At 45.7% G+C, this 288,358-nt stretch overlaps 2 long non-coding RNA genes across 3 annotated transcripts; both read right to left on the bottom strand.

The window, feature by feature from the left end:
- Positions 1–60,237: 60,237 nt before the first annotated feature.
- LOC137323547 (uncharacterized) lies at positions 60,238–229,875 on the bottom strand. 2 transcript variants are annotated; one of them, XR_010963385.1, is made up of 5 exons: positions 229,596–229,875; positions 197,603–197,704; positions 116,045–116,164; positions 62,602–62,786; positions 60,238–61,095 (listed from the first exon to the last, which is right to left on the bottom strand). It is a non-coding gene; the product is annotated as an uncharacterized lncRNA (long non-coding RNA). The 2 variants fall into 2 exon arrangements; XR_010963400.1 differs by lacking the exon at positions 62,602–62,786.
- Positions 229,876–278,582: 48,707 nt separating this feature from the next.
- LOC137323593 (uncharacterized) lies at positions 278,583–279,938 on the bottom strand. The gene is made up of 3 exons (XR_010963412.1): positions 279,196–279,938; positions 278,854–279,025; positions 278,583–278,709 (listed from the first exon to the last, which is right to left on the bottom strand). It is a non-coding gene; the product is annotated as an uncharacterized lncRNA (long non-coding RNA).
- Positions 279,939–288,358: the final 8,420 nt, after the last annotated feature.

Below are 288,358 nucleotides of genomic sequence, written 5' to 3' on the forward strand. Positions count from 1 at the left end.
TCTGAGAGATGTGATAAGGTGCTGTATGAATTACGTTGAATGTGCTGAAGGCCATGGAGGAGCATAGAGGACAACACGGAGGAATAACACACCACAGGCACTGTCACACAGAATACCATTGGTGACTTTGACCAGGGTGGCCTTGGAGCTCTGGGAAGGGGCAGGGCAGACCTGTGCGTATGGGTGATTTTACACCGGCCCAGTTGCCTTGGTGGTGTTGATAATGGTCTGCAGAGCATGCTGTAGTGTCAAAGCTGCCCTTGTTCTGAGGATGTGGGTGGTGCAGTTATTGTTTTTACTGAATGGTTTGTTAGGCTACTTACAGAGGGCATGAAGAGGCAAAAGTTGGCCAGACCAGTGGCAGTTTCCTTTCCTTGAGAGACATTAGTGTTCCAGTTAGATTTTTCATCGAATCATAGAATCATACAGCACAGATGGAGGCCATTCGGCCCATCGTGCCTGTGCCGGTCTCTTTGAAAGAACTATCCAATTAGTCTTACTCCCCTGCTCTTTCCACATAGCCTTACAAACTTGTCCTTTTCATGTATTTATCCACTTTCCTTTTGAAAGTTACTATTGAATCTGCGTCCACCACAAGGCAGTGCATTCCAGATCATAACAACTCGGTGCGTAAAAAAAATTCTCCTCATCTCCCTTTTGGTTCTTTTGCCAATTATCTTAAATCTGTGTCCTCTGGTTACTGACCCTCCTGCCAATGGGAACAGTTTCTCTTTATTTACTCTATCAAATCCTTTCATAATTTTGAACACCTCTATTAAATCTCTCCTTAATCTTCTCTGCTCGAAGGAGAATAATCCCAGCTTCTCCAGTCTCTCCACATAACTGAACTCCCTCATCCCTGGTACCATTCTGGTAAATTTCCTTTGCACCCTCTCCAAGGCCTTGACATCCTTCCTAAAGTGTGATGCCCAAAACTGGACACAATACTCCAGCTGAGGCCTAACCAGTGATTTCTAAACAAAAGCAAAATACTGCGGATGCTGGAAATCTGAAATAAAAACAGAAAATGCTGGGAAAACTCAGCAGATCAGGCAGCATCTGTGGGAGAGAAACAGAGTTAACGTTTCAGGTCGATGACCTTCCAAAGGAATTCCAGATGAAAGGTCTGGGATACATTTCATCCGGGCCTGGTGATTTATCTACTTTCAAAGATGCTAAACCTTTAATAGAAACATAGAAACATAGAAAATAGGAGCAAGAGTAGGCCATTCAGCCCTTCAGGCCTGCTCTGCAATTCAAAATGATCATGGCTGATCGTCTAACTCAGTACCCTGTTCCCACTTTTTCCCCATATCCCTTGATCCCTTTAGCATTAAGAAATATATCTATCTCCTTCTTGAATACTTCTAATGACTTGGCCTCCACTGCCTTCTGTGGTAGAGAATTCCACAGGTTCACCACCCTCTGAGTGAAGAAATTTCTCCTCATCTCGGTTCTAAATGGCATACCCCGTATCCTGAGACTGTGACCCCTGGTTCTGGACTCCCCAGCCATCGGGAACATCCTCCCTGCATCTAGTCTGTCGAGTCCTGTTAGAATTTTATATGTTTCGATGAGATCACCTCTCATTCTTCTAAACTCTAGTGAATATAGGCCTAGTCGATCCAATCTCTCCTCATACGTCAGTCCTGCCATCCCAGGAATCAGTCTGGTAAACCTTTGTTGCACTCCCTCCATGGCAAGGACATTCTTCCTCAGATAAGGAGAACAAAACTGCGCACAATCTCCAGATGTGGTCTCACCAAGGCCCTGTACAACTGCAGTAAGACATCCCTGCTCCTGTACTCAAATCCTCTTGCAATAAAGGCCAACAAACCATTTGCCTTCCTAACTGCTTGCTGCACTTGAATGCTCGCTTTCAGCGACTGGTGTACAAGGGCACCCAGGTCTCGTTGCACCTCCCCTTTTCCCAATCTATCACTATTCAGATAATAATTTGTCTTTCTGCTTTTACAACCAAAGTGGTTGTATCCACGTTATACTGCATCTGCCATGTTCTTGCCCACTCACCCAACTTGTTTAAATCACATTGGAGCCTCGTTGCATCCTCCTCACAGCTCACATTCCATCCCAGCTTTGTGTCATGTGCAAACTTGGAATACTTCCTCTCTCACAATGTTTATCCCATCTAATATTTCATACTCCTCCTCCTTAACTTCAATCTCTGCATTGTCCCCCTCTTTTGTGAAGACAGACAAAAAGTATTCATTAAGAACCAAACCCACATCTTTAACCTCTACACATAGGATACCTTTTTGGTCTCTATTGGCCCTATTCTTTCCTTAGTTATTCTATTGCTCTTTATGTATTTATAAAACATCTTTGGGTTTTCCTTGATTTTACTTGCCAATATTTTTTCATGCCCTCTCTTTGCTTTCCTAATTTCCTTTTCAATTTCATCCCTGCACTTTCTATACTCCCTTAGGCTTTCTGCAGTATTGAGCTCTCGGTGTCTAATGTAAGCTTCCCTTTTTTGCCTTATCTTACCCTGTTCTCCCACTAATACTCCTTCCACCTTCATTCCCTAAAACTATGTCCAGAACTGACCACCCCCCATCTTGTTGGGCTTGCTATGTACTGGCTAAAAAAGTCCTCTTGAATGCAATTTAAGAATTCTGCACCCTCTATACCTTTTACACTGTTTGTATCCCAGTTAATATTGGGGTAGTTGTAATCCCCTACTATTACTGCCCTATTGTTTTTGCACTTCTCAGAAATTTGCCTACATATTTGCTCTTCTATCTCCCTCTGACTGTTTGGGGGTCTAGAGTACACTCCCAGTAATGTGACTGCCTACTCCTGCTCCTAAGTTCCCTATGACAGTGGTATATGGACATCAGTCAGATTTTCCTTGGTCACGTTTGGAAGTAATTTCGTAAATTATCTTTGAAGTTTTGGCAATGAGTGTCTGCCTCCTGGAGGATATTAATTATATCGGGGTGGGGAGGAAGTAGGGGGGGGACAGAGTTGGGGTCCTTACCTCCTGGCACCATTTGTATTTTTGTGGTTTGGTAACATAACTGTTTTTTGTTGGGAGGGAGGAGTGTTTTTTTAACATTGCTGCTATTCGGATTTCTTTTCTCACAAATTATTTTGAGACGCTCGACTTGTACACATGCTGTTGATGCAACAAAAAAAAACTATCTAGCGCAATTTCCTCTGTACTTTTGACGTGGTTCGGGGGGGTGGGGGGGTCGGGTCGGGTGGGGGGAGAAGCATTCAATCTCCAGACTGAAGCTGATTTTTCGAAACTTGAATTGCTGAAAATTGCCAGCTTGCGGAAAAATGACTTCCATTAGATTGAAGTTGCCATCAACTCTACAAGAAAAACAAGAACATTTATTTTTACAGTTTAAAAAAAAGAACATAATATTTTACCAAGGCCAAGACGTATGTCGGTGACTTGGGGAACGAGAGTAATGTACAAGGAGGTCAATGAATCGCTCCGACTGGGATGTGCCTGGCTGCGATCGATGCAGGAGGCTAAGATGCTGCTGCCATTGCTTTGTGACAAACTGAACTAATTTCTTTCCCCCTTCTTACTTTTTCATCACCAAGTTCTTCCGCAGCAATGCAAGTTATTTGTTATTTATATTAATGATTTGGATGAGAATTTAGGAGGCATGGTTAGTAAGTTTGCAGATGACACCAAGATTGGTGGCATTGCGGACAGTGAAGAAGGTTATCTAGGATTGCAACGGGATCTTGATAAATTGGGCCAGTGGGCCGATGAATGGCAGATGGAGTTTAATTTAGATAAATGTGAGGTGATGCATTTTGGTAGATCGAATCGGGCCAGGACCTACTCTGTTAATGGTAGGGCGTTGGGGAGTGTTATAGAACAAAGAGATCTAGGAGTACAGGTTCATAGCTCCTTGAAAGTGGAGTCACAGGTGGATAGGGTGGTGAAGAAGGCATTCAGCATGCTTGGTTTCATTGGTCAGAACATTGAATACAGGAGTTGGGATGTCTTGTTGAAGTTGTACAAGACATTAGTAAGGCCACACTTGGAATACTGTGTACAGTTCTGGTCACCCTATTATAGAAAGGATATTATTAAACTAGAAAGAGTGCAGAAAAGATTTACTAGGATGCTACCGGGACTTGATGGTTTGACTTATAGGGAGAGGTTAGACAGACTGGGAATTTTTTCTCGGGAGAGTAGGAGGTTAAGGGGTGATCTTATAGAAGTCTATAAAATAATGAGGGGCATGGATAAGGTAGATAGTCAAAATCTTTTCCCAAAGGTAGGGAAGTCTATAAGTAGGGCATAGATTTAAGGTGAGAGGGGAGAGATACAAAAGGGCCCAGAGGGGCAATTTTTTCACTCAAAGGGTGGTGAGTGTCTGGAACGAGCTGCCAGAGGCAGTAGTAGAGGCGGGTACAATTTTGTCTTTTAAAAAGCATTTGGACAGTTACATGGGTAAGATGGGTATAGAGGGATATGGGCCAAGTGCAGGCAACTGGGACTAGCTTAGTGGTATAAACTGGGCGACATGGACATGTTGGGCCGAAGGGCCTGTTTCCATGTTGTAAACTTCTATGATTCTATGATTCTAAGTTTCCGCAGGTAGACACTAAAGGTCATTTTGAATGGTTAGGCAGTAGATTGGCAATTCTTTTCTTCACGCTGTGCTTGCTGCAGGTATCTTCCCCTGTTTACACCAGGTAATCATTATACATAGAATGACATAGAACGTACAGCACAGAAACAGGTAATTCGGTTCAACTCATCCTTGTTTATGCTCCACACGAGCCTCCTCCCTACTTCATTCAACCCTATCAGCAAATCATTCCATTCAAAGAAACAAGACTGAATCTTACACTGGAGTAGTTAGAAATAAAATATTTTAAAATAACATAGAATAGTACGGACACGATGGGCCAAATGGCCTCCTTCCGTGCTGTAACTTGCTATGATTCTATGTACAGCACAGAAGCGGGCCATTCGGCCCAACAGGTCCATGCCAGTATTTATATTTTTATATTCATTTATGGGATGTGGGCGTCGCTGGCGAGGCCGGCGTTTATTGCCCACCCCTAATTGCCCTTGAGAAGGTGGTGGTGAGCCGCCTTCTTGAACCGCTGCAGTCCGTGTGGTGAAGGTTCTCCCACAATGCTGTTAGGAAGGGAGTTCCAGGATTTTGACCCACCGACGATGAAGGAACGGCGATATATTTCCAAGTCGGGATGGTGTGTGACTTGGAGGGGAACGTGCGGGTGATGGTGTTCCATGTGCCTGCTGCCCTTATCTTTCTAGGTGGCAGAGGTCGCGTGCTTGGGAGGTGCAGTTGAAGAAGCCTTGGCGAGTTGCTGCAGTGCATCATGTGGATGGTACACACTGCAGCCACTGTGCGCCGGTGTTAGAGGGAGTGAATGTTTAAGATGGTGGATGGGGTGCCAATCAAGCGGGCTGCTTTGTCCTGGATGTTGTCGAGCTTCTTGAGTGTTGTTGGAGCTGCACTCATCCAGGCAAGTGGAGAGTATTCCATCACACTCCTGACTTGTGCCTTGTAGATGGTGGAAAGGCTTTGGGGAGTCAGGAGATGAGTCACTCGCCGCGGAATACCCAGCCTCTGACCTGCTGTTGTAGCCCCAGTATTTATGCGGTTGGTCCAGTTAAGTTTCTGGTCAATGGTGACCCCCAGGATGTTGATGGTGGGGGATTCGGCAATGGTAATGCCGTTGAATGTCAAGGGGAAGTGGTTGGACTCCTTCTTGTTGGAGATGGTCATTGCCTGGCACTTGTCTGGCACGAATGTTACTTGTCACTTATGAGCCCAAGCCTGGATGTTGTCCAGGTCTTGCTGCATGCGGGCTCGGACTGCTTCATTATCTGAGGGGTTGCGAATGCAATTGAACACTGTGCAATCATCAACGAACATCCCCACTTCTGACTTTATGATGGAGGGAAGGTCATTGATGAAGCAGCTGCGCCTCTAGCCAAGCTGTTCCAGTACAGCTACAACACTGGCATCTACCCAAATGTGGAAAATTGCCCAGGTATGTCCTGTCCACAAAAAACAGGACAAATCCAATCCGGCAATGTCCTGGGGCTGAGATGATTGGCCTCCAACAACTACTACCATCTTCCTTTGTGCTAGGTATGACTCCAGCCACTGGAGAGTTTTCCCCCGATTCCCATTGACTTCAATTTTACTAGGGCTCCTTGGTGCCATGCTCGGTCAAATGCTGCCTTGATGTCAAGGGCAGTCACTCTCACCTCACCTCTGGAATTCAGCTCTTTTGTCCATGTTTGGACCAAGGCTGTAATGAGGTCTGGAGCCGAGTGGTCCTGGCGGAACCCAAACTGAGCATCGGTGAGCAGGTTATTGGTGAGTAAGTGCCGCTTGATAGCACTGTCGACGACACCTCCCATCACTTTGCTGATGATTGAGAGTAGACTGATGGGGCGGTAATTGGCCGGATTGGATTTGTCCTGCTTTTTGTGGACAGGACATACCTGGGCAATTTTCCACATTGTCAGGTAGATGCCAGTGTTGTAGCTGTACTGGAACAGCTTGGCTAGAGGTGCAGCTAGGTCTGGATCACAGGTAGATTGGTGAGAATGAGGTCAAGTAGGTTTTTCCCTCATGTTGGTTCGCTCACCACCTGCTGCAGGCCCAGTCTGGCAGCTATGTCCTCAGGACTCGGCCTTAGAATTTCCAAAGCTGTGTATCTTTAGAAATACATAAGGCACTGGCGTGTTATATAAGAATAGAATAATTTGCATTTATATAGTGCCTTTTGTGACCTCAGGATGTCCCAAAGTGCTTCACAGCCAATGAAAATACTTTTGAAGTGTGATCATAGTTAATAAAATGAGACAGAGAATCACAAAAGAAAGGAAAGAAATTCTTCAACAATAAACTTAAATCGAAGGCTTTGCCAATCAAAATGTACAAATAACAACTTGCATTTCTACAGCATCCTTCAAGTAAGGGTTTTGAAGAGAACTTTGAAGAGGTGGAGAAAGCTGGACACCGTTAAGAGAGAAAGGGAAACAGAAATTTTGTGGTAAAAGGATTGGTTTTCAGGGGGGAAAGGATTGGTTTTCAGGGGGGTTTTAAGTTGAGGGATCGAGGTGGGGGATTTAGAGATAGAGAGCTCCAGTGAGCAGGGACCTAAGGGCTGGGAGCATGCCCCCATTAATTGGGATTGGAGGTATGAGGTGTGAACCGGCATCAGAGGAGCATACGGCTGGAGGAGATCACTGAGGATGTGAGGGATATGAAAATGAGTGTCTTAAAATTAATTCAGAGGGGTACAGGGAACAAGTAGAGCTTGGCAAGGACAGTGGTGATGAAAGTTATGATTTCCAAGAGTTAGGAAAGAAAACTTGCATTTATATAGTGCCTTTCATGACCTCAGGATGTCCCAAAGTGTTTTAAGCACTTTTAAAGTGTCGTCACTGTTTTTTTTTATTCGTTCACGGGATGTGGGCGTCGCTGGCAAGGCCGGCATTTATTGCCCATCCCTAATTGCCCTCGAGAAGGTGGTGGTGAGCCGCCTTCTTGAACCGCTGCAGTCCGTGTGGTGACGGTTCTCCCACAGTGCTGTTAGGAAGGGAGTTCCAGGATTTTGACCCAGCGACAATGAAGGAACGGCGATATATTTCCAAGTCGGGATGGTGTGTGACTTGGAGGGGAACGTGCAGGTGGTGTTGTTCCCATGCGCCTGCTGCCCTTGTCCTTCTAGGTGGTAGAGGTCGCGGGTTTGGGAGGTGCTGTCGAAGAAGCCTTGGCGAGTTGCTGCAGTGCATCCTGTAATGTAAGAAACGCAGCTGCCAATTTGTGCACAATAAGGTCCCACAAACAGCAATGTGATAACGACCAGATAACCTGATTTAGTGATGTTGGTCGAGGGATAAATATTAGCCAGGACACCAGGGAGAACTCCACTGCTCTTCTTCAAAATAGTGCCATGGGATCTTTCACATCCACCTGAGAGGGGAGACGGGGCCTTGGTTTAACGTCTCATCCAAAAGATTGCACTGGAGTGTCAGCCTAGTGTGCTCAAATCTCTGGAGTGGAGCTTGAACCCACAACCTTGTAACTCAGAGGCAAGAATGCTACCCACTGCGTCATGGCTGACAAGTTGGTTGATTGGTACAAAAAAAGCACGGGGATAAGAATTAATCTTAACGATAGTGATGCTGATATTATTAACTCTGTAATTAAGTTAAGTGCAGTGAAGAATAATCATATACATTGTTCACTGGACAATTTGCAATGCATTTCTCAAATGTCACATTGAATTTGACAAAAATTGAGAAAATGTGGATTTTTTTTCTTCTCTTTAAACCTACTCCTTGTAGACTGAATAATCGACCAGCAGACCATACAGTCAAGTTATCTAAGTGGCTTCATTTAAAGTACGTACCTATCAACATCTTGGGCGCCACTCAAGTGACTACATCCAGCAGGATGGAGTGTACAGAGCACCATTTTTTGATCATAAGCTGTGTAAACTGTAATGTGTAAGACCTTATGATTGCCCAGTGCTGTGTTGAGCATTTAACAGATTCATGTGAAGAGCTTTTAAAAAAAAAGCAAACCGATTTGGACTATCAGCGGACTCTGCGCAGTGGTGCACTGCTTTCCAAATTGAAAAGGACATCGCGCTACCGAAATAAGAATGCAATGCGGGATATCAGATGGAAAAAATAATACATTTTCTTTCCTAAGAAAATCCAATTTGGAACATATGCCACTCGGTGATCTTCTTTTCTCAACTGAGAATGGGCTGTAAGATGGAGGCTCTGATTGCTTCTGAAGGATTCTGCTCTGGTTTGACAGGGGGCTTGCACAGCGTGAGCCCAGGAGATCTGAAATCTCATCAATCATCAGCCAGTTGTTCGGTCTAAGCAATAAGAAAAAAAACTGAATTGATTTTAGAGTGGCTGAAAGATTGGTTTTTATATCAAAAAAATTGCTATTAGCTTGTAGCAGTTTGCACCACTCTGGAACTAATGGTGGTAATGAAAGATATATGCTGATAGAAAGTATGTAGTATATTTAGTGTAAAGCATTAAAGTGGCACTATTTTCACGCAACAAATGGATTAAAAAAAATAACCGGCCCACTTCTGCTATAATGCGTTTAGAATGAGAGTCTTTTTGAGGTGAAAGGATTTGTTTTTTTACTGTCCATGAAGGATTTTCCAGATTTAGAATATTGACTTGTATAAGGCCCAATGAAGTGGGCTTTGGCTCTCCTCTGGAGCCACGCACAGCATCATGAGTGTGGTTTGGGTCAGAGGGAACGAATTCCACTTTCACTTTCTTTTCTTTCGTTTTTAAAGACTCCCTTTTTCCTTTCAAAAAAAAATTGTTAATGTTGCTTTTCCTTTTATAGCAACAGTCACTGTTCTCTGAAATGATTGTAGATCAAATGTTTCAGTGATGAGGTACTATATCCATCTTTCTAATGAAACGTTAAACCGAAGCGCCATTTACCCTCTCAGGTGCTCGCAAAATATCCCGCAGTACTAATCCTATGAGCAAGGGAGTTCTCCCCGGTGTCCTGGTCAATATTTATCCCTCTTTCAACATCACTAAAATAAGGTTATCTGGTTGTTATCACATTGCTGTTTGTGGGATCTTGCTGTGCACAAATTGGCTGCTGTGTTTCCTGCATAACAACAGTGACTACACTTCAAAAGTACTTCATTGGCTGTAAAGCACTTTGGGATGTCCTGAGGTTGTGAAAGGTGCGATATAAAAGCAAGTTCTTTTTCTGTATAAATGCAAGTCTTTCTTTCTTAGACTTGCATTTATATAGCGCCTTTCATGACTTCAAGACGCCCCAAGGCACTTTACAGACAATTAAGTACTTTTTGAAGTGCAGTCACTGTTGTAACGTAGCTGAATCGCAGGAGTTCAAGGTAAGGAGTACCAGCGAGTGGAGGAAAAGCACGAGTTCATGAATGTTTGTTACAAATTGACAAGAAAAATTAGTCTGCATGTATAGTTTTGACATTTTTCACTTGTGCTTTTTAAATTTAATTTGAAACATTTAAAAAGAACATCAACAACACTCATGCAATTTATAGCAAGATATTTAGAAAGGTGACTGCTTCATAAACAACAGGTTCTCTTAACCTGTCTTTTATACAAATCAAAGCCTCGCTGCAGATTTGTATAAATACAGGGACAGGACTGAAGAGCTGGGAGCTCAGTGCACTTACGTATATATAGAGGCTTGGAGAGTTTGGCTAATAAGATATGTTGTATGAAAAATAAACCAACCCTCTCTGTTATGGAAGGGAAAATGAAAAAGACCCATCTCCCACCCAACCCTTCTTCCAATTCCAAGTTCTATACTGTTATGTCTATCCCTGTAGCTCACAGTATAGTGTTACACCTATCTCTCTATCTCACTGTATACTACAACACCAGGTTATAGTCCAACTGTTGTGTTATAACCTGGTGTTGTAAGATTCCTTACATTTGTCAACCCCAGTCCATCACCGGCATCTCCACATCATCACTGTATACTGTTACACCTATCCCTCTAGCTCACAATATAGTGTTACATCTATCTCACTGTATACTGTTACACCTATCCCTCTAGCTCACAATATAGTGTTACATCTATCTCACTGTATACTGTTACACCTATCCCTCTAGCTCACAATATAGTGTTACATCTATCTCACTGTATACTGTTACGCCTATCCCTCTAGCTCACAATATAGTGTTACACCTATCTCACTGTATACTGTTACGCCTATCCCTCTAGCTCACAATATAGTGTTACACCTATCTCACTGTATACTGTTACACCTATCCCTCTAGCTCACAGTATAGTGTTACACCTATCTCACTGTATACTGTTACGCCTATCCCTCTAGCTCACAATATAGTGTTACACCTATCTCACTGTATACTGTTACACCTATCCCTCTCGCTCACAATATAGTGTTACACCTATCTCACTGTATACTGTTACACCTATCCCTCTAGCTCACAATATAGTGTTACACCTATCTCACTGTATACTGTTACACCTATCCCTCTAGCTCACAATATAGTGTTACACCTATCTCACTGTATACTGTTACACCTATCCCTCTCGCTCACAATATAGTGTTACACCTATCTCACTGTATACTGTTACACCTATCCCTCTCGCTCACAGTATAGTGTTACACCTATCTCACTGTATACTGTTACACCTATCCCTCTCGCTCACAGTATAGTGTTACACCTATCTCACTGTATACTGTTACACCTATCCCTCTCGCTCACAATATAGTGTTACACCTATCTCACTGTATACTGTTACGCCTGTCCCTCTAGCTCACAGTATAGTGTTACACCTATCTCACTGTATACTGTTACGCCTATCCCTCTAGCTCACAGTATAGTGTTACACCTATATACTGTTACGCCTGTCCCTCTTGGTCCCACTCTATATTGTTACACCTATCTCTCTATTTCACTATATCATCTATCCCTGCCTGTACCTCACTCTATACAGTTGCAGCTATTTCTCCTTTCTTCACTCTACTGTTGGACCTATCCCTCCATCTATCTTGTTTGATGCTGTTGTACATACCCCTCTCTTTCACTCATCTAGAACTGATGAAAATGAACACTGGTGAATAGGGTACACTCCACAGGGGTTGCTTTGGCCAATGGCATCAGATTGTGTCAACTTGTCCATAATGATTTAAATGAGTATCTGTCTGGCTCTCTGAAGGAGATCTCCAACTGCTGATTTCCGGCAAATGTAAAAAATAACTGGCTGGAAGACATAAAGCTGAATGTACTCTACATTTAAGCTGCATTTCTACCTCTCATTGAGGAGCGTTTCAGCTACAAAATCCAAAACAAATAAATAAATGGCCAACGGAACAATTTAAGGGCCGAAGACATTAGAAATTTCACTTTAACTGAAAAAATGGGAGAATTCTTGTGGAATGGTAGTCTGTGAGTGCTTGATGTGTTTGTCTGAAATTCCTCTCTCTGCTATTTTAGCAGGGGCTTTAATCTGGTTTATGTTTTCACTAAAATAGTGGGGTTTTCAGGTGAAAGTGCTAAACACGGGTATCCTTTAATTACACAGCAGAGGCACATCTTGACTTTGTGCAATGGAGCAAAATGGGTGATAGCGAAACGGCAGCTCATTTTACATCTCTCCCCGTTTTTATTTCCACTGAAGTCTGCCGACTCGCTATCAAACCGTTTGACATTACCGTACAACTGTCCACCCTAGCGTCTTCTTGAGGACTTTGTTTTTCTCCGCAATTCACATCCCGCCAACAAAATTGGAAAATCTGGCTGCCCAGCGCCCACCAAACAAGGCAACTCAACTGGCTTTCGGTGCGATATGTGCGGACATATATACGTACGTCCGGGATCGAGCTCCTGCCCCATAAGAGCGCCCACAACAATTGAGACTCATCCGTCCACTCGACGGGAGACTCCATCGACAAAATCACATTCTCTGAAATCTCACATTTCAAAGCCCCACCTTCCTGCAATTTCATCGGCAAGTTCGCCAATGGAACGTTGGACTTTATCTTAAGGGGACTGGATTACAATGGGGAGGAAGTGATGCTACAGCTGTGCAGAGCCTTGGTCAGACGCCATCTGGAGTATTGTGTTCAGTTTTGGGTACCGCACCTCAGGAAGGATATATATTGGTCTTGAAGGGGGTGAAGTGCAGATTCACCAGAATGATACCGGGGCTTACAGCTTTAAATGATAAAGACAGCTTGCATAAACTTGGCTTATATTCCCTTGAGTATAGAAGACTGACTGGTGATCTGATCGAGGTGTTTAAAATGTTAAAAGGGTTTAATAGGGTAGATACGGAGAAACTGTTTCCTCTGGTGGGGGAATCAAGAACAAGGGGACATAATCTTAAAGTTAGAGCTCAGCCATTTAGAAGGGAAATCAGGAATCACTTTATCACACAAAGGGGTAGTGGAAATCTGGAATTCTCTTCCCCAAAAGTCTGTGGATGCTGGGTAAATTGGAGTTTTCAAGGCTGAGGTCAATAGATTTTTGTTCGGTAAGGATATTAAGGGATAAGAAGCCAAGGGTTAGGATTAGGTAAATGGGTTTGAGGTACAGATCAGATCATTATCTAATTGAATGGTGGAACAGGCTCGATGGGCTGAATGGCCTACTCCTGTTCCTATGTTCCCTCTTGGCTCCTAATCTCCTGCTATGCAAAGTCTTGTACTCGCTGTAGTCATCTCTCTTTCCCTTCTCCCAAGAGTTTTGTTAAATCTTCCTTTTTTCTTAATCTTTCTTTTAATTTCCTCATTGATCCAGTTTGGACCATTTTGACTTATTTTGCAGTCGTACGCTAAGGTATGTAATTCTCCTGTAGGCTGAATTGCTACAAACATCCAGCTAGGCTTCACTATTGATGCCACAGCCTTAACATGTAGCTAAACAAATATGAAGAGTAAGTCCCTCAGGATCAGTTAACAAACATCTAGCACCATGTAATACTAATATGAACCCTAACCTAACCGTTTAATGGAAGTAACTGTCAGCACTCATCAATCAAACATATACACAGCTCTTCTAATAGTCCAGGCGAAGTGGAGAGGAGAGGCCATCTAGGGATCTTGGTTAACACTCAAGGCCAAGGATTCCTTTAACTGATTGTAAGTGTATTTGTGAAGATCTTCTCTGTAAAGTGTTTCTATCATTCCTATATTACAACAGTGACTACACTTTAAAAGTACTTCATTGGTGGTAAAGTGCTTTGGGACGTCCTGAGGTTGTGAGAAACGCTATATTAGTGCAAGTCTTTCTTTCTTTCAAACACATTCTACAAGAACTGCCGTTGAAATTTGCTGTACAATGTACAGTGAAACCTAATCTCATGGACTCTTGCAAACGACGGACATCCGTAAAATACAGACGCTTCGTGACAGTCCCAAATATTTTACATTATTAAAGTTACAAGAGGCACTCCGAAATGACGGAGACTTACAGACTACGGGCAGCCTTCAATGTAACAAGCCCTACTTACTTAGTGTATTTTACACCTGAAAACACGGGACACGGGCCCCTGTAAAGTTTTTCAGAAGCGATGTCACCGGTGCCTAATTACAAGGGGCTCAAATCAATAAGAGATTTGTTTGCAGGAGTTTACGAGCATTTACCGGGTGAAATTCATCAAGTGATGACTATCTATATGCAACTTGGCTGAAACTATGTACATTACAATGACCATTTGGAAAATATGGGACAGCTGCTGTCTGCATGGAGTCTGAATGGAGATCAGACATCGTACATGTAAAGCACAGATGCAGATCCCATCCCTATGTTTACACACTGCTGAATTATGTGAAAACATCGAATAAAGGATGCTCACTACTAAATCCAACTTCCTCCAATCTGCATGCCAGACCGCACTAATCTGCCGATCTGAGTTTGTACCAGGCCTGCGAGAGTGCATGCACCAAAGTTCTCTGCTGATGCACTGGACGCCTTGGTGCAAGAGGTGGACAGAAGGAGGGACATCCTATATCCGCGGTGGGGGGGAGGGCAAGAGGCAGCAGGGGGACGAAGTCAATGCCAGGCATGGATGCAGTGCAGCAAGAAGTTCAATGCTTTGACACGAGTGGTCAAGGTGAGTGAGGTCAACGGTCAAGATGTTGGTGTGCATCTCCTACCAACTGCTCCACTAGCCACATCCACTGCTCCACACACTACACACCCCATCACCCACATACCAACAAACTCTTTCCATCAGTACTCAACTCTTCCAATCAGATGCTTTCTCTCACCCTTACACATTACCACTGTTGCAAGCCGCCCACCACAACTCACAGGCCACACACACTGGCAGCTATTCAACCATCACAGGCACATCATCCAGACACATGTCCAGCTTTCTTGCAGGAGAAACATAGAAAATAGGAGCAGGACTAAGCCATTCGGCCCTTCAAGCCTACTCCCACTCCTATGGTGGTGATGCATAACTGGAGGCAGCAAGTAGCAGTGGCATTTAGCCCCTCGAGCCTATTCTGCCATTCAATGAGATCATGGTTGACCTGTGACCTAACTCCATATAACAGCCTTAGCCCCATTTCCCTTAATAGCTTTGGTTCACAGAAATCTATCAATCTCAAATTTAAAATTCACAATTGAACTAGCATCAACTGCTGTCTGCAGAAGAGCGTTCCAAACTTCTCTCACCCTTTGCGAGTAGAAGCATTTTCTAACTTCACTCCTGCACGTCCTGGTTCTAAATGTTAGGCTATATCCTCTCGTCCTATTATTCAAGAATAGGAGACCTCCAAAAACAGATACAAATGCCTCAGCAGCCAGAAGCAATAATCTAGCAACTAACCTGTAAATTATTCTGCATGGTCCCTTTAAATAGTGCTAGTGTGGGGGGGTCCTCCAGGCACTCTTAAGATGTGTTGAGATGACCGCGGTTATGACTGTGCGTTGAATGGAGCGTTAAGTCCCAAAATAGTGTCTATCGCTTTAAATCAGCTTTGCACACTGATTGTATCCATTTTCTCCTTACTTTACATGCTGCTGGCTTTCGTTATTTGCACATGCACTCATACCTATACCAAGGTGATGTCTGGAGCAGGTCACGCTAGAAACATACGTGTGCAGCCAAGACACCATCTTGGCACTTCGAAAGGCTGCGTAACGCCGAAACAATGGGTGCTAGACGGCCCAATTTCTAGCCCCAAATGTTATATCTGCCTATAAGCAGCAACTCCACCCTTTTTGTAGGGCTTGCACTGGTCTCCGTGATACCAGCTGTACAGTATTTTCCTTCCCCGTTTTTGCATGGTCAATTTCATTTTCAGTAACCAGAAGTTTACTTTGTAAATCTTGTTTTGCAGGCTGAACTTCTGTTAGCCTTTTCTCATGCTCTGTAGTTATGTTCCTGAGATATTTCTGCAGATCCTCTTACCTCCTTTTTAACCTTCTCCTGCAGCTTGTTCTGCAGAGCTCCTAATTCTTTTTCAAGGCCGCTGCGCTGTTCCCTTAGTTTGGTTTCAACTACTTTGGCTTTCTGCTTTTCAGTCATCAGCTCCTGTTATAACTGTTTCCACTTGTCATTTGAGAGAGTAACCTCATCTTGTCGAGTTCGAAGCAACTTTTCTTTTTCATGTAACTGCTGCTGCAATGCAGGAACTGGATCACATTTCACTCCCAGTTTATGCCAAATATCATGAGCCACCACAGCCTTCTATAGGAACATAGGAACAGGAGTAGGCCATTCAGCCCCTCGTGCCTGCTCCGCCATTTGATAAGATCATGGCTGATCTGTGATCTAGCTCCATATACCTGCCTTTGGCCCATATCCCTTAATACCTTTGGTTGCCAAAAAGTATCTATCTCAGATTTAAATTTAGCAATTGAGCTAGTATCAATTGCCATTTGCGGAAGAGAGTTCCAAACTTCTACCACCCTTTGTGTGTAGAAATGTTTTCTAATCTCGCTCCTGAAAGGTCTGGCTCTAATTTTTAGACTGTGCCCCCTACTCCTAAAATCCCCAACCAGCGGAAATGGTTTCTCTCTATCCACCCTATCTGTTCTCCTTAATAAGAGTTCTCCTTCAGAATCTTAGTAACAAAGATTGCTGTAACAAAGATAGCGAATGTCATAATTTGCAGAGAGAGAAAATCTTTAAATTCTAACAGCCTTTTCTTCACCGTATTCATTCCCCTGTTTCTTGGCAATGGTTTTCTGCATACCACTACTGAGCACTTGGTTTTTGTCATCAACTATGGTATCCCTCTTTTCAGCCTGACTACGAGCCTCAGCATTATTTAAAGGAATGTTGGCTGTGGGATTCAGTGGGAGATTCTCCACTGGAGCTGAAGCTGCCTCTATTCTTTGCTCTTTTGGCGCAGTTTTTCTTTTCACGAGTCCACTTTCATGTGGTTTAACTTCCACTGATAGAAGCACTGGTTCCTGCTTTTTGATTACCGTTGGAGCAGATTCAGTGTGCTCTTTGATGTGAGCACTGCGAAACCTTATTAGTCAGGCGATGGGACTGCTGCAGTGCCTGTACCTTATTTAGCACTTGGGTGGGGTCCCCTATCCCGTCATACTGGGGTATCTGTTCTCTAAGTGCACGTGGGGGTTTGCATGACTGGAACACTACAACAACGTGGAGGCTGCAGTCAGGTGAAGACGGACGGAGACCAGTCAGCCCCAGATCCAGGCCTACAATCAACACTGGTAACGACCAGCCACGTGGGTGATTGTAAGTTCCAGGCAAACCACTAAGGGGTTTGCACTGCGGAGACTGCAGTTAAGGGAAGAAGGACGGAAACCGGTCATTTCCAGGTCCAGGCCTAGGATCAGCACCGGTAACGACTAGCCGCATGGGTGATTGTAAGTTTCAGTCAAATCATAGAAGGGTTTGTACTGGGGTTTTGCTGGTCTAATAAACTAACAAGTTTGGGTCGAGCCAAAGCCTGTTTGTCGCGTGCAATTTTGTTCTTGTAATTCTGAGGTCCAAGAACCGGTGGAAGGTGGAAGGGAACGGAACATCTTACAGACTGATGCTGAAACTGGGGGCTTGAAATGGCAAATTCTTCCATTCCAGCGTTCGTGAGATGTCACAACCCTTAATTCTGCTGGAGACATTGTTGATGACCGCCTTGAGGTACAAAAGAAGATTTGCGCTGCGCTACCTGTGAGGTTACGGTGGTGGAGAGGGAGAAGCTCCAGGGAAATTCCTGGCCCCACTTTGGTCATTTTACTTCCTTATCTTATTAGGTAATTGCATCGGCCAGACATGGAGCCACACAGAGCAGGAAGATTCCATGTTTGGTCCCTGGTCTCTGATGAGTTAGTTGACCTCAGCCAGAACAACAGTTCACAGAGGTCACAAATTGGCCGCAGCACCTGCAAAATAGGGAGGGGAAAAATCAGTAGATGTTACTTTTATAACTAATGCAAAATGGAACGTCCCATTAAATGTTTGCTCCTGATTGCTACCCAGTGACTCTTGTTGGGAAGTACACAGGTGTGGATATCAGGTGAAGAAAGAATCGGACGAGGTTGTGAGGTCCTCGACAGTCGAATAGGCTGTCAACACCAGGTGACTAAATTCATACATGAGAAATGGCCACTCGGGTGAGGTACCAGAGTGCCACTAGTGTCCATGGAACCTAGCAGGAATCAGAAGAGGAGGGGAGTAAAGTAGAGAATTGCTGGTGCTGTGGGTTGGGTACGGATCCTTCTCAGAACACAGTGCTGGCAGCTATCTACAGGTCTGCTGTTGGACCGTTTTGGCGCATTCACTGTTTAGTTAGCGTTTCCTGTTCTCTTTTCAGAACCCCACATTTGCAGATGCTTTTCTTTCTCTTTCTCTTTCTCCAATTTCTCCCCATTTTCTCACCTTTTTCTCTGTGTGAGTCTCTCCCGTACCTTTTCACCCTTTCACCTGTTGGCCCGTTCTTTTCTTCCTCTAAAGACTTTTCATTGCCTGACTGAGATGACCTTTTTAAATCTTTTCGCAGTTTTCTATTGAGCAGTTTGCTCAGTCGAGCACTTTTGATCGCTCGATGTTTCCAACCTTCCCATAATCCTTGCTCACCTTTCAGTTCTCAGTGCTGACAAAGTGTGACACCCAAAGCTTTTTCACTTTAACGAAGCTAATTGACTGACTGTGCATTTCCAGCATTTTCATTCCTTTAAGTTTCCTTTGATCGTAGCCACAAAATATAAGGGCCTGAGTGTGCTCGGCCTTTCTGGAGCAGGCCTGGAGATGCTGGGTCTCAATCCATGCTGGGAATTCCCACTTGGCCTCGTAAGGTGTTAATAAGCTAGGGATTGCGGGGTCGATTTTGATCTTTGGCCGACCGACCAGCGGAGCGTGATGACCAGCCTCCCATTCCGCTGGCAAAGAGGCACCCCCCCACCCCGTGATTTTGAGACCTCGTCCTGATTTACATTTGGCAGGTAAGTTGCGGGGCACCAAACAGATCTCCCGATGCAGCTCACTAGATTGAAGCCTCAAGATTGCGCTGCAGTAGCCGCCAGCGAGGTAAGTTGCGGAGAGTTGGGGGGTGGGGGGTGGGGGGTGGAGGGATGGTTGCAATCGCGGAGGGTGGGGCCCCTGGGGGCAGCAGAGGCCCAGATTATTTTTGTGGGCCCTGGAGCAGCACTCCTCCTCCTCCATGGGCACAAAAATAATTCGACACTTACTTTTGGCGGGGCCTCTTCAGTTCCATTGCCCGTGGAACTGATGGGAATGTGCATGGCGTAGGCTCTGACCATTTCCAACCTACAATGGTATTCGGGGGTTCTATTTTCATAATAGGAGGCTGATTTCCATATTAAGAGGGACGTATTGCCTGAAACAGGCTGGCGATTTGGACACCTGGCAGTAGGCCCCTTTTAAAATGGAGCCAGCCACATCGCAGATGTTGACTGGACGGTAAGGCTTTAGGGAAGGAAACCTGCCATTCTTACCCGATCTGGCCTGCGTGTGACTCCAGTCCCACACCAATAAGGTTGGTTCTTAACTGTCCTCTGAAATACACATAGCAAAACACTCAATTGTGGCAGCCAGGGGTGGCCATACATGCCAGCCTTGCCAGTGATGCCCACACCCTGAGAATGAATACCAAATAGAACCCCACTCCCTTATGGTGATCCAAAGATGGCAGAGCCGGGGTGGGGGTCGGGCAGAGACTCCTTATGCTGGACCTAGCATAAGCTTGGATGTCAGTATGCCCAGTAACCCCCAGTGAGATGGGGTTCACCAGCCTTCAGAAGACCACAAGTGGCCCCACTGAGGGGGAGTCCGAGCCTTGGACAACGTCCTGGACCCTGGAAAAAAAGTTTAAAAAAAAATCTTTTTGTTATCGGTTCCAACGACAGGCACTGAAAGGGGGCCAGTAAATTCTTTTTTTGGGGAGGGGTAGATGGGATAGCGGGCACCAGGGTTTCTGGCAGTACACAGCTGGCGGGCACTCGAGGCCTGCCCGTGGCAGTTTGGTGCAGGCCCGGCCCCAGCCTCATGAAAATAAGGAGGCCCTCCCACTGACACCTGCACCGGAGAGCAGCGGTGGTCTGCAGTCGCCATGGCAACCGCCCGGATTGAGGCCTGTGTAAACTAGGAGCTTGGGTCCTCTGTATGATTCATGTCATCAATTTGATCCACCCCATAGAGCTTGCCACTGATCTAAAAGAAAAAAAAAACGGCTGTTAGTAGAGGTGACATTTATAGCTAACACGGAATGAAACTTCACATTACATTTGATGCTCTTCCAACCTAGGCCATGAGCATGTCGAGCAATGATAGGGCAGCACTGCCTTACAAGGTTAACACTGTAATGGATTGTACCTTCAGGTAGGCAGCAGTTGAATAGATAGCAAACTGGGAAAAGTCAATGTGAAGAACATTCAGCAATTAGAGAGTGTGGATGTTGCAACCTTGTTAAATATGGTGTGCGAAAGAGCACTGTTAAGCTTTCAGGGAAGCAAACCTGACAGTATTTGGATGAAACGGATTGAGTAGAACAGCCGGCAAATCTCTGGAGGGGAGAACACTGACATTATGGATGAGCTAGAATCATGGAATCATAGAATCTTACAGCATAGGAGGAGGTCAATCAGCCCGTCGTGCCTGTGCCATCTCTTTGAAAGAGCTGTCCAATTTAGTCCCACACCCCAGCTTTTTCCCCATAACCCTGCAAATGAAGTAAATGTCCAATTGCCTTTTGAAAGTTCCTGTGGAATCTGCTTCCACCACTCTTTCAGGTCGTGTGTTCCAGATCTTAACAACCCTCTGCGTGAAAAAAATTCTCCTAATTTCCCCTCTAGTTCTTTTGCCAATTATTTTAAATCTATGACCTTTGGTTACCGACCCACTTGCCAGAGGAAACTATTTTTCCCTACTTGCTCTATCAAAACCCCTCATAATTTTGAATACCTCTATTAGGTCTCCCTTTAACCTTCTCTGCTGCAAGAAGAACAATCCCAGGTTCTCCAATCACTCCAGATAACGGGAGCCCCTCATCCCTGGTATCATCCTGGTAAACCTGCTCTGTACCCTCTCCAAGGCCTTGACATCCTTCCTAAAGTGTGGTGCCCAGAATTGTTCACAATACTCCAGCTGAGGCCTAACCAGTGATTTGTAAAGGTTTAGAATGACTTCCTTGTTTTTGTAGTCAATGCCCCTATTTACAAAGCTGAGTGTCCCATATGCTTTCTTAACCCCCTTATACTGCCTCTCCATGTTGTTCCTCCCAAATGCATCACTTCATACTTCTCCACATTAAATTGCATCTTCCATGTGTCTGCCCATTTCACCAATCTGTCTATGTCCTTCTGAAGTCTGCTACTGTCCTCCTCACTACTTACTACATTGCCAAGTTTGGTACCATCTGCAAACTTCAAAATTGTACTCCCTATACCTAGTCTAGGGCATTTATATATTAGAAGAAAAGCAATTGTCCTAATACTGATCCCTGGAGCATCCCACTGTATATGTCTCTTCAGTCACAAAAGCATTAGTTCACTATTACTCTCCGCCTTCTATCCCTTAGCCAATTACATACCCAAGTTACCACCATTTCTTTAATCCCATGTTGGCAGTGATTTTTATTTTTTAAATTCTGGAAGCAATGTGGTTGATTCTTAATTGCCCTCTGAAATGGCCCAGCAAGCCACTCAGTTGTAAAATCTCGCGCAAAAAAGTCACAATAAGAATAAAACTGGACGGACCACCCGACATTGGACCACCAGGCACCGGAGACGACAAAGGCAAACCAAGCCCTGTCGACCCTGCAAAGTCCTCCTCACTAACATCTGGGGACTTGTGCCAAAATTGGGAGACCTGTCCCACAGACTAGTCAAGCAACAGCCTGACATAGCCATACTCACAGAATTATACCTTTCAGCCAACGTCCCAGACTCTTCCATCACCATCCCTGGGAATGTCCTGTCCCACCGGCAGGACAGACCCACCAGAGGTGGCAGTACAGTGATATACAGTCAGGAGGGAGTGGCCCTGGGAGTCCTCAACATTGACTCCGGACCCCATGAAATCTCATGGCATCAGGTCAAACATGGGCAAGGAAACCTCCTGCTGATTACCACCTACCGCCCTCCCTCAGCTGATGAATCAGTCCTCCTCCATGTTGAGCACCACTTGGAGGAAGCACTGAGGGTAGCAAGGGCACAGAATGTACTCTGGGTGGGGGACTTCAATGTCCATCACCAAGAGTGGCTCGGTAGCACCACTACTGACCGAGCTGGCCGAGTCCTGAAGGACATAGCTGCTAGACTGGGCCTGCGGCAGGTGGTGAGCGAACCAACACGAGGGAAAAACTTACTTGACCTCATCCTCACCAATCTAACTGTCGCAAATGCATCTGTCCATGACAGTATTGGCAGGAATGATCACCGCACAGTCCTTGTGGAGATGAAGTCCCGTCTTCGCACTGAGGACACCATCCAACGTGTTGTGTGGCATTACCACTGTGCTAAATGGGATAGATTCAGAACAGATCTAGCAGCTCAAAACTGGGCATCCATGAGGCGCTGTGGGCCATCAGCAGCAGCAGAATTGTATTCCAGCACAATCTGTAACCTCATGGCCCGGCATATTCCTCACTCTACCATTACCAACAAGCCAGTGGATCAACCCTGGCTCAATGAGGAGTGTAGAAGAGCATGCCAGGAGCAGCACCAGGCGTACCTAAAAATGAGGTGCCAACCTGGTGAAGCTACAACTCAGGACTACATGCATGCTAAACAGCGGAAGCAACATGCTTTAGACAGAGCTAAGCGATTCCACAACCAACGGATCAGATCAAAGCTCTGCAGTCCTGCCACATCCAGTCGTGAATGGTGGTGGACAATTAAACAACTAACGGGAGGAGGAGGCTCTGTAAACATCCCCATCCTCAATGATGGCGGAGTCCAGCACGTGAGTGCAAAAGACAAGGCTGAAGCGTTTGCAACCATCTTCAGCCAGAAGTGCCGAGTGGATGATCCATCTCGGCCGCCTCCCGATATCCCCACCATCACAGAAGCCAGTCTTCAGCCAATTCAATTCACTCCACGTGATATCAAGAAACGGCTGAGTGCACTGGATGCAGCAAAGGCTATGGACCCCGACAACATCCCGGCTGTAGTGCTGAAGACTTGTGCTCCAAAACTAGCTGCGCCTCTAGCCAAGCTGTTCCAGTACAGCTACAACGCTGGCATCTACCCGACAATGTGGAAAATTGCCCAGGTATGTCCTGTCCACAAAAAGCAGGACAAATCCAATCCGGCCAATTACCGCCCCATCAGTCTACTAATCATCAGCAAAGTGATGGAAGGTGTCGTCGACAGTGCTATCAAGCGGCACTTACTCACCAATAACCTGCTCACCGATGCTCAGTTTGGGTTCCGCCAGGACCACTCGGCTCCAGACCTCATTACAGCCTTGGTCCAAACATGGACAAAGGAGCTGAATTCCAGAGGTGAGGTGAGAGTGACTGCCCTTGACATCAAGGCAGCATTTGACCGAGTGTGGCACCAAGGAGCCCTAGTAAAATTGAAAGCAATGGGAATCAGGGGGAAAGCTCTCCAGTGGCTAGAGTCATACCTAGCACAAAGGAAGATGGTAGTGGTTGTTGGAGGCCAATCATCTCAGCCCCAGGTCTTTGCTGCAAGAGTTCCTCAAGGTAATGTCCTAGGCCCAACCATCTTCAGCTGCTTCATCAATGACCTTCCCTCCATCATAAGGTCAGAAATGGGGATGTTCGCTGATGATTGCACAGTGTTCAGTTCCAAACGCAAACCTTCAGATAATGAAGCAGTCCGAGTCCGCATGCAGCAAGACCTGGACAACATCCAGGCTTGGGCTGATAAGTGGCAAGCAACATTCGTGCCAGATAAGTACCAGGAAATGACCATCTCCAACAAGAGAGAGTCTAGCCACCTCCCCTTGACATTCAATGGCTTTACCATCGCCGAATCCCCCACCATCAACATCCTGGGGGTCACCATTGACCAGAAACTTAACTGGACCAGCCTTATAAATACTGTGGCTACAAGAGCAGGTCAGAGGCTGGGTATTCTGCGGCGAGTGACTCACCTCCTGACTCCCCAAAGCCTTTCCACCATCTACAAGGCACAAGTCAGGAGTGTGATAGAATACTCTCCACTTGCTTGGATGAGTGCAGATCCAACAACACTCAAGAAGCTCGACACCATCCAGGACAAAGCAGCCCGCTTGATTGGCACCCCATCCACCACCCTAAACATTCACTCCCTTCACCACCGGCGCACTGTGGCTGCAGTGTGTACCATCCACAGGATGCACTGCAGCAACTCGCCAAGACTTCTTCGACAGCACCTCCCAAACCTGCGACCTCTACCACCTAGAAGGACAAGAGCAGCAGGCGCATGGGAACAACACCACCTGCACGTTCCCCTCCAAGTCACACACCATCCCGACTTGGAAATATATCGCCGTTCCTTCATCGTCGCTGGGTCAAAATCCTGGAACTCCCTTCCTAACAGCACTGTGGGAGAACCGTCACCACACGGACTGCAGCGGTTCAAGAAGGCGGCTCACCACCATCTTCTCAAGGGCAATTAGGGATGGGCAATAAATGCCGGCCTCGCCAGCGACGCCCACATCCCATGAACGAATCTCAAAGAAAGGAGATAAAGTGCTGAAAAAAATAAATGACCACTCTTGGGGATCACATGTTTGTCAGCCTCAGGAAACTGCTGAAGAAAGAAGGCGGGGTTGGAAATTATAAAGGAGTGTGCGATACTTGCACATTGTCACTCTCGATGAGCAGTTGTCGCTGGAGCTGGATGACGGCTTCAACAAAAGAATTTGAGAAGACGTCTAAGCAGGATTACCTGAGTTGGCTGGCAGGACAGAATAATGCATGGAATGGAATTCAGAAAATAGGCGAAGTTATACGTTGTTGTTAAATATGCTGAAGCTGAAGGTAGATGATCCATCTGAGCTGGAATGATGGAAGACAGGCAATGAACTTTTTAAAATGGTACAAAAGGCCCAGGTTACAGCATCAAAGAGATGTCCAGAAGGTCACGTGTTCAATCCTGTTTGTTCTGAGTTAGTTGATCTCATCCAGGGTGCAGTTCGGGCATCAATTTGACGTCATTGCCCTTCGACTAGGATAGGGGAAAATCAACCAAGGTTCCTGCTTCTTTTCACCATTCCGTGATGAGGTCAGCTGTGATGCCCTTTGCAGCCAAATAGCCTGTCTACCTTCACAAGTGAAGAATAGCCACTTGGGCGAAGTGGCAGAGGATCACTGGCTTCTGTGGGACCGTACCCCAGAAAGAAAGAAGAAAGAAAGACTTGTATTTATCGAGCACCTTTTATGACCTCAGGACGAACCAAAACGTTTTACAGTCAATGAAGTACTTTTGAAGTGTAGTCGCTGTTATAAAGTAGGGAACATGGCAGCCAATTTGTGCACAGCAAGCTCCCACAAACAGCAATGTGATAATGACCAGATAATTTGTTTTAGTGATGAGGGATAAACAATGGGAAGAAGTCCCCTGCTCTTCTTCGAAATAGTGCCAAGGGATCTTTTACGTCCACCTGAGAGGACGTTCAACGTCTCATCCAAAAGACTCAGCAAGAGGCAGCGCCTTCGAGAGAAGTGGGAAAGAAAGGAGGGTGAAAAGTGGGAAGAAAAGATAAAAAGAAGACGTAGTAAAAATATACGTGAACTAACTCCACCAGAACTGTTTCGGGGGCAAAGCAAGATTCGATGAGTTTGGACCATGATGTCATTGGTAGTACCACAAGTGACGGCTTAACCAATTTTGTCTGATTATGCTCCTGTGAAGCACCCTGGGATGTTTTTACTACGTTAAAGGCACTATATAAATGCAAGTTGTTGTTATCATTTGGGCTAAAAGAAAGGTTCAGACATGAGTTGATTTCAGTCAAAGAGCTGAGATGTATTTTGAGCTGCTGCTCTGTCCACAAACCTTGGACCTGATGCCTGGAAAATGCTCACTTTTGTTTGGTGTAGGCCCACCAACGCCTCGATTTTAAAATTCTCATCCTTGTGTTCAAATCGTTCCATGGCCTCGCCCCCTCCCTATCTCTGTTTCACTTTTAATGGTCGGTCCTCGTACTTCTGGTGAGCTGGCAGAAGTAGGCGGCTTGCCGATCCAGGGAGGGAAAGGGTTGGCGGGGGGGAATGGTGGGGGAGAGCGGAGGCAGGAAACCTGGCAGCTCTTCCATGGAGCTAAGCCAAAATTATGAGCTTAAAGAGGGATGGGGGGAAGCAACCTGGTGGGAATGGAGGGGGGGGGGGGAGGGGTGATAGGGGGCATGGAGGGACCGGCAGCGGATGAGAAGATTTTTGTGGGGCTACTAGTGTTTTTCTGTGCCGCGTTTATGATGGCCTGCTGTAGTCCCTTTAAGGACCGCTGGTTCAGCCATTCAATGCTCAGTCCCACACGCGGAGCGTAGTGGAACACCAAAATTGCATCGGGTGTCCTACATACAGTATAGGACCTGAATTTGCATATTTACGTAAGCACCCGTCATTTTGGGCGAGAGTGCTGCTTGACTGGTTTCTGGTCTGCTCCAAAATGGCAGCAGGCCGGAAGCCGGTGGGAAAGGGCCGGTTAAGTGCTTTGCCATGATTGTTGATCCACTACTGCCCTGTTTCTGGCTGAAAACGGGAGGAAAATCGGCTCCTGACTGGCAGTGTCAAGATCTGTCGGAAAATCTGGAAATTGCCTTCAACTGTGCAATCTGGACACCTGGACTTACAAATTTGGCCGCGCAGTGCTCCCATTTTTCAGGCGCTACACGACCTCCTAGGCCCCCAATATGGCAGGCAGGAAGCGTGCACACTTTTCTGGTCAGATATGTTTTGACAATTTTAAATTGACGACCCTTTGTTACTATCTCCCTAAACAGAGGAAACTCTGCAACCTCCTCCAGCCTTATATCCCAGCTCACACTTTCTCCTCTTCTGATGCTAGCTTATTGTTCCCTCCTCCCTTCTTGTGTCTTACCATTGGTGGCAGAGCCTTCAGCCCGCACATCCCTGCACTCAGATATTCTCTTCCTAAACCCCTCCATTTGTTACTTTCAAAAACCTCCTCAAAACCTAAATCTTCAAAGGCACCTTGCGTCACCTCCCTAACATTTTACCTTCTTTTTCATGTCCATCGCTACCCCTCTTTTCTCTCTTACCAAACACCTTTGGATGTTTTGCTACTGTCAAGGCACTATATGTGCAAGTTGTTATTACTACATAGAAAGAAAGAAAGAAAGAAGACAGAACTTGCATTTATACAGCGCCTTTCATGACCTCAGGATGTCCCAAAGCATTTTACAGCCAATGTAGTCACTGTTGTAATGTAGGCAAATGCAACAGTTAATTTATGCACAGCAAGGTCCAACAAACAGCAATGATAAAAATGAGCAGATAATCTGAGTGATGTGGCTTGATGGATTAATATTGGCCACTACACTGGGGACAACTCTCCCGCTCTTCTTCAAATAATGCCACGGGATCTTTTACATCCACCTGAGAGGGCAGGTGGTGCCTCTGTTTAACGTCTCATCTGAAAGACAGCACCTCCTAAAGTGCAGGCAGCAATCTCTCAGCACTGCGTTGCAGTGTCGGCCTAGATTACGTGGTCATGGAGTGGGGCTTCCATCTGTGACCTTCTGACTCAGAGGCGAGACTATTACCCTGAGAAGCTGACACCTTCATTAACAAACAGCTGTATCTACTAAGAAAATGTTAATGGGTTAATACTAATATTTCCACAGCATAATTACAAGATCATCGAGAGTCCAAAGGATCCTAGTATAGTGTTCGAATCATGTTCTAGGAAGGGCTTGTGCGTTCTCAATGAAATGGCACTCAGTGTTTGATCCATTACAGCACAAGGCTTGCACAATATAATAATCAATCACACAATCAATCCTACCAATTGAGGACAGATTAGTTTGATCAGGAATGTAGTCATAACAGTTCATCAGTCTTACTGAAATAGCATTGAGGGCACATTGACATCACCTGTGAAGAACAGTACAGCGAGGGGAGTAATCACTGGATAGAGCTGCACTATTCTTCACAAGGTTTACTGCCAGAGTCTATTAACAGCAGAGATAATGGAAGACGATGCTGTTACAATCTTTGTTTGTAATTAAAAAAAATTGAGAGGGAAGCAAAAATATACTGAAGCGGACAAAGAAGTGTATTTATTAGTGGCGAATAACAGATATTAGACAGCGATAACAAAGCAGTTAGCTCGTCGAGGGCTTTGGATTTTTGCATTAACCGAATAGCAAAATGCTTAGATTTTGCATAAAATCTCCGAAAGCTTGTGAATTTAAAATAAAATTGCTGGACTATAACTTGGTGTTGTAAAATTGTTTACAAGCATAAAAAAAGAACAGCAAAAAGCTGATAGTGTGAAATCAAAGCAGAAAATCAGAGAATCATACTGCACAGAGGATGGCCATTCAACCCATTGTGCCTGTGCCAGCTCTTTGAAAGAGATTTCCAATTAGTCTCTACTACCCTGCTCTCCCCCCATTGTCCTGCAAATTTTTCCTTTTCAAGTATTTATCCAATTCCCTTTTGAAAGTTATTATTGAATCTGCTTCCACCAACCACCCTTTCAGGCAGTGCATTCCAGATCATAACAACTCGATGTGTAAAAAAAATTCTCATCTCACCTCTGATTCTTTTTGCCAATTATCTTAAATCTGTGTCCTTTGGTTACCGACCCTCCTAGCAGTGGAAACAGTTTCTCCTCATTTACTCTATCAAAACCCCTCTTTTGCAGGAAAAGCACGGGTGATTCGTTAGCATCTGATAAAGAGAAGATGGGTTACTGTTTTGGGTGTGACCTTCGTCTGAAGAATCTATATCCAAAGTGTGAATCTATCTTTTCTCTTCTCAGATGCTGATGGACCAGCATTTCCAGAAATTCTTGTTTTGACATCTAGAAGTTTGTATGTGTTCTTAATTTGAGCTTCAAGATGATTTTAAATCACTCCAATGATTTTTTAAATTATTTCACATGCATTTTATATAAATAACACACATAGATATAAATGTTCTGTGAAGTTCATAGAGCTTGGCTTCCTCTTTTTCTTTCCTCCCACATTTCTTTCTCCTTCTCCCCAAAAGGTTCTAATTCTTGCTGAGGTACAGTTCTACTGACATGGGTCATCCTCTGCTCCTCACTCAAATGGTCATTTTTTATTTGTGAGGCTCGACAGTTAAATAGAGGTAGACTATTTCACAACAGAGGGCGTCACAGCTGACATATATCAATGTTCCTTCACCGTCGTTGGGTCAAAATCCTGGAACTCCCTACCTAACAGCACTGTGGGAGCATCTTCACCAGACAGACTGCAGCAGTTCAAGAAGGCGGCTCACCACCACCTTCTCAAGGGTAACTAGGGATGGGCAATAAATGCCAACTTTCCAGCAATGCCCAAATCCCAGGAATAAATAAATTTAAAAAGGACAATGCTCTCCTCAGCTGATACACACACACACACACATATACACACACACACACACATATACACACACACACACACATACACACACACACACACACACACATACACACACACACACACATATACACACACACACACACACATATACACACACACACACACACACATATACACACACACATATACACACACACACACACATGTTCCAGCCAAGTGTGGATGACACCACTGGAGTGGGAAACTTGGCTGATCTTCCCTCTCAGTAACCCAGGGGGGACAGAAGACAACTGAATCATCCCTACAGCTTCTCTAACTGAGATCAGCTACCTCATCAGAGACCAGGGATCGAACCTGGGACTGCTGCCTGCCGTATATGACTAAGCTCAGGGCAGGGCACTTATCAATGGAGTTATTAAAATTATAGAATCATGGAAACATAGAATCGTACAGCACAGAAGGAGACCATTTGGCCCATCGCACCTGTGCTGGCTCTTTGAAAGAGCTATCCAATTAGACCCACTCCCTTGCTCATTCCTCATGGCCCTACAAATTTCTCCTTTTGAAAGTTACTATTGAATCCGCATTCATTGGAGGAGATTTAAAAATTTTTTTTTAGCAGCAGCTATCTTGATAACCGATGGTGGGTTTCATCGTTGGTGACATCCGTGCTGGAGAATTAATGGTCGTAACATAACTACTGGAACCTCATAATTATGCTATGCCATATTAACATATGGATGAATTTTCCAGATACACACAGGCAATAGGAAACCTTGCAGCCTTCAGCACATATTAGAATATTGTTGGCACTGCCTGCGATTTTCTGAAATGCTCCGTTGGAAGGCAAGATTCCTTGCTGGCAGCACCGATTTGGGAAATTACCCCTAAAGTGTCTGCATGCATGTTTTCAAATCCCTCCATGGCCTCACCCCTCGCATCTCTGTAACCTCCTCTAGCCCTACAACCCTCCAAGATCTCTGTGTTCCTCCAACTCTGGCCTTTTGGGCATCCCCGATTTCCCTTGCTCCACCATTGGCGGCCGTGTCTTCGGCTGCCTTCGCCCTAAGCTCTGGAATTCCCTCCTCTCCACCTCTCTTTCTCTCCAACTCTCTCTCCTCCTTTAAGATGGTCCTTAAAACCTACGTCTTTGACCAAGTTTTTGCTCATCTCTCCTAATATCTCCCTTATGTGACTTGGTGTAAAACTTTGTCTGATAACTCTCCTGTGAAGTGCTTTGGGACGTTTTACTATTTTAAAGGCGCTATATAAATGCAAACTGTTTTTGCTGTTGCCCCACTGCCTCAGCGCTGATCCCGCCAAATTATCTGGAGTCAGCTTCATTTGAATATTCTGGGTGGGCTCTCAGAGGTATTACAGCCTCTGTTTGGGAGCTCGCTACACTGGAGGGTGGAACTTGGGGGGAATGGGACGCTGCTGCAGTATTTAAAGGGCACAGGCATCAGCAATGGATGTCTTTTGCGAAAGGATGATTGAAAATCATTGCGTGATATCTCAAAGGCCTGCTGCAGGGGCATGGAAACCCCTCAGGTTTTTTTGGAGGCATCACTGGAAGGGCTGCTGTCCAAATGATGCTGAGGAGGGGGATTAGTCCAGGCCTCCTTCTCTCGCTCCTCTTCTTCCTCCAAAACAGCAAGATAGAAGAGTATTTCCAATGAGATAGCCACTGTGGTAGACCTACATTAGGTGGCACAACCTTAAATAGTCAGGCAATTGTTAGCAACAAACAAAATATGAACGGCTGAATAGGTTCAGTAAAGCTACTTTGGCCCTTTAAATCCATTTTTGCAATTCACCTATTGCCTAGCAACAATAGATGCCTGTTTTGTACAGGTGTGATTAACATCCAGTGCAAACAAGGTGGCAATGGTGGAAAATAGGGCTGGTACAAAAATGGTGTAACGGGTCCATTTTTTGTCCTCTGTCATTTTTTGAATTCATTCATGGGATGTGGGCGTCGCTGGCGAGGCCGGCATTTATTGCCCATCCCTAATTGCCCTTGAGAAGGTGGTGGTGAGCCACCTTCTTGAACCACTGCAGTCCGTGTGGTGAAGATTCTCCCACAGTGCTGTTAGGTAGGGAGTTCCAGGATTTTGACCCAGTGGCAATAAAGGTACGGTGATATATTTCCAAGTCAGGATAGTATGTGACGTGGAGGGGAAGGTTGAGGTGGTGGTGTTCCCATGCACCTGCTGCCCTTGTCCTTCTAGGTGGTAGAGGTCGCGGGTTTGGGAGGTGCTGTCAAAGAAGCTTTGGCGAGTTGCTGCAGTGCATCTTGTAGATGGTACACACTGCAGCCACGGTGTGCCGGTGGTGGAGGGAGTGAATGTTTAGGGTGGTGGATGGTGTGCCAATCAAGTGGGCTGCTTTGTCCTAGATGGTGTCGAGCTTCTTGAGTGTTGTTGGAGCTGCATTCATCCAGGCAAGTGGAGAGTATTCCATCACGCTCCTGACTTGTGCCTTGTAGATGGTGGAAAGGCCTTGGGGAGTCAAAAGATGAGTCACTTACTGCAGAATACCCAGCCTCTGACCTGCTCTTGTAGCCACAGTATTTATGTGGTTGGTCCAGTTTAGTTTCTGGTCAATGGTGACCCCCAGGATGTTGATGGTGGGGCATGCAGCAATGGTAATGCCGTTGAATGTCAAGTGGAGGTGGTTAGACTCTCTCTTGTTGGAGATGGTCATTGCCTGGCAATTGTCTGGCGTGAATGTTATTTGCCACTTATCAGAACAAGCCTGGATGTTGTCCAGGTCTTGCTGCATGTGGGCACAGACTGCTTCTTTTCCTGAGAGGTTGCGAATGGAACTGAACACTGTGGAATCATCAGGGAACATCCCCATTTCTGACCTTATGATGGAGGGAAGGTCATTGATGAAGCAGCTGAAGATGGTTGGGCCTAGGACACTGCCCTGAGGAACTCCTGCAGCAATGTCCTGGGGCTGAGATGATTCTCCAAAACCGCTACCATCTTCCTTTGTGCTAGGTATGACTCCAGCCACTAGAGAGTTTCCCCCCTGATTCCCATTGACTTCAATTTTACTAGGGCTCCTTGGTGCCGCACTCGGTCAAATGCTGCCTTGATGTCAAAGGCAGTCACTCTCACCTCACCTCTGGAATTCAGTTCATTCGTCCATGTTTGGACCAAGGCTGTAATGAGGTCTGGAGCCGAGTGGTCCTGGTGGAACCCAAACTGAGCATCTGCTCCAGCACCATCCAAAAATTGGAAGGTATGAAGAGAAAAATCCAGCTTAGTTTGCCTACAGTCTAAAACTGAGGTTCAAACGTGCTTACCTCGTCCATTCATTCTCTTAAGAAAGCATATTTTTTATCTCCCTGGTTGAGAATATTTTATGGGAGGGGTCCACTTGTGGCTCCCCCTTCCCTTTCACCTCTGGTCCTTAGGAGGCCTGTTAATCTGTATGTGTTGGCACCCAATGTGTCAGCTCAGTGGCAATGCTCTCACCTCTGACTCTGAGGGGTTGTGGGTTCAAGTCCCACTCCAGAGACTTAAGTATAAAATCTAAGCTGACATTCCAGTTCAGTACTGAGGGAGTGCTGCACTGTCGGAGTGTCGTCTTTTGGATGAGATATTAAACCGAGACCCTCTCTACCCTTTCAGGTGGATGTAAAAGATCTCATGGCATTTCGAAGAAGACCAGGGGAGTTCTCCCTGATGTCCAGGCCAATATTTATCCTTCAACCAACATCACTAAAACAGATTATCTGGTCATCATCAGATTGCTGTCTGTTGGACCTTGCTGTGCGCAAATTAGCTGCCATGTTGCCTACATTACAACACTAATCACACTTCAAAAGTACTTCATTGGCTGTGCACTTTGGGATGTCCTGAGGTTGTGAAAGACGCTATATAAATGCAAGTCTTTCTTTCTCCACTCACGGGTATGAAACATTACCATAACTGAAATTCAGTGTTGTCTCCTCTCTCTTTCCTTGCAGTGAAAGAAGGCTGTTAGGAAATTGAACTATGTCAATATCCATAGGACAAGTTAAATAGCTTGATCAAAATTATAGGGCTTTGGGGTTAAAGTTTTAACAGAACTATTGCTCCTGTTGTCTTTTTTCTTTCTTTCTTTGGGGGAAAGTGTTTGGTTTGCTGCTCTGCATTTAACAGAATGGCACATTTAAAATCAGACGTTCTGTAAGGTTTTAATTTGCTGTGTACAGTACAACTAGTACACATAATAATTGTGCTTGAGTGGGAGCTAATGGAGTGGGTGTTCACTTTTGCCTAGGCTCTTACAACTGTGTGTAGGAGTAAATATTTGTCATGCACAGATAGACATTAATGCTTTTCTAGTTTGATTAAATGCTTGTTAAAGAGGAATTAACAATGAGAGTTCAAAGTTAGGCACAGAAATTCCGCAAAGGTTCTTTTGGTCTCCCGCTCGGACTCTGGCGAGAGCCCATGGGTGGAACGCTCAAAAAAGAGACCTACCTTTTAACTCCTGTCAGAGTTACGGCCAGATACCAGGAGGATCAATGTGGAATTTCAGGGCCACAGTCATTCCCACACTAAATTAATTTGCTGTAAAAGTACTAGAGGCAGCTGCCAGCACTTTAATGGTGAGCAGACCGGGACAATAGACTTAAAGGAGAAATCTTTTTGGTGAACTATTAGCATGATGGCTGCATCAAGTCTCATAGTGCTAGATATTTTGGAAGAGAAGACACAGGAACAGTAGGAGACCATTGTGACCCTGAAGGTTCAATGCCGGAGGGGGCAGGTTTTTAGGTTCGATGCAATATGAGGGGGGTACGAGATTGTGGCAAGGGAGGCCTATGTTTCTGCTGCTCCGTGCCCCACAGGAAAAGTAAAAGCATTTTTTAAAAAACGGTGCCTTTTTTGAGCCTCTTCTGACCCTGATCCTCTTCGCCCCTGGGTTGGTCTGGCGGGAAATTCACTGCCACTTCCCGCTCAGGCCTCCAAGTAAAAATTGTAGTCAGGTCCCGATGAGATCATTGGACAGAATATGCAAATGTTAAAAAGGACCCTGCCGGCTTCGGGTGAGTGGACTTGCCAACTTCTCGGGGGCGCAAGTGAAAATTGGAACCTGTCAGCTCCTGGCGGATCCAGTGCGGATTCAGGGCGGATCCAGAGCGAATCCAGGGCAGATCCAAAGCATCTCCAGGGCAGATCCAGAGAGTCTCCAGGGCAGATCCAAAGCATCTCCAGGGTGTCTCCAGGGTGGCTCCTGGGAGGACCCAGAGCTTCTCCAGGACGGATCCAGAGCATCTCCAGGGCAGGTCCAGAGGGTCTCCAGGGCAGATCCAGAGGGTCTCCAGGGCAGACCCAGAGCATCTCCGGGGGTTCCAGTGTGGATCCAGGGTGTCTTCAGGGTGACTCCAGGGCAGCTCCACGGCGACTAAATAACTTGGGCGATTTTAACTGCCTGGTGAGGTAGGGTTCAAATGGCTCCCTGTAGTTTAGTGCAGAGACTTGAGAAGGCTTTTTAAAACTGTGAAAGGTTTTGATAGGTCATCAATTTAACATTGCTGCTAAGAGAGGGGGGAGAGAGGTTCGGTGATTTATGATTTATGCAGAGGATTGCTGTAGGATAGTTGCAGCAGAGACGTTTGCATCTTTAAAGGGAAAGTGCATTAATATTTGAAGCAGAGAATGATACAGGGCTATGGAGAGAGTGGGCAGTGGGATTAGCTTTTGGGTTGCTCTGGCAGTCATAGCCTCCTTCTATGTTGTAAACTTCTAATGCAACATCCATTACAGCTTTCAGTGTCTTTGTGTGATGGAGGGAGTTGTTAACACATTGGGGTCCTTCCTTCTCTAATCGTAAGTCAGCAGGTATAAAGAAAAGAAAGAAAGACTTGCATTTATATAGCTCCTATCACGGCCTAAGGACGTCCCAAAGCGCTTCGCAGCCAATGAAGTACTTTTGAAGTGTAGACACTGTTGTAATATAGGAAATGCGGCAGCAAATCTGTGCACAGCAAGATCCCACAAACAGCAATGTAATAATGACCAGATAATCTGCTTTAGTGACATTGGTTAAAAAAGAACAATATGATTTGACTGCACCGCTACATTTACTGCCAAAACCCGGCTGTTTATTTTACTGGGATTGTCTTACAAAAAATGCTCCCAAACCTGAACGTGTCTCTGATACAGCTCAGTGAGCAAATTGAAAGAGACAGCAACAGCAGTTTGCCTTGAAGAGATTTCCTCTGTCCCGATACTCCACCTGCAGGATCCAATTTGCAATCAACTTGACGATGCAGGGACCTTTTGCACACTGAACAGGTGACGTTTGAGTCATATGTCTTGTGTTGCATTAATACAGGTACACAACACCCTTTCACCAATTGCAAGTTGAGGGAGCGGACTAGGGTATTCTGCCATGAAAGAAAGACTTGCATTTCTATAGCGCCTTTCATGACCTCAGTACTTCCCAAAGCGTTTTGCAGCCAATGAAGTACTGTTGCAGTGTAATCACTGTTGTAAAGTAGGAAACGCGGCAGCCAATTTGCGCACAGCAAGATCCCGCAAACAACAATATGATAATGACCAGAAAAATCTGTTTTAGTGATGTTGGTTGAGGGATAAATTTTGGCCTTGACACTGGGGAGAACTCCCCAGCTCTTCTTCGAAATAGTGCCATTGGATCTTTTACATCCACCTAAGAGGGCAGACGAGACTTCGGTTTAACATCTCATCCAAGAAATGCACCTCCGACAGTGTAGCACTCCCCTAGTACTGCACTGGAGTGTCAGCCTAGGCTCAAGGCTCTGGAGTGGGACTTGAACACAAAAACTTTGGATCAGAGGCAAGAATGCTACCACTGAGCCATGGCTGACACTGTTTAAAAGGCATACTGTGCTTCAGTTATCCTGTTCTTGACATTATCATTATGAGACGTTAAACCAAGGTCCTGTCTGCCCACTCAGTGGGCGTAAAAGATCCCATAGCATTATTTTGAAGAAGAGCAGGGGAGCTCCTCCTGGTGCCCTGGACAATATTTATCCCTCAAGCAACATCACTAAAAAACAGATTATCTGGTCATTATCACATTGCTGTTTGTGGGACCTTGCTGTGTGCATTGGCTTCCGCGTTTCCTACATTACAATAGTGACTGCACTTCAAAAGTATTTCATTGGCTGTGAAGTGCTTTGGGGCGTCCTGAGGATGTGAAAGGTGCTATATAAATGCAAGTTCTTTCCTTTTTTCCAAACACCTTAACCCTTTATTCTTAGGAGTCTAGAGGTTTAGCGATAAGATGGGGCAATTTTTTGAGGGTGGGACTCTAACATGTGTAATATTTTCAAATCCATTGCATTAAATGAGAAAGCAAGACAGGTATAGTGCCTAATCGCCTCTCTCAGACACATCTTATAGCAGTTCACATATAATGAATTACCTTGAAGTGCAATGACTGCTGAGGTGTTTAAAAGAGTTGACAGGGTAGATAGAGAGAAACTATTTCCTCTGGTGGGAGAGTCCAGAACAAAGGGGCATAACCTTAAAATTAGAGCTAGGCTGTTCAAAGGGATGATGTCAGGAAGGATTTCTTCACACAAAGGGTAGTGGAAATCTGGAACTCTCGCCCTCAAAAAACTGTTGAGGCTGGGGGTCAATTGAAAATCTCAAAACTGCGATTGATAGATTTTTGTTAGTTAAGGGTATTAAGGGATAGGGAACCAAGGCGGGTAAATGGAGTTAAGGTACGGATCAGCCATGTTCTAATTAAATGCCAGAACATGCTCGAGGGACTGAATGGTCTACTCCCACTCCTACATTCCTATGTTTCTGCCTATGGCTAGTGGTGAGATGACTGCTAGTGACGACTAATTGTCTTCTGATTTAGCTCCCAATTACCATCCCATGCTCTAGTTGCAGCATTTTCTGCCCGCCCTGTAACACCAGGAATAGTAATCGATTGCCAATAACCAACTCGCCTCATGAAAGCAAGCATTAGGGCCCCAATGTTACTGAAAACCCTGTGATCGCAGTTGTCTGAAGTGGGCAGCTCGACAGAAATACCAGTGGGACACAATCCTTTTTTCGATGAACAGCCACAAGCCAGCTCCAGTTTGACCTTATAATATTCATTGTTTTATTTTAAATAAGGAATCTCTCAGATCATAAGGCCTCAGGGTGAATTGAGTATTTGACAGTGTCGAGATCAAACTAGAAAATGTAATTATGCCATGGCATCAGATGTTTTGCCTTCAGCCATGCTCTTAAGGTGTTAGTATTCTGTCTAAATAACGAGAAAAATCCCATCTTTAATTCCTCACATGCAGACGGTTTAAGTCTACAGTATGTTTGATCACAGAGAAGCCATGAACCAAACTATTGGCTGTTCCCAGTAATGTTTCACTCAGAGTAAATTAACTTTTCTTTATTTGCTTCGATGATTTCTCCCCTCCTCTTCTGGTTACTTCTGCTCGGATCCATTCATTCCCTTAGGTGCCAGAAGTCCTTTGGTCCGATTTTCCAATCTTCATTCCAGACGGTGAGGGTTGTCACAGGTGTCAGTCACAGAGAGCATCACCGCTGCTGTTCTCACCTGACATCTGCAATCACACACACTCGCCAGCAGGTGTCATCGGATAGACTTTATGCCCTCGCTAGCCTGTGAAAACTGCACTGCCTTTAGTGCTGACCCGGTTAACTCAGCACAAGGTCAACCTCAAGAAGTTCTAAGACAGGTGGAGCATAGCCAGATGAAGATGAAAGCCCACCTCTACTTTGCCCCAAAACGTACCTTAGAATCCAACCTCAGAGTTGCATCCATTGTCAAATTTCCAAAACCAACCGTCCTTTCTGAGCGAGCTTGGCAATTTGTGCTGAATCTATGGACGGTTTGATGCAGTGGGCTTATACCTACTGAAAATTGGGTTGAGTTTGCCCAAGCCCATTTTAATTTGAACCTTGAAATGCCATTTTGCAATGTTAGAGTACGAGTACTTTAAGGGGTGATAATCGGAGCTCGTGCTGCTAGCGGAGATCCTCACCCAACGACAACGCACGATGATCTTAAACATTTTTGTCTTGGAACATTTTTCTATATTAACGTGCTATATAAATGCAAGTTGTTGTTTCTGTTGTTGTTGTTGTTTGGGCTGGATTGGAGTCCACGACCCAGAGGAAGCCCCACTCCAGAGGCTTGAGCACAAAATCCATGCTGACACTCAAGTGCAGTACTGAGGGAGCGCAGCACTGTTGGACGTGTCATCTTTCGGATGAGACATTAAACCGAGGCCTTGTCTGCCGTCTCAGGTGGACGTAAAAGATCCCATGGCACTATTCAAAGAAGAGCAGGGGAGTTCTTCCCAGTGCTCTGGCCAATATTTATCCCTCAAGCAACATCAATAAAAACAGATTATCACTACCTCATTGCTGTTTGTGGGGCCTTGCTGTGTGCAAATTGGCTGCCGTGTTTCTTACATCACAACTGTGACTACACTTCAAAAGTATTGCATTAGCTGTATAGCACTTTGGGACATCCTGAGGTTGTGAAAGTTGCTATATAAATGTAAGTTTGTTTTCTTTCTTTTCTTCTTTCTTTTCTTTCTGTGAGCGCCTTAGCGCACTGCATCACCTAATTCCCATCATTTCATGTTTTTAACAAATTATTTTATTCCTGGTGCAAGCATAGTTGTCATCACATTCGCTGAAGTATCTCTGTTTACAGAAGCATGTAGTGACAAAGCATTTTGCCGGGACGATGGTGTCCCTTTAAGATTAGAAGCCATTTCCAGTGCAGCGTGGGGGACTTTCTGCAAACAGGCTTACACAGACTACATGGTCTTGCTCAGAAGTTACATTGATCTCCAGATGGTCATCACATATGTCAGACCAGAATGTTTTGGAAGATCTATCCTTCAGGTTACACACCACATTCGATGCTTATCAGAATGAACTTACAACAGGAGAAACGAAGGGAAGAAAAGCAGCATTTCAAATTGTTATGAAAAATGATGTGGAGATGCCGGTGATGGACTGGGGTTGACAATTGTAAACAATTTTACAACACCAAGTTATAGTCCAGCAATTTTATTTTAAATTCACAAGCTTTCGGAGGCTACCTCCTTCGTCAGGTGAACGATGTGAAAATGAAATCCTCGAGATGAAGTCGCATTTATAATTCACAGAACAATGCTTGGTGATTACAGACAGTTTTTTCAACTGCCCGTTGCCAAGGCAATCAGTGTGCAGACAGACAGGTGTTACCTGCCAGGTCTCACAGAATATACAAATCACCAAAAAAAAACAACAAACAAAAAAAACAGAGATAGAGAGGTAGAAACATAGAAAAGACAGCAACTGACCCGTTATATTAAAAACAGATAACATTTGTTCGCTGGTGGGGTAACGTGTAGCGTGACATGAACCCAAGATCCCGGTTGAGGCCGTCCTCATGGGTGTGGAACTTGGCTATCAATTTCTGCTCGACGATTTTGCGTTGTCGTGTGTCTCGAAGGCCGCCTTGGAGAACGCTCCACCCTAACCACGTCAAAGAGGCCATCCCCTATGGACAGGCCCTGCGAATACACAGGGTCTGCTCAGACGAGGAGGAACGCGATGGACACCTACAGACGCTGAAAGACGCCCTAGTAAGAACGGGATATGACGCTCGACTCATCGATCGACAGTTCCGACGGGCCACAGCAAAAAATCGCATAGACCTCCTCAGGAGACTAACACGGGACGCAACCAACAGAGTACCCTTTGTCGTCCAGTACTTCCCCGGAGCGGAGAAACTACGCCATGTTCTCCGCAGCCTTCAACATGTCATCAATGAGGACAAACACCTCGCTATGGCCATCCCCACACCTCCACTACTCGCCTTTAAACAGCCACCCAACCTCAAACAGACCATCGTTTGCAGCAAATTACCCAGCTTTCAAGAGAACAGCGTCCACGACACCACACAACCCTGCCACGGTAACCTCTGCAAGACATGCCAGATCATCGACACAGATACCACCATCACACGAGAGGACACCACCCACCAGGTGCATGGTTCATACTCCTGTGACTCGGCCAACGTTGTCTACCTCATACGTTGCAGGAAAGGATGCCCCAGAGCATGGTACATTGGCGAGACCATGCAGACGCTGCGACAACGGATGAACGGACACCGCGCAACAATCGCCAAACAGGAGGGTTCCCTCCCAGTCGGGGAACACTTCAGCAGTCATGGACATTCATCCACCGACCTTCGGGTAAGCGTTCTCCAAGGCGGCCTTCGAGACACACGACAACGCAAAATCGTCGAGCAGAAATTGATAGCCAAGTTCCGCACCCATGAGGACGGCCTCAACCGGGATCTTGGGTTCATGTCACGCTACACGTTACCCCACCAGCGAACAAATGTTATCTGTTTTTAATATAACGGGTCAGTTGCTGTCTTTTCTATGTTTCTACCTCTCTATCTCTGTTTTTTTTTGTTTGTTGTTTTTTTTTGGTGATTTGTATATTCTGTGAGACCTGGCAGGTAACACCTGTCTGTCTGCACACTGATTGCCTTGGCAACGGGCAGTTGAAAAAACTGTCTGTAATCACCAAGCATTGTTCTGTGAATTATAAATGCGATTTCATCTCGAGGATTTCATTTTCACATCGTTCACCTGAGGAAGGAGGAAGCCTCCGAAAGCCTGTGAATTTAAAATAAAATTGCTGGACTATAACTTGGTGTTGTAAAATTGTTTACAAATGAAAAATGATGTATAATATGATCCACTGTGTAAGTCTTATATTAACAAAGTATGGATTTGATTATCTATTAGTTTATTTCTGTGTTCAATATTTCTGTTGGAAATCCTAGACTGAACTTGGGCTATTCAATGCTGTTATATAATGAATTCTCCTCCTGAGGGAGTGCTGCATTGTCGGAGATGCCGTCATTTGGATGAGATATTAAACTGAAGCCCTGTCTGCCTGTTCAGGTGGATGTAAAAGATCCCATGACGCTATTTCAAGAAGATCAGGGAGTTCTCCTGGTGTCCCGGCCAACATCTGTCGCTCAACCAACACCATCAAAGCAGATTAACTGGTTATTTATCTAATTTTGCTGTTTATGGGACCTTGGTGTGCACAAATTGGCTGCTGCACCGGCCTACAAAATAACTGGGATTGTATTTTCATTGGCTGTAAAGCACTCCGGGATGCCTTGAGTGTGTGATAAAGTGTGATATCAATGCAATCTCTTGCTCTCTTTCTCACTGGAATCTTTGGTTTGTGCTTGCTGTTCCTCAACAGGTTTAGTCCATTAGCTATTTCACTTAAAATGGGGGACAGTTTCTGGTCAAACAGCGGACAAGGAATTTTTTAATGTAATTACCTGAATGCTTGCTGATGGTGGTTTTCCATCGTGCGTTGTCGTTGGGCGAGGATCTCCGCTAGCATCATGAACTCCGAGTATCACCCCTTAAAGTACTTGTACTCTGACACTGCACAATGGCATTTCAAGGTCCAAGACGTTTTCAATTTTAAAGTAAGAAAGAATTTTCATTTATATAGCGCCTTTCATGACCTCAGGGTGTCCCAAAATGCATTACAGCTAATGAAGTACTTTAGAAGTGTAGTTATTGTTGTAATGTAGGAAACGCAGCAGCCGATTCGTGCACAGCAAGATCCCACAGCAGCAATGAGAAAATGAGCAGATAATCTGTTTTATTGATGTTGGCTGAGGGATGTTGAGGGATCTTGTCTGATGTTGAGTGATGTTGCTGTAAAGTGCTTCGGGACGTCCTGTGGTTGTGAAAAGCGCTATATAAATGCAACTCTTTCTTTCTTTCTTTCTCTCTGTAGAAAATCATGGGCTGCGCATCAATGATGCACCCCCAGCAAATACAGTCCTTCAAAGTGTGGAGTGCAAAATCCACACTTTTGTTCCCTGTAGCAATCCATCAGCTACCTCTATATCTACCTGTCCATCTCCAATCAAAGGTCTCAGATACAATCATCACACTTTAGGGGTCACACTTTGACACATTCAAATTTCTTAGGCACTCTTAAAAAAAAAGTTTTAAAAAGAGGAAGAGGCCAGTTTCAGAGAAACTTCCCACTCTTGTTTTACGTGTAACATATACCGTTGGGCCGATTTCTATCCCCGTATTTGGGCGGGGATGAGGCGGTGGCACTTCCCGCTGTGTAGAACTTGCCGCCCCATTCCTGCCAACATTCTGTCCGCCGCCATTTTGATTGGTGACTGAAGACCCCTGCCGGAAACAGGCAGTAGCTTCATTATACAATGCAAACCGGGGCCCTCTGACATCAATGGGATCCTGATGCAAGTACCAGTGGGAGGAGTGTGCACTGTCCATGATCCTCCTAGTGCTACTGACTTAAAGCGGCCAAACCAGTGGTCCTTAAAGGGACCGTTGAAGGCCCTTCCAAAAATTGCAGCAGGTAGATTTTTTTTTAGTAAGTTTTGTTAGGGCCAAGAGGAGCATTAATGCTCTTCCTGGCCCCACAACAATCGATGCACCCAATACCTGACACTTCGTGGCCCGTTCCCCTGGAGTCACCTCTCACCCCACCTCCCATCTCCCCCCACCCGCCCTCCCCCGCCAAGTTAAATCAAAACCAGCTCGGCTTCATGGAGGAGCAACCGGATTTCCCGTCCTCCATTCCTCCGCCTGCCTCTCGCTCGATGAAAGGGGTCACATCAAAATCAGTCCCATCATATCCGGCAACTCACCATCAACAATACAGTGGGAGATCCACTGGTGTTACTATGTACTATTTGTGGCTGTGGGTTCAAGCCTCACTCTAGAGATTTGAGTACATAATCTAGGCTAAGACTCCAGTGCAATCCAGAGGGAATGCTGCATGGTCGGAGGTGCCGGATGAGATGTTATGCAGAGATACCAACTCTCTGTTCCAGTGGTTCAGGTGTACTTTAAAAGATCACAAGGCCTATTTGAAGATGGAGAGTCAGCTCAAAGCCAGATCATCGACACAGATACCACCATCACACGAGAGGACACCACCCACCAGGTGTATGGTTCATACTCCTGTGACTCGGCCAACGTTGTCTACCTCATACGTTGCAGGAAAGGATGCCCCAGAGCATGGTACATTGGCGAGACCATGCAGACGCTGCGACAACGGATGAACGGACACCGCGCAACAATCGCCAGACAGGAGGGTTCCCTCCCAGTCGGGGAACACTTCAGCAGTCAAGGACATTCAACCACCGACCTTCGGGTAAGCGTACTCCAAGGCGGCCTTCGAGACACACGACAACGCAAAATCGTCGAGCAGAAATTGATAGCCAAGTTCCACACCCATGAGGACGGCCTCAACCGGGATCTTGGGTTCATGTCACGCTACACGTTACCCCACCAGCGAACAAATGTTATCTGTTTTTAATATAATGGGTCATTTGCTGGCTCTCTCTGCCTTCCGGATGTTTCTGCCTCTCTCTGTTTTTCTTCTCTGTTTTTTTTTCCTGTTTGTTTTTTTGTTGAATGTGTATTCGGGGGTTCTGCAGGTGACACCTCTCTGTCTGAACACGGTGATTGCCTTGGCAACGGGCAGTTGCAGGGGCAGTCTGTAAACACCATGTATTGTTCTATATGTATAAATGCGTAGGCTTCAAGGAGATCCTGAACATTTACCTGAGGAAGGAGGAAGTCTCCGAAAGCTTGTGAATTTAAAATAAAATTGCTGGACTATAACTTGGTGTTGTAAAATTGTTTACAATTGTCAACCCCAGTCCATCACCGGCATCTCCACATCATGAGCTCAAAGTAACTAATTGTGAGCGAAACTCTTTGATGTATTACTGAAATGTGATAATATAAACTAAAAAAAGAAAGAACTTGCATTTCTACAGCACCTTTTACAGGACGTTCCAAAGTGCTTTACAGCCAATCCAATAATTTTGAAGTGTACTCACTGTTGTAATGTAGGAACTACAACAACAACTTACATTTATATAGTACCTTTGACACAGTAAAAAACATCCCAAGGTGCTCCACAGAAGCGTTATCAGTAAAAATTTCACACCGAGCCACATAAGGAGATATTAAGAGATAGCAAGAAATGTAAAAACGGATTGTAAGAGCTTCTACAAGTATGTAAAAAGGAAGAGAGTAGCAAAAGTAAACATGGGTCCCTTAGAGGCTGAGACAGGAGAAATTATAATAGGGAATAAGGAAATGGTAGAGACGCTAAACAAATATTTTGTATCTGTCTTCACAATAGAAGACACAAAAAGCATACCAGAAATAAAGGGGAACCAAGGGGCTAATGAGAGTGAGGAACTTAAAGTAATTAATATCATTAGAGAAAAAGTACTTGAGAAACTAATGGGACTAAAAGCCGATAAATCCCCTGGACCTGATGGCTTACATCCTAGGGTTCTAAAAGAGGTGGCTGCAGAGATAGTGGATGCATTGGTTGTGATCTTCCAAAATTCCCTAGATTCTATAACAGTCTCAGTGGATTGGAAGGTAGCAAATGTGACCCCGCTTTTCAAGAAAGGAGGGAGAGAGAAAACAGGGAACTACAGGCCAGTTAGCCCGACATCAGTTGTCGGGAAAATGCTGGAATCCATTATTAAGGAAGTGGTATCAGGGCACTTAGAAAATCATAATATAATTGAACAGAGTCAACATGGTTTTATGAAAGGGAAATCGTGTTTGACAAATTTATTAGAGTTTTTTGAGGATGTAACTAACAGGGTAGATAAAGGGGAACCAGCGGATGTAGTATATTTGGATTTTCAAAAGGTGCCACATAAAAGGTTGTTACGCAAGATAAGGGCTCATGGGGTTGGGGGTAATATATTAGCATGGATAGAGGATTGGTTAACAGACAGGAAATAGAGAGTAGGGATAAATGGGTCATTTTCAGATTGGCAGGCTGTAACTAGTGGGGTGCCGCAAGGATCAGTGCTGGGGCCTCAGCTATTTACAATATATATCAATGACTTAGATGAAGGGACCGAGTGTAATGTATCCAAGTTTGCTGATGATACAAAGCAGGTGGGAAAATCAGCTGTGAGGAGAACACAAAGAGTGTGCAAAGGGATATCGACAGGTTAAGTGAGTGGGCAAGAAGGTGGCAGATGGAGTTTAATGTGGGGAAAAGTGAGGTTATTCAGTTTGGTAGGAAGAATAGAAAAACAGAATATTTTTTAAATGGTGAGAAACTATTAAATATTGGTGTCCAGAGCGATTTGGGTGTCCTCGTAAAAGAAACACAAAAAGTTACATGCAGGTACAGCAAGCAATTAGGAAGGAAGGCAAATGGTAAATGGTATGTTGGAAGGGGGTTGGAGTACAAGAGTAAGGAAGTTTTACTATAATTGTACAGGGCTTTGGTGAGGCCACACCTGGAGTACTGTGTACAGTTTTGGCTGCTTATCTAAGGAAAGATATATTTGCCTTATATAGGTGGTGCAATGAAGGTTCACTAGATTGATTCCTGGGATGAGAGTGTTGTCCTCTGAGGAGAGATGGAGTAGAATGGATCTATATTCTCTGGAGTTTAGAAGAATGAGAGGTGATCTCATTGAAACACACAAGATTCTGAGGGGGTTTGACAGGGTAGATGCTGAGAGATTGTTTCCCCTGGCTGGAGAGTCTAGAACTAGGGGGCATAGTCACAGAATAAAGGGTTGGCCATTTAGGACTGAGATGAGGAGGAATTTCTTCATTCAGAGGGTTGTGAATCTTTGGAGTTCTCTACCCTAGAGGGCTGAGTCGTTGAGTATATTCAAGGCTGAGATAAATAGATTTTAGGGGAATCAAGGGATGTGGGGATCAGGTGGGAAAGTGGAGTTGAGGTCAAAGATCAGCCATGAACTTATTGAATGGCAGAGCAGGCTCGAAGGGCCATATGGCCTACTTCTGAGGTAGGTTTTGATATTACTTTCATACTACTGGTTGACCTAAGTTTGACTATTAATGTAGCTCGAATCACTACATCCTGTAGAGGCCAATTTCTCCCAGTGCTTTATCCAATGAATAAAGTTGTGCAGCGTGCAGCACACGACCACAAATCTGGGTTCACGCAGACTGTCTTCTCGATGACGTTTCTGGTATTGGCAGGGCCTAGTTGTAGTGCACCTCTACAGTTGTGCCTGGGTTCCTGTCAGGAACCATGAGCCGTGTCTGAAGGGGATAACCCCTTGTCACCCAGTAGCCAGTTGGAACAAAGGTGGCACAGAATTTCATAGGACCCCAGTTCGAACATTAAAATTGACCTCCCACCTGAAACGGTCGAGTGCTTCAGCTGCTCGTCTAAAGGCTCCTACCCAGATGGCGGTGGCTGGAGTGCCAGTGCAAAGGGGCGGTAAGCGAACCGACACCATTTTCAGGCCACTACCCCTCTGTTTACGCTGGGCAACCACGGTTAGAATCAGCCCCAGAGGACGTGTCAATAGTTGAAAGGGGTGGGGGACAGAAAGGTAGCCAGGGAAGCTTGAAAAGTGGCCCAGGAGTCTGATAGCAGTTGACCCCAACTGTGCCAAACACCTCGCCAGCACGGTGAGAATCAGCACCCCTAGAATTCATAATGGGACAGAATGCACACTGTCTGTCGCTGGATTGGGATCAATCAGATATATGGCCCTTGCTTATTCCATGCTTTCTTCATCACATCCTCTGTCAAACCATTCTTCAGATGAAACGTTGAACCGAGGTCCTGTTTGCCTCTTCATGTAGATGATGTTAAAGCTCAAACTGGAAGACTTTAGAACCTCTGAATCTTACAGCACAGCCATTCAGCCCATCGTGTCTGTGCCAGTTCTTTGAAAGCACTATCCAATTATTCCCAGTTGCCTGCTCTTTCCCCATAGCCCTCCAAAGTTTTCCTTTTCAAGTATTTATCCAATTCCTTTTTGAAAATTACTATTGAATCTGCTTCCATCACCCTTTCAGGCAGTGAATTCCAGATCATAACAACTTGCTGCGTAAAACACATTCTCCTCATCTCCCCTCTGGTTCTTTTGCTAATTATCTTAAATCTCTGTCCTCTGGTTCTCAACCACTCCCCCATGGGAACAGTTTCTCTTTATTTACTTTATCTAAACCCATCATGATTTTGAACACATCTATCAAATCTTCTCTCAACCTTCTTTGTTCCAAGGAGAACAACCCCAGCTTCTCCAGTCTCTCCACGTAACTGAAGTCCCTCATCCCTGGAACCATTCTAGTAAATCTTTTCTGCACCCTCTCTAAGGCCTTCACATCCTTCCTAAAGTGTGGTGTCCAGAACTGGACACAATCCTCCGGCTGAGACCGAGCCAATGATTTGTTTTTTTCTGGAAATAAGGGCCAAGAAAAGAAGAATAGTGATGATCAGTCCTAAAAAATGTTTCCTTACTGAAGAAAAAACCCAAGAAATTAAATAAATTCCAAAGCTAATTTTCTGTCTTATTTTTCAGGAGATAAACCATGTTTGGATCTCCTGAATATCAATCCTGTTTAAATACTGGTGTCATCACAATTCTCGCAGTTTCACTGAGATAAGCTGGAGGCAAAACTCTCGATAATGAAAGTTGGAAAAGGTGCAAATAAACGTAATTCGCGTTTGACTGGTAATAAATTTCTATATACTTAATAAGGTAGCTTCGCCTGCAGTCAAATTGTATCAGATCTCAGCTAGGCCGCCTCGCAATTGAAAACTCTGACGAGAGACGGCCTGAAAAAAAGAAATGAAGATTCCCTCTGCGCACATATTGATGTAATTACTTTTTTGGTTTTAAATAATCGGACAATTTGTATACCATATGCATTTTTTTTGGAAAACCAGGGTTCAATCTGCCAAATGTTCCCATGGAGTTGTGCACATCAGATCGCAAGGGGCTGAGGTTGACATACACGACCCTCCCTAATATATAAGCAAGTATTGGGGCACTTAATGAGTTTAATCCTTGTGCCCCGTTATTTGGTCTTCATCGTTACTATCAGCCATTTTCAGGAAAAAAGTCATCAATTATTAAACTAGTCAATGAATAGTTTGATTTGAATATGTCTTGCTTTTTTTCATCTAGATTTACCCCTGAAGGGAAACAGATTGAAGTACAGAGTTGAAAGCATTTCAAAGGCAAAATCTTGAAGTTGAGCTTGTACAATATTCCCGGGCGAATGTTTAACAAGTTTGCATCAAATTGTTTTGTCCCCTGTTTTAGCGGAGGTTAACCCCTTTAACCCCGTTAAATTAGTTGATAAAGAAATGTGATACAAGTGCGAATGACTTCTGTACAACACATGCGCAGCCGTTTAATATCAATGATCAAAATCCCCACTTTTGTATACCTGATCGGCAGGGCTACTGGTTTGTGGTTTTCACAGAGAAATAGACAGTTAAAGACCAGTTATAGCTCACAGCTTGTGTCAATGGAAAGAAATTTCAGTTTCACGTTGATGCAGGCTGTGTAGTGTAATTCAGATGTGAAGTTGCCAGCATTGATTTCAGGAAAGATGTATGCACTGTAACTAATTAAAAAATTCAGGCACAACTATTTCACACATAGAGTAATGGAACATTAGGAATGATAGCAGGGGAGACCATTGCAGTATTTACTACTTCATAAAGAAAGAACTTGCATTTATATAGCGCCTTATATAATGACCTCAGGACATCTCAAAGCGCTTTACAGCCAATGAGGTACTTTTGAAGCGTAGTCACTGTTGTAATGTAGGAAACATGGCAGCCATTTTGCAGACAGCAAGGTCCCACATACAGCATTGAGATAATGACCAGATAATCTGTTGTAGTGATGTTGGTTGAGGGATAAATATTGGCCAGGACCCCTCCTATTCTTCAAAATAGTGCCGTGGGATCTTTTACATCCACCCGAGAGGGCAGATGGGGCCTCGGTTTAACGTCTCATCCGAAAGACGGCACTTCCGACATTTGCAGCATTCCCTCAGTACTGCATTGACGTGTCAGTCTGGAATAAATGAAGGGAAGGCGCATGGAATCATAGATTCATAGAAAATTTATGGCACAGAAGGAGGCCATTCGGGCCATCGTGTCCGCATGGCTGAAAATGAGCCACCCAGCCTAATCCCACTTTCCAGCACTTGGTCTGTAGCCCTGTAGGTTACGGCACTTCAGGTGCACATCCAAGTACTTTTTAAATGAGTTGAGGGTTTCTGCTTCTACCACCCTTTCAGGCAGTGAGTTCCAGACCCCTACCACCCTCTGAGTGAAAAAATATTTCCTCAGCTCCCCTCTAATCCTTCTACCAATCACTTTAAATCAATGCCCCCTGATTATTGATCTCTCTGCTAAGGGAAATAGGTCCTTCCTATCCACTCTATCTAGGCCCCTCATGATTTTATACACCACAGTTAAATCACCCCTCAGCCTCCTCTGTTCCAAGGAAAACAACCCCAGCCTATCCAATCTTTCCTCATAGCTAAAATTCTCCAGCCCTGGCAACATCCTCGTAAATCTCCTCTGCATCCTCTCTAGTGCAATTACATCTTTCCTGTAATGTGGTGACCAGAACTGTACACAGTACCCAAGCTGTGGCCTAACTAGTGTTTTATACAGTTCTAGCATAACCTCCCTGCTCTTATATTCTATTGCCTCAGCTAATAAAGGAAAGTATTCCATATGCCTTCTTAACCACCTTATCTACCTGTCCTGCACGCCATGATCCCTCACTTTCCTCTACACCGCTCAGTATCCTTCCATTTATTGTGTATTCCCTTACCTTGTTTGCCTTCCCCAAATGCATACCCCACATTTCTCTGGATTGAATTCATTTGCCACTTTTCTGCCCACCTGACCAGTCCATTGATAACTTCCTGTAGTCTACAGCTTTCCTCCTCACTATCAACCACACGGCCAATTTTTGTATCATCTGCAAACTTCTTAATCATGCCCCGTACATTTAAGTCCAAATCATTATTATATACCACAAAAAGCAAGGGACCTAGTACTGAGCCCTGCGGAACCCAACTAGAAACATCCTTCCAGTCACAAAAACACCCGTCAACCATTACCCTTTGCTTCCTGCCACTGGGCCAATTTTGGATCCAACTAGCTACTTTCCCTTGGATCCCATGGGCTTGTACTTTTTTGACCAGTCTGCCATGTGAGACCTTATCAAAGGCCTTGTTAAAATCCATGTAGACTACATCAAATGCACTACCCTCATCGATCCTCCTTGTTACCGCCTCAAAAAATTCAATCTAGTTAGTCAGACACGACCTTCCCTTAACAAATCCATGCTGTCTGTCCTTGATTAACCCGTGCCTTTCTAAGTGACGGTTTATCCTGTCCCTCAGAATTGATTCCAATAATTTGCCCACCACCGAGGTTAGGCTGACTGGTCTGTAATTACTCGGTCGATCCCTTGCTGCCTTTTTAAACAATAGTACAACTTTATCAGTCCTCCAATCCTCCGGCACCACGCCTGTATCCAGGGAGGATCGGAAAATGATGGTTAGAGCCACTGCTAGTTCCTCCCTTGCTTCTTTTAACAGCCTGGGATTCATTTCATCTGGGCCTGGTGATTTATCTACTTTCAAAGATACTAATCCCCTTAATACTTCCTTTCTCACTATTCCTCTCGCGCATTGCTGGATCCACTCAGTAGTACTCGGTGGTACAGGCCAGGAACAGTCATTTCCAGAGGTATTTAAAGGGCCATTCACCTGCAAGTGCTCAGATCATTAGAATCTGTTTGGACTCTTATATAGCCTTCGTTAAACACTGGCCAATTAGCCAGAAACCTTCACGAACCATTCAACTGGTCTGCGATCACTTCCGGCAGCTCGTGCCCAGATTGTGGTGATGTGGTGCATCCTCCGTAACTTTGCAGTACAATGGGGACAAAAAAATGGAGCACGCAGGGGGAAGAAAACCTTCCGCCTTCTGATGAGGAGGACCCTGAAGATGGTGAGGATGCAGCTGAAGAGAGAGGGCTGCAGCAAGGGCCTGCAGTCAAAGCTCTCTGCCGTCCGCCAGCATTTAACCAGGCAATGCTTCTCCTAAACTACACATTCCCCCCGCCCCCCCCCACCCCATTATTTACAGTCCTGAAGGCCACCTGTACCAGTCCTTCTGCCCTCTGATCACAGACCATCATTTATGACACACCACCTGACTTTGCAGGGTGAGTAGCTCCTACAGAAACACATCTGAAGGCAGAATCAGAATTGCAAATGGAGCAACATTAGCGGGAGGAAAGAAACAAACTGATCACCCAGGTGTCAGCCCCTAGTGCCTTTCTTACACGTCCCTTTGCCCATTCTACTACTTCTATGAGGTGTTCCCCCAATGGCATTGGCATTGGCAGGTGGAAGGCCACTGATGCTCAGAGGAGGGTTTCTGAGGTGCTTGTGGTCGACAATCACTGGGAGCTCGGGCCTGAGAGGGCCTGGCTGCAGACAAGACATGTGCGGAAAGATTTGGAGCAAGGTGGGGGAATACCTGAGGGAAACATTAGCACCATGACCCCCGAATGGATGTTTGAGGAGGGGAGCTCAACGCCAGCAAGCGACTGACTGAACTTTGTTGCCCAACGGTCATCTGGCAGTGGGCTCGGATGTTTGCTGAAGGCCTCCCTGATGCGTTGTGCCCGGCGCTGACTGGCAGCTGGCACGACTCAGTTACTGCTAACAATATGGCTCGCTGCAAATCTAAGGGTGGTGCTTCTTTCAAGACAATTTAAAAACTCTTCAGTTGATATGTGACTGTCTGTAATCTGGCAAACAAGGACCCATGTTTTTTGTCAGGGAGCAGGCGGCCCCATGAAGGGCATGATCCAGACCTGTGGGAGGAGGAGCCCTTGGCAGTGCGTGCCACCTCATCCTCTTTAAGGTATGCCTCCTGAAATTTAGCTTTCATTTCTTACGATGGCGCAACACCTCAGGAAGGATATATTGGCCTTGGAAGGGGTGGAGCGCAAATTCACCAGAATGATTGCCAGGGGTTAAAAAGATTAAATTATGAGGACAAGTTGCACAGACTAGGCTTGTATTCCCTTGAGTATAGAAGATTAAGGGGTGATCTAATTGAGGTGTTTAAGATGATTAAAGGAGTTGATAGGGTAGATAGAGAGAAACTATTTCCTCTGATGGGAGAGTCCAGAACAAGGGGGCATAACCTTAAAATTAGAGCCAAACCGTTCAGGGGTGATGTCAGGAAACACTTCTTCACACAAAGGGTAGTGGAAATCTGAAACTCTCACCCCCAGAAAGCTGCTAATTGAAAATGTCAAAACTGAGATTGTTACATTTTTGTTAGGTAAGGATATTATGGGATATGGAAGCAAGGCAGGTAAATGGGGTCAGGATATAGATCAGCCATGATCTAACTGACTGGTGGAACAGGCTCAAGGTCCTGCTCCTGTTCCTATGTTCCTTCTTTCCCATGACACGCAGAGTGCCTTCACTCACTCTGCTCTCTTCTTAAAGGTGACAATGGCCCACAACCAGAGACAAGGAAGCACCAACTAAATCCCCTCAAATTATCGGTCAACTGCTTCAGAACCTCCTGCCATTGTAAGAGAGGTAGAAGGCTAAGACTGAAAGGACGACAAAGGGTACCAAAGGGGTACTTTTAAACAGTAGGAAAGTTTGGGGGCGAAGCACAACCTTCTGAAGTATTGCCAATGGACCACAATGAGGTAACCTCACTTAGGGTCGCCAACCCGCCAGGATTATTGTGGAGTTGCCAGGAATTGGCAACGCCCAATCCCATGAACGAATAAAAAAAAATTGAAGATTAATCTCCGGGACACTGCTGTGAGCAAACCTGGGAGAAAAATCATAAGGGCTTTAAATTGGTGTGTATTTTTTTTCATTTACTTTGAACACTTTTGTCTATTAGTAATAAAAATATTGGAGATGGGAAAAGAAGGGCTGTTTGACCAGGCAGGGAGGTTGGAAGAGAGAGGTCCTGTGATGAAACCTCCAGGAATAGAGTTGGCAACCCCACTTCACCTGGATCTGCAGATAGGGAGGCATGGGTACCAGTGGGCAGGGGTGGAGGCAGCCTATGGTGACTGTGCAGCCTGGACCCTCTGTGGTGGTCCTCCTGATCTTCCTTTTCTTCCTCCTCATGGCAAAGGAACAGGCAGAGACCTCAGGGTCTCCACTGGTTCCAAATGCCCAGTCTGCTACGTAAAGATTTAAAAAATTAAACGGCTTAAGTGTAAGGAAAGAGTTAATTAAACCGTCTTGAAATCTCTTGATAATGTAGTAATATTAACTTTTTAGCTTTTGCCTATTAAGTGAGTTTCTGTTAGAAGAATAAAAGTGTAATCATAAGACAGGTTTGCTTTATGGTCAGTTTGGACAGTGGACCTAATTAAATGACATTCCAGTAATTAGTTGATAACAAGTTCTGAGGGAGGATTCATCTGTGACTACATCATCGTTTTCAAATGGGAAAAGAACTGATTAAAACTAAAGTTATTGCACAGACACAGGGCAGCAGAAAAACTTTCTTTGTTCACTCCAGCCTTGAAAGATAGGCACCTGCCTGAGAAAGATCATCGATCTGGAAAGTTAGGGAGTGTGAGTCAAGTTAAGGTGTTAGCGCGGATTTACGGCTGCAAGGAGAGGCAAATCAGTGTCGAGTGATAAGTTTTTTGATGAGGTAGCAGAGAGGGTCGATGAGGGCAATGCGGTTGATGTGGTGTATATGGACTTCCAAAAGGTGTTTGATAAAGTGCCGCATAATAGGCTTGTCATCAAAGTTGAAGCCCATGGAATAAAAGGGTGCACTGGCAGCCTGGATATGAAAGTGGCTAAGCAACTGGAAACAGAGAGTAGTGGTGAATGGTTGTTTTGCAGACTGGAGGGAGGTGCACAGTGGTGTTCCCCAGGGGTCAGTACCAGGACTATTGCTTTTTTTATATATATATATTAATGACTTGGACTTGGGTGTACTGGGCACAACTTCCAAATTTGCAGATGACACAAAACTTGGAAGTGTAGTGAACAGTGAGGAGGATAGTGATAGACTTCAAGAGGACAAAGACAGGCTGGTGGAATGGGCGGACACATGGCAGATGAAATTCAACGCAGAATACATTTTGGTAGGAAGAACAAGGTGAGGCAATATAAACTAGAGGGCACAATTCTAAAAGGGGTGCAGGAACAGAGAGATCTGGGGATATATGTGCACTAATCATTGAAGGTGACAGGGCAGGTTGAGAAAGCGGTTAAGAAAGCATACGGGGTCCTGGGCTTTATAAATAGAGGCACAGAATACAAAAGCAAGGAGGTTACGATGAACATTTATAAAACGCTGGTTCGGCCACAGCTGGAGTATTGTGTCCAGTTCCAGGCACCACGCTTTAGGAAAGATGTGAAGGCCTTAGAGATGGTGCAGAAGAGATTTACTAGAATGATTCCTGGGATGAGGGACTTCAGTTAGCATGGATAGACCGGAGAAGCTGGGGTTGTTCTCCTTAGAGCAGAGAAGGTTGGGACGAGATTTGATAGAGGTATTCAAAATCATGAAGGGTCTAAACAGAGTAGATAGAGAGAAACTGTTCCCATTGGCAGAAGGGTCAAGAACCAGAGGGCATAGATTTAAGATGATTGGCAAAAGAACCAAAGGCGACATGAGGAAAAACTTTATTATACAGCGAGTGGTTATGATCTGGAATGCACTGCCCGAGGGGTGGTGGAGGTAGATTCAATCATGGCTTTCAAAAGGGAATTGGATAAGTACTCAAAGGGAAAAAATTTGCAGGGCTGCGGGGATAGGGCGGGGAAGTGGGACTAGCTGGATTGCTCTTGCAGAGAGCCGGCACAGACTCGACCGGCCGAATGGCCTCCTTCTGTGCTGTAACTTTCCTATGATTCTATATGATTCTGTGTATATATAATGCTGTGAAACATGTGAATTGTGACGTAGCAGGGTGGAAAAAAAGGTTTAATAAGTGTGTATTAGGACAGATGCTTTGGAATTCAAAGGTTTGGCCAAGCACGTACACTGAGGTCGGAAATGTAATGTGTTTTGAATCTCCCGGCGAACTCGCAAGGTTTTTCTGTAAGTGTCGCTGTTAAGTTTAATTGTTTAACTGTTGTCAATAATGGTAATTACTTTATGCTCAATTCAACAATAAATGCTGTGAACCCTATTGTTTTGAGGGGTAAGAACACCCACCCTCTAAGCTTTATGTATAAATTAAAAAAAAAACTTTTAAATAACTTAGAAAAAATACAAAGACGGGCGATGTTATGCAGGTGAAAGTAGGGTGTCTTTGTGATGGAACGGATATGGAGTTGGAAGCTCAGCTCAGGGACAATCAATGCCTTGAAGAGTGCAGGGTACCATTTAGTGACTATCCTCCACGAGAGCAGAGTCTTGCTTAAGGTTGACATGGCTCCAAATGATACATGAGCTGAAAACCAAGTTAACGTCCTGTGGTAGGCTCAGCAATTGAACGCCTGAACCAGGCAGGTCTGTAGCACTCCATGGCAACTGTTGATCATGGAAGCGGGAGAGATAAACCTGTCATTGGGAGCTGGGATTCTTCCCACTCCCCTCCAGATAATCCTGCAAGCCACTGACAGTGTGGGTACAGTGGTCCTGGATGACATAAGCAGTGGGCAGCTGCAAGGCCTTAGCTAGTTTATCTAAGAGCCAAGTGGAATAAAGAGGAGAAAACTGAGAGAAATCTGGAATGCACTGCCTGAAATGATGGTTGTAAACAATTTTACAACACCAAGTTATAGTCCAGCAATTTTATTTTAAATTCACAAGCTTTCGGAGATTTTCTCCTTCCTCAGGCAAATGTTTCAAGAGCTCCTTGAAGCCTACGCATTTATACATATTGAACAATACATGGTGTTTACAGACTGCCCCTGCAACTGCCCGTTGCCAAGGCAATCACCGTGTTCAGACAGAGAGGTGTCACCTGCAGAACCCCCGAATACACATTCAACAAAAAAACAAACAGGGAAAAAAAACAGAGAAAAAAAAACACAGAGAGAGGCAGAAACATCCGGAAGGCAGAGAGAGCCAGCAAATGACCCATTATATTAAAAACAGATAACATTTGTTCGCTGGTGGGGTAACGTGTAGCGTGACATGAACCCAAGATCCCGGTTGAGGCCGTCCTCATGGGTGCGGAACTCACCCATGAGGACGGAAATCGCCAAACAGGAGGGTTCCCTCCCAGTCGGGGAACACTTCAGCAGTCATGGACATTCATCCACCGACCTTCGGGTAAGCGTACTCCAAGGCGGCCTTCGAGACACACGACAACGCAAAATCGTCGAGCAGAAATTGATAGCCAAGTTCCGCACCCATGAGGACGGCCTCAACCGGGATCTTGGGTTCATGTCACGCTACACGTTACCCCACCAGCGAACAAATGTTATCTGTTTTTAATATAATGGGTCATTTGCTGGCTCTCTCTGCCTTCCGGATGTTTCTGCCTCTCTCTGTGTTTTTTTTTCTCTGTTTTTTTTCCCTGTTTGTTTTTTTGTTGAATGTGTATTCGGGGGTTCTGCAGGTGACACCTCTCTGTCTGAACACGGTGATTGCCTTGGCAACGGGCAGTTGCAGGGGCAGTCTGTAAACACCATGTATTGTTCAATATGTATAAATGCGTAGGCTTCAAGGAGCTCTTGAAACATTTGCCTGAGGAAGGAGAAAATCTCCGAAAGCTTGTGAATTTAAAATAAAATTGCTGGACTATAACTTGGTGTTGTAAAATTGTTTACAATTGTCAACCCCAGTCCATCACCGGCATCTCCACATCATGAAATGATGGTGGAAGCAGATTCAATAATAACAGTCAAAATGGAATTGGATAAATACTTGAAGGGGAAAAAATTGCATGGCTATGGGGAAAGGGCAGGGGGCTGGGACTTATTGGATAGCTCTTTCAAAGAGCCAGCACAGGCATGGTGGGCCGAATGGCCTTCTTCTGTGCTGTATCTTTCTATGATTCTATATGCTTGTCAAACTTCTTATTTTTGTTTTTGCCAACCATTTGAGGATAGTGGGGAATTTAGATTGAAATGTGTCATTACAGAATGCAAACACCCGGACGAATTTAATCATCACAACAAACTTGCTCTCCTTTTTCAGCAATCAAAATGGTTCAGGATAACGATAGTTTTGACATAAATAGACATCTAGTTAACTAGATTGGCAGCAGCAAAGGCTGATTCATCACGATTGTAGCAGGTGTAGAAATTCTGCTTAACTGTCCTTCTATATTCAGCTTTTAGTTGGGCAGTTTCCATGTTCACTGCAGGGAACATGTAGAAAATCTATGCAGATGAAGGTATATAAACAGTGATACAGACTGTTACTTTGCAGCATCAGCTGCCACAGGAATCTGCTCCGACTCAGTGCAACAATCAGTCATGTTCATACAAGCAGTCCGGTTTCTGAAAGCTCGATGACTTTTACAGTCCTCTCAGGGCTCCCACCACACACTTCACTTTAGCTTCTCCCACAGTCAGTTTATTTCTGTAGCAGAATGACTTTATAATTCGATATCGTCTCTCGTGTCAGCTCTTGTCTCTGATACAATTTCCTTTCAGGAAGTTCACCAAATCCTTTGAACGTGTGCAGATAACGCTCTTCAAGTTATTCTCAGGACCTCTGACTCACTCAAATTAAACTAATGCTAGCACAGCCCGGTTGTATTCAAGACAGGCTCTTGAAACCTTTCTCTCTCTCCGCTTCTCTCTGTCTATCTCTCTCTCCTCCTCCCCTGAATATGGCTGCTGAACCTAACATAATTGGGTCTACTGCCTATTAATCAGCTAAATGAGTTTTTTTTAAAATTGTGAAACCTAGGTGAAAGGCCAAGGGTCATAGTGCAGGAAGTCACTATGGTTTAACTCAATGCGGCAGAAAGTGAACTAAATCACAAAGTAGCGATTAAGTGAAGCCAAGCTTGGGTTTTAAGTTTGTAGATAGTGGGAGAAGGGGAAAACTGAGGGAGATAAGGAATTCTATTGTTTGAGTATCTGAGAAAGAATGAGTTAAGTTAGTCTTGATTATAACACCAGCAAAGATGCAGGGAGGAAGAGTGCGTAGGATGTCATATGGAAGATTAAGAGGAACAATGGAGGGAACAACAACAACTTGCATTTATACAGTGCCTTTAACGTAATAACGCGACACAAGGCACTTTGTAGGAGCGTTATCAGACAAAGATTGACACTGAGCCACATAAGGAGATATTAGGACAGGTGAAGAGGTAGGTTTTAAGGAGCGACTTAATGGAGGAGAGCAAAGTAGAGAGGCGGAGAGGTTTAGGGAGGGAAGTCCAGAACTTAGGGCCTAGACACCTGAAGGCACGGCTGTTTATAGAGGGGCGAAGGAAATCCGGGATGCGCAAGAGGCTGGAATTGAAGGAACCAGAGTTCTCGGAGGGTTGCTGAGCTGGAGGAGCTTACAGAAATAGGGAGGAGCAAGGCCATGGAGGGAGTTGAACACAAGGATGACAATTTTAAATTTGAGGCGCTAATCTACTTATCCTTCAACAGACTGCAAATTTCCAGCTGGCTTTAAGTCGGCTACAAAATTACCAACACTCTGAATATTTGCCTCAGTATAAGCCTAGAAAATTACAAGCTAACATTTCCATTAAGATAGCGGTCAGTGGAATGACATCCAAATGCATTAGCCATTCTTTTTCTAATATTGCAAACAGTTCCTAATCTGTGGTCTGTACAAAAACCAGGGCCCACTTTCAAAGATTTCTTTAAAACTCTGTAGCTGGGAGATAATTGCAGTTACTATTAATTTTTTAAAGGCATTATTATAAATTTGTATTGAGGAATTTTTTTAGAAAAATAGGATTTTAAATTGGTTGGCTAGTAGTTTGAATAATTAATTCAAATTGCTCTGCTGATAACAGCCATAATAAACCTAGCCTTTTTATTATGCGTCAAGATAGATTGCCTCTCTGAAATTAAACATGTGAGTTGTCGACTCTATAATTTTAAATATAGATCCGCTTGCTCTCGTGTCAACGTTAATGGGCAAAGTTTGTCAGGTTGTTAATGATTGTCACAGAGAGGCAAGGACGGAAATGGCAGCTTTATTGTCCTGGGAGGGGGAATGGCCCTGTAATAAACAGCTTTATTGAGTGACAATAGTTTCAATGGACTTCATTTGCAGTGCACTGACCTTTTTGTAACTAAAGTCATTTGCGGAACACTTCCTTAGTCAGCTTTACCCAATCGCCAGTCGATAATGTATTCTTATTCATGGGTCGTCTTTTCATTTGGCGTGTGCACCAAGGTGAGCTGGACTTTATTTTATACCCTTTCACCCAATTATTTTGTCTTGCCTTGTTGCTGTTTCGTTCATGCCTGCAAATAAATGCAAACAAAAAACTATCGCTTTGATGGGTCCAGTGTCCGTTGCATTCTACCATATATGTACGACCTACAGTTGATATGATAAAGTGCAGCTGAGTTCCCCCGATGGACGGGGGGATGAAAAGACCACCCTGCTGTGGTACTAAATTCAACAAACCACAAGGTCTTAGGCTCAATCCCTAGTCCGTGCTGTGTCAGCTGATCTCAGCTAGGGGGACAATTTGGGGCACTACAAAGGGTCTCTACACTTCTTAGCTAAAGCTAGAGAAAATCAGCCAGGGCTCCCCCCGCCATGCAGCTCAATGATCCTACTGGGTTGTGTGGGTGTGGGGATAGAATTGGGCCTTGCTTCCCCCCCTCCCCCACCAGGTTGGCATTGGCAATGTAGCTTTTTTTTTTAACTCTTTACTCTTTAAGGTACGAGAGGTAAGAATCATCCTCCGAGATGGAAAAACATTTCTAAATAACTGGTTTTATTGACATTAAGATGCAACAGTTTTACAGATAAAGACGCTTGCAACCTTATCTTGAAGTACAGCTCGAAACTCAGAACGATCAATTCTTCTGCTTCGGGAGACTGAGGGATTAAGTCTTCGTTGGCATCCTTCGTCGAGCTGCTTCTTCTCCTGTCTCCTCGAAATCACTGCAAAATGGCTGTTCTGATTTTTTTTTGTTGCTGCGAAAACAACTTGTTGGAGTCTTTTTCCCCTTTCTATTTCTTTCTCACAGCTTGTCAAGGACAGCTGTCTACGTTCTGGTTTACTTTATCTTTAACCTTGACCCTCGAAAGTATGGCACACCTTGCACTTTTTCTCTTCAACAGTCTGAAGCAATAATGATAATATCCATGATACCTTTGAACTTGGTCAAGCTTCCCAGCATGCCTTCTGATTTGGGTCAAGCTTAATAAATCCCAGGGTTTCTAGCCTATTCTTTTAGTTTTCCTTAAGAGCTGGTATTGAAAGTCCATATTGTAAAGTCCAAAATCCTTCAGCAGTGTGTGGAACAGTTCATAACGACAGCCAATAACCAACAAGTCTGCTGGTTCAAATCTACTATTATGTAAAAGACGGACAGATATTGTTTATACCTCCAGAATAACTTTGAGCGGAGAGCTCTCTCGCCGTCCTGCCGAGGGCTGCAAGTTTTCAATGTGGACGCATGGGGCAGATCGGAACTATACATTCTTGCCCACCTGCTTTCAGATTTCCTTCGCTAGAGTGACAGATACAATAAGACGAGCCTCCATGTCTGTCTCTCCAGCTGATATGGAAGGAGCCAGGACCGGTTGGATAAGAGGTACCATAAAAACAACTGTAACAATAAAAAAAAGTCTTTAAAAGAGATAACACACAACATATCAAATGTCTGTCTTCAAAAAGACATCGGCCCATAGCAGAAGGTTCAGGGTAGAGTGAGTGGGATGGTTTTGGAACTCCAGGCTTTATGTTACAAAAGGCTTGCAGAACTGAGCTAGCTTCATTGCAGACCAGTGAACGTAGACGTGACACAGGCCTTTAAATATTTGACAGGGTGGAGATGTAAGGACACTGCTTGACTTGGACGGTCAGAACTAGAGGACACAAGTCAGACCTCAATGAAATCATCAGAAGATTTGGGATGGAGGGGGGATCAAATCCTCAGCAGTCGGTAGCCAGAGGTCCCATCCTGGTGAAGGAACAGACACCCTGGAATCTGGGCTGCTTTGTGCATTATGACTGGACTTGCGTTAAAGTGCCTTACGTCTCCGTCTGTGGGCAGGCCGTCAGCAATGCAAGCGGAAGGTTCACTGTGCAACATGTGTGGTTTGTGAGCTCAGTGCATTGACATCCCGTGCAGACAGGCAGTGTAAGGAGAGGAGCAAGCATTAAAAAAAAGACAGACGCATTTATAGAGTACCTTTCACGAACTCAGGACATCCCAAAGTACTTTACAGCCAATTACGTACTTTTGAAGTGTAGTCACTGTTGTAATGTAGGAAACGCAGCAGCCAATTTGTACACAGCAAGATCCCAAAAACAGCAAAGTGATGTTTTCTTAGTGGTGTTGGTCAAGGGATAAATGTTAGCCAGGACACTGGGGAGAACCCCCCCCTGCTCTTCTTCAAAATAGTGCTGTGGGATCTTTTACATTCACCTGAGAGGGCAGGCGAGGAACATGGGAACATTGGTATAGGAGTAGACCAGTCAGCCCTTCGAGCCTGTTCTGCCATTAAATTCGATTATGGCTGATCTGTATCTTAACTCCATCTACCTGCCTTCGTTCCGTAACCCTTAATACCCTTGCCTAACAAAAGTCTATCCTTCTCAGTTTTGAAATTTTCAATTGACCCCCAGCCTCAACTGCTTTTTGGGACCCCGGTTTAATGTCTCATCTGAAAGATGGCACCTCCGGTGGTGCTGCACTCCCTCAGTACTGCACTGGAAGTGTCAGCCTAGATTATGTGCTCAAGTGTCTGGAGTGGGACTTGAACCCATGACCTTCTGACTCAGAGGTAAGAGGTGGGACTCTGCGCTGCCAGAGGTGTAACTGGGTCCAAATTTGGAGCTGCCTCCAGCTGTCTTACCGTAGCAACGATCAGCCATGGAATACTTGCATTCCTCAGTGTAATCGGGGCACTGGAACTGCAGAAACCCAGTTGACCATACAATCAGACAGAAACCATTAATGGCATTTAGCAAAGGCAGGATTATTGCTGCCCTAAGGAACTACAAGATTTTTTTAATGTGATGCCATCGTTAGGATCAAGTACAAAGCAAGCGGAAGTTTGAAGTTTATATATGCTGAAAGAGACACTTTGGGTCAAATTCATAACAGCACCTTGGTTTCTTATTTATCTTGAACGTAATTGTATTTGACCATGTTTCTTGCTTCTGCCTTGGGGGATTCCTCGATTACAGGTAATCATCACCACACTCTGCAGACGGAGCTTAGGGCAGTAATGGAGGATCACATCACGACATATTAATCCACAAAATAATAGCCTACAATGGGAGCTGCTGGACCTGAAAATTACATTTTCAGAGGTAAGTAAAAATGTTCAGAAACAAGCTGTACTTCGGTGGACTTTTCGAAGGAGTCCATCTCTGAAACTCAGAAATAGTCTCCGATTTAATTATAACTGCTGGTTTGAATTAACCCAAACCCCACACCTCTTCCTCAGTTGAACCCCATGTGTTCAGATAGGAATCTGTTTTCTCACTAACAGGTACTCCTGGTAGCTACGCACCTCTAGTTGTCCCAGGACTTCAGTAGGCGGTAGATTTTATATTTGTTTTTGGGATGTGGGTGATGCTGGTAAGGCCAGCATTTATTGCCCTGAGAAGATGATGGGGGTGGGCCTGGTTTCTGAACTGCTGTGGTCCTTGTGGTGATGGTGCTGCCACACCTGGTGTTAGGTGTCAGCCGCGGCTGAGTGGGTAGCACTTTTGCCTCTTAGTCAGAAGGTGTGGGTTCAAGTCCCACTCCAGAGATTGGGCATATAATCCAGGCTAATGCTCCAGTGCAATACTGAAGGAACCATGGAAAAGATACAGCACAGAAGGGGGCCATTCGGCCCATCGTGTCCGCGCCGGCTCAAAGAACAACAAGGTGCCCATTCTAATCCCACCTTCCAGTACCCGGTCCGTAGCCCTGCAGCTTACAGCACTTTAGGTGCAGGCCCAGGTACTTTTTAAAAGAGTTGAGGGTCCCTGCCTCTACCACCAATTCGGGCAGTGAATTCCATACACCCACCACCCTCTGAGTAAAAAGGTTTTTCCTCATGTCTCCTCTAATCCTTCCGCCAATCAGCTTAAATCTATGTCCTCTAGTTCTGGAACTGTCTGCTGGGGGAGAAAGGTACTTCCTGTCTACTCTATCTAGGCCCCTCTTAATTTTGTACACCTCCATCAAGTCTCCCCTCAGCCTCCTCTGCTCCAAGGAAACAACCCCAGCCTATCCAATCTCTCCTCGTAGCTGCAATTTTCAAGCCCTGGCAACATTCTTGTAAATATTCACTGCACTCTCTCCAGAGCAATTACGTCCTTCCTGTAATGTGGTGACCAGAACTGCGCACAATACTCCAGCTGTGGCCTTACCAGCGTTTTATACAGTTCCATAATTACATCCCTGCTTTTGTCTTCTATACCTTGGCTAATAACGGAGAGCATTCCGTATGCCTTCTTCACAGCCTTATCTACCTGTACTGCCACCTTCAGGGGCCTGTGCACATGCACTCCAAGGTCTCTCACTTCCTCTACCCCTCTCAATATATTCCCGTTTACTGTGTATTCCCTTTTACTGTTTGCCCTCCCTAAGTGCATTACCTCACACTTCTCTGGGTTGAACTCCATTTGCCACTTTTCCGCCCACTCCACCAACCCATTGATATCTTCTTGGAGTCTACAACTATCCTCTTCACTATCAACTACATGGCCAATTTTTGTGTTGTCTGCAAATTTGCCAATCATGCCCCCTACATTCAAGTCCAAATATTAATATATACCACAAGCAGCAAGGGACCCAACACTGAGCCCTGTGGCACACCACTGGAAACGGATTTCCATTCGCAAAGACATCCATCGACTTTTACCCTTTGTTTACTGTTCCTGAGCCAATTTTGGATCCAATTCGCCACATTTCCCTGTATCCCATGGGCTTTTACCTTTCTGACCAGTCTGCCATGTGGGACCTGGTCAAATGCCTTATAAAAATCCATGTAGACATCATCCACTGCACTGCCCTCATCAATCCTCCTTGTCACTTCCTCAAAGAATTTAATCAGATTTGTAAGGCATGACCTTCCCTGAACAAATCCATGCTGACTATCCCTGATTAAACCATGCCTTTCCAAGTGACAGTTTATCCTATCTCTCAGTATTGATTCTAATAGTTTGCCCACCACCGAGGTAAGTCTGACCAGCCTATAATTGTTCGGCCTTTCCCTCGTACCCTTTTTAAACAATGGTACTATGTTTGTAATCTTCCAGTCCTCCAGTACCTCCCCTGTATCTAGTGAGGATTGGAAAATGATCCTCAGAGCATCTGCTATTTCCTCCCTGGCTTCCTTCAATAGCCTAGGAAACAATCCATCCGGCCCTGGTGACTTATCAACTCTCAAGGATTCCAGTTCCTCTAGTACTTCCTCTCTTGCTATGTTTACCTTATCCAATATTTCACACCTCTCCTCTTTACTACGTCCGGATCATCCCTTTCCTTTGTGAATACGGAGACAAAATATTCATTTAAAACCCTACCTACATCCTCTGCTTCTATGCACAAGTTACCCTTATCATCCCTGATAGGTCCCACTTTTTCCTCAGCTATCCTCTTGTTCTTAATGTACTGATAAAACATCTTTGGGTTTTCTTTAATCTTACGAGCTAATATTTTTTCAGGACCTCTCTTTGCTTTCCTTATTTCCTTTTTTACGTCATCCCTGTACTTTCTATACTCCTCTAGGCTTTCTGCAGTATTTAGTTTTCTGTGACAGTCATAAGCTTTCTTTTTCTGCTTTATCTTGCCCCTTATTCTTCCAGACAAGCAGGGGGGGTCTAGATTTGTCAGTGCCACCCTTTTTCTTTGAGGGGACGTGTCTGCATTGTACCCGTAGAATGTCACATTTTAGTGCCTCCCACTGGCTTGCCACTGATTTCTCCTCAAGTAGTTGTGTCCTGTCCACTTCTGCCAAATCACCTCTTAGTTCTGTAAAATTTGCCTTCCCCCAATTTAAAACATTTACTCCTGATTTAACTCTGTCCTTTTCCATAATAATGCTAAAACTAACTGAATTGTGGTCACTATCCCCAATATGGTCACCCATTGTCACTCCACCCACTTGCCCATCTTCATTTCCCAGGACTAAATCTAGAATTGCATCCCCTCTTGTTGGGCTTGTCACGTACTGGCTAAAAAAGTTCTCCTGGACACCGATCAAGAATTTTGCGCCTTCTGTGCCTCTCACACTGTTTGAATCCCAGTTGATGTTAGGGTAGTTGAAGTCCCCTACTATTATTGCCCTCTTATTTTTGCACCCAAAAATTTGCCGACATATTTGTTCTTCTATCTCCCTTTCGCTATTCGGGGGTCTATAGTACACTCCTAGTAGTGTGACTGCCCCTTTTTTATTTCTTAGCTCAACCCAAATGGCCTCGATTGATGATCCATTTAGCATATCATCCCTTCTCACAACTGCAATTGATTCTTTAACTAATAATGTTACCCCCCTCCTTTTTTTATCACTCACTCTATCCTGCCTATAAACTCTATATCCAGGGATATTGAGCTGCCAATTATCCCCCTCTTAAGCTAGGTTTCCATTATAGCAATGATATCATGCTGCCATGTGTCTATCTGTGCCCTTAGCTCATCTGGTTTGTTTGTAATACTCCTTGCATTGAAGTATATCCCCTTTAACCCTGTCAAATTCCTGTGCTGAACACTATTTAACCTTTGCTTCTTTTGCCTTTCTGAGTCGCTATCCACGTCACTAACTGCTTTTCCATTTCCCGTTTCCTGGTCTGAATTTGTCCTATCTGTACCTGCCCTTTGGTTCCCATCCCCCTGACGTACTAGTTTAAACCCCCCCCAACAGAACTAGCAAATGCCCCCACGGGGATATTGGTCCCGGTTCTGCTTGGGTGCAACCCGTCCAGCCTGTACAGGTCCCGCCTTTCCCAGTGCCTCAGGAATTTGAACCGCTCCCTCCTACACCATCTCTCAAGCCACGCATTCATCTGGTCTATTCTCCTATTTCTGCTCTCTCTAGCACGTGGCACTGGGAGTAATCCTGAGATTACTAACTTGGAGGTCCTGCTTTTTAATTTATTTCCTAACTCCCTATATTCCGCTTGCAGGACCTCATCCCTTTTTTTACCGATGTTGTTGGTACCGATATGGACCACGACCTCTGGCTGTTCACCCTCCCCCTTCAGAATGTCCTGCAGCCGCTCCGTGACATCCTTGACCCTAGCACCAGGGAGGCAACATACCATCCTGGAGTCACGTCTGCGGCCGCAGAAATGCCTAATCTGTTCCCCTTACGGGAGTTTGGCAATGTTGGAGGTGCCGTCCTTTGGATGAAATGTTAAACCGAGGCCCTGTCTACCCTCTCAGGTGGATGTAAAAAAACCCATGGAACTATTTCGAAGAAGCGCAGGGGAGTTCTCTTCAGTATCCTGACCAATGTTTATCCCACAACCAACATCACTAAAAACAGATTATCTGATCATTATTACAGTGCTGTTTGTTGGACATTGCTGAACTCAAATTGGCTGTTGCGTTTCCTACATTACGACAGTGACTACACTTCAAAAGCACTTAATTGGCTGTAAAGCGCTTTGAGATGTCCTAAGGTCATGAAAGGCGCTATATAAATGCAAGTCTTTCTTTCCAGGATATTTCCTCAACAATGATGAAAGGACAGCGATATTTGCGTCCAAGTCAGGATGATGTGTGACTTGTAGGGGTGCTTGGAGATGGTGGTGTTTCCGTAACATTACCGACAAATGCCGTGTTATGACGGCAACAGGACGAAAACATGATAAGTGATCCACGCTGTTAATCAGATCAGGAGTGCTCAGTAGCTTAGTGCATTGCACAATGTTTAGGCACTTTCACCTTGAGGTCAGTGCAGTACAGATCGTGGCAGGACACCATTGAGCTTGCTTCAGAAAACACAGCAGGTTAATCAGCATCCGGGGAGTGAATAGACAGTTTGTTTTGGGTTCCTATCATTCTTGAGTTCTGATGGATGGCACGGAGCCAAAATCTTGACCATCACATTTCCAGCATTTCCAGTGTTTCACTTTTTATCAAAACAACTTCTCTGTGACGTCCTTCCATTTTTACATTTGATGCCTGTGGCAGTCTCCTGCTAGCCACTCGGATTCACAGAGGACGGACAGCCAAAGCAGATCCAGAAATTCACATAAAAAGTGTAAGGATGCTACAATTAGCCTCAGCATCATAGGGCTTGGGGTGAGAAAAAACAGCCAGGGATCTTGCTCTGATCACTATCTAGTGACCGCTGCTGGAAAGTCTGAGTGTGTGTAAGTGTGAGTGAATGTGTGTATGTGAGTGTGTGAATGAATGTGTGAGTGAGTGTGTGTGAGTTTGTGTGAGTTGGTGAGTGTGTGTGAGTGTATGAATGTGTGAGTGAGTGTGTGTGAGTTGGTGAGTGTGTGAGTGAGTGTGTGTGAGTGTATGAATGTGTGAGTGAGTGTGTGTGAGTTGGTGAGTGTGTGAGTGAGTGTGTGTGAGTTGGTGAGTGTGTGTGAGTTGGTGAGTGTGTGTGAGTGTATGAATGTGTGAGTGAGTGTGTGTGAGTTGGTGAGTGTGTGAGTGAGTGTGTGTGAGTTGGTGAGTGTGTGTGTTTGTGTGTGAGTGAGTGTGTGAGTTTGTGTGTGAGTTTGTGTGTGTGAGTGAGTGTGTGTGAGTGTGTGTGTGTGTGTATGAATGTGTGAGTGAGTGTGTGTGAGTGAGTGTGTGTGAGTGAGTGTGTGTGTGTGTTTGTGAGTGAGTGTGTGTGTGTATGAATGTGTGAGTGAGTGTGTGTGAATTGGTGAGTGTGTGTGTTTGTGTGTGAGTGAGTGTGTGAGTGAGTGTGTGTGAATTGGTGAGTGTGTGTGAGTTGGTGAGTGTGTGTGTTTGTGTGTGAGTGAGTGTGTGAGTTTGTGTGTGTGAGTGAGTGTGTGTGTGTATGAATGTGTGAGCGAGTGTGTGTGTGAATTGGTGAGTGTGTGAGTGAGTGTGTGTGAGTGAGTGTGTGAGTGAGTGTGTGTGAGTGAGTGTGTGTGAATTGGTGAGTGTGTGTGAGTGAGTGTGTGTGTGTATGAATGTGTGAGTGAGTGTGTGTGAATTGGTGAGTGTGTGTGAGTTGGTGAGTGTGTGAGTGTGTGTAACTATGTGTGTGAGTGCGTGTGTGATTGTGTATAAGTCAAGTGAGGACAGGAGCAAATATGTAATGCCCCCACTATGAAATAGCTTTCTCGGTCTCAATCTTTACACTCACACATCAACAATGGCTACTTAGGCATGGAGCCATGTCCAGGATGACTGAACATCTTACAGAGAAGAGGGGAGAAAACTGTAAGGGGAAAAAGAATCACCACCAATTTCTGTTCAATGAACAGATGACCTATCCATCACCACAGCATGTATTGAGTTGAGTTCAGAAAATTATGTGAAGTTTGATCCGACTCAAGCCATTTGGAGGTGATTTGCACTTAAATGAACCAATGACATTACCTTATTGGCTTTTTATGCTTGATATTGTCCTTGAGTTCAGTGTCATTGGCCACTCCTATAGTGGACCTCACGCCTCCTGCAAACCAGAGTGTGTCTTTACCTGCTCAACATCGCGGTAAATGTAGGAAGACCCAGAGATCGTAGAATCATACAGCACAGAAGAAGGCCATTTGACCCATCGTGCCTGTGCTGGCTCTTTGAAAGAGCTATCCAATTAGTCCCACTCCCCTACTTTTTCTCCATAGGCTTGTAATTTTTTCTTTTCAAGTATATATTCAATTGCCATTTGAAAGATACTATTGAATCTGCTTCCACCAACCTTTCAGGCAGGGCATTACATATCATAATAACTTGCTGCGTAAAAAAAAATTCTCCTTATCTCGCCCCTGGGTCTAAGATTATCTATAATACTGACATTATCTATAATCTACAACTAATTGGAAGGATATAGAGGGGCAAATTTGCAGCAAAACCATAGAGTAGTGTTGGGGCGGACTTCAACTATCCTAATATAGACTGGGATAGTAATAGTGTAAAAGGCAAAAAGGGGGAGGAATTTCTGAAGTGTGCTCAGGAGAACTTTCTTGATCAGTATGCTTCCAGCCCAACGAGGAAGGAGGCATTGCTGGATCTGGAGAATGAGGTGGGCCAGGTGGAGCCAATGTCATAGAAACATAGAAAATAGGAGCAGGAGTAGGCCATTCGGCCCTTCGAGCCTGCTGCACCATTCAATATGATCATGGCTGATCCTCTATCTCAATACCATATTCCTGCTCTCTTCCCATACCCCTTGATACCTTTTGTGTCTAGAAATATATCTATCTCCTTCTTAATTATATTCAGTGATTTGGCCTCCACAGCCTTCTGTGGTAGAGAATTCCACAGGTTCACCACCCTCTGAGTGAAGAAATTTCTCCTCATCTCAGTCCTAAATGTCCTACCCCGTATCCTGAGACTGTGCCCCCTCCTTCTGGACCCCCCAGCCAGGGGAAACATCCTCCCTGCATCCAGTCTGTCTGGCCCTCTCAGAATTTTATACTTTTCACTGAGATCCCCTCTCATTCTTCTAAACTCGAGTGAATACAGGCCTAGTCAACCCAATCTCTCCTCATACGACAGTCCTGCCATCCCAGGAATCAGTCTGGAGAACCTTCGCTGCATTCCCTCTGTGACAAGTATATCTTTTCTTAGGTAAGGAAACCAAAATTGTACACAATACTCCAGGTGTGGTCTCACCAAGACCCCGTATAACTGCAGTAAGACATCCTTGCTCCTGTACTCAAATCCTCTTGCAATGAAGGCCAACATACCATTTGCCTTCCTAACTGCTTGCTGCATCTGCATGTTTGCTTTCAGTGATTGGTGTACAAGCACCCCCAGGTCCCTTTGTATATCAACATTTCCCAATCTATCACCATTTAAATAATACTCATTAGGAAGGATGTCAAGGTGTTAGAGAGAGTGCAGAAGAGATTTACTAGAATGGTGCCAAGGATGAGGGGCTTCAGTTATGTAGAGAAGCTGGGGTTGTTCTCCTTAGAACATAGAAGGCTAAGGGGAGATTTGATAGATGTGTTCAAAGTCATGTACGGTTTTGACAGAATAAATAAGAAGAAACAATTTCCAGTGGCAGAAGGGTCGGTGACCAGAGGACACAGATTTAAGGTGATCGGCAAAAGAGCCAGAGGTGACATGAGGAAACATTTCTTTTGTGCAGTGAGTTGTAATGATCTGGAACGCACTGCCTGAAAGGGTGGTGGAAGCAGATTCAATAGTAACTTTCAAAAGGGAATTAGATAAATACTTGAAGAGAAAAAAAAAATGCAGGGCTACGGGGAAAGAGCAGGGGAATGGGACTAATTGGATAGCTCTTTCAAAGAGCCGGCACAGGAACCACGGGCCGAATGGCCTCCCCCTGTGCTGTACCTACTATGATACTATGAAGCAGTATATTTACAATAATGACAAGCTTTATTATTCTCCTCAAAATGTCAAAACAACAAAGACGCCTCTCCTGTGCTAACTGTCATCGCCCTCCCTACTTACATAGAATCTCTGCCTAGCTCTGTTTCTCTGCAGGCTTCAGAAAGATTGGTGACTGCCATAAAGTCAGTCATAAAATCCCAAAACGAGTCACTAAACCACAGGTCATTATACAACTCTTCTCTCACAATCAGCTTTGAAGAAGGGGCCACACCCGAAAAATTAGCTTGTCCTTTCTTTCCGCAGGTGCTGACTGGCCTGCTGTGAGTTTCTGGAAGTACATCCGCTACTTACAGTGAAGTTCAAAGACATCTCCCAGCCTACCAAATTGATATCTGACTTTGTAATCAAGATTTGTAATCAAGATCACAAAGTTGGTAACCAGAGGACACAGATTTAAGATAATTGGCAAAAAATCCAGGGGGGAAATGAGGAGAATTTTTTTTACGCATCGAGTTGTTATGATCTGGAATGCACTGCCTGAAAGTGTGGTGGAAGCAGATTCAATAGTAACTTTCGAAAGAGAATTAGCTAAATACTTGAAGGGAAGAAAATGACAGGGCTATGGGGAAAGGACAGGGGAATGGGACTAATTGGACAGCTCTTTCAAAGAGCCAGTACAGGCACGATGGGCCGAATGGCCTCTTTCTGTGCTGTATGATTCTATGACCAAATTCAAAGTGACAATTTCTTGGAAAAGTGTCAAGAAATGCTTTTACGCAATAAAGCATCTGAAAAGGATCCTTTTGCGTTCCCAACTAATCTATATTCTTTAGCTTTTAGAAGCAGTTAGTAAGTAACCCAAATTTCTACGTTAAAGACACTATATATAAATGCATTTTAACTCTGTGATTGCCGTAACCAGCAAGAAAACATCCTGTAAATCATCTACATGAGAGAAAAAAATGGCTTGATTTTGTCACTGATATAATTCAATGTTGGAACAACTTGCTGTTTATGGCATCTTTTGACAATATACAATTCTATTTCCCATCAGGAGCAAAGTTTTACTCTTTGATCATGTGGATGGATATAGCCAATAGTTTCTGCAAAGAATCATCCCTCTCTCCTAGGGGCACGAGCTGAGCCGCATTAATAGCACATTCCATTAGAAAGGAAGCAATTCCAGCCCAGTTAGCGAGAAATAAAAGGCAATAAAACAAGGTAATATGGGTTTATGAGCGGGAGCTCTCGGCAATGGAGAGTGAATGGTACAGAGTCATGAGAAAAGGGACTAGAGGAGATTATATTGGAAAGAAGGGCAGCATAAAATGCATAGGTCCAGGATAGGAAGTAGCTGTCCAGATCTGCAGAATATATTGCGCTATATTGAAAGCAGAATATTGGACAAATATTGAAAACATTTCACCGTGTAGGGCAGCAGTTTGATTTTTTTCTTGGAACTTGTTCTGGGATTCATTGTAAAGAAAATAAAGACTTGCATTTATATAGCGCCTTTCACGACCTCAGGACGCCCCAAAGCGCTTTACAGCCAATGAAGTACATTTGAATTGTAACTCCAGATGGAATCACAAAATCCACCTTGCAGACGTTTGGAGGTTGACTTTCCACAAATTTCTCCCAGTTTCCCATTATGACTTTGGCGGAAAACCTGGAGAAATGGTTGGATAGCCCCTTGCGCGCCACTTTCCCGCTGATCTTCTGCCGAAGTTACAGCAGGAGATAGGGAAGAATTCTACCCCACTGGTTTGCACAGTCCGGCTCCAACTGGTTGCCAAATTAGTACCTTGGCAGCTACTAATTGTTAAGGGAACATCTCCGAATCACTGAAACGAAATGAAACGTTGGCCCCGGAATCCTGCGGAATAACACGGCGCTCCTGCTGTAACCTCAGAGGGAGATGAATGGAAACCCAGGAGAGGCTGCATGAGCAGCCATTTTCAGCTATTCATAGAAGTTTACAACATGGAAACAGGCCCTTCGGCCCAACATGTCCATGTCGCCCAGTTTATACCACTAAGCTAGTCCCAATTGCCTGCACTTGGCCCATATCCCTCTATACCCATCTTACCCATGTAACTGTCCAATATAGAACCATTTCTCCACAGTTCCCACTGGTCTCCCACCCAAGTTAAGGCAGGAGATTTGTGGCAGTCCTGGAGAATTTCAGGGACATTGTGCTTCGATCTCTGGTACACAGTTGAGTGACCATAGAGTATGACCCCAAGGTGATCACTGGTCTGCTTGAAGCCTTCTGTGGCCAGTGGCCATCACAAGACATCAATGGTTTTAAATGGCAAAAAAATGACCAAATTGCAATTTAAACTCACTACCATGAATTTTTAATTTTGGAGGGCTGTTCATTTCTTTAATAAATGCTGCCCTCCTTTAGTTGGGGCCACTTGTGGTGGCATTGGTGGCATTGGATCTGCTCTATCAGTACAGACAAAAGAGGACACTTACTGAAGTAAAGGAACATCAACAAATGTCCATATTATGTGGAGAGACCAGAGAAGCTGAGATTGTTCTCCTTAGAGTAGAGAAGGTTGAGGGGAGATTTAATAGAGGTGTTCATAATCATGAAGGATTTTGATAGAGTAAATAGGGAGAAACTGTCTCCATTGGCAGGAGAATTGGTAACCAGGGGACATAGATTTAAGATAATTGGCAAAAAAAACAGATGGCAGATAAGGAGAATTTTTTTTACGCAGCAAGTTGTTATGATCTGGAATGCATTGTCTGAAAGGGTGGTGAAAACTGATTCAACTTTCCAAGGGGAATTGAATAAATACTTGAAGGAGAAAAATTTGCAGGGCAATGGGGAAAGAGCAGGGATGTGGTACTAATTGGATAGTTCTTTCAAAGTGCTGGCACAGGTATGGTGGGCCGAATGGCCTTCATCTGTGCTGTAGCATTCTATGATATTTTACACAATGTGCAATAGGTCTACTCACTAACTCTATTAAGCACTTTTAACAATTGAACCTACTCACAATCCATTAAGACCACACTTTACTGTAGTACACAGTTCTAGTCACTGTTGTTAGGAATGGAGATAGAAACAGTGTAAAGAAGGACAACAAAAGAGATTACATTTTTTAGATCATTGAGCTATGAAGAGAAGTTAAAGAAGCTAAACTATTCCCTTAGGGAGAAAGATTAATGGTGATAAGATTACACTGTGCGATATTAGTAATGAATGCTTTGAAAATACTTTGTTTGCTATTTTAACCGTGGTGTTAACCTGTTTAAAATAAATGAAGATCGTGAAAGAGAGGTGGAAAGGTGGCAGAGAGTGCAGCTATTGAACATAAAGTGCCAAAGGAATATGGATGTGGTCACTGTGCAACCCAAATGTAAGTGCAACATTACCTCCACAGCAATTCAGGCAGGGCATGTGATAAAACGTGCCAGCCTCGTTGAGAGGAATGGAGTCATCATCAGTGAGCCATTTTTCGGTCAGGTCTAGGATGTCAGTGTGCTCATCCAGGATGGGGTGGTCGATTGGGGTGACCCTTGTTAACAAAAGACTGGACCTTTTGGAGGGTGATGCATCGGGGCTGAGCAGCCAGAGACTTGGTGGTGAGGTTGGAGAGTGCGTGGGTAGACTGACTGGGGGTATTAGAGGGGGAATGGTGGAAGGTGGGTGAAATGGGAGCATTTCGCTGAAGAATTCAAGAGGGAATTGAATGAATTTGATAGGGTAGACATAGAACAGAATCATAGAATCATAGAATGGTTACAGCACGAAAGGAGGCCATGCGGACCATCGAGTCCATGCCGGCTCTCTGCAAGAGCAATTCAGCTAGTCTCACTCCCCCACCTTAACCCTGTAGCCCTGCAAATATTTTCCCTTCAAGTACTTATCTAATTCCCTTTTGAAGGCCATGATTGAATCTGCCTCCACCACCCCCTCAGGCAGTGCATTCCAGATCACAACCACTCGCTGTGTAAAAATGTTTTTTCTCATGTCACCTTTGGTTCTTTTGCCAATCACCTTAAATCCATGTCCTCTGGTTCTTGACCCCTCCGCCAATGGGAACAGTTTCTCTCGATTCTAGGAACATAGGAACATAGGAACAGGAGTAGGCCATTCAGCCCCTCATGCCTGCTCTGCCATTTGATAAGATCATGGCTGATCTGTGATCTAACTCCATATACCTGCCTTTGGCCCATATCCCTTAATACCTTTGGTTGCCAAAAAGCTATCTATCTCAGATTTAAATTTAGCAATTGAGCTAGCATCATTTGCCATTTGCGGAAGAGAGTTCCAAACTTCTACCACACTTTGTGTGTAGAAATGTTTTCTAATCTCACTCCTGAAAGATCTGGCTCTAACTTTTAGACAGTGCCCCCTACTCCTAGAATCCCCAACCAGCGGAAATAGTTTCCCTCTATCCACCCTATCTGTTCCCATTAATATCTTATAAACTTCGATCAGATCACCCCTTAACCTTCGAAACTCTAGAGAATACAACCCCAATTTGTGTAATCTCTCCTCGTAACTTAACCCTTGAAGTCCGGGTATCATTCTAGTAAACCTACACTGCACTCCCTCCAAGGCCAATATGTCCTTCCGAAGGTGCGGTGCCCAGAACTATTCACAGTACTCCAGGTGCGTTCTAACCAGGGTTTTGTATAGCTGCAGCATAACTTCTGCCCCCTTGTACTCTAGTCCTCTAGATATAAAGGCCGGCATTCCATTAGCCTTAGAGTAGATAAAGAATTCTGTCCAGATCCTTTATCTACTCTATGAAGAACAACCCCAGCTTCTCCAGTCTATCCATGTAACTGAAGTCCTTCATGCCTGGAATCATTCTAGTAAGTCTCTTCTGCACCCTCTCTAAGGCCTCACATCCTTCCTAAAGTGCGGTGCCCAGAAGTGGACACAATACTCCAGTTGTGGCCAAACCAGTGTTTTATAAAAGTTCATCATAATCTCCTTGCTTTTGTACTCTATGCCTCTATTTATAATGCCCAGGATCCCATATGCTTTCTTAACCGCTTTCTCAATCTGCCCTGCCACCTACAACGATTTGTGCACATATACCCCCAGATCTCCCTGTTCCTGTGCCCCTTTTAGAATTGTACCCTTTAATTTATTTTGCATCTCCTCATTCTTCCGACCGAAATATATCACTTCATACTTTTCTGCATTGAATTTCATTTGCCACGTATCCGCCCATTCCATCAGTCTCTTCATGTCCTCTTGAAGACTATCACTATCCTCCTCACTGTTTACTACCCTTCCAAGTTTTGTGTCATCTGCAAATTTTGAAATTGTGCCCTGTACACCCAAGTCCAAGTCATTAATATATATCAAGAAATGCAATGGTCCTAGTACCGACCCCTGGGGAACACCACTGTACACTTCCCTCCAGTCTGAAAAACAACCGTTCACCACGACTATGTTTCTTGTTACTTAGCCAATTTTGTATCCATGCTGACACTGCTCCCTTTATTCTATGGGCTTCAACTTTGATGACAAGCCTATTATGCGGCACTTTATCAAACGCCTTTTAGAAGTCCATACACACCACATCAACTGCATTGCCTTCATCGACCCTCTCTGTTACCTCATCAAAAAACTCAATCAAGTTGGTTAAACACGATTTGCCTTTAACAAATCCGTGCAGGCTTTCCTTTATTAATCCACACTTGTCCAAGTGACTGTTAATTTTGTCCCAGATTATCGTTTCTAAAAGCTTCCCCACTACCGAGGTTAAACTGACTGGCCTTTTTTGAACAAGGGTGTAACATTTGCAATTCTCCAGTCCTCTGGCACCACCCCCGTATCTAAGGATGTTTGGAAGATTATGGCCAGTATCGCCGCAATTTCCACCCTTGTTTCCCACAGCAACCTAGGATGCATCCCATCCGGAACGGGTGACTTATCTACTTTAAGTACAGCTAGCCTTTCTAGTACCTCCTCTTTATCAATTTTTAGCCCATCCAGTATCTCAACTACCTCTTCACTTACTGTGATTTTTGCAGCATCTTCTTCGTTGGTAAAGACAGATGCAAAGTATTCATTTAGTACCTCAGTCATGCCCTCTGCCTCCATGAGTAGGTCTCCTTTTCGGTCCCTAATCGGCCCCACCCCTCCTCTTACAACCCGTTTACTGTTTACATGCCTATAGAAGACTTTTGGATTCCCTTTTATGTTTGCCGCCAGTCTATTCTCATACTCTCTCTTTGCCCCTCTTATTTCCTTTGTTGCCTCCACTCTGAACTTTCTATATTCAGCCTGGTTCTCACTCGTATTATCAACCTGACACCTGTCATATGCCCTTTTTTCTGCTTCATCTTACTGTCTATCTCTTTTGTCACCCAGGGAGATCTGGCTTTAGTTGCCTTACCTTTCTCCCTCGTGGGAATGTACCTAGACTGTACCTGAACCATCTCCTCTTTAAAGGCCGCTCATTGTTCAATTACAATTTTCCCTGCCAATCTTTGATTCCAATTTACCCGGGACAGATCCGTTCTTATCCCACTGAAATTGGCCCTCCTCCAATTGAGTATTTTTAGTTTCAGATTGGTCCTTGTCCTTTTCCATAGCTAATCTGAACCTTATGATATTATGATCACTGTTCCCTAAATGTTCCCCCACTGACACTTGCTCCACTTGACCCACCTCATTCCCCAGAACTAGATCCAGCAATGCCTCCTTCCTCGTTGGGCCAGAAATGTACTGGTCAAGAAAGTTCTCCTGAACACACTTCAAAAATTCATCTCCCTCTCTGCTCTTCACACTATTACTATCCCAGTCTATATTAGGATAGTTGAAGTCTCCCATTATAATTACTCTATGGCACTTGCACCTCTCTGTAATTTCCTGTAAATTTGGTCCTCTATATCCTTCCCACTAATTGGTGGCCTATAGAATACACCCAGTAGTGTAATGGCACCTCTATTGTTTCTTAACTCTAACCAAGTAGACTCTGTCCTTGACCCCTCCGGGACATCCTCTCTCTCCAGCACTGCAATATTCTCCTTAATCAATACTGCCACCCCTCCTCCTTTCTTTTCTTTCCTTTCTTTCCTGAACACTTTGTACCCCAAAATATTTAGTACCCAATCCTGCCCTTTTTTGAGCCAGGTCTCCGTTATCACCACGACATCATATTCCCATGTGATTATTTGCGCCTGCAGCTCACCAACCTTGTCTACTACGCTTTGAGCATTTACATACACGCACAATAAACCAATCGTAGGCCTTCTTGTATACTCTCTTAGTCTGATCCCATCTAATACCGTACTATTTCTTGCTCTAGTGCTATCTGTCTCTCCCAATCCTTTGTGCACCTTGTTTCTCCTTTCCAGTGCTACATCCTGGTGCCCATCCCCCTGCCAAACTAGTTTAAATCCTCCCCCATAGCACTAGCGAACTCCCCGCGAGGACATTGGTCCCACTTCTGTTGAGTTGCAACCCATCTGGCCTGTACAGGTCCCACTCCTCCCAGAAGTGATCCCAATGTCCTGGGAATCTAAAGCCCTCCCTCCTGCATCATCTCTCCAGCCACGCATTCATCTGCTCCATCCTCCTATTTCTATACTCACTAGCGCGTGGCACCGGGTGTAATCCGGAGATTACTATCTTTGAGGTCATGCTTATTAATTTCTTTCCTAACTCCTTAAGCTCTTCCTGCAGAGAAGATGTTTTCACTTGTGGGGGAGACCGAAACTAGAGACCATAAATGGACACTAATAAATCCAATAGGGAATTCAGGAGAAATTTTTTTTTTATTCGTTCATGGGATGTGGGCGTCGCTGGCAAGGCCGGCATTTATTGCCCATCGCTAATTGCCCTCGAGAAGGTGGTGGTGAGCCGCCTTCTTGAACCGCTGCAGTCCGTGTAGTGAAGGTTCTCCCACAGTGCTGTTAGTTAGGGAGTTCCAGGATTTTGACCCAGCGACAATGAAGGAACAACAATATATTTCCAAGTTGGGATGGTGTGTGATTGAGAGAGGCACTTCTTTACCCCAGAGAGTGGTTAGAATGTGGAATTCACTACCACAAGGAGTAGTTGAGGTGAATAGCATAGATCCATTTAAGGGGAAGCTAGATAAGCACAGGAGGGAGAAAGGAATAGAAGGATATGCTGATGGGGTTCGATGAAGAGCGGTGGGAGGAGGCTCATGTGGAGCATAAACGCCTGCATAGACCAATTGGGCTGAATGGCCTGCTTCTGTACTCTAAATTCTATGTAATGTAATTTTTGATTCTACAGAGTTGATATAGGGTTGAGGTCGGGACAGATGAAAAATGGTCCAATTACATCCTGAAAAATGTTCTGTTCCTGTTTGAATTGAATTGGACAGTTTTATACTGCATTTAAGCCCTACTTGACTGATTGTTGGCCTGTCTCTTTGATAATTGGCAGTGCAAATGTATATTCTTGACAACCTGGTCAGTACTGGGCAAGTGTTTGATGTCTGTGGCTGGATTCACAGTAACAAAGGTTTATTACAGATATTGCTCACAATTTAAAATGACTTTTAAATGACTCAGCAATCTTGTGCAGGCAATCTAGTTTCTGCTGATTCGGACTCAAGCAGACCTATTTCTTCACTGTTGAGTTAGTGGCGAGTTTCATTTAAGTTCGCTCCTGGTCAAGTGGTGAATGGGATGAAGTTCTTTGGGAATATGAGGACATCTCCATCCATGTTCATGTTTCAAATTCGAGAATCATATTTGGAAAAATCCACATTTTGAAGACCATGAATTCGTTTAATGTCCAGATTCATCCAAAGGTTTGTCCTTCGCTAACCCCCACTCTATATTTGATGGCAAATTATACCAAACGGCTGCCTTTATTTTGTTCCTATGGAACTATTTGCCTACATAACAACAGTGACTATGCCTCAACATTAACTCATTGTCCTTGAAGCGGTTTGGGATGTCCTGAGGATGTAAAAGGCGATATGTAAATGCAAGTTATTTCTTTCTATTTGAAGAATCGCAGGGAGTTCTCACAGTATCCTGGTCAACAATGCCACTAAAACCAAATCAACTGATCATTAGTCTTATTGCTGTTAGTGGGAACTTGTGCACAAAACGACAGCCACTTACGCGCACATAACAAAAAATAAATTCATTACATGCCGAACATTTTGAGATGTTCCTGAGAGATATGATAAAGTGCTGTGTAAATCTAAGTGTTACTTTTTCTTTCAAAGGCTGTTTGAAGGGACTAATCAACCGTGCCATGATCTTAAGTAAAAACGAGTTTTCAGTCTTCGGCAGGCATTTAAGATTGGGGGTAGTTCCACTGCCAATCACATGGCATTGACTTAACTGACTTCAATGGAAGTGAAAATGGAAAGAGATGTATAACGGGTGGCTAATTCGATATCGTCCGATTTACACTCTCACCCAAAGTCAATATTAACCTCAATGTCTTCCAGCGGGGATCACTGGATAGCGATCTGGTAGTGGGAATATTGGCTGAATTTTTTCCTTTCCTTCATTTTTGAAGGAAGGATTTAATTTCGTATCCTGCACCATGAAACTGGATCAGAGAAGTGGAACAAATTCATGTTCCAGTTTAGCCTTTTTGAATGAGATGTCACCAAGGTTTTTTCTATAAAATCCTCCAATTAGCTGTTATTGGACTATAATCAGCATTCCTGCTGATTTAGGAGCTTTCGGCTGCCTAAGAGTGGGTAATGTTTCCTAATTACAAACTGACAGAAATGAGATGCAGTCAATTTTAGTATATAACACTGCATAAAGCACAAGGGTCAGAGCCACTTTATTGGTTTGAAATGTGATTATACACTTACAAAAACACAATCTGCATTTTGTACCAGTAAAAGTGACCATAAAGATGTCGGATTGCCGTAAAAATCCAACTGGTTCACTAATGCCCTTTACGGAAGGAAACCCGCCGTCCTTACTCGGTCGGGCCTGTGTGTGATTCCGATCCCACGCCAACGTGGCTGACTGTTAACTGCCCTCTGGAGTGGCCTAGCAAGCCACTCAGTTGTATCAAACCGCTGGAAAGGTTAGCATTGTGGACATGCCATTCGCCACATGGACTGCAGCGGCTCAAGAAGGCGGCCCACCACCAACTTCTCAAGGGCAACTAGGGAGGGGCAATAAATGCTGGTCGTGCCACGCCCACATCCCATGAATGAATAGAACAAAAAAATTGTTCTATCCACCTCCCAGTTATCATCTTTGTCAACGAAACAGGATAGATTTGAAGTGTTAAGTGGCACTGTTGGAAAATAAATGTGCCTCAATATAGGTTATAGCATTAAACAATGACAAAATGGGCAAGCGAAGTTAGTCTGACTTAGTACATGCAGCCAGAAACATAGGCTAATGCTGACATAAAGCCACGAGAAAACATGTTTTTGAGCAAACCCGCCAGAACAGGAAGATAAGGTTAAGAAAGTAGAAGCAGAGAAGGTAATAAAAAATACTGGACAGAGACAGGAGTGAAATAAAAACAGAAAATACTGGAGAAGCTCAGCAAGTGAGGCAGTATCTGTGGAGAAAGAGACAGAGATAACGTTTCAGGTCGAAGACCTTTCGTCAGAACTGGAACATGTTAAAGAGTTAAAGTTTTTAAGTAAGTACAGAGCCAGGGAGTGGAGGGAAAGAAAGAACAAAAGGGAAGGTCAGTGATAGGGTAGAGGGCAAGAGGGATTAAATGACCAAAAGGATGATGGTGCAAGTTTTGTCCTCTCCTCCACCCCCCCTTTCCCTGGCTCTGTACTTGCTTAAAAACTTTGGGTTAAATTTTAAGGGGAAACTGCGGGTGCGTTGGGGGCGGGGCCTCCAAAAATTGCGGAAATCCGGCTCCAACCCGCCGACTTCCGAGTTTCCCAGGGACCCACCTGTGTGCGTGTTTAAAGCCGGCAGGATGACAGTTAAAGAGCCGAATGTACCTCATTGAGGTACTCAAGGCACTTTACCTGTGACAGAGTAAGTGATTAGAATGATTTTTAACTTACCTGGGCGGCTTGCCCACCGCTTCTGATTCACGTCTGGTTTCACCAGGAAAGTGAAATAGACGGAAGTGAAAACCCTGCTCTGATGTCCGATGTCTCCCTCTCCAAAGTCCCACTTTTCAGCCCCCTGATGTCCTCCCGATGTCCCCCACTTCACCCCCGATGTCCTCCTGATCTTCCCCTCTCCCCTCCAATCTTCCCCCTCTTCCCCTCCCCCCGATCTCCCCCTCTTCATCCCCAATCTTCCATTCTCCCCCCGATCTTCCCCTCTCCCTCCCGATCTTCCACTCTCCCCCCGATCTTCCCCTCTCCACCCCGATCTTCCCCTCCCCCCCCATCTTCCATTCTCCCCCCGATCTTCCCCTCCCCCGATCTTCCCCTCCCCCGATCTTCCCCTCCCCCGATCTTCCCCTCCCCCGATCTTCCCCTCCCCCGATCTTCCCCTCTCTACCCCGATCTTCCCCTCCCCCCGATCTTCCACTCTCCCCCCCCGATCTTCCACTCTCTCCCCCCGATCTTCCCCTCTCCCCCCGATCTTCCACTCTCCCCCTCCGATCTTCCCCTCTCCCCCCGATCATCCCCTCTCCCTCCCGATCTTCCCCTCCCCCGATCTTCCTCTCCCCCCCGATCTTCCCCTCCCCCCGATCTTCCTCTCCCCCCCGATCTTCCCCTCCCCCCCCGATCTTCCTCTCCTCCCCCCTGATCTTCCCCTCCTCCCGATCTTCCTCTCCCCCCCGATCTTCCACTCTCCCCCCCCCCCCCCCCCCCGATCTTCTGTTCCGGCGCCGGATGACATCTGGCTCTCTCTCTTTCTCTCCCCCCCCCCATCGTGTTGCAGCTCCTGCCGGCAGCCAGACTGTCAATCAGGCTGGCTGCCGAGGGTGAAACCCGGAGAGGACGTTAATCATCAGCAATCAACATGCGATCGCATCGGAAACAGTAAGTTTTGTTCATGCGGGTTTGCCACACGCATCTTCTCCCCCCTCCCCCCCGCTACCAACCCCTCACCATTGCAAAATTGACCCCTTTAACTCTTTAACATTTTCCAGTTCTGATGAAAGGTCTTCGACCCGAAACATTAACTCTGCTTCTTTCTCCACAGATGCTGCCTGACTTGCTGAGCTTTTCCAGCATTTTCTGTTTTTATTTCAGATTTCCAGCATCCACAGTATTTTGCTTTTGATTTAGAGGAAGGAGTGAACTCAGTCTATAGCCTGGAGAAAGTAGAGATGCATGGGGCCTTTATAGCAGCTCTGGTCCTACAACTATATCAATGATTTAAGTTCCGCAGTTAGCTGAAAAAGTTAAAGGCGAGACCTTATATGGTCAATGGAATGTGAAATGATTGTATGAAGGAGAGGGAATAGATGAGTTAGCTGCCACATTGAGAGAACAGGACCTAGCCTGTAACGCAGACAAGGTGTCCTGAGTCACACGTATGTACCGACTTGTGGTTTGTAACAAATTGAGTGTCATAGCATTAAGATCTATTTATCTGTCTGTCTCTGGACAGATTACAGGAGATGACTAAGGAGGCTACAGCCTCTCAATTTTAATTCCTTTCTTGAGCCCTGGCCGACACATCCGGTTGTTACCATGCAGGCTGTGAGTAACCGTGATAATTGGGTAAATGCCAAATGAAAATAGGTCCCCTTGGCAGCTGATTATTCAAGGGCCATAGGTGATGAAGTAGGTCGAGCTCCCTCCAATGGAAGTATCAACTGCATTTACAAGTAGGTATTAAAGCTTGAATGAGTAATGGAGCAATTAGGAATGGAATTGAAGATCTTAGAGGAGAAGAAAATGCTGCCAGAGTCTCAGTGAAGGAAGATATAGTTGAGATACTGGATGGGCTAAAAATTGATAAAGAAGAGGTACTAGAAAGGCTAGCTATACTTAAAGTAGATAAGCCACCTGGTCCGGATGGGATGCATCCTAGGTTGCTGAGGGAAGTAAGGGTGGAAATTGCGGAGGTACTGGCCACAATCGTCTAAACATCCTTAGATACGGGGGTGGTGCCAGTGGACTGGAGAATTGCAAATGTTACACCCTTGTTGAAAAAAGAGTGTAAGGATAAACCCAGCAACTATAGGTCAGTCAGTTTAACCTCGGTGGTGGGGAAACTTTTAGAAAAGATAATCCAGGACAGAATTAACAGTCACTTGGACGAGTGTGGATTGATTAGGGAAAGCCAGCACGGATTTGTTAAAGGCAAATCGTGTTTAACTAACCTGATAGAGTTTTTTGATGAGGTAACAGAGAGGGTAGATGAGGGCAATGCAGTTGATGTGGTGTATATGGACTTTCAAAAGGCGTTTGATAAAGTGCCACATGGTAGGCTTATCATCAAGATTGCGGCCCATGGAATAAAGGGGGCAGTAGCAACATGGATACAGAATTGGCTAAGGGACAGGAAACAGAGAGTAGTGGTGAATGGTTATTTTTTGGACTGGAGGGAGGTGTACAGTGGTGTTCCCCAGGGGTCAGTGCTGGGTCCAGCGGTTTTCTTTATATATATTAATGACTTGGACTTGGGTGTACAAGGCACAATTTCCAAAATTGCAGACGACACAAAACTTGGAAGGGTAGTAAACAGTGAGGAGGATAGTGATAGACTTCAAGAGGATATGGACAGGCTGGTGGCATGGATGGACACGTGGCAGATGAAATTTAACGCAGAAAAATTTGAAGTGATGCATTTCGGTAGGAAGAATGAGGAGAGGCAATATAAACTAAAGGGCACAATTCTAAAAGGGGTACAGGAACAGAGTGATCTGGGGGTATTTGTGCACAAATCACTGAAGGTGGCAGGGCAGGTTGAGAAAGCGGTTAAAAAAGCATACGGGATCCTGGGCTTTACACATAGGGGCATAGAGTACAAAAATATGGAAATCATGATGAACCTTTATCAAACACTGGTTCGACCACAACTGGAGTATTGTGTCCAGTTCTGGGCACTGCACTTTAGGAAAGATGTGAAGGCCTTAGAAAGGGTGCAGAAGAGATTTACTGGAATGATTCCAGGGATGAGGGACTTTCATTACGTGGATAGACTGGAGAAGCTGGGGTTGTTCTCCTTGGAACAGAGACCGTTGCGAGGAGATTTGATCGAGGTATTCAAAATCATGAAGGGTCTAGACAGAGTAGATAGAGAGAAACTGTTCCCATTGGCGGAAGGGTCAAGATCCAAAGGACATAGATTTAAGGTGATTGGCAAAAGAAACAAAGGTGACATGAGGAAAAACTTTTTTACACAGTCAGTGGTTAGGGTCTGGAATGCACTGCCCGAGGGAGTGGTGGAGGCAGATTCAATCATAGCCTTCAAAGGGAACTGGATAAGTACTTGAGAGGAAAAAATTTGCAGGGCTACAGGGATAGGGTGGCGGAGTGGGACTAGCTGGATTGCTCTTGCATGGAGCCGGCGCGGACTCAATGGGCCGAATGGCCTCCTTCCATGCTGTAACTTTTCTATGATTCTATGATTCTAAATTAAAAACATCTGAGATTGAAAGATCAAGTTAAGATGAAATAAAAAGGATAGATTCTCTTCGACAGTTAAAAAAGAATGGCGAAAACGTCTCTTTTCTTTTTTTTAATTATCCGTTCATGGGATGTGGGCGTCGCTGGCGAGGCCGGCATTTATTGCCCATCCCTAATTGCCCTTGAGAAGGTGATGGTGAGCCGCCTTCTTGAACCGCTGCAGCGTTTCTACCGTAAACGCTGGTTATCCCGGGATTTTAATATCTTCAAACGTGCGGGAAGCTGTTTGTGCTGTGGAGTTGCTGCTGAAGCCTGCTCTACCCCTTTATCACAACATGCAGTGTTAACCTTTTGTAAGCCTTAGCTTAGTTAACATTAAGATTGTTACAAATATTTAAATCTCCCCCTTTCCGGCAAGAGCTAATTTTTCCACTGTTGTATCCAGTGGATTTCTAGGTGATCTGCATGGCATGCTGAAGAAAGAAGAGGAAAGTAACTTATAACCTACTGGATATTTGTAAGCATGTGCTGTCCCGACTTTAAATATACATGTATTATTTTGTGTTGTTTTGAAACATTGACTCCCTCCGTTTTTGGGTCTGAACTGAATTGGAGTAATTGATGTTAACTGACCCGAGTTTACAGGCCAAGGACCCGATATTAACAGGGTGGCGGGTTCGCGGCGGGAGGGTAGATTTAGCGCGTGGGTAACGCGCCCGGTGAAATCAGTCTGCCCCGTGCGCAATCACAGGCTGATTGGGTCCACTTACCTGTTGTTCCGGGTTCCCCACTGCTGAGCTGCGCGTCGGGTGGACTGCGCATGCGCAGTAAGGTCTGTCAGCTGGAGGAGCTCTATTTAAAGGGGCAGTCCTCCACTGTCTGATGCTGCAAGAAATAGGAAAAATTACAGCATGGAGCAGCCCAGGGGGAAGGCTGCTCCTGGGTTTAATGATGCCTCACTCCAGCTCTTATTGGATGGGGTGAGGAGGAGGGGAAGGACAGAGATCTTCCCCCCGGCGGGCGGGAGGAAGCGGCCTGCCTCTGCCACCAAGAAGGCCTGGCTCGAGGTGGCAGAGGAGGTCACCTGCACCACCAACATATCGCCCACCTGCATACAGTGCAGGAGGCGCTTCAATGACCTAAGTGGGTCAGCCAAAGTGAGTACACGTAGTCTTTCCCCTACACTCCGTCTGCCACATCACCGCCCCCACCCCACATCTCCTTCGGCATTGCCAACACTACTCTGTCACATCACTCCTCACACCCACTCAAACCTCATCCTCATCTTACCTGCACTTACTCACCTCGCCAGTACTCATCCCGCCACTACCACTCAACCCAATCCTCATACAATCTCATGGCTCTATCTCATACTCACCCTCTCATGCATCTCTTTTACGGTCAGCCTCACTCAACCTGCCACTACCTGTGCTGCAGCCACAGGGCATGCATCACATATGTGCTGTAGGCAGCTTAAGGCAAACGTGTTGTGAGCATGAAGGGGATGCACAAGGGTGTTTGAGGGTTTGTCATAATTTTTACTTATATTTAATTTCTGATCAACTCACATTACATATTATATTGTCACCACTACTGCCACATCTTTGTAAATCTTGTCTGGTTTGTGCAATAATGCCCTTTCCTGAGGATCACAATGAAGACCCACAACTGATGCCACCCATTGTGTCACTGCAAAGTGGGTGCAGGTGTATTTGCAGGGCTCTTTTGTGCAGACGACTGAGAGACGTCGGCGATGTCCCCGGTGGCACCCTGGAAGGATACGGAGAAGTTGTTGAGGGCAGTGGTGACTTTGACAGCGACAGGTAAGAAGATGGTGCTCGGGCCAGCCGGGAGCAGCTCGGCATGAAGGAGGCTGCAGATGTCCACGACTACATGTCGAGTGACTCTGAGCCTCCGTGTGCACTGCTGCTCAGAGAGGTCCAGGAAGCTGAGCCTCGGTCTGTGGACCCTGTGGCGAGGGTAGTGCCCTCTGCGACGCATCTCTCTCTGCGGTTGCCCTCCCTCCTGCTGTGCAGGTGGATCTGTCACAGCACTCTGTTGTGGAGCTCCACGTGCCAGAGGTGGATGGCATGGCCGCGAGGCTGGTGATGCTGTTCGCCCTCTGAGGAGGTCATGACTGCAGCTACGGCGGCCCCCATTCAGAAGATGTACATCTGTGGGGGTCCGCAAGGTAGGTACATGTGTCTGGACACCGGGGTAAGTGTGCAAGTTGGTGAATTTTATTGTTAGGGGCAGGGTGGTGGAGGCCAAACTTTGTCCAAAGTGACAGAGTGGCCTCCTGCAATGAGTGAGGGTCTGCCCCCCACCACCTGTCAAATGGACCTTTGCAGCAGCCACAGGCTGATGGCTGCAACATGTCCATTTGAACTGGGAGTGTTTCCCCCAGTACAGAAAACAGTCCCAGTCAGTTGCAAAATCCCATCCCTGCTAAAATAACAGGTCAATCAGGTCTGTAAACAACCTGAAGTACCTGTTCAATTACTTTAAGTGACACCCCGCTGGCTTTAATTGCCTGCGGGAGTCCCACATGCGGGGGGAACCCGGAAATGTGGCAGGTTGGAGCTGGGCTCCCGACCCGCCCCGGGAATCCCCGATTTTCGTAGCCCCCCCGCCACGAACGCACCCGATCGCGGGTGCTAACATCGAGCCCCAAGTGTCTGATCAAATTATTAAATTATGAATACTGGTTTTCCTGTGCTGGGCACCACAGACAGCTAGTTAAGTGAATTCAGTGAACACACCCTGGGAGGGTGACCTGAGATTGTCATGTAACAATTGGCACTTCTCAGTCCATCACCCATAACAGGGAATCAATAATTTAAGTTGTATCAGGGTAAATAAGGAGTGGATGTTGAGTGTATTTAAGGTAACTGGAGTTGTTTGATAAGAATCGGAGAACATGAATATAGTTGATATCTAAGAAAAATGAGTTAAGTTCCAAGGCTTTGGACCAGAAATCGCACTGAGTGGCGAGGCAACGCTCACCGTAGTTCCCACAAATTAAATTAATGAAAATACTTACTGCGGGCTCTGTGATGTCGAATTGCTTGAATTTGAACCTTAAACAAATTGTGCGCTATCAACCCAGCCTCTGAGCAGTGTGAGTTGCCGTGGGGCTGGAAAAGTGGGTGCGAGGAGATGACACGCCCACAAAATCCGTCAGGAAGGGAAGTCCCGCCCACAGATTCAGGCTACATTGCTCAAGCAGGCAAGCGGACTTCATTCAATTAAAGTTAGTGTTCTATGTCATTGTACTAAAAATTTGACACTTTTTAAAATAAAAAGCCAAAGAAATCATTGAATTAAATAAAAGAGACAGAAGGGAAAAGTAAAAAAAATAATAACTTTTTAATTAAAAAAAATTAATGACCAAAAACTATTAAAATATAGTGTAATATGAGACTTCATATTTTTAAAAGTTAATTTTTAGTTGTTTGGCAGTGATTAAGACTTACCGTGCTGTTAAAACATAGTTTAGACCTGGTATTTTTAGGTGTGCCTGTTTGGTGGGGTAATTAGTTATTTTCCAGCTGGGCAGATAAGCAAGTTGGCGCTTTTTCAATGATTTCTCTGATTACAGCGTGCGATGGCCCTTTAATTCGAAGTTGTCATATCGCCGGTGAACAACGAGGAACAAGTTCCGGATTTTCGGGTTTCACTGCCCTCATGCAAACACTGGAACTTGCTCCTTCAATTCGCCACTAAAATATGGAGAGCTCCTCCGTTATTTCGGGAGTGATTTCTGGCCCATTAATTTCAACTTAATATGGTGCCACCAAAATATTGGGAGATTGAAAGTAGTCCCTTGCCTCACATCCTTGTCTGAGACAGGACTGGGAAACAATTTGTTTAATAGATTTGCATTTCTTAAGGATTCAGCTTCTTCAATTTTAGAACCCTTCTTGTCCAGTTATATAATGTACCTCTGATGCTATCGCTTAAGGTAGAAATTGGGAAAACCCTTGAACTTTCACTAAAAGTATTTGAAAATTGGTTATACATATTAAATTAAAGATGAGTAGCATAGATCCACTTAGGCTGAAATTCATTTGGCAGAATTCATATGAGTTTGATTGTGCAAATCATACCTGACTTTAGGGTATTAAGGATCTTTGTGCAAGTTTATTTTACATTAAATTTGTGGCAGCAGGTTTTATAAATCCACCGGAAGCATTCCCAGACAATCACCATGCTGATTACATTACATCGAAACTGCAGCACAGAAACAGGCCATTTGGCCCAATTGGTTTATGCCAGCGTTTATGCTCCACACGAGCCTCCTCCCTCCCTACTTCATCTCACTCTATCAGCATATCCTTCAATTCCTTTCTCCCTCATGTACTTATTCAGCTTCCCCTTAAATGCAGCCATGCTATTTGCCTCATCTACTCCTTGTGGTAGCGAGTTCCAAATTCTTACCACTCTTTGGGTAAAGAAGTTTCTCCTGAATTTCCAATTGGATTTATTAGCAGCTATTTTATATTTATGACCCCTAGTTTTGGTGATTACCTCATTCGCAGGCCAATTAACAGTCTGATGGGCTGTGATGTGAATGCTCCTTCCAGCCTTGGTCTAAACATGGACAAAAGAGCTGAATTCCAGAGGTGAAGTGAGAGTGACTGCCCTTGACATTAAGGCAGCATTTGACCAAGTGTGGCACCGAGGAGCCCTCGTAAAATTGAAGTCAATGGGAATCAGGGGGAAAACTCTCCAGTGGCTGGAGTCACACCTAGCACAAAGGAAGATGGTAGTGGTTGTTGGAGGCCAATCATCTCAGCTCCAGGACATTGCTGCAGGAGTTCCTCAGGGCAGTGTCCTCGGCCCAACCATCTTCAGCTGCTTCATCAATGACCTTCCCTCCATCATAAGGTCAGAAATGGGGTTGTTCGCTGATGATTGCTCAGTGTTCAGTTTCATTCACAACCCCTCAGATAATGAAGCAGTCCCTGCCCGCATGCAGCAAGACCTGGACAATATCCAGGCTTGGGCTGATAAGTGGCAAGTAACATTCGAGCCAGACAAGTGCCAGGCAATGACCATCTCCAACAAGAGAGAGTCTAACCACCTCCTCTTGACATACAACGGCATTACCATCTCCGAATCCCCCACCATCAACATCCTGGGGGTCGCCATTGACCAGAAACTTAACTGGACCAGCCATATAAATACTGTGGCTACAAGAGCAGGTCAGAGGCTGGGTATTCCGTGGTGAGTGACTCACCCCCCTGACTCCCCACAGCCTTTCCATCATCTACAAGGCACAAGTCAGGAGTATGATGGAATACTCTCCACTTGCCTGGATGAGTGCAGCTCCAACAAAACTCAAGAAACTCAACACCATCCAGGACAAAGCAGCCCGCTTGATTGGCACCCCATCCACCACCCTAAACATTCATTCCCTTCACCACCGGTGCACTGTGGCTGCAGTGTGTACCATCCACAGGATGCACTGCAGCAACTCGCCAAGGCTTCTTCGACAGCACCTCCCAAACCCACGACCTCTACCACCTAGAAGGACAAGGGCAGCAGACACATGGGAACAACACCACCTGCACGTTCCCCTCCAAGTCACACACCATCCCGACTTGGAAATATATCGCCGTTCCTTCATTGTCGCTGGGTCAAAATCCTGGAACTCCCTTCCTAACAGCACTGTGGGAGAACTGACACCACACGGACTGCAGCGTTTCAAGAAGGCGGCTCACCACCACCACCTTCCCAAGGGCAATTAGGGATGGGCAATAAATGTTGTTCTCGGCAGCGACGCCCACATCCCATGAACGAATAAAAAAAACCTATCCATTTATACCAGCTGATGGGGTGGCTAGTCCCATAAGGCAGAAGGGTTTTAGGGGCTACAGATTATGATGACAGTCATGGGCATTTTACTGGAAAACTATGAACCATAAATCAAGAATCAATATTCCACAGAAAATTCGAGACCTGCAGCTGAGACATCAAACAGTCTGTCGTTGTTTTCTAGATCTGTCTGGCAGCATCAAATCTCAGCTGAAGGCTTAGCTGAAAGATTCTTTTACATTTTCACTTGCACTGGATGAATCCTGTGATATTCGTGACACTGCCCAGTTAGTGTTTTGGGTATGATCAATCATTTTGGTCCGAGGCTTGAGCGTGGGAGCCGTGACAGCTTCTCCATCAGGCCAGACCTGCCGTGAGTGGGGGGATCATTGGTCAGAAGAGGCCTAGCTATGCGTTTAATCTTCTTTTAGCTTACTTGTGGGCCTAGAGGGGCACGAATGCTCCTCCGGACTTCACAAGGAAGCCTTGGGCCTCCCATTCCCCGGGCTTCCTCTCCCTTCCCTCCCCCAATCGCCTTCGTCTTCCTTCCCTGCTCCACCTCTCACCTGACTGCCGGGGAACGATTTTGTGGGTACCCGGCTGCGGTCTCCTGCCTGCGATCTCCTGCTCCCGCCTGCCAGCCAGGTAGTGCGCCTGGCCGGGTTCGGGCGGTATTCTGATGAAAGTTGTGGTTATGAGACGGCTGGGCCTCCACGGCTCCGGACTCCCTGCGTTCGTTTCTCGCTCCAAGGCTCACGCGCACCGTATCTGCCCACCCCCACCCCCACCCCGCCCCTCCTGCTTTAAATTCGGGGCCTATGTGTCTGTAGCCTCCTGATGCAAGAATTCTACCAACTGAGCAAAGCTGATGAGAAAAACACCTCAAACACGATACTGATTGTAGTCTCATGATCTTTGGGTTCCATCAGCCTGAGCTCGACTGGAAGCCAGGGTTCAACCCGTGACACGTCAAAGGGTCAATGTGACGAGGCTCTGCTGTTGGCATGGAGCCTCGACTTGCAACATTTACCCGAACCTGTTAACCCACAGTCCCCTATCAATATATTTATAGCACACTGCTCCTTTAAGATCACCCAACGGCGAAAGTTTCCCCAGTTCTCAGCAGTGTCCTCACTGAGTTATGAGTGACACATTAATATCCTATTTACATAATTTGCATCTAATTTAAATATGAATGATCTGCAATGAAGCAATAAGTGACACAACCGTTCCAGAATCACATTTGCTTTTTGTTCTTTTCCATTTCTATAAAGAGTACCGCGGGCATAGTTGAAAACAAAAATAGAAGCAGCTCTCAAACCTTTGAGAATAAGCCATCTGCTCGTAGCCGTCTTTTAAAGGCGGGCTTACTGTGATTTCATGGTGAGCTAACTTAATGCGTACCATGAATTTAACACTTTTATGCAGTCCCCAAAGTCTAGGTTTTAAAGGAAGTTGCTATCAGTCCATTACCACGCTAGAGAGACGATGTTTTAAAGGATGGTTATTAATGGAGTGTCGTATCCCAAAACACAACGATGCGAAAATAAAAGAGACATCATCCAGGGTTCCTGCTTCTAATCGCTGTCTAAATGACTGCTGTTGGAAAGACCATTTGTGCCATCATCTGTTGAGAACAGGATCTGTCTTGGCAGTGGTGACATCCTCATTCGAATAGGGGGGGGGTCTTGGCTGAGGGGTCAGGGGCTATCAGTGCCCATAAGCCAGAACCTATGATTGGAGTGGGGGGAGGTGGGGGCGGGAGGGTGTAAAATTCTCCTGGGGAAAGAGGAGTCAAACTGGAAAGTCTACCAGTTCATAGGGCATCAGAGTGTTTCCATCCCCTTCGACTGTTTGCATAAGAAGAAGGCCAGCCTCTTCCAGTCACTGAGATTGGAAAACTGGTCTAATGACTACCTTCCAACTATCAATTATTCTATGCGTTATATATCACTGGTGGGTATAAGAGTTCATTACTGCCAAGTGACAGAGCTTTAAATATGGAGATTCCATCCCCCGCTCACCCCACCCCCCCCCACACCCAAAGGATTTTTGCTCTTCAATCATTGCTGCGTCCAAGCTGAGACTTGTAGAATAATTAATCAGTGTTGCAGCAGTTCAGAAGGGAATATAATGTTATTGAAGGAGGTGATGTTGCTTCACGGAGCAGCGTTCCACCAGACTAAGTTCGTGCAGCAGCCCTGCTTTGCAAGCTCTGTTCGGATGCCACCACATTGAGGACAGGCGGGGAGAGTCAGAGCTGCAGCTATCCCCTGGCACCATCAACACCATCATGCGGCAAATTAATTTAATTTCAATTTCAAATTTGTTAAACAATCGATTTTAAAGTCGTTCCTTTCCCCTCCCGGACTGAAATAGAGAAAGCAGCTATTAAAAAGTATCCCAAAAATTGCAAAGACCATTAACTCTAACCTAGTTGGCTGTTTTAATACTCAGTGCTACCTCCCTTCATATTGAAACTGATGACCGGACGAGCTGAGAAGAAGCACTTGCTTCTGTTTACGGACAGGGTTGATTTGCCTTTTCTTGTGCAACAACAACAATTTATATTTATATGGCGCCTTTAACATAATAAAAACGTCTCAAGGCGCTTCACAGCAGCGTAATCAGATAAAATTTGACACTGAGCCACTTAAGGAGATGTTAGGACAGGTGACCAAAAGTTTGATCAAAGAGGCAGGTTTTAAGGAGCGTCTTAAAGGAGGGGAGAGAGGTAGAGAGGGGGAGAGGTTTAGCGAAGGAATTCCAGAGCTTAGGGCCTAGGCAGCCGAACGCACGGCCGCCAATGGTGGGGCGATTAAAATCAGGGATGCGCAAAAGGCCAGAATTGGAGGAACTTGGAGTTCTCAGATGGTTGTAGGGCTGGAGGAGGTTACAGAGATAGGGAGGGCTGAGGCCGTGGAGGGGATTTGAACACAAGGGTGAGAATTTTAAATCTGAGGCATTGCCGGACCGAGAACCAGTGTAGGACAGCGAGCACAGGGGTGATGGTTGAACAGGACTAGGTGCAAGTTAGAATATGGGCAATAAGAAATTCCTAGCTATAAGGTTTCTTGGCAGCATCCTTTGGACAGAGTAGAAAGAGTTTTAATGAATCACGAGCTTTCCCTGATGGTCTAATGAATAACGATACTGTGGCAAGGACCAAGAGATTCCAGACTCGGTCCCTCATCTGTGCCGAGTTTGCTGTTTTCGACTGGAGCACATTTAGGGTGTTACAACTGGCTTTAGTGCCCCCTGAGCTGGTAACGGGAAGAATGGGCCCATGTTATTGTCAGTGTGGAAAGTATGTATGGGTGAGTACAGGAATGGGCCCGGCCATAATGGCTTCTACAGTTGAATAGCTTACTGACACTCACATTACATTGCCATCGGGCCGATGTTGGGGTGGTGCTGTGGAACTGCACCTCAAAACAAGGTGTGGAGGAAGAGGGGACATTAAAATGCGCAAGGAGACAGCACTAACAATCTGCAGTGATCTTACTTTAGGCAGATGAGTAATATCAGGAATGATTTTGAATTTCCCTGTTCAGATTGCTTCATTCTTGAATCTGTTAAAATTGTGTGTTTTTTTTTAGATTTGTTGGTTTTTTGAGGAGGTATCGGGCGGTGTAGGCGGGTGGAGGGGGTTGATGAGACGGCACGATTTCAAATTGAGAACTTCAGCTTGACCTTTTGAGGGTAAACGTTATGGCCAGGGGTGTCATCATACAAAGAGTGAACAGGCTCATACCGACCTCCCCTCTCTGCTAATTTAATGGGGGCATTATCCTGTTTATTTTGAGTGAACTCACAACTCCGTTAGAATAGTACAGAGAAGAATTTTTCTATGAGCGTGATAATCTGGATGCTTGCTGGTTAAAACCATACAGAATAGTGTAATGCTGCATTGTTAGCCTAAAAACCCATTTCCCATGTTCAGTAGTCCTATTAACCATAGGTCATGCATAACTATAAGCTATGACAGCAAGATAAATATGCAGTACTCACTGAGTAAAAGGTAAACACTTACTTTGATGCAGTACAGCTACTGCATCTGTTAGTGACTGTATACTGAGTACTTTGTATAATCTCAGTAGCCAATACTGAAAAGATGTGAGCTACATTGGTGACAGGGGAAGATTTTTTCAATCATCCATTATGGATACAATTGGTCTACATCTCGCTACTAATGTAATGATTGATGTGGTGCAGGTTAACTGGATCATCTTTGGGAGTTGCAGGAGAAATGAAAGAAAATGTTATCTGTAGTGATTCACCTTTGTGAGGAAATGAAATAAATGGAGAGAGTCCATGTCAATGTCATTTCTAAATGCCCACTGGAAGATGCAAGCATGATGGACAGAACGGCTTTTTAAAAACAAAAGCCAAGGACAAGAAAAAGCCACTTGGCCAATCATCCTCATGTACCCTAACTCTTTCCCGTAATAGCATCCATCTGCATTTTAAATGCCCTTAATCTTCTTGGATGTACAGGGCACAATTTCAAAATTTGCAGATAACACAAAACTTGGAAGTGTAGTAAACGGTGAGGAGGATAGTGATAGACTTCAAGAGGACATAGACAGGAATGGGCGGACAGATGACAGATGAAATTTAATACAGAGAAGGGCAAAGTGATACATTTTGGCAGGAAGAATGAGGAGAGGCAATATAAACTAAATAGTACAATTATACAGAGGTTGCAGGAACAGAGAGACCTGGGGATATATGTTTACAAATCTTTGAAGGTGGCAGGACAGGTTGAAAAAGCGGTTAAAAAAGCATACGGGATCCTGGGCTTTATTAATAGAGGCATAGAGTACAAAAGCAAGGAAGTTATATTGAACCTTTATAAAACACTGATTTGGCCACAACTGGAGTATTGTGTCCAATTCTGGGCACCGCACTTTTGGAAGGATGTGAAGGCCTTAGAGACGGCGCAGAAAAGATTTACTAGAATGGTTCCAGGGATGAGGGACTTCAGTTACGTGGAAAGACTGGAGAAGCTGTGGTTGTTCTCCTTAGAGCAGAGAAGGTTAAGAGGAGATTTGATAGAGGTATTCAAAATCATGAAGGGTTTAGATAAAATAAATAAATGTTCTCATTGGTGGAAGGGTTGCGAAGCAGAGGATACAGATTTAAGGTGATTGGCAAAAGAACCAAAGGCGACATGAGGAAAAACTTTTTTAAGCAGTGCTGCCTGAAAGGGTGGTGGAAGCAGATTCAATCATGGCATTCAAAAAGGAATTGGATAAATACTTGAAAGGAAAAAATTTGCAGAGCTACGGGGAAAGAGCTGGGGAATGGGACTAACTGGATTACTCTTACAAAGAGCTGGCACAGGGTCGATGGGCCGAATGGCCTCCATCTGTGCTGTAACCATTCTATGATTCTAAGAAATATTCATACGATAGTAATCACTGGCAGTAACAACAACAAATTGCGCTTATATAGCCCCTTTAATGTTGTAAAATGTCCCAAGGGGCTTCTCAGGAGCATTATCAATCAAAATTTGACACCAAAACATATAAGGAGATAGGAGACAGGTGAACAAAAGCTTGGTCAAAGAGATGGGTTTTAAGCAACGACTTAAAGGATATGAGAGAGGTCGAGAGGCAGAGAGGTTTAGGGAGTGAATTCCAGAGCTTAAGGCCTAGACAGCTGAAGGCATGGCCGCCAACGATGGAGCAGTGAAAATTCAGGATGCGTAAGAGGCCAAATTGGAGGAGCGCAGAGATCTCGGAGGGTTGTCGGGCTGGAGGAGGTTACAGAGATAAGGAGGGGCGATGCCACGGAGGGATTTGAACACAAGGGTGAGAATTTTAAAATCGATGCTTTGCCGGACCGGGAGCCAATGTAGGTCAGCGAGCACAGGGGGTGATGGGTAAACGGGACTTGGTGCGAGTTAGGATACGGGCAACAGAGTTTTGGATGAGCTGAAGTTTACGGAGGGTGCAAAGTGGGAGGCCAGCCTGGAGAGCATTGGAATAGTCCAGTCTAGAGGCAACAAAGGCATGGATGAAGATAACTTCTACTCTTTGTATTTGTGAAGGACATGATGCTATTCAGCGTTGAAGATCCCAGGGGTAGATTTTAATTTTTGGGGGTTGTGAAAAACTGGCAGCAGGGGATCTGCCTCTTCTTGTACATCCCACCCAACTTTCCTTTCCCTTGAAGTCAATCAGGCAGCATGAGTGATGGCGGGCTGATCACTATTGATCCTTCTCTGCCACCACTGAAAGTTAAAATCGTCCCTCTGGTCTTTGGGTTGAGAGAAAGGTGTGATAGCCTGAAGTTGGGCTCACTTCACACCAAAAAAAGAAAGAAGGACTTGCATTTCTCTTGCATTTATAAAGCGCCTTTCACAAATTCAGGACATCCCAAAGCACTTTACAGATATTTAAGTACTTTTGAAGTGCTGTCACTATGTAATGTAGGGAAACACAGCAGCCAATTTGCACACAGCAAGGTCCCACAAACAGCAATATGACAATCAGATCAGCTGTTTTAATGATGTTGGTTGAGGGATAAATTTTGGCCAGAACACAGGGAGAACTCCCCTGTTCTTGTTCAAAATTGTGCCGGGGGATTTTTTATGGCCACCTGAGAGAACAGACAGGGCATCAGTTTTAAATTCTCATCCGAAAGATGTGCTACCACTGAGCCATGGCTGACAGAGGGCAAAGTATTATAAAATCAGGTGTGAAAGTTGACCTTACATAGAATTACATAGAGGAAGATATCAATGGACTGGTCAGATGGGCAGAAAAGTGGCAGAGTTCAATCCGGAGAAGTGTGAGGTGATGCATTTGGGGAGAGCAAACAAGGCAAGGGAATACACAATAAATGGGAGGATATTGAAAGGTGTAGAGGAAGTGAGGGACCTTGGAGTGCATGTCCACAGATCCCTGAAGGTAGCAGGACTGGTAGATAAGGTGGTTAAGAAGGCATATGGAATGCTTTCCTTTATTATATGAGGTATAGAATATAAAAGCAGGGACGTTATGCTGGATCTGTATAAAACACTAGTTCGGCCACAAATTGAGTACTGCGCACAGTTCTGGTCACCACATTACAGGAAGGATGTGATTGCACTAGAGAGAGTGCAGAGGAGTTTTACAAGGATATTGCCAGGACTGAAGAAGTTTAGCAATGAGGAAAGAATGGATAGGCTGGGGTTGTTTTCCTTGGAACAGAGGAGGCTGAGGGGTGATTTGATTGAGGTGTACAAAATTATGAGGGGCCTCGATAGAGTGATAGGAAGGACCTATTTCCCTTAGTGGAGGGGTCAATAACCAGGGGACATAGATTTAAAGTGATTGGTAGAAGGATTAGAGCGGAAATGAGGATTTTTTTTCGCCCAGAGGTTGGTGAGGATCTGGAACTCACTGCCTGAGAGGGTAATAGAGGCAGAAACCCTCAACTCATTTAAAAAATACCTGGATGTGCACCTGAAGAGCCGTGATCTGCAGGGCTACGGACCAAATGCGGGAAAGTGGGATTAGGCTGGGTGGCTCGTTTCTCAGCCGGCACGGACACGATGGGTCGAATGGCCACCTTCTGTGCCGTAAATTTTCTATGATTCTATGAACCTACAACACAGAAATATTCAGCCTGACTGGTCTATGTCGATGTACATACTCCGCACGAGCCTCCGCTCACTTATTATCTCTTCCCCCCCTTCCCTCGCTGCCCTGTATCCCTCTATTCCCCTGTCCCTCATGTATGCAGTTTCTACAAGCCACAAACCTGGGATGTGACTTATACAGCGATGCAATTACATTTTACCCGCATAGCTACCTGCAGGCTTGGTTGTTCCTCTTACTGGACCCATTTCACAGTCAGAATCTGTTTTGGCACAACAGAACAACAGCTGCTGCATCGCTTGCATGCAACGGCACATTTGCACGCAGAGAAATATCTTAATTGCAAACTTGGATACAAGTTTGTGTCGGCTGCCAAGGTCTCTGGCGATATGAAGTTGCAGTAATGCTGACTGACATCTTTTGGCGGCTGTATTTTCCACTGCTCTGTACAGCTAGCAATCAGTGATGCTGTGGCTAAAACCCCTGGGGCAATGTGAGAAAAGGGTTAGCAGTTCTTGTGTGTTTTTTTCTGCCCTGCTCAAACAGTTATTGCTGAAACCACACTCATAGCTTATTCAGAGAATTAAGTGCTTGCCAGAGACTGTTTGATTTGAAATGTGCCATCTTTCATTGGGTGACTCAATGTAATGCACCAAGCACCACAACTCAGCTGGAAGGTAATGGCTGCAAAATGAAAGAAAGAAGGAACTTGCCCTGGTACAGTGCCTTGCGTGTCCTTACGACATCCCAACGCCTTTTACTTTTGAAGCACAGTCACTGTTGTTTCGTAGGCAGCCAATTTGCACCACAGCAACATCCACTAACAACAATGAGATAAGTGATTAGTTATCTGTTTTCTTGGTGTTGACTCAGGGTAAATGTTGACGAGGACATTGTGACAACTTCCGTGCTCTTCTTGGAATAGTATCACAAGATCTCTTACATCCACCGGAACAGGCAGATGGGAACTTGGTTTAACATCTCATCCAGAAGATGGCATCTATGACAATGCAGTCATCCCTCAGTACTGCACTAAACTATGTGCTCAAGCCCTAAAGTGGAGATTGAACCCCTGACCTTCTAACTCAGAGGTCAGAGTGCTACCTTTGCGCCAAGCTGAAATTATTATAATAGCTGCTGTGTGTATTATCCTGCATCATCCTAAGGATAGAGGCAGAGCACAGAGTAACAGTTCAGATGTTAGGTCCCCCAACTGGTGCCCGAAAGCTACCAGAGGCGTAAAAGGTTACAGGGAATTTGTGATCTTCACTGGCCCAGAGAGTGTGGTAAAGAAAGAAAGAACTCGCCTTTATATAGCACCTTTCACCACCTCAGGACATCCCAAAGCATTTTACAGCCAGTGAAGTACTTCTGAAGCATAGTCACTGTTATAATGTAGAAAACGCAGCAGCCAATTTGCACACAGCAAGGTCCCACAAACAGCAATGTGATAATGACCAGATAATCTGTTATAGGGATGTTGGTTGAGGGATAAATATTGACCGGGACACTGCTTTCATCATGACTATTCATCATACCAACTATCTAGGGGCTGGATCCATGAGGCCAGGACAAGCTCCCTCAGTCTAACAGATTATGATGCTGAAACTTTCCAGGAAGATGGTCACACTAGCCTCCTACCTGCTACACGGTGCATTGCAGGATTAAAGATCTGAGTTTGTCAGCCGTGGCTCAGTGGTAGCACTTCTGCCTCTGGGTCACAGGATTGTCCCACAAGATGTTGGCTGACACTCCAGTACAGTACTGAGGGAGTCCTGTACGGTTGGAGGTGCTGTCTTTCAGATAAGTCATTAAACGTTAGGACCTGTCTGCCTTCTCAGATGGATGTAAAAGATCCCATGACACTATATTGAAGAAGAGCAGGGGAGTTCTCCCTGGTGTCCTGGTCAATATTTATCCCTTAACCAACATCACTAAAAACAGATTATCTGGCCATTATCACATTGCTGTTTGTGGGAGCTTGCTGTGTGCAAATTGGCTGCTGCATTTCCTACATTATAACATTGACTATGCTTCAGAAGTACTTCACTGGCTGTAAAGTGCTTTGGGATGTCCTGAGGTGGTGAAAGGTGCTATATAAAGGCGAGTTCTTTCTTTCTTTACCACACTCTCTGGGCCAGTGAAGATCACAAATTCCCTGTAACCTTTTACGCCTCTGGTAGCTTTCGGGCACCAGTTGGGGGACCTAACATCTGAACTGTTACTCGGTATGCCAGTGCGTCCATCAGGATAGAAACATTGTTTGCTCACCCACACGATGCATTTACTTTAATAGAGAGCAGACCTTTTTTTCAGAGAGTTTGCAAGGCTTTTGCCAAATCACTCAGTTCTGCAGCTTTTAAAGAATTACCAATGGCACCAAGAGGACCATTTGAGCACCATATCCAAAGCACATGGGATACATTAATCCAAAGAGCTTTTGCTCACAAAATGTGGAGATGAAGGGATGGCGAATATTGTGAATTTATGAGTGGGGGAAATTGGACGAAATAAATCCTGTGATCCCGAGTTCTCAATATGTGCTCCCAGCTAGTGATGTTCTGTGCTGGGAACAGGAATTCGTAAAATCTACCCTGATTAGTGACCACATCCTTAGATTTATATACATGATTCCCATATTTCCCAGGAGCTGCCATACCTTTTACATAGTGGACTAAAGTAACATCAAGGCAGCTTTCGACCGACTGTGGCACGAAGGAGCCCTAGTAAAATTGAAGTCAATGAGGGTCAGGGGGAAGACTCTCCAGTGGTTGGAGTCGTACCTGGCACACAGGGAGATGGTTGTGGTCATTGAAAGCCTAACATCTCAGCCCCAGGACATTGTCCTAGGCCCAACTATCTTTAGCTACTTCATCAATGATATGCCCTCCTTCATAAGGTCAGAAGTGGGTCTGTTTGCTGATGATTGCACAGTGTTCAGCTCCATTCACAATTCCTCAGACAATGAAGCAGTCCGTGCCCACATGCAGCAAGACCTGGACAACATCCAGGCTTGGGCTGATAAGTGGCAAGTAACATTTGCGTCACGCAAGTGCCAGGCAATGACCATCTCCAACAAGAGAAAGACCAACCACTTCCCCTTGACATTCAACAGCATTACCATCACTGATTCCCCCACTATCAACATCCTGGGGGTCACCATTTACCAGAAACTTAACTGCAACACTCACATAAATACTGTGGCTACTAGAGCAGGTCAGAGGCTGGGTATTCTGTGGTGAGTGGCTCACCTCCTGACTCCCTAAAGCCTCTCCACCACCTATAAGACACAAGTCAGGAGTGTGATGGAATACTCTTCACTTGCCTGGATGAGTGCAGCTCCAACAACACTCAAGAAGCTCAACATCAACCAGGACAATTCGCTTGATCATTAGCCCATCCACAGGCTTAAACATCCACTCCCTCCACCACTGATGTACTGTGGCTTCTGTGTGTACTAGCTGCAGGATGCATTGACGTCAGTGCATCTTTGACAGCACCTCCCAAACCTGTGACCTACACCACCTAGAAGGACAAGGGCAGAAGGTTCATGGGAACACCACCTGCACATTCCCCTCCAAGTCACACACTATCCTGATGGAAATATATTGCCATTCCTTCACCTTCACTGGATCAAAATCCTGGAACTCCGTACCTATCAGCACAGTGGGAGAACCTTCATCACACAGACTACAGCGGTTCAAGAAGACGGCTCACCACCACCTTCTCAAGGACAACTAGGAATGGGCAATAAATGCTGGCCTTGTCAGTAACGCCCATATCCGAAGAACGAATTAAAAAATAATGAACTGGTCATTCATCTCATTGCTGTTTGTGACATCTTGTTGTGCAATTTGGTTGCTGTGTTTGCCTACAACATAACAGCACCTCCAAAATAATTTGTGATATAGGTGAAGTACTTTGGGCCATCCTGAGGCTGTTAAAGGACTATATAAATGTAAATTCTTTCTTCCGAGCACTCCTTAATTACACCCTGTCACTGCTTATACTCAGGCCTTCACTGTGAGAATCTTGCTTGATATCACTACCTAGCTTCACAGAGACGCTAAGTGGGGACACTCATGATGATAAATGGGAGGTCTGAGATCTCCCTCAGCTGCTGTTTCTTCCAGCCTTGTGCTCCCTTCACCTGCGAGGTGAGCAGATGGTGCGTCATGAGTAATGAAGCACCAATTAATATTACTGTACTGACACGGCAGCACATGCTGACTTTATCCATTTACCTACTGCTTGTGGACACTGGCAGTTGGCAGAGAAGTGCCATTACCGTCCTGTGGCGCAGTGTTCGGGACGGGCAGACCAGATTGCATTTGGCGCACCTCCCTCCTCCCCTCCCCATCTGCAGGGCATCTATTCCCAGCGGTATTTCAGGACAAAGGAATTCGTCCAGGCAATGTTCCCAAGGCAAACAGCGCCCACAACCGATAGTGTCCTCGCCGATGCCAACTCTCACTTGGCTGCTGAATGCGAGTGACACCTACAGCAACCAAAACCATGCTATTGGGAGAAACTGCACTGCTGAAGGGACATGGGATTTATAATACTTTTCTACATGTGTGAGTTAAGTTACACCTCCATCTTCTCATTGATGCCCACCTGCAATTACTTTGCATTGACATGAAAGTGACAGTGTTGTTTGAGGAGTTGTCGGCCAGCACGCTGGGAGAATTCCCCGCTCTTCTTAAAACAACAACAACAACTTTGCATTTACATAGTGCCTTTAAAGTAGTGAGACGTCCCAAGGCGCTTCACAAGAGCGATTTTCAAACAAAATTTGACACCGAGCCACATAAGGAGATATTAGGACAGGTGACCAAAAGCTTGGTCAAAGAGATAGGTTTTAAGGAGTGTCTTAAAGGAGGAGAGAGGTAGAGAGGCGGAGAGGTTTAGCGAGGGAATTCCAGAATTTAATGCCTAGGCAGCTGAAGGCATGGCTGGAATGGTGGAGCGATTAAAATCGGGGATGCGCAAGAGGCCAGAATTGGAGGAGCGCAGAGATCTCGGTGGGTTGTAGGGCTGGAGGAGGTTACAGAGATAGGGAGGGGCAAGGCCATGGGGGGATTTGAAAACAAGGATGAGAATTTTAAAATTGAGGTGATTCCAGACCGGGAGCCAATGTAGGTCAGCGAGCACAGGGAGAACTGGACTTGATATGAGTTAGGAAAAGGGCAGCAGAGTTTTGGATGAGCTCAAGCTTATGGAGATTGGAAGACAGGAGGCCAGCCAGGACAGCATTGAAATAGTCAAGTCTAGAGGTAACAAAAGCATGGATGAGGGTTTCAGCAGCAGATGAGCTGAGGCAGGGGCGGAGTCGGGCGATGTTACAGAGGTGGAAGTAGGTGGTCTTGGTGATGGAGCGGACATGGGGTTGGAAACTCATCTCAGGGTCAAACAGTACCACGAGGGGTCTTCCCAGTCCACCGGAACAGGCAGTCGGGCGCTTGGCCCAACATCTCATCTGCAGGATGCCACCTCTGTCAATACGGCACAACCTTAGCTCCGCTATGGAGTGCCAGCTTAGATTACGAGTTCAAGTCCTGGAGTCGGAGTTGAGCATCCACCCTTCTGATTCGGAGAGTGCTACCAACTGCGCCAAGGTGTCACCGGGAGATAAAGAATAATAATGAAAAAAGGCAACTTTTATGTTATGGAAATAAAATCATTGAGTTTGGCTGAGTGCTGAGTGGTGTAACAGATACATGTGCAATTTTAACTTTGGGAGATAAGGTTCCCTGTCAGGCTGTTATTGTTGCATTATGTTGAAATGATTTATTCTCTGCACTATTGCATGGTAAAGCAAATAATATATTTTCAGTTTGTGACATACAAATAAATAAAGATGCATGTTACAGACGACAGTGTAGTTATAAGTCGTGTATAAAATATAGTTTGGTTCTTCCAAAGATCCAGTTTGCACGTCTGCTGCCCAATATGGGACTGAGCCACTCAGATCAGGGAAAAGAAGCAGAAGCAACTTGAGGAAACATTTTTTTACGCACTGCCTGAAAGGGTGGTGGAAGCAGATTCAATAATAACTTTCAAAAGGGAACTGGATAAATACTTGAAGGGAAAAAATTTACAGGGCTATGCGGAAATTACATCTGTATACCCAAGTCCAGGTCATTAATATATATCGAAAAGAGCAGTGGTCCTAATACTGACCCCTGGGGAACACCACTGTATACTTCTCTCCGGTCTGAAAACCAACCCTTCACCATAATTCTTGGCTTTCTGTCCCTTGGCCAATTTTATATCCACGTTACCATTGTTCCTTTAATCCCATGGGCTTTAATTTTGCTAACAAGTCTATTATGTGATACTTTATCAAATGCCTTTTGAAAGCCCATATGCACATCACCAATCGCACTATGCTCATCAACCCTCTCTGTTACTTTATCAAATAATTCAAAGAAGTTAGTCAAACATGATTTTTCTTTAACAAATCTGTGCTGACTTTCATTTATTAGCCCATATTTTTCCAAGTGCCAATTAATTTTGTCCCGGATTATTGTCTCTAAAAATTTCCCCACCACTGACATCAGGCTGACTGGCCTGTAATTGCCTGGTTTATCCCTCTCCCCTTTTTTGAACAGGGGTGTGACATTTGCAATCCTCCAGTCCTCCGGCACCACCCTCATATCTATGGAGTATTGGAGGATTGTGGCCAAAGTCTCCGTAATTTATACCCTTACTTCCCTCAATAACCTAGGATGCATTCCCATCTGGACCGGGTGACTTTTCTACTTTGAGTACTGCCAATCTTTTAAGTACCTCCTCTTTATCTATTTTTATCCTATCCAATATCATTACTCCCTCCTCCCTTACTGCTACAATGGCAGCATCCTCTTCTCTAGTGAAGACAGATGCAAAGTATTCATTTAATACCAAAGCCATAACTTCTGCCTCACAAGAAGATCTTTTTTGTTCCTAATCAGTCCCACCCTTCCTTTGACTACCCTTTTACTGTTTATATGTTTATAAAAGACTTTTGGGTTCACTTTTATTTTAGCTGCTAATCTATTCTCATACTCTCTTCTTGCCCCTCTTATTCTCTTTTTTAGATCTCCTCTATACTTTCTGTATTCTGCCTGGTTCACTACAGTATTTTGAACCTTGCATTCGTCATAAGCTTCTTCTTTAAGTTTCATTTTAATCTCAATATCTTTAGTCATCCAGGGAGCTCTAGCTTTGGATGCCCTTCCTTTTCCCCTCATAGGAATGTGTTTACTCTACACCCGAACCATCTCCTCCTTGAAGGCCTCCCATTGTTCAATTACTGTTTTGCCTACCAATTTTTGATTCCAATCCACCTGGGCAAGATCCCTTTTTAACTCACTGAAATTAGCCCTCCTCCAGTTAAGTATTTTTACGTTTGATTGTTCCTTGTCCTTTTCCATAACTATTTTAAAACTTGTGATCACTGTTTCCCAAAGGCTCCCCCACTGAAAAATGTTCCACTTGCCCCACTTCATTCCCCAGAATGAGATCAAGCACTGCTTCCTTCCTCATTGGCCTGGAAACACTTTGATCAAGAAAGTTCTGTTGTATACATTTCATGAATTCCTCCCCCTCTTTGTCCTTTGCACTGTTACTATCCCAGTCTATGTTGTGATAATTGAAGTCCCATATTATCACAACTCTATAATTCTTGCATTTTTCTGTAATTTATCTGTAAATTTGCTCCTCTATCTCCCTCCCACTATTTGGTGGCCTATAATATATACCCAATAGTGTAATAGCTCCTTTACTGTTCCTTAATTCGAACCAAATAGTTTCTGCCTTTGATGCCTCAACTACATTATCCCTTTCCAGTGCTATAATAGTTTCTTTGATCAATACTGCCACCCCCATCCCTACTTTCTTTCCTTCCTTATCTTTCCTGAATACCTTGTAGCCAGGAATATTAAGTACCCAATCCCCCCCTTCTTTGAGCTAAGTCTCTGTTATTACCACTGTATCATAGTCTCATTTGGCAACTTGTGCCTACAGCTCACCAACCTTATCTACCACCACATGCATTTACACACATGCACTCCAAACTCATCTTAGACTACCTCGCATTTGGCCCCTGTTTGATCCTTCCTATTTCTGAACTATTCTTTACTGTAGTGCTATTTGGCTCTCCCAGTCCTCTGTGCACCTTGTTTCTCCTCTCTACTGTTTCATCCTGGTGCCCATCCCCCTGCCAAATTAGATTAAGCCCTCCCCACAGTACTAGTTAACCTCCCCGCGAGGACATTTGTCCCAGCTTTGTTTAGGTGCAACCCATCCTTCTTGAACAAATCCCTCCTGCCCCAAAACTGGTCCCAATGCCCCAGGAATCCGAAGCCCTCCTCTTGTATTTTCCAACCATACATTAACCTGTCTTATCCTACTATTCCTTTCCTCACTAGCACACGGCACTGGGAATAATCCAGAGATTACGAACTTTGAGGTCCTGCTTTTTAACTTTCTCTCTAGCTCCGGAAACTCTCAACCCTCTTCCTTCCTATGTCATTGGTTTCCAGATGGACCACAACTTCTGTCTGCTCCCCTTCCACCCTCAATATGTTCTCCATCCTCTCAGTGATGTCCTTTACCCTGGCACCAGGGAGGCAACACATCATTCAGGAATCGGCAGTTGTAGAAATGCCTGTCTGTCCCTCTGACTATTGAATCATCTATAACCAATGCATTTCTAAACTGCGCTGTGCCCCCCTGTGCAGTCCTTTGCCACACGATGCCAAGCTCCGGCTTGCACTCCTTCGAGGTATCGTCCTCCTCACTGCTATTCAATACTGAAAGCCGAGTAGTGAGCGTCACACACCTGGAGGATTCCTGCACTGCCTGCCTCTTCCTACCCTGCCGGATGGCCACCCACTTACTCTCCTGTTGTGGGGGGACCACCTCCTGGAACGTACGATCCTGGGAATTCTCAGCCTCCCGTATGCCCTGCAGTGATTCCAGCCGCTCCTCAAGCTCACAGACCCTGAGCTCGAGCTCGAGCAACTGAAGGCACTTCCTGCACACATGGTTATCCAGGACACCTGAAATGTCCTGGAGTTCTCACATAGTGCAGAAATTGCAGGCAATGACTCTCAGCTGTCCCTCCATTCTATTTAGAGTCTACATATATATATATATATATAGATATATGTGCCATATATAATGGTTATTTAAAAAAGTTTGTTTAGCTTTAAGGCTATTTAACTGTTTAGCAAACACTAAAACACTAACCACTAAAAACACTAACCAATCACTAAAGACACTAACCACTAAAAATAATAACCACTAAAAACGCTAACCAATAAACTAAATACTTACACTGATTAACTCTCGCTCTCCCCTTTGTATTGTTACATCACATTTTGACCTTTTTTTCCTGTCTGTTTCAGACGCGCCGTTCGTTATGAGGCCGCTCCTCGGGCCTCTCGTGATGCTCTGCCACTACTGGTTCTCTCCCGCTCCTTATGAGGCCGCTCCTCGGGCCTGTCGCGATGCTCTGCCACTGCCGGTTCTCTCCCGCTCCTTATGAGGCCGCTCCTCGGGCCTGTCGCGATGCTCTGCCACTGCCGGTTCTCTCCCGCTCCTTATGAGGCCGCTCCTCGGGCCTCTCGTGATGCTCTGCCACTACTGGTTCTCTCCCGCTCCTTATGAGGCCGCTCCTCAGGCCTCTCGTGATGCTCTGCCACTACTGGTTCTCTCCCGCTCCTTATGAGGCCGCTCCTCGGGCCTCTCGTGATGCTCTGCCACTACTGGTTCTCTCCCGCTCCTTATGAGGCCGCTCCTCGGGCCTCTCGTGATGCTCTGCCACTACTGGTTCTCTCCCGCTCCTTATGAGGCCGCTCCTCGGGCCTCTCGTGATGCTCTGCCACTACTGGTTCTCTCCCGCTCCTTATGAGGCCGCTCCTCGGGCCTCTCGTGATGCTCTGCCACTGCTGGTTCTCTCCCGCTCCTTATAAGGACACTCCTCAGGCCTGTCGCGATGCTTTGCCACTGCTGGTTCTCTCCCGCTCCTTATGAGGCCTCTCCTCGGGCCTCTCGTGATGCTCTGCCACTGCCAGGTCTCTCCCGCTCCTTATGAGGCCTCTCCTCGGGCCTCTCGTGATGCTCTGCCACTGCCAGGTCTCTCCCGCTCCTTATGAGGCCGCTCCTCGGGCCTCTCGCGATGCTCTGCCACGACACGTTCTCTCCCGCTCCTTATGAGGCCGCTCCTCGGGCCTCTCGTGATGCTCTGCCACTACTGGTTCTCTCCCGCTCCTTATGAGGCCACTCCTCGGGTCTCTCGCGATGCTCCTGATGCGTTTGAAAAGGGAGGTAATTGGCCTTTAATAAAGGCCCTTGTGTTGTTGTTATGGTAATGCAGCTTCCTCTTGCCAGAAACACCTTTAACATAGCAAAACGACCCAAGGCGCTTCACAGGAGCGTTATCAAACAAAAATTGACACCGAGCCACAAAAGGAGATATTAGGACAGGTAGGTAGGTTTTAAGGAGTGTCTTAAAGGAGGAGAGAGAGGTAGAGAGGCGGAGAGGTTTAGGGAGGGAATTCCTAATGTGCTGGTACATACTCAGAAAATTTGACTCCCCTCATTGTCCAGGTACCTAATGCCAGGCATCGGTTTAGTTGTCCTTTGCTGTAGCCTGTCCAGTACCAGAATGTTCCTCCTGTTTTACAGTGACCGGTAATCCAGTTGGAGGACGAACCAGTTCTTTGTGCACGTTTATTATTAATACCCGAGAGTGAAGTTGTCTCTGCACCCTTAGACTTTTACTGCACGCATTTCTCAAATGTGGTTAATTACATTTGACTTAACAGGTGGATAGAACCTCCACCACATCAAAGGGTCTAGAATCGATTTTATTCTGAAGCGAAAGTTGTAAAAATCCCTTACTCTGGAATCATTACTTTTCAACCTCCCAGCTGGTCATTTAATGGGGGCAATTTTAACCTAACCGACCCGTCGGGAAACTGACGAGATCGGGTGCGACGCTGGTTTTACACTGCGCTGGATTTTAATCTCCATTGAAGTCATCGAAGCTCCATCCGATCCCGCGGAGATCCCGCCCGGCCCGTTAGGTTAAAATTACCCCCAAATACATCTGGGTGCGTTCGGCTGTCACCACTGAGTGAGATAGCTCATTCTGGTGTAATGCTCCTCTCTATGATCTTGGACTCCACTCAACCCATTTCATTTCTTAAAGAACGTTTCTGCAATGTCATCCCTTCCCACCCCCCCCCCCACCCCTCCCCTGCTCCCACCCAAGGTAAAACAAACAAATCTCCAAGGCAAGGATTCACTGCTTCAGTACTCCTGATGCACACTTGAGCAGTAGATGTCAGGAGATTCTGCACCTCCATTTAATATTAATGGTTGAAAATATTGCCAAAACTTTCCTGGGGCGTTGCATTTCCCAGTGTATGATCCCAAGGTGTCAGCTGCGGCTCAGTGGTAGCGCTCTCGCCTCTGAATCATGAGGTTGTGGGTTTAAGTCTCCTGCCAGAGACTTGTGCACAAATTCTTGGCAGACACTTCAGTGCTTTACTGAGGGAGCGCTGCAATGTCGGAGGTGTCTTCTTTTGGTTGAGATGTTAAACCGAGGCCTCATCTACCCTGTCAGGTGGAGGCAAAAGATCCCAGCACAATATTTCGAAGAAGACCAGGGGAGTTCTCTCCAGTGTCCTGGACAAAATTTATCCCTCAACAACACTAAAAAAACAGATTATCTCGCCATTATCTCATTGCTGTCTGTGGGAGCTTGCTGTGTGCAAATTGGCTGCAGCGTTTCCTACATTATAATGGTGACTACACTTTGAAAGTAATTAATTGGTTGCAAGGTGATTTGGGACATCCTGAGGTCGTGAAATGCAAGTTCTTTCAATGTTCATCAGGAGTGCCCCCAGTTATCTATTGTATCTCACATCCCACATTAGACAACCTAAACCAGTTGTCTTCCTTTGCTGTAAGATTGTGGTGGTCCCATCAGCTCAGGAGCCATCAGTGTATTGTCTCTCTCAGTACTCATCTTAATAATTCTCAATCCTACTCTTAACCAGCTATTCATCCATTCATTTGTAGGATTAATTCTGCACAACGACCCAGCACTAACTCCCAGATTTCAGTTCCAGAACCTACAAAGACCCAAACAAAATGATAACACTTGCCCCCCTCCACGTACACAGCTATAGACCAGCACTGATCTCCCTTTAGCTGTCATATTGCTGTTAACCATTCATTATATTTACCAAATCATCTAATTCAGTACTGAGTTGCACAACATATAATGATGGGCTTAACTGCTAAAAGCACCAAATTGCTTTTTGCACAGACATTGTGCACTTTACTGCTTTCAACTGCGTGCATTTAATTACTTTCATTTGTTGCTTGACATGATAAGTAGCAGTTCCAGATGAGACTCTAAAATATCACAATGAAGCAGTTTATCCCAGCAAATCGGCAGAAATTCTGTTGCAAGAAACGCTGAACAGTAAGAACAGAGTGTGATGTTTATGCGACGTGGCAGGTGAAACTAAACCCTCAGTTATTTGGAGATGTAAATTCCTTGCCGCTGGATGTTCGTCCTTATGCAAAGTTTAAGTTGAGTGAAGGCACTTCTCTTTTAATAATGCAGGAGGAGAATCTCGCAGTCGGTCACATGGAGAAATTAAAAACAGTTGAAGTGGTTAGATGAAAAAATGTCAAACATATGTCAACAGAAGTCAGATGTGAAACAGCGTGAAATATAAATCGGCAAAGCAAGGCAGGAAATGAAACGAGGAGAAGAAGATGAATGTGATGGCTAAGGGAGAAATTGGCAATGCAAATGCCCATGGAAGCTATTAATTTCACTCTAGGTCGACTTATGGGTTTAGTCACAAGGTTACCCAATTTGAAATAAAACCAGCTAATAGACAATCACATTACTATTTCTGTAATAGTTGCGCATCATTTATGCACTGAAGCTGCATTTAAAATAAAATTCATTCAGGCAGTACTATAAATGATCAAATGGCCTATGCGTCTACGCAGTTTTGCTCATGATCTTATTCATTGTGTGGAGAAACAGAGTTTGCCGAGTATCTTTTCATGGACGCTACCTGATGTCAGATAAGTGAGCATTGATCTACTGGACAGAGGGCATCACCTAGTCAAAAGGGTCGGTGTGGTGAGGTGGCACACCCACTTCTGTATGAATCAAATTAGTCCAGGCATTTGGGAGAAATAAATATCTGTCTCTCAATATCGTGCTGTGATTTATAGTTCATGGATTAAAGTTACACGAGCATCATTTAAAAAAGAATGATGCAGGCAACATTCAAGGCTGCATTTGATGCCCATCCATAATTGCCCCCAAGGGCATTAAGAACCAACTACATGGAGTGCGTGTCATGTTTCAGGACTTTTTGACCATTTTTCCACAGCAAAGTTTTGGAAAAAAAAGTCACTTTTAATGTTTGGTTTTAATTGCAATATGTACTCTTACAAGTTGTTAACAAGATACCTGGATGAAAGGCGATTAATATTCTAAATAGAAGTTTTTCCCCAGAGACTAAATAATAAGGAATCTGTTAGCTTGTTTGGGTAATTGCACAGCACCTCAGACCCACTGTATTGCAAAATCTTTGATTCCTTTTGTTTGCCTGTGAACAAGTAAACATAATGTAGAGGTTGGGACACAGGCTGGAAGCCTCTTTTTGAAACACAAAGGCTGTGAAAGCAATCAGATTTGTTAAATGGAAAGCTGTGAGGACCTTCCTTGAGGTGAAGAGGTCAGAAATTCTGGAGAAAGTTAGAAGACCTCCTGATTACATTAAATAAGAAAGCCCACTGACTTGGGGAAGTGGGCATCTTCTTTATTTTGTATCATTATGTGAAGATTAGCTATACGATTGAACTGAGGGAATCTGATCATAACTGTAGTTCTGTATGTTCACCTTGCTGTGAAATAAACATAAGAACACTAGAACATAAGAAATAGGAGCAGGAGCAGGCCATACGGCCCCTCGCACCTGCTCCGCTATTCAACAAGATCATGGCTGATCTTCGAACTCAAGTCCACTTTCCTGCTCGATCCCCATTGATTCCCTTACAGTCCAAAAATCTATCGATCTCAGTCTTGAATATACTCAACAACTGAGCATTCACAGCCCTCTGGGATAGAGAATTACAAAGATTCACAACCCTCTGAGTGAAGAAATTTCTCCTCATCTCCGTCATAAATGATCCCTAAATGGCTAAATGACCCCTATCCTGAGACTATGCCCCTTAGTTCTAGACTCTCCAGCCAGGGGAAACAGCCTCACAGCATCTACCCTGTCAAGTCCACTCAGAATCTTATATGTTTCAATAAGATCACCTCTCATTATTCCAAACTCCAGAGAGTATAGGCCCATTCTACTCACTCTCTCCTCATAGGACAACCCTCTCATCGCAGGAATCAATCTAGTGAACCTTTGTTGCACCGCCTCTTAGGTAAAGAGACTAAATCTGTACACAGTACTCCAGGTGTGGTCTCACCAAAGCCCTGTACAATTGCAGCAAGACTTCCTTACTCTTGTACTCCAACCCCCTTGCAATAAAGGCCAACATACCATTTGCCTTCCTAATTGCTGCTGTACCTGCATGTTAACTTTCTGTGTTTCGTGTACGAGGACACCCAAATCTCTCTGAACGCCAACATTTAATAGTTTGAAAAATATTCTGTTTTTCTATTCTTCCTACCAAAGTGAATAACCTCACATTTCCCCACATTATACTCCATCTGCCACCTTCTTGCCCACTCACTTAACCTGTCTATATCCCTTTAATAAGACCATAAGACCATAAGAGATAGGAGCAGGAGTAGGCCATTCGGCCCCTCGAGCCTGCTCCGCCATTCAACGAGATCATGGCTGATCTGATTTTTACCTCAACTCCACTTTCCCGCTCTTTCCCCATATCCTTTGACTCCCTTGCTGATCAAAAATTTGTCTAACTCAGCCTTGAATGTATTCAATGACTCAGCCTCCACAACTTTTTGGGGTAAAGAATACCAAAGATTCACAACCCTCTGGGAGAAGAAATTCCTCCTAATTTCCATCTTAAACGGGCGACCCCTTATTCCGAGACTATGTCCCCTAGTTTTAGATTCCCCCATGAGGGGTAACATCCTCTCAGCATCTACCCTATCGAGTCCCCTCAGAATCTTGTATGTTTCAATAAGATCTCCTCTCATTCTTCTAAACTCCAATGAGTATAGACCCAACCTGTTCAATCTTTCCTCATAAGACAACCCTTCCATACCCGGAATCAACCTAGTGAATCTTCTCTGAGCTGCCTCCAATGCAAGTATGCCTTTCCTTAAATAAGGGCACCAGAACTTTGCACACTCTTTGTGTCCTCCTCACAGCTGATTTTCCCACCTAGCTTTGTATCATCAGCAAACTTGGATACATTGCACTCGGTCCCTTCATCTAAGTCATTAACATATATTGTAAATAGCTGAGGTCCAAGCACTGATCCTTGCGGCACTCCACTAGTTACAGCCTGCCAACCTGAAAATGACCCGTTTATTCCTACTCTCTGTTTTCTGTTTGTTAATCAATCCTCTATCCATGCTAATTTATTACCCCCAATCCCATGGGTCCTTATCTTGTGTAATAACCTTTTGTGTGGAACCTTATCGAATGCCTTTTGAAAATCTAAATATACTATATCCACTGGTTCCCCTTTATCTACCCTGCTAGTTACATCCTCAAAAAACTCTAATAGGTTTGTCAAACACGATTTCCCTTTCATAAAACCATGTTGACTCTGTCTAATCATATTATGATTTTCTAAGTGCCCCATTATCACATCCTTAATAATGGATTTCAGCATTTTCCTGATGATTGATGTCGGGCTAACTGGACTGTGATTCCCTATTTTCTCTCTCCCTCCTTTCTTGAATAGTGGTGTTAAATTTGCTACCTTCCAGTCCACTAGGACTTTCTAGAATCTAGGTAATTCTGGAAGATCACAACCAATGCATCCACTATCTCTGCAGCCACCTCTTTTAGAACCCTAGGATGTAGGCCAGGGGATTTGTCGGCTTTTCATCCCATTAATTTCTCCAGTATTTTTTCTTTACTAATATTAATTACTTTAACTTCCTCACTCTCATCAGACCCTTGGTTCCCCGCTATTTCTGGTATGTTTTTTTGTGTCTTCTGCTGTGAAGACAGATACAAAATATTTGTTTAACATCTCTGCCATTTCCTTATTCCCCATTATAATTTCTCCTGTCTTAGCACATTTACTTTCGCTGCTCTCTTCCTTTTTACGTACTTGTAGAAGCTCTTACATTTTTTATATTTCTTGCTAGTTTACTCTCATTCTATTTTCTCCCTCTTTATCAATCTTTTGGTCATCCTTTGCTGGTTTCTAAAACTCTCCCAATCCTCAGGCTTACTACTCTTCTTGGCAACATTATAAGCCTCTTCTTTTAATCTAATACTATCCTTAACTTCTTTAGTTAGCCACAGATGGATCACTTTTCCCGTGGAGTTTGTATTCCTCAAGGGGATGTATATTTGTTGAGAATTATGAAATATTTCTTTAAATGTTCGCCATTGCTTATCTTCCGTCATATCTTTTAATTTAATTTCCCAATCAACCTTAGCCAGCGCGCCCTCATACCTATGTTATTCGCTTTGTTTAAGTTTAAGACTCCAATGCACCTAATGATTTGTATCAAGCCTCACCTCACCTAGTGACAACTTAGTGCACCTTTCGAAAAGATTGGAGAAGCACAAGGAAAGGCATGTGTGAAAGACATGTGAGTAGAGATTGGTATGCCCTTTTCTCAGGTGTAAAATGGGCGCAAAACATACAGATTTATCAGTGGGATGGACTGCGCCCAATTGGCACAGGTGTTGGTCACACTGCTCAATTTGTGGGGCCCAATTTGCTCAGGCTGATGCCTAAAACATGCATTGGATCCTTGAATATGTTAATGAGGGGCCTTACGCCCGTTGAAGGACCCCTTTACAAAATTAATTATCATTGAACGGGGCAGGCATCGAGCCTTCCTGATTCAGGCTTCTTCAGCAGCTCCTGCGGATGCCAAGAAAAGGTAAGTGGCAATTTAATTTTTGTTAAAAAAAAAACACCTTGCTATGAAGCCAGGAGGAGTAGGTTTGCTCCCCCTTGACTCTACCGTTCTGGTGATCATTCCCCCCCCCCCCACCTTGCCCATTCCAACCCCCCCATCCCAGAACTTACCTGAGGGCCAATGCCATCGAGGTTGTAGTGGCTGAAGACTCTGTCACCAATGGTGGAATAGATGGAGGGGGCCACACAGAGTGGCCCAGATTCAGAAGACTGGTTGATGCAGTCTGGGATCTAAGATTGCAGGAAATGTGAAGTGAGGTCAGAGAGGGATTTGTAAATAAGAACACTGAGTTTGCAAACATTGCATTAGAAAGAGGGCAGGGCAACCAATGCAGGCTGTCAATGACAGAACTAATAGATGAGGAGGATTTAGTTGGGGAGAGGATGTCATACAGCACCCTCTTTATAAAAATCTGTTCATTATCATCTGTGGTGATGTAGGGAAACACAGCAGTCATAATGCACAGAGCAAGATCCCATAAATATTAACCCGACAAATGACTTTGTTAATCTATTTTCCTTTGGTGGTGGGTTGAGGGATGTTTTTCAGGACATCAGACTGCTCTGCTTTGAAAAGTACCATGGGACCTTTAACATCCACCTGTACACGCAGACATCTCATCTGAAGGACGACACTCCAACAATGCAGCACAGCTTCAGCACCGCACTGGAGTGTCAAACTAGATCGCATCTGTTTACAGGCTCAGGCGTGGGACTAAAATCAGAACCTTCTGTCCCAGAGATGGGAGGGCTGCCAACTGAGTCAAGCATCCACTGTCTTTCCCCATGCTTTTGTTAACAGTTCTCATTCCCAATAATATATTGGCCGGGAATTTACTCGGAACAGCTCCCGCTCTGCCGCCGTAACTTTGCTTGAAGTGTGACATAAAGGGCGTTTCCGATGTGCTTCCGGTGAAGTTACGGCAGCGAAGCAGGTGCAGCTGCGAGGAAATTCACAGCCATTATTATTTGTGATTGTATCACTGACACTTGTAAAGGTATAAACAGTACGTATATTAATATGACTGATAATTTTACCTTTGCTTTGTTACTGTATAATCAAGAGAATTAGTATATCTAAAAATATCAAACCAATCAACAAATAATAACATTTTAACAGCAAAATAGCCATGAAATCTCTGTCCTCCTTTCAACACTACTTTTTCCTTTTGTTCTATTTCATGCTTGACTACAGAGAATAGAATTGCATAGAACGTACAGCACAGAATCAGGCCATTTGGCCCAACTGGTCTATGCCGATGTTTACGCTCCACATGAGCCTCTTCTCCCCCTACTCTTCTATTCCTTTCTACCTCATGTACTTATCCAGCTCCCCCTTAGAGGCATCTATGCTATTTACCTCAACTATTCCTTGTAGTAGTGAGTTCCATATTTTAACTACTCTACTCTCTGGGTAAAGAAGTTTCTCCTGAATTTCCTATTGGATTTATTGGTGACTATTATAGTTATGACCCCTTGATTTGGACTGCCCCACAAATGTAAACAACAGTTAAGTTGAATTTATAGCTCAAGATACTAAAGATTGTTATACATGTCTACTTGCCTAAATGTAGAAAAAAAAACACCAGCAAGTTTGGGGCTGCTGGAAACAAACTGACTCACCGGGCGGGAATCCCACGGGATCGGGTGGAATGCTGGTTTTATACCCCGCCCAGTATTACTCTCCACTGACTTCAATGGACAGTAATATCGGGCGGAGTGTAAAACCAGCGTTGCGTCCAATCCTGTTTGGTTTCCTGATGGGCAGGTTAGGTTAAAATTGCCCCCTTGCAAAGAATCAGGCGAAAGCAAACTCAAATTAAGCTCATCAGTCTAGGATTGCACTTGAACGGCAGGCTAGATCTCTGCAACTAGGATATGAAGAAACCCTCAGGACCAACGGCACGTCTTCAGAGAACAGCATGGAGAGAGGAGTAACATTTCAAAAGGATTTTCATCTTTATTATTAAAATTAATTATTATATTTTCTGGCTATAAGTCATGACAAGCAGCCAGCCGGAACAGAGCTTGCTTTCAGTGAGGAGAGCTTCTGCAGGAATGTTCCCTTCACTTGTGAGGTTCGAGGAGATATTGTGATCACAGAAGCTAAATTTTATTCACATATAATTTGTGTTGCAGACTATGCTCAAGGCAATTACAAGCTCCACAGTAGCATGAAATGGATGGTCCCATCACTGCATATACATGCAGACCTTGAAATTATTATAAATATTAGTGTACAAATGGAAATAAATGGGTTATTACCTTTGTTAAAATAACGGATGAAGGAATTCCCTCTATATTGAATGCTATTTCCCATTTGTATAGCATAATTTCAAGGCCATAGTCTTTCATGTCTATCAGTTTTACTTCTCACGGTTATGCTTCTCCCTTCAGTTCTCCCTGTGTAACATACGTTTCCTGAAAACGAAGGCGGACTGGAGGCCGACTGCTGGCCCTCTGCCAATACTGCTCTGCAGCCCATGACTTAAAGACATGCTAGTGTGATAGAATGATACAGCACAGAAGGAGGCCATTTGGCCCATCGTGCCTGTGCCAGATCTTTGAAGGAGCTATCCGATTAGTCCCACTCCCCTGCTCTTTCCTCATAACCCTGCACATTTTCCCCCATTCATGTATTTATCCAATTCCCTTTTGGAAGTTGCTATTGAATCTGCTTCCACCACCCTTACACGCAGTGCATTCCAGATCGTAACAACTCGCTGCGTAAAAAAATATTTTCATCTTCCCTCTAGTTTCTTTTGCCAATTATCTTAAACCTGTGTCCTCCAGTTACCAACCCTCCTGCCAGTGGAAACAGTTTCTCCCTATCTACTCTATCAAAACCTTTCATGATTTTGAAAACCTCTATTAAATCTCCCCTTAACCTTCTCTGCTCTAAGGAGGACTTAAAGTTCTGACCTCTGCTCGGTGTCGGTCTGTGGAGGCAAGGCTGAGATTAGGAACTCACTATTGTCGTTGTTGGCATGAATCTGAATCCCAGAATTCCACGGCACATCACGCTGCAACGCCAACATGCTCTATCACGTATTGAAACGTAGCCTTTTAAATTTTTCGCAACCTGTTGCACCATCAATGTCATAGTATTAACTGGTGCACTGGAAAGAAATGGAGATAATGGGCAAAACCCCCCAATTTAAACGTTGCCTTCCAAAAAGCTCAAAACACTGTTAGGATGTGCAGTCTTATCAGAGACAGCCTTATCAGGGACCAGGTCAATACATAACCTGCTGGGACCTTGGAATAGTTTGACAACCTACAGTCCCTATTAGGATAGTACATTATTTGGCCATGAAGTGATAACTTGGCTCAGTTGGCGGTATTCCTATCTCTGAGACAGCAGGATGTGGGTTCAAGACTGACTCCAGGACTTAACCTCATGATCTAACATAACATGTAACATAGGACTGAGGGAGTGCTACAGTGTTGGAGGTGCTGTCTGCAAAAAGGAAGATTAAGATCCCACGACACTATTGATAGAAGAGCGTGCTGTGATGAAGGGGGTGAACTTCCGTGGTGATCTCCTGCTCGTCTGTTGTAACTTTGGCGGGAGAACCCCAGAAAAAAATTGGTGTAACTGGCACTTAGGCAGCATTTTTTGGGATTCTTCCACTGAAATTACGGCAGGTGAGCGAGAGAACCACTGCGGAAATTCACCTCCAAAGTGTTTTAATCATGGGCGCATCTTACTCCTTTACTAAGTTCCAGCAGAATTTAAGGTTGAACTTAAATGCAATGTAAAGCTGGTGTATCCTCTCTATGTTCCAATTTTTGATCCCCTCATGTAGACCTGGTGCGGATACATCCTACAAACTTTGGGTTTACTAGCTATTGGTGCACGGCAAAGCTGCCTTAAATTCAGAATAATTAGCTGGGATTGGCTTAGGAAATGTGTGTAGAGATTTGTCAGTAATATAAAGATATATGAGAGGTTCCTTGTTCGAGTTTGGGGCTGTGGTACATCTTTTGACCCAAAATTACAGCGCCTCTGTCCTGGCCAACGTTTATCCCTCAACCCACATCACTAAAACAGATTATCTGCTCATTTATCTAATTGTTGTTTGTGGGACCTTGCTGTGCGCAAATTGGCTGCTACGTTTCCTATATGGGTGGAGCTTAAAAACAAAAAGGGGGCAAGCACTTTGATGGGAGTGTACTATAGGCCCCCAAACAGTCAGGGGGAGATAGAGGAACAGATATGTAGGCAAATCTCAGAAAATTGTGCAAATAATAGGGTAATAATAGTGGGGGATTTCAACTTCCCCAATATTAACTGGGATACTCAGAGTGTAAAAGGCTTAGAGGGTACAAAATTCTTAACGTGCATCCAGGAGAGCTTTTTGAGCCAGCATGTAGAAAGTCCTACAAGAGAGGGGGCGGTACTGGACCTAATTCTAGGGAATGAGTCCGGCCAAGTGGAAGAAGTGCTAGTAGGTGAGCACTTTGGTGACAGTGACCATAATTTGGTGAGATTTAAGGTGGTCATGGAAAAGGACAGGGAGGGGCCGGAAATAAAGGTTCTAAATTGGGGGAAGGCCGATTTTAATAGGATAAGGCAGGATCTGGCCAAAATGGACTGGGATCAGCTGCTTGTAGGAAAATCCGCATCGGAGCAATGGGAGTCTTTCAGAAGGGAGATTGAGACCATACAATGGCAACATGTTCCCGTAAAGGTCAAGGGTGGTTCCAAGAACTCCAGGGAACCTTGGATGTCAGGGGATATACGAGAATGGATTAGGAAAAAAAGGAGGGCTTTTGGCAGATACAAAAGGCTAAAGACGGAGGAAGTCCTAGAGGAGTACAAAAAGTGCAGGGGGATACTTAAAAAAGAAATTAGGAGATCAAGGAGGGGCCATGAAATAACACTGGCGAGCAAAATAAAGGAAAATCCTAAGATGTTTTATAAGTATATTAAGGGTAAGAGGATGACTAGGGAAAAAATAGGGCCCATTAGGGACAAAAATGGCAATCTGTGTGTGGAGCCGGCAGATGTAGGAGGGGTTCTAAATGAATTTTTTGCATCTGTTTTCACGATGGAGAAGGACGATGTAGATATAGAAATACGGCAGGGGGACTGTGATATACTCGAACATATTAACATCGAGCGGGAGGAGGTATTGGCGGTTTTAGCAGGCCTAAAAATGGATAAATCCCCAGGCCCGGACGAAATGTATCCCAGGCTACTGTGTGAGGCAAAGGAGGAGATTGCGGGGGCTCTGACACATATATTCAGAACCTCTCTGGCCACAGGGGATGTGCCAGAGGACTGGAGAACCGCTAATGTAATACCATTATTCAAGAAGGGGAGTAGGGAAAAACCGGGGAACGACAGGCCAGTGAGCCTAACATCAGTGGTAGGAAAATTATTGGAAAAAATTCTGAAGGACAAAATTAGTCTCCACTTGGAGAAGCAAAGATTAATCAGGGATAGTCAACATGGCTTTGTCAAGGGAAGATCATGTCTGACTAATTTGATTGAATTTTTTGAGGGGGTGACTCGGCGTGTGGATGAGGGTAACGCAGTGGATGTGGTATACATGGATTTCAGTAAGGCCTTCGATAAAGTCCCCCACAGGAGACTGGTCAAGAAGGTACGAGCCCATGGAATCCAGGGTGCCTTGGCACTTTGGATACAAAACTGGCTTAGTGGCAGAAGGCAGAGGGTGATGGTCGAAGGTTGTTTTTGTGACTGGAAGCCTGTGGCCAGTGGGGTACCACAGGGATCGGTGCTGGGTCCCTTGCTGTTTGTGGTCTACATTAATGACTTGGATATGAATGTAAAAGGTATGATCAGTAAGTTCGCTGATGATACAAAAATTGGTAGGGTGGTAAATAGCGAGGAGGATAGCCTCAGTCTGCAGGACGATATAGATGTGTTGGTCAGATGGGCGGAACAGTGGCAAATGGAATTTAACCCGGAAAAGTGCGAGGTGATGCACTTTGGAGGGACTAACAAGGCAAGGGAATACACAATGAATGGGAGGACCCTAGGCAAGACAGAGGGTCAGAGGGATCTTGGTGTGCAAGTTCACAGATCCCTGAAGGCGGCGGAACAGGTAGATAAGGTGGTAAAGAAGGCATATGGGATACTTGCCTTTATTAGCCGAGGCATAGAATATAAGAGCAAGGAGGTTATGATGGAGCTGTATAAAACACTGGTTAGGCCACAGCTGGAGTACTGCAGTTCTGGTCGCCACACTACAGGAAGGATGTGATCGCTTTGGAGAGGGTGCAGAGGAGATTCACCAGGATGTTACCAGGGCTGGAGCGCTTCAGCTATGAAGAGAGACTGGGAAGATTGGGTTTGTTTTCCTTGGAGCAGAGGAGGCTGAGGGGGGACATGATTGAGGTGTACAAAATTATGAGGGGCACAGATAGGATGGATACTAAGGAGCTTTTTCCCTTCGTTGAGGGTACTATAACAAGGGGACATAGATTCAAGGTAAAAGGCGGGAGGTTTAGAGGGGATTTGAGAAAGAACTTTTTCACCCAGAGGGTGGTTGGAGTCTGGAACTCACTGCCTGAAAGGGTTGTGGAGGCAGGAACCCTCACAACATTCAAGAAGCATTTGGATGAGCACTTGAAATGCCATAGCATACAAGGCTACGGACCAAATGCTGGAATATGGGATTAGAGTAGACAGGGCTGATGGCCGGCGCGGACACGATGGGCCGAAGGGCCTCTATCCGTGCTGTATAACTCTATGACTCTATATTACAACAGTGACTACACTTCAAAAGCATTTAATTGACTGTAAAGTCCTGAGGTCGTGAAAGGCTCTATAGAAATGCAAGTCTTTCTTTCTTTCTGAGACATGTACCTAGGAGAGTTTACTGATGCGAAGTAAGATTTTTTTTCTCTTCTCCTATTATTTCTCCTCAAGATTGAATAATCCATGATTATTTTTCTTATTGTCACTGCCTCTGCTCTCATAATTTGTGCATTGGCCCTTAACTGTCAAGAATACATTCCATTATTTTGTGAGATTCTCCTAAGGGGTCTAATTAGTAATCTGCTAAGTTATAAATGTGTTGAAACCTGTGATACAAAAAACACACTGCCATTTCAATATAGCCTCCCCAGTGATCAAACTCTTTGCAGATACTAATGATCACAAAGACTCAAAAGTCTCTAACTTTTGGATAATTCATTTTGGAAAATTCAAATAACAGCACTATTAATTTTACAACGTAGTGCTCCTGGCTGGGAGACTCACCCATCGGGAGCACATATCAAGAATTCAGATGTGCTTTATCAGCACAAACAAAAGAGGACATTTACTGAAGTAAAGGAACATCAACAAATGTCCATATTATATGGAGAGACCAGAGAAGCTGAGATTGTTCTCCTTAGAGTAGAGAAGTTTAAGGAGAGATTTAATAGAGGATGTTCAAAATTATGAGGGGTTTTGACAGAGTAAATAGGGAGAAACTGTTTCCACTGTCAGGAGAGTCGTTAACCAGAGGACACAGATCTAAGATAACTGGCAAAAGAACCAGAGGAGAGATGAGGAAAATCATTCTTATACAGCGAGTTGTTATGAGTACTAAAAGAGGTAGCCATGGAAATAGTGGATGCATTAGTTGTCATCTTCCAAAATTCTATAGATTATGGAACAGTTCCTGCAGATTGGAGGGTGGCAAATGTAACCCCACTATTTAATCCCACTATTTAAAAAATGAGGGAGAGAGAAAATAGGGAACTACAGACCAGTTAGGCTAACATTAGTAGCAGGGAAAATGATAGAGTCTATTATAAAAGATGTGATAGCAGGGCACTTAGAAAATATCAGCGGGATTAAGTTAATCTAACAAATTAAGGCCATGGCAGGGCAGCTCAGACCCGTGGAATGCACGACCTGTGCCATGTGGGAAATCCAGGACGCTTCCCGTGTCCTGGACAACCACACGTGCAGGAAGTGTCGTCAGCTGGTGGAGCTCGAGCTCCGGGTTTCGGACCTTGAGCAGCAGCTGGTGTCACTGCAGTGCATCAACGAGGCTGAGAGTTTCGTGGATAGCACGTTTCAGGAGGTGTTCACCCCGCAGATTAAGAGAGTGCAGGCAGAGAGGGACTGGGTGACCGCCAGACAGACAAGGAGGACCAGGCAGGTAGTGCAGGAGTCCCCTGAGGGCATCTCACTCTCCAACCAGTATTCAGTTCTGGGTACTGGTGGAGGAGAGGGTTCCTCTGGGGAGTGCAGCCAGAGCCAAGACCAGAGAACCATGGGTGGCTCAGCTGTACAGGGGGGGAGGAGAAAGGTCGAGCGAGAAATTGTGATAGGGGATTCTATAGTTAGGGGAGCAGACAGGCGTTTCTGCGGCCGTAAACGTGATTCCAGGATGGTATGTTGCCTCCCTGGTGCCAGGGTCATGGATGTCACTGAGCGGCTGCAGGACATTCTGAAGGGAGAGGGTGAACAGCCAGAGGTCGTGGTACATAGGTAAAAAGAGGGATGAGGTCCTGCAAGCAGAATATAAGGAGTTAGGAAATAAGTTAAAAAGCAGGACCTCAAGGGTAGTAATCTCAGGATTACTCCCAGTGCCACGTGCTAGTGAGTATAGGAACAGGAGAATAGATCGGATGAATGCTTGGCTGGAGGGTTGGTGCAGGAGGGAGGGATTTAGATTCCTGAGGAATTGGGACCGATTCTGGGGAAGGTGGGACCGGTACAAGCCAGACAGGTTGCACCTCAACAGATCTGGGACTAATATCCTCGCAGGGGTGTTTTCTACTGCTGTTGGGGAGGGTTTAAACTAGAGTGGCAGGGGGTTGGGAACCTGAGCGGAGAGTCAGAAGAGAGTAAAGGTGAAAGCAGCAAGAGAGGGGAGGACCCAGGGGAAATTTACAATACAAATAGTACAAACAGTTGTTCAAGAACAAGTGAAAGGGAAAAGCATAGAGCAGCAGAAAGAAAGTGTACTTTAGGCACTACAGATAAAGTGAAAACTAGAAGGTGTAAAGAGATTAACCCAGCATCAAAGCTGAAGGTCAGGCTAGGGTGTGTGGCCCAACTAAGAGTTCTATATACAAATGCATGGAGTATAAGGAATAAATTAAATGAACTACAGGCACAAATTCAAATTGGAGGGTATGACATGATGGCTATTACTGAGACATGGCTGCAGGATGGTCAGGATTGGGAACTAAATATACCAGGTTATAAGGTCTACAGGAGAGATAGGGAAAATGGAAGAGGGGGAGGAGTAGCCTTAGTGATTAGAGATGAAATCACTTTAATGATAAAGGAGGATATAACGAGAGGTAAGCAGCCAACAGAGACCTTATGGGTTGAATTGAGAAATAGGAAGGATCTAAGACTATAGTGGGAGTTGTGTATAGGAGCCCTGGCAGCAGCTCTGAAGTGCTAGATTGTATAAATGCAGAGATTAGACAAGCGTGTAAGAAAGGCATAGTGGTCTTAATGGGGGACTTTAACCTTCACTTAGATTGGGAAAAGCAGACTAGCAACTGTCAGAAAGGTAGTGAATTTCTTGAGTGTGTCCGGGATAGTTTTCTACAGCAGTATGTCCTGGAGGCAACAAGGGGGCAAGCCATACTAGATTTAGTAATGAGTAATGGACCAGATTTAGTTAACAGCTTAACTGTGCGTGAACATCTATCCAATAGCTATCATAACATGATCGAGTTCAAGGTAGTATTTGAAAGGGAAATAAGTGAATCAGCTGCTAAGATTCTAGACTTGGGTAAGGCCGACTTCAATGGGATGAGACAAAGACTTTCCACAGTAAACTGGGCAAATCTGTTAATGGGTAAAACGACGGATGATCAGTGGGAAATGTTTAAAGAAACATTTAACGTGATACAGAATCGGTTTATACCCCTGAGGGGCAAGAACTCTACTTGCCAAAAAAAACAGCCTTGGACAACTAAAGAGGTAAGGGACAATATAAGACATAAGGAAAGCGGAGATAAGGGACAATATAAGACATAAGGACCCCGGAGCGGAGAAACTACGCCATGTTCTCCGCAGCCTTCAACATGTCATCAATGACGACGAACACCTCGCTATGGCCATCCCCACACCTCCACTACTCGCCTTTAAACAGCCACCCAACCTCAAACAGACCATCGTTCGCAGCAAATTACCTAGCTTTCAAGAGAACAGCGTCCACGACACCACACAACCCTGCCGCGGTAACCTCTGCAAGACATGCCAGATCATCGACACAGATACCACCATCACACGAGACGACACCACCCACCAGGTGCATGGTTCATACTCCTGTGACTCGGCCAACGTTGTCTACCTCATACGTTGCTGGAAAGGATGCCCCAGAGCATGGTACATTGGCGAGACCATGCAGACACTGCGACAACGGATGAACGGACACCGCGCAACAATCGCCAAACAGGAGGGTTCCCTCCCAGTCGGGGAACACTTCAGCAGTCAAGGACATTCAGCCACCGACCTTCGGGTAAGCGTACTCCAAGGCGGCCTTCGAGACACACGACAACGCAAAATCGTCGAGCAGAAATTGATAGCTAAGTTCCGCACCCATGAGGACGGCCTCAACCGGGATCTTGGGTTCATGTCACGCTACACGTTACCCCACCAGCGAACAAATGTTATCTGTTTTTAATATAACGGGTCAGTTGCTGTCTTTTCTATGTTTCTACCTCTCTATCTCTGTTTTTTTTTGTTTGTTGTTTTTTTTGGTGATTTGTATATTCTGAGACCTGGCAGGTAACACCTGTCTGTCTGCACACTGATTGCCTTGGCAACAGGCAGTTGAAAAAACTGTCTGTTATCACCAAGCATTGTTCTGTGAATTATAAATGCGACTTCATTTCGAGGATTTCATTTCCACATCGTTCACCTGAGGAAGGAGGTAGCCTCCGAAAGCTTGTGAATTTAAAATAAAATTGCTGGAGTTGTAAAATTGTTTACATAAGGAAAGGGCATACAAAAAGGCAAAAAATGGAACAGATCCTGGCGAATGAGAAAGATACAAAGATCAACAAAGGGTGACAAAACAGATAGTAAGAGCTACAAAAAGAGAGTAGGAAAAGAAACTTGCAAGGGATATCAAAACCAATACGAAGAACTTTTATAGTTATATTAGGAAAAAGAGGGTGGTCAGGAGCAGTGTTGGCCCCTTAAAAACTGAAAGTGGGGATATTGTCATTGACAATGGCGGACATGTTGAACAATTACTTTGCGTCAATATTTACAGCAGAAAAAGAGCATAGCTTGCCGGAAATCCCACGGAAACTAATATTGAATCGGGGACAGGGTCTCAATAAAACTACCATAAGTAAAACAACAGTAATGAAGAACATAATAGCACTAAAGAGTGACAAATCCTCAGGATCAGATGGTTTCCATCCCAGGGTTTTAAAGGAAGTAGGTGAGTACATCTGAGGGGGTCCGCAAGGTAGGTAAATGTGCCTGGACCCCGGGTAAGTGTGCAAGTTGGTGAATTTTGTTGTTAGGAGCAGGATGGTGGAGGCCAAACTTTGTCCAAGGTGACAGAGTGGCCTCCTGCAATGAGTGAGGGTCTCCCCCCGCCCACCTGTCAAATGGACCTTTGCAGCTGCCACAGGCTGATGGCTGCAACACGTCCATTTGAACTGGGAGTGTTTCCCCCAGTACGGGAAACAGTTTCAGTCAGTTGCAAAATCCGATCCCTGCTAAAATAACAGGTCAATCAGTTCTATAAACAACCTTAATGACCTGTTCAAGTACTTTAAGTGGCACCCCGCGACTTTAATTGCCGGCGGGGGTCCCATATGCGGGGGCTGCACGCGCATGTCAGCGCTTCAGTGGAGAAACCCGGAAGTGGGCGGGTTGGAGCCGGGCTCCCGACCCGCCCCGGGAATCCCCAATTTTCGCAGCCCCCCTGCCAGGAACGCACCCCATCGCGGGTGCGAAAATCGAGCCCTATATGTCAATGAATTGGATGAGGGAACCAAATGTCATATTTCCAAGTTTGCTGAAGTCACTAAACTAGGTGGGATCGTGAGTTGTGAGGAGGATGCAAAGAGGCTTCAAGGCGATTTAGACAAGTTGAGTGAGTGGGCAAATACATGGCAGATGCAGTATAATGTGAATAAATGTGAAGTTATCCCCTTCGGAAGGAAAAACAGAAAGGCAGAGTATTATTTAAATGGTGATAGACTGGGAAATGTTGATGTACAAAGGGACCTGGGTGTCCTTGTACACCAGTCACTGAAAGCAAACATGCAGGTGCAGCAAGCAGTTAGGAAGGCAAATGGTATGTTGGCCTTCATTGCAAGAGGATTTGAGTGTAGGAGCAAGGATGTCTTACTGCAGTTATACAGGGCCTTGGTGAGACCACACCTGGAGTATTGTGTGCAGTTTTGGTCTCCTTACCTAAGAAAGGATATACTTGCCAAAGAGGGAGTGCAGCGAAGGTTCACCAGACTGATTCCTGGGATGGCAGGTTTGTTGTATGAGGAGAGATTGGGTCGACTCGGCCTGTATTCACTCGAGTTTAGAAGAACGAGAGGGGATCTCATTGAAACATATAAAATTCTGACAGGGCTAGACAGACTGGATGCAGGGAGGATGTTTCCCTTGACTGGGGGGGTCCAGAACGAGGGGTCACATTATCAGGATAGGGGGTAGGATATTTGGGACTGAGATGAGGAGAAATTTCTTCACTCAGAGGGTGGTGAACCTGTGGAATTCTCTTCCACAGAAGGCTGAGGAGGCCAATTCACTGAATATATTTTTGAAGGAGATAGATAGATTTCTAGACACAAAAGGCATCAAGGGGTATGGGGAAAGAGCGGGAATATGGTATTGAGATAGAGGATCCGCCATGATCATATTGAATGGCGGAGCAGGCTTGAAGGGCTGAATAGCCTACTCCTGCTCCTGTTTTCTATGTTTCTATGTTTCCATCTGGAATACACTGATAGGATGGTGGAAGCAGATTCAATAGTAACTTTGAAAAGGGAATTGGGTATACTTGAAAAGGAAATATTTACAGGGCTATGGGGAAAGAACAGGGGAGTGGGACTAATTGGATAGTTCTTTCAAAGAGGCGGCACAGGCACAATGGGCCGAATGGCCTCCTTCTTTGCTGTATGATTCTATGTTAGCATTTTTTTTGTAAGTCAATGATAAATAAAAATGTTATATGTAACTTCATTTTCAGGTAATTTGAGAATCACAAACTGGATTGTCAATGCCATTGAAAAGTAGACAGCATGATAGTTAGAGCAATTTCAGCTGCCATAAATGTATCTGGGTCCAACTAAATTATAGAGACACGGCAATAATAGCTATTGTGGATTCAGCCTGTTAAATGTTATCTAAGCACGTTCTTCAGGATACTTCCTACTTGACATTCTTTTTTCATCTGTGACTAGCTGGTTTTGTTGTTGTGCCGTTTGTGAGGGGGTGACTGAACTGGTAAATCGGCCATGCTCCATAGATAACGACAGCAAGTACACTCAGCTCAAGTACTACATGGGCCAGCTGCAATGTTGAGCTGCTCTTACACTGAAACTACACATCTGAATCCACATCCTTGGTATTCACCGTGCCACCTCATATAGAATGATCCGAAATGACCTTGTATTACCTTACGGGCCGTGTTTGGCTGTAAAAGTAACGGTGAGGCTAACAGCACTCACCATTACCTATGTGCAAATCGGAGAGTAACTTCCGGCAACTAGGCATGAGCAGTTAAACGCCGAAATCCGGAAATTGCTCTCCTGGACACCCTGCTCCTCCAAAAAGCTCCCCGAGAAAGGCATCTCGCTGTTCGGCTTCACTGAACGGCGTGAAGTTCCTGTACTGGTGTCATAGATAAACATGTCAACAAAAGTTAAGTCAAGTTATTTCAAGTCTAAGTATCATTTCAATGGCGTGGTATGCCAAACAACCTCTCTGGCACGGAAAATTAACTTTTACAAGCATGGAGTCTCATTCTTTCAGATCTTAATTGTTGTTGGAAATTTAAAAGAAAATTAAATAATATATTTTTTAACTTTTTCTTTCTGTCTCTTTTATCTCTGTCTCTTAAATCAATCTTTCTTACCCTCTCTTTATGTTGCTCTCTGTACCTGGTTTGACATTGAATTCACTATTCTAACTTACCCTTCCTGATTCTGACTGCGCTGTTATTAATGATTCTTCAATCTGATTAGTTAAGGAGATACATGGCTGCTTGCCCCGTTCACACAGATCCCAAATTCCCCGTAGAGGGCACCATGCTTATTGGATCTCTAATTTTTAGGAACTTGCCTTGCAAAAGCTCATAGAAAGTCCCTGGGCAAGTGCAAGTTTAACAAATGGCCTTCGCCGCTCACAGCAAACTCCGGCCCATTCTTTCTCTTAGCATTTTCATTGCTTCTGAATCTGGAACTCTCTCTCTCTCAAATGGATGTGGATTTGAGGTACAAATCAGCCATGTTCTAATTGAAAAATGGAGGAAGCTCGAGGAGCTGGAAGGCTCACTTCTGTTACTATGTTCCTAAGCTTTTGCATCCATGGAAGTTGAGATTCCCTTTTAGGCGCATTTGGCAAATACACTCCCCAGTGTGGAACTGAGCCATGCAGATTAGGATGATCCAAGATTTGATCCATTGCTTGTGCTGAGTTAGCCTCAGCACCTCCCCAATAGGGAAAAATTAACCATAGTTTCTGCACCTAATCATTATCTATTGAATCTTGCTGCATGTGTGTGGACGTCAAATGAGGATTGGATCAAGCTCAACTGTATCTGCCTCAAACAAATGAATAGCCTTTGACACTCACTGTCCAGGCTGAAACAGAAAGACTGGCTGTCGCCCTACAATCCAGACTGACACTCCAGTGCAGTACCTAGGGAATGCTGCATTGTTTGCTGGTGCCATCCTTTGTTTAATCAATGAATGTAAAATATCCCAGCCCTGAATTTCCACAGGAGTACTCCCAATGTCCTGACATAACTTCAGGGCAAGATTGGTGGAATCCCGGAGATACAGTATACACGGTCGTGTACCTTATTTCTCCATGGGGTTGTGCCTCTGGTGAAGTTAGGGCAGGAAATCAGGACAACCCGGCAAGGAAATTCTGGGCTCCCTTGACACAAATTGAAGGGCAGCGAGTTCTCCCAATGTTCTGATCGACATTCATCCCAACACAGGTTAATCGGTCATTCATCTCACTGTATTTGTGGAGCCTTTCTGTGTGTAACATGACTGCTGACGTTGTGCACATAGTAACAATAACAGCACTCCAATGTATATGAAGCACTTTGGCATGTTCTGAGAGACATAATAAGGTGGTGTAACCTCCTCCAGCCCTACAGCCCTCTGAGATCTCCGCGCTCCTCTTGCGTATTCCTGATTTTCATCACTCCACCATTGGCGGCTGTGCCTTCAGCTGCCTAGGCCCAAAGCTCTGGAATTTCCTCCCTAAACCTCTCCGCCTCACTACCTCTCTCTCTCCTTCTTTAAGACGCTCCTTAAAACTTACCTCGTCTGTCCTAATATCTCCTGATGTGACTCGGTGTCATTTTTTGTCCGATTATGCTCCTGTGAAGTGCTTCGGGATGTTTTACAAGGTTAAAGGTGCTATATAAATGCATGTTGTTGTTGTTGTTGTTGTTGTTGTTGTTGTATCTACCAATTCATAAACCAGCTTCCTACCCCACGTTAAAGGTGCATAGATGCAGGTGTATATTTGTAAGCCCATTAAACTATTTTATGTTTGATCAATGAGATGTTTGATCAATGAGATGCGCGGATCAGAGCTCAGCATTTAGTTCAACACAATGCTTTGGGAGCTTTGAAGTGATGTGTAAGCAGAGGTCCCGGATGACCTGTGGGAATATGCATTACTCCGCTGAGGATCAATGCTCATGGTACTTTACTTGACAGATGCAAATGTTGCCCTTTGAGGTGCTTACAAGCTGTCAGGAGAATGGAACAGCAACTCGAAGATCGAGAAACATCTGGTGTGCATCTCCTAATGCGCCTGCTTTATCTCAACGGGGCAGCAACATCCTCTCTGATTAGTAAACATTGATTTTGAACATACGCTTCCTACTTTATCGATTATGCAGAGCTTCCCTTTTTTACTAAGAGCAGAAAAATAAAACCCTATCTGACTGGAATAGGAATTTACCTCAACTAGACTAATGTAGCAGCTCTGTAATGAGGCAGCGGGGGTTTTCAGAATCACCGCATTAACCTCTAATGGACATTTTCTCTTCTCTTTAGTGCTTCTTCGTCACACAAACTATTTCTGATCTCACTAACAAGTTTAACTGCTTGCCTTTTAAATGTCAACCAAAATGATGCCAGGAACCAGAATTTTATCTTGAAATCTCAGAAGAAAGGATGGAACGGCAGCATAAAGTAACTTGACATTTATATCTAGATTTGAGCTTGCCAGTATATTCGTTTTAACATATAGAGATTTAAGGGGATCGTTCATAGTTTGGTGGAAAATGTAGAGTAAGTACCTGTAACCCTTCAAGCACTGAATTTTACATACAAATTGATTTCTTTAACAAAATAACCAGTATAAGCTTCAGATATTGTACTGATCCCATTTGCTATGATAATAAGAGTGTCAGTTTGGCTTAGTAAGTGCCAGCTTGAGTATTAGCTTAGCTCAGCGGTTGCACTCTTGTATCTTGAGTCAAAAAAGTCATGGGTTCTGAAGCCTCATTTTAAGATTTGAGCACAAAATCTAGGCCGACCCTTCAGTGGAGTACGGAGGAAGTGCTGCATTGTCAGAGGTGCCGTCTTTCAGATGAGGTCAAACAGATTGAACCTTGTCTGTTCAGGTGGACATAAAAAAAATCCCATGTCACTATTTGAGGAAGAGCAGGGGAGTTCTCCCAGTGCCCTGGCCAACAGTCATCCCTCAACCAAAACCACAAAAAGAAACCAGACTAACTGGTCGTTATCCCATTTGGTGTTTGTATAAATGTAAGTTGTTTCTAAGAGTGTAAGAAAGCAAGGAACAAGGAAAGGGCAGTTGACCATCAAGCCTTCTCCTTCCATAGGCAGTGTACAATCTATCTGTCATGTAGTTAATCACTTGAGCGAGAGTCGTATGAATGCTTCAGATCTCTGAAGGTAATCAATAAAAGCTCCAAAACATATAAGCTTCTCCTCTATAACTCCACTATTCAACCCCGGCCTGCTGCCTTCCAAAGAGGCCACCTGCAGCCCTAGCAGGAGAGGAATCATTAGCCTAAATTTTCCGACTGGTTTTACTTTATCCCATTTATTTTAAGCATGTTGATACTGCCATTAAAATTGTGCCAATCAGAAAATTGGAAAGAGCCAGCAATTTAGAAAAGATTTTGCTCTCTCTGCTGCTGCTGGTTGAGGCTGAAGTATAGGTGTGTGCTTAGCAAAACAAGGCATCGAGGACCATCCGAACAAAACGGTGGATGGGAAAATGTCCAACTTGTCTGCCCCTTCAAGTGGATGTAAAAGATCCTACAACACTATTTCGAAGAAAAGCAGGGTAGTTCTCCCTAGTGTCCTGGTCAATATTTATCCCTCAATCAACATCACCAAAACAGACTTTCTGGTCATTATCTCATTGCTGTTTGTGGGATCTTGCTGTGCGCAAATTGGCTGCCCCGTTTTCTACATTACAACAGTGAGTATACTTCAAAAGTATTTAATTGGCTGTAAAGCACTTTGGGACTCCCGAGGTTGTGAAAGGCGCTATAAAAATGCAAGTCTTTCTTTTTTTTCTTTTTATGCCCTATGGATGCCTGGAAGATCTTTGTGGCATAAAACAAAGGGAATGGTGAAATTTACTGCCATTGGTAACGCTGTGAAGATGATTTGACTGCCCCTCAGAATGTTGGCCACATTTATTGCCAATCCTTAGTTGCCCTGAAGAGGCGATGGTGGGCGTTCCTCTAGCTATTCAGTGATTTGCTAGGCCACTTCAAAGTAGAAAGAGTTAACCACATAGTGTGGGACTGGAGTCTTGTGCAAGGCAGGGGTGGCATTAGTGAACCAGTTAGGTTTTTATCGCAATCCCACAGCTCTCACGGTCATTTTATTGCTGGTGCCAGCCTGCAAATTAGCAGTTCCATTGAATTTCACAACCTGCCATACTGGCATGTGAATTCATAAACTTCTGGGGTTACAAATCCAATCCCATAACCACCATACTAGTGTCCCCATTCTCAGGCTAGATGGCTGACATCAGTCACAGTCTCCCTGCTCAGCTAAAGCCTCCTCAGGCGCAGCTCCTCCGTTATGCCCATACTCTGTTGTGGTTGGGTTGCTGACTGTTGCAGCTTTTGGAATAATTATGGATCTTCTAGACCCTTTGCACGCACTCACATCCCCCTCCTGCTTCACTATGGTTTAAACTGGCAGCGGCAACTCCACCCAGGGTTGCCAACTTTGGTTTCATGTATTCCTGGAGGTTTCAGCCTATCAGCTGCTGCCTTCAACTGGCCCAGCCCCCACTCTCTTGCTTTGGTGACCCAACACATGCATCCTCACAGAGCCTTGCCTACCCATACGAATTGGAAAGCCGATTGGATGATTCTTGACTGTCAATCAAAACAACCTTTTTCCCAATTTTCAATATTTATATAACTAATAAACAAAAGTTCAAAGAAAATTAAAGAAAAAACACACAGGCTTCTGTAATGCCCCTATGATTTTTCTCCTGAATTGCTTGCAGCAATGTCCAGGAAATTAATCTTCAATTTCTGGAGACTCCAGGACAATCCTGGAGAGTTGGCCCAATGGCCCCAATAATGTGGGATAGAAAAGTCCTCCCTCAGGATGTGACTAGTGGAGTCCCGCAGGGATCTGTCTTGGGGCCTCAATTATTCACAATATTTATTAACGACTTAGATGAAGGCATAGAAAGTCTCATATCTAAGTTTGCCGATGACACAAAGATTGGTGGCATTGTAAGCAGTGTAGATGAAAACATAAAATTACAAAGCGATATTGATAGATTAGGTGAATGGGCAAAACTGTGGCAAATGGAATTCAATGTAGACAAATGTGAGATCATCCACTTTGGATCAAAAAGTTAAAACAGTGGATGTCCAAAGGGACTTAGGGGTTCAGTTACATAGATCATTGAAGTGTCATGAACAGATGCAGAAAATAATCAAGAAGGCAAATGGAATGCTGGCCTTTATATCTAGAGGACTAGAGTACAAGGGGGTAGAAGTGATGCTGCAGCTATACAAAAGCCTGGTTAGACCGCAGCTGGAGTACTGTGAGCAGTTCTGGGCACCACACCTTCAGAAGGACATATTGGCCTTGGAGGGAGTGCAGCGTAGGTTTACTAGAATGATACCCGGACTTCAAGGGTTAAGTTACGAGGAGAGATTACACAAATTGGGGTTGTATTCTCTGGAGTTTCGAAGGTTAAGGGGTGATCTGATCGAAGTTTATAAGATATTAAGGGGAACGGATAGGGTGGATAGAGAGAAACTATTTCTGCTGGTTGGGGATTCTAGGAGTAGGGGGCACAGTCTAAAAATTAGAGCCAGACCTTTCAGGAGCGAGATTAGAAAACATTTCTACACACAAAGGGTGGTAGAAGTTTGGAACTCTCTTCCGCAAACGGCAATTGATACTAGCTCAATTGCTAAATTTAAATCTGAGATAGATAGCTTTTTGGCAACCAAAGGTATTAAAGGATATGGGCCAAAGTAGGTATATGGATCTTATCAAATGGTGGAGCAGGCACGAGGGGCTGAATGGCCTACTCCTGTTCCTATGTTCCTATATTCACTTCTATTAATGATGTGCTGCTGCACGCTAACATCAGTTCCAACCTGGGGTTAAACACTCACTTTTCAAAGAGTGTCCATTGATGTATAATGGTGTATGAGTTTCCCACTAACTGCCCTTTAACAAGCACAAAGTACTTTTTAATTAAGTTATTCAATCAGGTTTGTTAACCCGTTTGTGGAAGGCTATAATTTTGATATATATTAATGACTTGGACTTGGGCGTACAGGGTACAATTTCAAAATTTGCAAATGACACAAAACTTGGAAGTGTAGTGAACAGTGAGGAGGACAGTGATAGACTTCAAGAGGACATAGACAGATTGGTGGAATGGGTGGTCGCATGTCATATGAAATCTAATGCAGAAAAATGCGAAGCGATACATTTTGGTAGGAAGAACGAGGAGAGGCAATATAAACTAAATGGTACATTTCAAGGGTGCAGGAACAGAGAGACCTGGGGATATATGTGCACAAATCTTTGAAGGTGGCTGGACAGGTTGCGAAAACAGTTAAAAAAGCATATGGGATCCTTGGTTTTATAAATAGAGGCATAAAGTACAAGAGCAAGGAAGTTATGTTGAACCTTTATAAAACTCTGGTTCGGTCACAACTGGAGTATTGTGTCCAATTCTGGGTACCGCACTTTAGGAAGGATGTGAAGGCCTTAGAGAGGGTGCAAAAAAGATTTACTAGAATGGTTCCAGGGATGAGGGACTTAGTTACATGCATAGACTGGAGAAGCTGGGGTTGTTGTCCTTGGAACAGTGAAGGCGGAGAGGAGATTTGATAGAAGTGTTCAAAATCATGAATGGTTTAGATAAAGTAAATAAAGAGAAACTGTTCCCATTGGCGGAAGGGTCGAGAACCAGAGGACACAGATTTAAGGTGATTGGCAAAAGAACCAAGGGTGACATGAGGAAAAGCTTTTTTATACAGCGAGTAGTTATGATCTGGACTGCGCTGCCTGAAAGGGTGGTGGAAGCAGATTCAATTGTGGCTTTCAAAAAGGAATTGGATAAATACTTGAAGGGAAAAAATTTGCAGGGCTACAGGGAAAGAGCGGCATAAATGGGACTGACTTGATTGCTCTTACAAAGAGCCAGCACGGGCTGGATGGGCCGAATGGCCTCCATCCGTGCTGTAATCATTCTATGATTCTATGGTACACATCCTAAAGAAGAACACTAAACATGGAAAAAAAACAGTCCATTAGTCTTTTCTCCACAAATTCCATCACTGATAATTTAAGGGTTACCTTTGGCTAAACTTAGTGAAAACTGAAATTTCTTCCCCACTGCAATTACATAAGAACATAAGAACATAAGAAATAGGAGCAGGATTAGGCCAATCGGCCCCTCGAGCCTGCTCCGCCATTCAATAAGATCATGGCTGATCTGATCCTAACCTCAAATCGAAATTCATGTCCAATTTCCTGCCCGCTCCCCGTAACCCCTAATTCCCTTGACTTCTAGGAAACTGTCTATTTCTGTTTTAATTTATTTAATGATGTAGCTTCCACAGCTTCCTGGGGCAGCAAATTCCACAGACCTACCATCCTCAGAGTGAAGAAGTTTTTCCTCATCTCAGTTTTGAAAGAGCAGCCCCTTATTCTAAGATTATGCCCCCTAGTTCTAGTTTCACCCATCCTTGGGAACATCCTTACTGCATCCACCCAATCAAACCTCTTCACAATCTTATATGTTTCAATAAGATCGCCTCTCATTCTTCTGAACTCCAATGAGTAGAGTCCCAATCTACTCAACCTCTCCTCATATGTCCACCCCCTCATCCCCGGGATTAACCGAGTGAACCTTCTTTGTACTGCCTCGAGAGCAAGTATGTCTTTTCTTAAGTATGAACACCAAAACTGTATGCAGTATTCCAGGTGCGGTCTCACCAATACCTTATATAACTGCAGCAATACCTCCCTGTTTTTATATTCTATCCCCCTAGCAATAAAAGCCAACATTCCGTTGGCCTTCTTGATCACCTGCTGCACCTGCATACTAACTTTTTGATTTTCTTGCACTAGGACCCCCAGATCCCTTTGTACTGCAGTACTTTCCAGTTTCTCGCCATTAAGATAATAACTTGCTCTCTGATTTTTCCTGCCAAAGTGCATAACCTCACATTTTCCAATATTGTATTGCATCTGCCAAATCTCCGCCCACTCACCCAGCCTGTCTATATCCCCTTGTAGGTTTTTTATATCCTCCTCACTCTCTACTTTCCCTCCCATCTTTGTATCATCTGCAAACTTTGATATGTTATACTCGTTCCCCTCCTCCAAATCGTTAATATAGATTGTAAAGAGTTGGGGACCCAGCACCGACCCCAGCGGAACACCACTGGCTACTGGTTGCCAGTCCGAGAATGAACCATTTATCCCAACTCTCTGCTTCCTGTTAGATAACCAATCCTCCACCCATGCCAGAATATTATCCCCAATCCAGTGATTCTTTATCTTGAGCAATAATCTTTTATGTGGCACCTTGTCGAATGCCTTCTGGAAGTCTAAATACACTACGTCCACTGGTTCCCCTTTATCCACCCTGTACGTTATTCATCGAAAAATTCTCAAACGAGAGAAAAAAACTGCAGCGACATTTAAATAGAAGCTTTGGAATTGCAGTACCAAAAGGCATTTATTTCAACAAAATGATTCTTCTCCTCAATACATTACTACAAAATAATGGAACAGTTGAAAAGATTTGGGTTGAATTTTTAACAATTTTTTTTGTATTGCTTTTTAACATTTTCTATTTAAACAGCGAACACTAACGACATTATCAAGAAAAGTGGTTGTGCGGAGTTACTAAGCCCAATAGTGTGATGGAGCTCAATTAACGCACACAATGCAAATGACAAGTTAGATGAAGTACCATGCGCTCTTAATTATCTCTGCTAATGCTAATTCAGTCCTCTTACACTCTTGGGCTCAGTTATCTCTGTTATAATTTCAGTAAATCCACGACCGATGCTGCTAAATGCAACTCCAGTGAAGAGAAGTGTCAACTGCTGTCTCTCTGCTCCTCTGGTTGCTGCTTCTAATGGTTCTTTGCCTAGGCTGTCTCTCATAGTTTGTGAATTCTCCTTCCCCTCCCTCTCTTCCATTACAGTGGTTCAATTGCTAACTCTCCAGTAATTTAAAAGAAATCTGATCTTTTTGCCTCATCTTTCTCCTCCAACTCTAATCTCAGTGATCTTCCAATTCTGGCCTCCTGCGCATCCCTGACTTCCTTCGCTCCACCATTGGCGGACTAAGCCCTAAATCTCTCCACCTCTCTGTCCTCCTTTAAGACGTTCCATAAAACTTGCCTCTTTTGACCAAACGTTTGGTTCAGTCAAAAGAACCATTTGGTTCCTAATGTCTTCTTCTCTGGCTCGGTGTAAATTTATTTTTTCCGATTAAGCTCCTGTGAAGCATCTTGAGACATTTTACTACTGACTATAGGCCAGTCAGTTTAACCTCGGTGGTGGGGAAGCTTTTAGAAACGATAATCTAGGACAGAATTAATAGTCACTTGGATGAGTGTGGATTGATTAGGGAAAGCCGGCACGGATTTGTTAAAAGCAAATTGTGTTTAACTAACTTGATAGAGTTTTTTGATGAGGTGACAAAGAGGGTGGATGAGGGCAATGCGGTTGATGTGGTGTATACGGACTTTCAAAAGTCATTTGATGAAGTTCCGCATGATAGGCTTGTCATCAAGATTGCGGCCCATGGAATAAAGGGGACAGTAGCAACATGGATACAGAATTGGCTAAGTGACAGGAAGCAGAGAGTAGTGGTGAACGGTTGTTTTTCGGACTGGAGGGAGGTGTACAGTGCTGTTCTCCAGGGATTGGTGTTGGGACCACTGCTTTTCTTGATATATATTAATGACTTGGACTTGGGTGTACAGGGCACAATTTCCAAATTTGCAGATGGCACAAAACTTGGAAGGGTAGTGAACAGTGAGGAGGATAGTGATAGAATTCAAGAGGATATAGACAGGCTGTTGAAATGGGCGGACACGTGGCAGATGAAATTTAACACAGAAAAATGTGAAGTGATACATTTCAGTAGGAAAAATGAGGAGAGGCAATATAAACTAGAGGGCACTATCCTAAAAGGGGTAAAGGAACAGAGAGATCTGGGGATATATGTACTTAAATCGTTGAAGGTGGCAAGGCAGGTTGAGAAAGCTGTTAAAAAAGCAAACGCGATCCTGGGCTTTATAAAGGTCTTTACCAAGGAAGAAGATGCTGCCACAATCTCAGTGAAGGAAGATATAGTTGAGATACTGGATGGGCTAAAAATTAATAAAGAGGTATTAGAAAAGCTCGCTGCACTTAAAGTAGATAAGTCACCCGGTTCGGATGGGATGCATCCTAGGTTGCTAAGGGAAGTAAGGGTGGAAATTGCAGAGGTACTGGCCATAATCTTCCAAACATCCGTAGATACGGGGGTGGTGCCAGAGGACTGGAAAATTGCAAATGTTACACCCTTGTTCAAAAAAGGGTACAAGGAAAACCCAGCAATGATAGGCCAGTCAGTTTAACCTCGGTGGTGGGGAAACGATAATCCGGGACAGAATTAACAGTCACTTGGACGAGTGTTGATTAATTAGGGAAAGCCAGCACAGATTTGTTAAAGGCAAATCATGTTTAACCAACCTGATAGAGTTTTTTGATGAGGTAACAGAGACGGTAGATGAGGGCAATGCAGTTGATATGGTGTATATGGGCTTTCAAAAGGTGTTTGATAAAGTGCCGCACGGTAGGCTCATAAGAACATAAGAACATAAGAAATAGGAGCAGTAGTAGGCCAATCGGCCCCTCGAGCCTGCACCGCCATTCAATAAGATCATGGCTGATCTGACACTAACCTCAAATCTAAATTCATGTCCAATTTCCTGCCCGCTCCCCGTAACCCCTAATTCCCTTTACTTCTAGGAAACTGTCTATTTCTGTTTTAAATTTATTTAATGATGTAGCTTCCACAGCTTCCTGGGGCAGCAAATTCCACAGACCTACTACCCTCAGAGTGAAGAAGTTTCTCCTCATCTCAGTTTTGAAAGAGCAGCCCCTTATTCTAAGATTATGCCCCCTAGTTCTAGTTTCACCCATCCTTGGGAACATCCTTACTGCATCCACCCGATCAAGCCTCTTCACAATCTTACATGTTTCAATAAGATCGCCTCTCATTCTTCTGAACTCCAATGAGTAGAGTCCCAATCTACTCAACCTCTCCTCATATGTCCACCCCCTCATCCCCGGGATTAACCGAGTGAACCTTCTTTGTACTGCCTCAAGAGCAAGTATGTCTTTTCTTAAGTATGGACACCATAACTGTATGCAGTATTCCAGGTGCGGTCTCACCAATACCTTATATAACTGCAGCAATACCTCCCTGTTTTTATATTCTATCCCCCTAGCAATAAAAGCCAACATTCCGTTGGCCTTCTTGATCACCTGCTGCACCTGCATACTAACTTTTTGATTTTCTTGCACTAGGACCCCCAGATCCCTTTGTACTGCAGTACTTTCCAGTTTCTCGCCATTAAGATAATAACTTGCTCTCTGATTTTTCCTGCCAAAGTGCATAACCTCACATTTTCCAATATTGTATTGCATCTGCCAAATCTCCGCCCACTCACCCAGCCTGTCTATATCCCCTTGTAGGTTTTTTATGTCATCCTCACTCTCTACTTTCCCTCCCATCTTTGTATCATCTGCAAACTTTGATATGTTACACTCGGTCCCCTCCTCCAAATCATTAATATAGATCATAAAGAGTTGGGGACCCAGCACCGACCCCTGCGGAACACCACTGGCTACTGGTTGCCAGTCCGAGAATGAACCATTTATTCCAACTCTCTGCTTCCTGTTAGATAACCAATCCTCCACCCATGCCAGAATATTACCCCCAATCCAGTGATTCTTTATCTTGAGCAATAATCTTTTATGTGGTACCTTGTCGAATGCCTTCTGGAAGTCTAAATACACTACGTCCACTGGTTCCCCTTTATCCACCCTGTACGTTATATCCTCAAAGAACTCAAGCAAATTTGTCAGACATGACTTCCCCTTCATAAAGCCATGCTGACTTTATCCTATTAAATTATGTTTATCCAAATGTTCCGCTACTGTCTTCTTAATAATCGACTCCAAAATTTTACCCACCACAGATGTTAGGCTAACTGGTCTATAATTTCCAGCCTTCTGCCTACTACCCTTTTTAAATAAGGCTGTTACATTAGCAGTTTTCCAATCTGCCGGGACCTTTGCCGAATCCAGAGAATTTTGGAAAATTATTACCAAAGCATCCACAATCCCTACTGCCACTTCCCTCAAGACCCTGGGATGTAAGCCATCAGGTCCAGGGGATTTATCCACCTTGAGTCCCACTAATTTACTGAGTACCAATTCCTTAGTGATTTTAATCGTATTTAGCTCCTCCCCCCCCGAGAGCCCACTGTTTGTCCAGTGTTGGGATATTCTTACTGTCCTCTACCGTAAAGACTGAAACAAAATATTTGTTCAGCATTTTTGCCATCTCCATGTTTCCCACCATTAATTTCCCGGTCTCATCCTCTAAGGGGCCTACGTTTGCCTTAGCCACCCTTTTTCTTTTTATATAACTGTAGAAACTCTTGCTATCTGTTTTTATATTTTTTGCTAATTTATTTTCATAATCTATCTTCCCTTTCTTAATCAATCCTTTGGTTACTTTTTGCTGTCTTTTGAAGAATTCCCAATCTTCTATCCTCCCACTAAGTTTGGCTACCTTATATGTCCTTGTTTTTAGTAGGATACTATCCTTAATTTCTTTACTTAGCCATGGATGGCTGTCATTTCTTTTACACCCTTTTTTCCTCAGTGGAATATATATTTTTTGAAAGTTGTAAAATAACTCCTTAAATGAACACCACTGCTCATGTACCATCTTACCCTTTAATCTATTTTCCCAGTCCACTTTAATCAATTCTGCTCTCATACCATCATAGTCTCCTTTATTCAAGCTCAGTACGCTTGTTTGAGAACCAACCTTCTCACCCTCTAATTGGATATGAAATGTAACCATGTTATGGTCACTCATTCCAAGGGGATCCTTAACTAGGACATTATTAATTAATCCTGTCTCATTACACAGGACCAGGTCCAAGGTTGCCTGCCCCCTTGTAGGATCAGTTATATACTGATCAAGAAATCCATCCCTAATACACTCAATAAACTCTTCCTCAAGGCTGCCCTGCCCAATTTGATTTGTCCAGTTAATATGATAGTTAAAATCCCCCATAATTATAGCTGTTCCCTTATTACATGCCCCGACCAATTCCTGATTAATACTTCTTCCAGCAGAGTTGCAACTATTAGGAGGCCTATATACTACGCCCACGAGTGTTTTTTTCCCCTTATTATTCCTTATCTCTCCCCAAACTGTTTCATTGTCCTGATCCTTTGTCCCAATATCATTTCTCTGTATTACAGTGATTCCTTCCTTTATTAACATAGCCACCCCACCTCCCCTTCCTTCCTGCCTGTCCTTCCTGATTGTTAAATACCCTGGCATATTTAATTTCCAGTTGTTGTCACCCTGCAGCCATGTTTCTGTAATGGCCACAAGATCATACCTATACATAGTTATTTGTGCCGTTAACTCGTCCATTTTGTTACGAATGCTACGTGCATTCAGATAAAGAACTTTACAATATGTTTGTGACACTTAGTTCCTGCTTTTTCCTTTTTTAACACTTTACCTTTTACTCCATACCTTCTGTCCCTTCCTGACACGCTTTCCTCTGTCTCCCTGCTCAGGTTCCCAACCCCCTGCCACAGCTTTGATGCTGGGTTAATCGCCTTATGCCTTCTAGTTTTTATTTTATCTGTCGTGCCTTTAGAGAGGGGGCAAAACTTGACCTCCTCTTGGGAAATAAGGAAGGGCAGGTGACAGAAGTGTTCGTGAGGGATCACTTTGGGACCAGTGATCATAATTCCATTAGTTTTAAGATAGCTATGGAGAAGGATAGGTCTGGCCCAAAAGTTAAAATTCTAAATTGGGGAAAGGCCAATTTTGATGGTATTAGACAGGAACTTTCAGAAGTTGATTGGGAGAGTCTGTTGGCAGGCAAAGGGATGTTTGGTAAGTGGGAGGCTTTCAAAAGTGTGTTAACCAGGGTTCAGGGTAAGCACATTCCTTATAAAGTGAAGGGCAAGGCTGGTAGAAGTAAGGAACCTTGGATGACTCGGGAGATTGAGGCCCGAGTCAAAAAGAAGAAGGAGGCATATGACATGCATAGGCAGCTGGGATCAAGTGGATTCCTTGAAGAGTATAGAGGTTGCCGGAGTAGAGTTAAGAGAGAAATCAGGAGGGCAAAAAGGGGACATGAGATTGAGGAGTGTACATATTACAGAGAGGGAGGTGCTGGAAGTCTTAACGCGCATCAAGGTAGATAAATCTCCGGGACCTGATGAAATGTATCCCAGGACGTTATGGGAGGTTAGGGAGGAAATTGCGGGTCCCCTAGCAGAGATATTTGAATCATCGACAGCTACAGGTGAGGTGCCTGAAGATTGGAGGGTAGCAAATGTTGTGCCTTTGTTTAAGAAGGGCGGCAGGGAAAAGCCTGGAAACTACAGACCGGTGAGCCTGACATCTGTGGTGGGTAAGTTGTTAGAGGGTATTCTGAGAGACAGGATCTACAGGCATTTGGAGAGGCAGGGACTGATTAGGAACAGTCAGCATGGTTATGTGAGAGGAAAATCATGTCTCACAAATTTGATTGAGTTTTTTGAAGGGGTAACCAAGAAGATAGATGAGGGCTGTGCAGTAGACATGGTCTACATGGACTTTAGCAGGTTTGACAAGGTACCGTATTGTAGGTTGTTACATAAGGTTAAATCTCACAGGATCCAAGGTGAGGTAGCCAATTGGATACAAAATTGGATTGACGACAGAAGACAGAGGGTGGTTGTGGAGGGTTGTTTTTCAAACTGGAGGCCTGTGACCAGCGGTGTGCCTCAGAGATCGGTGCTGGGTCCGCTGTTATTTGTTATTTATATTAATGATTTGGATGAGAATTTAGGAGGCATGGTTAGTAAGTTTGCAGATGACACCAAGATTGGTGGCATTGTGGACAGTGAAGAAGGTTATCTAGGATTGCAACGGGATCTTGATAAATTGGGCAGTGGGCCGATGAATGGCAGATGGAGTTTAATTTAGATAAATGTGAGGTGATGCATTTTGGTAGATCGAATCGGGCCAGGACCTACTCCGTTAATGGTAGGGCGTTGGGGAGAGTTATAGAACAAAGAGATCTAGGAGTACAGGTTCATAGCTCCTTGAAAGTGGAGTCACAGGTGGATAGGGTGGTGAAGAAGGCATTCAGCATGCTTGGTTTCATTGGTCAGAACATTGAATACAGGAGTTGGGATGTCTTGTTGAAGTTGTACAAGACATTAGTAAGGCCACACTTGGAATACTGTGTACAGTTCTGGTCACCCTATTATAGAAAGGATATTATTAAACTGGAAAGAGTGCAGAAAAGATTTACTAGGATGCTACTGGGACTTGATGGTTTGACTTATAGGGAGAGGTTGGATAGACTGAGACTTTTTTCCCTGGAGAGTAGGAGGTTTAGGGGTGATCTTATAGAAGTCTATAAAATAATGAGGGGCATAGATAAGGTCGATAGTCAAAATCTTTTCCCAAAGGTAGGGGAGTCTATAACGAGGGGGCATAGATTTAAGGTGAGAGGGGAGAGATACAAAAGGGTCCAGAGGGGCAATTTTTTCACTCAAAGGGTGGTGAGTGTCTGGAACGAGCTGCCAGAGGCAGTAGTAGAGGCGGGTACAATTTTGTCTTTTAAAAAGCATTTGGACAGTTACATGGGTAAGATGGGTATAGAGGGATATGGGCCAAGTGCAGGCAATTGGGACTAGCTTAGTGGAATAAACTGGGTGACATGGACATGTTGGGCCGAAGGGCCTGTTTCCATGTTGTAAACTTCTATGATTCTATAATTCTATGATTCTACACTTTCTTTCCGCTGCTCTACGCTTTTCCCTTCGACTTGTTCTTGAACAACTGTTTGTACTATTTGTATTGTAGATTTCCCCTGGGTCTTCCCCTCTCTTGCTGCTCTCAACTTTATTCTCTTCTGACTCCCCGCTCAGGTTCCCATCCCCCTGCCACTCTAGTTTAAACCTTCCTAAACAGCACTAGCAAACACCCCCGCGAGGACATTGGTTCTGGTCCTGCTCGGGTGTAACCCGTCACGCTTGTACAGGTCCCACCTTCCCCAGAACCGGTCGCAATGTCCCAGGAATCTAAATCCCTCCCTCCTACACCATCCCTGCAGCCACGCATTCATCCTGTCTATTCTCCTGTTCCTATACTCACTAGCACGTGACACCGGTAGTAATCCTGAGATCACTACCTTTTGAAGTTCTGCTTTTTAATTTATCTCCTAACTCCTTAAATTCACCTTGCAGGACCTCATCCCTTTTTTTACCTATGTCGTTGGTACCAATTTGGACCATGACTAATGGCTGTTCACCCTCCCCCTCCAGAATGCCCTGCAGCCGCTCCGTGACATCCTTGACCCTAGCACCAGGGAGGCAACATACCATCCTGAAGTCACGTTTGCGGCCGCAGAAACATCTATCTGTTCCCCTTGCAATTGAATCCCCTATCACTGTAGCCCTGCCACTCTTCTTCCTCCCCTCCTGTGCAGCAGAGCCACCCGTGGTGCCCCGAACTTGGCTCTTGCTGCTTTCCCCTGATAAGCCATCTCCCCCAACAGTATCTAAAGCAGAATATCTGTTTGAGAGGGAGATGGCCCCAAAGGACTCCTGCTCTACATGCCTAGTCCTTTTACTTTGCCTGGCAGTCACCCATTTCCTTTCTGCCTGCGTAATCTTTACCTGCGGTGTGACCACCTCACTGAACGTGCTATCCATGATAGTCTCAGCATCGCGGATGCTCCACAGTGAATCCACCCGCAGCTCCTGCTCCAAAAGACAGTTAGCCAGTAGCTGCAGCTGGACACACTTCCTGCACACATGGTCGCCAGGGACATTGGTAGTGTCCATGACTTCCCACATAGTGCAGGAGGAGCATATCACGGGTGCGAGCTGTGCTGCCATGACTTGCCTTCGACTCTCAGACTCTCCTCCCGCTCTAGGTCTCTCCTTTTATACTGTGCTCACCTCTCGGACTCTCCTGCCTCACCTGTGACGTCGCACAGTAGTTGTCTCTTGTTGCAGGTCTGCTGCTGCTTTTATTCCCCAATCTCAGTCTTCTAATCTCAGGTCCACTGCCGCTCTGGGGAAAAAGTTAGGAAAAGCAAGGCAAAGCAGCACCTCCTTCCCCCACTTCACCGAACTCCCACACGTACCAAACTCTCAGTTCACACTGTGTTGTCCTCACATCATCAAGATGAACTAAAGGGGGCAGTAGCAACATGGATACAGAATTGGCTAAGGGACAGGAAACAGAGAGTCGTGGTGAATGGTTATTTTTCGGACTGGAGGGAGGTATACAGTCGTGTTCCCCAGGGGTCAGTGCTGAGACCACTGCTTTTCTTGATATATATTAATAACTTGGACTTGGGTGTACAGGGCACAATTTCAAAATTTGCAAATGACACAAAACTTGGAAGTTTCGTGAACAGTGAGGAGGATAGTGATAGACTTCAAGAGGATACAGGCAGGGTGGTGGCATGGGTGGACACGTAGCAGATGAAATTTAACGCAGAAAATTGTGAAGTGATACATTTCAGTAGGAAGAACAAGGGGAGGCAATATAAACTGGAGGGCACAATTCTAAGAGGGGTACAGGAACAAAGAGATCTGGGGGTATACGTTCACAAATCGTTGAAAGTGGCAAGGCAGGTTGAGTAAGCAGTTAAAAAAGCATACGGGATCCTGGCTTTATAAATAGAGGCATAGAGTACAAAAGTATGGAAGTCATGATGAACCTTTATAAAACACCGGTTCGGCCACAACTGGAGTATTGTGTCCAGTTCTGGGCACCACACTTTAGGAAAGATGTGAAGGCCTTAGAGAGGTTGCAGAAGAGATTTACTAGAATGATTCCAGGGATGAGGAACTTTAGTTATGTGGATAGACTGGAGAAGCTGGGGTTGTTCTTGAAACAGAGACGGTTGCGAGGAGATTTGATCGAGGTATTCAAAATCATGAAGGGTCCAGACAGAGTAGATAGAGAGAAACTGTTCCCATTGGTGGAAGGGTCAAGAACCAAAGGACATAAGCTGATTGGCAAAAGAGCCAAAGGTGACATGTGGAAAAACTTTTTTACACAGTGAGTGGTTAAGATCTGGAATGTGCTGCCCGAGGGGGTGGTAGAGGCAGATTCAATCATGGCCTTCAAAAGGGAACTGGATAAGTACTTGAAAGTAAAACATTTGCAGGTCTACGGGGATAGGGCGGGGGAGTGGGACTAGCTGGATTGCTCTTGCATCGAGCCGGCAGGGACTTGATGGGCTGAATGGCCTCCTTCCGTGCTGTAACCTTTCTATGATTCTATGATTAAAAATGCTATATAAATACAAGTTGTTGTTGTTCTTGTTGTTACCGACGAAGACTATCCCACCGTTGCATCATTCTGTTCAACCATTATGACCAACATCAAGTTTTATCCCCATTAGGTCTGTTGGGTCCTCTGTTCACTGGACTCCAGTCAGGCCTTTAGTTCAGATGGAAACCCCTTATCATGCTCAAAATGTGTGCTTCCAAATTTACCACTGCCCTATCCTTTCTCTTCGACCTCTCCTTCTACAGTCCACTTTTCCTTCTCCTTAGTAATTTGTTTGTGTCCACCCTATCCATTAGTCAAGTTATCCCTCTCAACCTTCAAAACTACTGCTCTCTTGGTACTTTTTAAAGTTATGACAACTGCTGCTAACTCTCAAACTATCCGTCATCTTGAAAGTGCGGCCTATTACTTTGGCCTTTGTCATGGCTGCTCCACTGGTGATATTGGGGCCAATTTTCAGCCCCTGCATCGAGCAGGAACAGGGCCGTAGTACAATTAAAATAGCAGCACAGCTCTTACTGCGTCATTCCCGCAGACATCTGGGTTTCCGCCATTTAGTTTGGGGGCCTTGCAATGGGCGACCCAGGCACCCAGCGGAAACAGGCAGAAGCCTTATTACCCCACGGAAATCGGGCTCTTGTGATGTCACTGGGACCCTGATGCAATTTTGAAGGGGACAGGGGGCGTATCGCGCACACTCTTCCAATTGGTACTTGGTGTTGAACGGCCTAACCGGCGGCCCTTAAAGACAGGCGATGGGCAGCCTTCACCCGTCCCCTTAAAGGGACCACTGCAAGTTATTCAGAATAAGGGGAAAAAAGATTTGTAAATGATTTTTGAGGGGTCAGGGTGATTTTTGTGGCCCCTCCCCCAGGATCATCTCTTCCCTTAACTCACCTGGACTGGCTGGGGTCCATGGTGGAGCTGGTACATTTTTGACGCCCCCACCGTTTGTTGCACTGCTCCAAATGTACAAGCAGCTGATCGACAGAATGGAAATGAGGCCTGACCGTGAAAATTGGTTGGGATTCAAAAGCTTCCATTGGGTAGGCGGTGAGCTCATTCCACCCATCTCCTGCCCAATGCCCAAGCGATCACATGAAGATCTACCCCATTATCTGTGGTATACTACTCTTGAACACCATGGTGAACTATCTGTCATTGTCTTGGACATCTGCAAATCTTTTAACGGCCCTGGCATTATGTCCTTCAAAGCAAGTTACCAACGCATGACCTCTTGCCAATGGTATTTTCATGGCTGTCCAGTTGTCTCTCAATTCCTGTATCTGTGTTAATGGCTGATCCTCTGACTCTTTTTCCCTTAACCCACAGGTTCCCCAGGGTTCCATTGTCTCTCTTTGCTAATTTTGCATATCAATGACCTCCTCCACTCATCACTCTTGCTGATGATTCCACTCCATATTCATCAACTTCCTTCATCCTCAGTGTTCACAACCTCTGGTCCTCTCATACTACAAGGACTGAATCATTACATTATTATCTCCTCTATGTCCTCCATGAAAATCTTGTTTCTTTCGATTGTTGAAAGACATACAGGTACATTTCCCTTTGCTTTTTAATGTAAATGAAAATGTCCTGTGTGGGTATAAAACCAGCTTTATATTCACACCAACATTTTGCTGACATGAATAACCAGAGGAAAATATACTGGAGAGTTCCTTCATATCTCCTGCAAGTCTAACCAATAGCAACTACCTCTTACCTTTAGAATCATAGAATCGTTACAGCACAGAAGGAGGCCATTCAGCCCATCGAGCCTGTGCCTGTTTGATAGCTCAAACCTTAGACTATCCTCAGTTATCAACATTGTTGGTGCCACAATCTCCTCTGACCTCAAGTGGAACGCCCACATCTCCTCCTTTGCTAAAGCAGCTTACCGAGATCTGGTTTGCTCTCATGTCAAATACTTCCTTTCCCCTCAATAACCTTGAACGATCTGTAAAGTCCAAGACTTGAAAACTGCACCCATAACTCGGCAAGACTTTTCTCACACCTCTCCGACACAGGAAAAAGTGTGTGGTCTGAAGAGTGATTCCTCTCTCACTGTTAGCCTCTCTTCATTGCACCCTTTCTTGGCTGTTTCTATTTTATTAACACTTCACTGGTCACTGCATCTTTGAACTTTCGTCTCTTGCTCTTTCTCATCCCCAGTATATAATTCCACAGGCTGTTCTTTTCTCCCTGCAACCCTTCAGTGTTGAGATCAAGTTGCACTATGTCTTTTTGACTGTTCTGAACAGAGTGGGCTGAATGCCTACATTTTAATGGCGTGGACTGTAGCCAACATCCCAAATGGAAGGGCAAAAGATCAAAGCTATTAAACACAAATAATCATAAAGTGTCTAATCATTTATAGTGGTACTGGATGTGACTGGATTAGAAAGTGGTGAATCCATTTTCTGTATGCATTAAAAGTGAACTAAGGCTTAATTAATGAACACATTAAGCATGGATTTGCAGTGATGCTGAAACAGAAACTAAATTAGTGAACTTGTTCTCCTGTATTAACACTGAGTGGACTTGCATAGTCCAGCGGCTAGGTGTTAGTATTTTTTAAATGAGCATTCAAGCCTCCAATGACAAACACTCTTATACGAGGAATCCTTTTGAACAATAAGACCAGAAATTGTCTGCAGTATATCATATATACATCTTCTAAACTAAGAACATAAGAACATAAGAAATTGGAGCAGGAGTAGGCCAATCGGCCCCTCGAGCCTGCTCCGCCATTCAATAAGATCATGGCTGATCTGATCCCAACCACAAATCTAAAGAACACAAGAAGTCGGAGCAGGACCCGGCCACATAGCCCCTGGGACCTCTCCGCCACCCACAGGGCATTGACCGATCCGAACTCAGCTTCATGTCCAATTTCCTGCCCGCTCCCCATAACCCCTAATTCCCTTTACTTCTAGGAAACTGTCTATTTCTGTTTTAAATTTATCTAATGATGTAGCTTCCACAGCTTCCTGGGGCAGCAAATTCCACAGACCTACCACCCTCTGAGTGAAGAAGTTTCTCCTCATCTCAGTTTTGAAAGAGCAGCCCCTTATTCTAAGATTATGCCCCCTAGTTCTAGTTTCACCCATCTTTGGGAACATCCTTACTGCATCCACCCGATCAAGACCCTTCACAATCTTATATGTTTCAATAAGATCGCCTCTCATTCTTCTGAACTCCAATGAGTAGAGTCCCAATCTACTCAACCTCTCCTCATATGTCCGCCCCCTCATCCCCGGGATTAACCGAGTGAACCTTCTTTGTACTGCCTCGAGAGCAAGTATGTCTTTTCTTAAGTATGGAGACCAAAACTGTATGCAGTATTCGAGGTGCGGTCTCACCAATACCTTATATAACTGCAGCAATACCTCCTTGTTTTTATATTCTATCCCCCTAGCAATAAAAGCCAACATTCCGTTGGCTTTCTTGATCACCTGCTGCACCTGCATACCAACTTTTTGATTTTCTTGCACTAGGACCCCCAGATCCCTTTGTACTGCAGTACTTTCCAGTCTCTCGCCATTAAGAAAATAACTTGCTCTCTGATTTTTCCTGCCAAAGTGCATAACCTCACATTTTCCAATATTATATTGCATCTGCCAAATCTCCGCCCACTCACCCAGCCTGTCTATATCCCCTTGCAGGTTTTTTATGTCCTCCTCACTCTCTACTTTCCCTCCCATCTTTGTATCATCTGCAAATTTTGATATGTTGCACTCGGTCCCCTCCTCCAAATCGTTAATATAGATTGTAAAGAGTTGGGGACCCAGCACCGACCCCTGTGGAACACCACTGGTTACTGGTTGCCAGTCCGAAAATGAACCATTTATCCCAACTCTCTGCTTCCTGTTCGATAACCAATCCTCCACCCATGCCAGAATATTACCCCCAATCCCGTGATTTTTTATCTTAAGTAATAATCTTTTATGTGGCACCTTGTCGAATGCCTTCTGGAAGTCTAAATACACTACGTCCACTGGTTCCCCTTTATCCACCCTATACGTTATATCCTCGAAGAACTCAAGCAAATTTGTCAGACATGACTTCCCCTTCATAAAGCCATGCTGACTTTGTCCTATTAAATTATGCTTATCTAAATGTTCCGTTACTGTCTCCTTAATAATAGACTCCAAAATTTTACCCACCACAGATGTTAAGCTAACTGGCCTATAATTTCCAGCCTTCTGCCTACTACCCTTTTTAAATAACGGTGTTACATTAGCAGTTTTCCAATCTGCCGGGACCTCTCCTGAGTCCAGGGAATTTTGGAAAACTATCACCAAAGCATCCACAATCCCTACTGCCACTTCCCTCAAGACCCTAGGATGGAAGCCATCAGGTCCAGGGGATTTATCCGCCTTGAGTCCCATTATTTTACTGAGTACCATCTCTTGAGTGATTTTAATCGTATTTAGCTCCTCCCCCCCGAGAGTCCCCTGTTTGTCCAGTATTGGGATATTCTTAGTGTCCTCTACTGTAAAGACTGAAACAAAATATTTGTTCAGCATTTTTGCCATCTCCATGTTTCCCACCATTAATTTCCCGGTCTCATCCTCTAAGGGACCTATGTTTGCCTTAGCCACCCTTTTTCTTTTTATATAACTATAGAAACTCTTGCTATCTGTTTTTATTTTTTTTGCTAATTTCTTTTCATAATCTAACTTCCCTTTCTTAATCAATCCTTTAGTTACTTTTTGCTGTCTTTTGAAGAATTCCCAACCTTCTATCCTCCCACTAAGTTTGGCTACCTTATATGTCCTTGTTTTTAGTCGGATACTATCCTTGATTTCTTTACTTAGCCACGGGTGGCTGTCATTTCTTTTACACCCTTTTTTCCTCAGTGGAATATATTTATTTTGAAAGTTGTAAAATAACTCCCTAAATGAACACCACTGCTCATGTACCGTCTTACCCTTTAATCTATTTTCCCAGTCCACTTTAATCAATTCCGCTCTCATACCATCATAGTCTCCTTTATTCAAGCTCAGTACGCTTGTTTGAGAATCAACCTTCTCACCCTCTAATTGGATATGGAATTCAACCATGTTGTGGTCGCTCGTTCCAAGGGGATCCTTAACTAGGACATTATTAATTAATCCTGACTCATTACACAGGACCAGGTCCAAGGTTGCCTGCCCCCTTGTAGGATCAGTTACATACTGCTCAAGAAATCCATCCCTGATGCACTCAATGAACTCGTCCTCAAGGCTGCTCTGCCCAATTTGATTTGTCCAGTTAATATGATAATTAAAATCCCCCATAATTATGGCTGTTCCCTTATTACATGCCCCGACTATCTCCTGATTAATACTTCTTCCAGCAGAGTTGCAACTATTAGGAGGCCTATATACTACGCCCACTAATGTTTTTTTTCCCTTATTATTCCTTATCTCCACCCAAACTGTTTCATTATCTTGATGCTTTGTCCCAATATCATTTCTCTGTATTACAGTGATTCCTTCCTTTATTAACATAGCCACCCCACCTCCCCTTCCTTCCTGCCTGTCCTTCCTGATTGTTAAATACCCTGGCATATTTAATTCCCAGTCGTTGTCACCCTGCAGCCATGTTTCTGTAATGGCCACAAGATCATACCCATACGTAGTTATTTGTGCCGTTAACTCGTCCATTTTATTACGAATGCTACGTGCATTCAGATAAAGAACTTTCAAATCTGTTTTGTGACGCTTAGTTCCTGCTTTTTCCTTTTTTAACACTTTACCTATTACTCCATACCTTCTGTCCCTTCCTGTTACGCTTTCCTCTCTCTCCCTGCTCAGGTTCCCAACCCCCTGCCACTTTAGTTTAAACCCTCCCCAACAGCACTAGCAAACACTCCTCCTAGGACAGCGGTCCCGGCCCTGCCCAGGTGCAGACCGTCCGGTTTGTACTGGTCCCACCTCCCCCAGAACCGTTTCCAGTGTCCCAGGAATTTGAATCCCTCCCCCTTGCACCATTCCTCTAGCCACGTATTCATTTGAAATATCCTCCTATTTCTACTCTGACTAGCACGTGGCACTGGCAGCAATCCTGAGATTACTACCTTTGAGGTCCTATTTTTTAATTTACCTCCTAACTCCCTATATTCTGCTTTTAGGACCTCATCCCCTTTTTTACCTATATCGTTGGTGCCTATGTGCACCACGACAGCTGGCTGTTCGCCCTCCCCCTCCAAAATGTTCTGTAGCCGCTCCGAGACATCCTTGATCCTTGCACCAGGGAGGCAACACACCATCCTGGAGTCTCGGTTGCGGCCGCAGAAACGCCTGTCTATTCCCCTTACAATTGAGTCCCCTATCACTATAGCTCTGCCACTCTTTTTCCTCCCAGCCTGTGCAGCAGAGCTACCCGTGGTGCCAGGAAGTTGGCTGCTGCTACCTTCCCCTGATAAGTCATCCCCCCCAACAGCATCCAAAGTGGCATATCTGTTTGAGAGGGGGATGGCCACAGGGGACCCCTGCACTACCTGCCTGCATCTCTTACTCTTCCTGGTGGTCACCCATTCACTTCCTGCCTGTATACCCTTTACCTGCGGTGTGACCAACTCGCTAAACGTGCTATCCACGAGTTTCTCTGCATCGCGGATGCTCCACAGTGAGTCCACCCGCAGCTCCAGCTCCGAGATACGATCGGTCAGTAGCTGCAGGTGGACACACTTCCCGCACACATGGTCGGCAGGGACACTGGTAGTGTCCATGACTTCCCACATCTTGCAGGAGGAGCATATCACGGGTGCGAGGTCTGCTGCCATGACTTGCCTTAGCTGAGTTACCCCTTTTAAATTACGTTGAAATTAGAAAATGTTAACTATACTAGGGACCTAGGTTCACTAAAAAAAAACACTATCTGCTATAAAACCTGCAGATCTTCCCTTTCTTATTACTTTACTTACAGTAAAATGGTAGAAATAGTCACCTGAACCTACTCACCAATCAGCTGCCTCCCCTGTGCCGCGTCACTTTCTGACTGGTGACGTCACCCCGAACTGCCGCTGGTCTCAGAGTCTCGCTCTCAGAGTAAGCTCTGGTCTCGCTCTCTCCGCGCTGTTTTTATCCCCGCTCTGGTCTCGCTCTCTCCCGCCGCTCACCGCTCTCAGGTCCACTACCGCTCTGCAGGAAAAGCAAGGCAAAGCAGCACCTCCTTCCCCCACTTCACCTAACTCCCACACGTACCGAACTCTCAGCACACTGTGTAATATCCGCACACCGTGCAGTCCGCACTGACAGGCCCCTGTATTTCTACAGTTGAGACTCAGATGAGTCAGGCCTGCCCCACCTTCAGGTACCAATTGAATCTAGCTAACCAATTAACTTGCTACAGCAGCTCTCTGCTGAAGCCTGACAGAAACTTAGAAATTTAAACTTTTAAATTGACCTTAAACAGTTGAAGCAATATGCACTAGATTTAAAGAGATTAACCCTTCAACTCCCACACGTACCGAACTCTCAGCACACTGTGTAATATCCGCACACCGTGCAGTCCGCATTTCTTGGCGGTGAGCAGGAGACCTACATAAAGGACTGGACCCTGTGTGCAGGAATTGCGCACTGCCAGCCCCGCTTTGATTACATTTTCATTTGCCAAAAACTGTTACTTGAATTCTAACCATGGAGATTTCAATGTAAAAAGGAATAAGAACATAAGAAATAGGAGGAGTGGGCCATACGGCCCCTCGAGCCTGTTCCACCATTCAATAAGATTATGGCTGATCTTCGACCTCAACTCCAATTTTTCGCCCTATCCCCATATCCCTTGATTCCCCTAGAGTCCAAAAAATTATCGATTTCAGTCTTGAATATACTCAACGACTGAGCATCCACAGCCCTCTGAGTGAAGAAATATATTCCAAATATTCACAACCCTCTGAGTGACGAAATTCCTCCTCATCTCAGTCCTAAATGTCCGACCCCTTATCCTGAGACTATGTCCCCTAGTTCTAGACTCTCCAGCCATGGGAAACATCCTCCCCGCATCTACCTGTCAAGCCCTTTTAGAATCTTATATGTTTCAATGAGATCACCTCTCATTCTTCTAAACTCCAGACAGTATAGGCCCATTCTACTCAATCTCTTCTCATAGGACAACCTTTTCAATCTAGTGAACCTTTGTTGCCTCTAAGGCAAGTATATCCTTCCTTAAATGCCCACATTTTAATGGCGTGGACTGTAGCCAAAATCCCAAATGAATGGCGGAGCAGGCCTGAAGGGCCGAATTGCGTACTTTTGCTCCTATTTTCTATGTTCCTATGTTAAATAAGGAGACCAAAACTGTACACAGTACTCCAGGTGTGGTCTCACCAAAGCCCTGTACAATTGCAGCAAGACGTCCTTACTCTTGTACTCCAACCCCCTTGCAATAAAGGCCAACATACCATTCGCCTTCCTAATTGCTTGCTGTACCTGCATGTTAACATTCTGTGTTTTGTGTACAAGGACACCCAAATCCCTCTGAACACCAACATTTAATAGTTTCTCACCATTTAAAAAATATTCTGTTTTTCTATTTTTCCTACCAAAATCCAATAGGGAATTCAGGAGAAATTCTTTACCCAGAGTGGTTATAATGTGGAACTCGCTACCACAAGGAGTATTTGAGGTGAATAGTGTAGATGTATTTAAGGAGAAGCTAGATAAAAACACGAGGGAGAAAGGAGCAGGAGGTTATACTGATATGGTTAGATGAAGAGGGGTGGGAGGAGGCTTGTGTGGAGCATAAACACCGGTGTGGACCTGATGGGCCAAATGGCCTGTTTCTGTACTCTACATTCTATGTAATTCCATCAAGGTAAGCTTTCTGATCCTATCTTAAAGTTAAATCAGGGCCCGTTTGTTTTTTGTTATGTCTGTGCATTTGATTGGCTCATATCAGAAACAATACTTAAATCCTCTCCTCACTTTTGAAGAATGCATTAACACCAACAGTCCTCAGAAACATGGTTAAACAGGAAGAGTACTCTGAGGGGAGGCACTTTCATCTCAAATACCTTTCCCATAAACATTTTTAAAAAACTGATTTTAATTTCTTCTGTCTGAAACAGGCTCGAGGGGCTGAATGGCCTATGCCTGTTCCTATGTTCCGAAATGAGGAATTCCACCTTTTCGGAGTCATGGAGTAATCCTTAGGTGCCTGTTGTGCCGAGTCTCCTAGTCAGAAAGTCCGAGTTGAAAAGTTCTGCTTGAGTGGTATATGCCACAGATATGTTTTCACCTGGCTCTCGTTGCATTAGGTTGGATTGAGATACTTCCTGTCCTGGACATGGATCCCAGCATTCCAATGCATTAAAAAATGACAGCACTAGTCAGGACTCATGGCCAGGTTCAGCATGCAGGACCAGGAAGGATGCCAAACACAGATCAACATAAGGATAGCCATCTGGAGACAGCTCCACCACATACCCAGCTAAATGCAGTCCCATTGCATACCCAGCAAAAGACAAGTCCACCGCATAAGCAGCCAAAGACAGCCCCAGCACATATCCAGCAGAACATAGTCCCATCACATATCTAGCCAAAGACAGCCCCAGCACATATCCACCAGAACGTAGTCCCATCACATATCTAGCCAAAGGCAGTCCCAGTACATATCCAGCAGAACGTAGTCCCATCCCCTGTAGTGCTGAAGACTTGTGCTCCAGAACTAGCTGTGCCTCTAGCCAAGCTGTTCCAGTACGGCTACAACACTGGCATCTACCCGACAATGTGGAAAATTGCCCAGGTATGTCCTGTCCACAAAAAGCAGGACAAATCCAATCTGGCCAATTACCGCCCCATCAGTCTACTCTCAATCATCAGCAAAGTGATGGAAGGTGTCGTCGACAGTGCTATCAAGCGGCACTTACTCACCAATAACCTGCTCACCGATGCTCAGTTTGGGTTCCGCCAGGACCACTCGGCTCCAGGCCTCATTACAGCCTTGGTCCAAACATGGACAAAAGAGCTGAATTCCAGAGGTGAGGTGAGAGTGACTGCCCTTGACATCAAGGCAGCATTTGACCGAGTGTGGCACCAAGGAGCCCTAGTAAAATTGAAGTCAATAGGAATCAGGAGGAAAACTCTCCAGTGGCTGGAGTCATACCGAGCACAAAGGAAGATGGTAGTGGTTGTTGGAGGCCAATCATCTCAGCCCCAGGGCATTGCTGCAGGAGTTCCTCAGGGCAGTGTCCTCGGCCCAACCATCTTCAGCTGCTTCATCAATGACCTTCCCTCCATCATAAGGTCAGAAATGGGGATGTTCGCTGATGATTGCACAGTGTTCAGTTCCATTCGCAACCCCTCAGATAATGAAGCAGTCCGAGCCTGCATGCAGCAAGACCTGGACAACATCCAGGCTTGGGCTCATAAGTGGCAAGTAACATTCGCGCCAGATAAGTGCCAGGCAATGACCATCTCCAACAAGAGAGAGTCTAACCACCTCCCCTTGACATTCAACGGCATTACCATCGCCGAATCCCCCACCATCAACATCCTGGGGGGTCACCATTGACCAGAAACTTAACTGGACCAGCCATATAAATACTGTGGCTACAAGAGCAGGTCAGAGGCTGGGTATACTGCGGCGAGTGACTCACCTCCTGACTCCCCAAAGCCTTTCCACCATCTACAAGGCACAAGTCAGGAGTGTGATGGAATACTCTCCACTTGCCTGGATGAGTGCAGCTCCAACAACACTCAAGAAGCTCGACACCATCCAAGATAAAGCAGCCCGCTTGATTGGCACCCCATCCACCACCCTAAACATTCACTCCCTTCACCACCGGCGCACTGTGGCTGCAGTGTGCACCATCCACAGGATGCACTGCAGCAACTCGCCAAGGCTTCTTCGACAGCACCTCCCAAACCCGCGACCTCTACCACCTAGAAGGACAAGAGCAGCAGGCGCATGGGAACAACACCACCTGCACGTTCCCCTCCAAGTCACACACCATCCCGACTTGGAAATATATCGCCGTTCCTTCATTGTTGCTGGGTCAAAATCCTGGAACTCCCTTCCTAACAGCACTGTGGGAGAACCGTCACCACACGGACTGCAGCGGTTCAAGAAGGCGGCTCACCACCACCTTCTCGAGGGCAATTAGGGATGGGGAATAAATGCCGGCCTCACCAGCGACGCCCACATCCCGTGAACGAATAAAAAAAAAACATATCCAGCCAAAGACAGCCCCAGCACATATCCAGCAGAACATAGTCCCATCACATATCTAGCCAAAGACAGCCCCAGCACATATCCAGCAGAACATAGTCCCATCACATATCTAGCCAAAGGCAGCCCCAGCACATATCCAGCAGAACATAGTCCCATCACATATCTAGCCAAAGGCAGCCCCAGCACATATCCAGCAGAACATATTCCCATCACATATCTAGTCAAAGGCAGCCAACCACGCAGCCAATTGGATGAAGTCTCACTGTATATCCAGTCAAAGACACTGTCACCAAATAGCCAGTTGAAAATAACTTCACCACATACCTAGCCGATGTAGTCCAACCACATCCCCAGCCAGATAATCTCATCGAAGTACCTCGTGTCACCCTGGCTCAGTCAGTACCGCTCTCGCCTCTGAGTCAGAAGGTTATGGGATCAAGTTCCACTCTAGAGACTTGAACACATAATCTATGCTGACACTTGAGTGCAATACTGAGGGAGTGGTGGACTGTCGGAGGTACCGTCTTGCAGATGAAACGTTAAACCGAAACCCCATCTGCCTGTTCAGGTGGATGCAAATGACACCCATGGTGCTATAATAAGAGGCAAGGGCGTTCTCTCAGTATCCTGGCAAACTTTTGTCCCTCCTCCACCACCAAAACAGATTATTTGGTTATTTATCTCACTGCTGTTTGTGGGACCTTGCTGTGGGCGAATTGGCTGCATGTTTACCTACATAACAACAGTTGATTGGATGTGATGCGCTTTAGGCTGTATTGAGGATGTGAAAGATGCTATTTAAATGCAAGTTCTTCTTCTAGCCAAAGCCAGTCTTACCACATGCTCAACTGAAGATAGTATCATCATATAAGCAGTTCTACCCCATAACCGAAGATTGGTAGCCCCATCACATACACAGCCAAAATCAACTCCACCACCATACCTAGCCGAAGACATCCCCCTTTCATCGATTAACAGGTGTCTTCCCCATCTGAAGAACCCAACATGATGCTTTATGGTTCCTAATATTGGAATTCCTCATCTCAGGTAGTAGATATTATGAAGGCATTGTTCTTCACAGTGTACGGGGGAATACTTTATATTACAAATCATTCCCTTCTGGAGTATTTTGTCCTTCAGATTTTTTTTACTGATCCTAGCATTTCTGAACATAACTGCAAAAAGTGCTTAGGATGCAAAGTTCTTCTGTGCAGAACGTGCTTTCCACAGACAATGTATCTTGTCTCTTCGAGTTGATTTTAATAAAATATCAGCAAAAAAAACTGCAGAAGTTAACACAAAATCCTACATGGAATCTACATACCAGTGACTTAAAAAAAGAAAAACTGTGATAAACAGGGAAAAAAATCAAGATACAACAAAAGTACTAAACAAAATCATACACACTCATCCAAACATTCCTGCCCCTGTTGGTACCCATCCAACCATTCCTGCCTCTGTTGGTGCTCATCCAACCATTCCTGCCTCTGTTGGTACTCATCCAACCATTCCTGCCTCTGTTGGTACTCATCCAACCATTCCTGCCTCTGTTCGTACCCATCCAACCATTCCTGCCTCTGTTCGTACCCATCCAACCATTCCTGCCTCTGTTGGTACTCATCCAACCATTCCTGCCTCTGTTCGTACCCATCCAACCATTCCTGCCTCTGTTCGTACCCATCCAACCATTCCTGCCTCTGTTGGTACTCATCCAACCATTCCTGCCTCTGTTCGTACCCATCCAACCATTCCTGCCTCTGTTGGTACTTATCCAACCATTCCTGCCTCTGTTGGTACCCATCCAACCATTCCTGCCTCTGTTGGTACCCATCCAACCATTCCTGCCTCTGTTCGTACCCATCCAACCATTCCTGCCTCTGTTGGTGCTCATCCAACCATTCCTGCCTCTGTTGGTACTCATCCAACCATTCCTGCCTCTGTTCGTACCCATCCAACCATTCCTGCCTCTGTTGGTACTTATCCAACCATTCCTGCCTCTGTTGGTACTCATCCAACCATTCCTGCCTCTGTTCGTACCCATCCAACCATTCCTGCCTCTGTTGGTACTTATCCAACCATTCCTGCCTCTGTTGGTACCCATCCAACCATTCCTGCCTCTGTTGGTACCCATCCAACCATTCCTGCCTCTGTTCGTACCCATCCAACCATTCCTGCCTCTGTTGGTGCTCATCCAACCATTCCTGCCTCTGTTGGTACTCATCCAACCATTCCTGCCTCTGTTCGTACCCATCCAACCATTCCTGCCTCTGTTGGTACTTATCCAACCATTCCTGCCTCTGTTGGTACTCATCCAACCATTCCTGCCTCTGTTCGTACCCATCCAACCATTCCTGCCTCTGTTGGTACTCATCCAACCATTCCTGCCTCTGTTCGTACCCATCCAACCATTCCTGCCTCTGTTGGTACTTATCCAACCATTCCTGCCTCTGTTGGTACCCATCCAACCATTCCTGCCTCTGTTGGTACCCATCCAACCATTCCTGCCTCTGTTCGTACCCATCCAACCACATAGGGTGGTGAACAGCTGGAACTGGTTACCAAGGAGGGTGGTTAAGGCCAGGAAGCTAGACTCATTTAAGAAATAGCAAGATACTATATGGGAAGGCAGCAAAATTGACAGTGTGGCAGGATGAGATCAAATGAGCTGAAGGGTCTTCTTCAACTGATCTTGTAGTCGTCCATCCACTCCCACCAACAATAAAACAAGTTTGTTTAACTAAACCTTAATGAACTAAATTGCACACATTCATTCAGGTTTTACAAAGTTACTGACCACAACACCAGTGTCTTGTGTCATTGTGTGCTCTTTGGCTGTACTGTTCAGCCAATTGTAAGAGGAGTTTCAGTTACAGAAGACCCAAGACACCAATTGGGTCGTTTACTTTGAAATAAAGCGCCTTATTTACCTGAGCTATTACACCAGTCAAAATAATACACAAACTCAAAATTACCCTATAAGAAAATAAGCAACATTTGACCAATTCTATGCAACAAAAGTTTATATTACTCCCAATTGGACAATTCTAGATTCAAAACTCTTGACCGATTAAGGCCAGAGCTGAAGTCACAGAAAAGAAGAATTGGAGTCACTTGGGTCCCTATTAAATAATACTATACACATGTAAATAGGAATTCAGTATCAATGACAAAAAAGATCACAGCACCGTTGTAATTTATACTGTACAGTTATGCTGGATACTAATTTCAAGCCAGAGCTTACTTCTGATCTAGAACGGTGTCATAGGGTTGGCCCTGAGTGAAGCAAATCAAAGTGGGGTCAACTTATTTAACTCTTACATTGTTCAATGGCCTACCAGCTCAGGAGATGCCAATTATTTATAAATTCTGACAAAGAATCATCAGTAAGAAGTTGACCCCAATGACTGAAAATATATTTACCCACTCCAACAATGCTTTCTTTTCCCTACCAACAAAGTACAGGGAAGAGAATAAGAGAACTTGGCTTCTATCATACATGTCAACTGTCAACATTTCCTGAGCTTTGTCTGTATGTCGACCATAGCTGCCAAATATCATTACTTCCTTCTGCCTCTGGCACCTCTGGTTACCCCCGAATGCTCTGCAGCTTGCTTGTGCAGATGCTCAGAGTTTTTACGCATGGTGTGGAGTTTGAGCACTTGTGCACATGCATGGAACTGGAGTACTAATGGGCATGTGCAAAGGTGGTAAATTTGTGCACACGTGTGGTGATTGTGCACATACACCATCTGCAAATTTGACCAGTTTGCACTAGGATTCTGAATCGAAATGATTAATGTACGTAGGAACAGTAGGGGCTCCAGCACCAATCCCTGGGGTCATTTACTCAGTGCACCCCCCCCCTCCCTCTTCCACCCTGACATCCCTCAGCCAAACAATTCCCACTTTCTTTCCTTCAACCAATTCCTTATACATGTCCAAGTTTAATCTCTAATTCAGTTTTAGCATCAGCCCTTTGTGAGGAAGTGAATGGTATATTGATCTGGAAAGGATTGATTAGCTTTAAATGTTTTGGCCAAATGGAAATGATATTTGAATATCCACAGAGTTCATTTAGATTCTTCTTTCTCAATTGTATCTTTTGAAAGCTTTTAGGGTTCATTTCAAATTGAACTAATATTAATTGTAACTCGAGCCTGAGCAGTCATTATTCATACTCTGGAAGTTCGCTGGTCAAACCTGGTGGATTTGAATACTTGGGATGATGATTAATGATGTATCATACATTTACATTAGCAATGTAATTTAAAAGTTTGAAGTCAGTAGACAATGAAATATATTCTTTAATATTTTTATGACATGGATCACAAGTTTTCTAATAATTTTTGAATCTCTTAAGTCAGACAGCCCATTTACATAGTTAAAGACCATTAACCCTTTCATACATGGAATCATCGAAAATTTACAGCGCAGAAGGAGGTCATTCGGCCCATCGTGACCGCGCAGGCCGAAAATGAGCCACCCAGCCTAATCCCACTTTCCAGCACTTGGTCCTTGGCCCTGTAGGTCATGGCACTTCAGGTGCACATCCAGGTACTTTTTAAATGAGTTGAGGGTTTCTGCCTCTACCACCCTCTCAGGCCGTATGTTCCAGACTCCCACCACCCTCTGGGTGAAAAAAATCTTCCTCAGCTCCCCTCTAATCCTTCTACCAATCACTTTAAATCTATGCCCCCTGGTTATTGATCTCTCTGCTAAGGGAAATAGGTCCTTCCTATCCACTCTATCTGGGCCCTTCATAATTTTGTACACCTTAATTAAATCTCCCCTCAGCCTCCTCTGTTCCAAAGAGAACAACCCCAGCCTATCCAATCTTTCCTCATAGCTAAAATTCTTCAGTCCTGGCAACATCCTCGTAAATCTTCTCTGTACCCTCTCTAGTGCAATTACATCCTACCTGTAATGTGGTGACCAGAACTGTGCGCAGTACTCAAGCTGTGGCCTAACCAGTGTTTTATACAGTTCCAGAATAACCTCCCTGCTTTTATATTCTATGCCTCGGTTAAAAAAGGAAAGTGCCCCGTATGCCTCTTGACCACCTTATCTACCTGTCCTGCTACCTTCAGGGATCTGTGGACATGCACTCCAAGGTCCCTCACTTCCACCACACCTCTCAGTATCCTCCCATTTATTGTGTATTCCCTTGCCTTGTTTGCTCTCCCCAAATGCATTACCTCACACTTCTCCAGATTGAATTCCATTTGCCACTTTTCTGCCCACCCAAAGCTTTTTTAACATTGGAGCTTCTGCAAATAAGCTAGTTACTGGATTAATTGGTCTGCTTTCCTGGCCATTCATCTGCCGCTAAACTCAGAAATTTCACTTTAACTTGACAAGCACAACATTAAAATCGCCCATTGTTATCTGTACTTTCAAGCCCTGAGGGTCTGAAGAGAATTCAACACTGCGCCTTGTTAGCCAAAAGTACTTGGAAAGAATAGTTCCACAAGTCCCACTCCAGGGACTTGAGCACAAAATCTAGGCTGACACTCCGGTGCAGTACTGAGGCAGTGCTGCACTGTCGGGGGTGCCGTCTTTTGGATGAGGCGTTAAACCGAGGCCCCATCTGTCCTCTCAGGTGGACGGAAAAAATCCCACGGCACTATTTCGAAGAAGAGAGGTGGAGTTCTCCCTGGTGTCCTCGCTAATATTTATCCCTCAACCAACACTTAAAAACTGATTATCTGGTCATTATCACATTGCTGTTTGTGGGATCTTGCTGTGTGCAAATTGGCTGCCGCATTTCCTACATTATAACAGTGACTACACTTCAAAGGTACTTTATTGGCTGTAAAGCGCTTTGGAACTTCCTGAGGTCGTGAAAGGCGGTATATAAATGCAAGTCTTTCTCTCTTTCATATCTCAGAATAATATCTAGCAATTGGGGATCTGAAAGCAGAACTACTGTCTTTGGCAGGCTCAACAAAATATGGCCAAACTCATCTGAAGCATTTCTCCACAATAAGAGGATGGATAAACCACGCAGCAGTGACATTAACACTTATAAATACAAAGGGAGGAAAGCAAAGACTTGATACCTTTCACTGTGATACTTCAGCCGGACATTCAGTGCATGATGCTGGCTGAGGATAGATGTCTGTTGCCAGAAAAAGATTGGTTTCTGATTCCTGGCACAGTTAAGCAGGTGAAACTAAAATACTTAGTGACATAGAAACATAGAAAATAGGAGCAGGAGTAGGCCCATTTGGCCCTTCGAGCCTGCTCCGCCATTCAATATGATCATGGCTGATCCTCTATCTCAATATTACATTCCCGCTCTCTCCCCATATCCCTTGATTCCTTTTGTGTCGAGAAATCTATCTCGCTCCTTCTTAAATATATTCGGTGACATGGCCTCCGCAGCCTTCTGTGGTAGAGAATTCCACAAGTTCACCACCCTCTGAGTGAAGAAATTTCTCCTCATCTCAGCACTAAATGTCCTACCCCGTATCCTGAGACTGTGACCCCTCGTTCTGGGCCCCCCAGCCAGGGGAAACATCCTCCCTGCATCCAGTCTGTCTAGCCCTGTCAGAATTTTATATGTTTCAATGAGATCCCCTCTCATTCTTCTAAACCCGAGTGAATACAGGCCGAGTCGACCCAATCTCTCCTCATACGACTGTCCCGCCATCCCAGGGATCAGTCAGGTGAACCTTCGCTGCACTCCCTCCATGGCAAGCATATCCTTTCTTCGGTAAGGAGACCAAAACTGCACACAATACTCAGGTGTGGTCTCACCAAGACCCTGTATAACTGCAGTAAAACATCCTTGCTCCTGTACTCAATCCTCTTGCAATGAAGGCCAACATATCATTTGTCTTCCCAACAGCTTGCTGCACCTGCATGCTTGCTTTCAGTGATTGGTGTACAAGGACACCCAGGTCCCTTTGTACATCAACATTTCCCAATCTATCACCATTTAAATAATACTATGCCTTTCTGTTTTTCCTTCCGAAGTGGATAACTTCACATTTATCCGCATTATACTGCATCTGCCATGTCAGGCGAGGGTATGTGGCCCAACTAAGAGTTCTATATACAAATGCATGGAGTATAAGGAATAAATTAAATGAACTACAGGTTCAAATTCAAATTGGAGGTAATGACATGATAGCTATTACTGAGACATGGCTGCAGGATGGTTAGGATTGGGAACTAAATATACCAGGTTATAAGGTCTACAGGAGAGATAGGGAAAATGGAAGAGGGGGAGGAGTAGCCTTAGTGATTAGAGATGAAATCACTTCAACGATAAAGGAAGATATAACGAGAGGTAAAATCCAGAGTCATAAGTTCAAATCCCGCCACGGCAGCTGGCGAATTTAAATTCAATTAATTAATTAAATTCAATTAATTAAATAAAAATCTGGAATTAAAATACTAGCATCAGTAATGATGGCCATGAAACCACCGGATTGTCGTAAAAACCCATCTGGTTCACTAATGTCCTTTAGGGAAGGAAGCCTGCCGCCCTTACCCGGTCTGGCCTATATGTGACTCCAGAACCACAGCAATGTGGTTGATTCTTAATTGCCCTCTGAAATGGCCCAGCAAGCCACTCAGTTGTAAAATCTCGCTACGAAAAGTCATAATAAGAATAAAACCGGACGGACCACCCGGCATCGGACCACGAGGCACCGGACACGACAACGGCAAAACACCAAGCCCAGTCGACCCTGCAAGGTCCTCCTTACTAACATCTGGGGACTTGTGCCAAAATTGGGAGAGCTGTCCCACAGACTAGTCAAGCAACAGCCTGACATAGCCATACTTACAGAATCATATCTTTCAGCCAACGTCCCAGACTCTTCCATCACCATCCCTGGGTATGTCCTGTCCCACCGGCAGGACAGACCCACCAGAGGTGGCGGTACAGTGATATACAGTCAGGAGGGAGTGGCCCTGGGAGTCCTCAACATTGACTCTGGACCCCATGAAATCTCATGGCATCAGGTCAAACATGGGCAAGGAAACCTCCTGCTGATTACCACCTACCGTCCTCCCTCAGCTGATGAATCAGTCCTCCTCCATGTTGAACACCACTTGGAGGAAGCACAGAGGGTAGCAAGGGCACAAAATGTACTCTGGGTGGGGGACTTCAATGTCCATCACCAAGAGTGGCTCGGTAGCACCACTACTGACCGAGCTGGCCGAGTCCTGAAGGACATAGCTGCTAGACTGGGCCTGCGGCAGGTGGTGAGCGAACCAACACAAGGGAAAAATTTACTTGACCTCGTCCTCACCAATCTACCTGTCGCAAATGCATCTGTCCATGACAGTATTGGTAGGAGTGACCACCGCACAGTCCTCGTGGAGATGAAATCCCGTCTTCGCACTGAGGACACCATCCAACGTGTTGTGTGGCACTACCACCGTGCTAAATGGGATAGATTCAGAACAGATCTGGCAGCTCAAAACTGGGCATCCATGAGGCGCTGTGGGCCATCAGCAGCAGCAGTATTGTATTCCAGCACAATCTGTAACCTCATGGCCCGGCATATTCCTCACTCTACCATTACCAACAAGCCAGGGGATCAACCCTGGTTCAATGAGGAGTGTAGAAGAGCATGCCAGGAGCAGCACCAGGCGTACCGAAAAATGAGGTGCCAACCTGGTGAAGCTACAACTCAGGACTACATGCATGCTAAACAGCGGAAGCAACATGCTATAGACAGAGCTAAGCAATTCCACAACCAACGGATCAGATCAAAGCTCTGCAGTCCTGCCACATCCAGTCGTGAATGGTGGTGGACAATTAAACAACTAACGGGAGGAGGAGGCTCTGCAAACATCCCCATTCTCAATGATGGCGGAGTCCAGCACATGAGTGCAAAAGACAAGGCTGAAGCGTTTGCAACCATCTTCAGCCAGAAGTGCCGAGTGGATAATCCATCTCAGCCTCCTCCCGATATCCCCACCATCACGGAAGCCAGTCTTCGGCCAATTCGATTCACTCCACGTGATATCAAGAAACGGCTGAGTGCACTGGATACAGCAAAGGCTATGGGCCCCGACAACATCCCAGCTGTAGTGCTGAAGACTTGTGCTCCAGAACTAGCTGCGCCTCTAGCCAAGCTGTTCCAGTACAGCTACAACACTGGCATCCACCCGACAATGTGGAAAATTGCCCAGGTATGTCCTGTCCACAAAAAGCAGGACAAATCCAATCCGGCCAATTACCGCCCCATCAGTCTACTCTCAATCATCAGCAAAGTGATGGAAGGTGTCGTCGACAGTGCTATCAAGCGGCACTTACTCACCAATAACCTGCTCACCGATGCTCAGTTTGGGTTCCGCCAGGACCACTCGGCTCCAGACCTCATTACAGCCTTGGTCCAAACATGGACAAAAGAGCTGAATTCCAGAGGTGAGGTGAGAGTGACTGCCCTTGACATCAAGGCAGCATTTGACCGAGTGTGGCACCAAGGAGCCCTAGTAAAATTGAAGTCAATGGGAATTAGGGGGAAAACTCTCCAGTGGCTGGAGTCATACCTAGCACAAAGGAAGATGGTAGTGGTTGTTGGAGGCCAATCATCTCAGCCCCAGGGCATTGCTGCAGGAGTTCCTCAGGGCAGTGTCCTCAGCCCAACCATCTTCAGCTGCTTCATCAATGACCTTCCCTCCATCATAAGGTCAGAAATGGGGATGTTCGCTGATGACTGCACAGTGTTCAGTTCCATTCGCAACCCCTCAGATAATGAAGCAGTCCGAGCCTGCATGCAGCAAGACCTGGACAACATCCAGGCTTGGGCTGATAAGTGGCAAGTAACATTCGCGCCAGATAAGTGCCAGGCAATGACCATCTCCAACAAGAGAGAGTCTAACCACCTCCCCTTGACATTCAACGGCATTACCATCGCCGAATCCCCCACCATCAACATCCTGGGGGTCACCATTGACCAGAAACTTAACTGGACCAGCCATATAAATACTGTGGCTACGAGAGCAGGTCAGAGGCTGTGTATTTTGCGGCGAGTGACTCACCTCCTGACTCCCCAAAGCCTTTCCACCATCTACAAGGCACAAGTCAGGAGTGTGATGGAATACTCTCCACTTGCCTGGATGAGTGCAGCTCCAACAACACTCAAGAAGCTCGACACCATCCAAGATAAAGCAGCCCGCTTGATTGGCACCCCATCCACCACCCTAAACATTCACTCCCTTCACCACCGGCGCACTGTGGCTGCAGTGTGCACCATCCACAGGATGCACTGCATCAACTCGCCAAGGCTTCTTCGACAGCACCTCCCAAACCCGCGACCTCTACCACCTAGAAGGAAAAGGGCAGCAGGCGCATGGGAACAACACCACCTGCACGTTCCCCTCCAAGTCACACACCATCCTGACTTGGAAATATATCGCCGTTCCTTCATTGTCGCTGGGTCAAAATCCTGGAACTCCCTTCCTAACAGCACTGTGGGAGAACCGTCACCACACGGACTGCAGCGGTTCAAGAAGGCGGCTCACCACCACCTTCTCGAGGGCAATTAGGGATGGGCAATAAATGCCGGCCTTGCCAGCGACGCCCACATTCCGTGAACGAATAAAAAAAAAGCAGCCAACATAGACCTGATGGGTTGAATGGAGAAATAGGAAAGGATCTAAAACTATAGTGGGAGTTGTGTATAGGAGCCCTGGCAGCAGCTCTGAAGTGCTAGATTGTATAAATGCAGAGATTAGACAAGCGTGTAACAAAGGCATAGGTCTTAATGGAGGACTTTAACCTTCACATAGATTGGGAAAAGCAGACTAGCAACTGTCAGAAAGGTAGTGAATTTCTTGAGTGTGTCCAGGATAGTTTTCTACAGCACTATGTCCAAGAGGCAACAAGGGGGTAAGCCATACTAGATTTAGTAATGAGTAATGAGATTTAGTTAACAGCTTCACTCTGAGCGAACATCTGTCCAATCGCGATCATAACATGATCGAGTTCAATGTAATGTTTGAAAGGGAAAAAAGTGAATCAGCTGCTAAGATTCTAGACTTGAGTAAGATCGACTTCAATGGGATGAGACAGAGACTGTCCACGGTAAACTGGGCAAAACTGTTAATGGGTAAAACGACAAATGATCAGTGGGAAATGTTTAAAGAAACATTTAACGTGATACAGAATCGGTTTATACCCCTGAGGGGCAAGAACTCTACTTGCCAAAGAAAACAGCCATGGACAACTAAGGAGGTAAGGGACAGTATAAGACATAAGGAAAGGGCATACAAAAAGGCAAAAAATGGCACAGATCCTGGCGAATGGGAAAGATACAAAGATCAACAAAGAGTGAAAAAACAGATAGTAAGAGCTACAAAAAGAGTAGGAAAAGAAACTTGCAAGGGATATCAAAACCAATATGAAGAACTTTTATCGTTATATTCGGAAAAAGAGGGTGGTCAGGAGCAGAGTTGGCCCCTTAAAAACTGAAAGTGGGGATATTGTCATTGACAATGGGGAAATGGCGGACATGTTGAATAATTACTTTGCGTCAGTATTTACAGCAGAAAAAGAGGATAGCATGCTGGAAATCCCAAGAAAACTAATATTGAATTGGGGACGGGGCTGAATAAATTTAACATAAGTAAAGCAACAGTAATGAAGAAAATAATAGCGCTAAAGCGTGACAAATCCCCAGGACCAGATGGTTTCCATCCTCGGGTTTTAAAGGAAGTAGGTGAGCACATTGCAGATGCCCTAACTATAATCTTTCAAAATTCTCCAGATTCAGGAACTGTCCATCTAGATTGGAAAATTGCACATGTCACTCCGCTTTTTAAGAAAGGAGAGGGAAACCTGGGAATTATAGACCAGTCAGCCTAACATCTGTTGTGGGGAAAATGCTAGAGTCTATAATTAAGGATAGGGTGACTGAACACTTCAAGAATTTTCAGTTAATCAGAGAGAGCCAGCATTGATTTGTGAAAGGTAGGTCGTGCCTGACAAACCCGATTGAATTTTTTGAAGAGGTGACTACAGTAATGGACAGGGGAATGTCAATGGGTGTTATTTATATGGACTTCCAGAAGGCATTTGATAAAGTCCCACATAAGAGACTGTTAGTTAAGATAGAAGCCCATGGAATCGAGGGAAAAGTACGGACTTGGTTAGGAAGTTGGCTGAGCGAAAGGCGACAGAGAGTAGGGATAATGGGTAAGTACTCATATTGGCAGGATGTGACTAGTGGAGTCCCGCAGGGATCTGTCTTGGGGCCTCAATTATTCACAATATTTATTGACGACTTAGATGAAGGCATAGAAAGTCTCATATTTAAGTTTGCCGATGACACAAAGATTGGTGGCACTGTAAGCAGTGTAGATGAAAACATAAAATTACAAAGGGATATTGATAGATTAAGTGAATGGACAGAACTGTGGCAAATGGAATTCAATGTCGACAAATGTGAGGTCATCCACTTTGGATCAAAAAAGGATAGAACAGGGTACTTTCTAAATGGTAAAAAGTTAAAAACAGTGGATGTCCAAAGGGACTTAGGGGTTCAGGTAAATAGATCATTGAAGTGTCATGAACAGATGCAGAAAATAATGAATAAGGCTAATGGAATGCTGGCCTTTATATCTAGAGGACTAGAGTACAAGGGGGCAGAAGTTATGCTGCAGCTATACAAAACCCTGGTTAGACCGCACCTGGAGTACTGTGAGCAGTTCTGGGCACCGCACCATCGGACGGACATATTGGCCTTGGAGGGAGTGCAGCATAGGTTTACTAGAATGATACCCGGACTTCAAGGGTTAAGTTACGAGGAGAGATTACACAAATTGGGATTGTATTCTCTAGAGTTTCGAAGGTTAAGGGGTGATCTGATCGAAGTTTATAAGATATTAAGGGGAACGGATAGGGTGGATAGAGAGAAACTATTTCCGCTGGTTGGGGATTCTAGGAGTTGGGGGCATAGTCTAAAAATTAGAGCCAGACCTTTCAGGAGTGAGATTAGAAAACATTTCTACACACAATGGGTTGTAGAAGTTGGGAACTCTCTTCCGCAAACGGCAATTGATACTAACTCAATTGCTGAATTTAAATGTGAGATTGATAGCTTTTTGGCAACCAAAGGTATTAAGGGATATGGGCCAAAGGCAGGTATATGGAGTTAGATCACAGATCAGCCATGATCTTATCAAATGGCGGAGCAGGCATGAGGGACTGAATGGCCTACTCCTGTTCCTATCTTCCTATGTTCCTTTATTTGCCCACTCACTCAACTTGTCTAAATCGCCTTGAAGCCTCTTTGCATCCTCCTCACAACTCACGATCCCACCTAGTTTTGTGTCATCAGCAAACTTGGAAATATTACATTTGGTTCCCTCATCTTAATCATTGATATATATTATGAATAACTGGGGCCCAAGCACTGATTCCTGCTGAACCCCACTAGTCACTGCCTGCCACCCCAAAAAAGAACCATTTATTCCAACTGTCTGTTAACCAATTTTCAATCCATGCCTGTATATTACCCCCAATCCCATGTGCTTTAATTTTGCACACTAACCTCTTATGTGGGACTTTATCAAAGGCCTTCTGAAAATCCAAAATAAACCACATCCACTGGTTCTCCCTTTTCTATTCTATCAGTTACATCCTCAAAAAACTGCAGTAGGTTTGTCAAACATGAATTCAATTTCATAAATCCATGTTGACTTTGTCTAGTCCCATTGATATTTTCTAAATGTCCTGTTATCACATCCTTTATAATAGACTCCAGCATTTTCCCTACTACTGATGTTATGCTAACTGGTCTGTAGTTCCCTGTTTTTTCTCTCCCTCCTTTTTTAAAACTGGGGTTACATTTGCCACCCTCCAATCTGCAGGAACTGTTCCATAATCTATAGAATTTTGGAAGATGACATTAGATTACAGAATTGGTTGTCAACAAGACACCAACAGGCCAATGGCTGGCTTGGACTCACAAGCAGTATTTCAGTTCACAAAATCACAAGATACTTATGGATGAGGAAGGCCATGAGGCCCATTTAAGTCATCCGTCCAGAAAAACCCTACAACTTCCCCATTGCAGCACCTAATTATTTTGCCTTCATGACTTTGCTCAGAAATCTATTCGATTTATTGATCATTATAATTATAAAATTGTCAGAAAAAGCGGCAGGCCTGAGGATTGGGAGCAGTTCAGAATTCAGCAAACGAGGACAAAGAGATTGATTAAGAGGGGAAAAATAGAGTATGAGAGTAAACTAGCAGGGAACATAAAAACTGACTGTAAAAGCTTCTATAAATATGTCAAGAGAAAAAGATTAGTGAAGACAAATGTAGGTCCCTTACAGTCAGAAATGGGGGAAATTATAATGGGGAACAAAGAAATGGCAGAACAATTAAACACATACTTTGGTTCTGTCTTCACAAAGGAGGACACAAATAACCTCCTGGAAATGTTAGGGAACCAAGGGTCTAGTGAGAGGGAGGAACTGAAGGAAATCAGTATTAGTAAAAAAACAGTGCTAGGGAAATTAATGGGGCTAAAGGCTGACAAATCCCCAGGGCCTGATAATCTACATCCCAGAGTATTAAAGGAAGTGGCCCTGGAAATAGTGGATGCATTGGTGATCATCTTCCAAAATTCTATAGACTCCGGGACAGTTCCTACAGATTGGAGGGTGGCAAATGTAACCTCACTATTTAAAAAAAGGAGGGAGAGAAAACACAGGGAATTACAGACCAGTTAGCCTAACATCAGTAGTGGGGAAAATGCTAGAGTCTATTATAAAAGATGTGATAACAGAACACTTGGAAGGCATTAATGGGATTGGACAAAGTCAGCATGGGTTTATGAAAGGGAAATCATGCTTAACAAATCTACTGGAATTTTGTGAGGATGTAACTAGTAGAATAGATAGGGGAGAACCAGTGGATGTGGTGTATTTGGATTTTCAGAAGGCTTTTGATACGGTCCCACACAAGAGGTTAGTTGCAAAATTAAAGCACATGGGATTGGGGGGAATATACTGGCATGGATTGAGAATTGGTTGACAGACAGGAAACAGAGTGTAGGAATAAACAAGTCTTTTTCCGGGTGGCAGGCAGTGACTAGTGGGGTACCGCAGGGATCAGTGCTTGGGCCCCAGCTATTCACAATATATATGAATGATTTGGATGAGGAAACTAAATGTAACATTTCCAGGTTTGCAGATGATACAAAGCTGGGGTGGAATGTGAGCTGTGAGGAGGATGCAAAGAGGCTCCAATGTAATTTAGACAAGTTGGGTGAGTGGGCAAGAACATGGCAGATGCAGTATAACGTGGATAAATGTGAGGTTATTCACTTTGGTTGTAAAAACAGAAAGGCAGATTATTATCTGAATGGTGACAGATTGGGAAAAGGAGAGGTGCAACGAGACCTGGGTGTCCTTGTACACCAGTCGCTGAAAGTGAGCATTCAGGTGAAGCAAGCGGTTAGGAAGGCGAATGGTATGTTGGCCTTCATTGCAAGAGGATTTGAGTACAGGAGCAGGGATGTATTACTGCAGTTATACAGGACCTTGGTGAGACCACATCTGGAGTATTGCAGTTTTGGTCTCCTTATCTGAGGAAGGATGTCCTTGCCATGGAGGGAGTGCAACGAAGATTTACCAGACTGATTCCTGGGATGGCAGGACTGACGTATGAGGAGAGATTGGGTCGACTAGGCCTATATTCACTCGAGTTTAGAAGAATGAGAGGTGATCTCATCGAAACATATAAAATTGTAACAGGACTAGACAGACTAGATGCAGGGAGGATGTTCCCGATGGCTGGGGAGTCCAGAAACGGGGTCACAGTCTCAGGATACAGGGTATGCCATTTAGAACCGAGATGAGGAGAAATTTCTTCACTCAGAGGGTGGTGAACCTATGGAATTCTCTACCACAGAAGGCCAAGTCATTAGATGTGTTCAAGAAGGCGATAGATATATTTATCAATGCTAAAGGGATCAAAGGATATGGGGAAAAAGCGGGAACAGGGTACTGAGTTAGACGATCAGCCATGATCATTTTGAATGGCAGAGCAGGCCTGAAGGGCCGTATGGCCTACTCTTGCTGCTATTTTCTATGTTTCTATGTTTCGACTGCATTAACACGTCCTGAAGTTTCTTTATAACTGGTTTGAATCTGTGACGCCTGGTTCCACTCCCACTGTTTAATTAAAGTTGTGTTCCAGATTAATATTTTCCATACCATTTGCTATCTGATATACCTTTATAAAATCACTTCACAGATCCCTACTTTCCAGGCCAAAGAGCCCATGTCTCTCCACACTTTTCTCACAGCTCAGATGCTGACACTAGAGATCAGCCTAATGGCTCTTCTCTGCAATGTCTCACTTGTTTCTTGGTGACCATAACTGGACACAGTACTCAAGGTACATTCTGCTCAGACCCCAACCTCGTCTGACTTGTAGTCTGCTGTTGTAGCTAAGTAGCTCTACATTCTACTGTCCTTGGACTGGCTGGACATATTGGGGATGAAATTCGACCACTGCAGCAGCACAAAATTGGCGATAGTGAATCACCCCCCCCATTTTACACCCCGCCTAATTTTCTTTTCCGTTCAAAGTGGACTGCCGATTTGCTATCACACATTTTGCCCTCATGACTGAGTTGAATTTCACCCTCCTTTGAGCGTTGAGTTTAGGTTTCTTTCAACTTACATTTAAACTAAAGCACAGAAACAGGCCATTCGGCCCAACAGGTCCATGCCAATGTTTATGCTCCACACGAGCCTCCTTCCTCCCTTCCTCATCTAACCCTATCAGCATACCCTTCTATTCCTTTCTCCCTCATGTGTTTATCTAGCTTCCCCTTAAATGCATCTATGGATCCCTAGCTATTAAACCCTAGATTTTCTGCTCAGTCTTATTCCATTTATTTTAAAGCAGCATCAAAATACCACTGATCAGAAAATCTAGGCCTAAGTAATGGGAGGGAGATAATGCTTGGACATAGGAGACTGTTTCAAAACAATAGATAACATTTGGGAAAATGCACCTGAGCTAAATTGTAGCTCTTTAAAGTGCAAACTCTTTTCTTTCTTAGAGTATTTAATAATTCTGCGTGAATTTCCATAAGATCTCTGCTTTCTGAGTAAGCGGTTGATTTCAGTACAGTGTCAATAGCCCCAATGTGAACTTCTGCCCATTCAGACCAGGGTGCAGGAGAGGATGCAAAAAAGATTCACAAGGATGATACCAGAACTGAGAGGATATCCTTATCCGGAAAGGCTGAACAGGCTGGGACTCTTTTCTTTAGAAAAGAGAAGGCTGAGGGGTGACCTGATAGAGGTCTTTATGATAATGACAGGGTAGATATAGAGAAGATATTTCCACTTGTGGGGAGTCCAAAACTAGAGGTCATAAATATAAAATAGTCGCTAATAAATCCAACGGGGAATTCAAGAGAAGCTTCTTTACCCAATGAGTGGTAAAAATGTGGAATGCGTTACCACAGGCAAATAGCATCAATGCATTTAAGGGGAAGCTAGATAAGCACACGGGGGAGAAAGGAATAGAAGGATAACCTGATAGGGTTAGATGAATTAGGGAGGGAGGAGGCTCGTGTGGAGCATAAACGCTGGCATAGACCATTTGGGCCGAATGGCCTGTTTCTGTGCTGTAGTTTCGATGTAACTCAATGTAACCATTGGATTCTCCAATTCACAGATGTGGAGATGCCGGTGATGGACTGGGGTGGACAAATGTAAGGAATCTTACAACACCAGGTTATAGTCCAACAGTTGGACTATAACCTGGTGTTGTAAGATTCCTTACATTTCTCCAATTCACAGCCATCTTGTGCAGGGAAGTATGAGATGGGACCTTGTCCTTCATTCCCAAAAATTTTAAATCAACAACTCAATTTTCTATAATAAAAACAGAAAATGCTGGAAATACTCAGCAAGTCAGGCAGCATCTGTGGAGAAAGAAACAGAGTTAACGTTTCAGGTCGAAGACCCTTCGTCAGAACTGAAAATTAATTTTCTAGCCCAACTGAATTGCGAAGTATTAGCCAGATTTGCTGATCTAAAACTTGTGCAGTTGATAAGGTGCTCAATTGGAAAAGGAACACTTCAGCTTTAATTATTATAATGCGAAGCATGATGTTAAATTTTAATATTAGCCCGGCAGGAGATACACGTCCGTGACACAAATTTGTATTACTGACAGACAAAAAGATCAATTACATTGTTAATCAACTGCACTGCCCCGAGGCCTAACCAGCATGGATAGATGTCACTTTTGGCCAGTATTGCTATTTTGCTTTATGTTTATTCATGAAAGAAGAAATGGAACTTGCCCTGTATTGGTAATTTTTTTTTATATTGTGGCATTTATTTCTGAAACTACTGGTAAAATATGTTATACGCATATTCTATTATTCATGCTACTGGCATCAAACTGGGGCACAATAATGGATATAATGGAACATGAGCAAATGCAAGTGAAACAGCAGTGGGATAATGTCAACAGAACATAAGAACATAAGCACATAAGAAGGAGAAGCAGGAGTAGACCATGCGGCCCCTCGAGCCTGCTCCGCCATTCAATAAGATCGTGGCTGATCTTCGACCTCAACTCCACTTTCCTGCCCGTTCCCCGTAGCCAAACACAAATAGAAAACATGAGCCCCATATCACTAAAAGCATCTGTGGCAGCATTTCATGGCATTGTAATTAGTTGTGTCTTATGGGACCTACTTTATCGCACCTGGAAAAAATATTAATAGTTGCTCTATTTAAAATGTTGGGCATATTTTTCTTTTTTGGAAAAGCGTTCATAACCACCCCCGCACCCGCCTTGTCTTTGTGTGTAAATTTTAAAGACCCCCTAACCATAATGGATAACAAGTTGAGAAAGTCTGATTGAATCAAGAAGCCCTGCATGTTGTAGAACATTCAGGTAGAATGAGAAAAGAGATGAAAGCCGAGTGTCACCTTAACTCAGGCTTTTTCTTTTAAACTGAATTCAAAATTCATAAATGACCATGGTGGGATTTGAACTCACATTCTGCTGGATTATTAGCCCAGGCCTCTCCATCACCATTACCTACTGTGCCTGTCTAGGCAGAATTATTCCCTTCTGAATCCAGACTGCTGTTTACTAGGTTATTATTGTACAGATAATCCTCAAGTCTACTCCTGGCAATCAATATTGTTTAATGGGTCTCTAGTTACTTGTGTCTTTTCTGCACCCTTTTTTTTGAACATGAGCACCATGTTAGCTTGCTTCCAATCTACTGGTACCTCAGCCTCCTGCATACAGTGTCCAGTGACTCCCTCATAATGTTTACCATTGCCTCATCAATCTTTTCCTTCCTAGCATCTTAGATAAATACTTGAAGGGGAAAAGTGTGCAGGGCTATGGGGAAAGAGCGGGGGAGTGGGACTAATTGGCCAGCTCCTTCAAAGAGGCGGCACAGGCACAATGGGCCGAATAGCTTCCTTCTTGTGCTGTAAGACTTTATGATTTTAACCTAGCACTCTGGGGACAAATACAGTTTATCCACAGGGATTTATTCGCTTTGAGCCCTTTAGCTTTTCTAGGACTTGCACCTCATGAATATAGAAGTCCTTGGTTTTACGTTGGTCAACTCTTGTTTGCGAAGGGCATGTAGAATTATAGAAAGCTACGGCACAGAAGGAGGCCATTTGGCCCATCGTGTCCGCGCCGGCCGAAAAAGAGCTATCCAGCTTAATCCCACTTACCAGCACTTGGTCCGTAGCCCTGTAGGTCACGGCACTTCAAGTGCACATCCAAGTACTTTTTAAATGAGTTGAGGGTTTCTGCCTCTACCACCCTTTCAGGCAGTGAGTTCCAGACCCCCGCCACCCTCTGGGTGAAAACATTTCTCCTCAGCTCCCCTCTAATCCTACCAATTACTTTAAATCTATGCCCCCTGGTCGCTGACCCCTCTGCTAAGGGAAATAGGTCCTCCCTATCCACTCTATCTAGTCCCGTCATAATTTTATACACCTCAATTAAATCCCCCCTCAGCCTTCTTTGTTCCAAAGAAAACAACCCCAGCCTATCCAATCTTGGAATGTGAACGATGCTGTACAAGATTTCATTTACTGCTGTGATCTTTTGTTTGTGGAACCACTTAGCTCTGTCGACAGCCTACTGCTTTTACTGTTTAGCATGCAGCTATCCTGTGGTGTAGCTTCGCGAGGTTGCTAACGATCAAGCAAATTGCTCTGCCCAGGATGCTGTCGAGCTTCTTGAGCGTTGTAGCAGCTGCACCCGTCTAGGTGAGTGGTGAGCATTCCACCACACTCCTGACTTGAGCTTTGTAGATGGTTGGAAGGCTTTGAGGGGTCAGGAGGTGAGCCACTTTTATCAGAGTACCCTGCCTTTGACCTGCTCTGGGAGCCTCGCAGTTGATTTGGCTGATCCAGTTAGGTGTCTATTCAGAGATGATCCTAAGATATTGATGGCGGGGACTCGGTATTGATGGCTGGGGGAGGTGGCTGGGCTTTCACTTGCTAGAGGTAGTCATTGCTTGGCACTTACCTGCCACTTGTCAGTCAAGGCCTGGATGTTATCAAGATCCTGTTGTAGGCTTGTATGGGCTGCTACATTATCAGAGGAATGTGAATGGAATTGAACATTGTAGAATTGTCATTGAACAGCCCCACTCTCACCTTAGGATAAAGGGAAACAACTGAGGAAGTTTGGGCTGAGGACCCTGCCCTGAAGAATTCCTGCAGTGATGTTCTTGGGCTTTGATAATTCCCACACTACACAGTGGAGGGTATCTTTGCTGCGGAGACAAGACTTTTTCATCTGAAGCATTGTGTGTTGGTCACTTCTACTAATGCTATCATGGTCTGATGTGCCTGCGATAGGTAGAGAATAAGGTGAAGCAGGTTCCTCGCTTCTGTTCTCTCACCACCTGAAGCAAGTCTATCTTAGCAGCTATGTCCTTCAGGCTTTGGCCACTCTGAGTACATTGCTTTCCTCAGTGCTTGTTCCAAATGGTGTTCAACGTGGAGGAGTACTGATTTACCGATTGAGCGGACATGTTGGGCTATAAATTGGACCGAGTACCACCAGTTTTATAGGCACTACACAGCCTCCTAAGGTCCCAAAATCCCGGAACGTGTGTGCACACTTCTAGCATGGTAAAAGTGTTTGCGCACGTGCAGATAATGAACACTGGTACGATGTAAAGTAAGAAGAATATGTGTTAGATCGGTGTGCCACTCTGATTTAAAGGGATAGATACCACTTTGGCCCTCAACGCTCCAGCCAATGCACTATTTTAACCATGGGCTGCTAAACATGTCATAGACGGCCTGAAGGACCCCCTGTCAGTGTAATTTAAAGGGACCATGCAGGATTTACAGGATAGTTGCTGGATTATTAGTAAATCTCTTCTGCACTCTTTCTAAGGCCTTCACATCTTTCCTTAAGTGCAGTGCCTATCCAAATCCTGTTGAATTCTATCACTATCCTCCTCACTGTTCACTACCCTTCCAAGTTTTGTGTCATCTGCAAATTTGGAAATTGTGCCCTGTACACCCAAGTCCAAGTCATTGATATATATCAAGAAAAGCAGCGGTCCCAGCACCAACCACTGGAGAACGCCACTGTACACCTCCCTCCAGTCCGAAAAACAACCGTTCATCACATTTAAATGCTGGCCTCGCCAGCGACACCCACATCCCGTGAACGAATAAAAAAAACCTCTCCATTTCTTGTTAATAAGCCAATTCTGGATCCACATTGCTACTGCCCCTTTTATTCCATGGGCTTCAATCTTGATGACAAGCCTATTATGCGGCACTTTATCAAATGCCTTTTGAAAGTCCATATACACCACATCAACTGCACTGCCTTCATCTACCCTCTCTGTTACCTCATCAAAAAATTCTATCAAGTTAGTTAAACTTGCCTTTAACAAATCCATGCTGGCTTTCCCAAATCAATCCACACTTGTCTAAGTGACTGTTAATTCTGTCCTGGATTATCGTTTCTAAAAGTTTCCCCACCACTGAGGTTAAACTGACTGGCCTCTTGTTGCTGGGTTTATCCTTACACCCTTTTTTGAACAAGGGTGTAACATTTGCAATTCTCCAGTCCTCTGGCACCACCCCTGTATCTAAGGATGTTTGGAAGATTACGGCCAGTACCTTCACAATTTCCACCCTTACTTCCCTCAGCAACCTAGGATGCATCCCATCCGGACCGGGTGAATTATCTACTTTAAGCTTTTATCTACTAGCCTTTCCAGTACCTCCTCTTTATCAATTTTTAGCCCATCCAGTATCTCAACTACATCTTCCTTTACTGATATTCTGGCAGCATCTTCTTCCTTGGTAAAGACAGATGCAAATTACCCACTTAGTGCCTCAGCCATGCCCTCTGCCTCCATGAGTAGATCTCCTTTTTGGTCCCTAATCGGCCCCATTCCTCCTCTTACTACCCATTTACTGTTTACATGCCTGTAGAAGACTTTTGGATTCCCTTTTATGTTGATCGCCACCTCTGCTAGGACTTGACTACTAGGACTAGGGGACATAGCCTAAAATTTAGAGCCAGGAATTGAAGGAGTGAAGTTAGAAAATGCTTCTACACACAAAGGGTGGGAGAAGTTTGGAACGTTCTTCCGCAAATAGCAGTTGATGTTAGCTCAATTGTGAATTTTAAATGTGAGATTGATAGATTTTTTTAACCTAGAGTATTAAGGGATATGGGGCTAAGGTGGGTAAATGGAGTTAGGTCACATATCAACCATGATCTCATTGAATGACGGAATAAGCTTAAGGGATTAAATGCCACTGCCACTTGCTGCCTCCTGTTAAGCACCACATTCTCCTGCAAGAAAGTATGTCGGAGAGTGTCCTGCAGGATTTTTGGGTGATGCGCCTGTCATGTTTGAATAGCTGCCAGTGTGTCTGGCCTGTGAATTGTGGGTGTGCGGCTTGCAACAGTGGTAATGTGTGAAGGTGAGGGGAAGCATCTGATTGGAAGAGTTGAGTACTGGTTGAAAGAGTTTGTTGGTATGTGGGTGATGGTGGGGTGTAGTGCGTGGTGCAGTTGGTAGGAGATGCCACTTGACAGTTGACCTCATTCATCTTGACCACTCAAGTCAAAGCATTGAACTTCTTCCTGCACTGCATCCGTGTTCGTGGTGCTGTGCGCCTGGCATTGAATTTGTCCCCTGCTGCCTCCAACTGCCTTTTGAGCATATATCTGGAGGGCCTCTTGCTCCCCCTTCCGCCGATATAGGATGTCCCTCCTTCTGTCCACCTCTTGCACCAAGGCCTCCAGTGCATCAGCAGAGAATCTTGGTGCACACACTCTCGCAGGTCTGGTACAAACTCAGACTGGTAGATTGGTGAGGTCTGGCATGCAGATTGGAGGATGTGGGATTTAGTAGTGCGCAACCTTTATTTAATGCTTAAACATAGCTCAACAGTTTGTAAACATAGGGACGGGACCTGCATCTGTGTTTTACGTGTGCGATGTCTGACCTCTGTTCAGACTCCGGGTGGATCCATATCTTATTTTTTGCAAATAAGAAGTGCAGGTTGCCTTTAAGAGGTGCAGGGCATTCACGTGATATCTGAGCCCCCTTGCTGGTGAGAATTCACTGAATAACGCAACTAGGCCTGGCTGCTCGCGCTAGAATTAGGTAAATGACCAGGCAGCACGAATCTCACGTGCTGCCTGCATCGGAACGACCGGGCGCGGGTTAGTCTGAACTCCCAGTAGCATCATACTCTCTCAAGAATCAAACTCCTCTTACCCGTTTCATACAACAATTAATTTTAGATGAAAAAAAATCCTATCCAGCAGCACCTCAAGGATGAACTCCCTCTGAGTCAAAACTTAACACTCTTCTGGTCTTTCACAATCCACTATCTCTTGCAGCTTGAGATTTAATATGTGAGGTCCCATCTTTTCAGATCTTCTCAGAGGCATTATTTGGTAAGGAGGGTTTTGTGAATGACTGAACATACATGCTTTTATTTTAGTTACTCAAGCAGCAACCATGCTAATAAAATACCTTTTATGCAGTGATAGATCTATTTCCCCTTAGGTAGCTGGAACTGTCGAAATTTAGAAAATAGGGCCCTTGGGAGTATGTAAATATTTGCAAAGGGTCCCTGGGAATATTTGAATACTCCTGGGAAGTCTCCAGGGGTGTATCAATATTTGCAGCAGTCCCTTGGAGTGTGTTATATTTGTAGGGGGGTCACTAGCAGTGTGTTAATACTTGTAGGGGTCACTAGCAATGTTATATTTGTTGAGGTCACTAGCAGTGTGTTAATACTTGTAGGGGTCACAAGCAGTGTGTTAATATTTGTTGCGGTCACTAGCAGGGTGTTAATATTTGTTGGAGTCACTAGCATGTTTTAATATTTGTTGGGGTTTACTAGCAGTGTGTTAATATTTGTTGAGGTCACTAGAAGTGTGTTAATATTTGTAAGGGGTCACTAGCAGTGTGTTAATATTTGTTGAGATCCCTAGCAGTGTGATCCAGCAAAGGCTATGGGCCCCGACAACATCCCGGCTATAGTGCTGAAGACTTGTGCTCCAGAACTGGCTGCGCCTCTAGCCAAGCTGTTCCAGTACACTGTACTGGCATCTACCCGACAATGTGGAAAATTGCCCAGGTATGTCCTGTCCAAAAAAGCAGGACAAATCGAATCCGGCCAATTACCGCCCCATCAGTCTACTCTCAATCATCAGCAAAGTGATGGAAGGTGTCATCGACAGTGCTATCAAGCGACACTTACTCACCAATAACCTGCTCACCGATGCTCAGTTTGGGTTCCGCCATTACAGCCTTGGTCCAAACATGGACAGAAGAGCTGAATTCCGGAGGTGAGGTGAGAATGACTGCCCTTGACATCAAGGCAGCATTTGACCAAGTGTGGCACCAAGGAGCCCAAGTAAAATTGAAGTAAATGGGAATCAGGGGGAAAACTCTCCAGTGGCTGGAGTCATACCAAGCACAAAGGAAGATGGTAGTGGTTGTTGGGGGCCAATCATCTCAGCCCCAGGGCATTGCTGCAGGAGTTCCTCAGGGCAGTGTCCGAGGTCCAACCATCTTCAGCTGCTTCATCAATGACCTTCCCTCCATCATAAGGTCAGAAATGGGGATGTTCGCTGATGATTGCACAATGTTCAGTTCCATTCGCAACCCCTCAGATAATGAAGCAGTCCGAGCCCGCATGCAGCAAGACCTGGACAACATCCAGGCTTGGGCTGATAAGTGGCAAGTAACATTCGTGCCAGACAAGTGGCAGGCAATGACCATTTCTAACAAGAGAGAGTCTAAACACCTCCCCTTGACATTCAACGGCATTACCATCGCCGAAATCCCCCATCATCAACATATTGGGGGTCACCATTGACCAGAAACTTAACTGGACCAGCCATATAAATACTGTGGCTACGAGAGCAGGCCAGAGGCCGGGTATTCTGCAGCGAGTGACTCACCTCCTGACTCCCCAAAGCCTTTCCACCATCTAAAAGGCACAAGTCAGGAGTGTGATGGAATACTCTCCACTTGCCTGGATAAGTGCAGCTCCAACAACACTCAAGAAAATCAACACCATCCAGAACAAAGCAGCCCGCTTGATTGGCACCCCATTCACCACCCTAAACATCACTCCCTTCACCACCGGCGCACAGTGGCTGCAGTGTGTACCATCCACAGGATGCACTGCACCAACTCGCCAAGGCTTCTTCGACAGCACCTCCCAAACCCGCGACCTCTACCACCTAGAAGAACAAGAGCAGCAGGCACATGGGAACAACACCACCTGTACATTCCCCTCCAAGTCACACACCATCCCGACTTGGAAATATATCGCCGTTCCTTCATCGTCGCTGGGTCAAAATCCTGGAACTCCCTTCCTAACAGCACTGTGGGAGAACCGTCACCACACGGACTGCAGCGGTTCAAGAAGGCGGCTCACCACCACCTTCTCAAGGGCAATTAGGGATGGGCAATAAATGTTGGGCTCGCCAGCGACGCCCACATCCCATGAACAAATAAAAGAAATAAAATATTTGTTGGGGTTACTAGTAGCGTGTTAATATTTGTTGAGGTCACTAGCAGTGTGTTAATATTTTTTAAGGTCACTAGCAGTGTGTTAATATTTGTTGAGGTCACTAGCAGTGTGTTAATATTTGTTGAGGTCACTAGCAGTGTGTTAATATTTGTTGGGGTTACTAGCAGTGTGTTAATATTTGTAGGGGTCACTAGCAGTGTGTTAATATTTGTTGGGGTTACTAGCAGTGTGTTAATATTTGTAGGGGTCACTAGCAGTGTGTTAATATTTGTTGGGGTTACTAGCAGTGTGTTAATATTTGTTGGGGTCACTAGCAGTGTATTAATATTTGTTGGAGTCACTAGCAGTGTGTTAATATTTGTTGGGGTCACTAGCAGTGTGTTAATATTTGTTGGGGTTACGAGCAGTGTGTTAATATTTGTTGGAGTCACTAGCAGTGTGTTAATATTTTTAGGGGTCACTAGCAATGTGTTAATTGATGTAGGGGTTACTAGCAGTGTGTTAATATTTGTTGGGGTTACTAGCAATTTGTTAATTATTGTAGGGGTCACTAGCAGTGTGTTAATATTTGTTGGGGTCACTAGCAGTGTGTTAATATTTGTTGGAGTCAATAGCAACGTTATATTTATAGTGGCCACAAGCAGTGTGTTAATATTTGTTGGGGTTTACTAGCAGTGTGTTAATATTTGTAAGGGGTCACTAGCAGTGTGTTAATATTTGTTGAGATCCCTAGCAGTGTGATCCAGCAAAGGCTATGGGCCCCGACAACATCCCGGCTATAGCGCTGAAGACTTGTGCTCCAGGACTGGCTGCGCTTCTAGCCAAGCTGTTCCAGTACACTGTACTGGCATCTACCCGACAATGTGGAAAATTGCCCAGGTATGTCCTGTCCAAAAAAGCAGGACAAATCGAATCCGGCCAATTACCGCCCCATCAGTCTACTCTCAATCATCAGCAAAGTGATAGAAGGTGTCGTCGACAGTGCTATCAAGCGACACTTACTCACCAATAACCTGCTCACCGATGCTCAGTTTGGGTTCCGCCATTACAGCCTTGGTCCAAACATGGACACAAGAGCTGAATTCCAGAGGTGAAGTGAGAATGACTGCCCTTGACATCAAGGCAGCATTTGACCAAGTGTGGCACTAAGGAGCCCTAATAAAATTGAAGTCAATGGGAATCAGGGGGAAAACTCTCCAGTGGCTGGAGTCATACCTGGCACAAAGGAAGATGGTAGTGGTTGTTGGAGGCCAATCATCTCAGCCCCAGGGCATTGCTGCAGGAGTTCCTCAGGGCAATGTCCGAGGTCCAACCATCTTCAGCTGCTTCATCAATGACCTTCCCTCCATCATAAGTCAGGAGTGTGATGGAATACTCTCCACTTGCCTGGATGAGTGCAGCTCCAACAACGCTCAAGAAAATCAACACCATCCAGAACAAAGCAGCCCGCTTGATTGGCACCCCATTCACCACCATAAACATTCACTCCCTTCACCACCGGCGCACAGTGGCTGCAGTGTGTACCATCCACAGGATGCACTGCACCAACTCGCCAAGGCTTCTTCGAAAGCACCTCCCAAACCCGCGACCTCTACCACCTAGAAGAACAAGAGCAGCAGATACTTGGGAACAACACCACCTGCACATTCCCCTCCAAGTCACACACCATCCCGACTTGGAAATATATCGCCGTTCCTTCAACGTCGCAGGGTCAAAATCCTGGAACTCCCTTCCTAACAGCACTGTGGGAGAACTTTCACCACACGGACTGCAGCGGTTCAAGAAGGCGGCTCACCACCACCTTCTCAAGGGCAATTAGGGATGGGCAATAAATGCTGGGCTCGCCAGCGACGCCCACATCCCATGAACAAATAAAAGAAATAAAATATTTGTTGGGGTTACTAGCAGTGTGTTAATATTTGTTGAGGTCACTAGCAGTGTGTTAATATTTGTTGGGGTTACTAGCAGCGTGTTAATATTTGTTGGGGTTACTAGCAGTGTGTTAATTATTGTAAGGGTCACGAGCAGCGTGTTAATATTTGTTGGAGTCACTAGCAGTGTGTTAATATTTGTTGGAGTCACTAGCAGTGTGTTAATATTTGTAGGCGGTCGCTAGCAATTTGTTAATTATTGTAAGGGTCACTAGCAGTGTGTTAATATTTGTGGGAGTCACTAGCAGCGTGTTAATATTTGTTGGGGTTACTAGCAGTGTGTTAATTATTGTAGGGGTCACTAGCAGTGTGTTAATATTTGTAGGGGTCATTAGCAGTGTGTTAATATTTGTAGGGGGTCACTAGCAATGTGTTAATTATTGTTGGGGTCACTAGCAGCGTGTTAATATTTGTTGGGGTCACTAGCAGCACGTTAATATTTGTTGGGGTTACTAGCAGTGTGTTAATATTTGTTGGGGTTACTAGCAGTGTGTTAATATTTGCAGGCTGTTCAGGATCCCCAGCAGCTTGTCAGTATTGACAGGAGCTCCCTTGGAATGTGCCAATATTGACGAGGGCTCCTTGGGAGTTTGCCAATATGCTTAGGGGGCTGCCCAGAGTAAAAAGTTGGCTAGGGGACAGAAAGCAGCGAGTAGTGGTGAACGGTTGTTTTTCAGACTGGAGGGCAGTATCCAGTGGTATTCCCCAGGGGTCAGTATTAGGACCACTGCTCTTTTTGTTAGATATTAATAACCTGAACTTGGATATAGAGGGTATACTTTCAAAGTTTGCAGATGACACGAAACTCGGAAATGGAGTAAACAATATGAAGGATAGTAACAGACTTCAGGAGGACATAGACAGACTGGTGAAATAGGCAGACACATGGCAGATGAAATTTAACACGGAGAAATGTGAAGTGATGCATTTTGGGAGGAAGAATGAAGTGAGGCAATATAAACTAGATGGTACAATTTTAAAGGGGGTGCAAGAACAAGAGCCCTGGGGGTGTATGTACACAAATCTTTGAAGGTGACAGGACAAGTTGAGAAGGTTGTTAAAAAAGCATATGGGATCCTGGGATTTATTAATAGAGGCATAGAGTTCAAAGGCACTGGTTAGGCCTCAGCTGGAGTATTGTGTTCAATTCTTGGCACCACACTTTAGGAAGGATGTCAAAGCCTTAGAGAGGGTGCAGAAGAGAGTTACTAGAATGGTGTCAGGGATGAGGAACTTCAGTTATGTGGAGAGACTGGAGAAGCTGGTGTTGTTCTCCTTAGAACAGAGAATGTTAAGGGGAGATTTGATAGAGGTGTTCAAGATTATGAACGGTTTTGATAGAGTAAATAAGGAGACACTGTTTCCAGTGGTAGAAGGGTCGGTAACCAGAGGACACAGATTTAAGGTGATCGGCAAAAGAGCCAGAGGCGAGATGAGGCAACATTTTTGTATACAGCGAGTTGTAATGATCTGGAATACACTGCCTGAAAGGGCGGTGGAAGCAGATTCAATAACAACATTCAAAAGGGAATTGGATAAATACTTGAAGGGAAAAAATTTACAGGACTATGGGGAAAGAGCAGGGGAATGAGGCTAAATGGATAGCTCTTTCAAAGAGCCAGCACAGGCACAATGGGCCGAATGGCCTCCTCTTCTGCTATACCTACTATGATACTATGATAAGTGTGTAATATTTGTGATATCTATTGCTCATCCTCCAGCACTACAACCCTCCGAGAACTCTTTGTTTCTCCAACTCTGGCTTTTTGTGCATGGCCCCACTTCCTTCACCCCACCATTGGCGACCATGCCTTCGGCTGCCTGGACCCTAAGCTTGGAATTCTCTCCCTAAACCTCACTGCCTCTGTAACCTCCTTTAAGAAGCTCCTTAAAACTTACCTCTTTGACCAAGCTTTTGGTCACCTGTCCTCATGTCTCCTCCTTTGGCTCGGTGTCAATTTTTGTCTGATAACGCTCTCGAAAGAGCCTTGGGATGTTTTACTATGTTAAAAGTGCTATTAAAATGCAAGTTGTTGTGTACACATTGACTTGTCTTTCAACAAATTGTTTCCCTTTGCCTCGAAGGCTTTTGTCTTACCCTACAGCCTGTTTGACTAACCTCAGACTGACACTGTGTGAAGATATTAATTTGCATATTAAAAGGTAATTAATGGAGCACAGGCTTTAAGGAAAATATTTGGCAAACCTTTTCCTTTTGTTCGCAGAGGGAGAAGAGCCATTTTCTTCACAATGCTATCACGTGCAAGTGCAGCAGAGATTCATCTGGCTGTGATTTCTATTGCTGCATAAAGATCTACAGAGACTCTTCATAAAGAGCTCCATTTTGTGGTGTCCATTTCACTTTTTCATAGGAACATAGGAACATAGGAACAGGAGGAGGCCATTCAGCCCCTCGCGCCTGCTCCGCCATTTGATAAGATCATGGCTGATCTGTGATCTAACTCCATATACCTGCCTTTGGCCCATATCCCTTAATACCTTTGGTTGCCAAAAAGCTATCTATCTCAGATTTAAATTTAGCAATTGAGCTAGTATCAATTGCCGTTTGCGGAAGAGAGTTCCCAACTTCTACAACCCTTTGTGTGAAGAAATGTTTTCTAATCTCGCTCCTGAAAGGTCTGGCTCTAATTTTTAGACTGTGCCCCCTACTCCTAAAATCCCCAACCAGCGGAAATAGTTTCTCTCTATCCACCCTATCCGTTCCCCTTAATATCTTATAAACTTCGATCAGATCACCCCTTAACCTTCGAAACTCTAGAGAATACAATCCCAATTTGTGTAATCTCTCCTCGTAACTTAACCCTTGAAGTCCGGGTATCATTCTGGTAAACCTACGCTGCACTCCCTCCAAGGCCAATATGTCCTTCCGAAGGTGCGGTGCCCAGAACTGCTCACAGTACTCCAGGTGCGGTCCAACCAGGGTTTTGTATAGCTGCAGCATAACTTCTGCCCCCTTGTACTCTAGTCCTCTTGATATAAAGGCCAATATTCCATTAGCCTTCTTGATTATTTTCTGCATCTGTTCATGACACTTCAATGATCTATGTACCCGAACCCCGAAGTCCCTTTGGACATCCACTGTTTTTAACTTTTTACCATTTAGAAAGTACCCTGTTCTATCCTTTTTTGATCCAAAGTGGATGACCTCACATTTGTCTACATTGAATTCCATTTGCCACAGTTTTGCCCATTCACCTGATCAATCAATATCGCTTTGTAATTTTATGTTTTCATCTACACTGCTTACAATGCCACCAATCTTTGTGTCATCGGCAAACTTAGATATGAGACTTTCTATGCCTTCATCTAAGTCATTAATAAATATTGTGAATAATTGAGTCCCCAAGACAGATTCCTGCGGGACTCCACTAGTCACATCCTGCCAATGTGAGTACCTTCCCATTATCCCTACTCTCTGTCGCCTTTCACTCAGCCAACTTCCGAACCAAGTCCGCATTTTTCCCTCGATTCCATGGGCTTCTATCTTAACTAACAGTCTCTTATGTGGGACCTTATCAAATGCCTTCTGGAAGTCCATATAATTAACATCCATTGACATTCCCCTGTCCACTACTTTAGTCACCTCTTCAAAAAATTCAATCAGGTTTGTCAGGCGCGACCTACCTTTCACAAATCCATGCTGGCTCTCTCTGATTAATTGAAAATTCTCGAGGTGTTCAGTCACCCTATCCTTAATTATAGACTCCAGCATTTTCCCCACAACAGATGTTAGGCTAACTGGTCTATAATTCCCAGGTTTCCCTCTCTCTCCTTACTTAAAAAGCAGAGTAACATGTGCAATTTTCCAATCTAGAGGGACAGCTCCTGAATCTAGAGAACTTTGAAAGATTATAGTTAGGGCATCTGCAATGTGCTCACCTACTTCCTTTAAAACCCTGGGATGGAAACCATCTGGTCCTGGGGATTTGTCACTCTTTAGTGCTATTGTTTCCTTCATTACTGTTGCTTTACTTATGTTAATTTTATCGAGTCCCTGTTCCCAATTCAATATAAGTTTTCTTGGGATTTCCGGCATGCTATCCTCTTTTTCGACTGTAAATACTGATGCAAAGTAATTGTTCAACATGTCCGCCATTTCCCCATTGTCAATGACAATGGGCCCGATGTTAGCAGGGCTGCGGGTTCTCGGCGGGGGGGCTATCGGGCGCGCGGGTAATGCGTCCGGCGAAATGAGTCAGCTACCCGCGCGATCGTAGCATAATTGGATCCACTTACCTTCTCCTCCGGGTTCCACGCTGCTGATCTGCGCGTCGGGCGGGCTGCGCATGCGCAGTAAGATTTGTCAGCTGGAGGAGCTCTATTTAAAGGGGCAGTCCTCCACTGACAGATGCTGCAACAAATAGCAAAAATTACAGCATGGAGCATCCCAGGGGGAAGGCTGCTCCCAGTCTAATGATTCCTCATTCCAGGTATCAATACATGGGGTGAGGAGGAGGGGGAGGACAGAGATCTTCCCCCCGGCGGGCGGGAGGAAGCCGCCTGCCTCTGCCACCAGGAAGGCCTGGCTCGAGGTGGCAGAGGAGGTCACCAGCACCACCAACATATCACCCACCTGCATACAGTGCAGGAGGCGCTGCAATGACCTCGGTAGGTCAGTCAAAGTGAGTACACTTAGTCTTTCCCCTACACTCCGTCTGCCACATCACCGCCCCCACCCCACATCTCCTTCAGCACTGCCAACACTACTCTGTCACATCACCCCTCATACCCACTCAAACCTCATCCTCATCTTACCTGCACTTACTCACCTCGCCAGTACTCAACCCGCCACTACCACTCAACCCAATCCTTATACAATCTCATGGCTCTATCTCATACTCACCCTCTCGTGCATCTCTTTCACGGTCAGCCTCACTCAACCTGCCACTACCTGTGCTGCAGCCACAGGGCATGCATCACATATGTGCAGTAGGCAGCGTAAGGCAAACGTGTCGTGAGCATGAAGGGGATGCACAAGGGTGTTTGAGGGTTTGTCATGGTTGTTACTTATATTGGATTTCTGACCAACTCACATTACATATTATATTGGCACCACTACTGCCATGTCTTCGCGAATCTTGTCTGGTTTGTGCAATAATGCCCTCTCCTGAGGATCACTATGAAGACCCACAACTGATGCCACCCATTGTGTTACTGCAGAGTGGGTGTAGGTGTATTTGCAGGGCTCTTTTGCGCAGACGACTGAGAGACGTCGGCGATGTCCCCGGTTGCACCCTGGAAGGATGCGGAGAAGTTGTTGAGGGCAGTGGTGACTTTGACAGCGACAGGTAAGAAGATGGTGCTCGGGCCAGCCAGGAGCAGCTCGGCATGAAGGAGGCTGCAGATGTCCACGACTACATGTCGAGTGACTCTGAGCCTCCGTGTGCACTGCTGCTCAGAGAGGTCCAGGAAGCTGAGCCTTGGTCTGTGGACCCTGTGGCGAGGGTAGTGCCCTCTGCGACGCATCTCTCTCTGCAGTAGCCCTCCCTCCTGATGTACAGGTGGATGTGTCACAGCACTCTGTTGTGGAGCTCCACGTTTCAGAGGTGGATGGCATGGATGGTGAGGCTGGTGAGGCTGGCGATGCTGTTCGCCCTCCGAGGAGGTCATGGCTGCAGCTACGGTGGCCCCCATCCGGAAGATGTACATCTGAGGGGGTCCGCAAGGTAGGTACATGTCTCTGGACCCCGGGGTAAGTGTGCAAGTTGGTGACTTTGATTGTCAGGAAGAGGGTGGTGGAGGCCAAACTTTGTCCCAAGTGACAGAGTGGCCTCCTGCAATGAGTGAGGGTCTCCCCCACCCCACCTGTCAAATGGACCTTTGCAGCTGCCACAGGATGACAGCTGCATCAGGTCCATTTGAACTTGGAGTGTTTCCCCCAGTGTGGGAAACAGTCCCAGTTTGCACTAAAATCCCACCCCTCCGCACATAATCCCTTAATCAGGTCAGTTAATGACCTGAACAAGCAAAATAAATAGCGTCAAGTGGAACCCCGCTGGCTTTAATTGCCTGCGGGATTCCCACCAGCGGGGGCTGCGCGCGCACGCCGGCGCGTCAGCGGGGAGCCCGGAAGTGCGCGGGTTCGAGGCGGGCTCTGGTCCCGCTCCGGGATTTCCCGATTTTCGGGGCCCCCACCGCCAGGAACGCACCCGCTGGCGGGTGCTAAAATGCTGCCCAATATCCCCACTTTTTTAAGGGGCCAACAGTGCTCCTGACCACCCTCTTTTTCCTAATATAACTATAAAAGTTCTTCGTATTGTTTTTGATATCCCTTGCGAGTTTCTTTTCATAATCTCTTTTTGTAGCCCCTACTATCTGTTTTGTGACCCTTTGTTGATCTTTGTATCTTTCCCATTCGCCAGGATCTGTGCCATTTTTTGCCTTTTTGTATGCGATAAGAACATAAGAACATAAGAAATTGGAGCAGGAGTAGGCCAATCGGCCCCTCGAGCCTGCTCCGCCATTCAATAAGATCATGGCTGATCTGATCCCAACCACAAATCTAAAGAACACAAGAAGTAGGAGCAGGACCCGGCCACACAGCCCCTGGGCCCTCTGCGCCACCCACAGGGCATTGACCGATCCGAACTCAGCTTCATGTCCAATTTCCTGCCCGCTCCCCGTAACCCCTAATTCCCTTTACTTCTAGAAAACTGTCTATTTCTGTTTGAAATTTAGCTAATGATGTTGCTTCCACAGCTTCCTGGGGCAGCAAATTCCACAGACCTACCACCCTCTGAGTGAAGAAGTTTCTCCTCATCTCAGTTTTGAAAGAGCAGCCCCTTATTCTAAGATTATGCCCCCTAGTTCTAGTTTCACCCATCTTTGGGAACATCCTTACTGCATCCACCCGATCAAGCCCCTTCACAATCTTATATGTTTCAATAAGATCGCCTCTCATTCTTCTGAACTCCAATGAGTAGAGTCCCAATCTACTCAACCTCTCCTCATATGTCCGTCCCCTCATCCCCGGGATTAACCGAGTGAACCTTCTTTGTACTGCCTCGAGAGCAAGTATGTCTTTTCTTAAGTATGGAGACCAAAACTGTATGCAGTATTCCAGGTGCGGTCTCACCAATACCCTATATAACTGCAGCAATACCTCCCTGTTTTTATATTCTATCCCCCTAGCAATAAAAGCCAACATTCTGTTGGCTTTCTTGATCACCTGCTGCACCTGCATACCAACTTTTTGATTTTCTTGCACTAGGACCCCCAGATCCCTTTGTACTGCAGTACTTTCCAGTCTCTCGCCATTAAGAAAATAACTTGCTCTCTGATTTTTCCTGCCAAAGTGCATAACCTCACATTTTCCAATATTATATTGCATCTGCCAAATCTCCGCCCACTCACCCAGCCTGTCTATATCCCCTTGCAGGTTTTTTATGTCCTCCTCACTCTCTACTTTCCCTCCCATCTTTGTATCATCTGCAAATTTTGATATGTTGCACTCGGTCCCCTCCTCCAAATCGTTAATATAGATTGTAAAGAGTTGGGGACCCAGCACCGACCCCTGTGGAACACCACTGGTTACTGGTTGCCAGTCCGAAAATGAACCATTTATCCCAACTCTCTGCTTCCTGTTCGATAACCAATCCTCCACCCATGCCAGAATATTACCCCCAATCCCGTGATTTTTTATCTTAAGTAATAATCTTTTATGTGGCACCTTGTCGAATGCCTTCTGGAAGTCTAAATACACTATGTCCACTGGTTCCCCTTTATCCACCCTGTACGTTATATCCTCAAAGAACAAAATGCCCATTCCTTATGTCTTATACTGTCCCTTACCTCTTTCGTTGTCCATGGCTGTTTTTTTTGGCAAGTAGAGTTCTTGCCCCTCAGGGGTATAAACCGATTCTGTATCACGTTAAATGTCTCTTTAAACATTTCCCACTGATCATCAGTCGTTTTACCCATTAACAGATTTGCCCAGTTTACTGTGGACAGTCTCTGTCTCATCCCATTGAAGTCGGCCTTGCCCAAGTCTAGAATCTTAGCAGCTGATTCACTTTTTACCCTTTCAAACACGACATTGAACTCAATCATGTTATGATCACTATTGGATAGATGTTCACGCACAGTTAAGCCGTTAACTAAATCTGATTCATTACTCATTACTAAATCTAGTATGGCTTGCCCCCTTGTTGCCTCTGGGACATACTGCTGCAGAAAACTATCCCGGACACACTCAAGAAATTCACTACCTTTCTGACAGTTGCTAGTCTGCTTTTCCCAATCTATGTGAAGGTTAAAGTCTCCCATTAAGACCACAATGCCTTTGTTACACGCTTGTCTAATCTCTGCATTTATACAATCTAGCACTTCAGAGCTGCTGCCAGGGCTCCTATATACAACTCCCACTATAGTCTTAGATCCCTTCCTATTTCTCAATTCAACCCATAAGGTCTCTGTTGGCTGCTTACCTCTCGTTATATCCTCCTTTATCATTGAAGTGATTTCATCTCTGATCACTAAGACGACTCCTCCTCCTCTTCCATTTTCCCTATCTCTCCTGTAGACCTTATAACCTGGCATATTTAGTTCCCAATCCTGACCATCCTGCAGCCAAGTCTCAGTAATAGCTATCATGTCATACCCTCCAATTTGAATTTGAACCTGAAGTTCATTCAATTTATTCCTTATACTCCGTGCGTTTGTATATAGAACTCTTGGTTGGGCCACACACCCTAGCCTGACCTTCAGCTTTGATGCTGGGTTAATCGCCTTACGCCTTCTAGTTTTTATTTTATCTGTTGTGCCTAAAGTACACTTTCTTTCCACTGCTCTACGCTTTTCCCTTTCACTTGTTCCTGAACAACTGTTTGTACTATTTGTATTGTAGATTTCCCCAGGGTCTTCCCCTCTCTTGCTGCTCTCAACTTTATTCCCTTCTGACTCCCCGCTCAGGTTCCCATCCCCCTGCCACTCTAGTTTAAACCTTCCCCAACAGCACTAGCAAACACCCCCGTGAGGACATTGGTCCCTGTCCTGCTCGGGTGTAACCCGTCTCGCTTGTACAGGTCCCACCTTCCCCAGAACCGGTCCCAATGCCCCAGGAATCTAAATCCCTCCCTCCTACACCATCCCTGCAGCCACGCATTCATCCTGTCTATTCTCCTGTTCCTGTACTCACTAGCACGTGGCACCGGTAGTAATCCTGATATCACTACCTTTGAAGTCCTGCTTTTTAATTTATCTCCTAACTCCTTAAATTCACCTTGCAGGACCTCATCCCTTTTTTTACCTCTGTCGTTGGTACCAATATGGACCACGACTACTGGCTGTTCACCCTCCCCCTCCAGAATACCCTGCAGCCGCTCCATGACATCCTTGACCCTAGCACCAGGGGGCAACATACCATCCTGGAGTCACGTTTGCGGCCGCAGAAACGCCTATCTGTTCCCCTTACAATTGAATCCCCTATCACTATAGCCCTGCCACTCTTCTTCCTCCCCTCCTGTGCTGTGGAGAAATGTAAGGAATCTTATAACACCAGGTTATAGTCCAACAGTGTTATTTGAAAATCATAAGCTTTCGGAGGCTTCCTCCTGTGCAGCAGAGCCACCCGTGGTGCCCCGAACCTGGCTCTTGCTGCTTTCCCCTGATAAGCCATCTCCCCCAACAGTATCCAAAGCAGAATATCTGTTTGAGAGGGAGATGGCCCCAGGGGACTCCTGCTCTACCTGCCTACTCCTTTTACTCTGCCTGGCGGTCACCCATTTCCTTTCTGCCTGCGTAATCTTTACCTGCGGTGTGACCACCTCACTGAACATGCTATCCACGATATTCTCAGCATGGCGGATGCTCCACAGTGAATCCACCCACAGCTCCAGCTCCGAAAGACGGTTAGCCAGTAGCTGCAGCTGGACACACTTCCTGCACACATGGTCACCAGGGACACTGGTAGTTTCCATGACTTCCCACATAGTGCAGGAGAAGCATATCACGGGTGCGAGCTGTGCTGCCATGACTTGCCTTCGACTCTCAGACTCTCCTCCCGCTCTAGGTCTCTCCTTTTGTACTGTGCTCACCTCTCGGACGCTCCTGCCTCACCTGTGACGTCGCACAGTAGTTGTCTCTTGTTGCAGGTCTGCTGCTGCTTTTATTCCCCAATCTCAGTCTTCTACGCTCAGGTCCACTGCCGCTCTGGGGAAAAAGTTAGGAAAAGCAAGGCAAAGCAGCACCTCCTTCCCCCACTTCACCGAACTCCCACACTTACCAAACTCTCAGCAGTTCACACTGTGTTGTCCGCACACCGTGACTTTCACCCATGACTCAAACTTCTTGTAAAACGATTGGGTCATTCGCGAGCAGCAGTGACCTGAAAGGACATTAAAAGAAAATGGATAGTCATCTGAGTGAAACAAGTCTTTGGAGAATGTCTTTGCATTCCTTACTGGCTTCAAGTGTGAGAACGGGCCCTGCATTTAATTGAATTGGAGGCAATATATCCACATTGATTAGTAAAATAGGTCACAGCTGTATTTATTATCAGTGTGGTGTGGAGCACCTACACGCTTTATTAGGCCAAATGATTCATATTTTAATATCTGTTAATGCCTTAATGAACATTTAAACAAGGACACTTTCACCTTCTTTTGCTTAATGGTTTTTTTTTGTACTTCTGCTTCACTTTATTAGGGAATTCAATTTTTGCGCTTAAATAAATTCACTTCGCTTGTTAATTCCAATTTATACTCTTGTTATCTGACTGCCTTTCCTGGGAGAAATACTTTAAAAGCTAATGGCCATGGGCCCCTGGAGAAACTCATTAGCTTGTGATGATGGAGTCCCCCCCTTGAATCGATGGATGAGTCTCAGTTGTTGTGGGTGCGCTGATGGGAGAAGAGCCCGCTCCTGAACGGACATATACCGGCCGCACATATCACATTGAAAGCCAGACGAGGCGGGTAGATGGGCCGCTTTTTATGCCAGGTGCTTGACAACGAGATCTGGCAACCTCGCTATATAGACACACTAAAGGCCATCTTGAAAGCTTGCAACATTAACCCCGACACCTGTCCTTCTCGGTGGTGGAGGTTGTGGGTTTGGGAGGTGCTGCCGAGGAAGCCTTGTTGAATGACAGTGCACCTTTGGGAGGGTGGCTTCCCCCCGTCTCTTCATCTGAGCAACTGTAGGGTCCAAGTCATCAGAACGATCTTGAAAAAGAGGCAGAGGTTAAGCAGCAGAGGATGAGTGGCAGTGCATTGAAATCCAAGGGTGCCATGCCGTATGTGTGTCTATGCATGAGTGTGTAAGTGAAAGAGCAAAGCAAGGGGAAATGCCAGTTACAGTACTGAGTTCCGTTGGTCCACGTGGCTTGCGATTGTCACACGTGATCTACTAATTGATACATGCTACCGCAATGTCCCTTCTCTAGACTATATCAAGTCCCAGTGCTCAGCCCACAAAGGTCTAAAGAAAACAAGATTGTATTTATACAGTGTCTTATCATGTCATCAGGACATCCTAAAGTGCTTTACAACCAATGGATTACTCTTTTGTAGGCAACCACAGAATTAGTACAGAAACAGCAAATGATTGATTGACCAAGTCACTTTTTTTGGTCGTGTTAATTGAGGGATTTTTAAACTGTAGTCATTGCATCTCATTCTATTCTTACCTAGTTTCTTCTTCCATAGCCTCCAAAATTTAACGTGCCGCATTCATATATTATTTGTTTCTGTTAGATTCTGGGGCACTGTTCTTTGGACACTGACAGCCCTCCAGTCTCTCGCCCTCCTTCTTGTGTGAGCAGTGAGTATAGGCAGCCATTCATGACTGGGGGATATATCGGCCAAACCCAATTCTTCCCTCAGCTCCTGTCCACTCATGCAGTACCCAGCAAGGACCATTGAGTAGCAATCAGGACCAGGAACTCTGGCCATGGGACGCTGCAGGCAATATTTTTCACTCTCGCTCCCAACCCAGCTGGCTCAGTTCCAGACTGAGGAGTAGACCTTCCCACTGAAACACGACTGATCGACCTTCTACAACATACGAAATTGACGGGCAGGAAAAGACCAGCTGTTCCATCAAGCCTGCCCCACACCTCATGGTGGCTGGAGCATCATGGCTAGCCACTTCCTACCACCCCTCCGAAACCGTACTCCCACCCCCCCCCACATACATACACACACACACACACACACACACACACCATGTCGCCATGTAATGTCCTGGGAGAGGCAAAAAAAAATAGAGAAACAAACCCAGGGCCAATAAGGAAAAATACTCTGGAAAATTCCTCTCCAGCCTCCTCTGAAACCAGTCCAAGAGATCACGTGGACCAGGTGTTATCTTTACCTGAGTATTCGATAGAAAATCTATTTTAAGTCTAAATATATTTCTTGATTGCTAGTGATCAACTTCACTCAATTCAACTCTGCTGTCTCAGAATCAGACGCCAGATGACTTTGCACAGAAACAGGGAGTGAGTGAGTGATTATTTGACCAATGCTAACAGTGCTGATAGTGTACTTAATGTAGACCCAAACTACTTATTAAGGAAGTAATAGCTCATCTGAGCACCTCATGTGGATGCAGCCTCGTGAAGTATTCATGAGTGTAATCATTTTCTGCTTGGGTCCCTGCTGGTTAAAGCTGTGCTTAATTTAATTAGGAAATGCTGCAGCACACTGAGGCACTGAAGCCTTAGTATCTCGGTGACATTGCTGATTAGAACTACTGATAATCTCGGATTCTTTTGTTTTCTCCGTAAAGTGAATGATCTCATAGCCCTGCTTTAGACTGAGGCCATCTGTACTGGAACTGCACAACAGGCTGCTGATACAACTCGTCCAGCAGGCCGCAGGTCCTGATGCAAGGGGGCTGCGGGGGCCTGCGACAGCTTGCCTGGAGAAACGCAACCTCCTCCTGCACTGCTCCTCAGATAGGTCCAAGAAGGTGATTCTTGACCTGTAGACCCTGTGTACTGGGTATGGACTCCTGCTCCAGGTACCTGACGAAGGAGGAAGCCTCCGAAAGCTTGTGATTTTAAATAAAGCTGTTGGACTATAACCTGGTGTTGTAAGACTCCTTACATAAGAATATTGGAGATGGGGACAAAAAGGCCGTTCATCCAATCGGGTAACGAAGAGTCCTTTTGTTTCCTGATTGGCTGTGGGAAGACGGTGTGCCGCAAGGATGGACGTGTCGGGCGGCCAATGGTGGGAGGGTGGGGGCGGGTCATGTGATGAAACCTCCAGGAATACATTGAACCAGAGTTGGCAACCCCTACACCCCCACCCTACACCCCCACCTGTTGTCTTGTGAGAGACCCAGGTGCTGGTGGCTAAGGCTGCTGCTTCTCCTTCACCTCCAAGTCTTTCTCCAGCCACAACAAAAGAGCAAGAATGGCACCCCATAGTAAGTGGAGAAAGCTGACTAAAGCATCGTAACAACAACTTGCATTTATATAGCGCCTTTAATGTAGTATAAACGTCCCAAGGCACTTCACAGGAACGTAATCAAACAAAATTTGACACCAAGCCACATGAGGAAACATTAGGACAGGTCAAAGCTTGGGCATAAAGATAGGTTCTAAGGAGCGATTCAAAGGAGGTGAGAGAGGTAAAGAGGCAGAGTGGTTTAGGGAGGAAATTCCAGAGCTTAGGGCCTGGGCAGCTGAAGGCATGGCTGCCAATGGTGGACCGATTAAAATCGGGGATGAGCAAGAGGCCAGAATTGGAGGAGCGCAGAGATCTTGGAGGGTTGTAGGGCTGGAGGAGGTTACAGAGATAGGGAGGGGGCGAGGCCATGGAGGGATCTGAACACAAGGATGAAAATTTTAAAATCGAGCAACAAAAGTGTAGAAGCAGCGATCTGGAAGCTGGAAACTATCTTGGCACACCGGAGTGCAAAAGATCCAGTGAGCTGCAGCTGATAGGCCCTTTTTATACGGCTGCAAGAGGTCTCAGGCACCAATCCCGTTAGGTTTTTCCGGCAGGTCCGAGACTTGGGCAAAGAATCCGCGATTTAGAGTTAAAATCTTGTGGAGGGGTGCGAATGACATCATCGGAGGGCAACTTTGACCTTTTAATTAGGACCCTGCTTGTCTGAGGGGGGCGCCTGACATGGAGCCAGAAACTGGTGAGTTAAAATGGTAGTGGGTGCGGCGATGCTGCAGGAAGAGTGCATGGAGCCCTCCCAGACACGATTTTAACCTTCCCATCCGTTACCACTGATAGGGCTGGGTTAAAATCGGCCCTTGTGAGTCTATGATACCAACATGCTGCTGACACCAACGGAACTGTTTCTCAGCAAGAGCCTGTAGCGTCGGGAACAGAGGGGAACAGAGAAAGAAGAGGACTAGCATTGCACTGATGATAAAGATGCCTCTTGGCAGTTTGAATGCTGTAATGTTATTGCAGCACAGAGGGAGGTTTCTCCAGTCTGACGATGTATTCTTCAGCAAGAGAACGGTTTCGCATTTTTGCAGGCTTAAGAAAACACACTTTGTAAAATTGATGTGTAAGAAAACACAGTTTTGTTAGTATGTTCACTTATGAACAGATTGCGATTACAATTATTTTCCACTTCATTGTGTAGTGCCTGATTTTTTAGCTTGTACAATGCTGCATCATTATGTTAATAGTGGCAGATCTATGACCAGAGGTGTTGCATGCCAAATGATTTGGAAAGAAGGAAACAAAATTAGATGATTTCTCAGGTAAATTTATCTTCAGCTTCCTGTCAGAGAACATCTGCAATCACACCGAAGACATTAGGAGCACAGTCATAATGATGAATGCATTATGAATGTTTGCTCCAGTGCATATTCACTGAACCACTAAGGGTATAATTATACTGCCACTTTTCCGTCGCTGTGAAGCGAGAAATCATTTCACAGTAACGAAAAAAGTGACAATATAACTGGGGGGCGGGGTGGGGGAGGCGGAGGGGGTCAGGTCCTGGCCTAACTCTGGAGAGGGAGCACTGTGAGACCTCCTGGAGGTGACATAGTAGAAGTATTTGTAGATGGTCCTTTACTTCAGTAAATGTTAATGCTTCATATGAGTATGGGATTTGGAGACGTTCCCTTAGCAATTGGTATCTGATAATAAATCAATTAGCCTCCTGGCTCCAGGCAGACTGTTCAGGCCAGAGCACTGTAGGTGGAGTTGTGTTAGCAAGGGCTGAGCTGCTGTATTTAGTATTATTTTTAAAGCTTAATAAAGTCATTCTCTTTTTCATTCAATTTCATTAAAAGGATTTCCAAACCAGTCCAAAATAAAAGACTTTACTCACACGCTGGGGGTAGATCATGACTTTGTGTGATAATGATAGTCAGGGCTGATAGTCGGTCGGCAGCCCGTCTTACATCTCTCCCGATTTTTATTTCCATTGATGTCAAAATGGGAGAGATGTAAAACGGGCTGCTGATTGACCAAACCCACTGATACAGCATGTTAAAGTACCAACCAAAAAGCAAACAGTGAGTTATTGCTCACAGCTGTGCTGTGGTGCACCAGTATGGAGGAGAAGTCAAGAATTTTTCCATAGGGAAGGAAATCAAGGGAAATGGAGAACGGCCAGGTAAGTGGAGTTGAGGTTGAATATCAGCCATGATCTTATTGAATGGCGGAGCAGGCTCGAGGGGCCGTATGCCCTACTCCTGCTCCTATTTCTTATGTTCTTATATTATGAAATAGTGGCCTGAGGCACTCTGATACACTTCCCAGTCCCTGGCTTCAAACCAGCATTCATCGAGGCCTAGGAGTAGAAGGCCTGCACATGCTCTTGGCTACAGATGGTGCAAGATGGGATGAGACAAAGAAAGGGGAAGGGGAGGAGACAAAATGAATCGTAACACAAAACAAGAAACCTACCGCATATTTCCACCATTTTCTGTTTTTGATAAATAAAGTAATTGGGAAGTCTTATAATTAATTATGTTTGTGCTGATGGTCTTTCAGTAAGGATATAGTTTCTTTTCAATCCTTTTTACTATATAAGTCAACTGGTAACAGTACATGAAAATACTAGCACTTGTTGTTTTTCTAAACCCAGTAAAACATTTTTTTCGAAGTTGCCATGGGAATGGAAATGATTTATTTATTCGTTCATGGGATGTGGGCGTCGCTGGCGAGATCGGCATTTATTGCCCATCCCTAATTGCCCTCGAGAAGGTGGTGGTGAGCCGCCTTCTTGAACCGCTGCAGTCCGTGTGGTGAAGGTTCTCCCACAGTGCTGTTAGGAAGGGAGTTCCAGGATTTTGACCCAGCGACGATGAAGGAACGGCGATATATTTCCAAGTCGGGATGGTGTGTGACTTGGAGGGGAACGTGCAGGTGGTGTTGTTCCCATGTGCCTGCTGCTCTTGTCCTTCTAGGTGGTAGAGGTGCTGTCGAAGAAGCCTTGGCAAGTTGCTGCAGTGCATCCTGTGGATGGTACACACTGCAGCCACAGTGCACCGGTGGTGAAGGGAGAGAATGTTTAGGATGGTAGATGGGATGCCAATCTAATGGGCTGCTTTGTCCTGGATGGTGTTGAGCTCCTTGAGTGTTGTTGGAGCTGCACTCATCCAGGCAAGTGGAGAGTATTCCATCACACTCCTGACTTGTGTCTTGTAGATGGTGGAAAGGCTTTGGGGAGTTAGGAGGTGAGTCACTTGCCGCAGAATACCCAGCCTCTGATCTGTTCTCGTAGCCACAGTATTTATATGGCTGGTCCAGTTAAGTTTCTGGTCAATGGTGACCCCCAGGTTGTTGATGGTGGGGGATTCGGCGATGGTAATGCCGTTGAATGTCAAGGGGAGGCAGAACCATGGAGACAATATGCAGCTCATATCTACGAAAACACTCAACAATGAAGTGGTACCCCTAACTCAAATCACAGGATCACAGATTACATTTGGGTGAAGAAGACCCTTCTGCCCATTTTAATCTTTTCCTCCTAGAATACTAGCCTACCAAAGCAAATCACGTTTAACTAACTTGATTGAGTTTTTTGATAAGGTAACAGAGAGGGTTGATGAGGGCAATGGAGTTGATGTATAGATGGACTTTCAAAAGGCGTTTGATAAAGTGCCACAAAATAGGCTTGTCAGCAAAATTGAAGCCCATGGAATAAAAGGGGCAGTGGCAGCGTGGATACAAAATTGGCTAAATGACAGGAAGCAGAGAGTAGTGGTGAATGGTTGTTTTTCAGACTGGAGGAAGGTATACTGTGGTGTTCCCCAGGAGTCGGTACTAGGACCACTGCTTTTTATGATATATATTAATAACTTGGACTTGGGTGTGCATGGCACAATTTCAAAATTTGTAGATGACACAAAACTTGGAAGAGTAATAAACAGTGAGGATAGTTATAGACTTCAAGAGGACATAGACAGGCTGGTGGAATGGGCGGACATATGACAGATGAAATTTAACACAGAGAAGTACGAAGTGATACATTTTGACAGGAGAATGAGGAGAGGCAATATAGACTAAATGGTACAATTCTGAAGGGGGTGCAAGAACAGAGACACCTAGGGGAATATGTGCACAAATCTTTGAAGGTGGCAAGACAGGTTGAGAAAGCAGTTTAAAAAAGCATACGGGATCCTGGGCTTTATAAATAGAGGTATAGGGTACAAAAGCAAGGAATTCATGATGAACCTTTATAAAACACTGGTTTGGCCACAACTGGAGTATTGTGTCCAATTCTGGGCACCGCACTTTAGGAAGGATGTGAAGGCCTTAGAGAGAGTGCAAAAAAGATTTACTAGAATAGTTCCATGGATGAGGGACTTCAGTATTGTGGATAGACTGGAGAAGCTGAGGTTTTTCTCCTTAGAGCAGAGAAGGTTAAGAGGGGATTTGATAGAAGTGTTCAAAATCATGAAGGGTTTAGATAAAGTAAATAAAGAGAAACAGTTCCCATTGGCGGAAGGGTCGAGAAGCAGAGGACACAGATTTAAGGTGATTGGCAAAAGAACCAAAGGCGACATGAGGAAAAACTTTTTTACGCAGCAAGTAGTTATGATCTGGAATGTACTGCCTGAAAGGGTGGTGGAAGCAGATTCAATATTGTCTTTCACAAAGGAATTGGATAAATACTTGAAGGGAAATACTTTGCAGGGCTATGGGGAAAAAGTGGGTGAATGGGACGAACTGGGATTGCTCTTACAAAGAGCCAGCACTGGCTCGAGGGGCTGAATGGCCTCCTTCTGTGCTGTAACCATTCTATGATTCTATGATTCTATCTATCCATTCCTTGAATGGTTCCAATATCCTGGTCTCAACCAAACTTCCTGGTAACTGTTCAAGCAGTTGAGCAGCCTTTGTGTAAAGAAATATTTCTGGGTGTTCATTCTAACATTGCTTGCTCCCTCTTGTCCTGCTCTCCAGGCATGTCTGAAAGTACTGTTGGTTGTTTACTTTCTCTGTCCCATTAAATATCTTTTTTACACTATTGGATCCCTTCTGACATGTCTCTTATCAAGACTGAAGAGTCCTAGCTTATCAAGTGGTTCTTGATCGCCCTTCTCTCTGACACCGAGGATTAATCTAATTTTCCTCTGCACTGCCTTAAGGTCTGGTTAACCCCTCTTATGTCACAGAACTGAACACAGGACTCCAGGTGCAACCTGATGAGGGCACTAGACAGCTTCAGCATGAATTCTGGAGATTTAAACTCAACTGATTTGACAGTGTAACCCAGTATCCTACTCTGTTAATTTATTGTCACCTCATACTGTGATTATTTGTAATCAATGACTCATCTAATATCCCTTCGTCTCTTTCAATGCCCCCCCCCCCCCAACCTTGGCAAGCCGTATCCCACCCATGGAGTACACATACTTGCTATTTTTACGAGCACTGTGCAATATCTTCAGCCTCTTATGATTGTCAGTTTTGCCACTGACTAGTCCAGGCACAAACCCTATCATAGAATCATGGAAAGGTTACATGATGGAAGGAGGCCATTCGGCCCGTCGAGTCCCCTCTGACTCCATGCAAGAGCAATCCAGCCAGTCCCACTTCCCCGCCCTATCTCTGTAGCCCTGCAAATGTTTTCCTTTCAAGTACTTATCCAGTTCCCTTTTGAAGGCCATGATTGAATCTGCCTCTACCACCCCCTCGGGCAGCACATTCCAGATCCTAACCACTCGCTGTGTAAAAAAGCTTTTCCCTCATGTCACCTTTTGTTCTTTTGCCAATCACCTTAAATCTATGTCCTCTGGTTCCAGACCCTTCTGCCAATGGGAACAGTTTCTCTATATCTACTCTGTCTAGACCCTTCATGATTTTGAATCTCATCGCAATCTTCTCTGTTCCAAGGAGAACAACCCCAGCTTCTCCAGTCTATCCACATAACTAAAGTCCCTCATCCCTGGAATCATTCTAGTAAATCTCTTCTGCACCCTCTCTAAGGCCTTCACATCTTTCCTAAAGTGCGGTGCCCAGAACTGGACACAATACTCCAGTTGTGGCCGAACCAGTGTTTTTTAAAGGTTCATCATGACTTCCACACTTCTGCACTCTATGCTTCTGTTTATAAAGCCCAGGATCCCGTATGCTTTTTTAACCACTTTCCCACCTTCAACGATTTGTGCACATATACCCCCAGATCTCTCTGTTCCTGTACCCCTTTTAGAGTTGTGCCCTTTAGTTTATACTGCCTCTCCTCGTTCTTCCTACCGAAATGTATCATTATCGAGCTCCCTTTGTACGATCTTGGCTGCTCCGCTGTGTGCACAGTCTCCCTGGTTTGGTGTCATCTGGAAAGTGGCTGGAGGTCTGGGCCCTGAATTTCCACTGGGCTAGCACCAATCTCCCACTATGAGGGAGAAAGGAATAGAAGGATAGAACGGGGTTGGATGAAGAAGGGCAGGAGGAGGCTTGTATGGAGCTTAAACACCAGCATGGACCTGTTGGGCTGAATGGCCTGTTTCTGTGCTGTACATTCTATGTAACTTTGGTGGGATACTGGCGAATATCCCAGAGCGATGATGGCGTAAATGGCCATATCTTTGAAGTTTCTGCCAGTCTTCCACTGAGGTTACAGGAGGCCAGTGACAGCCCCACAGAAATTCAGTGCCCTGATTTTTATAGGTATATAGGAACAGGAGTAGGCTGTTCTGCCCCTTGAGCCAGTTCCGCCATTCAATTAAATCATGGCTGATCTGTATCTCAACTTCATCTAACCACCTTGGTTCCATAACCCTTAAAACTCTTACCTAACAAAAATCTATCGATCACAGATTTAACATTTTGAAATGGCCCCCAGCCTCAACAGCTTTTTGGGGGAGAGAGTTCCAGATTTCCGCTACCCTTTGTGTGACGAAGTGCTTCCTGACATCACCCCTGATCTAATTTTAAGATTAAGCCCCTCTTGTCTTGGACTTCCCACTATAGGAAATAGTTTCTCTCTATCTACCTTATACAAACATATGAACTAAGAGCAGGAGTAGACCATTCGGCCCCTCGAGCCTGCTCTGCCATTTGATAACATCATGGCTGATCTGATTGTGACCTCAACCCTACTTTCCCGTCTACCTACTCTAACCTTTGACTCCCTTGTTAATCAGGAATCTATCGAACTCAGCCTTAAAAATATTCAATGACCCTGCCTCCACCGCTCTCTGGGGAAGGGAGTTCCACAGACCCACGACCCTCTGAAAGAAAAAATTTCTCCTCATCTCCGTCTTAAATGGGAGACCCCTTATTTTTAAACTGTGGCTGCAACCTCCCTAAGAAGTAGCTAGGAGAACTCTGTGACTCCAACTGGAAAAGAACATATGAATTAAGAGCAGGAGTAGACCATGTTGGTGTAAAAGAAATGACAGCCATCCGTGGCTAAGTAAAGAAATTAAGGACAGTATCTGACTAAAAACAAGGACATATAAGGTAGCCAAACTTAGTGGGAGGATAGAAGATTGGGAAGTCTTCAAAAGACAGCAAAAAGTAACTAAAGGATTGATTAAGAAAGGGAAGATAGATTATGAAAATAAATTAGCAAAAAATATAAAAACAGATAGCAAGAGTTTCTACAGTTATATAAAAAGAAAAAGGGTGGCTAAGGCAAACGTAGGCCCCTTAGAGGATGAGACCGGGAAATTAATGGTGGGAAACATGGAGATGGCAAAAATGCTGAACAAATATTTTGTTTCAGTCTTTACGGTAGAGGACACTAAGACTATCCCAACACTGGACAAACAGGGGGCTCGAGGGGGGGAGGAGCTAAATACGATTAAAATCACTAAGGAATTGGTACTCAGTAAAATAATGGGACTCAAGGCGGATAAATCCCCTGGACCTGATGGCTTACATCTTAGCGTCTTGAGGGAAGTGGCAGTAGGGATTGTGGATGCTTTGGTAATAATTTTCCAAAATTCTCTGGACTCGGCAAAGGTCCCGGCAGATTGGAAAACTGCTAATGTAACAGCCTTATTTAAAAAGGATAGTAGGCAGAAGGCTGGAAATTATAGACCAGTTAGCCTAACATCTGTGGTGGGTAAAATTTTGGAATCTATTATCAAGGAGACAGTAGCGGAACATTTGGATAAACATAATTTAATAGGACAAAGTCAGCATGGCTTTACGAAGGGGAAGTCATGTCTGACAAATTTGCTTGAGTTCTTTGAGGACATAACGTGCAGGGTGGATAAAGGGGAACCAGTGGACGTAGTGTATTTAGACTTCCAGAAGGCATTCGACAAGGTGCCACATAAAAGATTATTGCTCAAGATAAAGAATCACTGGATTGGGGGTAATATTCTGGCATGGGTGGAGGATTGGTTATCTAACAGGAAGCAGAGAGTTGGGATAAACGGTTCATTCTCGGACTGGCAACCAGTAGCCAGTGGTGTTCCGCAGGGGTCGGTGCTGGGTCCCCAACTCTTTACAATCTATATTAACGCTTTGGAGGAGGGGACCAAGTGTAACGTATCAAAGTTTGCAGATGATACAAAGCTGGGAGGGAAAGTAGAGAGTGAGGAGGACATAAAAAACCTACAAGGGGATATAGACAGGCTGGGTGAGTGGGCGGAGATTTGGCAGATGCAATACAATATTGGAAAATGTGAGGTTATGCACTTTGTCAGGAAAAATCAGAGAGCAAGTTATTATCTTAAAGGCGAGAAACTGAAAAGTACTGCAGTACAAAGGGATCTGGGGGTCCTAGTGCAAGAAAATCAAAAGGTTAGTATGCAGGTGCAGCAGGTAATCAAGAAGGCCAATGGAATGTTGGCTTTTATTGCTCGGGGGATAGAATATAAAAACAGGGAGGTATTGCTGCAGTTATATAAGGTATTGGTGAGACCGCACCTGGAATACTGCATACAGTTTTGGTCTCCATACTTAAGAAAATACATATTTGCTCTCGAGGCAGTACAAAGAAGGTTCACTCGGTTAATCCTGGGGATGAGGGGGCGGACATATGAGGAGAGGTTGAGTAGATTGGGACTCTACTCATTGGAGTTCAGAAGAATGAGAGGCAATCTTATTGAAACATATAAGATTGTGAAGGGGCTTGATCGGGTGGATGCGGTAAGGATGTTCCCAAGGATGGGTGAAACTAGAACTAGGGGGCATAATCTTAGAATAAGGGGCTGCTCTTTCAAAACTGAGATGAAGAGAAACTTCTTCACTCAGAGGGTGGTAGGTCTGTGGAATTTGTTGCCCCAGGAAGCTGTGGAAGCTACATCGTTAAATAAATTTAAAACGGAAATTGACAGTTTCCTCGAAGTAAAGGGAATTAGGGGTTACGGGGAGCGGGCAGGAAATTGGACATGAATTTAGATTTGAGTTTAGGATCAGATCAGCCATGATCTTATTGAATGGCGGAGCAGGCTCGAGGGGCCGATTGGCCTACTCCTGCTCCTATTTCTTATGTTCTTATGTTCTTATGGAAGCAGAAGCAGAAAGTTCGACTACCGTTGAATTCGCTTGAATTATCAGTAGTCAGTGAAGCCACTGGGTCTCCATGTGGGAGCTCGATTATAGCAAGACAACTTGTTGAGGTGGGTGTGGGAGCAAAACTGCCATCGCCTGCTCATCTCACCTAAAGACAATGGGAGTCAAACTGGTCTATGCCAGTAGTGCGAAAAGGGCTTGTAGCTGACTTCAATGGAAACGTAATTCGGGCATGGTATAAAGTGGGCAGCCAGTTCGCTACGAGCCCGTTTCATGCTACTGGCTGAGACCAATGCCTTTTAGTGTCGCGCAGGTGGTAGATATGAGGAGCCTGGGCCCACTGTCCTGTGTCCTCAGTTGGAAAAGAGAGTAAGCAATTTGCAGAGAAAATTGCCCCCCCTCTTAAAGGGGGAGGTGGAGGGGTGGGTACAGTGCGTGGGAGGCCCGAGGTGGGCGATGCACCCGGCAGTTATGTAGGAAACGAGGCCCAGGCTGATTTTAACTTAAGAGCCACATTTAAATAATTGAGGTCATTGTACCTCTCAAAGCCGGTGGGAACGATGTCAAGGCCAACGGGCGAGAGTGGGAATTGAGGCAGGAGCCTGCCACTGCCGGGGTCATAAGGGAACGGGTCCCGGCATAAGGTAAATGGTTGGGGGAGGGGGGTGGTGGCAGAGATCCTAAACAGATGCCAGTTTGGGGAGGGAGAGTAGGGGTTGGGGGTAAGAGAGGCTCAAGGATTTCTTCCTGCTCCTCTGAAGAATAAAACATCGTATGTCTTGGCCTCTTCCAGCCAGTTGGCGATTCCCAGCGGGTTTGACACTGGACAGGCCACCCCTTGAGCCGTCGTGAAAATCATCAGGATCATGACATTTAAATTTAAATTGGGCCCTGGCCTGTCTGCAGCAGGGGCCTCGGCCGACTTCAAAGCCGGTGGAGATAAGATGTCGCCGGGCGGGAACGGAGCGGCCGGTAAGTGGACTCGACCTAATCTTAATCTCCCCCCCACACACCATTCTTGCTGGGTGAGGGGGGAGTTAAAATCGACCCCAATAAGTCTAAATCCGGCCTGGCTACAAGAGCAGATCAGAGGCTGGGTATTCTGCGGCGAGTGACTCACCTCCTGATTCCCCAAATCCTTTCCACCATCTACAAGGCACAAGTCAGGAGAGTGATGGAATACTCTCCACTTGCCTGGATGAGTGCAGCTCCAACAACACTCAAGAAGCTCGACACCATCCAGGACAAAGCAGCCCATTAGATTGGCACTCCCTCCACCACCCTAAACATTCACTCCCTTCACCACCGTCATACAGTGGCTGCAGTGTGCACCATCCACAGGATGCACTGCAGCAACTCGCCAAGGCTTCTTCAACAGCACCTCCCAAACCCGCGACCTCTACCACCTAGAAGGACAAGGGCAGCAGGCACAAGGGAACAACAACACCTGCACGTTCCCCTCCAAGTCACACACCATCCCGACTTGGAAATATATCGCCGTTCCTTCATCGTCGCTGGATCAAAATCCTGGAACTCCCTTCCTAACAGCACTGTGGGAGAACCGTCACCACACGGACTGCAGCGGTTCAAGGCAGTGGCTCACCATCACCTTCTCAAGGGCAATTAGGGATGGGCAATAAATGCTGGCCTCGCCAGCGATGCCCACATCCCATGAACAAATTAAAAAAACAACAACATTTTGTTTTTGTGTTGATGTGTTGCTCATACCTGAAAACAAACAAAATATCCACGGCCAGTCAGGGAAATCCTACTTCTATTCCACTTACAGAAAAGAGCTGGATAACTTGTGCAATATAAAGTCATTTAACCTGTGAAGTAGAGTTGGGAGGGATCCCACTGTGTATTCATGTCTGCCCTCTAGCAACCTGTCTCCTTCCTAGACATCAGATTGTGCAAAGCGCACAACTTCAAACTTGCACGGAAACCCGGGAAGTTACTTAGTTACAGCTGAAAATTTAAAGATGTTCCAGCCTATTTTTTTGGGTCAGTTAGCTGTAAAGTTGCCATCTTTGCCCAAGAGCAATACTGGACGAGGGATGGAGGGTAGGGTAGATGCAGGAGGAATCAGGCTTAAGATCTGAAGTTTGCCTTACCTACAATAACCTTAGTAACTCATGGTACGTATCAGCCATGATCTAACTGAATGGTAGAGCAGGCTCGTGGTGCTGAATGGCTTACCCCTGTTCCTGTGTTCCTATGTTCCAATGTAACTAATGCATTGGTGTCATTAGGTACAGAAGCAATCAGGAAACATGGATTCATGGCCTTAAAATGACACAGCCTCTTGTCAGCAGTGGAATAATACACTGCATGTTATATGGTAGAACTCTCCCATCACCATAAAACAACTTATCATATGACTAAGGATGAAGATGGCAGAGACCCAGGAGTCTTATTAGACTCAATGCTAAATATGGCCAACTAACACTCATCAAAGCTTAAAAAATGTTGAACTACACAGTCAGAGCAATGGAATACAAGTTAGTGGAGGTTGTGAGTAAACTTACAGTGCTCTGGTCAGACTGTACCTTGAGGATTGTGTTGAGTCCTGGTCACCAAGACTGTGATCTTTAGTATCAGTGTTCTGAGTTATGAGGGAAGACTAGAGAGACTTGGGCTTTTCAGTTTAGAAAGGAGGTATCTGAGAGGTGATCTTATGGAGATATATAAGGTGGTTAAGGGATTGGAAAAGGAAAACCAGGAACATTAAATTAAATCCGGGGCGTAAAACAAAAGGACACGGGTTCATACTTGTAAAAGGTAAATTTAGGTTGTTCATCCTCACATGAAGATAGAGTAATGCAGGCAGAAATCCTAAAATCCTTTAAAAATCAATTGGATGCTACAATGAGGGGACTTGAGGATCTTTCTGGATGGATGGATTCAGATGGGCTGAATAGCCCTCCTGATCTGTGATCTTGTGGCTTACTGTGAGCAATGCCACGGGAGATCTACATATAAACCAAAAAAAAAAAATAGGATGCCGTAGAAAATCTGGTAGGCTCATACAAACTTCTGCATAATGGTAAATACAAAGATGTCAACAGCCAAGGAGAAAATAGCCGAGGCACAATGCCAGGGAAAGAAGCATTATTTCAGGCCTCATTTCCAATTTGGATCTCACTGAGAAAATACAGCCTTTTAAAGTCGGCACACAATGCGTTTCTAGATTCTGGCTGGCGCGATGTCCTGCAAACATCTTATGAACACTAATTGGTTATTACATTCTTTTTGTCATTTGGGAGATAAGGCTGCCTCCGGAGTAAATTGCCTCCTTCCCAAAATGCACAGTGATTATCACAAATCAGCCTAGTGCTTTTACAGCTGTTCACTTCTAACACTCAGCTCCAGTCGATGCCAAACGGGCCTCAGCCTTATCAGCTTTCCAAAAGATTTGCCCAACAGTCAATTATTGTTGAAATACCCTAAAATCCTGATCACTTTATTTTTAAAATCGGGAAGGGAGTTGGCGGCTGGCTTTAGCAGAAATATTGGCCCAGAATTTGCTGTAGCCGGTCAATGAATGGCGCCCGCTGTTAGTTAGACTTGCCTTTGCCTGTTTAACCTCCATGATATTTTGCTTCCGCAAGTTGCTGGAAGTGGGAGGTGGAAACGGCGCGACGCCCCCTGCAGGGCATCTGGGTTCCGTGTGAACAGGGCCAGCAACTGTGTATCTCCTTAACCAATCAGATTGAAGGATTGTGAAATGAACAGCGCAGGGTCTGAACCAAGAACTGTATGTAAGAATGGGTGAATTCGATGTCAAAGCAGATACAGAAAGCGAAATAAAAAGAGGGAAAGAAAGACTGGATTAAGAGAGAGAGAAAAAAGAGACAGGCAGAAAAAGTAAAAACAAAATGTTAATTTAATTTTGTTTTTAAATCTGCAACAACAATTTAAGCTGAACAATGAGACTCCACACTTGTAATAGTTAATTTTCAGTGCCAGAGAGGTTGTTAGGCAGTAATTAACACTTATCATGCCATTAAAAAGGGTACTTAGACTGAAATGGACAAGCCCTAACTTTCTGTGATGAGTTTAGTTCGGATAAGAACATAAGAAATAGGAGCAGGAGTAGGCCATACGGCCCCTCGAGCCTGCTCCGCCATTCAATAAGATCATGGCTGATCTTTGACCTCTACTCCACTTTCCCGCCCGATCCCCATTGATTCCCTTAGAGTCCAAAATTCTATCCATCTCAGCCTTGAATATAATCAATCACTCAGCATCCACAGCCCTTTGGGGTAGAGAATTCCAAAGATTCACAACCCTCTGAGTGAAGAAATTCCTCCTCATCTCAGTCCTAAATGTCCGGCCCCTTATCCTGCGACCATGCCCCCTAGTTCTAGACTCTCCAGCCAGGGGAACAATCAGGAAATCTACCGCGCGAGTATAGGAACTTCACGCCGTTCAATGCATTTCAATGATGAGTCAGACGGCAAAATGCCATTTTCCTGAAGCTAACAGCGGAGCACCACATCTCGGACAGCAACTTCCGGATTTCGCGTGTTTAACTACAAATCTGCCCTCGCCTGAAGTTGCTGTGCAATTTGCACATAAATAATAGTGAATGCCACTAAGCTCACCGTTACTTTGATGGCAAATTCTGGGCTATTGAGAAAAGGCTGTCATTGTAAACTAAGGAAATTACAGACAAAAAAAGTAAACTTTTAAAACAAAAGCTCAACAATTTCTCTCTTTGCCGTCTACACTAAAAGTATTGACTCCTTATTGGGCCACTGATTACTCAAACAGCTATTATTTATGTCTGAGCATTGATATACACTTTGGCAGGCTATTAGCCAGTTGGGACCTCTCTGTTAAACTTTGGCAGGCTATTCAGGATCTAGGGAATCACCATTAAGCTTGATGCCACGCTCACTTGATGTCTAGCCATGCATATCTCTAGCAGAGCTCACTGGATCTCAAACTGATACACTGGCTGATTTTCCTCTCCCATGGGTGCTGAGGCCAAATAATACACCTCTTACTGCCGCTCCAGCTGATATTGGCTATCCTAGCACAGACTATAACCAGGACTGAGGCCTACCTGGTTTGTATGGCTGAACTACTCACTTGATATTGAACCAATACAGAGGTGGCTAAGTGTCACTTAAGGGAGCATAATTTATGAATAAAGTCCTTGAAAGATGCAGATTGCCTATCAGTTAGATACTTCAGACTGCTCTAATGCACATGTGGATTACTGCTTTAAGAGCTGATTACTTGCTATAGTCATTTGGTTCAGATAAGACTTAAAGAAAGAACTTGCAGTTATATAGGACATTTCACGACCTCAGGACGTCCCAAAGGACATTACAGCCAATGAAGTACTTTTGAAGTCTTGTCACTATTGTAATATTGGCAAATACTGCAGCAAATTTGTGCACAACAAAAACCCACAAACAGCAATGTGATAATGACCAGATAATCTGTTTTAGTGATGTTGGATAAGAAATAAACGTTGGTCAGAGCACTGAGGAAAATTTCCCTTCTATTCTTCGAAATAGTGCCATGGGATCTTTTACGTCCAACTGAGAGGGCCGATGGGGCACCTCGGTTTAACGTCTCATCGATGGGGAAACACGAGGGAACTTACTTCTAAGTTCTAGGCAGCGTACAGCATAGATTCACCAGGGTGATGCCAGGGATGGGAATCTATAGTTATGAGGAGAGACTTGAGATGCTGGGAGCATTTCCATTGGAACAAAGAAGGTGAAGAGATTTAATAGAGATTTTCTAAAATTATGAAGTGTTTTCTGGACACTCCAGGTGAATAATTCGGTCATCCCTGATGCCAGAACCTATGGGAATAAATCTCGATTTTGTTTCCCAGTGCTAGATTCATTGCTCCCGAGGAAGATCTCTCGAACACCTTGGGCAGGATTTTGACTCAGAGCCGGGAAGGAGGCGGGGCGGGGGGGAGGAGTTGAAACCTGGAAGTACGGGTTTCCCGGATGTCCTTACGATTTTGATGTAAGGATGACTTTTATTTTTGTCGGTTTGCCGTCCGATAGGCTGGCCTGATTGACAGGCTGGTCTCGGTTGGGCGGGGGCAGAGCAAGGAAGAGGACGTGAAAAGGTTAGTCTTCAGGTAAGTCTTAGTTTGTTTGAATGGGGGTGGGGGGAGCATTGGGGCATGCGGGGGGCATTGATGGGCATGGGGGCATTGGTGGGCATGCGGGCAATGGGAGGCATGGGGCATTGGTGGGAATGGGAGCACCGGGGAGACCAGGGGGGCATCGGGCCACGGATGGGCACAGGGGCATGGGAGGGCATGGGGACACCTGGGGGGGGCATGGGGGTCATGGGGGGGGGTGGGAGTCAGTCATTGTGGGGGGATGTCAGTCAGCAGAGGTCAGTCACCGGGAGTGTCAGTCACTGAGGTGTGGGGGGGGATCAGGGGTCATGGAGTGGGGTGGCGAGCGGGAGTCAGTCACTGGGAGGTCAGGCACTGAGGGGGGGGGGGGTGTGGTCGGGATCGGGGGGCGCAATCGTTGCCGGGGTGGGGGGGTGTCGTGATCATTGGGGTGTCCGTGATCATTGGGGGGTGGTCCGTGATAGTTGGGGGGGGTGGTTCTGCGATCGTTGGAGGGGGTTCACTGCAGGTAGGCTTGTTGGGCCTAGGGGAAGCACTCCTGCACTTCTGGGCCAAAAGCTGTGCCAAAAAGGCACTTACCTGCAGTTTCGGGCATTCTCACCTCCTCTCATGCAACGTAAAGGAGAAGGCCCGGGAATCACAGCCCCCAGAGGCTAAAATTGCAAAACCTTTCAAAATGGAGGCCCGCAGCCTCCTTGAAAGGTTTTAGTGACCATCCCATCTCCTGGGAGTGGGTTGGTCACCCGCCCCTCGTCCCGCCCCAGTGAAAACCGGAAATGGACGGGTTGGGGGCGGGTCCCAAATTGTTGCAATTTTCAATTCCCCCTGCCCCCCCGCTCCCAACCTACCTGTTCTTCACAGTTAAAATCCTGCCCCTTGGATTTCCTAGTATTAACATTTATTTGGATCCATTTTCAACAAAGGCACCGTAAATGGTTCATAAATGGAATTGATTCACTTCATTCAATACGAAAGCAGCATTATCAGCATAGTAAACATAAGAACATAAGAAATAGGAGCAGGAGTAGGCCAATCGGCCCCTCGAGCCTGCTCCGCCATTCAATAAGATCATGGCTGATCTGATCCTAACCTCAAATCTAAATTCATGTCCAATTTCCTGCCCGCTCCCCGTAACCCCTAATTCCCTTTACTTCTAGTGAGTATGATAAATACAGTAAATACTGTTAGAGATTAAGATTGAGAAACAGTTAAGAAATCCATTTTACGCGAAAGGATCATCTCTTATGTTGCTTTTATTTTCGTGCTATAGTTAAAATCTTAGAATTAAAAACACCTACAAATGTAGCTGACATTCTCCAGATGCTTCCTGTCAACAAATCTGTAAGGCTGTACTTGTCATCATATAAAATAGCCTTGGATAGTTCTAATCTTCTCATGGATACATCTATATGCTTATTCTTTTCTGATGTGGAAATGCCGGTGATGGACTGGGGTTGACAATTGTAAACAATTTTACAACACCAAGTTATAGTCCAGCAATTTTATTTTAAAATGCACAAGCTTTCGGAGGCTTCCTCCTTCGTCAGGTGAATGTGGAAATGAAATGTGGAAATTTCCACATTCACCTGAGGAAGGAGGAAGCCTCCGAAAGCTTGTGGATTTTAAAATAAAATTGTTGGACTATAACTTGGTGTTGTAAAATTGTTTACAATTATTCTTTTCTGAACAAGCAAATAGGTAAGGTTGTTTATGTCATGTCCTGGGACTCGTGCTATGGAATCTTTCTGTGTCTTTGGTATGTTGAGCTAATGTAAAACCAAGAGTGAAGGTTGTGCAGGAGGTTATCATAGTATCATAGTAGGTACAGCACAGGAGGAGGCCATTTGGCCCACCATGCCTGTGCTGGCTCTTTGAAAGAGCTATCCATTTAGTCCCATTCCCCATCTCTTTCCCCATAGCCCTACAATTTTTTTCCCTTCAAGTATTTATGTAATGGCCTTTTACCTGAGCTTAAGGAAGAGAAAAAGACTTGCATTTACATAGAACTCGTCACGACCTCAGGATGTCCCAAAGTGCTTTACAGCCAATGTTCTGTAGTGTGGTCACTACGAACATACGAACTAAGAGCAGGAGTAGGCCATTCGGCCCCTCGAGCCTGCACTGCCATTTGATAAGATCATGGTTGACCTGATTGTGACCTCAACCCTACTTTCCCGTCTACCTACTATAACTTTTGACTCCCTTGTTAATCAGCAATCTATCTAACTCAGCCTTAAAAATATTCAATGACCCTGCCTCCACCGCTCTCTGAGAGAAAAAAATTCTCCTCATCTCCGTCTTAAATGGGAGACCCCTTATTTTTAAACTGTGGCCCCTAGTTCTAATCTTTCCCACAAGGAGAAATATCCTCTCAGCATCTACCCCTTCTCGTCCCCTCAGGATCTTATATGTTTCAATAAGATCACCTCTCATTCTTCTAAACTCTACTGTATACAGGCCCAACTTGTCCAACCTTTCCTCATAAGATAACCCCCTCATCCCAGGAATCAGTCGAGTGAACCTTCTCTGAATCGCTTCCAAAGCAATTATGTCCTTTCTTAAATAAGGAGACCAAAACTGTTGTAATGTGGGAAACGCAGCAGTCAATTTGCATACAGCAAGGTCCTACAAACAGCAGTGTGCTAATGACCAGATAATCTAATTTTAGTGATGTTGGTTGAGGGATAAATATTGGCCAGGGCATTGTAGTAATCAATTAAATAAATAAAATAGTTATGACAGGGCAGGAGATGTGTTGCAGCTGCAATATGAGGGAGCTACTGGACAGTCTTGTCCAGGGCGACTACATCTGCATTAAGTGTCCGCAGCTCGAGGAACTTCAGCTCCGAGTTGAGGAGCTGGAGTCTGAGCTGCAGACATTGCGAGGCATCAGGGAGGGAGAAAGTTACCTGGACACTTTGATCCAGGAGGCAGTCACGCCCCTTAGACTAAATACTGTGGAATTGGCACATGGTCAGGGACAGGAGGGTGTGACTGCGAGTGAGGCAGGTACGGGGATCCAGGAGGTAGCATTGCAGGAGCCTCAGCCTCTGCACTTGTCCAATAGATATGAGGTTCTTGCAGCCCTTGTGGACGAGTGCAGGAACTGCAGGGAGGATGAGCAAACTGGCCACAGCACCGTGGTTCAGGAAGCCGTTCAAGTGGGGGGAGTAAAAAGGAATGTGGTTGCAGTAGGCAACAGTATAGTTAGAGGGATAGATACTGTTCTCTGCAGCCAAGAGCGAGAATCCCGAAGGCTGTGTTGCCTACCCAGTGCCAGGGTTAAGGACATCTCCTCAGGGCTGGAGGGGTACTTGGAGTCGGAGGGGGAGGATCCAGTTGTCGTGGTCCACGTAGGTACCAACGACATAGGTAGGACTAAGAAAGAGGTTCTGCTGAGGGAGTTTGAGCAGCTAGGGACTAAATTAAAAAGCAGAACCACAAAGGTGATAATCTCCGGATTATTACCTGAGCCACGAACAAATTGACACAGGGTAAATCAGATCAGAGAGAGGAATGCGTGGCTCAAAGATTGGTGTGGGAGAAGTGGGTTTCGATTCATGGGGCACTGGCACCAGTACTGGGGAAAGAGGGAGCTGTTCCGTTGGGACGGGCTTCACCTGAACCATGCTGGGACCAGTGTTCTGGCAAACCAAATAACTAGGGCGGTAGAGAAGGCTTTAAACTAAATAGAGGGGGGGGAAGGGCTCAGGTGGGGCGAAGTTTCGGTTGATAAAGAGAAAAGACAAGGAAGTAGTACAGGAAAGTGATGGGGGTAATGATAAACAGAGTGTTTCAGGAAGGGACAGAGCGTACAAACATAAGAGTGCACTAGCAAATGTATCCGGGGTAGGAAAGAATGGTAAAAAGACAAAATTAAAGGTTCTTTATCTGAATGTGCACAGCATTCATAAGATAAATGAATTGACGGCACAACTAGAAACAAATGGGTATGATCTCGTGGCCAAGACAGAGACGTGGTTGCAAAGTGACCAAGGTTGGGAGCTAAATATTCAGGGTTAATTAACATTTCGTAAGGATAGGAAAAAAGGTAAAGGTGGTGGGGTAGCTCTGTTAATAAAGGATGAAATTGGAAACATAGTGAGAAATGATCTTGGCTCAGAAGATCAAGATGTCGAATCAATTTGGGTGGAGGCAAGCAACGGAGCACAGAGTGAACAGCTGAGAGTTTGGTGAAGTGGGGGAGGGAGGTGCTGCTTTGCCTTGCTTTTCCAAACTTTTTCCCCAGAGCGACGGCGGACCTGAGCAGCAGAAGACTGAGAGCGGGGATAAAAGCAGCAGCAGACCTGCAACAAGAGAAAACTACTGTGCGACGTCACAGGTGAGGCAGGAGAGTCTGAGAACGGGAGGACAGTCCGAGAGGTGAGCACAGTGTAAATCTAAGGCAAGTCATGGCAGCACAGCTCACACCCGTGATATGTTCCTCCTGTACTATGTGATGATGTGGAGATGCTGGTGATGGACTGGGGTGGACAAATGTAAGGAATCTAACAACACCAGGTTATAGTCCAACAGTTTTATTTGAAAATCACAAGCTTTCGGAGACTTTCTCCTTCGTCTGGTGAGTGTGGGATTCCATGGAAGGTTGACTATATATGCGGTACCTTCCATGGAATTCCACACTCACCTGACGAAGGAGAAAGCCTCTGAAAGCTTGTGATTTTCAAATAAAACTTTTGGACTATAACCTGGTGTTGTAAGATTCCTTCCATCTGTACTATGTGGGAAGTCATGGACACTACCAGTGTCCCTGGCAACCATGTGTGCAGGAAGTGTGTCCAGCTGCAGCTACTGGCTAACCGTATTTCGGAGCTGGAGCTGCGGGTGGATTCACTATGGAGCATCTGCGATGCTGAGACTATCGTGGATAGCACGTTCAGTGAGGTGGTCACACCGCAGGTAAAGAATACGCAGGCAGAAAGGAAATGGGTGACCGCCAGGCAGAGTAAAAGGTCTAGGCAGGTAGAGCAGGAGTCCCCTGGGGCCATCTCCGTCTCAAACAGATATACCGCTTTGAATACTGTTGGGGGAGATGGCTTATCAGGGGAAAGCAGCAAGAGCCAAGTTCGGGGCACCACGGGTGGCTCTGCTGCACAGGAGGAAGCCTCCGAAAGCTTGTGATTTTCAAATAAAACTGTTGGACTATAACCTGGTGTTGTAAGATTCTTTACATTTCTCCACAGCACAGGAGGGGAGGAAGAAGAGTGGCAGGGCTATAGTGATAGGGGATTCAATTGTAAGGGGAACAGATAGGCGTTTCTGCGGCCGGAAATATGACTCCAGGATGGTATGTTGCCTCCCTGGTGCTAGGGTCAAGGATGTCACGGAGCGGCTGCTGGGCATTCTGGAGGGGGAGGGTGAACAGCCAGTAGTCGTGGTCCATATTGGTACCAACGACATAGGTAAAAAAAGGGATGAGGTCCTGCAAGGTGAATTTAAGGAGTTAGGAGATAAATTAAAAAGCAGGACTTCAAAGGTAGTGATATCAGGATTACTACCGGTGCCACGTGCTAGTGAGTACAGGAACAGGAGAATAGACAGGATGAATGCGTGGCTGCAGGGATGGTGTAGGAGGGAGGGATTTAGATTCCTGGGGCATTGGGACCGGTTCTGGGGAAGGTGGGACCTGTACAAGCGTGACGGGTTACACCCGAGCAGGACTGGGACCAATGTCCTCACGGGGGTGTTTGCTAGTGCTGTTGGGGAAGGTTTAAACTAGAATGGCAGGGGATGGGGCCCTGAGCAGAGAGACAGAGGAGGGGGAAACAAGGATAGAAATAAAAGACAGAAAGGGAAGAAGCAATAGTGGAAGGCAGGGAAAACAAGGGCAAAAAACAAATAGGGCCATAGTGCAAAATAATACTAAGACGACTAGCAGTCTTAAAAAGAGAAGTCTAAAGGCATTGTGTCTTAATGCGCGGAGCATTCGCAATAAGGTTGATGAATTAACAGCACAGATGGATATTAACGAGTATGATCCAGTTGCGATTACGGAGACATGGCTGCAGGGTGACCAAGGATGGGAACTGAACATCCAGGGGTATTCAGTATTTAAGAAGGACAAGCAAAAAGGGAAAGGAGGTGGGGTAGTGTTACTAGTAAAGGAGGAAATCAATGCAATAGTGAGGAAGGATATTGGCTCGGAAAATCACAATGTGGAATCTGTATGGGTGGAGCTAAGAAACACCAAGGGGCAGAAAACGTTGTTGGGGGTTGTCTATAGGCCCCCAAACAGTAGTGGAGTTGTAGGGGAGCGCATTAAACAGGAAATTAGAGACGCATGCAAGAAGGGTACAACTACGATCATGGGTGACTTTTATTTACATATAGATTGGTCAAACCAAATTAACAATAATACTGTGGGGGAGGAATTCCTGGAGTGAGTACGTAATGGATTTCTAGACCAATATGTTGAGGATCCAACTAGAGAACAGGCGATCCTAGACTGGGTATTGTGCAAAGAGAAAGGAATAATTAACAATCTTGTTGTGCGGGGTCCCTTAGGGAAGAGCGAGCATAACATGATAGAATTCCTCATTAAGATGGAGAGTGAAGTAGTTGAATCCGAAACTAGGGTCCTGAATCTAAATAAAGAAAATTACGAAATTATGAGGTGTGAGTTGGCTAGGGGATTGGGGAACTTTACTAAAAGGGATGACGGTGGATAGGCAATGGCTAATATTTAAAGAACGTGTGCAGGAATTAAAACAATTATTCATTCCTGTCTGGCGCAAAAATAAAACAGGAAAAGTGGCTCAACCGTGGCTTACAAACAAAATTAGGGATAGCATTAGATCCAAAGAGGAGACATATAAAATTGTCGGAAAAAGCGGCAAGCCTGAGGATCGGGAGCAGTTCAGAATTCAGCAAAGGAGAACAAAGAGATTGATTAAGAGGGGAAAAATAGATTATGAGAGTAAACTAGCAGGGAACATAAAAACTGACTGTAAAAGCTTCAATAAATATGTCAAGAGAAAAAGATTAGTGAAGACAAATGTAGGTCCCTTACAGTCAGAAATGGGGGAAATTATAATGGGGAACAAAGAAATGGCAGAACAATTAAACACATACTTTGGTTCTGTCTTCATAAAGGAGGACACAAATAACCTCCTGGAAATGTTAGGGAACCAAGGGTCTAGTGAAAGGGAGGAACTGAAAGAAATCAGTATTAGTAAAAAAATACTGCTGGGGAAATTAATGGGGCTAAAGGCTGACAAATCTCCAGGGCCTGATAATCTACATCCCAGAGTATTAAAGGAAGTGGCCCTGGAAATAGTGGATGCATTGGTGATCATCTTCTAAAATTCTATAGATTCTGGAACAGTTCCTACAGATTGGAGGGTGGCAAATGTAACCCCACTATTTAAAAAAGGAGGGAGAGAAAAAATAGGGAATTACAGGCCGGTTGGCCTAACATCAGTAGTGGGGAAAATGCTAGAGTCTATGATAAAAGATGTGATAACAGAACACTTGGAAGGCATTAACGGGATTGAAGAAAGTCAGCATGGGTTTATGAAAGGGAAATCATGCTTAACAAATCTACTGGAGTTTTTTGAGGATGTAACTAGTAGAATAGATAGGGGAGAACCAGTGGATGTGGTGCATTTGGATTTTCAGAAGGCTTTTGATAAGGTCTCACACAAGAGGTTAGTGTGCAAAATTAAAGCACATGAGATTGGGGGGAATATACTGGCATGGCTTGAGAATTGGTTGACAGACAGGAAACAAGAGGAGGAATAAACGGGTCTTTTTCCAGGTGGCAGGCAGTGATTAGTGGGGTACCGCAGGGATCAGTGCTTGGGCCCCAGCTATTCACAATATATATCAATGATTTGGATGAGGGAACTGAATGTAACATTTCCAAGTTTGCAGATGACACAAAGCTGGGGTGGAATGTGAGCTGTGAAGAGGATGCAAAGAGGCTCCAATGTGATTAGACAAGTTGGGTGAGTGGGCAAGAACATGGCAGATGCAGTATAATGTGGATAAATGTGAGGTTATCCACTTTGGTTGTAAAAACAGAAAGACAGATTATTATCTGAATGGTGATAGATTGGGAAAAGGGGAGGTGCAACGAGACCTGGGTGTCCTTGTACACCAGTCGCTGAAAGCGAGCATTCAGGTGCAGCAAGCAGTTAGGAAGGCGAATGGTATGTTGGCCTTCATTACAAGAGGGTTTGAGTACAGGAGCAGGGATGTCTTACTGCAGGTGTACAGGGCCTTGGTGAGACCACATCTGGAGTATTGTGTGCAGTTTTGGTCTCCTTATCTGAGGAAGGATGTCCTTGCCATGGAGGGAGTGCAACAAAGGTTTACCAGACTGATTCCTGGGATGGCAGGACTGATGTATGAGGAGAGATTGGGTCGACTAGGCCTATATTCACTAGAGTTTCATCGAAACATATAAAATTCTAACAGGACTCGACAGACTAGATGCAGGGAGGATGTTCCCGATGGATGGGGAATCCAGAAACAGGGTCACAGTCTCAGGATATGGGATATGCCATTTAGAACCGAGATGAGGAGAAATTTCTTCACTCAGAGGGTGGTGAACCTGTGGAATTTTCTACCACAGAAGGCAGTGGAGGCCAAGTCATTAAATATTTTCAAGAAAGAGATAGATATATTTCTTAATGCCAAAGGGATCAAGGGATATGGGGGAAAAGCGGGAACAGGGTACTGAGTTAGACGATCAGCCATGATCATTTTGAATGGCGGAGCAGGCACGAAGGGCCGATTGGCCTACTCTTGCTCCTATTTTCTATGATCCTATGATTCTATGAAATAGCAACAGAAAGAAATCACTGGTGGGAGTAGTATATAGGCCCCCCAACAGTAGCTACACTGTCGGCAAAATATTAATCAGGAAATAAGGGGGGCTTGTAAAAAAGGTAATGCAATAATCGTGGGTGATTTTAACTTTCACAGAGATTGGACAAATCATATTGGCAAAAATAGCCCTGAGGAGGAGTTCATAGAGTGTATTAGGGACTGTTTCTTAGACCAATATGTTGGGGAACCAACCAGGGAACAGGCCATTTTGGATCTGGTAATGAAACAGGATTAATTAATGATCTCAAAGTAAAGGATCCCTTGGGAAGCAGTGATCATAACATGATAGAATTTCACATCCAGTTTGAGAGTGAGGATCTTGGGTCTGAAACTACTGTGTTAAACTTAAATAAGGGCAATTATAATGGAATGAGGGTGGAATTGGCTAAAGTGGACTGGGTAAACAGATTAGATGGTATGATGGTGGATAAGCAATGGCAAACATTTAAAAAGATATTTTATGACTCGCAACAAAAATATATCCCTGTGAGGAGGAAAGACTCCACAAAAAGTGTGAACCAAACATGGCTAACTAAGGAAGTCAAAGATGGTATCAGGTTAAAAGAAAAAGCATACAACTGGTAAGCCCAAAGATTGGGAAAACTTTAAAAACCAGCAAAGGATGACTAAAAGAATAATAAAGAGGGAGAAAATAAATTGAGAGTAAACTAGCAAGAAATATAAAAGCTGACAGTAAAAGCTTCTACAAGTATATAAAACGGAAAAGGGTAGCTAAACATTGGTCCCTTAGAGGATGAGACTGGGGAAATAATAATGGAAAACAAGGATATGGCCGAGGAATTGAACAGATATTTTGTATCTGTCTTCACAGTGGAAGACACTAATAACATACCAATAATAGTAGAAAATCAAGGGGCAAAGGGGAGGGGGGAACTAAAAACAATCACTATCACTAGAGAAAAAGTAATAGGTAAACTAATGGGTCTAAAGGCTGACAAGTCCGCTGAACCTGATGGCTTGCATCCAAGGGTCTTAAAGGAAGTGGCTACAGAGATAGTGGATGCATTGGTTGTAATCTTTTTTTTTAATTATTCGTTCACGGGATGTGGGCGTCGTTGGCATTTATTGCCCATCCCTAATTGCCCTTGAGAAGGTGGTGGTGAGCCGCCTTCTTGAACCGCTGCAGTCCGTGTGGTGACGGTTCTCCCACAGTGCTGTTAGGAAGGGAGTTCCAGGATTTTGACCCAGCGACAATGAAGGAACGGCGATATATTTCCAAGTCAGGATGGTGTGTGACTTGGAGGGGAACGTGCAGGTGGTGTTGTTCCCATGCGCCTGCTGCCCTTGTCCTTCTAGGTGGTAGAGGTCGCGGGTTTGGGAGGTGCTGTCGAAGAAATCTTCCAGAATTCACTAGATTCTGGAAAGGTCCCAGCGGATTGGAAAACCGCAAACGTAACACCCCTATTCAAGAAGGGAGTGAGACAGAAAGTAGTTAACTATAGATCAGTTAGCCTAACATCTGTCACTGGGAAAGTGCTAGAATCCATTATTAAGGAAGTAGTAGCAGGACATTTGGAGACTCATAATACAATCAAGGAGAGTCAACATGGTTTTATGAAGGGGAAATCGTGTCTGACAAATTTATTAGAGTTCTTCGAGGAAGTAACGGGCAGGGTGGATAAAGGGGAACCAATGGATGCAGTATATTTGGATTTCCAAAAGGCATTTGATAAGGTGCCACATAAAAGATTACTGCACAAGATAAGAGCTCATGGTGTTGGGGGTAATATACTGGCATGGATCGAGGATTGGCTAACTAACAGAAAACAAAGAGTCGGGATAAAAGGGTCATTTTCAAAATGGCACTCTGTAACTAGTGGGGTGCCGCAGGGCTCAGTGCTGGGGCCTCAACTATTTACAATATATATCAATGACTTGGATGAAGGAACAGAGTGTCTTGTGGCCAAGTTTGCTGATGATAAAAAGATAGGTGGAAAAGCAAATTGCGAGGAGGACACAAAGTGTCTGCAAAGGGATATTGACAGGTTAAACGGATGGGCAAAAATTTGACAGATGGAATATAATGTGGGAAAATATAAAGTCATCCACTTTGGGAGGAAAAAAAAAGCAAAATATTATTTGAAGGGAGAAATACTACAAAATGTTGCGGTACAGAGGGATCTGGTTGTCCTTGTACACGAAACACAAAAGTCAACATACAGGTGCAGCAGGTAATCCGGAAGGCAAACGGAATATTGGCCTTTATTTCTAGGGGAATGGAGTATAAAAGCAGGGAAGTCATGCTACAGCTGTACAGGGTGCTGGTGAGACCTCACCTGGAGTACTGAATACAGTTCTGGTGCCCTTATTTTAGGAAGGACATACTTGTATTGGAGGCAGTTCAGAGAAGGTTCACTAGGTTGATTCCAGGTATGGAAGGGTTGTCATATGAGGAAAGATTGAAAGGTTGGGTCTATACTCATTGGAGTTTAGAAGAATGAGAGGAGATCTTATTGAAACATACAGGATTCTGAGGGGACTCGATAGGGTAGATGCTGAGATGATGTTACCTGTCATGGGGGAATCTAAAACTAGGGGGCATAGTCTCAGAATAAGGGGTCACCCGTTTAAGAAGGAAATGAGGAGGAATTTTTTCTCCCAGAGGGTTGTGAATCTTTGGAATTCTTTACCCCAAAAAGCTGTGGAAGCTGAGTCATTGAATACATTCAAGGCTGAGTTAGACAAATTTTTGATCAGCAAGGGAGTCAAAGGATATGGGGAAAGGGCGGGAAAGTGGAGTTGAGGTAAAAATCAGATCAGCCATGATCTCATTGAATGGCGGAGCAGGCTCGAGGGGCCGAATGGCCTACTCCTGCTCCTATCTCTTATGGTCTTATTTTACACTCACCTAAGGAATCTAATTTATAAGAACAAATTCGAACGCTGTTCCTTTGAAAGTGTAGAAAAAAGAAGTTTGTTAGATTCTGCAGGTTAGATATTGTTATATTGTTAAATATAAAGCAGCACAAACAGTCCTGATGGGGACACAAAGACTACACGAGTATCAATGAAACAACAACAGCAACAACAATAACAATATCAGCAACGTGCATTTATATAGTGCCTTTAATGTAGTAAAACATCCCAAGGCGCTTCACAGGGACCTAATCAGACAAAAATTTGACACTGAGCCACATAGATTTAAGGTGATTGACAGAAGAGACAAAGGTGACATGAGGAAAATCTTTTTTACACAGTGCGTGGTTAGGATCTGGAATGCACTGCCTGAGAGGGTGGTGGAGGCAGATTCAATCATGGCCTTCAAAAGGGAACTGGATAAGTACTTGAAAGAAAAAATAAGCAGGGCTACGGGGATAGGGTGGGGGAGTGGGACCAGCTGGATTGCTCTTGCATAGAGCCGGCACAGATTCAATGGACCGAATGGCCTCCTTCCGTGCTGTAACCTTTCTATGATTACATTATAATGTGAGGTTGGGAGATGAAGAAGGGAGAGATCGGGAGGGCTGAGCTCACCTGACTGTAATGTGTGTATCTTCTGCGGCAAAGCATCATTCGATGTTGACTGACCATATTGGTTCATTTAACCTTTAATAAACCTTCAAGTGTTTGACTGCGTGTTGAATTCACCCTTGGCGTTTAAAGGACTGCAGCCTTTGTCCATAATACTACAAAATTCATATTCCTAACCAATGGCAACCCAGATGCGGCATGAGTTCTTAAGTATTGCAGGCTTATTAATTTTTATTAATACTTCCCCGTTACAGTTTATTTTTATTACAGTTTCAATGAAAGCAAAGATAAAATTCCTAAAGTGCGTTTTAATGTTTGTCCTGCAGCTCAAACCCTTTGCCCTGTCCAAATCAGGGTGACATTTGAGTGAGTTTTTCAGAGTAGGGCTATCCCTTGTTGGGTTTTTGTTTCTCTCTTTACCCTTTGGGGTAATCAGAGGTAAGATTAACCGAGGCTTTAAACTTTTCTAACGAATTGTTTTTTAGTATCATAGAATCATAGAAAGGTTACAGCACGGAAGGAGGCCATTCGGCCCATCGAGTCTGCGCCGGCTCTATGCAAGAGCAATCCAGCTAGTCCCACTCCCCCGCCCTATCCCTGTAGCCCTGCCAATTTTTTTCCTTTCAAGTACTTATCCAGTTCCCTTTTGAAGGCCATGATTGAATCTGCCTCCACCACCCCCTCAGGCAGTGCATTCCAGATCCTAACCACTCACTGTGTAAAAAAGATTTTCCTCATGTCACCTTTGGTTCTTTTGCCGATTACCTTAAATCTGTCCTCTGGTTCTTGACCCTTTCATCAATGGGAACAGTTTCTCTCTATCTACCGTGTCTAGACCCTTCATGACATAATGTTAGTAACATTAAAATACAACAAGTTTCACAGATAGATATTTATACAACCTTAATTAGAAGTGCAACTCGAAACTCAGAGTGACCAATTCTTCTGATTCGAGAGACTGAGAGATCAATTCTCCATCGACGTCCTGTGCGGTGTTGTTCTTGTCTATCTTCGGTCTGTCTTTGTGGACTATCTCTTCGATCTTACTAAAATGGTTGGTTTTATACCCTTCTTGATGGCAAAAGCCCAATGTTGGTACTTTTCCACTCTCTCTCTCTTTCCCATGGTTTAAAACATGTTGATACTACAACATCTGATGTTTACAACAGCTTCGCACTGACTTTCGAGGCCTCTCAGCTATCTTATCTTTAACCTTCTAGACAGTCTGACGAACAAGACTTTTCAAGTGTGGCCACCTCCCCAGCAAGCAGTTGAACAGTCAGTTTAACAGTTCCTTTATTGAATTAATACTTTTAACCAAACTCAGTTCCTTTAGCACGTAATTCATCCTTAAAATTGGTATCGAAAAGTACAAAATCTTTCATCCTGGAAGTGAGTCCTGCCATAAACTTCCCAAATAGGTAACAAGTGTCCTAGGAATGCTGGATAATATCTGAGTTTATATTTGTACAATGACTTGCAATGAAAGCTCAATTTCATGGGTAAGTTTTTTTTGTATTTTTAATAATGCATGAAAGTGTACACCCTATCTTACATAAATATTTTACTTCATATACTGAATTATATTTATTAAATATTTACAGCTGCGGCTAATGGGATCCACTTTGAGTGCAAAATCGTACATTCTTGTAACAAAGTAAAACTCTGTTATAAATTTCTCATGTGTTCAGTAAATGGAGTGTCAGATATAGTAAGCATTTTGTAATCAAACCTTGATTCTACAATCTCTTCCAAAGTGGCTTTTGCTTTTGCTCAGTGCTAATGCTCGCAAATTCAGGGCTGGCAGGCTCCACCAGTTGAAAACTAGACGCTTGATGCTTCAAGGTTATTGCTCAAGTAGCGTCTCTGCCTGAGAGAACTGGAAAACAAATTTAGTGGTCTGGAGTTTGAACTGACAGTGGAGAAGGCCGCAGTCAGGTGGGTCTTCATCACTGGGACCTTGTAAATATATCAAATGCCCAGCATCTGAAGAACAGCTTGGAATGAGATGGATGAGTAGCTGAATGTAGTTTCTTGACACACATAGAACTTGGCACCATGTCAGAAAGTGCTTCAAGGATGTCATGAACGAGGAACTCATCTGTACCAAGTCTCACTTACCTGACACCTTTGCCCTTGGCCAATTGTATAGAATCATAGAATCATAGAATGGTTCTTTTTTTTCATTCATGGGTTTTGGGCATCGCTGGCAAGGCCAGCATTTATTGCCCATCCCTAATTGCCCTTGAGAAGGTGGTGGTGAGCCGCCTTCTTGAAGTGCTGCAGTCCTTGTAGTGAAGGTTCTCCCACAGTGCTGTTTGGTAGGGAGTTCCAGAATTTTGACCCAGTGACGATGAAGGAACGGCGATATATTTCCAAGTCAGGATGGTATGTGACTTGGAAGGGAACATGCCGGTGGTGGTGTTCCCATGTGCCTGCTGCCCTTGTCCTTCTAGGTGGTAGAGGTCGCGGGTTTGGAAAGAAACGCATTGACTTCAAAAGACATGTCCTTGTATTTGTCTGTTCATTCCGCCCTATCCCTGCAACCTCCTCCAGCCCTACATCCCAGCTCAACACCCTCTTTTCTTTTCACTCCGCTCTGCTCTACTTTACATCCCCCATCCCTTCATTCTACCATCACTAGCAAAACCCTCAGCCATCATTCCTCTGCATTGGAAATTCTCCTGTGTCTTGGTATATCGGTTTCTACCTCCTCAAGGTGTCAGCTTGACTCAGTGGTCGCACTCTTGTAGATTCAAGTCCTATTCTTGGAATTGAGCACGTCATCCAGGCTGATGCGTTAGTGCAGTACCGAGGGAGTGCTGCATTGTCAGAGGTGCCGTCTTTCAGATGAAATGTTACATCAAAGCTTTGCCTGCCTGTTGGGGTGGAAGTAAATAGATCCAATGGCACTATTTGAAGTAGAACAGGGAGTTCTCCTGGTCTTAATTCCTCTCTCCACCAAAAGAGATCAACTAGTCAATTATCCCATTTGTTGTTTGTAGGGCTTTGCGCTTTGCTAAATGGCTATCGTATTTGCCTATGTAACATTTCAAAAGTAATTAACTGGCGCTTTGTAAATGCAAGTTCTTCCTTTTCAAAATCTATGGTCACATCCAGAAATTCTACCCCAAACCTCTGCTATGATTCATCTTGTGAGCGCCTCAGAATCTTTCACTACATCAGTGGTGCTAAACAACACCCTACATTTGTCATGGGGCATAAATTACTCACCCGAGGGTGCCGTTCATCAGTGGCGTCCTCTCTCTCCGCCAGCGAATAGTCGGAGTAAGGTCATGAACGCGCACTCAAACCAGGAAATTGTGAACTTGCTCCCATTGGTTTGCTGGCGGTTTGACAGGACCGAATTAAAGGGCCACCTACCCCACAATCGATAAAATCATTAAACATTCGGAAACTTTCCCATCTGCCAGGCTGGAACGAAGATACTTACGCCACCAAAAGATACGCTGGAAAATACCAGCTCTACACTACTTTTTAAAAGCACGATGACTGTTAATGACTGCGAAACAACAACAAATTAAATTTAAAAAATGTGGAATATCATATTATTTTTTATTTTAATATTTTTTGATCATTTAGAAAAAAAATTTAAAAATTAAAAAATGTTTTTTTTACTTTTAAGTTTCATTAAATTAAATAATTTGCTTGGCGTTTTATAAGATATGTTAAATTTTTATTTAAACTAACATACAGAAGTTTACTTTAAATGAATGATTTCTACTTGCCTGCTTGTGGGCGTGTCTTCTCTTCTTGACAGATTCTGTGGGCGGGGCTTCCATTCCCACAGTCTCTATCGGTTCCGAATGAACCTGCGCTGCAGAGCTTGCAAGGCGAACACTGATTGTTGAACAGAACAAAATTGGAAGGAGCTTTTTTGTTCGGACTGAGGCAGACTCCACAGGTGCTGACCGAGTTTTTCGTTTGAGTTCTGAATGGATTTCAGCGTTTCAGCTCTGCAGCATTCCTGCTGCATCAATTCTTATTATCCTCCTCTCCCATTGTTCTTTCACTTGCTCTTGTCTGTAGGCCTTTTCTTCAGACCTCATCCACCTCATGACCCAAGCAATTTTCCTTACTCTTTCCCCGTTCCCCTTATTCCTGCCATATCCCTGTTCTTTTCTCCCTCTTCACCCATAACCCATTTCTCCCACCTTAGCACTTGCTCTTTCTTCCCTCTGTATTGGAGACACTTCGTGGAAGGGATAAGATAATAATCCTCGTGTTGGTGCATGCAATAGACTTCCATCAAAGTTAGGGCTAAATCAATTAACTTTAAAAAGGAGTATGACGATTAATTGGCTAGAAATAGGACTGAAGGTTGTAAGGATAAATGTAGGCACAGTTTTTTTAATATTCATTCTCAGGATAAGGGCATCGCTGGCAAGGCTGACATTTGTTGTCCATCTCAAGTTGCCCTTGAGAAGGTGATGGGTGGTGAGCCTTCTTCTTGAACCACTGCAGTCCGTGTGGTGAAGGTACTCCCATGGTGAGTTCCAGGATTTTGACCCAGCTCCAAGAGGGATGTTATTCAGAACATGGCAATACCAGCAGGAGACAGTTTTTCTTGGAAGCTTTTATCCTCTCCCCTCAAGCAAGAAAGTCACTTGAGAGATATAGGTTGTCAACTGTGTTTTCTGTTTTTCAACTCTGATGGATTGAAATGGTCTTTTTTCTCCCCCTGTTCTTTCTTACGGGGGCTGATTTCCTGGGGTCTCCCACTCCGCCTTCGGTGGAAGCGAGAGAAGCCTTGAGGAAATTCACCCCCTGTGTTCCTAGATCCCTGAGAAAATTTAAATAAGTTGAGGAGAGCCTGTAACAATGCAAATTGTGCAAGGCGCATTGGAGGGAATGAGCTCGACATGTCGAATAGTGTTTCCTTTGCAAACCTTCTTATGCTAAAATATTCTTCCACCATTCAACTGCATCACCATAACCAGTATTAGCTCCACATACACCCACCAGCCATGCATGAGAGTTTCTTCTGTCAAATGAACAGTGACTTATATAATGACTGCAAACTGTAAGTTATTCTTTTTAAAATAAACACTGAATGCTAGCTCGGTTGATAGCATCTTGCTTCTGAGCCTACATTATGTGCTCAAATCCTGGAATAAGGTGCATTCAAATCATACTCCAGGTCTTAATCTGGGCTGGCACTGCAGTGCGGTATTGCATTGATGTATAGAATTACATAGAATTTACAACACAGAAACAGGCCATTCGGCCCAATGGGTCCATGCCGATGTTTATGCTCCACACGAGCCTCCTCCCTCCCTACTCCATCTAACCCTATCAGCATAACCTTCTATTCCTTTCTCCCTCATGTGTTTATCGAGCTTCCCTTTAAATGCATCTTTGCTCGTCGCCTCAAGTACTCCTGGTGGTAGCAAGTTCCACATTCTTCCTGCTCTCTGAGTGAAGAAGTCAGTGACACTGTCCTTCAGATGAGACATTAAAGTGAGTCCTAGTCTGTATGACCAGGTGCTGTAAAAGGTCCAGTTGCACTATTAGTAGAAAAAGCAGGATTTCTCCCAGTGTCCTGACCAACGTTCTCTTCCTCAACCTATACCATCAAAAAAACTTGCTTTAGGGTTTCCTTTTAAATCGTAGGGGTAGATTTTCCCTCCAGAACGGTGTCCGGATTTCGGGCCAGTGGACTGCGGGCTTTATTAACATACGGCCAGTGGAAAACAAGTGCCCCGGGGGCTTCCCGCTGTCTTCGGGCTGCTGCAATATCAGTGTGGGGGGGTGGGGAGAGGTGGGGACCCTGGCCCTGGCCCTGGGAACACTCCTGCTCCTCCCGGCTCACCAAAAATTGAAAAAACCCGGAAATAAATTAAAACTCACCTTCTTGGCTCCTCTTCAGCTGGACTGTCAGCTGAAACTGGGCGGTGCGTGCATGGTGCGTGCTCGGCTCAGTTGAGTCCCAAAATGACACGCGGGGTCCTAGGTGCATCATAAAATGCAAATTTGCATATTAAACAGGGCTTACAGTCTGATTCGTGTTCAAATTAAACTTTGATCTTCTCGTGTGAAGGAAGAACACCAACGTGGACTGGCTGGGCCTGTTTCCATGTTGTAATTTCTATGTTAGAAAACAGGATTGATTATTGAGTTTCAGTATTAGAAACAAACGCTAACTGATGATGTAAAAAGCCTAGTGACTGGATTGAAGGTGATATAATGTGTATAAAGCTGCAGCTAGCATGCTTGCAATTCAGGATGTAACGTGCCATCGAATCCACAAACTGAAGAGGGCCAAATAAGAATCACACATCAATTGCACTATTGGAACACTGTTTGGAAAGTAAAAGGGTAAGTTTTAAGCTTAAACATCCATTCCCTCCACTACCGGTGTACCGTGTCTGCAGTGTGTACTATCTACAGGGCGCACTGCAGCAAGTCAACGAGGCTTCTTTGACAGAACCTCCAAATGGCAGAACCTGCAAAACCCGCGAAACAGACAAACATTGACACTGAGGAGACATTAGGACAGGTGAGAGATAGATTTTAAGGAGCACTTTAAAGGGGGAGAGAAAGATGGAAAGGTTTAAGCAGGGAATTTCAGAGCTTAGGGCGTAGAAAACTGAAGGCATGGCCACCAATGGTAGCGTGCGGAAAGCAGGGGATGTACAAGAGGCCAGAATTGGAGGAACATAGAGATCTCGGAGGGTTGTAGGGCTGGAGGATGTTACAGAGGCCATGGTGGGTTTTCAACACGAGGATGAGAATTTTAAAATCGAGGTGTTGGTGGATAATGGAGGTCAGTCAGCACAGGGGTGATGGGTGAATGGGACTTAGCGCCAAGTAGGATAAGGGCAGCAGAGTTTTGGATGAGCTTAAGATTATGGAGAGTGGAAGATGGGAGGCCAGCCAGGACAGCATTGGAATAGTCGAGTCTGGAGGTAACAAAAGCATGGATGAGGGTTTCAGCAGCAAATGGGCTGAGGCAGGGAGGAACCAACTTTTCAAAATTATGCAAATTCAGAACTTTGGAGTACTCAGCAAAAAATAAAACAACAACAGTATAATGCCAGCTCCTCCAGTGAACTATCACAGCATCCGCAATATGTTGCAAAAAATAGTAAGGGTTCCTCCGACAACTCAAAGCAATTCCACACGTTGAATTTTTCCATAAAACGGTAGTGCGGGGTATAGAACATTTCTGAGTGAACCACAGTATTACATTCTGTACCTTTTAACAAGTTCCTTTAAGATGCTGCAGTAGCAAATGCACAGTAAACCTGTGGGTTGAAATTGCACTGCGCAGTGTTAGTAATGAACACATTAACATGTTCAGTGAAATTCCTCTCTCTATTATCTTAACATAGGACGTAACCCCATTCTAAATAAATGGGTCGATGCCTCTGTTACGTAGTGGACAAATGGGTTTCATCCAAATGTGTTTAGGATACGTATAGGACAGGTGACCAAAAGCTTGGTCAAAGAGGTGGGTTTTAAGGAATGTCTTAAAAGAGGAGAGAGAGGTTTAGGGAGGGAATTCCATAGCTTAGTGGCCTAGACAGCTGAAGGCATGGCTGCCAATGGAGGGGCAAAGGAAGTCAGGGATGCACAAGAGGCCAGAATTGGAGGAACGCAGAGTTTTTGGAGGGTTGCAGGAATAGGGAAGGGGAAGCCATGGAGGGGTTTGAACATGAGGATGAGAGTTTTAATTTTACAGGTTAGAAGAAGCAGTTTATTCTGTAAATGTTATTGGAATTGTGGTACATAAGTGGCAGATGTCACCCACACTTCTTAACGTAGATGAACTGCTCGGTACACAGCAGTCTCACTTAGACTTTGGAGCATGGGTAAAGACTACTGCCATGGAAGGATGCAGAGAGACATAGGGAGTAGAGTTCAACTTCAACCTAGATTATGTCTCTGGTTTGGGGCTTGAACCCATGACCTTCTGGCTTAGAGACAAGAGCGCTACCCACTGAGCCAAGGCTGACACTTAACAGGGGACTGATCTGTTACCACCCGCTTTGCCCCCACTGAAGTTGAATTTTACCCCCACAGTTAAAAAATAAAATATTGACAGAGGAGGGAGAGAGAGAGAGTATAGAAGGAAGGAAGGGTGGAAAGGAAAGGAAGAAAGGATAGGAGGTAGGAGGGAAGGTAACTGATAAAATGAGGGACTAAGTTTGATGTAGAAAAAATTTGGGACCATGGGGACATTTTAGGGCTGATATCCAACTTCAGGGCACAAGGTGTTATTGGATTGGCCACCCCCTAGGAAATTTGGACGGGTATATAACGGGCGGCCAAAGTTTTAATTTCACCCCGTTTATATTTTGGTCGGCTGATCGGCAGAGCATGCCAGTCATCCACCTGTGCCAGGAGTGAATGGGCCAGGGAGTCAATTTGAGGCCTGGGTCTGATTTAAATAGAACCGGCTAGCTGCGGGCGCAAACGGGCATCCCGATGCAGCTCGCCGGATTCGGGCTAGCACAACATCGGGTGGCCCAGAGGCTACTCAGCCAGCAGCAAGGTAAGTCCTGGGGTGGGGTGGGGTGGTTGTTTGCGAAGGCGAAGGGGGGTATTGGGGTGGGGGGCAGAAGCCCAGATTATTTTTATGGGGCCTGGAGAAGCACTCCTGCTACTCTTGGCCCAACAAACATAATTTAAAACCGACCTTTTGGATGTCTCTTCTGCTCTACTGCCAGTCAAACTGGTGGGAATGTGGGCTCCGCTCTGTCCTGTCCTAAAATGTCAATCGGGGTGCTATGTAAGTCACAGGACCCCGAATTGCATATTGAAAGGGCCTAACCCCTGAAACAGTGTTTAGGCACTATTAAAAATGGCGGCAGCCGGTACGTCAGTGTCAATGGGGCGGTAAGCCTACTGACCCCAGCTTAAGGTCACTACAACAACAACTTGCATTTATATAGCACCTTTTATGTAGTAAATGGCCCAAGACGCTTCACAGGAGCATTATCAAACAAAATCTGACACCGAGCCACATTAGGACAGGTGACCAAAAGCTTGGTCAAAGAGGTAGGTTTTAAGGAGCGACTTAAAGGGAGAGAGGTAGAGAGGCGGAGAGGTTTAGGGAGGGAATTCCAGACCTTTGAACCTGGGCAGCTGAAGACACGGCCGCCAATGGTGGAGCGATGAAAATCGGGGTTGCGCAAGAAACCAGAATTGGAGGAGCGCAGAAATCTCGGAGGGTAGTAGTGCTGGAGGAGGTTACAGAGCTACTGCCTCCTTAATGCCGATTTGACTAAGTTTAAATCGCCCCCCATATGACCTGTTGATAAAGGGATCTAGCCATCGACCAGGAATGGTGTCCTGTCTTTCTCACAGCTTCTGTCTCTACGCCTGGCCAAATTGGTACCATTGAGGACTGTTGAGTAGCGCGGAACTGAAGAATCCCAGAACCAGCAAAGTGGCTACGAACTGTTCAGAACACACCGTATCACGACCATGATTGGCAGCACAGAGTTATGTTGCAGAGAGGCGGAGAGAGAGAGAGAGAGACAGAATAAGACGTCCATTTTTTAGCCTGCCTCAGAGAATGTTATGGACATTTGAAGATTGGGGGCGCTAAATTGGGCCGTGTAGCGCCCGTTGTTTCGGCATTACACGGCCTCGCCGACATCCAAGATGATGTCTCGGATGCACATGCTGGTTTCCAGTGTGATGTGTGCCGGGCGCTATCGTGGTATAGGAGTTAGCGCAGGCGCAGATAACGCACGCTGGAATCATGTAGAGTAGGGAGAAAACGGCTTCAATCAGTGTACAATGCTGAATTATAATGATAAACACCATTTTGGGACTTGACGCTCAACTCAACGCACAGTCTTAACCTCGACCATCTGAACGTGCCTTAGAATGCCTGGAGGTCCCCCCCAACCTCGCTATTCAAAGGGACCATGCAGGATTTACAGGTTAGTGGCTGGATTATTGCTTCTGGCTGATGAGAAATTTGTAACTGTTTTTGGAGGTCTCCTAGACTTCAATACTAGGATGCAGGGACATAGCCTAACATTTAGAGCCAGGACGTGCAGGAATGAAGTTAGGAAATGCTTCTACACGCAAAGGGTGGGAGACATTTGGAACGCTCTTCTACAGACGGCAGTTGATGTTAGCTCAATTGTGAATGTTAAATCTGAGATTGATAGATTTCTGTGAACCAAGGGTATTAAGGGATATGGGGCTAAGGTGGATATATGGAGTTAGGCCACAGGTCCACCATGATCTCATCGAATGGTGGAACAGGCTCGATGGGCTGAATGCCACTGCCACTTGCTGCCTCCTGATATGCGCCACCTTCTCCTGCAAGAAAGCGAGACGTGTGTTTGGGTGATGTACCTGTCATGGTTGAATAGCTGCCAGTGTGTGTGGCCTGTGAGTTGTGGGTGGGCGGCTTGAAACAGTGGTAATGTGTAAGGGTGAGAGGAAGCATCTGATTGGAAGAGTTGAGCACTGATGGAAAGAGTGAGTTTGTTGGTGTGTGGGTGATGGGAGTGTAGTGTGTGGTGCAGTTGGTAGGAGACACCACTTGACAGTTGACCTCACTCACCTTGACCACTCATGTCAAAGCATTGAACTTCTTCCTGCACTGCATCCATGTTCATGATACTGCGCGCCTGGCATTGACTTCGTCCCCTGCTGCCTCCCACTGCCTTTTGGATATATGTCTGGAGGGCCTCTTGTTCCCCCCTCCCCTCTGCGGATATAGGATGTCCCTCCTTCTGTCCACCTCTTGCACCAAGGCCTCTAGTGCATCAGCAGAGAACCTTGGTGCACGCACTCTCGCAGGCCTGGTACAAGCTCAGATCGGCAGATTGGTGAGGTCTGGTGCTCAGATTGGAGGATGTGGGATTTAGTAGTGCACAACCTTTATTCAATGTTTTAACATAACTCATCAGTGTGTAAACATAGGGATGTGACCTGCATCTGTGTTTTACGTGTGTGATGTCTGATCTCTGTTCAGACTCTGTGCAGACAGTAGACTGTTATTTTCAGCAAAAAACAGGTACCAGCTACCTTTAAGAAATTTCGAAGAAACATCCTCCCTTTAAGAGATTGACCTCCCCCTGGTGGTGGAAAGTGCAAATTGCATTGATTCCACGTGCGAGGCCCAGAATGGAACGTAGATTGCAGATGAGTCCTCAGGCCGGCCAAAAATCACGTCCCGCCTGCGCAGGGGTCATTGGGCGCGGGGTGATGGCACATCACGCTACCTGTGCCTAAAAACGGCCCTTATCCAATTTTTTTCCCTCTGAGTGTCTAAGCATTATAAAACATTCAGTTTGTTTTTCCCACTGTTTGTTGGGGAATTTCCATGCATTCTGTCAACAATTATCACCAATCCTCACATTAATATGGAAAGTGGGTAGGCTTTCATTGAAGTGTGGCAATGCCTTAGCACATTATCTGTTCTGGCTCTAAAATGTTACTTTAGTATACATCATTAATGCTGTGCAATACAAACCCTGATCGGGGAAGGATGGCCCTGTGTAAAAATGCCTGCTTCTTTCAAAGTTTATCTTTTGCGAAAGTATTAACGGAGACCATCAAAGTATGAGCAAATAATTAATGCACAGCCCTAGGATTGAAGATCTAAGTTGATTAACCACTGAAATATGTTAATTCTCCAACAAATAAGCATGAGTTGAAAAAAAAACTTTGCTAACATTGTCTTAACATCGAGTCTACAGCACAGAAACAGGCCATTTTACCCAACTGGCCTGTGCGGGTGTTTATGCAACTGCACTTGACATCAAGGCAGCATTTGACCAAATGTGGCACCAAGGAGCCCTAGTAAAACTGAAGTCAATGGGAATCAGGGGGAAAACTCTCTAGTGGCTGGAGTCATACCAAGCGCAAAGGAAGATGGTAGTGGTTGTTGGAGGCCAATCATTTCAGCCCCAGGACATTGCTGCAGGAGTTCCTCAGGGCAGTGTCCTAGGCCAAACCATCTTCAACTGCTTCATCAATGACCTTCCCTCCATCATAACGTCAGAAATGGGGATGTTCGTTGATGATTGAACAGTGTTCAGTTCCATTCACAATCCCTCAGATAATGAAGCAGTCTGAGCCCGCATGCAGCAAGACCTGGACAACATCCAGGCTTGGGCTGATAAGTGGCAAGTAACATTCGCGCCAGACAAGTGCCAGGCAATGACCATCTCCAACAAGAGAGAGTCTAACCACCTCCCCTTGACATTCAAGGGCATTACCATCACCAAATCCTCCTCAATCAACATCCTGGGTTCACCATTGACCAGAAACTTAACTGGACCAGCCTCATAAATACTGTGGCTACAAGAGCAGGTCAGAAGCTGGGTTTTCTGTGGTGAGTGACTCACCTCCTGACTCCCCAAAGCCTTTCCACCATCTACAAGGCACAAGTCAGGAGTGTGATGGAATACTCTCCACTTGCCTGGATGAGTGCAGCTCCAATAACACTCAAGAAGCTCGACACCATCCAGGACAAAGCAGCCCGCTTGATTGGCACCCCATCCATCACCCTAAACATTCACTCCCTTCACCACCGGCGCACTGTGGCTGCAGTGTATACCATCCACAGGATGGATGGTAGCAACTCGCCAAGGCTTCTTCGACAGCACCTCCCAAACCCGCGACCTCTACCACCTAGAAGGACACAGGCAGCAGGCACATGGGAACACCATCACCTGCACGTTCCCCTCCAAGTCACACACCATCTTGACTTGGAAATATATCGCCGTTGGGTCAAAATCCTGGAACTCCCTACCTAACAGCACTGTGGGAGAACCTTCACCACACGGACTGCAGCGGTTCAAGAAGGCGGCTCACCACCACCTTCTCAAGGGCAATTAGGGATGGGCAATAAATGCCGCCCTTGCCAGCGACGCCCACATCCCAGGAACAAATTTTTAAAAATGCTCTACATGCGCCTCCTCCCACCCCTCTTCATCTAACCCTATCAGCATAACCTTCTATTCCTTTCTCCCTCATGTGCTTATCTAGCTTCCCCTTAATGCATCTATGCTATTTGCCTCAATTGCTCCTTGTGGTGGCACACTCCACATTCTTACCAATCTTTAGGTAAAGAAGTTTCTCCTGAATTCTCAATTGGATTTATTAGTGACTATCTTATATTTATAATCTCTAGTTTTGGTCTCCCCCACAAGTGGAAACATCTTCTCTACGCCTACCCTATCAAACCCTTTCATAATTTTGAAGACCTCTATCAGGTCATCCCTCAGCCTTCTCTTTCCTAGAGAAAAGAGCCCCAGCCTGTTCGGTCTTTCCTGATAAGTATATCCTCTCAGTTCTGGTATCATTCTTGTGAATCTTTCTTGCCAGAAGGTGAACGCAGAATTCATGAAATTGTCAGAATCGGGATCACAGCAGAAAGGTTTTACAATGGGCAGGATGCTCACAGCTCCATTTTGCTGGGAGTTTTCATCTGCAACATCACGGATTCGTATCTGGATTTTCTACACTTGACAGATGAGATATCTCGTCTCAGTGGTTGTAGCTGACAGCTAGTGCTTGGTAAACTCTTCTCCACTGAAGTGAGATACACTAAGGCTGTTCTCACATACCTCCTGCTGACTGGTTTAAGAGCGGCATAAAACGTCTGGGAGTAAGTTACATCCTCACACTCACAACTCCTACAGTAGCTGTACTAAACAATACCTAGAAGCCAGATCTGGAGGCTAATTAGGGCTAATCAGGATTAGGTCTCCATCTCCAACCTATGGAAGGGAATTTAGTTTAAATTATGTAGATTACACAGGTTCACCTACCAACCCTCTTGGCAAAAGAACCAGAGGTGACATGAAGAAAAAAAATTCTTCGGCAGCAAGTTGTTATGATCTGGAATGGCCTGCCTGAAAGAGTGGTGGAAACAGATTCAATAATAAATCCTTGAAATGGAATTGGATAAATACTTGAAGGGGAGAAATGTGCAGGACTATGGGGAAAGGGCAGGGTAGTGGGTCTAATTGGATCGCTCTTTCATTGAGCCAGCACAGGCACGATGGGCCGAATGGCCTCCTTCTGTGCTGTATCATTCTATGATTCTGTGATTGCACACATCTGGTGCTAAGTACAGGTACGAGGCACCCCTGACTCTTTTTTCCTGAGCAGACCCAAGGAAAGGAAAGAAATAATATACGTTGCTCTGGAATTTCCTTCGAGCCATCCTGCTCGTAAACGGGGTAGTGGGAGTAGCTCCGAGGGAATTAATTCCAGGCCATTTTATTAAATCTAATTATAATCGTCATGAGCCGTGCTTGATTTGCCATCAATTCTTTTGACAATTCACAGCTTTGCAAAAAAGTTTTTTTTTATACAGAAATCACATTGGATTGGTGACATAGCATCTTAATCTACCAGCTCAATGTGGCACTGAATATGATGTCCTTCTAAATACTCAGTCATGCATCTCCTAGCATCTTGCCATAAAAGTGACACACAAACAAACTTGGCAGGTTCACCTACTAACCCTCTTGGACAATAAATGATTTTTGGAGGTCTCCCAGTGCTCAGTTGGTAAACTGCCCAGTGTGGAACTGAGCCATATAGATCATGAAGGTCTCAGTTCTTTTCAAATGGAGTGGCGGTGTATATCTTTCCCTGGGCCAGGATTTTCTTGCTACTGATCACGTATGGATCCTAGGTTGAGATAGTATTAGGCTCGGTGTGATGGCTTCTGCAGTCTTAACAGCTTGACAATACTCACTCACTCACATGTGAACAATAGCAACTAGAGTCCGTGAAGCAGCAGTGCGGCAGGATTCAGCGCCTTTAGGAGGAGAAGGGAGAAAAATACTGAGGAGAAAAAAGGGAATTAAAAAAAGGACATGCTATTTGGCAAAGTGGGGCTTAAAAAAAGGAAGTGAGGAGAAATCATTAAGATTGGAAGGTAAGAAGAAGAAATAAAGTACAAGCAGGAGCATACAAACCTTCTTTTCAAAAATAACCAGTTGTTGAAAGATTCCTGGAGTGTCCTACGCAAGAATGAAATATCTTCATTACCATAAACATCAAGTGCCACTCATATCAAAGGAGGCATAAAAGGATAGAGGGAAAAAAGAGATTTTCAATTGAATATGAATAAGAAATCTCTCTCAGAATGAAGTAGGAGGCAGAAGTACAGCGAAATCTGAAATCAGACAAGCAATCGGATAGGCACCTGCTGTTTGATAGTTTCACAAAGGGATAAGGTACACAGCGATGAGAGTAAATTAAGTTGCTCTCACAAAAGCAATGACATATACTTTTGATTTTTATTCCTTTAGTATGCTGAGCAAATCCATTGAGATCCTAAAATAGACCAGAGGCTGTCAACAGACTTCTAGTTTTGAAGTGTGTGTAAAAGTTCCCTTAGTGCCTATTCACTGAGATAAATGGAAAGAAAGAAGAACAAAAGAAAGAGAGAAAGAACAAAAGAAAGAAAGAATTTGCACTTATATAAGTGCTTTTCACGACCTCAGGGCATCCCAAAGCGTTTTACTACTAATGAAGTACTTTTGCAGTGTAGTCAATGTGTGATGGAATTAAATTATTTGCCCTTTGTTTGCAACGGGCAAAACTTTATTTCTTGTGGTTTTCTAGGAGAGCGGGTGTGTTCGGGTGCACAAAAAGCAATGTGCAACTGAGTGGCCAATCCCAAAGTGACTGCAGCAATGCTGTTTAACAAGTGTATTAGATACTTACTTGAGAAACTAATAGGACTAAAAGCCAATAAATCCCCTGGACCTGATGGCCTACATCCGAGGGTTCTAAAAGAGGTGGCTGCAGATATAGTGAATGCATTGGTTATGATCTTCCAAAATACCCTAGATTCTAGAATGGTCCCAGCGGATTGGAAGGTAGCAAATGTAATTCCGCGATTCAAGAAAGGAGAGAGAGAGAAAACAGGGAACTTTTAAAAAATTCGTCCATGCGATGATGGCGTCGCTGGCGAGGCCAGCATTTATTGCCCATCCCTAATTGCCCTTGAGAAGGTGGTGGTGAGCCGCCTTCTTGAACCGCTGCCGTCCGTGTGGCAAAGGTTCTCCCACAGTGCTGTTAGGTAGGGAGTTCCAGGATTTTGACCCAGCGACGATGAAGGAACGATGATATATTTCCAATTCGGGATGGTGTGTGACTTGGAGGGGAATGTGCAGGTGGTGTTGTTCCCATGTGCCTTCTAGGTGGTAGAGGTCGTGGGTTTGGGAGGTGCTGTCGAAGAAGCCTTGGCGAGTTGCTGCAGTGCATCCTGTGGATGGTACACACTGCAGCCACAGTGAGCCGGTGGTGAAGGGAGTGAATGTTTAGGGTGGTGGATGGGGTGCCAATCAAGCGGGCTGCTTTGTCCTGGATGGTGTTGTGCTTCTTGAGTGTTGTTGGAGCTGCACTCATCCAGGCAAGTGGAGAGTATTCCATCACACTTCTGACTACAGGCTAGTTAGCCTGACATCAGTTGTCAGGAAATTGCTGGAATCCATTATTAAGGAAGGGGTAACAGGGCACTTAGAACATCATAATATGATTAGGCAGAGTCAACATGGTTTTATGAAAGGGAAATCGTGTTTGACAAATTTATTCGAGTTTTTTGAGGATGTAACTAGGAATGTAGATAAAGTGGAACCAATGGATGTAGTATATTTGGATTTTCAAAAGACATTCGATAAGGTGCCACATAAAAGATTGTTATGCAAAACAAGGGCTCATAGGGTTGGGAGTAACATATTAGCATGGATAGAGAATTGGTTAATGGACAGTAAACAGAGAGTAGGGATAACCGGGTAATTCTCAGGTTGGCAGGCTGTAACTAGTGGGGTGCCGTAAGGATCAGTGCTTGGGCCCCAGCTATTTACAATCTATATTAATGACTTAGATGAAGGGACTGAGTGTAATGTATTCAAGTTTGCTGATGATACAAAGCTGCACGGCTACGGACCGGGTGCTGGAAGGTGGGATTAGAATGGGCACCTGGTTGTTCTTTGAGCCGGCGCGGACATGATGGGCCGAATGGCCCCCTTCTGTGCTGTATCTTTTCTATGGTTCTATGGTTCTAATCTTATATGTTTCAATGAGATCACCTCTCATTCTTCTAAACTTCAGAGAGTATAGGCACATTCTACTCAACCTCTCCTCATAGGACAACCCTCTCATCCCAGGAATTAATCCAGTAAATCTTCGTTGCAAAGCTTCTCAGGCAAGTATATCCTTCCTTAGATAACAAGACCAAAACTGTACGCAGTACTCCAGGTGAGTTCTCACCAAAGCCCTGTACAACTGTAGTAAGACTTCCTTATTCTTGTATTCCAACCCCCTTGCAATAAAGGTGAACATGCCATTTGCTTTCCTCATTGCTTGCTGCATGCTAACTTTTTGTGTTTCTTGTACGAGGACACCCAAGTCTCTCTGAACACCTAATCTAATACTATCCTTAACTTCTCTAGTTAGCCACGGTTGGATCACTTTTCCTGTGGAGTTTTTATTCCTCAAGGGAAGCATGTAAAGTAGGGAGAAAATCAATGTGCAACGGTGATTTAAAGTGATAGACACCATTTTGGCACTTAACGTTCAACTCAATGGATAGTCTTAACCCCAACCATCTGAACGTGACTTAAGAGTGCCTGGAGGACCACCCATCAGTGCTATTTAAAGGGACCATGCAGGTGTTGCAGGTTAGTTGCTGGATTATTGCTTCTGGCTGCTGGTGGAATAGGAAGTGTTTTTTGAAGCTCCCTATTCTTACTGAGAGTTGCTAGAGCATATTTGAGAGTGGTTTGGCAGGTACTGCCTTACAGTTGAGAAAGTTACAACTGCAGTTGAACAACATTCCTGGCAACCATGGGTGGTCTGCTAGGGCTCCCTCTGGGCATTGAGCACGACTGGGAGTGTGCAGAGAGGCCACGCAGAGCAGGTCATGCTGCGAGGAGAGGGAGGAGGAGGAGGTGCAGGGCACTGAGTGAGAGGCCGTGTCCAATGAGGGCCTTCTAAGACCAATTCTCTTACCTCAAAATGACCGAGGAGGATTGCATCCGATGCCTGAGGTTTACCAAGGAAGCCGTGACCGAGATCTGTCAACTGGTGCGGCCACAACTGCAGCCTCAGAGCAGGGCGAGGACAGCATTGCCTGTGGCTGTGAAGGTCAACGTGGTGCTGAATTTCCACGGCTCAGGAGCATTTCAGGCCTCTGCTGGCGACATGTGCAACATCTCGCAGTATGCAGTGCACTGCTGCATAAAGGAGGTCACAGACGCACTGTACCAGATGAGGAACAGGTTCATCACCTTCCCTCTTGACAGAGACAAGCAGAACGAGCGAGCATGGGGGTTCACTCGTATTGCTGGCTTCCTCATGGTGTAGCCATTGACTGTACACACATTGCCCTGCGTGTCCCGCATATCAACTCGACCGTCTTCGTCAACCGAAAGAGCTTCCACTCCCTCAACGTGCAGCTGGTGTGCGACCACATGCTTTGAGTCGTGAAGGTCGATGCCCGCTACCCTGGGAACAGTCACGACGCCTTTGTCATGCGGCAGTCCAACGTGCCAGCTATCTTTCATCTGGCTCGGAAAGTCAAAGGCTGGCTACTGGGCGACAAGGGCTATTCCCTCACGCAGTGGCTCATGACTCCGGTCAGGAATCCACGCACACGTTCACAGAAGGCCGATAATGAGAGCCATGCTGCCACACGCAATGTCGTGGAGCGCACCATAGGCCTCCTCAAACAAAGTTTCCGCTGCCTGGCCCGGTCTGGAGGAGCCCTGCAGTACTGCCCTGAGTGGGCGGGAAAATTCGTGGTGGTCCGCTGCATGCTGCACATCCTCGCCATCATGAGGGACCAGCCTTTGCCACCAATGATCTGAGAAGGCCCTAAGCCAGAGGTGGAGGAGGACGAGGCTGAGGAGGAGGAGGAGGGGAAGGAGCCGGAAGAGGAAGTGGAGGAAGACGCAAGGGTGTAACAGGGACCACACGCCTTGTCTGCAAGGGCTCTGCGTGCTCGCCTGATCCGTGCCCGCTATCAATAATGTCAACTACATCCCCCAACTCACCAACAGTCCTACACTCCCCACCTTTCCGCTCCCACAAGACAATCAAATCGCCTTCCATCTGATTGCACATTGGTTTCCCTCTCAGCTCATTGCATAAATAAAAACCATCACCAAATGCAAATTCAAAGTCAACATTTATCAATGAATAAATGAAATTATGCAAACATAACAGAACTATTTACCCTTGTGTATTCCCTTAGTGCCTGTTGTTTGTGTGCCTTTACCTATCCTAGTGCTCCTATGAGGTGCTTCCCCAGTGGCTGCAGCATGGGTGGTGGGAGGCTGCTGGCCTTCAATTGAGGACCGTGCAGATGGCCTTGGAGGACGACCTCCAGCAGCTCTGGGCCGGGAGGGCCCGGCTTCAGACTGCACCATCTCACCATGGGCTGCAGCAGTCGGGCCTGGCTGGCTGATAGGCAATAACAGGGGCACTGGCGGGGTGCAGGGGTGGGAGCAGGAATGCTGTCATCCTGAGAGAGGACAGCATGTCTGACTGCCATGGCGCCACTGCCACCAGCCCGGGGCGGCGCCTCAGCAATCCTGGTGATCAGCTGGAGAACGGATTGTTGGAGTGCTGTGAAGCCCTGGAAGCCCCGTTCCACAGTGGTCCCCGGAACCATGAAAGCAGCAGTCTGAGCTTCCATTGCAGAAGTCTGAGCAGCAACCGTAGCTTGCAGACCTTTGGTGACATCAGTTTGTGCGGCAATGGAAGCCGCAACATCGGCCATCAGACGCTGCATCATGGTGAGCTTCACAGGTGCGCTGATGGAGGTGACCACCTGTTCCATGTTGGAAAGGATGGGCTCCAAGCTCTTCGCAAAGCCCTGCGCCAAGTTGGAGCTGGACTCCTCCATGCCCCTTGACATTGAGCGCAGGCTTTCTGGCAGGCTTTCCAGTGCCCCAAGCATTTGGTGGTGTATGCCCATCAGCCTCCTTCTGTAACCTCGCCCATCGAAGTCCTCATCTGACTCCTCTGCAGCAGAACTAGTGAGCGACCTCGCCCTCCGGCGAGCTGGCACCTGTGGTATCCGTTCCCCCTGTCACGGCTCCTGTGCACTTGTGCCCGGTGCCTCACCACGTGCAGATCCCTCCTCTAAATTAGCCTCTATTACAGATACCACAGGTGGTCAGAGTATCAGTGAGTATCCTGCAGGGTGTGTGGGTGATGTGCCTGTCGTGGTCGAATAGCTGCCAATGTGTGTGACCTGTGAGTGGCGGTTGTGTGTCCTGCAAGTGTGGTACTATATGCGGGTGAGATGCAGCATGCCAAGTGCAACATTGCATATGGATGGGCAGTGTTTGTTGGTGGGTGGGTGACAGGGGGTGTGATGCGTGGAGCAGTGGTGCAATTGGTCGGATGTGCCACTTGATACTTGCATTCACTCACCTTGACCACTCGTGTCAAATCATTGAACTTCTTTCAGCAATGTGCCCTCGTGCGTGGTGCCATGCTCCTGGCGTTCACTTCCTGGACCACAGCCTGCCAGTGCCTGCGGAGTTGTAGTCTGGAGGGTCTTCTGCCTCCCTACGGGTACATGTTGACCCTCCTTTCATCCACCCCCTCCACCAGGGCCTCCTGTGCATCATCTGAGAAGTGTGGGGCCCTCTCCCACGCCAGTCCTGGCATCCTCGCGGCCATCTTTCCCTCCTCCTAGTGGACTGTACATGTCCCATTTAAAATGTGCACCTGCACCTTTAAGAGGTGCAGGCTGCTGATGATGTGCGCTGAGCACGCCCCGTTTCCGACTTCCTCTTTCTCTGTGCAGCATCTGCAGCGTGAGTCAGAAAAGATTGTGCAAGAAGGGAGAAGTAGGAAAGGAGAAGGAGCATTAGATATGCAGAGACCCCCTTCATCGGGTCCTCCAGCATGGCATGAGGTCACAGCTGCAGCGATGGCCCGGCCAATGACTATACTGTCCCCTAACACTACCGCATTGCTTTTTGTTCCCCCCACTTGAATGGCCTCTTGTACCACTGTGCCGTGGTCAGTTTGCCCATCCTCCCTCAGTCTTTGCTCTCATCCACACAGGTAGCAAGTACCTCGTACCTGTTGGACAAGGGCAAAGGCTGAGGCTCCTCCAGCACTGCATCTGGGGTCCCCTTACCTGCCTGACTCACAGTCACGTCCTCCCGTCCCTGACCACTAACCAAATCTAAACCACTACCTAACCTAAGGGGTGTGACTGCCTCCTGGGTCAAAGTGTCCAGGTAACTCTCCCCCTCCCTGATGTATCACAATATCTGCAGCTCAGACTCCAGTTCAACAACTCTGAGCTGAAGTTCCTCGAGTTGCAGACACTTACTGCAGATGTGGTTATCTGGGATCACGCTGCTCTCCACAAACTCCCACAAGCTGCAGTTACAGCACATCACCCACACTGCCATCTCTAATCTAACCTTGTTTTATACATTTACTTAATTAAAGTTTCTTTTTAATTAATTCATTTGGTTAATTTTTAGTTTTTGTTAAACTAATTGATTTATCTAGTTTAAGTTATTAATTTAATAAAACATCAGCAAGTTATAGGTTCCGAGTTCTGAGTTTAAACCACTCCCCCAGCTGAGAGAGCAAACGAATGTATTACTCACCGACCACTCACCAACCTGCTGTCCTCTGATGTCACTCTTTCAAATTTCTGCCTGTGTTTTAGTTGGTCTCAGCTTCATATCCCCGTCCTGCTCTCGGTCACCGGCCCTGCTCCTTTATATCCCCGTCCTGCTCTCGGTCACCGGCCCTGCTCCTATATATCCCCGTCCTGCTCTCGGTCACCGGCCCTGCTCCTTTATATCCCCGTCCTGCTCTCGGTCACCGGCCCTGCTCCTTTATATCTCCGTCCTGCTCTCGGTCACCGGCCCTGCTCCTTTACATCCCCGTCCTGCTCTCGGTCACCGGCCCTGCTCCTTTATATCTCCGTCCTGCTCTCGGTCACCGGCCCTGCTCCTTTACATCCCCGTCCTGCTCTCGGTCACCAGCCCTGCTCCTTTGTATCCCCGTCCTGCTCTCGGTCACCGGCCCTGCTCCTATATATCCCCGTCCTGCTCTCGGTCACCGGCCCTGCTCCTATATATCCCCGTCCTGCTCTCGGTCACCGGCCCTGCTCCTTTATATCCCCGTCCTGCTCTCGGTCACCGGCCCTGCTCCTTTATATCCCCCTCCTGCTCTCGGTCACCGGCCCTGCTCCTTTATATCCCCGTCCTGCTCTCGGTCACCGGCCCTGCTCCTATATATCCCCGTCCTGCTCTCGGTCACCGGCCCTGCTCCTTTATATCCCCGTCCTGCTCTCGGTCACCGGCCCTGCTCCTATATATCCCCGTCCTGCTCTCGGTCACCGGCCCTGCTCCTTTATATCCCCGTCCTGCTCTCGGTCACCGGCCCTGCTCCTTTATATCTCCGTCCTGCTCTCGGTCACCGGCCCTGCTCCTTTACATCCCCGTCCTGCTCTCGGTCACCAGCCCTGCTCCTTTAAATCCCCGTCCTGCTCTCAGTCACCGGCCCTGCTCCTATATATCCCCGTCCTGCTCTCGGTCACCGGCCCTGCTCCTATATATCCCCGTCCTGCTCTCGGTCACCGGCCCTGCTCCTTTATATCCCCGTCCTGCTCTCGGTCACCGGCCCTGCTCCTTTATATCCCCGTCCTGCTCTCGGTCACCGGCCCTGCTCCTTTATATCCCCGTCCTGCTCTCGGTCACCGGCCCTGCTCCTTTATATCCCCGTCCTGCTCTCGGTCACCGGCCCTGCTCCTTTATATCCCCGTCCTGCTCTCGGTCACCGGCCCTGCTCCTTTATATCCCCGTCCTGCTCTCGGTCACCGGCCCTGCTCCTATATATCCCCGTCCTGCTCTCGGTCACTGGCCCTGCTCCTTTATATCGACATCCTGCTCTCGGTCACCGGCCCTGCTCCTATATATCCCCGTCCTGCTCTCGGTCACTGGCCCTGCTCCTTTATATCGACATCCTGCTCTCGGTCACCGGCCCTGCTCCTATATATCCCCGTCCTGCTATCGGTCACCGGCCCTGCTCCTTTATATCTCCGTCCTGCTCTCGGTCACCGGCCCTGCTCCTTTATATCTCCGTCCTGCTCTCGGTCACCGGCCCTGCTCCTTTATATCCCCGTCCTGCTCTCGGTCACCGGCCCTGCTCCTATATATCCCCGTCCTGCTCTCGGTCACCGGCCCTGCTCCTTTATATCCCCGTCCTGCTCTCGGTCACCGGCCCTGCTCCTTTATATCCCCGTCCTGCTCTCGGTCACCGGCCCTGCTCCTTTATATCCCCGTCCTGCTCTCGGTCACCGGCCCTGCTCCTTTATATCCACGTCCTGCTCTCGGTCACCGGCCCTGCTCCTTTATATCCACGTCCTGCTCTCGGTCACCGGCCCTGCTCCTTTATATCCCCGTCCTGCTCTCGGTCACCGGCCCTGCTCCTTTATATCCCCGTCCTGCTCTCGGTCACCGGCCCTGCTCCTTTCTATCTCCGTCCTGCTCTCGGTCACCGGCCCTGCTCCTTTATATCCCCGTCCTGCTCTCGGTCACCGGCCCTGCTCCTTTATATCCCCGTCCTGCTCTCGGTCACCGGCCCTGCTCCTTTATATCCACGTCCTGCTCTCAGTCACCGGCCCTGCTCCTTTATATCCCCGTCCTGCTCTCGGTCACTGGCCCTGCTCCTTTATATCCACCTCCTGCTCTCGGTCACCGGCCCTGCTCCTTTATATCCCCGTCCTGCTCTCGGTCACCGGCCCTGCTCCTTTATATCCCCGCTCTGCTCTCGGTCACCGGCCCTGCTCCTTTATATCCCCGTCCTGCTCTCGGTCACCGGCCCTGCTCCTTTATATCCCCGTCCTGCTCTCGGTCACCGGCCCTGCTCCTTTATATCCCCGTCCTGCTCTCGGTCACCGGCCCTGCTCCTTTATATCCCCGCTCTGCTCTCGGTCACCGGCCCTGCTCCTTTATATCCACATCCTGCTCTCAGTCACCAGCCTTGCTCCTTTTGTATCCCCGTTCTGCTCTCGGTCACCGGCCCTGCTCCTTTATATCCCCGTCCTGCTCTCGGTCACCGGCCCTGCTCCTTTATATCCCCGTCCTGCTCTCGGTCACCGGCCCTGCTCCTTTATATCCCCGTCCTGCTCTCGGTCACCGGCCCTGCTCCTTTGTATCCCCGCTCTGCTCTCGGTCACTGGTCCCGCTCCTTGTCCTCTTGGGCCTCCTCTCCTTCTTTTATCCCCGCTCTGCTCTTGGTCGCTGGTCCCGCTGCCTGTGGGTCTTGAACCCACAAACTTCTGTTTCCAGTTTGAGAAACAACTGAGTCAAACTGCAAATTTCAGGGTGAAAGTTAGAACTTAGGGGCAACTTCCGCCAAAGTCTATGGATGATGTTGCCAAGCGGCAGCAGGTGGATGAGGAGGAGGAGAAGATCAAGGATAGATTCTTGGGGTGTCTCTGGAGGTGATGGAGTAAAGGCTGGAGGTGAAACCATTGTGGAGATGCTCGGGTTATGATCAGATAGGTTAGAGTAGAATCATGTAAGGGTAGCCCCTCTGAGCTGGACAATGGAAGAGAGGCATGGGAGGAGGACGGTGCAGTTGACCATGTCAAAGGCTGCAGAGGGGTCATAGAGTTATACAGCACGGATAGAGGCCCTTCGGCCCATCGTGTAAATGAGTGGTGAATGCGGGCATCGATCTCGCAACCTCTCGCATGCTAAGTGAGCGCTCCACCATTTGAGCTAATTCCCCAGGTCGAAGAAGATGAGGAGGGACAGTGGACCACAGTCACAGAGAATGTTTGTGACTTTTGGTGGGGCTGTTTTGGTGCTGTGGGAAGGACAGAAACCTGATTGGAGAGGTTCAAACATGAAATTGCGAGAAAGTTGAGCACAGATTTGGGAGATAACAACATGTCCCAGGAGTTTGGAGAGGAAAAGGAGGTTGGAGATGCAGTTGGTAGTTTGCAAAGACATAGTGGGTGCTGGTGGGTTTTTTGAAGAGGGGAGTGATGAAGTTGATTTTGAAAGGGAGGAAGACAGTGCCTGAGGAGAGGGAACCATTTACAATGTTAGCTAGCATGGGGGCCAGCAATGAAATCTGGGTGGTCAGCTGTTTAGTTGGAATGGGGGTCAAGGGAGAAGCAGTTGGGTCTCATGGACAAGGTGAGCTTGGAGATGGCATGGGGCGAGATGGAAGACAAACTAAAGACAGACCAAGGTTTAGGGCTGGGGCAGGTGGAGGCCTAGTTTGGTGGGCAAGGGGAAGGGAGGAAAGCAGCAGAGGCAGCTGAATGGTGACAAAGATGTCCAAGAGCTCTAGCACTTGTTGTTAGAGGTAAGGGTGCAAGGGGCAGGGGAAAGGGGTTTAAGGAGATGGTTGGGAATGGAGCTAGGAAGACTGGGTTATATTTGCTCTTCAGGATGATCCTAGTGTTTTGATGGAGGAGATTAAGGCCAATGAGATAAACGACCAGTTGATCCATTCTGTTGGAGATGTTGGTTGAGGAATGAATGTTGGTCAGGACACTTGGCAACTCCCTGTTCTCTTCAAAAAGTACCATGGGATCTTATATGTCTACCTGAACAGGCAGACAAGGCCTCAGTTTAAAAACACATCTGGAAGGTGTTACTTCCAACAGTGTAGCTCTTTCTCAGTACTGCTGTGGAGTGTTAGGCTAGATCATGTGCTCAAGTCCTGCAGGGGGGCTCGAACCCCACACCCTTCTGACTAAGAGACAAGAGTAATGTCGCTGAGTCAAGCTGAAATGGAGAAGCAATGCAAACCCTCAACTGACAGATCTAGATCAGCAGGCCATAATGGATGGCATAAGAAAAGTGCTCAGTATGGTGCAGGGGGCCAACCTACCAGGGCCAAGCAAGCTTGGGGGGGTCATTGCCGTGCATGTGGTGGTCACATACCTAAAGAATCCAGGGAATGTTTGCAAGAAAGTGTTCACCATTAAGAAAAGCGCTGAGGTGAGAAATGCAGATGAGCGTGAAAAAAATAGATTGCCATTTATGGATGGTACCAGATTTGTAGGAAGTCATTGATCAATATTCGTTACAGGTGTCAGAGGCTGTGGCTAAAAACAATTAGAAAATGGTTCAATTTGAACATTGGTGATATTCTATAGAAAAGAAGACTCCTTTAACAAAAACAATCTAGGGTCAGGACCATTGAATCTGTGATAGCTTCTTTCCTTCCATTTGCAGCATCAACAATTGGAGAGCAGTCCCCTCTGCACTTCATTCAGCACCAGATGTGCATAGTGGGAGTACAAATTTGAAACTAAATTCCTTTCAACTGGGTACAAAGGGTGACCCTATTTAATCTAAGCCAGAACGACTTCCAGGTCTTCAGGCCAGCTATTCTCGAGTACAATGACTTCACATGTACTCATGGAGGATGGGGAAGCGGCTTTCACTTATTCATTTTAATTTAATTTGTACAAGTTAATCAACAATTGTGATGCCAGTCAATAAAGCATAAGAGTCAAACACTAATTTTGCCATGACATGCTTTTTTAATAGAAGCTGTCAAAGTTACACATCACATTGGCGAGAGTTCTATCAATTAAATGACAGTACTAGGTATCTGAAGAGCAGCGGGGATCGCACAATCAAAATTTGGGCAGGAAGGAGGCAATTTGGCCCATCGTGCCTGTGCCGATTGTTACTTTCCGCACCGGAGTTATCCGTTCTAATCCTATTTTGCTGCTCTCTCCCCCTATCGTGTTACATCTGTTCTTCAAGGCTATCTAATTCCCACCTTAAATATTGGGCTTCAAAGGTACTAATTCACTATTTGCTAAGAGGTTTATGAGTGATGTCATTGCACAAGTTGGCAAACCTATATATTCCAGCCATTGGAACCAATTTTGGAAGGTCAACAATAGATTTGGATTTCAATCAGTTGGCAAAGGGTATTTTAGTATATTGCTAAGTAACTGCGTACAGTTTAGATGCTTATACAGCACTCCGAGCGATTGAAGTATTCAGATTGAAGTCTGAAGTTGTTTGAGGCCAATTAAATGGGAATGTAGGAACATAGGAACAGGAATAAGACATTGAGCCCCTCGAGCCTGTTCCGCCATTTAATTAGATGATGGCTGATCTGTAGCCAATTGTACAGATTGTAGTTTCATTCTTTCTCAGTGTACTGTAAGAAGAAGTAAGAAGAAATTAGCATGTCTTGCTGGATATTTAAATTGTTTTTTTCATCTTATTATATTGCCTATTTTTAACTACTGTTTATCAATATAATCAGTTATCTTCGCTCTGACCTGTGTACCCTGTCATGTACGTTTTCCATGTACATGTCTCAGTTGTATTCCCCCAAGTGTGTGTTTCCCGAATCCCGGCCACATTCCTTGTGCTGTGCATTTCCCCAATCCCGACCACATTCCCTGCATTGTGTGTTTCTCCAATCCCAGCCACATTCCTTATGCCGTGGGTTTCCCCAATCTCAGCCACATTCTCTGCATTGTTGTGCTTTCCCAGTCTAAGTTGTCCCATTCTGGTGAGCTGCTGGGTAGAGATCTTTCCCAAAAGAGATATCAGGGCTCCAGTCTCCCAGTGAGCCTTGGAGCAGTTAATTTAGAGGATGCATTGGTGCATTGGTTGAGACTCTGGAGCCCACCTGCACACCCTAAGGAGAGTGCACGATATGAGGGGATTTCAGGGAGGAAAAGTGGGGAAAATAACCAAAAAAAAGGTGAATTTTTTCTCTAATTTTCTCCTCTCCTTTCCTAAAGATACTGACCGTATGTGAAGTGCCTTGGAAATTTTGCTTTGTTAAAGGTGCTATATAAATGCAAGTCCAAGGGATGCAGACTTGAACGTTTATGATGGCAACTGGTTTAACCATCGGATCACATAAAGTACATCGGGTCCTGCTCTCCTCTGCCAAAACTGCTCACTATTCCAGGATCATCCTGGAATGCAAAGATAAACCAGGTTTCTCTCCTCCCCTACAAGCCCTCTTCTTAAACCCCTCTCCCCTGTCCCTCCGCCCTCACCTCCAATGAAAAATGTGAGGAACTCATTGAATTCTTTGTCACTAAGATTGAGACCATCTGTTCAGGGATCCTCTTAGCGATGGGCAATAAATGCCGGCCTCGCCAGCGACGCCCACATCCCATGAACGAATAAAAAAAAAGCTGCCTCTGCCACTTCCCTCCCTTTCCTGAGCCCACCAAGCCAAACTTCCCCCACAGTTCCCCCCTGCCCAAGCCCTGAACTTGCATCTTTCTCTAGTTTCTCTCCTCTCTTGCCCTCTCCGAGCTCATCTTCTCCATGAGACCCACCTCCTGCTCCCTTGACCCTATTCCCATCAAACTGCTGACCACCCAACTTCCCTTCCTGGCCCTCGTGTCAGCTGATATTATTAAAGGTTCCCTCTCCTCAGGTACTGACCCCTCCCCTTTAAATCTGCCGTCATCACCTCCCTCCTCAAAAAACCCATCCTTGACCCCTCTTTCCTTGCAATCTACTGCCCCATCTCCAACCTCCCTTTCCTCTCCAAAGTCCTTGAACATGTTGTCAACTCCCAAATCCGTGCCCATCTTTCCCGCAGCTTCATATTTGAACCCCCTCCAATCAGGTTTCCGCCCCTGTCACAATACTGAAACGGCCCTTATCAAAGTCACAAATGACATCCTATGTGACTGTGACCATGGTAAACTATCCCTCCTCATCCTTCTCGACCTGTCTGCAGCCTTTGATACAGTTGACCACACCATCCTCCTCCAACGTCTCTCCTCTGTCGTCCAGCTGGGTGGGACTATGCTCACCTGGTTCCATTCTTATCTATCCAGTCATGGCCAGAAACTCACCTGTAATGGTTTCTCTTCCCACTGCCGTTCCGTTACCTCTGCAGTCCCCCAAGGATCTATCCTTGACCCCCTCCTATTTCTCATTTACATGCAGTCCCTCGATGACATCATTGGAAAACACAACATTAGTTTCCACATGTACGCTGACGACACCCAGCTCTACCTCACCACCACCTCCCTCGACCCCTCCACTGCCTCTCATTTCCCATACTGCTTGTACGACATCCAGTACTGGATGAGCAGAAATTTCCTCCAAATAAACATTGGGAAGACCGAAGCCATTGTCTTCGGTCCCCATGACAAACTCCGTTCCCGAGCCACCAACTCCATCCCTCTCCCTGGCTATTGTCTGAAGCTGAACCAGACCATTCGCAAACTTGGTGTCCTTACTTGATCCATCACCAAGACCGTCTACTTCCACCTCCGTAACATCATCCATCTCTGCACCTGGCTCAGCTCATCTGCTGCTGAAACCCTCATCCATGCTATTGTTACTTCTAGACTTGACTATTTCAATGCTCTCCTGGCCGGCCTACCATCTTCCACCATCCGTGAACTTGAGCTCATCCAAAACTCTATTGCCCGTATCCTAACTCGCACTAAGTCCCGTTCACCCATCACCCCTGTGCTCGCTGACCTACATCGGCTCTCGGTCAGCAACGCCTTGATTTTAAAATTCTCATCCTTGTTTTCAAAGCCCTCCATGGCCTTGCCCCTCCCTATCTCTGTACCCTCCTCCAGCCCTATAACCCTCCAAGATCTCTGCGTTCCTCCAATTCTGGCCTCTTGCGCATCTGCGATTTTAATTGCTCCACCAATGGCGGCCATGCCTTCAGCTGCCTAAGCCCTAAGCTCTGGAATTCCCTCCCTAAACCTCTCCACCTCTCTACCTCTCTCTCTGCCTTTAAGATGCTCCTTAAAACCTACCTCTTTGTCCAAGCTTTTGGTCACCTGTCCTACTATCTCCTTATGTGGCTCGGTGTCAATCTTAGAAAGCAAATGACATCACACTATTCGACTATGGAAGATATCACAGTCAATCCTGGCCTTATTGTCACTTGATAGACACACACAAGCACATTCCACCCGAGGATAAAGCTCCAACCACCTCCCACCTCCCCCCACTGTGAAAGAACAAAATGAGTGAGAGTTTCCCCCAGAATGGCCTCATGTACTGCCTAGCAACCAAGTTGATAGCAACACTGGCAGATGTTCTCCCCCTCAGCTGCAGTCTGCTGTCTTTTGAGAAAATGGAATGGTTTGTATACTCTCAATAACATGCACTGGAATAAAAATGACCTACCTGCCACATAGTGAAAAGAACTCGAGACGTAGCTTGTGGTAGATAATAACTGCAACTGGATCGATCAATTGATCCTTCCATTTAACTGTCAGGATGGTGAGTGGTTTAACTCCCTACTTAGTTTCTCATCTTTAGTGATTCAGGGCTTGTAACCATGGCACGACTGCTTGGCTTTTCTGAGGTCATGACCTCGGGTATTTATAAAAGTGAATTAGAATCTGAATGCCAAGTCTAAACCCAATAACAGAGAGTGTTGGCATGAACTGCATTGTCTACTGGCAAACATAGATCCAATCCAAGCCACCCAGTCGTACAGGACCAAATGGAATTAACTAGCTTCCCTGGGTTGTGGGTAGATACACTGCTTGAGCATTACTGAGCTGTACAGACCAGGAGGGTCCCAAATACAATCCCTGGTCTGTGCTTTGGTTCTAGCACTCCTCAGCTGGGGAGTAAGAAACAGAAAACGCCAGAGTTCCTGTTCTTGATTGCTACTTATTGAATCTTGATGGAAAGTCCACATGTGTGGAAATCAATTGAGTGCAGGATCAGGCTCAGCGGTGCTGCCCACCTAAGTTGAATAGCTCACTCGTATTCATTACCTAGGCTTACACACGGAGATTGGCCAATTGGTTGAGCTACCATAGGGTTGGTGGCACCCATGATTCAGTGGGGCCATTTGAAATGGCCGATATTGAATTATCCGCCAATCATACACCATGCCCGAGTTTCCTCTCCGTTGAAGTCGCTGGGAAGGGAAAATTGAGCAGGTTGTATAATGAACGGCCAATTCAATATCGGCCATTTTACACCATTGCCCAAAGTTAAAATGACCGCCAGTGCCATCTTGGGAATGATGTGGGGGGACATTAGATGTACAGGATGCCTTTAAGCCACCGGGGACCAGACGTCTGTTATAGAGATAGACTGGCAGTTTCAATCGATGTCATCCGTAGCTCAGTAATCGCACTTTCGCCTAGGGTTGCCAACTCTGGTTGGACGTATCCCTGGAGGTTTCATCACGTGACGTTCGCTCACATGACATTTCCCCGGACTTCGCAAATATTATTGCATTTACCTTATAAAAGTTGGGACCCCTGCAGATGTGTATCTTTACTCACGCTTTTAGAAAAACAAAATGCAAGAGTAGTTAAAAGATACTCAATTTTATGTAAAAATAGGCTGTAAACAATGTTGTATTCTGTTCTATTTTGTTGTAACCATCGATTGTAAAGCTGGGATTTGTAAGGTGCGCCTAGATTTTTGGGGCTTTTTCTTTTGGAAAACTTAGAACTCAGTCCAAGTCATTTTCCGAAATTTAGTAGATAGCAGTTATGTATTAGATTTCAGAGCAGTTTATTTAACAAAAAAAATCATAATGTGTTCAGTTTTATCTCCGATGCATTTTGATTCATTTTTGTACATGTTGATATTTGGTACCTTCCACAGTGCAGCTCTCCCTCAGTACCACACCAAAGTGTTAGAACGCCCAAAAAATGGGCCCCATGCAATGGGACCAACCCCTGGTTATTGGTTATTGAAATACAAAGGTGCCATGTCGACTAGCGTTTATTTCAAATGAAGCTTGTTCAGAATAAACAAATACCTGTTGAAGATTCCGGGGAAGAGATTGGCATGCGTTGCACCTGTTTTTCGGGTGTAAAATAGGCGTAAAGCACGCCAATGTAGTAGTGGGATATCCTGTGCCCAATCTGAGCAGGCATTGATCTCACTGCCAAATTCATGAGGCCTATTTTTTAGGTGTTTTAACACTTCAGTGTAGTATTTTTTTTAATCGTTCACGGGATGTGGGCGTCGCTGGCGAGGCCAGCATTTATTGCCCATCCCTAATTGCCCTCGAGAAGGTGGTGGTGAGCCGCCTTCTTGAACCGCTGCAGTCCGTGTGGTGACGGTTCTCCCACAGTGCTGTTAGGAAGGGAGTTCCAGGATTTTGACCCAGCGACGATGAAGGAACGGCGATATATTTCCAAGTCGGGATGGTGTGTGACTTGGAGGGGAACGTGCAGGTGGTGTTGTTCCCATGTGCCTGCTGCTCTTGTCCTTCTAGGTGGTAGAGGTCGCGGGTTTGGGAGGTGCTGTCGAAGAAGCCTTGGCGAGTTGCTGCAGTGCATCCTGTGGATGGTACACACTGCAGCCACAGTGCGCCGGTGGTGAAGGGAGTGAATGTTTAGGGTGGTGGATGGGGTGCCAATCAAGTGGGTTGCTTTATCTTGGATGGTGTCGAGCTTCTTGAGTGTTGTTGGAGCTGCACTCATCCAAGCAAGTGGAGAGTATTCCATCACACTCCTAACTTGTGCCTTGTAGATGGTGGAAAGGCTTTGGGGAGTCAGGAGGTGAGTCACTCATCGCAGAATACCCAGCCTCTGACCTGCTCTAGTAGCCACAGTATTTATATGACTGGTCCAGTTAAGTTTCTGGTCAATGGTGACCCCCAGGATGTTGATGGTGGGGGATTCGGCGATGGTAATTTCGTTGAATGTCAAGGGGAGGTGGTTAGACTCTCTCTTGTTGGAGATGGTCATTGCCTGGCATTTATCTGGCGCGAATGTTACTTGCCACTTATCAGCCCAAGCCTGGATGTTGTCCAGGTCTTGCTGCATGCGGGCTCAGACTGCTTCATTATCTGAGGGGTTGGGAATGGAATTGAACACTGTGCAATCATCAGTGAACATCCCCATTTCTGACCTTATGATGGAGGGAAGGTCATTGATGAAGCAGCTGAAGATGGTTGGGCCTAGGACACTGCCCTGGAACTCCTGCAGCAATGTTCTGGGGCTGAGATGATTGGCCTCCAACAACCACTACCATCTTCCTTTGTGCTAGGTATGACTCCAGCCACTGGAGAGTTTTCCCCCTGATTCCCATTGACTTCAATTTTACTAGGGCTCCTTGGTGCCACACTCGGTCAAATGCTGCCTTGATGTCAAGGGCAGTCACTCTCACCTCACCTCTGGAATTCAGCTCTTTTGTCCATGTTTGGACCGAGGCTGTAATGAGGTCTGGAGCCGAGTGGTCCTGGCGGAATCCAAACTGAGCATCGGTGAGCAGGTTATTGGTGAGTAAGTGCCACTTGATAGCACTGTCGACAACACCTTCCATCACTTTGCTGATGATTGAGAGTAGACTGATGGGGCGGTAATTGGCCGGATTGGATTTGTCCTGCATTTTGTGGACAGGACATACCTGGGCAATTTTCCACATTGTCGGGTAGATGCCAGTTTTGTAGCCGTACTGGAACAGCTTGGCTAGAGGTGCAGCTAGTTCTTGAGCACAAGTCTTCAGCACTACAGCTGGGATGTTGTCGGGGCCCATAGCCTTTGCTGTATCCAGTGCACTCAGCCGTTTCTTGATATCACGTGGAGTGAATCGAATTGGCTGAAGACTGGCTTCCGTGACGGTGGGGATATCGGGAGGAGGCCGAGATGGATCATCCACTCGGCACTTCTGGCTGAAGATGGTTGCAAACGCTTCAGCCTTGTCTTTTGCACTCACATGCTGGACTCCGCCATCATTGAGGATGGGGATGTTTGCAGAGTTGTTTAATTGTCCACCACCATTCACGACTGGATGTGGCAGGACTGCAGAGCTTTGATCTGATCCGTTGGTTGTGGAATCGCTTAGCTCTGTCTATAGCATGTTGCTTCCGCTGTTTAGCATGCATGTAGTCCTGAGTTGTAGCTTCACCAGGTTGGCACCTCATTTTTAGGTACGCCTGGTGCTGCTCCTGGCATGCTCTTTTACACTCCTCATTGAACCAGGGTTGATCCCCTGGCTTCTTGGTAATGGTAGAGTGAGGAATATGCCGGGCCATGAGGTTACAGATTGTGCTGGAATACAATTCTGCTGCTGCTGATGGCCCACAGCGCCTCATGGATGCCCAGTTTTGAGCTGCTAGATCTGTTCTGAATCTATCCCATTTATCACGGTGGTAGTGCCACACAACACGTTGGATGGTGTCCTCAGTGCGAAGATGGGACTTCATCTCCATGAGGACTGTGCGGTGGTCACTCCTACCAATACTGTCATGGACAGATGCATTTGCGACAGTTAGATTGGTGAGGAGGAGGTCAAGTCAGTTTTTCCCTCGTGTTGGTTCACTCACCACCTGCCGCAGGCCCAGTCTAGCAGCTATGTCCTTCAGGACTCGGCCAGCTCGGTCAGTCGTGGTACGACCGAGCCACTCTTGGTGATGGACATTGAAGCCCCCCACCCAGAGTACATTTTGTGCCCTTGCTACCCTCAGTGCTTCCTCCATGTGGTGCTCAACATGGAGGAGGACTGATTCATCAGCTGAGGGAGGACGGTAGGTGATAATCAACAGGAGGTTTCCTTGCCCATGTTTGACCTGATGCCATGAGATTTCATGGGGTCCAGAGTCAATGTTGAGGACTCCCAGGGCCACACCCTCCTGACTGTACCGCCACCTCTGGTGGGTCAGGACATACCCAGGGATGGTGATGGAAGAGTCTGGGATGTTGGCTGAAAGGTATGATTCTGTGAGTATGGCTATGTCAGGCTGTTGCTTGACTCGTCTGTGGGACAGCTCTCCCAATTTTGGCACAAGTCCCCAGATGTTAGTAAGGAGGACCTTGCAGGGTCGACTGGGCTTGGTTTGCCGTTGTCGTGTCCGGTGCCTAGTGGTCCGTCTGGTTTTATTCTTATTATGACTTTTCGTAGCGAGATTTTACAACTGAGTGGCTTGCTGGGCCATTTCAGAGGGCAATTAAGAATCAACCACATTGCTGTGGGTCTGGAGTCACATATCGGCCAGACCGGGTAAGGACGGCAGGTTTCCTTCGCCTGAAGGACATTAGTGCACCAGATGGGTTTTTACGACAATCCGGTCGTTTCATGGCCATCATTACTGATACTAGTATTTTAATTCCAGATTTTTAATTTAATTAATTGAATTAAAATTCACCAGCTGCCGTGGCGGGATTTGAAGTCATGACTCTGGATTTTCGTCCAGGCCTCTGGATTACTAGTCCAGTAACATAACCACTATGCTACCGTACCCATTGATAGAGCACTGTGGGAGGTACCATCTTTCAGAGGAGACGTTAATATGTGTGCTCCCTCAGGTCGGTGTAACAGATCCCATGGCACTATTTGAAGAAGCGCAAGGGAATTCTCTCAATGTCCTGGCCAATATTTATCCCTCAACCAACACCACCAAAAAACGATTATTTGGTTATTTGTCTCATTGCTGTTTATGGGACCTAGCTGAACGCAAATTGACTGCTGTGTTCCCCTTCATTACAACACAGACTACACTTCAAAAGGATGAGACATTAAACCGAGGTCCCGTCGGCCCTCTCAGGCGGATGGGAAAGCTCCCGTAGCACTATTTCAAAAAAGAGCCCTGCGGCACCCCACTGGAAACAGCCTTCCAGTCGCGAAAACACCCGTCAACCATTACCCTTTGCTTCCTGCCACTGAGCCAATTTTGGATCCAACTAGCCACTTTTCCTAGGATCCCACAGGCTTTTACATTTTTGACCAGTCTGTCATGTGCATTCGATAAGTTGCCACATAAAAGATTGTTACACAAGATAAGGGCTTATGGGTTTGGGGTAATATATTAGCATGGATAGAGGATTGGTTAAAGGGCAGAAAACAGAGAGTAGGGATAAACATGTCATTCTCAGGTTGGCAGGCTGTAACTAGTGGGGTGCCGTAAGGATCAGTGCTCGGGCCTCAGCTATTTACAATCTATATTAATGACTTAGATGAAGGGACTGAATGTAATGTATCCAAGTTTGCTGATGATACAAAGCTAGATGGGAAAGTAAGCTATGAAGAGGACACAAAGAATCTGCAAAGGGATATAGACAGGTTAAGTGAGTGGGCAAGAAGGTGGCAGATGGATTATAATGTGGGGAAATGTGAGGTTATTCACTTTGGTAGGAAGAATAGAAAAACAGAATATTTTTTAAATGGTGAGAAACTATTAAATATTGGTGTTCAGAGAGACTTGGGTGTCCTCATTCAAGAAACACAAAAAGCTAGTATGCAGGTACAGCAGGCAATTAGGAAAACAAATAGCATGTTGGCCTTTATTGCAAGGGGTTGGAGTACAAGAGCAAGGAAGTCTTACTACAGTTGTACAGGGCATTAGTGAGACCTCACCTGGAGTACTGTGTACAGTTTTGGTCTCCTTATCTAAGGAAGGATTGCACTGCCTTCGAGGTGGTGCAACAAAGATTCACTAGATTAATTCCTGGGATGAGAGGGTTGTCCAATGAAGAGAGGCTGAGTAGAATTAGCCTTTACTCTCTGGAGTTTAGAAGAATGAGAGGTGATCTTACTGAGACATATAAGATTATGAGGGGGCTTGACAGGGTAGATGCTGAAAGATTGTTTCCCCTGGGTAGAGAGTCTAGAACTAGGGGGCATAATCGCAGGATACGGGGGTTGGCATTTCAAGACTGAGATGAGGAGGAATTTCTTCATGCAGAGGTTTGTGAGTCTTTGGAATTCTCTATCCCAGAGGGGCTGTGGATGCTGAGTCATTGAGTATATTCCAAGCAGAGATGGATAGATTTTCAGACCCTAGGGGATATGGAGATCGGGCAGGAAAGTGGAGCTGAGGTTGAAGATCAGCCATGCACTGATTGAATGGCGGAGCTAGCTCGAGGGGCCATATGGCCTACTCCTGCTCCTATTTCTTATGTTCTTATGTTCTTATACAGCCTCTCGAGCCTGCTCTGTCATTCAATAAGATCACGGTTGATCTTCTACCTCAACTCCACTTTCCTGCCCGATCCCCATATCCCTTCATTCCCTTAGTGTCCAAATATTAGTGTGACCAGGTCTTACTTTTTTTCCTCATACACCACAATCTACAGCTACAGTACTTCAAACCTGTTAGCCCTTAAAATAGAATTAACATGATTTCTTTGACCTCCAAATTACTTAAGCAATTTAGAACAACAGTGATAAAAGAGGAAATATTCACGGTTTAGCTGCAGATCTCTTCTTTTCCACAGTTTTATTGCTTAAGATTTCATAAGTAGCTGTACAGATTTTTGAAAACCTCAGTTATTGCAAAGAAATCGAATGCTCATCACAAATCCAGATTACATTAAGGTCAAACAAAGCTTTGAACAAGATTGTGTTATTTATTTTAAGAACAATCTAATTTTAATTTTGTAGTATCTTATGTTGGCTCACCTTAGATACTGCCAAAATGTTGACGATTCTGGTATTATATTCTGCCTGGATAATTTGATATGTGCTGGCTACAGGATTTGTTAAAACATTTGAGTTTGCAAATTAAGAAGGTTTCTGCAACTGCTGGGTTAACTGTTCGCAACTGACCTGTCAAATGAAACTTTTAAACTTTTTAATATCTGTCCCAGTGTTGTGAAACATTTTTCCAACCCTTGTCTTTATCTGAAAGTCAATCTAATAAGCCACTAAAAGAAACAAGCTTCTCCTACAATCGCTGTCATTTAAGTACTAAACAACCATCAGCAATTAACAAAAATCAAACTTCCATAAGCCACCATCCAAATATTTTGCTGTGAAACATTACATGCAGTACTTAATACGATGATTGATTAAAAATTAAAAGTTTGGTGTATCCTGCTGTTTTTCATGCAATGTTTATGTTTCCATTTAATAAATGCTCAGGATCGCATAATTCATTCCAATTAAAATAAATTTGGGCTCCCATTTCCAGATCAATGACCATTCAGGCATTGCAGTCAGCCTCCATTCCATGTTACAAATTCTTACAGAACATGTGCAGCGGTTTTGGTGCAGAATAGCCAAATGAATGGCATTTGTGGATGGGATTACAGTCGGAATCATTATAGCATGATTTCCGTAAAACACCTTCGATTTCTGCGTTGGAGTACAGAATACTTCACCTGCAGTTTTGAAGGAGTCTCTTACTCCTAACAATGCTAATTCTGTTTGGGTACAAGGTTACGAGGTTTACACCAATTTGGTGGAGTTTTTGCAACAGCCCTTTGGGTTTCAAAAACTGCAGAATAAGCAAACTCTGATTAATACAGCCAGTGATGCAATGCCACAGCTAAACCCTGGATGTAATGAACCCAAATCCCAATCTGTACCCAATTCATCACAAGGAGGCCATATGACTATAAAAACATTTCTCATCTTCTCCCTCTCGCCCCTCATGTAACATTTTGATAACCTCTCCTTTTAATGTCACATTGAAGTGTTTTGTTAAAATAAAATCTTAAAAAATACCCTTTTGGAACTAAGGTTTTACAAAATGAAACAATGGTCTTAAAAATACTAAAACTGAATGGTCTCAAATGTTAAAAGAAAAACATGTTGTGTACAAAAATGGCTCTAGGCTCTGGATAAAGTAAAGAACTCACAATATTTTTTCAGACATAGGAAATTTTTGAAGATGATCACATGACTGCACATTGACGGGAAGTATTCCACTGGTCGCTCTGTTGGTGAAAGGCTATATAAATGCAAGTTCATGAAAGGCTATATAAATGCAAATTCATTAAAGTCAATATAAATGCAAGTTCTTTCTTACTTTTTTTATTTTCATTGATTGTAAGGCGCTTTGGGATGTCCTGAGGTTGTGAAATGCGCTGTATGAATACAAGTTCATTCATTTTTACTTTCTATAGGTACATCTGAGCCTAACACAAGCTGAATTGAAGCAAATTTGAGTGAACTGATGGACCTAGTGGGATCACTGAAATATAAACCATCAAGAGTTGTTGGTTCCTCGTGAGTTTAAAGGGGTCGTGAGTTATCCAAGCCCAATTCTCTTGTTGCCTCTATTCCTGTAAACCTTTAAGTTAGAACATAAGATATAAGAACATAAGAAATAGGAGCAGGAGTAGGCCATTCGGCCCCTCAAGCCTGATCCGCCATTCAATAAGATAATGGCTCATCTTCGACCTTCCATCAAGTTCTATCAGGCATGTTGCTTACTTGATTTTTGCAAGTGTATTTAAATAATATTTTTAAAAGGCAAATATAGTAATGGTTTTAATGTGTGAGGACATACCCTTTGGATGTGTTCTGTGATGAAGTTGCTGTGCTGTTCGGCAGTTGCCTAGCAACAAATGAAGTCAATGCCAAAGTTGGTCAGCTGATGCATCCATCATCGGGGACAGAAAAAAAGAGAGTAAAATGTTCATGTAAAAAACATTTAATAACAGTAATCTTATGAAATAGATTGGAGCACAGAGCATGTAGCAGCTGAGAGATCCTTAATGTTTAGCTGAAGGATTTTCAAAGATGGGACAGAGTCCGAGGTTTCATCATCAAAGTTAAGATCACTGCGGTCACCTTAGAGTCCGTACTGGCCAGGATCTGAAAGATTTGGCCTGCTAGTTGCAGCTTTGGTTTCCCCTGCCGAAGCAAGGTGCTTTTTAGGGTATACCAGGCCACACCACCTGGGGATACAGAGGCCCCGATATTAGCGGGGAGGCAGGAAGGCAGTGGGGGGGGGGGGGCAGGGGGGGGTGATTGGGCACGAGGGTAACCCGCCCAATAAAAAATGTCCCTTTCCCATGCGACCGCGGGTCAATTGGAGCTACTTAACGTGGCTTCTGGGTTTGCCGTCCGAAAGCTGCGTGGTGGGCGGCCTGCGCACCCGCGTCACAGGCTGTCAGCTGGAGGAGCTCTATTTGAAGGGGCAGTCCTCCAATGGTTGCTCCTGGAGCAAAGACTCACACAGCACAATGGAGCAGCACAGGGGAAAGGCTGCTGCTAGATATAGTGATGCCTCACTCCAGGTGCGAGTGGATGGGGTGAGGAGGAGGAGGGATGTCTTCTACCCGGCAGACAGGAGGAAGTGGCCTGCCTCTGCCACCCAGAAGGCCTGGCTAGAGGTGGCAGAGGAGGTCACCAGCAGCAGCAACATCTCCCACGCCTGGATCCAGTGTAGGAAGCGTTTCAATGACCTAACTAGGTCAGCAAAAGAGAGTACACTTACTCATTCTCCTACATTCCGTCTTCACATCACCGCCCCCACCCCACAACTCATTCTGCACTGCCAACACTACTCTATCATATCACTCCCCACAGCCAATTAAGGCTCATCCTCAACTTAACTGCACTTCCTCCCCACTTCCTCACCTCCCCAGTACTCATCCCACCACTACCACTCAACCCAATCCTCATCCAATGTGATGGCTCTGTCTCATACTCACCCTCTGATGCATCTATTTCACGGTCAGCCTCACCCAAACCAATGTAATCATCGGTTGGCCACGTCATCATCACTCACTCACAGGTCTGTACTTTCTCCTCTTATAGGAGAAGAGAGTCCAGAATACACAGGAGAGGGCGAGGACCGGAGTGGGGCCTCAACAAGTCCTCACAGAGGCCGAGCAGGAGGCGCTGGAGCTGATCTGAACCCTCGAGTGCCTGTCTGTCGGGGACACCGAGACTGGCATCCGATAAACGTCTGGTGACAGAACTTTAACATTTAGCACACACGATATGAATTGATGTTAACTTGCCTTGCCATCTTCAGCACCTCAGTATGCTCATCGCAACATGACACATCTGTGATCATGCTTAATATTGCCTTCTGTTCTCTTACAGGGTCTTCAGCGACCGCTGTGACGGCAGAGGGCGATTCCTCAGAGGAGCTGCCAGTCTCTGAGGGGGTGCCGTCACATCTGAGCGAGCCATCCACCAGCGCAGATACTCACAACTCGTTGGGTCCTGGTCCTCAGTTAGTTGTGGTTGCACATGGTGAGTTACCACACACATGTGAGCACGAGCAGACACTGGTGGCAGGGGCAGCTGTGGAGAGTCCGTGTCGGTGGGAGCACTCCTGTCCAGGCTCTGCTCAGCTGAACACAGAAGCTGAACCCTGGGGGCCATCCTTTAAAAGGAGAATGATCGAGAAGCAGCAGCGCATTTGTGAGGTGCTGGAACAGATGCCACAAGGACTCTTCACAATCGCGCAGAGGGTGGAGGAGTCCAACTCCTGCATGAGTGGAATGGTGGCACAGGTACGGGAGGGAATCTCTGAGATAGTGTCAGAGGGAGGTGAGGGCATTTCTGACATTTTATTTTATTTGTTCATGGGACGTGGGCGTCGCTGGCAAGGCCAGCATTTATTGCCCATCCCTAATTGCCCTTGAGAAGGTGGTGGTGAGCCGCCTTCTTGAACCGTCGCAGTCCGTGTGGTGAAGGTTCTCCCACAGTGCTGTTAGGAAGGGAATTCCAGGATCTTGACCCAGCGACGATGAAGGAACGGCGATATATTTCCAAGTCGGGATGGTGTGTGACTTGGAGGAGAACGTGCAGGTGGTGTTGTTCCCATGTGCCTGCTGCCCTTGTCCTTCTAGGTGGTAGAGGTCGTGGGTTTGGGAGGTGCTGTGGAAGAAGCCTTGGCGAGTTGCTGCAGTGCATCCTGTGGATGGTACACACTGCAGCCACTGTGCGCAGGTGGTGGAGGGAGTGAATGTTTAGGGTGGTGGATGGGGTGCCAATCAAGCGGGCTGCTTTGTCCTGGATGTTGTCTAGCTTCTTGAGTGTTGTTGGAGCTGCACTCATCCAGGCAAGTGGAGAGTATTCCATCACACTCCTGACTTGTGCCTTGTAGATGGTGGAAAGGCTTTGGGGAGTCAGGAGGTGAGTCACTCATCGCAGAATACCCAGCCTCTGACCTGCTCTTGTAGCCATAGTATTTATGTGGCTGGTCCAGTTAAGTTTCTGGTCAATGGTGACCCCCAGGATGTTGATGGTAGGGGATTTGGCGATAGTAATGCTGTTGAATGTCAAGGGGAGGTGGTTAGATTCTCTCTTGTTGGAGATGATCATTGCCTGGCACTTGTCTGGTGCAAATGTTACTTGCCACTTATCAGCCCAAGCCTGGACGTTGTCCAAGTCTTGCTGCATGCGGACACGGACTGCTTGATTATCCGAGGGGTTGAGAATGGAACTGAACACTGTGCAATTATCAGCGAACATCCCCATTTCTGACCTTATGATGGAGGGAAGATCATTGATGAAGCAGCTGAAGATGGTTGGGCCTAGGACACTGCCCTGAGGAACTCCTGCAGCAATGTCCTGGGGCTGAGATGATTGGCCTCCAACAACCACTACCATCTTCCTTTGTGCTAGGTACGACTCCAGCCACTGGAGAGTTTTCCCCCTGATTCCCATTGACTTCAATTTTACTAGGGCTCCTTGGTGCCACACTCGGTCAAATGCTGCCTTGATGTCAAGGGCAGTCACTCTCACCTTACCTCTGGAATTCAGCTCTTTTTTCCATGCTTGGGCCAAGGCTGTAATGAGGTCTGGAGCCAAGTGGTCCTGGCGGAACCCAAACTGAGCATCGGTGAGCAGGTTATTGGTGAGTGAGTGCCGCTTGATAGCACTATCGATGACACCTTTCATCTGGAGCACAAGTCTTCAGCACTACAGCTGGGATGTTGTCGGAGCCCATAGACTTTGTTGTATCCAGTGCACTCAGCCGTTTCTTGATATCACGTGGAGTGAATCGAATTGGTTGAAGACTGGCTTCTGTGATGGTGGGGATATCGGTAGGAGGCCGAGATTGATCATCCACTCGGCACTTTTGGCTGAAAATGTTTGCAAACGCGTAAGCCTTGTCTTTTGCACTCACGTGCTGGACTCCGCCATCATTGAGGATGGGGATGTTTACAGAGCCTCCTCCTCCCGTTAGTTGTTTAATTGTCCACCACCATTCACGACTGGATGTGGCAGGACCGCAGAGCTTTGATCTGATCCGTTGGTTGTGGAATCGCTTAGCACTGTCTATAGCATGTTGCTTCCGCTGTTTAACATGCATGTAGTCCTGTATTGTAGCTTCACCAGGTTGGGACCTCATTGTGTCGCAGGTATGTGCGGGAATGTCTGCGATGGAGAGAAGGCTAGCCTCCATTGAGCTTCAAGCACGGTTCACAAATGAGTCCATTCGGGCTCTGACAACGGCCGTTTGGACTCGTAGTGAACAACATTCTGCTGCCTTAAACAGGCAGGCAGATACACTAGCACTGGCCATACAAGGCTTCACACATGTCCTCCAAACTGTTTTCCAGCAGAGTGGTAGGAGTGGTGTGGGCCTGGCCCAGGGGAGGGATGATAGCGAAAGGGGACATGGAAGTGTAGACGCCACTCAAAGCGCTCCCCCGCCTCACCCGTTGCCCCCTCTCAACCAGTACCCACAATGCTGCCTCCTCTCCAGGTGGTCGAGTCTGCCCCTGCACAGGTGCAGGTGGAGCAGTCTTTGGAGGGGCCCTCACGGGCACCAAAACCCAGAGGGCATAGGCCCAAAGCATCTAAGCAGTCAGGGCATGAACGAGAGCACCCTGCCACTACCTCTGCTGCAGCCACGGGGGATGCACCACGTAGAAGTAGCTGGAAGTGAAAGGCGAAGGTTTTGTAAGCTCGAAGGATATGCACAAGGGTGTTTGACAGTTGGTCATGTTTTTTATTTATGTTTTCTTTTTGTTAAACTCATATTAAATATTATTTTCACCACTACTGCCACGTCTTGGCCATTTTTGACTGGCTTCTGTCATAAGGCCCTTTCATGAGGTTCACCATGAATGCCGACACTTGATGCCACCCAAGATGGCAATCGGCCAGCTCTGAGTTACTCGAGGGAGGGCCTGAGGCCCCGATCGTCAACCAGCATGGCCATCATGGAGGAGCTGAAGATAAAGACGGTGTTGAACTTCTATGGGAATGGCTCCTCCAGGCTTCAATGGGGGACCTGTGCCGGATCAGCCAAAAGGGCAGTGAAGGCCCCCATGCAGCAGGTGACAGACGCCCTGCTCCGCAGGTGACAGATGCCCTGTTCCTCAGTTGACAGACGCCCTGTACCTCAGGTGACAGACACCCTGTTCGACAGTTGACAGACGCCCTGTACCTTAGGTGACAGACACCCTGTTCGACAGTTGACAGACGCCCTGTTCGACAGTTGACAGACGCCCTGTTCGACAGTTGACAGACGCCCTGTTCGACAGTTGACAGACGCCCTGCTCCGCAGGTGAAAGACGCCCTGCTCCACAGTTGACAGACGCCCTGTTCCGTAGGTGACAGACGCCCTATTCCGTAGGTGACAGACGCCCTGTTCGACAGGTGACAGACGCCCTGTTCGGCAGGTGACAGACGCCCTGTTCGGCAGGTGACAGACGCCCTGTTCGGCAGGTGACAGACGCCCTGTTCGGCAGGTGACAGACGCCCTGTTCCGCAGTTCACAGACGCCCTGTTCCGCAGGTGACAGGCGCCCTGTTCCGCAGGTGACAGGCGCCCTGTTCCGCAGGTGACAGACGCCCTGTTCCGCAGGTGACAGACGCCCTGTTCCTCAGGTGACAGACGCCCTGTTCCTCAGGTGACAGACGCCCTGTTCCGCAGGTGACAGACGCCCTGTTCCGCAGTTCACAGACGCCCTGTTCCGCAGGTGACAGACGCCCTGCTCCGCAGGTGACAGACGCCCTGCTCCGCAGGTGACAGACGCCCTGTTCCGCAGTTCACAGACGCCCTGTTCCGCAGTTCACAGGCGTCCTGTTCCACAGGTGACAGGCGTCCTGTTCCACAGGTGACAGGCGCCCTGTTCTTCAGGTGACAGACGCCCTGTTCCTCAGGTGACAGGCGCCCTGTTCTTCAGGTGACAGACGCCCTGTTCTTCAGGTGACAGGCGCCCTGTTCTTCAGGTGACAGACGCCCTGTTCTTCAGGTGACAGGCGCCCTGTTCCTCAGGTGACAGGCGCCCCGTTGCGCAGGTGACAGGCGCCCCGTTGCGCAGGTGACAGGCGCCCTGTTCTTCAGGTGACAGGCGCCCCGTTGCGCAGGTGACAGGCGCCCCGTTGCGCAGGTGACAGGCGCCCTGTTCTTCAGGTGACAGGCGCCCCGTTGCGCAGGTGACAGGCGCCCTGTTCTTCAGGTGACAGACGCCCTGTTCCTCAGGTGACAGACGCCCTGTTCCGCAGGTGACAGACGCCCTGTTCCGCAGTTCACAGACGCCCTGTTCCGCAGGTGACAGGCGCCCTGTTCTTCAGGTGACAGGCGCCCTGTTGCGCAGGGTGAAAGACTTCATCATACGAACATACCAAAAATGATGGACAGGAAAAGACCCTCTGGTCCACCCAGCCTGTCCCACACAATCGTGATACCTTGTGTAGCATAATATATACACTCCCCACCCCACCCCACCTGAAACCATGTGATCTCCTGGGAGAGGCGAAAAAACAGATTGTAAACGCAGGCCAATGCGGGGGGGAAAAATCTCGGAAATTCCTCTCCGACCCCTTTGGCGATCTAAACTAGTCCAGGAGATCACTCTGGCCCTGATAATTCTATGCATTATATTACCTACCTTTTGTAAGAGGTGATCTCCGCCCCATCACATTTGATGCAACACTGGCGGAGCAATGGCAGAGGGCACTGGACTCCTACTAAGTAGGTGGCCTCCCCGAGGCGCTTGGAGCGATCGATGGCACCCACGTGCACTCGAGGTCGCCTACAGAGGTTCACAGAGCTTCCTCAACAGGAAGGGGTTTCACTCCCTCAACGTCCAGGTGGTGTGCGATGTCCGTTTGAGGATCCTGCGCATCAATGCAACGCACGCGGGTGTGACGCATGACGCGTTTATCATGCGGAACTCAGACACAGCCCGCATATTGGAGGGAGGTGATCGGCCTGATGGTTGGTTGATGGGGGACAAGGCCTAACCCCCCCCGCCCCCTCCCCGCCCCGCTGATGACAACATTTCGGGCAACAAACACGGTGGTTGGAGATGAACTATAAGGAGGTCTCCACCAGGCAGGTCGTGGAGAGCGTTCTAAGGGTGCTCAAGTGTTTCTTCTGGTGCCTGGACAGATCTGGGGGCGGATTGGAGTACTGCCCAGAGAGAGCGGCCACGATCGTCTTGGTGTGCTGCGCCCTCCGCATCTTCGCTCTCCAGCAAGGTCTGGATCTGGACGTCCCGGGAGAGGAGCCGGTCGAGCTAAACGCCGTGCCCCGGAAAACGGAGCCGAGGGGTGCAGAGCCTGCACAGGAGGCAACCGCTCGACAGGGCAGAGCTGTTAGAGCTCGGCTCGTACGGCATATATTCTCATGATGAGCCCCACCTCATGCCACCCTCTCCTCCGTACTGAGAGCAGAAGGAGACCAAGACACAGTTATTTTAAACATCAAAAGAGATTTATTACAATCTCCAATTAACTATTAATATTAAATGAATAGAATTGTGCTGTTCAAAAATATAGCTAAATTTGTTCCTTAAGAATATAAGAACCATAGAACCATAGAAAAGATACAGCACAGAAGGGGGCCATTCGGCCCATCATGTCCATGCCGGCTCAAAGAACAACCAGTTGCCCATTCTAATGGAACTAGGAGCAGGAGTAGGCCATGCAGTTCCTCGAGCCTGCTCCGCCATTCAATAAGATCATGGCCAACTTTCGACCTCAACTCCACTTTCCCATCCAATCCCCATATCCCTTGATTCCCTTAGAGTCCAAAAATCTATCGATCTCAATCTTGAATATACTCAATGACTGAGCATCCACAGCCCTCTGGGGTAGAGAATTCCAAATATTCACAACCCTCTGAGTGAAGAAATTCCTCCTCATCTCAGTCCTAAATGTCTGACCCCTTATCCTGAGACTATGTCCCCTAGTACTGGACTCTCCAGCCAGGGAAAACAGCCTCTCAGCGTCTATCCTGTCAAGCCCTCTCAGAATCTTAAATGTTTCAATGAGATCACCTCTCATTCTTCTAAACTCCAGAGAGTATAGGCCCACTTTATTCAATCTTTCCTCATAGGACAACCCTCTCATCCTGGGAATCAATCTAGTGAACCTTTGTTGCACCCCCTCTAAGGCAAGTATATCCTTCCTTAGGTAAGGAGACCAAAACTGTACACAGTACTCCAGGTGTGGTCTCACCAAAGCCCTATACAATTGTAGAAAGACTTCCCCAATCTACTTGCAATAAAGGCCAACATATCATTTGCCTTCCTATTTGCTTGCTGTACTTGCATGTTAACTTTCTGTGTTTTGTGTGAAAGGACACCCAAATCCCTCTGCACACCAACATTTAATAGTTTCTCACCATTTCAAAAATATTCAGTTTTTCTATTTTTCCTACCAAACTGAATGACCTCACATTTCCCCACATCTGCCACCTTCTTGCCCATTCACTTAACCTGTCTATATCCCTTTGCAGCCTCTTTGTGTCCTCCTCACAGCTTACTTTCCCACCTAGCTTTGTATCGTCAGCAAACTTGGATACATTACATTCAGTCCCTTCATCTAAGTCATTGATATATATTGTAAATAGCTGAGGCCCAAGCACCGATCCTTGCGGCACCCCACTAGTTACAGCCTGGAATCCCGAAAATGACCTGTTTATTCCTACTCTCTTTCCTGTCCATTAACCAATCCTCAATCCATGCTAATATATTGCCCCAATCCCATGAGTCCTTATCTTCTGTAACAACTATTTGTGTGGCACCTTATCGAATGCCTTTTGAAAATCCACATATACTACATCCACTGGTTCTCTCTTGTCTACCCTGCTATTTACACCCTCAAAAAACTCTAATAAATTTGTCAAACACAATTTCCCTTTCATAAAATCGTGTTGACTCTGCCTAATCATATTATGATTTTCTAAGTGCCCTGTTACTACGTCCTTAATAATAGATTCCAGCATTTTCCCTACTACTGATGTCAGGCTAACTGGCCTGTCGTTCCCTATTTTCTCCCTCCCTTCTTTCTTGAATAGCAGGGTTACATTTGCTGCCATCCAATCCACAGGCACAGTTCTAGAATCAAGGGAAATCTGGAAGATCAAAACCAATACATCCACTATCTCTGCAGCCACCTCTTTTAAAGCCCTAGGATGTAGGCCATCAGGTCCAGGGGATTTGTCGGCTTTTAGTCCCATTAATTTTTCTAAGGCTTTTTCTTTACTAATCTTAATTACTTTAAGTTCCTCACTCTCATTAGACCCTTGGTTCCCCACTATTTCCGTTATGTTCTTTGTGTCATCTACTGTGAAGACAGAAATATTTCCTTGTTCCCCATTATAATTTCTCCTGTCTCTGCCTCTAAGGGACCCACGTTTACTTCCGCTAATCTCTTCCTTTTTATCCTTCTCTTCTTCTCCTCTTCCTGTTTAAATTTGTTCATTGTTTAAATGTTCACATTTGTTACAGCACATGCGTATTAAAAAAAATTAACATTTTGCAAACAACGCAAGTGGGAATATTTATTCAGAAATGTAGACATGGAGAAGGACATCGAGTCTGGAGCACAGAAACAGGCCATTCAGCCCAACTGGTCTATGTTGGTTTTTATGCTCCACACGAGTCTCCTCCCACCCCTCTTCTTCACCCCTATCCTAATACCCTTCTATTCTTTTCTCTCTTCTGTACTTATCTAGCTTCCCCTTAAATGCATTTATGCCATTTGTGGTAAGAAAGTGCAAAAATGAATCTTCAACAATTCAACATTGATTCAGCATTTTTTATAAAAGTGCAAACAAAGACCTATTCAGATATTTTACAACAGTGCAAACAAACAATTAGATTCAAGAATTTTATAAAAGTGCAAAAAAATAACTATTCAACTCCCCCCTTGGACGACAAGGAGGAGAAAGTGGGGATAGCAGAATTAAACTCCCCTGACTCTCTCTCAAGGTTCCTCGCCTGGCCCCTGTGCCCAGACGAGCTCTTCTACCTGTTGCTCCCCCCGTGTTGCATACCAGCCACTGTGGATGGCCCGTCTACCTGCAGCGTGGTGAAGGAATGCAGGTCTGATGAGCCGTGGGCCTGCGACACACTGCCTCGTACGGCCGCCTGTTCCTGGAGCAGGGATGCTGCCGCCTGCACCCCAGGATGGAGACCCTGAGCTGCTTTGTGCGGCCTGCCGTGTGCAGCTGGCAGCGTGTCTGCTGCTGTAAGGCTGGAGTCCAGGGTGGCGCTGCCTCTCATGAAGGTGGAAGCATCAGCCACATGGACACTCCGGACCAACCCACCAGTGCGGAGTTCACCGACAAGTTCACGTGATAGGTGGAACCATGGCAGCTGCGGTGACCCCGCGAGGTCTCAGTGACAAACTGTCTCTTATGACGACTTGCAGTCTGTTTCCTAAGGCCTGAACCAGAGTAGCATGAACCACCATCGTGTTGGGGGCTCTTACTTCTACTTCAACGTCCCCTTGCCAAGGGGACCCACCGGACGGCCCAAGGCAGCAGTCAACTGGTGATTCAACTGTTGGATAAGTTCCTGGACTACGGCCGCAGTCTGTCCAATGTTGTCGCAGCAGATTCTGAGACCAGGCCAACGAGGTTGTCCAATTTGTCCTTGATGGAAGACACAGAACACATCTCCACCCACCGCCCCCCTCAGGTGCTCCAGCACCAGGTGCCTCCTCCTTTCAGCAGTCGACATGTCAGGCAGCGCTGAGCCACTGCTCCGTGTCTGCCTTTTGGCCAGTCTCACTGGAGAGGGCGATACATCCTCCACCCCCTCCATAATTTCCACCGCCACAGTGGAGTCAGATGCCCAGGAGCCATCGCTGGACAGAATCGCCACCCAAGCACAGGTCGTGTGTTTCCACGTTGGTGCCAGGCTGAGGAGGACTCTGTCTCTGTTTGGGTGGGGTGGCCTGAGGGTGGAGCTCGAGGGTTCACTCACAGGAAGGAACGTTGGTGAGGAGCCCTGGCATTTCTGTCAGCCCCTCAGCACAGGGCACGAGCTGCCTTCTGAAACTCAGGGCCCTCTCCCTCCATCTGCCGCTGGGGCTGCTCCACCTCACTTCCCCACGCACTCGTCCCCCCCACCCCTCGACCTCCTCTTCCGAGTCGTCCCCCTCTGACTCCTCCAGTGGAAGTGCCTTTGTTCTTCTCTTCCTGGCTGCAGGGAGAAAACCAGATGATTAGATTGTTTACATTGCCGGGAGGGAGGGGAGTGGGCGTGGGTTTGAGCGTGGTTATGGGAGGCAACCCTCTGCCATTGTCTTGTACGGACACGTTGAATGGCCATAGGGTAGATACTCACTGGTTGTTGGACTCTCCGTATCTGCCTCGGCCTGTGCCACAGCCATGCTGGTGCATCTCCCCTGCAGCTCCCCTGCCTTTTTCATCATGGGGAGGGGGGTCAAGTGTCTGAGGCTTGGGCTGCCCCCCTCCCCACTCGTCACCCTCTCCTGGACATTGTGCACTAGCTAGGCCTTCAAAGGCAAAAGGAAAAGGTCAAAATGCAAGAAAAGCAATTCCAGCGAGCTACACCTGTGCATATATCAGGAGAGAAGGGTTTCGTCCCCTCCAACAGATTGCCCAATTGCTTCGCCTGAGTAGTACAGATTAAACGTGACAGTAGGAATGGAAATTAATCTCTCACCTTTCCTGATCTTGTCAGGTCATTAAACTCCTTGCGGCACTGGTCCGCCATCCTGGGCTTGAGGGTCGACCCAATCAGTGACACTGTCACTTCCCTCCAGGCATTGTCTCCTCACTGCCTGTGAATGCTGGGCCCCAGACGAGGCACCTCCCTCACCGTGCCTCGATCTCATCGAGGTGGGCCTGCAGGTCACCGTGAGTAAAGTTGTAAACCCTTTACCGATCAGTCATCTGCTGGGAGGGATAAATTACACCATACTGTCAGGCTGCTTAGCACGCTGCTCAGGTGGCAAACTCTCTCGCTGCTCTTCAATCTCTGCATTTTTAAATTATCAATCAAACATTGATTTAAATTGTTCGATCAGATGAATGTAGTTTTTCAAATTGATTTCCAACACTGCTCAGATTGCAAACTCTCTCGCCGCTCTTCAAACTTATGCATTCTTAAATTGTTTTTAATTTCATTTTATTTAAATTGAATTTGTTAATGAAATTTACATCAATCAATCAAATCAATCAATGCACCCTTTCAGGTCGTGCATTCCAGATCATAACAACTCGCTGCATAAAAACATTTCTCCTTATCTCCCATCTGGTTCTTTTGCCAGAGAGGGAGCAAAGCGCAGGATCGGCAATAAAAGGAGTGAGAGAGAGAGTGGAGCGCGGGATCGGCAATAAAAGGAGTGAGAGGAGAGAGGAGAGAGAGAGTGGAGCGCGGGATCGGTGATAAAAGGAGTGAGAGGAGAGAGGAGAGAGAGTGGAGCGCAGGATCGGTGATAAAAGGAGTGAGAGGAGAGAGGAGAGAGAGAGTGGAGCGCGGGATCGGTGATAAAAGGAGTGAGAGGAGAGAGAGAGAGAGTGGAGCGCAGGATCGGTGATAAAAGGAGTGAGAGAGAGAGGAGAGAGAGAGTGGAGCGCGGGATCGGTGATAAAAGGAGTGAGAGAGAGAGAGAGTGGAGCGCAGGATCGGTGATAAAAGGAGTGAGAGAGAGAGGAGAGAGAGAGTGGAGCGCAGGATCGGTGATAACAGGAGTGAGAGAGAGAGGAGAGAGAGAGTGGAGCGCGGGATCGGTGATAAAAGGAGTGAGAGAGAGAGGAGAGAGAGAGTGGAGCACGGGATCGGTGATAAAAGGAGTGAGAGAGAGAGGAGAGAGAGAGTGGAGCGCAGGATCGGTGATAAAAGGAGTGAGAGAGAGAGGAGAGAGAGAGTGGAGCGCGGGATCGGTGATAAAAGGAGTGAGAGGAGAGAGAGAGAGAGTGGAGCGCAGGATCGGTGATAAAAGGAGTGAGAGGAGAGAGAGAGAGAGTGGAGCGCAGGATCGGTGATAAAAGGAGTGAGAGAGGAGAGAGAGTGGAGCGCAGGATCGGTGATAAAAGGAGTGAGAGGAGAGAGGAGAGAGAGAGTGGAGCGCAGGATCGGTGATAAAAGGAGTGAGAGAGAGAGGAGAGAGAGAGTGGAGCGCGGGATCGGTGATAAAAGGAGTGAGAGAGAGAGGAGAGAGAGAGTGGAGCGCAGGATCGGTGATAAAAGGAGTGAGAGGAGAGAGGAGAGAGAGAGTGGAGCGCAGGATCGGTGATAAAAGGAGTGAGAGAGAGAGGAGAGAGAGAGTGGAGCGCAGGATCGGTGATAAAAGGAGTGAGAGGAGAGAGAGAGAGTGGAGCGCAGGATCGGTGATAAAAGGAGTGAGAGGAGAGAGGAGAGAGAGAGAGTGGAGCGCAGGATCGGTGATAAAAGGAGTGAGAGAGAGAGGAGAGAGAGAGTGGAGCGCAGGATCGGTGATAACAGGAGTGAGAGAGAGAGGAGAGAGAGAGTGGAGCGCGGGATCGGTGATAAAAGGAGTGAGAGAGAGAGGAGAGAGAGAGTGGAGCACGGGATCGGTGATAAAAGGAGTGAGAGAGAGAGGAGAGAGAGAGTGGAGCGCAGGATCGGTGATAAAAGGAGTGAGAGAGAGAGGAGAGAGAGAGTGGAGCGCGGGATCGGTGATAAAAGGAGTGAGAGGAGAGAGAGAGAGAGTGGAGCGCAGGATCGGTGATAAAAGGAGTGAGAGGAGAGAGAGAGAGAGTGGAGCGCAGGATCGGTGATAAAAGGAGTGAGAGAGGAGAGAGAGTGGAGCGCAGGATCGGTGATAAAAGGAGTGAGAGGAGAGAGGAGAGAGAGAGTGGAGCGCAGGATCGGTGATAAAAGGAGTGAGAGAGAGAGGAGAGAGAGAGTGGAGCGCGGGATCGGTGATAAAAGGAGTGAGAGAGAGAGGAGAGAGAGAGTGGAGCGCAGGATCGGTGATAAAAGGAGTGAGAGGAGAGAGGAGAGAGAGAGTGGAGCGCAGGATCGGTGATAAAAGGAGTGAGAGAGAGAGGAGAGAGAGAGTGGAGCGCAGGATCGGTGATAAAAGGAGTGAGAGGAGAGAGAGAGAGTGGAGCGCAGGATCGGTGATAAAAGGAGTGAGAGGAGAGAGGAGAGAGAGAGAGTGGAGCGCAGGATCGGTGATAAAAGGAGTGAGAGAGAGAGAGAGAGAGAGAGTGGAGCGCAGGATCGGTGATAAAAGGAGTGAGAGAGAGAGGAGAGAGAGAGTGGAGCGCAGGATCGGTGATAAAAGGAGTGAGAGGAGAGAGGAGAGAGAGTGGAGCGCAGGATCGGTGATAAAAGGAGTGAGAGGAGAGAGGAGAGAGAGTGGAGCGCAGGATCGGCGATAAAAGGAGTGAGAGAGAGAGGAGAGAGAGTGGTGCGCAGGATCGGTGATAAAAGGAGTGAGAGGAGAGAGGAGAGAGAGAGTGGAGCGCAGGATCGGCGATAAATGGAGTGAGAGGAGAGAGGAGAGAGAGAGTGGAGCGCGGGATCGGCGATAAAAGGAGTGAGAGAGAGAGGAGAGAGAGTGGTGCGCAGGATCGGTGATAAAAGGAGTGAGAGGAGAGAGGAGAGAGAGAGTGGAGCGCAGGATCGGCGATAAATGGAGTGAGAGGAGAGAGGAGAGAGAGAGTGGAGCGCAGGATCGGTGATAAAAGGAGTGAGAGAGAGAGGAGAGAGAGAGTGGAGCGCAGGATCGGTGATAAAAGGAGTGAGAGAGAGAGGAGAGAGAGAGTGGAGCGCAGGATCGGTGATAAAAGGAGTGAGAGAGAGAGGAGAGAGAGAGTGGAGCGCAGGATCGGTGATAAAAGGAGTGAGAGAGAGAGGAGAGAGAGAGTGGAGCGCAGGATCGGCGATAAAAGGAGGAGAGAGAGAGGAGAGAGAGAGTGGAGCGCAGGATCGGTGATAAAAGGAGTGAGAGGAGAGAGAGAGAGTGGAGCGCAGGATCGGTGATAAAAGGAGTGAGAGGAGAGAGGAGAGAGAGAGTGGAGCGCAGGATCGGTGATAAAAGGAGTGAGAGAGAGAGAGAGAGAGTGGAGCGCGGGATTGGCGATAAAAGGAGTGAGAGAGAGAGGAGAGAGAGAGTGGAGCGCAGGATCGGTGATAAAAGGAGTGAGAGGAGAGAGGAGAGAGAGTGGAGCGCAGGATCGGTGATAAAAGGAGTGAGAGAGAGAGGAGAGAGAGAGAGCGCAGGATCGGTCATAAAAGGAGTGAGAGAGAGAGAGGAGAGAGAGTGGAGCGCAGGATGGGTGATAAAAGGAGTGAGAGAGAGAGGAGAGAGAGAGTGGAGCGCAGGATCGGTGATAAAAGGAGTGAGAGAGAGAGAGGAGAGAGAGTGGAGCGCAGGATCGGTGATAAAAGGAGTGAGAGAGGAGAGAGAGTGGAGCGCGGGATCGGTGATAAAAGGAGTGAGAGAGAGAGAGAGAGTGGAGCGCAGGATCGGTGATAAAAGGAGTGAGAGAGAGAGGAGAGAGAGTGGAGCGCAGGATCGGTGATAAAAGGAGTGAGAGAGAGAGGAGAGAGAGAGTGGAGCGCAGGATCGGTGATAAAAGGAGTGAGAGAGAGAGGAGAGAGAGAGTGGAGCGCGGGATCGGTGATAAAAGGAGTGAGAGAGAGGAGAGAGAGTGGAGCGCAGGATCGGTGATAAAAGGAGGAGAGAGGAGAGAGGAGAGAGAGAGTGGAGCGCAGGATCGGCGATAAAAGGAGTGAGAGAGGAGAGAGAGAGAGTGGAGCGCGGGATCGGTGATAAAAGGAGTGAGAGAGAGAGGAGAGAGAGAGTGGAGCGCGGGATCGGTGATAAAAGGAGTGAGAGAGAGAGGAGAGAGAGAGAGCGGAGCGCAGGATCGGTGATAAAAGGAGTGAGAGAGGAGAGAGAGAGAGTGGAGCGCGGGATCGGTGATAAAAGGAGTGAGAGAGAGAGGAGAGAGAGAGAGCGGAGCGCAGGATCGGTGATAAAAGGAGTGAGAGAGAGAGGAGAGAGAGTGTCGCGCAGGATCGGCGATAAAAGGAGTGAGAGAGAGAGGAGAGAGAGTGGAGCGCAGGATCGGTGATAAAAGGAGTGAGAGAGAGAGGAGAGAGAGAGTGGAGCGCAGGATCGGCGATAAAAGGAGGAGAGAGGAGAGAGGAGAGAGAGAGTGGAGCGCAGGATCGGCGATAAAAGGAGTGAGAGAGAGAGGAGAGAGAGAGTGGAGCGCAGGATCGGTGATAAAAGGAGTGAGAGAGAGAGAGAGAGAGTGGAGCGCAGGATCGGTGATAAAAGGAGGAGAGAGGAGAGAGGAGAGAGAGAGTGGAGCGCAGGATCGGCGATAAAAGGAGTGAGAGAGAGAGGAGAGAGAGAGTGGAGCGCAGGATCGGTGATAAAAGGAGGAGAGAGGAGAGAGGAGAGAGAGTGGAGCGCAGGATCGGTGATAAAAGGAGTGAGAGAGAGAGAGAGAGAGAGTGGAGCGCAGGATCGGTGATAAAAGGAGTGAGAGAGAGAGGAGAGAGAGAGTGGAGCGCAGGATCGGTGATAAAAGGAGTGAGAGAGAGAGAGGAGAGAGAGTGGAGCGCAGGATCGGTGATAAAAGGAGTGAGAGGAGAGAGGAGAGAGAGAGTGGAGCGCAGGATCGGCGATAAAAGGAGTGAGAGAGAGAGGAGAGAGAGAGTGGAGCGCAGGATCGGTGATAAAAGGAGTGAGAGAGAGAGGAGAGAGAGAGTGGAGCGCAGGATCGGTGATAAAAGGAGTGAGAGGAGAGAGGAGAGAGAGTGGAGCGCAGGATGGGTGATAAAAGGAGTGAGAGAGAGAGGAGAGAGAGAGTGGAGCGCAGGATCGGTGATAAAAGGAGTGAGAGAGAGGAGAGAGAGAGTGGAGCGCAGGATCGGCGATAAAAGGAGTGAGAGAGAGAGGAGAGAGAGAGTGGAGCGCAGGATCGGTGATAAAAGGAGTGAGAGAGAGAGGAGAGAGAGTGGAGCGCAGGATCGGCGATAAAAGGAGTGAGAGAGAGAGGAGAGAGAGAGTGGAGCGCAGGATCGGTGATAAAAGGAGTGAGAGAGAGAGGAGAGAGAGAGTGGAGCGCAGGATCGGTGATAAAAGGAGGAGAGAGAGAGAGAGAGAGTGGAGCGCAGGATCGGTGATAAAAGGAGTGAGAGAGAGAGAGAGAGAGTGGAGCGCAGGATCGGTGATAAAAGGAGTGAGAGAGAGAGAGGAGAGAGAGTGGAGCGCAGGATCGGTGATAAAAGGAGTGAGAGAGAGAGGAGAGAGAGAGTGGAGCGCAGGATCGGTGATAAAAGGAGTGAGAGAGAGAGGAGAGAGAGAGTGGAGCGCAGGATCGGTGATAAAAGGAGTGAGAGGAGAGAGGAGAGAGAGAGTGGAGCGCAGGATCGGTGATAAAAGGAGTGAGAGGAGAGAGGAGAGAGAGTGGAGCGCAGGATCGGTGATAAAAGGAGTGAGAGGAGAGAGAGAGAGAGTGGAGCGCAGGATCGGTGATAAAAGGAGTGAGAGAGAGAGGAGAGAGAGAGTGGAGCGCAGGATCGGTGATAAAAGGAGTGAGAGAGAGAGGAGAGAGAGTGGAGCGCGGGATCGGTGATAAAAGGAGTGAGAGAGAGAGGAGAGAGAGAGTGGAGCGCAGGATCGGTGATAAAAGGAGTGAGAGAGGAGAGAGAGAGAGTGGAGCGCAGGATCGGTGATAAAAGGAGTGAGAGAGAGAGGAGAGAGAGAGTGGAACGCAGGATCGGTGATAAAAGGAGTGAGAGAGAGAGGAGAGAGAGAGTGGAGCGCAGGATCGGTGATAAAAGGAGTGAGAGAGAGAGGAGAGAGAGAGTGGAGCGCAGGATCGGTGATAAAAGGAGAGAGAGAGGAGAGAGAGAGTGGAGCGCAGGATCGGTGATAAAAGGAGTGAGAGAGAGAGGAGAGAGAGAGTGGAGCGCAGGATCGGTGATAAAAGGAGTGAGAGAGAGAGGAGAGAGAGAGTGGAGCGCAGGATCGGTGATAAAAGGAGAGAGAGAGGAGAGAGAGAGTGGAGCGCAGGATCGGTGATAAAAGGAGTGAGAGAGAGAGGAGAGAGAGAGTGGAGCGCAGGATCGGTGATAAAAGGAGTGAGAGAGAGAGAGGAGAGAGAGTGGAGCGCAGGATCGGTGATAAAAGGAGTGAGAGAGAGAGGAGAGAGAGAGTGGAGCGCAGGATCGGTGATAAAAGGAGTGAGAGAGAGAGGAGAGAGAGTGTCGCGCAGGATCGGCGATAAAAGGAGTGAGAGAGAGAGGAGAGAGAGTGGAGCGCAGGATCGGCGATAAAAGGAGTGAGAGAGGAGAGAGAGTGGAGCGCAGGATCGGCGATAAAAGGAGTGAGAGAGAGAGGAGAGAGAGAGTGGAGCGCAGGATCGGCGATAAAAGGAGTGAGAGAGAGAGGAGAGAGAGTGGAGCGCAGGATCGGTGATAAAAGGAGTGAGAGGAGAGAGGAGAGAGAGTGGAGCGCAGGATCGGTGATAAAAGGAGTGAGAGAGAGAGGAGAGAGAGTGGAGCGCAGGATCGGTGATAAAAGGAGGAGAGAGGAGAGAGGAGAGAGAGAGTGGAGCGCAGGATCGGTGATAAAAGGAGTGAGAGAGAGAGGAGAGAGAGTGGAGCGCAGGATCGGTGATAAAAGGAGTGAGAGAGAGAGGAGAGAGAGAGTGGAGCGCAGGATCGGTGATAAAAGGAGTGAGAGAGAGAGGAGAGAGAGAGAGGAGCGCAGGATCGGCGATAAAAGGAGTGAGAGAGAGAGGAGAGAGAGTGGAGCGCAGGATCGGTGATAAAAGGAGTGAGAGAGAGAGGAGAGAGAGTGGAGCGCAGGATCGGTGATAAAAGGAGTGAGAGGAGAGAGAGAGAGAGAGTGGAGCGCAGGATCGGTGATAAAAGGAGGAGAGAGGAGAGAGGAGAGAGAGTGGAGCGCAGGATCGGCGATAAAAGGAGTGAGAGAGAGAGAGGAGAGAGAGTGGAGCGCAGGATCGGTGATAAAAGGAGTGAGAGGAGAGAGGAGAGAGAGTGGAGCGCAGGATCGGCGATAAAAGGAGTGAGAGAGAGAGGAGAGAGAGAGTGGAGCGCAGGATCGGTGATAAAAGGAGTGAGAGGAGAGAGGAGAGAGAGAGAGAGCGCAGGATCGGTGATAAAAGGAGTGAGAGGAGAGAGGAGAGAGAGAGTGGAGCGCAGGATCGGTGATAAAAGGAGTGAGAGGAGAGAGGAGAGAGACCGGAGCGCAGGATCGGTGATAAAAGGAGTGAGAGAGAGAGGAGAGAGAGTGGAGCGCAGGATCGGTGATAAAAGGAGAGAGAGAGGAGAGAGAGTGTCGCGCAGGATCGGTGATAAAAGGAGTGAGAGAGGAGAGAGAGTGGAGCGCAGGATCGGTGATAAAAGGAGTGAGAGAGAGAGGAGAGAGAGAGTGGAGCGCAGGATCGGTGATAAAAGGAGTGAGAGAGAGAGGAGAGAGAGTGGAGCGCAGGATCGGCGATAAAAGGAGTGAGAGAGAGAGGAGTGAGAGTGGAGCGCAGGATCGGTGATAAAAGGAGTGAGAGAGAGAGGAGAGAGAGAGTGGAGCGCAGGATCGGTGATAAAAGGAGTGAGAGAGAGAGGAGAGAGAGAGAGGAGCGCAGGATGGGTGATAAAAGGAGTGAGAGAGAGAGGAGAGAGAGTGGAGCGCAGGATCGGTGATAAAAGGAGGAGAGAGGAGAGAGGAGAGAGAGTGGAGCGCAGGATCGGCGATAAAAGGAGTGAGAGAGAGAGAGGAGAGAGAGTGGAGCGCAGGATCGGTGATAAAAGGAGTGAGAGGAGAGAGGGGAGAGAGTGGAGCGCAGGATCGGTGATAAAAGGAGTGAGAGGAGAGAGGAGAGAGACCGGAGCGCAGGATCGGTGATAAAAGGAGTGAGAGAGAGAGAGAGAGAGTGGAGCGCAGGATCGGCGATAAAAGGAGTGAGAGAGAGAGGAGAGAGAGTGGAGCGCAGGATCTGCGATAAAAGGAGTGAGAGAGAGAGGAGAGAGAGAGTGGAGCGCAGGATCGGCGATAAAAGGAGTGAGAGAGAGAGGAGAGAGAGAGTGGAGCGCAGGATCGGCGATAAAAGGAGTGAGAGAGAGAGGAGAGAGAGAGTGGAGCGCAGGATTGGCGATAAAAGGAGTGAGAGAGGAGAGAGAGAGAGAGTGGAGCGCAGGATCGGTGATAAAAGGAGTGAGAAAGAGAGGAGAGAGAGAGTGGAGCGCAGGATTGGCGATAAAAGGAGTGAGAGAGGAGAGAGAGAACGGAGCGCAGGATCAGTAATAAAAGGAGGAGTGAGAGAGGAGAGAAAGAGCAGAGCGGGCTCAGCGATAAAAGGAGGAGTGAAAGAGGAGAGAAAGAGCACCAGTGGGATCGGCGATAAAAGGAGTGAGAGAGGAGAGAGAGAGAGAGCGGAGCACAGGATCGGTGATAAAAGGAGGAGAGAGAGAGAGAGAGAGAGCGGAGCACGGGATCGGTGATAAAAGGAGGAGAGAGAGAGAGAGAGAGCGGAGCACGGGATCGGTGATAAAAGCAGGAGAGAGAGGAGAGAGAGAGAGAGCGGAGCACAGGATCGGTGATAAAAGGAGGAGAGAGAGAGAGAGAGAGAGAGCGGAGCACGGGATTGGCGATAAAAGGAGGAGAGAGGAGAGAGAGAGCGGAGCACGGGATCGGTGATAAAAGGAGGAGAGAGGAGAGAGAGAGAGAGCGGAGCACGGGATTGGCGATAAAAGGAGGAGTGAGGAGAGAGAGAGAGAGCGGAGCACGGGATTGGCGATAAAAGGAGGAGAGAGAGAGAGAGAGAGAGCGGAGCACAGGATCGGTGATAAAAGGAGGAGAGAGGAGAGA

Source organism: Heptranchias perlo, chromosome 1 (genome assembly GCF_035084215.1).
Source record: "Heptranchias perlo isolate sHepPer1 chromosome 1, sHepPer1.hap1, whole genome shotgun sequence".
NCBI classification, from domain to species: Eukaryota; Metazoa; Chordata; class Chondrichthyes; order Hexanchiformes; family Hexanchidae; genus Heptranchias; species Heptranchias perlo.